The sequence below is a fragment of the Saimiri boliviensis genome, chromosome 1 (genome assembly GCF_048565385.1).
Source record: "Saimiri boliviensis isolate mSaiBol1 chromosome 1, mSaiBol1.pri, whole genome shotgun sequence".
Classification (NCBI taxonomy): Eukaryota; Metazoa; Chordata; class Mammalia; order Primates; family Cebidae; genus Saimiri; species Saimiri boliviensis.
In genome coordinates, this window is record NC_133449.1 from 52,146,634 (window position 1) to 52,434,991 (window position 288,358).

General features: G+C 44.2%; 3 protein-coding genes and 1 non-coding gene across 16 annotated transcripts; 2 read left to right on the top strand and 2 right to left on the bottom strand.

Moving 5' to 3' along the window:
- The first annotated feature begins 4,318 nt into the window (after positions 1-4,318).
- On the top strand, positions 4,319-56,718 carry IMMT (inner membrane mitochondrial protein). 13 transcript variants are annotated; one of them, XM_039480247.2, is made up of 15 exons: positions 4,329-4,484; positions 19,525-19,598; positions 20,953-21,142; positions 27,057-27,168; positions 29,516-29,653; positions 29,992-30,084; positions 32,782-32,918; positions 37,516-37,619; positions 39,662-39,797; positions 40,952-41,081; positions 46,075-46,089; positions 48,121-48,344; positions 52,423-52,554; positions 53,785-53,914; positions 55,774-56,718. In XM_039480247.2, the coding sequence occupies exons 1-15, from the start codon at positions 4,440-4,442 to the stop codon at positions 56,385-56,387; spliced, it is 2,274 nt and encodes a 757-aa protein (XP_039336181.1). In that variant the 5' UTR covers positions 4,329-4,439; the 3' UTR covers positions 56,388-56,718. The 13 variants fall into 13 exon arrangements, 11 of the variants coding, with proteins under 11 accessions (XP_074253476.1, XP_074253459.1, XP_039336181.1 ...); XM_039480244.2 differs by having other exon boundaries at positions 4,330-4,484; positions 29,989-30,084; XM_039480257.2 differs by having other exon boundaries at positions 4,330-4,484; positions 29,552-29,653; positions 29,989-30,084.
- A 6,629-nt stretch (positions 56,719-63,347) lies between these two features.
- PTCD3 (pentatricopeptide repeat domain 3) lies at positions 63,348-96,534 on the bottom strand. The gene is made up of 24 exons (XM_039480237.2): positions 96,400-96,534; positions 94,429-94,481; positions 94,297-94,333; positions 90,790-90,835; positions 85,855-85,923; positions 85,305-85,409; positions 83,366-83,489; positions 81,104-81,219; positions 78,641-78,702; positions 77,077-77,164; positions 76,655-76,715; positions 76,286-76,371; positions 74,562-74,706; positions 73,879-73,929; positions 71,034-71,123; positions 70,663-70,691; positions 69,627-69,733; positions 68,808-68,886; positions 68,625-68,715; positions 67,413-67,498; positions 66,456-66,604; positions 64,611-64,652; positions 64,027-64,185; positions 63,348-63,688 (listed from the first exon to the last, which is right to left on the bottom strand). The coding sequence occupies exons 1-24, from the start codon at positions 96,501-96,503 to the stop codon at positions 63,586-63,588; spliced, it is 2,082 nt and encodes a 693-aa protein (XP_039336171.2). The 5' UTR covers positions 96,504-96,534; the 3' UTR covers positions 63,348-63,585.
- LOC120362266 (small nucleolar RNA SNORD94) lies at positions 65,457-65,593 on the bottom strand. Its single transcript, XR_005578223.1, has one exon. It is a non-coding gene; the product is annotated as a small nucleolar RNA SNORD94 (small nucleolar RNA).
- A 321-nt stretch (positions 96,535-96,855) lies between the features above and the next one.
- POLR1A (RNA polymerase I subunit A) lies at positions 96,856-177,184 on the top strand. The gene is made up of 34 exons (XM_003942532.4): positions 96,856-97,051; positions 103,857-104,061; positions 105,223-105,372; positions 111,286-111,393; positions 112,332-112,417; positions 112,534-112,637; positions 117,388-117,474; positions 118,898-119,003; positions 119,642-119,804; positions 123,771-123,941; positions 124,404-124,526; positions 126,718-126,948; positions 132,796-133,050; positions 137,580-137,771; positions 148,491-148,640; positions 149,770-149,953; positions 153,147-153,229; positions 153,347-153,505; positions 155,076-155,174; positions 156,247-156,399; positions 157,737-157,819; positions 158,747-158,912; positions 159,837-160,058; positions 160,925-161,139; positions 162,255-162,422; positions 163,448-163,583; positions 164,023-164,180; positions 169,299-169,425; positions 171,022-171,132; positions 171,792-172,097; positions 172,980-173,180; positions 174,674-174,791; positions 175,535-175,699; positions 176,051-177,184. Exons 1-34 carry the CDS (start codon positions 96,975-96,977, stop codon positions 176,149-176,151), a joined length of 5,163 nt encoding a protein of 1,720 aa, XP_003942581.2. The 5' UTR covers positions 96,856-96,974; the 3' UTR covers positions 176,152-177,184.
- The last annotated feature ends 111,174 nt before the right edge of the window (positions 177,185-288,358 follow it).

A 288,358-nucleotide genomic window follows, 5' to 3' on the forward strand; every position in this document is an offset into this window, starting at 1 on the left:
ATGTAAGGTAGCATATTCACAGGTTTCAGAGATTAGGAGAATGAGGACATCTTTGGGGGGAACATTATTTTGCTTACCACACTTATTTAATAATAACAATTATAAACCTATTACATTTTTTTAATTTTTATTTTTTGAGACAGAATCTTGCTCTGTCACCCAGGCTGGAGTGCAGTGGTGCCATCTCAATCTCAGCTCAGTGCAACACCTGGCTCCCTGGTTCAAGCAATTCTTGTGCCTCAGCCTCCTGAGTAGCTGGAATTACAGGTGTTTGCCACCATGCCTGGCTAATTTCTTGTATTTTTAGTAGAGATGGTGTTTTGTCATGTTGGCCAGGCTGGTCTCCAACTCCTGACCTAGTGATCCTCCTGCCTTGGTCTCCCAAAGTGCAAGGATTACAGGTGTGAGCCACCACACCCAGCCTGTACCCATTACATGTTAACATAAATAACACACTTTAATGTAAAATAACTATTCTAAAATAAAAAAGAATAATGAGAAGGATGGTATCGTTTTACCTTTTTGCAATGTCTTAATACAGAATTTTTTTTTTTTTTTTTTTTTTTTTTTTTTTTTTTTTTTTTTTTTGAGACGGAGTTTCGCTCTTGTTACCCAGGCTGGAGTGCAATGGCGCGATCTCGGCTCACCGCAACCTCCGCCTCCTGGGTTCAGGCAATTCTCCTGCCTCAGCCTCCTGAGTAGCTGGGATTACAGGCACGCGCCACCATGCCCAGCTAATTTTTTGTATTTTTAGTAGAGACGGGGTTTCACCATGTTGACCAGGATGGTCTCGATCTCTTGACCTTGTGATCCACCCGCCTCGGCCTCCCAAAGTGCTGGGATTACAGGCTTGAGCCACCGCGCCCAGCCTGCAATGTCTTTAAAGTCTAACATTAAAAAATCCCAAAACCTAGATTCTGAAATTTGCTTTTTCATTCAATTTCTTGTGATATCATATGTCAGGTAGCCTCTGGTATAATGCTGTACAATCATGAGATGAGAGAAAGGCAAATAATATCTTACTATGAAAATAGTTTTTATTTTATAGACGTCCCTGAAAGGGTTTCATGATCCCTAGCGGTTCCTGGAACATGCTTTAAGAACCTCTGAGATGGCCGGGTGCAGTGGCTCACCACTGTAATCTCAGCACTTTGGGAGGCCGAGGTGGGCAGATCACGAGGTCAGGAGATTGAGACCATCCTGGTTAACACAGTGAAACTCCATCTCTACTAAAAATACAAAAAATTAGCCAGGCATGGTGGCATGTGCCTGTAGTCTCAGCTACTCGGGAGGCTGAGGCAGGAGAATCACTTGAACCTGGGAGGTAGAGGTTGCAGTAAGCCGAGACTGAGCCACTGTACTCCAGTCTAGGCAACAGAGGGAGACTGTGTGTCAAAAAAACAAACAAACAAACAAAAAACAAAAACAAACAAACAAACAAAAACAACCTCTGAGACGGTTATACTTCAATTTGTCTGAGATACAGGTGTATAACCTTGGAACACTATTGTTGCCAACCTATGGTGGCCACTTTGAGTCCAGAAACATCCACATATGCTAGACAAGTATTCAGACATTCATAAAAGCTCTTTGAATTGGCAGTGGGAATCACTGCACATTTTTTTTTTTAGATGAGGTGAGTGCAGTGCTATGATCATAGCTCACTGCAGCCTAGATCTCTTTGGTTCAAGCAATACTTTCACCTCAGCCTCCTGAATAGCTGGTACTACAGGCACACACCATTACACCTGGCTAATTTTTAATTTTTTTGTAGAGACCTAGCTCTCACTATGTTGCCCAGGCTGGTCTCAACTGTTTGGTCCTGGACTCAAACAATTCTCCCATCTCAGCCTCCCAAAGTGCTGGGATTACAAGCGTGACCTTCCAAGCCTGGCCTCGCTGCACATTTTTTGAACAAGTGAGTGATTTGATTTAAGTTTTATTTTTTAGAGAAAGGGTCTGAGTGCAGTGGCACAATCACTGCAGCCTGGAATTCTTGGGTTAAAGCAATCCTACTACTCAGCCTTCCAAGTAGCTGGCACCACAATCATGACCTGCCAATTAATTTTTTTTTTTTTTTTTTTTAATAAAGATGAGGTCTCCCTCTTTTGCCCAGGCAGGTCTCAAACTCCTGGGCTCAAGTTATCCTTCCACCTCAGCCTCCCAAAGTGCTGGGATTATAGGCATGAGCCACCACACCCAGCCCCGATACATTTTTAAAAAATTGAGACCGAGTTTCGCTCTGTCGCCCAGGCTAGAGTGCAGTGGCATGATCTCAGCTCACTGCAACCTCTGCCTCTCTGGTTCAGGCGATTTTCTTGCTTCAGCTTCCCGAGTAGCCGGGATTACAGGCCTGCATCTCCATGACTGGCTAATTTTGTATTTTTAGTAGAGATGGGGTTTCTCCGTGTTGGTCAGGCTGGTCTCAAATTCCTGACTTCGTATTCCACCCGCCTCGGCCTCCCAAAGTGCTAGGATTACAGGTATGAGCCACCCTGATAACATTTTAAAGCAAAAATATTCACAATTTGCATGTGGAGAGTGAGGATTAAGGACTTGGGTTATGAGGGATTGGGAGACTGATTTTGAGGTTTGAGATCTCGAAGCTAGAGAGGTTGGTTCCTAATGATGTTCAGGTGCAAGTTGTGGCTGTGACATACATGACTGAAGCAGGATGAAACTGCTCACTAGCACTGAGAGGTTCAAGGCCAAGGGTGTTAGAAAAGTCACCGGCACCACTGAGCATGACAGCAGTGGGCAAGAGGCAGCAATTCAATTGCTAAAATTACTAAAGAAAACGGGAGACTGCTCTGGAAGCTAAGGGATACATGAAACTGAGTATATGTAATTACTATAGTTCCCTAAAAATCATAGAACATATACAAACATAATCATTTGATTTTAGATAATTTTCAAGTCCATCTCTCCATGCTACAAGTCATCGCACAGTCTACCTCTAGAGAGAATACTATATTGTAATAAATTATCCAGTTAAGACTTGGAATACTTGGCAAACTCAATAGAAAATAGAAAAGTTAGTTTCCACGATATTGCAATAAGATGCTAATAGTATTAATACTAACATATTAATACTGGAGTATACATGGAGTATTAATACCATATTTTAATATTTAACATGTTTTGATTATAGAATCAGTAGAATACTTTCTTTTTAAAAAATTTTTTGGGCCAGGCGCGGTGGTTCACGCCTATAATCCCAGCACTTTGGGAGGCCGAGGCAGGTGGATCATGAGGTCAAGATATCGAGACCATCCTGGCCATGATGAAACCCCATCTCTACTAAAATACAAAAAGTTAGCCAGGTGTTGGGACACGCCTAGTCCCAGCTACTCAGGAGGCTGAGGCAGGGGAATCGCTTGAATCCGGGAGACGGAGGTTGTAGTGAGCTGAGATTGTGCCACTGTACTCCAGTCTGGGGAAAGAGCAAGACTCTGTCTCACTCACACACACACACTATATATATATATGTATATATATATACACACACACACACACATATATGTATATATATAGTTTGTTTGTTTTTGTTTTTCTGTATAGAGACGAGGTCTCACGATGTTGCCCAGGCTGGTTTCGAACTTCTGGGCTCAAGCGATCCTCCCGCCTCGGCCTCCGGAAGTGCTGGGATTACAGGCGTGAGCCACCGCGCCTGGCCTAATGGAATACTTTCAACCGTGCTTCTGCACTGACTTCCCATCTTCCAACCCATCCACAAATTGCAGCCAAAATGATGTTACTAAAATAAAAACTTGGAGAAAGCAGTGTGGTTTAATCTAGAAGGAGCAGAAGCTGTGGAGTCCAAGAACCTGTGTTCTTATCCTTGTTGTGCCACTTGACACGTTCTGCACAAGGGTTCCTACAGTGTTCGTTCACCGTCTCCAGGAATCAGGATGACTCCCTGAAGGGCTGTCAAACGAAACAAACCCGCAAACTGAGACAATTCCATTGTTTACGTAACTTTGGCCAAATCCACTCCTTCCTACGAAATATCCAGCTCACAAAGCCCGCTGAGATGCTTTCTTGCTTTAATTGTTTGAAGAGTCACAGCTGTCCATTGTCCACGTGCGGCTGAAGACTGGATTTCAGAAGGTCCTCCCTGCAGCCGCGTTCACCTAGTAACCCCAGCTTGGGGATAAGGACCTGTAGCCCGAGTGCGACCCGGAAAGTGAATCCGTCCTTGTAGCCTCCTTCGGACCAATCGCCCGGAGCTGGCGTTTCCGCAGCCGGGGCAGAACCCATCCTTTAAGAGCTGCCGAGTCGGGGACCGGAGAGGACCTCGCGCGTGCGCAGTGGAGTCGGCTGCCCTTCCGGTGCGCCGGGCGCGGACGCGGGCACGCACATACGCACGCACGCCTTCACTTACTCGCGCCGCGGCGGCAGCTCCAGCGTTCACCAGTAGCGCCGTCCGCTCCACCGAGATGCTGCGGGCCTGTCAGTTACCGGGCGTGACCGCCGCCGCCCAGGTGAGCACTGGGGCTACCGAGGGCGTGTGAGGAAGCTGACCTAAGACCGTCAGCGGAAAACTGGGGAGTCTTGGACGCTGCCCAGCCTCCAGGACAGAGGCGAGTCTTAGGGCCAACCTTGTTGGGAGAGGCCGGGGCTGGCAGTGAGGCAGCCACCAGGGAGTTCGTCGGAGGGGGATGATTTGAGGTTATTGCCACAGCAGGGTGGGGTGTGGAGAGTAGCGGGAGGCGCGGCTTCGCGGGCGTGCCATCCAATCAGCGCCGCGCTGCCCCCGTCCAGGACCAATCCTGGCTGCTGTCGTCTGGGTCGCCGGTTGGGCGCGCGATAGGTTTCCAGTGCTGAAGGTCGACGGGGGAGAACTACAGTTCCCGGCAGGACGAGCGGAGCCGCGGCTTGTTGCATCCTTAATCAGGAGGTTCGTGGACTTCGAGAGAGAGAGTCCACATTTTAAGGGTCAAGCTTGTAATTATCTGGAAGGGACTGTCTTTTCGCAGCTGAGAACACCTCTGAACCCACTATTAATTCAAACAAAAGCGAAAGATTTTCCTTTGTGGAGCTGAAACTCCTGGTAAGGAAAGACAGGAGTCATGACCTTGTGGCTCATTTCTAAGATTAGGACAAGGATCTGTGTCTCCAGGCGCTAGGACTAGTTTGACGTTCAAGGAGCCAAAACACCCAGTTACTTTTAGTTTTGCGTAGTTACCAAAGTTACTTTCTAAAATTGAAAATAAACCTGTTTGTATTGCTCATGATTTTCAGAAAGTTCGTATTTTGGCAAAATGTTGTAGATAGTAAAACAAGTAATGTGACTCAAGCAGTAATTGAACAGAATCTCTAGGAATAGTGAGTTAGAGATCATAAAAGTCAAGCTTTGTTTTTTCAAGTTCGCTTCTCTTTCTATTTGCTTCTAGGGTAACAGAAGCAGCCCCTTCCATAGGAAAGTGGAATGAACCTATGTTAGACTTCTATTGCTACGTAACAAATAACACAAATTTTGCAGCTTAAAACAACACCCATGAATGACTCCTGTAGTTTCTAGGAGTCTGGGCATGGATGATCTGGGTTCTCTGCTCAGGGTCACACAGGGCTGCAAAGTGTTAGCCATGCTGTAGTTACCTTTTGGAGATCAGGGTCCTCTTCCAGGCTCATGCAGTCTGTTGGCAGAATTCAATCCCTTGCAGTTACAGGACTGAAGTCCCTCTTTCCTTGCTGCCTCTTGCAGCCACTGCACCCAGCTTCTACAGCAAGGTCTCCAGAGGCCATTGGTACCATGGATGTTTGCTTTCGTGCAAGCTACCAGGAGCTTGTCTCTCTGACTTCCAAATTTCTTTTACTTCTGTCTTTCCTCTCTAGACCCAGATTTAAAAGGCTTATGTGATTAGACTAAACCCACCTGAATGACCTCCTTTTCATTTAATTCAGTCAGCTTTTTGGGATCCCATTTGGGGAATAAGAAAACTAATTAAAACTTGTTAATAAAAAATGTGCCCTTTTATAGCTCTAAGTCAAGATGTCTAAGCTTCCTGAACTTGCTATCTTATCAACTCTCAGAACTTTAATCCCCAAGCAGATGACTCTGTAACCTCATCGTACTTGATTTTGTCAACGTATCCAGAATATTCCACTTGCCAGGATCCTTTCCACTTTATTAAACGCCATCACCTTTTTTTTTTTTTTTTTTTTTTTTAATACAGAGTCTCACTTTGTCACCCAGGCTCAAGTGCAGTGGGATGATCATGGCTCACTGCAGCCTTGACCTCCCGCGTGCAAGGGATCCTCTTACCTCAGCCTCCTGAGCAGCTGGAACCACAGGCATGTGCCACCATCCCTGGCTAATTTTTTAAAAAATTTTTGTAGAGACGGGGTCTCTCTGTGTTGCCCAAGCTGGTCTCAAACTCCTTGGCTCAAGTGATCCTCCCACTTCTGCCTCCTAAAATGGCTGGGATTATAGTTATGAGCCACTGTGCCCAGCAACCCCATCTTAAATGTCTTATTGCTTTTACGGTTTCATCCTAGCATCCATTGTTTAGGAGGGAATAGTAAAACCGGTAAGACATTTAGTTAGTAAAAGGCAAACATGATGTCATGCCCTTTAGAGACATCCCATCACATTCAGAATAAAATCTAAACTGTCTGCCGTGGGCCCCTGATCTGACTCTTCTCATATTTCATTTTTCTACTGCCTCACTCAGATTCTCCTGGTAATCTCCAGCATGTACCTCACTCCCTTTTCATTAGGTGTTTCTTTTGCCCTGGCCTCTACTCACACATGTTTGCAGCTTATTACCTTCAGTTATTTTCTCATATGTCACCTTCCCTTCAGAGAGGGCATCCTGATCCAGAATAGTGTTCTGACTACTCTCGCCTTCCCTGCATCACTGTATTTTTATCCCATCCTACTTTATTATGCTTTGTAGCTCCTAGCACTACCTGATGTTAGAATGTGCATTTATTGCACAGTTTCACCTTTAAAATGTAAACTCCGCAATGGAACTGTGTCCATATAGTTTACTGCTATATTTCCAGTACTAACAATAGTCCCTGGCTCTGAGTAGATGCTTAGTGAATGTTTATGACATATATAAATGAATGAATGAATGTAATGTGTGCATTAATTTTTTTTTTTTTTTTTTTTTTTGAGACGGAGTCTCGCCCTGTTGCCAGACTGGGATGCAGTGGTGTGATCTTGGCTTGCTGCAACCTCTGCCTCCTGGGTTCAAGTGATTCTCCTGCCTCAGCCTCCTAAGTAGCCACCACACCCAGCTAATTTTTGTATTTTTAGTAGAGACAGGGTTTCGCCATGTTGGCCAGGATGACCTCTATCTCTTGACATCTTGATCCACCCACCTCGGCTTCCCAAAGTGCTGGGATTACAGGCATGAGCCACTGCGCCCGGCTTTTTTTTTTTTAATTAAAGTTTTTTAGACATGGGGTCTCACTATGTTTCCCAGGCTGGTCTTCAACTCTTAGGCTGAAGTGATATGCCCGCCTCGGCCTCCCAGCTAGTGTTTTGGACTTTTAGTAGAGATGGGGTCTCGCTCATCTCAAACTTCTGGGCTCAAACGATCCCCCCACCTTGTCTTCCCAGAAGTGCTGGGATTACAGGAATGAGCCATGGTGCCCAGCCTAGGAAGATTTGTTATAAGGACTCCACTCATGCAGTTATAGAGGCTGGCAAGTCCAGAATCTGCTGTGTGGGTTGGCAGGCTGGAGACCTAGGAGAGCCAGTATTGCAATTTCAGTCCAATGGGCAGCAGCCTGGAGACCCAGGAGAGTAGATGGTACAGTTTCAGTCTGGAGGCAGTCTGCTAGAGAACTGCCTCTTGGATTTTGTTGTGTTTGAGCCTTAAACTGAGTGATTGAAGCCCACCTATGTTACGGGGGCAATTTATTTTTATTTTTATTTTTTTTTGTGAGACAGAGTCTCGCTTTGTCACCTAGGCTGGAATGCATTGATGCAATCTCAGCTCACTGCAACGTCCATCTACCAGGCTCAAGCCGTCCTCTCACCTCAGCATCCTGAGTAGCTGGGACTACAGGCATGCACCACCACACCCAACTAATTTTTGTATTTTTTTTTTTTTTTGTAGAGATAGGGTTTCGAGTATTACCCAGGCTGGTCTCAAACTCCTGGGCTGAAGCAAGCCACCTGCCTTTGCCTCCCAAAGTGCTGGGATTATAGGAATGAGCCACCATATCTGGCCACTAGTTTACCAATTCAACTGTTAATCTCATCCAAAAACACGATTCAAGTTGACATATAAAATGAACCATCACAGATAGTATCTTCCTTATTTTTATGTTTGGGCTTATTTTCATGTTGGGGCTCATCATCCTTAGATTCCTTAGATGTCAGTATTCAGTAAATGTGCTTTAGAACTCTGGTCCCTCCTGTTTTGTTTTCTTTTTTTCCTCAGACCTAGCACCATCTTTCTTCTCTTAGTCCCAGTATTGCATCACCAGGCCCAACCTTTTTGTTTTTTTTTTTGTTTTTTTGAGACGGAATTTCACTCTTGTTACCCAGGCTGGAGTGCAATGGCGCGATCTCGGCTCACCGCAACCTCCGCCTCCTGGGTTCAGGCAATTCTCCTGCCTCAGCCTCCTGAGTAGCTGGGATTACAGGCATGCGCTGCCATGCCCAGCTAATTTTTTGTATTTTTAGTAGAGATGGTGTTTCACCATGTTGACCAAGATGGTCTCGATCTCTTGACCTCGTGATCCACCTGCCTCGGCCTCCCAAAGTGCTGGGATTACAGGCTTGAGCCACCGCGCCTGGCCAGGCCCAACCTTTTTGAAGTGGTCATTGAGTTTGGAAGACATGGGCTTTCCATCTAGACTAGCTTGCTGTCAAACTACAAACCTGGAAGTAGTCATTTACATATGGAGTAGTCTTTCCTGCTTATAACTTGAAACAAGAAGAAGAAATACTCTTCTTGAGGATCAACCAACCCAGCTTACTTAAGACCAATTTTGATAACCCAGCTAGTTTAGGATTGAACTTGTTTGTGGACATGAGCTATTGTCTAGAATTCTTTCTTTCTTTCTTTTTTTTTTTTGAGACGGAGTTTCACCCTTGTTACCCAGGCTGGAGTGCAATGGCGCGATCTCGGCTCACCGCAACCTCCGCCTCCTGGGTTCAGGCAATTCTCCTGCCTCAGCCTCCTGAGGAGCTGGGATTACAGGCACGCGCCACCATGCCCAGCTAATTTTTTGCACTTTTAGTAGAGACGGGGTTTCACCATGTTGACCAGGATGGTCTCGATCTCTTGACCTCGTGATCCACCCGCCTCGGCCTCCCAAAGTACTGGGATTACAGGCTTGAGCCACCGCGCCCGGCACTAGAATTCTTTCTTTCTGTTAGGATTATGAAACATTTTGTTCCTCAGTGATAGAGACAGGCAGCTTACAATGTGTGCTAGAAAGTAGTTTAGTAGATCATGCAGCCAACTGTTTGCTTCTACCCATGCTAAAATCCTCATCATTATTCCTTTTTTTGGTATCTCTAGACCAGTAGCTTTCAAGCTGTTTTGAAATACATCTTATGCCATAACTTACTACACCCAAGTGATAACATATAAAATGTATTCACATATATGCAGGGAAAACTAAAGTATCAAGTTCCCACTTTTGCCATACTGATAACTGTCTGCCATTTCTTTTTGTTTTTTTTTTTTTTTGAGACAGAGTTTTGCTTTTGTTGCCCAGGCTGGAGTCCAATGGCACGATTTGGCTCACCACACTCTGCCTCCTGGGTTCAAGCCATTCTCCTGCCACAGCCTCCTGAGTAGCTGGGATTACAGGCGCCTGCCACCATGCCCAGCTAATTTTTGTGTTTTTAGTAGAGACGGGGATTTCACCATGTTGGTCAGGCTGGTCTCGAATTCCTCACCTCATGATCCGCCCACGTTGGCCTCCTGTAGTGTTGGAATTACAGGCGTAAGCCACTGCACCCGGCACTATCTGTCATTTCTATACTAAAGAACACTTTTTCTCCTAGAATAGAATATGTTTACACTGAAATATAATGCTGTTTCAATGCCAAACTTGCTGGATATTTTGGCAGGATATACTTTTTAACCTTAATGCATGATTCTTAGAAACTTTTAACAGTAGAAAAAGTTAATTTGTTCCATATCAATCTATATTTCAAATGTAGAACTGCCCATTAACTTATGGGTGCCTTTTTTGTTTGTGTGGGCGGAGTCCTTATGACAAAATCCACCAAAACGTTATCAGTTGACCGCAAGCAGTCTATTTTATTATATCTTCACTTTAGTTTGGTAGAGCTAAGAAATAAATGATCTGTTTAAGAACATTACGGCCAGTCGTGGTGGTCATGCCTGTAATCCCAGCACTTTGGGAGGCCGAGGTGGGCGGATCATGAGGACAAGAGATGACCATCCTGGCCAACATGGTGAAACCCTGTCTCTACTAAAAATACAAAAATTAGCTGGGCATGGTGGCATGCACCTGTAGTCCCAGCTACTTGGGAAGCTGAGGCAGGAGAATCATTGCTTGAACCCAGGAGGCAGAGGTTGCAGTGAGCTGAGAGCATGCCACTGTACTTCAGCCTGGCAACAGAGGGAGACTCTGTCTCAAAAAAAAAAAAAAAAAAAAGAAAAATTGTTTTCTATGATCTATGTTAGAGGAAGAAGGAAAAAAAAAAAAAGAACATTACGTGGGACGGATCACTTAAGTCAGGAGTTCAAGACCAGCCTGGCCAATGTGGTGAAACCATGTCTGTATTAAAAATACAAAAATTAGCCTAGTGTGGTGGCGGACACCTCTAATCCCGGCTACTCAGGAGGCTGAGGCAGGAGAACCATTTGAACCTGGCAGGCAGAGGTTGCAGTAAGCTGAGATTGCACCATTGCACTCCAGCCTGGGTGTTGCAGCAAGACTCCATCACAAAAAAGAACATTACATGGAAGTTGTATGTTTCCTTTTTTTTTTTTTTTAATACCATGTTTCTGCAGGTTAGAAGCAGCAAGGCTAACCTTATTATATTTATATGGCTAGACGGATTGTTTTGAAACAGTGTTGTCCTTTCTATGTCGTATGTCCTTATTAATAAAAAAGAATTCCAGGACAAAAAAGTAGCCAATATTTTGTGTATTGATGGGTTATATTAATAGTTAGCTTAGTACTTAAGAAAGAGAGCCCTGGAGACAGACTTTATGTTTGGCAGTGGTTTCTTAGCTATAACACCAAAAGCACAAGCAACAAAAGAAACTAAAGATAACTTGGACTTCATTACAATTTTAAAGTTTTGTGCATCAAAGAGATACTTGAGAGTAAAAAGAGTGAAAGTATTCTAATAGATACTAGATATTTTGAGTACTAGACCCTCATTATATCTGATGAGTTATTCCTTTTTAGGTAAGGAACTCCTGCAACTCAGTAACAAAAAAGACAACCCAAGTGAAAAATAGGCAAAGGGCCCAGGCTCTGTGGCTCATGCCTGTCATCCCAGCACTTTGGGAGGCTGAGGCAGGCGGACTGCTTGAGTACAGGAATTCGAGACTAGCCTGGACAACATGGCAAAACGTTGTCTCTGCAAAAAATACAAACATAAACTGAGTGTGGTGGCATGCACCTGTAGTCTCAGCTACTTGGGGGGCTGAGAGGTGGGAGGATTGTTTGAGCTTGTGAGGTTGAAGCCTCAGTGAACCATGATGGTGCCATGGCCCTCCAGCCTGGGTGACAAGAGTGAGACCCTGTCTCCAAATATATACATATATATGTGTGTGTGTATATTTATGTACATATATATATGTGCAAAGGATTTGAATAGCCATTCATCCAAAGCAGATATACAGATGGCCAGGAAGCACTTGGAAAGATGCTCAACATTGTTTGACACTAGGGAAATGCAAATTAAAACCGTGAGATAATCACTTCACACACACTAAGAGGGTTATAATAAAAATGGAAAATAACAAATTAGCCAGGCATGGTGGTCAACGCCTATAATCCCAGCTACTTGGGAGGCTGAGGCAGGAAAATTGCTTGAACCTGGGAGGTTGAGGTTGGAGTGAACTGAGATTGTACCATTGCACTCTAACCTGGGTGACAAGAACAAAATTCTGTCTCAAAAACAAAACAAAAATGGAAAATAACAGATGTTGGTGAAGGTATAGAGAAATTGGAACCCTCATACATCGCTAGTGAAAATGTAAAATGGTGCAGCTGGTATGAAAAAATAGTTTAGTGGTGTCTCAGTAATTTAAACATAGAATTACCATATGACCCTGAAGTTCCCCACCAAAAGAATAAAAAAACAGCTGTTTAAACAAAAACTTTTAGATTAATATTCACAGCAGCATTATTCACAATAGCCAAAAGGTAAGGTTAGATTAATAGTCATAGTAACATTATTCACAATAGCCAAAAGGTGAGGCATCCCAAATGTCCATTAACTGATGACTGGATAAACAAAATATAGTGTGTGTGTGTGTGTGTGTGTGTGTGTGTGTATATATATAATTATATATATAATAAAATACTTGATTCAGCTATAAAAGGGAATGAAGTATGTGCTATATATATGATACATGTTACAATGTGGATGAATCATGAAAACATACTAAGTGAAAGAAGCTGGGCAAAAAGATGTACATTGTGTGATTCCATTTATACAAAATATCTCAAATAGTCAAATTCATAAAAACAGAAAGTACATGGTGGTTGCCAGGGGCTAGGGAGAGAGGAAAATGGGGGGTGACTGCTTAATGGGTATAGGATTTCCTATTGGGGTGATGAAAATGTTCTAAGATTAGATGGTGGTGATGGGGTTTTTGTTAGTATTTTGTTTTTTTCAAGACAGAGTCTGGTTCTGTTGTCCAGGCTGGAGTACAGTGGTACAATCTCAGCTCACTGCAACCTCCTTCAAGCGATTCTCCTGCCTCAGCCTCCTGAATAGCTGGGATTACAGGCATGTGCCACCATGCCTGGCTAATTTTCATATTTTTAGTAGATGTGGGGTTTCACCATGTTGGTCATCATGGTTTCAAACCCCTGACATTGTGATCCACCCGCCTCAGCCTCCCAAAGTGCTGGGATTACAGGTTAAGCCATTGCGCTCAGCTGTGGTGATGGTGGTTGTACAGCATTGTGGATGTACTAAAATACCACAGAATTGTACATTTTAAAATGGTGAGTTGTTTTTTTTTTAGAGAATTTTGTCACATGCAGGAAAAAAACACCTGCCACCAGATTTTTGCAGGTGGCCTGAAGTATAAAGGCAGAGCTAAATACATGCATGCACACCCTATACTTGAAGAGGCTTCCATGGGCCCAAGATAGGAAAATTTGAGCAAAAAGACAGTAGTTGCAAATGGTTGAAATCCATCAAAAGTGTTTAAATCCATGAATTAAGATCTGTTCTGTTGAGTTATAACTGCATAACAAGCCACCTTGAGCTTGCGGTATTTATTGCCTTACTCAGTTCTGGAAATTTTTTGCTCAGAGACCCTCATGAAGTTGCAGTTAGATAGTTAGTAGGTTGACAGTCTACCCCAAGTCTTCCTTACTGTCGTGTGTGGCAGCGAATACTGGCTGCAACTGATACCTGACCAGAGTCTGTTGGCTGGATCATCCATCTCTGGCATCTTTTAAGTGTCTGGACTTCCATATACTTTGGTGGCTGGGTTCCAAAAGCAACAGTGACAAGACACAGAGCCAGATAGAAGCTGTATCCTTTTTATGTCTTACTCTCAGAAGTTACAGAGCATCACTTTTACTGCCCTTTATTAGTGAAATTAGTAACAAAGGCCTGCCCTTGTTTAAGGGAAGTGTACATAAAACTTATTGTTGGGAGAGGGGCACGTTTCTGGAAGAGCATATGGCACAGGAAGTATTGTTGCAGTCAATTTTGGATATTATCCTCAGCCTTCTGGACACAAATGACATCTCTCCCACATGCAAATACACTCATAACCTTCTTCAAGACCTTCCAAAGTCTAATGCCATCAAAGCATCATCATTAGGACCAAGATCTTGTCATCTAAATCAGATCCTACTATGGATAAGGTATCTGGATGTGGTCCCTAGGATATAGCTTCATAAACACTTTTCTTTGTGATCTAAAGACCTGTAAACTAAAGAGACAAATTATCTGCTCCCCATATATTCAGCATATGGTGGTATGACAGGAACAGGATAATCACTCTGGACACTCTTATTCAAAGAGGCAGAAACTAAGAGGCACACAGCAGTCACCATTCGATAACAAGTGTAAAATTCAGCTGGGCCTATGTTTTAATTCCTTGATTAGAGCTCAGTTCTACTGCTTGGGAATGATTCTCCTCAGCTCTGGGTTCTACCCTTTGGGCTCCTGGTTCTACACTTGAATTATTCTTTCGTTTCCAGAATATATAGGCTGTTTGCAGATGAATTGTTTCCAAAGCCTACTTCCTGTCTGTAGAAGTTTAAGAGTCTAAAAGCTTCTTTTCATTTTGGCCTCTTTTTTATATAAGCCAGCATGTTTTTTATTAAAACAACTCTAAAAAACTTTTTGGGTTTCCTTTGAATCTTAATGCAGTTTTCTTCATTAGACAAGCCATACCCACACATCTCATCAAGAGAAGCCCTTCTCCATTTTGGGCTTCCTGTGAAGCTGCTGTGGGATAACATCCTTAATGTTTTGAATAGCCTTGTTGTTCTAATAGAATCTGGGAAACACATCCTTAAGATTCTTAGAGGGCCTTTTCTCAAGGTAAAAGGACTCTGAGGGGCACCTCCTTGGATCTTTCTGAAATCTCAAAGGATCTTTTGGTCACACACTGGATTTCCTCTTTGGCTTGAAGCCCTTCTCTGTATGAGAATCTATTTGAAAACGAGAAACAGTTTTATTTTTGAACCCACCAAATCCTGGCTCTTTTATGTTTCCTTTAATTTTGCTTGAAACCTCAACACATTTTTGTTTTGTTTCTTAAAGCTCATCTCTGTCTTTATACTCAGCTAAAAGAAAACAGCACTTTTGAACACTCCACTTGGAACTCTTTAATCAAGTACATCAGTTCATTAGGTGTAGCTATAGCTATGCTTAATTTTCTATTTTCCATGTCCGTCTTACAGATGACAATTTTGATAAACAACTGTCACTACATAACAAGAATATCTTTTCCTCCAGATTCCAAAAACTTATTTTTGTTTTGTTTTGTTTTGCTTTTCTTTAAGCCCTCACCCACAGGCTCTGTGAAGGCCATTAGGCTACTGCTAACAATTTCTTCAAGACTCTTCCAGCTTCTGCCACCCCCAACACCAGTCCCAAAGTCATGACCTCATGTTTATGTTTTGTTTTGTGGTGGCACGCCTCTTCTAGGTACAAACATATGTTTGGTTATCTAGCTGTGTAACAGACCACCCTAAACTTAGTGGTATTAAATAGCAACAAGATTATAATTATTTATTCTCTTATATTAATAATAAAGTAACATGTATTCATATATAAATTTTTTTTTAAGCCAGCCAAATTTAGCAGTGGGGGGTTGTATACCAACTTTAGTGACATTAATGTTAATAAGTTCTGATAACCCACTACCATCAGACCAGCCTCATATATAAATTAAGTAAAAATTACCCAGTGCTTTGAGAGGCCAAGGTAGGAGGATTGTTTGAGTCCAGGAGTTCAGAACCAGCCTGGGTAACATAGCAGACCTTGCTCTATAAAAAACAAGAACAAAAAAATTAGCTGAGTATAGTGGGCATCTGCCTGTAGTCCCAGCTACTCAGGGGTCTGAGGCTAGAGGACCACTTGAGCCCAGCAGTTTGAGGTTACAGTGAGCTATGATCATGTCACTGCATTCCAACCTTGGTAACAGAGGGAGACCCAGTCTCTTAAAAAAATTATTTATATGCTTGAAACACCATATTTCTATATTTTCATCCCTCAGATTGTCAGTGCTTAAAAAAAAAAATAAAACCTTGGTACAATACAGTGTGTTGGAGAAGATATGGGAAAACATACTTTGGTATTACTAGAGGGCAGTTTGGCTAATTTGGCGGTATTAATCAACATGGCAAATTTTACTTTTAAGAATAGACCCAAAATTGTGTATACAGTGTTACTCAGGTAGCTTTATTTATTATAACAAAAATTTAGAAAAACCTCAGTGTCCATCAATAGGGGCTGGTTAACAAACATTAAGTAACAATGGAATACCAAATCACTGTAAGATCCCTTGAGAAGCTTTTCATGTACTGATATACAGTGATTTAAAGTATATATCCTTGAATAAAGTTTAGTAGAGAACTACATCTATATTATGGTACCATTTGTGTAAAGGTGGGGAAGGTCAGGAGAATATGCACATTTGAATAAATATACATAGAATGTCTCTGGATAAAAAACTGACAGTATCAGTTGCCTATGGAAAGAATAAGGGGGCTGGGGAAAGAAATATGAGGGAGATTTCACTCTATGCATGTTTAAACCTTTTAAATTATTTAAAACCTCAGATTTTAAATTTGTTTAATATTAGAAAGTTTTAACTTATATTCAAAATACATTCTGTCAAAGAGAGAATGGAAAGTCAAACAAAAGCGGAAGGTAGATAAAGAAACATTTAAAAATACTGATGCTGGGCATGGTTGCTCATGCCTATAATTGCAACACTTTGGGAGGTCAAGACAGGAGGATAGGTTGAGGCCAGGTGTTTAAGAGCAGCCTGGTCAACATAGCAAGGCTCGGTCTCTACAAACAAAAAAAAAATATTATTTAAAGAGAAACTACAGTTGGGCGCGGTGGCTCATGCCTATAATCCCAGCACTTTGGGAGGTCCGAGGCAGTGGATCATGAGGTCAGGAGTTCAAGACCAGCCTGGCCAAGATGTTGAAACCCTGCCTCTACTAAAAATACAAAAATTAGCTGGGTGTGGTGGCATGTGCCTGTAATCCTGGCTACTCAGGAGGCTAAGGCAAGAGAATCGCTTGAACCTGGGAGGCAGAGGTTGCAGTGAGCTGCGATCGCACCATTGTACTCCAGCATGGGTGACAGAATGAGACTCTGTCTCAAAGAAAAGAAAAGAAAAGAAAAAAACGGATATGAATTTGGGTAGTCTCAACTCTAGGGCTGAATTTGTCCCTGATTGCCTGGAGTCAGTTATTCATTATGCTTGCTGCTTGATACTCCAGTTAGCTAATTATGTTAGCAGTGCCTTAACTTTTGACCTGAATATGTATTTGTACCTAGACAGATAAAAAAATGCAACCTTAAATAAAACACAACTTCAGTGTTCTTAATATTTTCTCTCTGAGTCACAAAAATGGAGTTGTTGACTTATAAAAATAGATGCATTTCTTTTTACAATTTCATACTACCTGCTTTACAGAATAGAAAGAAAACACCCCTTTCTATTAAAAATGGTTCAAAAGTTTTGGGATTTCTACAGGTGGGTAATAATTGAAATACTGGATTTTTTTTCTGGTTTGTTTTTGTTTTGTAGGGGTGGGGACAGGGTCTTATTCTATTGCCAAGGCTGGAGTGCAGTGGTGCAATCTTGGCTCACTGCAACCTTCACCTCCTGGGCTTAAGTGATTATTGTGCCTCAACCTCCCAAGTAGGTGGGGCTACAGGCATATGCCACCAAACCCATCTAATTTTTGTATTGTTAGTAGAGATGTGTATATTTTCCTCGAATATGGGAATGGTTGCCTAAACCATGTTGCCCAGGCTGGTTTTGACCTCCTGGGCTCAAGCGGTCACCCTCCCCACCACCGGCCTTCCAAAGTGTTGGGATTACAGGCATGAGCCACTGCGCCAATAATTGGAATACTTTTTAATACCAGTTGTATCTGCTTTACGTGTTTTAAAACATCTAGTTTGTTTTTTGTTTTTCAAAATGTATTACTACATTAGTTAGATGTTTACCTCTAAGCTTTGACCAGTAGAGTGTAAGTTATAACTGCAACTCTAAAGTAATTTCATATGTCCTATGACTATGTGATATGTTTTCTTAAAACTATAGATACTTTTTATTTTTGACATGAGTCACCCAGACTGGAGTGCTGTGGCACAGTCTCAGCTCACTGCAACCTCTGCCTCCTGGGTTCAAGTGATTCTCCTGCCTCAGCCTCCTGAGTAGCTGGGATTACAGGTGCCTGCCACCATGCCCAACTAATTTTTGTATTTTTAGTAGAGACGGGGTTTCACCATGTTGGCCAGGCTGGTCTCGAATTCCTGACCTCATGATCCGCCAGCCTCAGCCTCCCAAAGTCCTGGGATTATAGGCGTGAGCTACTACGCCTGGCCAAAACTATAGATACTTTTAAAATGAAGTTTCTGTTATTCTTGATATTCCTTAAATACAATTTCATTAAAGAACCTAGAGAAAGCACTTTCCCACTTGTTGCAGTTTGATTTTTCTACTTAGTTATTTTAAAAGAAGGTATTTTTATGGATTTGATAAGTGTAAAATTTCAGATTGATAGTATGAATGGTTTTAAGTTTATGACAACTTTCCCCAATAGTATTTAGATGCTTGTTCCTTTGCTTAATTTAGGGAATCCACATGTTAAGAAATATTTAGGTGTGTTTTATTAAAACCAATCACAAAGCATATAGCCCTGATCATTTGTTTTTATGTACGGATAGACTAGTTTTATGGGGACAGGTGTGCCTGAGCATTTACAATGTTAATTAAAATGTTTTTCTCTTTTTTTGAGACGGAGTTTTTTGCACTTGTTACCCAGGCTGGAGTGCAATGGCGCGATCTCGGCTCACCGCAACCTCCCATCTCCTGGGTTCAAGCAATTCTCCTGCCTTAGCCTCCCGAGTAGCTGGGACTACAGGCATGCACCACCATGCCCAGCTAATTTTTGTATTTTTAGTAGAGACGGGGTTTCACCATGTTGACCAGGATGGTCTCGATCTCTTGACCTCGTGATCCACCCGTCTCTGCCTCCCAAAGTGCTGGGATTATAGGCGTGAGCCACTGCGCCCGGCCAATTAAAATGTTTTTCTAAACATGGTTGGCTTTTAGACTAATAATATGCTGAGATAAACCAAAAATCAGCTTTTAAATGAATGCCTCTAGGAGTTGGCCAGCTATGTAATTAGCTTAGAGATGAGAAAACTGATTTTCTAGATAAGTTAGCTGAGATTAGATCTCTTCCTTGACTGTGTATCCTATAATGCCATGCTTTTACCTTAACTTTGTGGGTGATTTTTCAGATGTCTGAACTAAGCTTATAAAGTAAAAATAGATTTTTTTTTGGCCAATTAAGAAAACACGTGGCAAATCCCAGTTGTATTCAAGAAATACTTAGGATACATAACACTTAAAGGTGCTAATTGATCATAGTCTGATAATTTTTAAAAAATACTAAAAGTAATTTTATGTGAGCCTTGAGGTATAAGAAGCATCACTGCTTTTAGGAGTCTATAAATATGGTTCATGATAAATTGACTTCTGGAATAAAGTAATTTTTGGTTTAATGAAGACATTTTTAATAAAAGTATTATTTCTGTATTACCAACCCTAAGGAAGCTTACCAGTTTCCTTTAACTGTATTGGTTGTGATGTTTTCCTTCTTTAGAGTTGTCTCTGTGGGAAGTTTGTTCTCCGTCCATTGCGACCATGCCGCAGATACTCTACTTCAGGCAGCTCTGGGTATGTAGTATGTCTCCCTGTAACCAGGCTTTTTACTGTGTGCTGCTAAGTGGGTATGTGTGTGTTTTCCTTGAATATGGGAATAGCTGCTTAAACCTCTTTTTTTAAAGGGGAACATACGCTGAAGCTTTGCTGTAACATTGTTGGGGTACCTTCTGGAGCATTGTCTGTTTGTAGGTAAAAATTTGTTAATAATGCACCTTTTGGCTCTTCAGTAATCGGATGGTATCCAAGTCAGAGCCTTCTTTGCATGTGCAGTCTTCTGTTCTCTGACAAATAGATTTATATCCAGAACCCAGCATGGTGTGACTTTAACAAGTATTTGTTAGTTCTATTTGGCATTATTTTATTTTATGTATTTTTTTAAGATGAAGTCTCACTCTATTGCCCATGCTGGAGTGCAGTGGTGCCATCTTGGCTCACTGCAGCCTCCACCTCTCAGGTTCAAGCGATTTTTCTGCCTCAGCTTTCCCAGCAGCTGGCACTACAGGTGCCTGCCACCATGCCCAGCTAATTTTTGTATCTTTAGTAGAGACAGGGTTTTAGCATGTGGGCCAGGTTGGTCTCGAACTCTCGACCTCAGGTGATCCTTCTTTGCTGTTTGTATTAAAGATAGTACCAAGCTGTCCAGTGTAGCTCGGCCTCCCAAAGTGCTGGCATTACAGGTGTGAATCACCACACCTGGCTGGTATTTTGTAAAGAGTTTATTGTGTTTATAGAAATGTTTGATTAAGGAAGAGGAGCCTTGAAAGTTAGTGATAGTTCTTGTTTGGATTCAGAGAGAATTTCATTATTGTGAACATGTTGAGTTAAACATTAAAGGGTAGATTCTTAGATATTGTATTTTTAAAAATGTATAGTTATTCATACATTTTATTTATTTGTTTATTTTTGAGACAAGGTCTTGTTCTGTTGCCCCAGGCTGGAGTGCAGTGGCATACATGATCACTGCTCTCTGCAGCCTTGATCTCCCAGGCTTGAGCATTCGTCTTACCTTGGCCTCCTGAGTAGCTGGGGCACGTGCTACTACGCTTGGCTAATGTTTTTTTTTTAAGGGGGGGTGGGGTAGAGTTGGGGTCTTATTATGGTGCCCAGGGTGGTCTTGAACTCCTGGGCTCAAGCAGCCCTTCCGTTAGGCCTCCCAAAATGAATAAATATTATTTTTAGTGGCAACAAGTTAGAAACAAATCAGGAAAAGGTGATGTGCAGATGTGGTAGTAAATTTGGCTGCTATGATCTGAATTAGTAGTAGATAAGTAGAAGCTAGAGGTGTTTGAGATGCTCACATTGGTGTAGGAAAGTAGATGTAGGAGAGCCAAGAAATATAAATCTATTTCCTATTTCTTTCACTTAGGTTGACTACTGGCAAAATTGCTGGAGCCGGCCTTTTGTTTGTTGGCGGAGGTATTGGTGGCACTATCCTATATGCCAAATGGGATTCCCATTTCCGGGAAAGTGTGGAGAAAACCATACCTTACTCAGACAAACTCTTCGAGATGGTTCTTGGTTCCGCAGCTTATAATGTTCCATTGCCAAAGAAATCGGTAAGAGTTTTTAAACAATATTTCAGCTTATCCAATGAAATACTTTAAAAGCAAATTGTTTTCATGTTGAAAATACAGTTGTCTTTTGGTATTCATGGAGGAGTGGTTCAGGACCTCCCATGGATAAAAAATCCCATGGATGCTCAAGCCTCAGATATAAAATGTTACAGCATTTGTATATAATCTATGCACACCTTTCTATATACTTTAAATCATTTCTAGGTTAGATGTTATATCTAATACAATGTAAATGCTATCTAAATTTTAGTTATACTGTGTTATTTAGGGAAAGATGACCAGAAAAAGTCTGTCCATGTTCAATACAGGAGCAGGTTGTTTTTTTTTTTTTTTTTTTGATACAAAGTTTTGCTTTTGTTTCCCAGACTGGAGCGCAGTGGTGTGATCTCAGTTCACCTCAACCTCTGCCTCCTGGGTTCAAGTGATTCTCCTGCCTCAGCCTCCTGAGTAGCTGGAATTATAGGCACTTGCCACCAAACCCATCTATTTTTTTATATTTTTAGTAGAGATGGGGTTTCACCATGTTGGCCAGGCTTATCTCGAACTCCTGACCTCAGGTGATCCACCTGCCTTGGCCTCCCAAAGTGCTGGGATTACAGGTGTGAGCCACTGTGCCTGGACTCAGGTGCAGTTTTTAAAAAAAATATTTTCGATCTGTAGTTGGTTCAATCAATGGATGTAGAACCCACAGATACAGAGAGCCAATGGTATTTTGTGTGTATTCAGTGCAACTTGCTAGATGTATGTATGTTAGTTTTCTTTTTTTTTTTATTTTTTCCTGAGACAGAGTCTTGCTCTGTTGCCCAGGCTGTAGCGCAATAGTGCAGTCTCACTCACTGCAACCTCCACCTCCTGAGTTCAAGTGATTCTCCTGCCTTAGCCTCCCAAGTAGCTGGGATTGCAGGCGTGCGCCACCATACCCAGCTAATTTTTTGTATTTTTAGTAGAGATGGGGTTTCACCTTGTTGGCCAGGCTGGTGTTGAACTTCTGACCTTGTGCTCTGCCTGCCTTGGCCTCCCAAAGTGGTGGGATTATAAGCGTGAGCCACCGCACCTGGCCAGTTTTCTTTAAATTGAACTAATAGTAACTGGTACAGATGGATATTTATTCTTTTGGAGTCCCATAAGTGTTCTCAGTACATACCACATAGAAAATAATTGTGCTGCACACAAGGGTAAACGGAGGGGATATCTTGGGCAGAGGTAACCATGGTTGCCCTGTTGACCAAGGGGGACGTCTATATATGTAATCCCGTACGGTTGCAGATATCAGGCTCTTACTTAGAACACTACAAAAACAAGTGCAGAATGGTCATGACATAGAACCACGTTTTTTTTTTTTTTTTTTTTTTTTTTTTTTGAGATGGAGTTTCATTGTTGTTACCTAGGCTGGAGTGCAATGGCGAGATCTCGGCTCACCACAACTTCCACCTCCTAGGTTCAAGCAGTTCTCCTGCCTCAGCCTCCCGAGTAGCTGGGACTATAGGCATGCACCACCATGCCTAGCAAATTTTTGTATTTTTAGTAGAGGTGGGGTTTCACCATGTTGACCAGAATGATCTCAATATCTTGACCTTGTGATCCACTCCACTTGGCCTCCCAAAGTGCTGGGATTATAGGCATGAGCCACCGCGCCTGGCCAGAACCACATGTTATGGTTAGTAATGGCTTCTTTTAGACTGTAGTACAGAGTCACAGAATTTTCAGCTAGATACAAATTAGTTGACAGGATATCTTCTATTATTCCTGTAACTTTGTGTATATTTTTTTAATCACCAGACTTAAAAAATGTTTTTAAACTCTAATTTTAAATGTTTTCTTCATTCACATACAACTTCTTGTAAAAAAAACTTCTGTGAAAAAGCTTGGATTTTTGACCCGTTGGTATTGAATATTTCTTTATGCTATGAGGCTGGACATGGCTGATCAGTTTATTGTTAGAAACCGGGTGGATTTACCATCCAGCATCTAGCATGATCTAGAGACCAATCCTATAGCAAAGTTAACATTTGGAAAAACAAATATCATCAATGCTTTTTCAAAATGTTTTTGACTAGTCTTCTGCATCATTTATTCTTCTGTATGGACTTTGAAATGTCCATACTGGCTGAGGGAGATAATATTGCAGCTTCATAAGTCAAGGAACAGAATCCTGTGGATTTATTCTAAAATCTTGGATCTATTTTAAGCTGCATGACCCAGGAGAAATAGCTGGAAGCTGTTCTAGGAGCATGGAGTACAGTTGAAAAATTCAGAGCAGCGTTCTTTTCTCAGTTGACGTGACTTCAGATGTCATTCTTTGTAGTTTAATCCTTTATTTCTCCAAATAGCCTTGGCCTCTCTTCACTCCACTTTAGCTACTTTGCAGAACATTTCCACTTAATAACTCAGCATATTTATACTACACCAACTCCACACTTACACTACTCCTGATGTACTGTTTTGTGTTAAAGATGGTACCAAGCTGTCCAGTGTAGCTAGGCCAGAATTCTTAGATTCATTACAGGTTACCCATAGTTTGTTAGCTGTCTTACCTTATTTAATCTCCTTCTTGTATTACCACTATCCCTACCCCTTCATATTCAAATTGTCTTCTGAACTAGGCCTGTTGCTCTCCATGCATAGTCTTTCTCATCTTCCTCCCAGTCTCCATCCCACTAGATCTCTGCCTCCTAACAGAATCTGGGTCATCCTCCTGTCAATACCAGATAATCTTCTAAAAGAAGTGCTATGATATTTTCATGATAACACCTATTAGTGTACTTTCAAATATTTCCTATTATTTAAAAGTCGGAAGACCATAGGATGTAAAAACTAGAGAAATCTTAAGAGACTGTCTCATGCTCTGAATAAGGAATACGAAGCCAGGAGTGCTTAAATGTTAGGCTAGGTACTGGCCACTGGGGACCTTTATTTCTGTAGTTTGTGGTCTTTGCTAGCTTTTAAGTTGATATTCAGTACCCTTGGTGGCAATCTGGCACTTGTTTACCTTTGCAGCCTTATCTCTGGGTCCTACACATAAGCCCTTAGCTCTATACCAGTTGCCCTTCATTACAGATATGTCTGTGCTTTCTGTTTATTCATTTATTCAACCAGTGTTAATCAAGTGATTATTATGTTACAGGCACTGTTCCAAGGGCCATGGTTAAAGAGAGAACTCACCTAAGATCCCTTTCATTGGCACAAGTTTTTTCAGGATGGTTTCCTACCCAGAATGACTTCCTTTCCATTTGCCCATTAATGTTCTCCTCAAGGGCATCATCCTACACTGCAGACCTAAGTTAATTTTCTCACCTCTGAAGTATAACAGCAGTTAGTGTTTTTATTATTATTTTATTTTATTTTTTTTTACCATTTATTCAAGCACTCTGTTCTGTTAAACATTGTGTCAACTTGTTGCTTGTGCATTTTATTTCATAGTAACCTTTTTTTTTTTTTTTTTTTGGAGACAGAGTCTTGCTCTGTTGCCCAGGCTTGAGTGCAGTGGCACAATCTCAGTTCACTGCAACCTCTGCCTCCCAAGTTCAAGTGATTCTCCTGCCTCAGCCTCCCAGGTAGCTGAGACTACAGTCCTGTGCCTCCCCACCTGGCTAATTTTTTGTATTTTTAGTAGAGACAGGTTTCACAGTGTTAGCCAGGATGGGCTTGATCTCCTGACTTCGTGATTCACCTTCCTTGGCCTTCCAAAGTGCCGGGATTACAGGTGTGAGCCACTGCGCCTGTCACTTGGTAACCTTTTTAACGGCAACATGATTTGTTATAACATTGTCTTTGTATTTAACTGTCCATGCATAAAATCTTTTTGTTGGACATGGAATAATGCCTAAATGATTCCAAATGTTATATTCATGGATAGAACTTCATATCATAAAAATGTCATTTCTCTCAAATATATATGTATGTCATTAAAGATAATACCAAGGTAGTACCAAATATATATTAAGATAGTACCAAATATATATAACATACATATATATGAGAGAAATGTATATATTTGAGAGGAATGATGTTTTTATGGTGTGTCTATACACACAACTTTAGTAAGAATTTGAGTGAATTTTTCTAGATGATGAGGAACCAGTTAATGCACTGTTAATGTTCATATGGAGAAATTAATGATGTACAAGACTACTCAAGAATATTTTGAAAAGGGGATGAGGGGGGTGCTTTTCTAGATACTGACGTTTTTATACTGCTCTTTTAATAAAATAAAGTTGGGACACAGGAAAAGAAATTAGAGGAATAGAACAACTGAATTTGGAAATAGATCACACACACACTTTTACTGTGAGAATGTGAGTCACTAGAACCTTAAGTGAAAGTGATCTGTTAACATCTGTTAAGAATATACAACCCTGGCCGGGCACAGTGGCTCACACCTGTAAATCCTAGCACTTTCGGAGGCCGAGGTGGGTCAGGAGTTCAAGACCAGCCTGGCCAACATAACAAAACCCTGTCTCTACTAAAAATACAAAAATCAGCCAGAAGTGGTGGTGGGCGCCAGTAATCCCAGCTACTCCGAAGGCTGAAGCAGGAGAATCACTTGAACCCAAGAGGTAGAGGTTGCAGTGAGCTGAGATTGTGCTACTGCACTCCAGCAAGACTCCGTGTCAAAAAATACACACACACACACACACACACACACACACGCACACACACACAAACAAACACCCTTTGACCTAGCAGTTCCTCTTCTGGGAAACTATCCCATAGATGTCACACTATGGTGCTTTTCGTTTAAACGGACAGGGATGGTTGTTCATTGCTTTGTTTGTAGCAACAAAGCAAAACAAAACAGGAAACAACTTGAATGACTATAGAGGAGTTGACCAAATTATGGGAAATCGGTACATGAAGATATTATGCAACTACAAATAATTTATTGACCTGAAGGAGAAGGTCTGTGGTACAGTATTAAATGAAAGAAAGAGCAAGTTGCAAGGTAATTTGTATAATCCTATTTTGGTTTAAGGAAGTGAAACATCGTTTATGTGTATGTATTTGAGCTTTTGCTCGGGAGTAGAAGGATGGATTACAGGCTATTAGCAGTGGCTACCTGAGAGAGTGGAAAGGGAAAGAAGCAATGAAGAGGCAAGTTACAGCCACTGATGTATCTTGGTATTATTTTGCTTGTTACAGTAAACATTCATCATTCAAAAATAATATTTTAATGAAAATGGGAATAATTCTAGTTTCTGGTAGTGACAAAATTCAGAACCATCTCTGTTATGTTTAAGTAGTCATGTTAGGGATATCTTTGAGTCCTACTGCCAAGTTAGGGCAAAAAGTCGAATAACATACGTGGAAATAAAAGTAAAAGTAATTTTCTCTGGCACATCATCTGGCAACCCTCTTAAATGAACAGTGTCTTAAACTTAGGGCAGGCAATAATTGGGAAAGAGGAAAGCAAGCATTACTTACAAATTGATCGTTTATCTTATTGTGTAGTTGCATGAATCCTAGAGATCGAAGAAACAAAAAATTCATTTGTATTTTTACTCAGAGCCTTTAATAATCATTTGATTCTAATTGAATGTATACAGAAGACATGATAATTTGATTTAGAAAGGAAATGATAATAGTCTTCTTAATACTGTGTAAGTACAAGGAATGATGTTTAATGAGAAGATCATGTGTCATGGACTTTATTGGTCACCCTAATAGAAGCCTTCATTACTACTAAAATACGGGCTGGTCGTTTGGAATGAAATCTTTGGACTGCACTTTTTTAGTAATGGTGGTTTTTCTCAACTATATTTATAAAAATACATATGTCGTAAAGTGTTGATAACTTTATGTTAAAAGCCTGAAAGACTTGACATTTGAAATACTGCAAATTACTGTACCCTTTTAAAAAATAGTATATCTGAAATGTTAAATGTTTTTTATTTCCAAGATTCAGTCTGGTCCACTAAAAATCTCTAGTGTATCAGAAGTAATGAAAGAATCTAAACAGCCTGCCTCACAACTCCAAAAACAAAAGGGAGATGCTCCAGCTTCAGCAACAGGTACTTAAATATTTAGAACCATCCTTTTTAAATTATAGGTAAATCTCTTCACCAATTCTTTATCCTCTCTTTCGTACTGATGAAACTGTCTTGCTTTTATCCCTGCAGATAGTTTTTGACTTCAGAAACTACCAGTCACCCCACCCTAATTTACAGTACTTGCCTGTTGAACTCTAACCTGTTCAGTATACATTTGAACTTCTTATGTTTCTCCTTAGTTACATCTGTCCTTGGTTAAGTCACCAGACTTTCTTTAATTCAGCAGATATTTACTGTCTTTTCTGTGCCAGACATTCTTGTAAGCATTGGGGAAATAGCCATGAACAATACAGTTAAAACTTTTTTTTTCAGCTGATATTTCTTGGTTGGATGAGGAAAGGGAATAAACAAGTAAAAAGCATAGGATGTCAGACATTATGGGAGGGAATACTGCAGTTTTAAATGGAGTGTGTAAGGAATGCCTTACCTGAAAGGGGTTATCTGAGCAACGGTTAGAAAGAGATAAGGGGAGTAAGTCATGTAAAAGGGTGGTGGGGAAAAGCATCCCAGGCAGCAAGCTTAGCTGGTGTAGAGGCTCAACATACTCAAGCAAAGGGTAATGAGGCTGGAGTGAATTGATTAAGGGGAGAACAGGAGCATATGAGGTCAGAGAGGGAGCAAAAAGCTTATTGTAGCAGTCCTTGGAAGCCATTGTAAGAATTTTGTTTTAGGCCGGTTCCAGGGGCTCATGCCTGTAATCCCAGAACTTTGGAAAGCGAAGGCGGGAGGATTGCTTAAGCGCAGGAGCTTGAAAGCAGCCTGGGCAACATAGCAAGATTCTGTTGCTATAAAAAATTAAAAATCAACGGGGCATGGTGGTGCACGCCTGTAATCCCAGCACTCGGGAGGGAGGAACACTTCAGCCCAGGAGGTAGAGGCTGCAGTGAGCTGTGATTGTACAACTGCAGTCCAGCCTGGGTGACAGGGCAAGACCGTCTCAAACAAACAAAAAAATTGTTTTATATTCTGAGTGGGATGGGAAGAGAATGTTGAGCCAGGGGATTGATAATTGACTTTTACTTTAAAACTAAGGCCCAGCACAATGGCTCACACCTGTAATCCTAGCACTTTGAGAGGCTGATGAGGGAGGATCACTTGAGCCTAGGCATTTGAAACCAGCCTGTGCAAGAGAGGCAGACCCTGTCTCTACAAAAGAAATAAAAAATTAGCCAAGTTTGATGGTGCACACCTGTAGTCCCAGCTACATACCAGAGGCTGAGGTGGGAGTGTTGCTTGTGCCTGGGAGATCGAGGTTGCAGTGAGCTATGATAGTGCCACTTTACTCCAGCCTAGGCAACAGAGTGCAACCTTGTCTGAAAAAAAGAAAAAATATATACATGTGTATCATACTGCACACACACAGTATTGATTGACTGATTGATTTGATTGATAGAGATGGGGTCTTGCTCTGTTGGTCAAGTTGGTCTTGGCCTCAAGCAGTCCTTCCACCTTGGCCTCCCAAAGTGCCAAAAATATATGTATGTCTTTTAACTGAGTTCTGTTCTTGTTCACTCTGACCTTTCATCTTTGTGTTTAAAACTGTACTTTTTCCTGCTCACATGTCTTCTACCACTCTTCAAAGCAATTACAAAATATTCTTTGTTTAGTTGCTTTCTTTTGTCTGTCTTCCTCATTAACAGACTCTTTTTCCTTTGTTATTCTTCTTCTATGTTATCTAAATGTCCACTTCTTGTATGTTAATATTTAATATTACTAAAAGCCTTGCCTGGAAATAATGATGGTTAAAATGCAGGTGGATGCAGACAGGACTTCTTAATTTTGTTCTTACTCAACCATTGTCTATTTTTTTTTTTTTTTTTTTTTGAGACGGAGTTTTGCTCTTGTTACCCAGGCTGGAGTGCAATGGCACGATCTCGGCTCACTGCAACCTCTGCCTCCTGGGTTCAGGCAATTCTCCTGCCTCAGCCTCCTGAGTAGCTGGGATTACAGGCACGTGCCACCATGCCCAGCTAATTTTTTGTATTTTTAGTAGAGACGGGGTTTCACCATGTTGACCAGGATGGTCTTGATCTCTTGACCTCGTGATCCACCCGCCTCGGCCTCCCAAAGTGCTGGGATTACAGACTTGAGCCACCACGCCCGGCCCAACCATTGTCCATTTTGTGTGAGTTTACATATGCAGTAGTCATTGCTCCCGTTTGTGTGTTATTCAAACATGCGGCAGTACAAATATTTGTGTCTTCCTATTTGAATCAGTTGTGAAGTGGGTGGTGCTGGTAGTAAATTCCTTTGTGTTTCTCTGTTAACCCTGGAAAGTATAAATACCATGAGTAACATATATTTATAGCACCTACAGAAGCAGCTCAAATTATTTCTGCAGCAGGTGATACACCGTCGGTCCCAGCCCCTGCAGTTCAGCATGAGGAATCTTTAAAAACTGATCACCCTGAAATTGGTGAAGGAAAACCCACACCTGCACTTTCAGGTAATTTAATTATTTACATTTGCTCTTTTATGCATGATATGCTCATCAGAACTACTTAATGCCTAGGCAACACCTAGACACTATGTATACATTTACACTAGCTTCAGGTTTTCAGACTGTCTTAGGAAGTTTTTAAAAATTTGAAAGTTCTAATACATCTTTTTAGACAAGGAGATTAAAAGTGGGTTCCTATTTCTTCATTTTGGAATCATTAAGAGTAATGATACGGTTTTAGAATTCTTACCACAAAAATGCCCTGCATTGCTATAACTGGCCAGTACAAATGATGGTGTTTTTCTGAAATTTGATTTCCTCTTATTTACTTTTGCTGCAAGAAGAAGCATCTTCATCTTCTATAAGGGAGCGACCACCTGAAGAAGTTGCAGCTCGCCTTGCACAACAGGAAAAACAAGAACAAGTTAAAATTGAGTGTATGTAAACCAAGCAGCTTCTTAAGGATTTTGAGTCATCTCCCAGTTGCTCTCTTCTTAAACTGTCAGCACAAGTTTGTCATCTACCAGCTAGTTGTGGTTTCTTTTGTTGGCTAGGTTGTTTTTCCTCTAAATCTGATTGGTTCACATCTGGCTCTGCCACTCACTAGTTGTGTGAGCTTGGGCAAGTTATTTAGCCTCTCTGTCTTCATTTCCTCATTGATTGATTCACCACCTTCATTTCATCTAAATTTCTTTTACCCAAGTGACAAAAGACTATTCTTAGTGTGTGGTTGGTGAAAATTCCAAATAATACTAAAGATTAGATTAGTGCTAAAGATTCTTTATACTCTGGGAAACAGAAATTGATTACTTATGTTTTAGCAGCTTGCCTGAAAGTCCTTTATTTATTTTTTTGAGACAGGGTCTTTCTCTGTCACCCAGGCTGGAGTGCAGTGGCGCTATTGTGGCTCACTAAGCCTTAACCTCCCAGGTCCAAGCCATCCTCCCACCTTAGCCTCCTATGTAGCTGGGACTACAGGCATGTACCACTATGCTTGGCTAATTTTTTTTTTTAAGTTTTTATAGAGATGGGCATCTCATTATGTTGTCTAGACTGATGTTATACTCCTGGGCTCAAGTGGTCCTTCCACTTTGGCCTCCCGTAGTGCTGGGATTACAGGCGTGAGCCACTGTACCCAGCTCTAAGAGTCTTTTATTAATAATTGTTAATCTTGTAAATTTACTTGTTGGAATCAGAATGGCTTACACTGCCTTATCACTTAGCCTCTGGACTCTAGTAGTTCTAGTAGTGCTCTTATCTGACACTGGTAGGGCATGGAATGTTCTGTGCATTGGTGGTTTCCAGCTAACAAGCCTATTCTTTTTTAACTTTCAATTTTACTTTTTTTTTTTTTTTTTTTAAGAGATGGGCTCTCACTATGTTGGTCAAGGTAGTGTTGGACTCTTGGCCTCAAGAAATCCTCCTACTTTGACCTCCCAAAGTGCTTGGATTATAGACATGAGCTACTACACCTGGCCAAGTTTTTTATTATTATTATTATTATTATTATTATTATTTTTGCTGTCTTCGGTAGGTCAGGATTAAGTTTTTGGATAGTTTAAAAAAGATAATAGATGCTTAAAAATTTTTATTTCTGTCTTAAAGCACATGTAACATAATTTTTTGTATTGTGCTATATGTTAATGTCTCTGGAGGTCATGGGATGTAGCTTTTTTGCTGGTCAGAGAGTTGTTTAAGTACTCACAGCAGCTATTTATAGTTTTTTGATCTCCTCAACATTTGTTTTGTTCCTGTTTCCCTTGTAATGTGGTGGTTCTGTCCTATTCTGAGGAGCCAAATTTCTTAGAATCGTATAAACCAGTAGAAGACACAGAATGAGCATAGGTGTCATTCTCTGCCTATGGCATTAGTTTTACTACTCGGATTTGGATTTTTGATTTTTTTTTTTTGTATTCTTCTGAGTTCTTGGCTGTCTTACAAATAGTTGAGAATATTTAAAAAATGACTTCTAAGTGAAATATTTCTTTTTTCTTTTAGTCCTATTTTTTTTCTTCACTTTTCACTTGTCTCTCTTTATCATTTATCACACGGGCACTTTGAAATTAAGCTATACATGTAAGATGGAGATGTCTGCTGTTTCAGCTGTTACTTTCTTTGCCCGGTTCCTCTCATCTTTCATTTTGGGCCAAGTGAAAATTTTCAGAATTTTATCTATCACCTCTTATTTTTCTCTCAAACTTAACTTTAAAAATGTACATGCATATGTTTGCATGTGTAACATTTATCAAGGATCAGAATACAGTGACTAGAACTCTGAAGAGGGCTGGAAGCAGCAGGTGCCTTCCAGCAGCCCACTTTCTGTGGCCTCCGTAAAGTGGTTCACAACTACCTGTAGTTGGTGTCTACTGTTCCCTTACGTATGTTGTGAGATCCAAATACCATCGTTTCCCTCCCTTGCCTCCTTCTCTCTTTTTTCCTGCTGCTGTTGTTTCACTTCTATCACTTCTGTCAATTTATTTTTATTTTTTCCTTATTAGCTTTCCTCTTTTATCTTTCTTGCAGAGGTACTGTTTATAGTTCATCTGATTCTGTTTGTTCTTTGCTAGTTTATGCTGCTTTCGCTCAAAATCATCATGTTTTTCTCATTTGTCAAATGTATTTTTTATTTTTGTCATATTTATTACTAGTATTCTCACTAACCTTCTTTCTTCAAATGACCATTTTTTTTTTTTTTTGCATTTTAGTAAATTACCTAAAATTATTCTTTGCTTTACTTTTTGGTATTCCTGAAACAGCATATAGAAATATGATCTTAATAGGTGGTAGCCTCTTGAACATTGGTGTCTGCTATTGAGTCCTTTTGTCCTTCTTTAAATAATTTTGGGGGAAAAAAAAAAAACACTTTTTATTTTGAAAAAGTTTAGATATACATACAAGAAAAAATAGTGTAATAAAGCTTCATAGACTCATCATCCAGACTAAATTGTCAGTATTTTACCATACTTTTAAGTGAAACTTTGATTCCCTAAACTTGAGTCTCATGTATTTTGTTGTTCCTTTTCATATTTTTTTGAGAAATACAATGGAAGGCTCAATAGGAGAACAGCAAAAGTTTCCAGTCATTTATGGAGTTAGGGATTTGTTTAACTGTTCATTTTTTTTTTTTTTTTAAGCTCTAGCCAAGAGTTTAGAAGATGCTCTGAGGCAAACTGCAAGTGTCACTCTGCAGGCTATTGCAGCTCAGAATGCTGCGGTCCAGGCTGTCAATGCACACTCCAACATACTGAAAGCCGCCATGGACAATTCTGAGGTGAGTCCAATGAATGATTAGAAGTTTTTTGGCTGTCATGACTTGTGGGACAAAAAGAAAAAAAAATGGGGTTTGAGAGAAGTATAATATTTAATAGACTGCTTTCTTCCCTATGGTATGGGCTTTCACTAGGCGAAAACAGTCTAGAATAATGATCTTTTTTTGTTTTTGTTGTTTTGAGACGGAGTCTTGCTCTGTTGCCCAGGCAGGAGTGCAGTGGTGCGATCTCAGCACAATGCGACGTTTACCTCTCAGGTTCAAGCAGTTCTCTGCCTCAGCCTCCTGAGTAACTGGGATTACAGGTGCCTGCAACCACGCCCAGCTAATTTTTCTATTTTTAGTAGAGACAGGGTTTGCCATTTTGGCCAGATTGGGTTCACTGACCTCAAGTGATCTGAACCTCCCAAAGTGTTGGAATTGCAGGTGTGAGCCACTGCGCCTGGCCTTAGGATAATTATCTTTAAAAAACTAAAAGGCTGAGTGTGGTGGCTCATGCCTATAATCCCAGCACTTTGGGAGGCCGAGGTGGGTGGATTACGAGGTCAGGAGATCGAAACCTTCCTGGCCAACATGATGAAACCCCATCTCTACTAAAAATATAAAAATTAGCTAGGCATGGTGATGCGTGCCTATAATCTCAGCTACTTGGGAGGCTGAGGCAGGAGAATAGCTTGAACCAGGGAGTAGGAGGTTGCAGTGAGTTGAGATCATGCCACTGCACTCCAGCCTGGTAGACTCTGTCTCAAAAACAAAAAATCCCTGAAAAGCCTTTAAACTTTCAGAATGAATTTTCTACATTGTGCTTTATTTTATCTTACAATACTGATACAAGAATTAGTTAACATTTACTTTCATATTTTAATAGTGCTTAAGCGTTTTTTTTGTTTTCTTTAAAATTGCCGTTTCCATAGATGAACTTTTTAAGGTACTTGTCAGTTGACATGCAGTTTTAAGAAATAATTTGGCCAGGCTCGGTGGCTCACGCCTGTAATCCCAGCACTTTGGGAGGCCGAGGCGGGTGGATCACGAGGTCAAGAGATCGAGACCATCCTGGTCAACATGGTGAAACCCCGTCTCTACTAAAAATACAAAAAATTAGCTGGGCGTGGTGGCGCGTGCCTGTAATCCCAGCTACTTAGGAGGCTGAGGCAGGAGAATTGCCTGAACCCAGGAGACGGAGGTTGTGATGAGCCAAGATCACGCCATTGCACTCCAGCCTGGGTAACAAGAGCGAAACTCCATCTCAAAAAAAAAAAAAAAGAAAGAAAGAAATAATTTGGAGAGAGCCTGTGTTTCCCAAAACACCAGCTATTTGAAATGTTTATGATTATTTAATTTATGCCAAACAATTCAAAGAATGAAATAATATTGATTTTTCAAATATAATACTGGGATTCAATAAATTATTTTATAATTACATTAAGTTATTCAGTATATATAAATGTATCTCTATTCCAAGTCACTTAAGGAGTAATATAAACGTAAAAACATAAAATATAAATCTTAAGGATCAGGATCATTCATGATCAGTAAAGTTACTTTGCCATCATAACTGTAGTTTTTAAAAAAAATTTAAACACACTTTACATAGTTTATGTATATATATTGCAAAACAGTTTAAATTAGACCTCTGATGTTAGTAGAAAGAAAATACAACATTTGAAAACTTAAGGAAAATTCCATTTTATTAAAAGTTCAAGAAAAGTATTTAAATGTCAGAGTTCAGTCAGCAAAGTGGAAACCACACAGGAAATTTAATTTGCTGGTTACAGATAGGGGAAGGCTAGAAGTTGCACGATGTCAGGGTATTAGGTTCAAACCCAAGTAGACCAGTATCCCTCAGAAGGACACAGATTAGAAGCTTTCAATGCCTTGGTGCTACTTGGGTATAAGGCTCCATGAGGGGGTATCTCTGCTCCCCAGTGCACATAATGGGTAGCACATGTCTATTAGACAGTGTAAAATCTATTGCAATCAAGATTTTACAATCTAATGGTAGCAGTTAAGAAATGAGTATTAGCTAATGTACAAAATAATTAGAAAAATGTATGAACATGTGTTTTGAAATGTTAAGAATGACCCAGCTTTCATTTCTTCTAGTACAAGAAGCTGCAGGTGCACATGTAATTCCTAATATATACTGATTAATTTTCTCAAAGCAGTGTTTGTGAAGAGTTGGGTTTGGTAATAGTAGGATTTCGTTTGATTGTAGGGGAACCTGTGTCTGTTACAGGGTAGGTTTTCTTTGGACCTCTGTAAGCAGGAGTACCTTCAACAAGGGTGATAAATTTTGGCCTCCAGATACGTCATTGACATTTACATGATTTGTGAGTCTGTTTAGGTCAGTTATAAAGAGAACTTTTAGTACGAGGTCAGATTCTTCTAACATCATACTCTAGAGTCTTGGAAAAGTTATCATATATGACAGGATATTCATGTGGCCCAAATCAGCATCCTTTTTTTTTTTTTTTTGGAGACAGAGTCTCACTCTGTCATGAGGTTGGAGTGCAGTGGCGCAATATTGGCTCACTGCAACCTCCCCATCCCTGGTTCAAGCAATTTTCCTGCCTCAGCCTCCCTAGTAGTTGGGACTTGTAGTCGCCATCACACCCAGCTAATTTTTATATTTTTAGTAGAGATGGGGTTTCCCCATGTTGGCAGGATGGTCTCGATATCTTGACCTTGTGATCCACCCACCTCAGCCTCCCAAAATGCTGGGATTACAGATGTGAGCCACCAGCCTGGCCTTTTTTTTTTTTTTTTTTTAAAGACAGTTTTGCTCTGTCACCAGGCTGGAGTGCAGTGGCGTGATCTCGGCTTACTGCAGCCTCCAACTCCCAGGTTCAAGTGATTCTCCTGCCTCAGTCTCCCAGGTAGCTGGGACTACTGGTGCCCGCCACGACACCTGGCTAATTTTTGTGTTTTTATTAGGGACAGGGTTTCACTATGTTGGCCAGGCTGGTCTCAAACTCCTGACCTCAAGTGATCCACCTGCCTCTACTTCCCACAATCTAGGATTACAGGTGTAAGCCACAGTGCCTGGCCCCAAATCAGCATCCATTTTTGATGTATTTTATTTGCAAGATGACTAAAGTGGGAATTCACTGAAACATCAACTTTATTATTCACATTATAAGATATACTTTGCAAAATTTTACATAGAACATTTAAAAAGCAGTACGCAAAGAAAAGAAGTACTAATATTTCTTCTAAAAGTAGGGACTTTTATTTTTGGTTTTCTGTTTTTAAGAAATGGGGTGTCTCTATGTTGCCCAGGCTGGAGTGCAGTGGCTATTCACAGGCATGATCCCACTACTGATCAGCATGGGAATTTTGACCTGCTCCGTTTCTGACCTGGGCCGGTTCATCCCTACTTAGGCAACCTGGTGGTCGCCTGCCCCTGGGAGGTTACCATATTGTTGCCAGACTTAACTGCGGACACCTGATAGGCATAGCGCACTGCAGCCCAGAACTCCTGGGCTCAAGCGATCCTCCCACCTCAGTTTCCTGAGTAGCTGGGACTGCAGGCATGCACCACCATACCCAGCTAAACGTAGAAACTCTTTTTTTTTGAGACGGAGTTTCACTCTTGTTACCCAGGCTGGAGTGCAATGGCGCGATCTCGGCTCACTGCAACCTCCGCCTCCTGGTTTCAGGCAATTCTCCTGCCTCAGCCTCCTGAGTAGCTGGGATTACAGGCACACGCCGCCATGCCCAGCTAATTTTTTGTATTTTTAGTAGAGATGGGGTTTCACCATGTTGACCAGGATGGTCTCGATCTCTTGACCTCGTGATCCACCCGCCTCGGCCTCCCAAAGTGCTGGGATTACAGATGTGAGCCACCATGCCCAGCCCTAAGGGAGGTTTTTGACAATAGTTGACTTATACATAGCAAATTAGGGAGGGTTGTTCTTTAGAGTAACATTTAGGAGGAATAAGGACCCTATAAATGTGTAAACCTGCTATTTATCCTTAAACTCTGATTTTGGTTCATAAATTCTTTTGAGAATCTTAAAAAAAACCTCTCCTTAGAAAATGCTTATATGGCCAGGCAGTGGCTCATGCCTGTAATCCTAGCACTTCGGGAGGCCAGGGTGGACAGATTGCAAAATCAGGAGTTCAAGACCAGTCTGGCCAACATGGTGAAATCCTATCTCTACTAAAAATACAAAAATTAGCCGGGCGTGGTGTCACATGCCTATAATCCCAGCTACTTAGGAGGCTGAGGCAGGAGAATTGCTCGAACCTGGGAGGCAGAGGTTGCATTGAACTGAGATCACACCATTGCACTCCAGCTTGGGCTACAGAGCAAGCAAGACTCTGCCTCAAAAAAAAAAAAAAAAAAAAAAAAGCTTTTATGTACTGGACACAAACTTTTTTTTTGAACAATTTTGTGGAAAGACAGTTGATGGGAGATGCATCATGGACTTCACTGCACCAAAACATAAGCCTTAAATTAAGAGTTCTTACTCTGGAGAAAATATAAATTTTCACCTTTGAATTTAATGTCACATGTTTCTGTGTTTAATCTTGTTGGCCTACCATATGACAATAGTAGCAATTATTTATGTTTATGTAATTACAATTTTTTGTTTAGATTGCAGGCGAGAAGAAGTCTGCTCAGTGGCGCACAGTGGAGAGTGCGTTGAAGGAACGCAGAAAGGCAGTAGATGAAGCTGCCGATGCCCTTCTCAAAGCCAAGTAATTACTCATGGACTTTAACAAGTAATTAGGGCCTCCTGGTGGCTTTCTTTGGGCTGGGTTTTCTTTGTATTGTCTGTATAGAGGAGATAGAGAAACCCTTCCCTCCCTTTTCCACCTGTGCTTGTTCTGAATTGGCATTAGGAACTTGTACAAAGGTGTAAAAAGAGAGAAGGAATAAAATATAATTAGGCCAGAGGAGTTCAAGACCAGTCTGACCAACATGGCGAAATATAATATAATTAGGCGAGATTACACACCTGTAATCCCAGTATGTAGAAAGTATGCCACAATCTGTTTGCCTTAACTACCAAAATAATGAGTATGTAATAGGTATGCCACCTTGACCTTGATTCCTGGAAGTCGGCTAAAACTCGGATCAAGCAAACAAACCCAGGTATAAGATCAGCCTCTGCTGGTGGAAACCTACATTTGACTAACGATCATCATCAGCAGTATGGAATCGTTATTTGTCACTCAAAATTTTGCTGTCTTTCTTAAGAAAATATTTATTAGTAGTAGAGAAAGAAGTCTGATAAAACCAGCATATCTTTTTGGAGAGTTAAGGCATTATGCTCATATCACTTTGAGTTCTGTGTTTTACGATGGGTAGACCACAGTCTGTCTGTCTTATGAAACATTGTGAATCGTGAGGGCTCCCTGAGAGCCAGTTAAGTATTTGCTTCGTGAGGTTTTTGGCCTTCTCCTATGCCTTTGCCTTTGGTGGCTCTCTCTGATTGGCTGGGGAGTCAGGTTGATCCTTGCAAGAGCTGCTGTTTATCACGTGCTTGTGATACGGCCAGGCACTAAGTACTTCTCATGAATTACTTCTATTCCTTACATGAAAGTATGTAGGAAATGAGAGGCTGATATGGGAGCTGAATCTGGGGCTGTCTTGTTCTGAAGTCTGGGTCACCTCATATACCATGCTACCTCTCTAATTCACTCTGGTGAATCTAGCTTCTAACCAAGTGTTTTCAGTTGTTGGTGAGAAAAGCTTCTCTGTTTACTAACTACAAAAAAGCATTGATGGGCCGGGCGCGGTGGCTCAAGCCTGTAATCCCAGCACTTTGGGAGGCCGAGGCGGGTGGATCACGAGGTCGAGAGATCGAGACCATCCTGGTCAACATGGTGAAACCCCGTCTCTACTAAAAAACTACAAAAAATTAGCTGGGCATGGTGGCGCGTGCCTGTAATCCCAGCTACTCAGGAGGCTGAGGCAGGAGAATTGCTTGAACCCAGGAGGCGGAGGTTGCGGTGAGCCGAGATCGCGCCATTGCACTCCAGCCTGGGTAACAAGAGCTAAACTCCGTCTCAAAAAAAAAAAAAAAAAAAAAAAAAGCATTGATGCTGGTCCAGAGATAGTGAGTTAGATCAGTTGATCACAGTCAGTTACGGACCAAGCTGCTCGTTCTATTCTTTCCTCCTTTCTCACTATTGCACTTGACTAATCTTAAAAAAAGAGAAAGAAAAAGCAATTACATTTCTTTTTTTTTTTTTGAGATGGAGTTTCACTCTTGTTACCCAGGCTGGAGTGCAATGGCACGATCTCGGCTCACCGCAACCTCCGCCTCCTGGGTTCAGGCAATTCTCCTGCCTCAGCCTCCTGAGTAGCTGGGATTACAGGCACGCACCACCATGCCCAGCTAATTTTTTGTATTTTTAGTAGAGACGGGGTTTCACCATGTTGACCAGGATGGTCTCGATCTCTCGACCTCGTGATCCACCCGCCTTGGCCTCCCAAAGTGCTGGGATTACAGGCTTGAGCCACCGCGCCCGGCATACATTTCTTTCATAGACTTTTCTTTCTTTGTTTTTTAAAAATAAAATAGAGACATGGTCTTCCTTTGTTGCCCTGGCTGGTCTTGAATTCCTGGGCTCAGGTTATCCTCCTGCCTTCGCCTCCCAAAGTGCTGGGATTACAGGCATCAGCCACTGCGCCCGGCCTCTTTCATGGACTTTTAACAATTATATATTGTACAGACATCAAAACTCTAATACAGTTGACAGATTATATTAAATCTTTGTTTGTTGGTTTGCAGAGAAGAGTTAGAGAAGATGAAAAGTGTGATTGAAAATGCAAAGAAAAAAGAGGTCGCTGCGGCCAAGCCTCATATAACTGCTGCAGAGGGTAAACTTCACAACATGATAGTAGATCTGGATAATGTGGTCAAAAAGGTATGTTTCCTAGGTCTTACAGTATTTTGTATTTTAAAATATAATTCCTTTGTCAAAGAATTTTAAGGATTTAGGAAAATAATAAATTCCTACCATCTCCTAATCTTTTCTCCTGCAAAGTAAAAGTATATTAGTTGTTACTATTTTTAAAAATTTGCCATGGCTGGGTGTTGTGATTCACACCTGTAATCCCAGCTGTTTGGCAGGCCTAGGCGGGCAGATCACTTGAGCCTAAGAGTTTGAGACCAGCCTGGGCAACATGGTGAAACCCTGTTTCTACAAAAACCACAAAAAAATTAAATGGGCATGGTGGTGTGCACCTGTAGTCCTAGCTACTTAGGAGACTGAGGTGAGAAGATGGCTTGGGCCTGGGAAGTTGAGGCTGCAGTGAGCTGAGATGGTGCCACTGCATTCCATCCTGGGTGACAGAGTGAGACCTTGTCAAAAAAAAAAAAAAAAAAATTTTTTTTTGCCTTGGATACCAACCAAGTGGATTGTTTTGTATTGTTGATATTTTCTATAATAGCGTTTTTGGTTATGGTTAATGTCACTTGTGAAAATGTTTGTTTTGTAGCAGATCTCCCCCCTGGACTTATATGATTTGTATGGGTAGTTTCTTGTGACTCACAGAAAGGGGAGAGGGGGCATAATAAAATGGGAAAGGGCCTGTCCATGGTATTTGAATAGGAATTAGAAGGAAACAAACAAAGATTATGTTCCATTTTCTGAGCTTCAGATTTCCTTGCACATTTCCAACAAAATGTAAACAAATGAAGAAATACTACTTCTAGGTCTTGGAATGTTTTAATTTAATTTAATTTAATTTTGAGATGGAATCTTGCTCTGTTGCCCAAGCTGGAGTGCAGTGGCGTGATCTTGGCTCACTGCAATCTCTGCCTCAAAGGTTCAAGCTATTTTCTTGCTTCAGCTTCCTAAGTAGTTGGATTAACCATGCCCCAAAATTTTGATATTTTTGGTAGAGACGGGGTTTCACCATGTTGGTCAGGCTAGACTTGAACTCCTGACCTTGTGATCTGCCTGCCTTGGCCTCCCAGAGTGCTAGGATTACAGGTGTGAGCCACCACGCCTGGCCCCTTGGAATGTTTATGGTAATTTTTGTTCAGTTTAACGATATACCCTTTGTATTTGCTCAGGTCCAAGCAGCTCAGTCTGAGGCTAAGGTTGTATCTCAGTATCATGAGCTGGTGGTCCAAGCTCGGGATGACTTTAAACGAGAGCTGGACAGTATTACTCCAGAAGTTCTTCCTGGGTGGAAAGGAATGAGTAAGTACAACTGAAGTAATGTTTTTTTTTTTTATGTTTTAACAACTAATCAGCGAGTCTAAACTTGTAGTCCAAATCCCTCTGGCATGCATATCTCTTTTGTGTACAGTATACTGTTTCAACATTTCATTTTAATCACAGTCATTACAGATGACACATCCGCGACAATATTCCTATAGTTTTAGCTGTGGTGAACATGAGTTCCAGCTAGTGTTTAATTCCATAATCTGTGATTCTGTTCTGTTCTTTGCTACTCTTAAAAAAAAAAAAAAGTTTGGAATTCAAGTGAACTAAAGTGGCATTATAACCTTGATGCTATTGAAATATTATTTATAAGTATTAAAAGACCTTGTTACTTTAAAAGTATTTGTAGTGAATTATTTAAAGCACACCTTATGACTGCTCTATGACAAAAGAACACTTTGTTGAGAATTCACCTAGGGACCCTGCATTAAGCAGGAAATCATCTGTCTGGCTATGCACTTCCTCAAGCCGAGACCACAGGGAACTTAGATGCTGAAGTCGTTACACGGTATAACTATAGTAGTCACATTTCCCTGAAGTTCTGTGACACTACTATCACAGAGATCACCAGTCTCAGCAAAATTAAAATACTGTTTATTTATTTTTTATTATTTCTTGCCTAGGCTGGAGTGCAGTGGTGCAATCTTGTATCGCTGCAACCTCTGCCTCCCGGGTTCAAGCGATCCTCCTGCCTCAGTTTGCCAGGTAGCTGGGATTACAAGAGTGCGACACCACACCCAACTAATTTTTTGTACTTGTTTTTTTTCTTTTCTTTATTTTATTTTATTTTATTTTATTTTTTGTTTTTTTGAGATGAAGTTTTACTCTTGTTGCCCAGGCTGAAGTGCAATGGCGCGATCTTGGCTCACTACAACCTCCGCCTCCTGGGTTCAAGTGATTCTCCTGCTTCAGCCTCCCAAGTAGCTGGGATTACATGCATGAGCCACTGTGCCCGGCCAAGTTTTTGTACTTTTAGTAAAGACAGGGGTTCGCCTGTTGGCCAGGCTGTTCTTGAACTCTTGACCTCAAGTGATCCACCTACCTTGGCCTCACAAAGTACTGGGATTATAGGCGTGAGTCACCACACTTGGCCTAAAATAGTGTTTAAATGCTAGCTAGCATCTATTAGAAAGCAGACTTCTCATGTGATAGGTCTCTCTGTGCTGAAGGTGTCAGGGTTGCATCACAGAACTATGGCTGGTCTAAGGAGCAAAGATAATAAAGACCAACGCAGGGATTTATAATAATTCTGCATAATGGCCACCCAAGGATATTGAATGTCAAGAAGTGGAATTAAGCCTGTCAAAAGATAACTCAAATATTTAGCTCTTTGAATGCAGTTGACTCAGGAGGCAGATGTCAGACTCTTGTCCAGTAAAAAAGTGACAGTACGATTTATGAGAGAGAATAATGTGGAGAAATACAAATTTCAGTCTGGGACCAGTGACTTGTTTAGACACTGAATAGCTACCATCTAGCAAAGAGGGCATTGTGGACCATTCATCCTTGAGAAGGATAAATTTGAGCCATGTTGGCACCATTTCCCTCGTCAGAATTTCTCAAGGGGTTGTCTTTGCTTCGTTGAGGTTACAACTGAAACAGATGTGAGCACCTCAGAGACCTTCCTTGACTATATTCCTCCACAAATCACTCTACCATGTTACCTTATTTTATCTTCCTGAAATTTTTATTCATTGGCTTGTTTGTTGTCTCTGCATTAGGTAGATGTAAGCTCCTTGGCATAAACTTGACATGGTAGGTAGTAGGGAGTCTCCACTAGCTCAAATAAAATGAAATTAGATTGACAGGGCAGGACAAATTTTATTTGTGGAGAGTTACTTACAAGCATTAGCCCTAAGAATTTGCATTCTATCTGTCTTTGGTCTTCCCAGTAGACTAAATTCTACTAATTTTTCCAAGTCAGCTCTGATGTTTTTAATATTTTTTAAAAGACATCTCACTCTGTCGCCAGGCTGGAGTGCAGTGGCACGATCTTGGCTCACTGCAACCTCTGCCTCCTAGGTTCAAGCAATTCTCTTGCCTCAGTCTCCCTAGTAGCTGGAATTATAAGCTTGTGTCACCACACCTGGCTAATTTTTTTATATTTTTAGTAGAGCTGGTGTTTCATCATGTTGGTCAGGTTGGTCTCAAACTCCTGACCTCAAATGATCCGCCCACCTTAGCCTCTGCATCCGGCCAACTATAGCAAAACATTAAACTATTAAACTGTTTCTCAACTGAGGGCATTTTGTCCCTCCCTGGATATTTGGCAATGCTGGGAGACATTTTTGTTTGCCACAACTGGAGGGAGCTACTGGTATTTAGTGGGTGGAGGCCAGACGTGCTGCTAAACATACTGTAGTACACAGAATAGCCCCTCACAGCAGAGAACTGTCTGGACCAGAAGGTCAGTAACACCAAGGTTGAGAAACCTGTGCTAAAGAAAGGTGTCATGTAGAAAGTGAGAGTCCATTGTGGAGCAATCTCTGAATTGTTTCTTATTTGAGTGACCTCCATTTAAATGTTTGCTAATTTATAAAATAGAGTACATATTCACAGTACAAAATTTGAAAGATTCAATTGGCATTTGAGGTTTCCTTCCCACTTACGTGGTTTTCCTCCTCAGGGACAACCCCATTACCGATTTCTTGCTTATTTCTGGAGATAGTCATTATTCCGTGATTATCCCAGCCCTTGGTGGATGTCCTCACTTCTGAAATCAGAACACACTAAGATCTAAACCAAATTTGTTAGTGCCAGTTTGTCTAATGAGGCATTTTGCTCTTAGTATTTTTTTTTTTTTAATTATACTTTAAGTTCTGGGATTGCTCTTAATTATTTCCCCAAAGGACAAATGTCCTGGTGTTGTCCAGTACTCTTTCTGTGTTATCTGTAGCTGAGCAAGTTTCCAAATGTAATACTACCTAGTGGTATTGAGCATTATTTTGTACTAGGCATTGAGTTCTAAGCACTTCACATGTATTAATTGATCTTTCAGCCTTGAAAGATAAATTTTGTTAACCCAATTATTTAAATGAGAAAACTGGGGCAGAAAAGTAATTTGCGCAAGGTTGGGGTAGGGCTGGGATTTCTTTCTCCCCCACTAGCCTCACTGTTCCCTGCCTGAATGATTTGTATCAGCAGCATGGGATTCCCTTTTGGCCTTTTGAGAAGAGGAATGATGTAACTATAATGAGGAGAAAAATTTATTTTTATATGAGATTGATAGTGCGGGAGGGAGTGATGTTTAGTTGGTTGATGTTTAGACCCCCTTGGATGAAAAATACCTGTCTTTGGGCTTGTTGTATCCAAAGGTTATTAAGAAGGTCAGGACTGGCTGGGTGCAGTGGCTCATGTCTATAATCCCAGCACTTTGGGAGGCTGAGGCGAATGGATCACCTGAGGTTAGGAGTTCAAGACCAGCCTGGCCAATATGGTGAAACCCTGTCTCTACTAAAAATGCAAAAATTAGTCAAGCATGGTGGTACACATCTGTAGTCCCAGCTATTCAGGAGGCCAAGGCAAGAGAATCACTTGAACCTGGAAAGTGGAGGTTACAGTAAGTGGAGATCATGCCACTACACTCCAGCCTGGGCAACAGAGCAAGACTCTGACTCAAAAAAAAAAAAGAAGGTCAGACAGTGCTGACCAGGGTGTTGAGTACCTCATCCTGGGAGGCAGTAGCTGAGACTGGCTATAGTCCCCCTCTCCTGTCACATGGTCACACTTTTGTTGGTACTTGTGATCATGGGGGGTGGGGGGGGGACATCATTCAAATTATGTAGAATGCCATTTTTTCCTCTTACTGTCAAATCAGGCCATTGTAGTTCTTTGTTTAATTTGCACAGATTAAATGAAAATTTAGTATGAATTCACTGTTTTAAAATTTCCAAAGAAAAAATGAATTTATTAAGTATTTGAAATGTTGAAAGAGGACTGGTACTGAGAACAGAGAGTCAAAACTATGATTTAGTAAAATACTCTGTGAACTAATGAAAATGGGAGAGATAAAAGACAATTATAGTTTCTATGAAATCTTTAAGTTGAGGCCAGGTGCGGTGGCTCACACCTATAATCCCAGCACTTTAGGTGGCTGAGCCAGGTGGATCATTTGAGGTAAGGAGTTCAAGACCAGCCTGGCCAACATGGTGAAACCCGTCTCCACTAAAAATACAAAAATTAGCTATGCATGGTGGTAGGCACCTGTAGTCCCAGCTACTCAGAAGGCTGAGGCAGGAGAATCGCTTGAGCCCAGGAGGCAGAAGTTGCAGTGAGCCTAAATTGCACCACTGCACTCTAGCCTGGGCAACAGAGCGAGACAGTCTCAAAAAAATAAAAAGAAGAAAAAATGTTTAAGTTGCTGGGCACAGTGGCTTGTTCCTGTAATCCCAGCACTTTGGGAGGCTGAGGCAGGTGGATCGCTTGAGCCTGGGAATTTGAGACCAGCCTGGGCAACATGGCAAAACCCCATCTCTATAAAACAATACAAAAATTAGCTGGGTATGGTGGCACACACCTCTGGTCCAAACTACTTGGGAGGCTGAGGTGGGAGGATTACTTGAGCCTAGTAGGTGGAGGTTGCAGTGAGCTGAGATTGAGCCATTGCACTCCAGGCTGGGCGACAGAGGCAGACTGTCTCAAACACACACACACACACACACACACACACACACACACACACATATTAAGTTGATTACTGTGAAACAGAGATAAGTTCTTTAAAACCAAAATCACATTTAATATGAATGATTCTCTTATTTTCTAAAATGTTATTTACCTTGATTTGTCTTGTTTTACAATTCCTTTAAATTTTAGGAAATAGCTCTATCATTTCACTTTCCAGTATTAAAATAGCTTTTCCTGGTACTAGTCTCCGAATCCTTCTGTTTCCTTTTAGATATTTCTGTTTAATGATCAATAATGTATGTGCATCCTTTTTTTTCAAACCGTTTTTCTTTTTCCTTTGTAGGTGTTTCTGACCTAGGTGAGTGTTAATGTATATTTCATGTTTAAAGTCTTTTGTTTTGAATTTTAAAAGACTAGTGTCTTTTTGTTGTGCCTATGATTCTTACGCAAAATATTCTAGATAGATATAAAGTAGAATTATGTCACATGATAAATCTGAATTGGATATTTTTGGCATCCATATGGTCTCAGGAACGAAAATGTTTCATCAAGTGATTTGAATCCTATAGATGTGAAGTGTGTGTGTGTGTGTGTGTGTGTGTGTGTGTGTGTGTGTAAAAAATGAATTTAACTGATTAGAGAATTTCAAACATTAAAAAGTAAGAAGAAAACTAAAGAACTTCCAGGACCATAGTCATCAGCACATGGCCAGTTTTGTCTCATCTGCTCCGACTCTGCCTTAGCTTATATAGAAGCAGACTCAAATATCATGTTCTTTTACTTGTAAATACTTTCAGTATGTTTTAAAAACATAATCACCATACTGTTATTATACCTAAAACTTAGTAACAATTCTCTGTAGTCACCAAATGTCCATTCAGTGTTGAAATATCCCCTGTGGTTTCATAGAATGAGGTTTTACAGTTTTTTATTCAAATCATATGTCGAGTTTAGTCAGTAAATCTCTTGCCCCTTTTTGTTTTTTGCTCTTCAATGTATTTTTTAAGAAATTGAGTCATTAATCATATAGAATTTCCTACATTCTATATTTTGCTGTTGGAGCCATAATTCTTCATCTCAGCCAAAGACCAAGAAGCAATGGAGCCATAATTTTTTTTTTTTTTTTTTGAGACAGGGTCTTGCTCTGTCACCAGGCTGGAGTGCAATGGCACAATTTCAGTTCACTGCAATCTCCACCTCCCAGGTTCAAGCGATTCTTGTGCCTCGGCCTCCTGAGTAGCTGGGATTATAGGCATGTGTCCCCATGCCTAGCTAATTTTTGTATTTTTAGTAGAGAAGGGGTTTCACCATGATGGCCAGGCTGGTCTTAAACTCCTGGCCTAACATGATTCGCCTGTCTTGGCCTCTCAAAGTGCTGGGATTATTGGCATCGGCTGCTGCATCCAGCTGATGGAGCCATAGCCATAATTTTTCTTTCTTTTTTTTTTTTTTTTTTTTTTTTTTTTTTTGAGATGGAGTCTTACTTTGTCACCCAGGCTGGAATGCAGTGGAGTGATCTCTGCTTACTGCAACCTCTGTCTCCTGGATTTAAGCAATTCTCCTACCTCAGCCTCCCGAATAGCGGGGATTACAGGTGCCCACCACCATGCCCAGCGAATTTTTACATTTTTAGTAGAGATGGGGTTTCACCAGTGTTGGCCAGGCTGGTCTTGAACTCCTGATCTCAGATGATCCTCTTGCCTCTGCCTCGCAAAGTGCTGGAATTACAGGCATGAGCCACCACACCTGGCCAGAGCCATAATTCTTAATCTGTGTATATGTTGGAACACTTTTGGATTGAGATTTATTAGAAAAACAGACATTTGTTTAAGCCTAGATGAGAATCTTTGGGTGTATTTTAAAAGCTTTGCGATAATTCTGATGGACAGCTGTGGTTGCTGCAGCTCACTATCCTAGGTCATATGTGTTTCAGAAAAGGGAAAAAAAACTTATTAAGCAAAAGTCTGAGAAAACTTGAATTTGATTTTTAGTTTTAGCAGAAAAGAATCTTCAATTAGATGCTTGTTTTAACTAATCATAGTTATGCCTGAAAGAAAATATAGAAGTGATTGTATATTTAAGTTTTGTCTTTACAGGCAAAGTTACAGTAGATTAGAAAGCTTATTTATAATTAGTTCAGATTAAAAGAGAGTTCCTGGAAAAGAACTGATTATTTGAAGGCCTACTTAAATTTTGGCAGGGGTTGAAAATACCTTATTGGGTGCTAGCCAATTTCTGTTTGAACTGGAAAATTGAAATGTCTTTTTATGTTAGTTACATTTTACTTTTGTTTACTGCTGTTAAATTACAGTAAATTGAAGCAGATTACCTTGTAATGAAGTATAATTTTAGTGAAATCATTAACTTTTTAACGTGCTCTTTTGCTTAGCTGACAAGCTCTCTACTGATGATCTAAACTCCCTGATTGCTCATGCACATCGTCGCATTGATCAGCTGAACAGAGAGCTAGCAGAACAGAAGGCCACAGAAAAGCAGCACATCACAGTAGCCTTGGAGAAACAAAAGCTGGAAGAAAAGCGGGCATTTGATTCTGCAGTAGCAAAAGCATTAGAACATCACAGAAGTGAAATACAGGCTGAACAAGAAAAAAAGGTAAAATAAATGAGAATTGTTGCCTGACATTTAAAGTGACTCTAACTTGATTGTTTAGTTCTAGAAATAATACTGGCTCAGCCGGGTGCAATGGTTCACACCTGTAATCCCCAGCACTTTGGGAGGCCTAGGCTGGCGGATCACAAGGTCAGGAGTTTGAGACCAGCCTGGCCAATATGGTGAAACCTCATTTCTTCTAAAAATACAAAAATTAGCCGGCGTGGTGGCACATGCCTATAATCTCAGCTACTCAGGAGGCTGAGGCAGGAGAATCCCTTGAACCTGGGAGGCAGAGATTGCAGTGAACCAAGATGGTGCTACTGCACTCCAGCTTGGGCGGTAGAGTGAGACTCCATCTCAAAAAAAAAAAAAAAAAATACAGTCATTAACTCTAGGATATTGACTATAAGTCATGCCAGCTGACCTTTAGAATGGAGCTTAGGCCCTCATTCTCCTAATCAGAACTTCTAGGAAAGCAGTGATCTAGTAGAGTTCCTTTATGTTGAGCAGATGGAGAAGTATAAGAAAGTCATAGGCTACTGGCATCCAGGATTATCTAGTTCATATTTCCAGTGGACCTGAGCCTCTGTCCCTTAAAGCAGTGCTGAAGGAATCTTTGTTGGCATCTGAATTTATTTTTCTCTGCTTGTGTTGTTAAGTGGTTGGTGGTTAAAAAACAGATGAGGGCCGGGCGCAGTGGCTCAAGCCTGTAATCCCAGCACTTTGGGAGGCCGAGGCGGGTGGATCACGAGGTCAAGAGATCAAGACCATCCTGGTCAACATGGTGAAACCCCGTCTCTACTAAAAATACAAAAAATTAGCTGGGCATGGTGGCGTGGTCCTGTAATCCCAGCTACTCAGGAGGCTGAGGCAGGAGAATTGCCTGAAACCAGGAGGCGGAGGTTGCGTTGAGCCGAGATTGTGCCATTGCACTCCAGCCTGGGTAACAAGAGCGAAACTACGTCTCAAAAAAAAAAAAAAAAAAAAAAACCACACAGATGAAATAGCTTCTTTAGCCCTCTATCTGGGCACACAATGTATTAAATAGGTGTCCATAGGCTGATTTGGGAACCCAACTACTCATCCCATCTTTGTGTCTTCTCAGCAGTCCTACTGACTGCTCTCCTGCTCTCTCCTTTTTTTTTTTTTTTTTTTTGAGGCGGAGTTTCGCTCTTGTTACCCAGGCTGGAGTGCAATGGCGCGATCTCGGCTCACCGCAACCTCCGCCTCCTGGGTTCAGGCAATTCTCCTGTCTCAGCCTCCTGAGTAACTGGGATTACAGGCACACACCACCATGCCCAGCTAACTTTTTGTATTTTTAGTAGAGACGAGGTTTCACCTTGCTGACCAGGATGGTCTTGATCTCTTGACCTCGTGATCCACCCGCCTCGGCCTCCCAAAGTGCTGGGATTACAGGCTTGAGCCACCGCGCCCGGCCTCTCTCCTTCTTGAAACTCTTTCTTCCCTAGGCTGCCAGATACCATATTCTTCTGGCCTTTATCCTACCTTGTTGGCCACTCCTTAACCTCCATTTCTGCTCAGCCTCTCAAATAGTGGCATACCTGACATTAGTTCTGAAATCTTTTCTTCATCTAAACTGTCTCTAAGTGTTCTTGTCAAGTTCTGTGGCTTGGAAGTTTAAATACCATCTATATCTAATAACTTTCTATCTCTAGCTCTGACCTCTGCCTTAGCTTCAGGTTCCTATCCTGCAGCCTACCTGGTATCTCCAGCCGGATTTTCAGTAGTCATTTCATGCTCATCGTGTTCAAAACAGATTTCTTTTTTTTTTTTTGAGACGGAGTTTCGCTCTTGTTGCCCAGGCTGGAGTGCAGTGACGCGATCTCGGCTCACTGCAACCTCTGCCTCCTGGGTTCAAGCAATTCTCCTGCCTCAACCTCCTGAGTAGCTGGGATTACAGGCACGCGCCACCATGCCCAGCTAATTTTTTGTATTTTTAGTAGAGATGGGATTTCACCATGTTGACCAGGATGGTCTCGATCTCTTGACCTCGTGATCCACCCGCCTCGGCCTCCCAAAGTGCTGGGATTATAGGCGCGAGCCACTGCGCCTGGCCCAAAACAGATTTCTTTATTCTCTCCAGCCTGTCTTCCAGCCCCTCAGCTTGTTTCTCTCTAAATAAACTGAGTTGAACAACTTACTCAGGTTATTCAAGCGTGAATTATGCTTCGTTGTTTCTCTGTCAACTCATATCCAGTCCCTCCTCAGATCCTACAAGTTCTGCGTCCAACTGAATTCCAAATCTGTCCACTCCATTACTCCTACCACCTTACCTCAAGCTGTCATCTTAACAGTTTCCACTGTTTACTTTTTTATTTGAAACAGTCTCTCTCTGTGGTCTAGGCTAGAGTGCAGTAGTGCAATCTTGGCTCATTACAACCTCTGCCTCCCAGGTTCAAGTGATTCTCATGCCTCTCAGCCTTGCAGGTAGCTAGAATTACATGTGCATGCCACCTCTCGTGACTAATTTTTGTATTTTTAGTAGAGATGGGCTTTTGCCATGTTGGCCAGCCTGGTCGTGAACTCCTGACCTCTAGCGATCCGCCTACCTTAGCCTCCCAAAGTGCTGGGATTACAGGTGCGAGCCACCATGCCCGATCAATTTCCCCTTTCTTCATATCCTTCTTTCTGTGTCTATTTACACGAGCAAATAAAACACAGTCAAATCAGACACTACATGGCTTGAAATCCTCCTTTTCATTTAATATAATTCCAAATTCTGAACCAGTACCCAAAAGGCTTCTTGATTGCTGCATACCATAAGCCATTTCACTGCTTTAGGCACACTGTTATATTTTTGTCTGTGCTTTGACTGTATCTTTTATATTAGGACATTTATGTTTGCTCTGCCTAGTACGTTGTTCTGTCTTCTCTCTTTAAACTGTAAGCTTTAAGCTTAAGTTGTAAGCTTAGCTGTCACCTTCTTAGCAAGGCTGAGATTTCCTATCCCTTTACTCCAAAGCAGAGTCTCTGTATTCCTGTTATGTAAGGTTGGGGAAAAGGAGGTTGAAGGGTGTTGATGCTTTATAGCAGGTCCTTGCTGGCTCGAATTCATAGGTAGGTAGAAATATATGTCACAATCTGAGATGTCCCTTTTGTTTGTTTACTGTCTGCTTCCTCCACTGACATATACACTGTGTGAGAGCAGTTTCATCTGCCCTAATCACGGTTGGATCCATACAAATAGTAGGCACTGCCTGGCCCACAGGACTGGCATTTCGTAAATACTTATGCACTGACTGAATGGATTCATTGATTCATTATATTGTTACTTAGAAAAAATAACTTCTGACTTTCAGGTAATTAGTGTTAAGTAATTTGTAAAGTGAAAAGTGACCTATGACTATTGTTAGGCAAGGTATATGTTTTGTTTTATTTGGCCCAAGTTGAATTTAAATTCATTTAAAAATAAGCAGTTTTCTTTGTTTAGAAGAAACTATGTTCAATAACTACCAGATACTTACTAATTTTCTTAATGATTCTTCAAAGTAGGCATTATTCCTCACAAATGAGAATGTGGAGATTTGAGAAGATAAATCATTTCCCCAAGGTCACACAGATGGTCGTAGTAAAGCTACGCTTGATCCCAACTGTATAGTTAACTTTTCTTCATATCCTGGATTTAGTTCTTTCTCAAAGGAGCATGTGATTCAGGAAATGACAGTGTTTTATATGAGAGGCAGCCTGATGATGTGGGAAAAAACACAGGTTTGGGTGGGGAGGAGGTGGGGGGAGAGAGAGAGAGAGACAGACAGAGAGAGAGAGAGAGAGAGAGAGAGAGAGAGAGAGAGAGAGAGGGAGAGACACAGAGAGAGAGAGAGAGACCGAGACTGACTTTGGACCTTGGAATCTGTTTTTTGCCACAGCTGTGTGATTTTGTTGGAGTCACTCTCCAGTATTCAGCTTTCTGTTTCATATAAGAAGTGTCCACATGCCTGGCACATTAGAGGGTTTGGGATATGGAAGCTGCTGTTGTCATAGTTGATAGTGGTCTTTTTGTTTTCCTGAAAGTATATGTGGAGAATTGGAAACTAATAATTGTTGTTTGGTTTCACAGATAGAGGAAGTCAGAGATGCCATGGAGAATGAAATGAGAACTCAGCTTCGCCGACAGGCAGCTGCCCACACTGATCACTTGCGAGATGTCCTTAGAGTACAAGAACAAGAACTGAAGTATGAATTTGAGCAGGTGAGGACCTGTGGTAAAGCCTGGACTCCCTTCAGCCACACCCCTCTTCCTGACAGGATTAACAGACTCTCTTTTCTTTTTAATGTACTCTGAAGATGCCGAAGCATGGGGAACGATATCCAATTCTAGCCTTGTGGAGTGGGGCTTTTGTATGTCTACAGAATTGCTTATTTTTACATAATGGTGTACCTGTGTGTTCATGATCAGATGTGTTTCTAATATATATATTCTAGTCATCTGGAATCTTCAGAGCTTTAAGGAGAGTTGGTAAAGGGGATTTCAGGAATGCAGACAGTAATATTTGACATACTATAGATGGTATAGGATCTGTAGATGATATGATAGCGCTTAAATTTCTGTAAGTGAGGTAACTTCCCAGAGAAGTTGAGTTTTGAAATCCCAGCAAATTATCAGGATACCTTTAATCATAGTTGCTATTCAAGAAATCATTTACAATAATATTAACTTGTTACTTTGTCTTGCAAGAACATATTGAGGTTTACTTTAGTAAAATCTTCCAGAGAATCGAAATGTATGTCAATATGAAAAGGTATTTTAAATTCTATTTGATGGATTTTTTTTTTGAGAAAAATTAATATGTAAGCTCTTAAAAGATATTGGAATATAATTTTATCTAATTAGTTATGTTTAGGTTTGCAGTACAGCTAATTTACTTTCTAAAGTTGACAATTTGTGGCTGGGTACAGTGGCTCACACCTATAATCCCAGCAATTCGGGAGGCCAAGGTGGGTGGATCGCTTGAGGCTGAGTTCAACCAGCCTGACCAACATGGCAATACCCCAACTCTATTAAAAATGCAAAATTAGCTGGGCATGGTGGCACATGCCTGTAATCCCAGTTGCTCCGGAGGCTGAGGCATGAGAATCCTTTGCATCTGGGAGGTGGAGGTTGCAGAGCTGAGGTCATGCCACTGCACTCCAGCCTAGTTGACAGAGCGAGATTCTGTCTCTAAAATAAAAGTCTTTAACAGCCTTCTCTCTTCTCTTGGTATGCTTCCTCTAATACAAGTTCTATCAGTAGATTTGTACGGAATTATATATATCACATATGAGTCAAGACATTTTTGAAACTTTGTTTACACGTAATGTGGGAGTTTCATGACAACTGTAAGGCTCTCTTTGCTTCATCAGGTAGTTGCTGGAAGATTAATAGTTACATGACATGCATTGAGTATCACTTTTTTCTGCAACTATTTGTGTTTTATTTCAGAACCTATCTGAGCAACTCTCTGAACAAGAATTACAGTTTCGTCGTCTCAGTCAAGAGCAAGTTGACAACTTTACTCTGGATATAAACACTGCCTATGCCAGACTCAGAGGAATTGAACAGGCTGTTCAGAGTGAGCATATGCCATGTTATCTCACAGATAATTTTCCTTGGTCTAATTTATTAAAATAATTTTATAAGGATAATGGGATACATATATTGACATCAGGACATAAAAATACTAGTCACTCTACTTACTTGCAGTTATTGCCATTAAAAGTAATGGCAAAATCTGTATAACTAGAAATTTTATACTTTGTGTGACAGACACAAAATCACCATTTATAAGGCTATTTACCCAGCTCCCTTTGGCTTTGTCTCATGTGCCTGGTGGTAAGAGCTAGGGGTCAGTATGGTCCCATGCTTGCCTTCCACAGGCTTGGTGGGTTATCTGGACGTGGTGATTTGCCAGATCTACCTACCTAATGGACAGTATGTATGCGGAGGCCTCCATGTGCAACATTGCAAGAGAAGTGTCCTGACGATGAGGGTATTAATAAAATGGTGTTTTTTTTTTTTTTTTTTTTTGTTTTTTTTTGAGACGGAGTTTCGCTCTTGTTACTCAGGCTGGAGTGCAATGGCGCGATCTCGGCTCACCGCAACCTCCGCCTCCTGGGTTCAGGCAATTCTCCTGCCTCAGCCTCCTGAGTAGCTGGGATTACAGGCACACGCCACCATGCCCAGCTAATTTTTTGTATTTTTAGTAGAGATGGGGTTTCACCATGTTGACCAGGATGGTCTCGATCTCTCGACCTCGTGATCCACCCGCCTCGGCCTCCCAAAGTGCTGGGATTACAGGCTTGAGCCACCGTGCCCGGCCAATAAAATGGTTTTTTTAAGGCTGTTATAGAATTTTTTTTTTTTTTTTTGGTCACATAACAATAAAAATAAACTCAGTACTCATGGAATTTCAAGATCCAGTAGTCTGTTAAGTTCATTTGAAGTCTCTCCCCCGAACCCCCTGCCTTTTTTTTCCCTCTGTCACCTAGGCTGGAGTGCAGTAGCGTGATCTCAACTTACTACAGCCCCTGCCTCCCAGGTTCAAGCAGTGCACGCCACCGCACCTGGCTAGGTTTTGTATTTTTAGTAAACACAGCGTTTTACCATGTTGGACAGGCTAGTCTTAAACTCCTGCCCACAAGTGATCCACCCACCTTGGCCTCCTAAAGTGCTGGGATTACAGGCTTGAGCCATTGTACCTGGTCCTTAAGTCTCCCATTTCTTTGCAGAAAATATCTGATACCCTTAGCAAAAGTCTTAGCCTAATTTAAATAATGTTTCTTTCTCAACTATTAAAGGTAAAAATATGTGGATTAGATATCATGCAGATGTGATTGACTTCTGTGTACTCTTTGACCTAGCATTGTCCTGAGTGTCACAGGAAGAGAGAAGGGAGACTTAGTTGTGCTTGTGCACATACATCCTCCCTGTTTTCTCCAGGACTTTAGTGAAAACAAGTCCCCGTAAAATCATGTCATGCTGGCCAGGAGCAGTGGCTCACACCTATAATCCTAGCACTTTGGGAGACCTAGGCAGGTGGATCACAAGATCAGGAGTTCAAGACCAGCCTGACCAATATGGTGAAACCCCATCTCTACTAAAAATACAAAAATTAGCCGGGTGTGGTGGCATATGCCTGTAGTTCCAGCTACTTGCGAGGCTGAGGCAGAAGAATCACTTGAACCTGGGAGGCACAGGTTACAGTGAGCCGAGATCGCACCACTGCACTCAAGCAAATCATGTCATACCTTACTGCCTGATATGAAGAGGCCAGCTAGGAAAATATACCAGAAATAAGTGGTGAGGATGAGCTCTTTTCTGGCCTCATCTTCTACATGTGTAGATGTAGCTTGTTGAATGTGCATCAGTTCTTTGGATATATGTCATCAGATGCAGAGAAAAATGTTTGCCTTTGCCTTTTTTTCTTTGTAGGTCATGCAGTTGCTGAAGAGGAAGCCAGAAAAGCCCACCAACTCTGGCTTTCAGTGGAAGCATTAAAGTACAGCATGAAGACCTCATCTGCAGAAACGCCCACTGTCCCACTGGGTAGTGCAGTTGAGGCCATCAAAGCCAACTGTTCTGATAATGAATTTACCCAAGCTTTAACCGCAGCTATCCCTCCAGAGTCCCTGACTCGTGGGGTGTACAGTGAAGAGACCCTTAGAGCCCGTTTCTATGCTGTTCAAAAACTGGCCCGAAGGGTAGCAATGATAGATGAAACCAGGAATAGCTTGTACCAGTACTTCCTCTCCTACCTGCAGTCCCTGCTGCTATTCCCACCTCAGCAACTGAAGCCGCCCCCGGAGCTCTGCCCTGAGGATATAAACACATTTAAATTACTGTCATATGCCTCCTATTGCATTGAGCATGGTGATCTGGAGCTAGCAGCAAAGTTTGTCAATCAGCTGAAGGGGGAATCCAGACGAGTGGCGCAGGACTGGCTGAAGGAAGCCCGAATGACCCTAGAAACTAAGCAGATAGTGGAAATCCTGACAGCATATGCCAGCGCTGTAGGGATAGGAACCACGCAAGTGCAGCCAGAGTAAGGTCTAGGAAGATTTTCGTAAAGTCATATTTCATGTCAAAGGAAATCAGCAGTGATAGATGAAGGGTTTGCAACAAAGGTCCCAGAATTGTCTAGAAAGGAGCAGGTTTACAAGTACTGTTCTAAATGTTAACACCTGTTGCATTTATATTATTTCCACTTGCTATCATGTCAGTGAACTCCAGGAGTGCTTTCTTTGCAACTTGTGTAACATTTTCTGTTTTTCAGGTTTTACTGATCAGGCTTGTGAAGCCAATCAAAATAATGTTTGTGATCTCTACTACTGTTGATTTTGCCCTCCGAGCAAACTGAATAAAACAACAAGATGAAAACTGAGTACCTTATCCCTTTTCAAAAAGTATATTTCTGGCTGGGCATGGTGGCTCATGCCTGTAATCCCAGCACTCTGGGAGGCCGAGGTGGGCAGATCACTTGAGGTCGGGAGTTTGAGACCGGCCGGGCCAACGTGGAGAAACCGCATCTCTACTAAAAATACAAAATTAGCCGGGTGTGGTGGCACATGCCTGTAATCTCAGCTACTCAGGAGGCTGAGGTAGGAAAATCACTTGAACCTGGGAGGTGGAGGTTGCGGTGATCCAAGATCATGCCATTGCACTCCAGCCTGGGCCACAAGAGCAAAACTCCGCCTCAAAACAAAACAAAAAGTACATTTCTAGTTGTATGTACAGAAAATTTCCTTCAGAGACAACAGCAGAAGTAGGAACTTCTGGTACGCAGTTTCCAGCCTCTGAATTGCATTACCAGAAGTCCAGAGCCTGCTTTTTGCCTTCGAAGGTTTTGGTGAATTGTTTCCTACTGCTCAGTCTCAAAGAGGAATATACAGGCCAAAATGCCAATGTATTTATAATTGGGGATCTGTCATTCCAATGCCTTTTAAAAATGTTGGTCTGTACCCACAAGTTAATTTGGCAGCCTATATTGGTCAAAGCCCACAGTTCTAAAACACTGGTAATAGACATTAGTTCTTTCTAGTAGTACCTGGGCTGGGAATCTCTTCAAAGTGGGGACAGGGAGCCTGGAATCTTAATGAAGAGATTAAATAGTTTTGTTGTGTATTTTATTTAGATTTGCTATAAAACCCAGATAACTTTCTCAGTTCATCTTTTTAAAGATGAGTACAATTGTCATATTGCATAAACACTAACAAAGTCTTACTTTTTTTTTTTTTTTGGAGACAGACTCTCGCTCTGTTGCCAGGCGAGAGTGCAGTGGCGCAATCTCAGCTCACTGCAACCTCCGCCTCCCAGGTTCAAGTGATTCTCCTGCCTCAGCCTCCCAAGTAGCTGGGACTACATGTCCATGCCATGACCCCCAGCTAATTTTTCTATTTAGTAGAGATGGGTTTTCACCATGTTGGCCAGGATGGTCTTGATCGCTTGACCTCATGATCTGCCTGCCTCGGCCTCCCAAAGTGCTAGGATTACAGGTGTGAGCCACCGCACCTGGCCACAAATTCTTATAAGTTTTTACTCCATGAAGACCACCATCTCTGCATTAAAAATATTGTCAACTACCTTCAAAATTACAACTTTTTGTTGGGGATTATGTGTTCACAAAGAAATTATTGAGGAGGCACTTTTATCTGAGCAATACATCTGCAATCCCAAAGGGGGCAGGTTCTGTTTTATGTATCTATAGGTATATTCCAGCTGTGGTATTTGGATAATTGCATTCAAGTGTCTCTATGGCACTGGCCTTGTCCTTTGATTTGGGAATATATTGGTCTGCCTTTGGCTTGTGTTCATGTTAATATTCCTTATGTTCCCTCCTAAGTGGATTTACTTAACAAAATAGATCTAGTTTCTGATTGGAACACATACTTTGTGTTCCTGAGATTAATGTCCTTAATCTCAAAGGCAGAGGCACTCTGGGCACCTACCTGGGGGATACTGTGTTTTTATTAGGAGATAATGGGACTGTTCTAAATTCAGTCTTCCCCTTTGGAGTGGCACAGAATTGCAAAATACATTAGCTTGTAAAGCTGAACTTCCCTATTTGTCATATTTCTATTCTACTTGTATGAGATACGTAAAATATTATAGATTATAAGAAAATCTTGGAGCCCTAAAATAACTTCCTTCAGATGTGATTATCTGAACGTAAAAGAAGTAAGCAATACTGAGTGGTTTATTATTTATCTAGAGACGGAATCTTACACTGTCACCCAGCCTGGAGTGGAATGGTACAATCTCAGTTTACTACAACTTCCACCTCCCAGGTGCAAGTGATTCTCCTGCCTCCCGAGTAGCTGGGATTACAGGCGCCCACCACCACACCCAGCTAATTTTTTTGTATTTTCAGTAGAGACAGGGTTTCACTATGTTGGCCAGGCTGGTCTTGAGTTCCTGACCTTGTGATCTGCCCACGTTGGCGTCCCAAAGTGCTGGGATTATAGGCATGAGCCACTGCTACCGGCCTTGAGTGGTTTATTTTGGCCTGTCGATCAAAATAATGAAGATTACAGGCTTCTGAATCTTAGTTCCTTTACCAGCCAACACACCTACCTCCACCCCCCAGTTGCTTATTAGGAACTAAGATGCTATTGAAAAGGAGTCCCTACTTGTCTATGCCTTTATTTTCCTTCCTTGTGCTTAGTAAAAATCTTCCTGAGATGTAACTCAGTAACCATTTGCAAAAAGCAGTGGACCCTCTTCTTGGGTTCTCAGTGCTACTTCCAGGAGATGGAATCCCAAGGGCTAAGTTTATATAGCCCTGAGCCATTACGGCAGGTCAGCTTCACTTCAGCCTTGCATTTAAACTGCAAGTGAAAAGTCACACCACTGCCATTGCCACAGCAAAAATCAGAAAAAGCCAAATCATTACTTCGGTGTTGCTTTCATCCTCAATCTGTTTTAGCCTGAAATTACCTCATTGCCTCCCTCCTCATTGATATAGGACAGTGTTCACTTTAAAATTCATGTGTCCTAATTTAAAACTCTGCTTTCATGTTGTTTAATTTCAAAATCAATAATGTAACAAACTAAAATGTAACTTTAGTCTTTTAAGGCACACTACCTTTGTATTCCTTTGTATTAATTTAAATCCCCTGCTCTCTTAACAGGTTCTGGATAAAAGCAGTCTCCAAGCCCCAAATGAGTTGTGCCACCAGTTTTAAAACTAACTTGCTTGGCTCAGTGCAGAACAGATCATTTAATACAGAAGGGAAATAAAAAGGCTTATTAAATGTGAGGCATATTCTCTTCATCAGGTCCAGCAGTCACTACACCCCCACTGTACACTATAGGTCTGTGCTTCCCTGGTTTCCTTCCTATTGATGTATCTGTGGGCCCCGAGGTTGGCAGGGAGCTTGAGGAAGCAAAGGCTGGGGGCCGGGAGGAGGGTCACCTGCCCACTACAACTCTTACCCATGTGAGGAGGTTTCACTAGCCTGTTTTGTTGAAGGGCTTCTGCAGGGGTTGTTAAGACAAGAGCCTGTGAAGGGGCCACTGTTGGGGAACAGACACCATGGATATTTGTGGCAGAATTTAAAATTGTCCTGGGAGTAAATTTTGTCATGATCTTTACTCCTCTTGGACATTCTTAGTTTTCAAGCATCTTACATCACAGAGCTATGAAAAAGGTTCTTGGGCTTGATCCTCAGCAATCCTGAATCCTGAAAGCCCACAGGTGGACAGCATTTTTTTTTGAGATGGGTTCTCATTATGTTGCTCTGGCAGGTCTTTAACTCAAGTGATCCTCCGGCCTCAGCCTCCCAAAGTGCTAGGATTACAGGCGTTGAGCCACTGTGCCTGGCCTGGACAGCATTTTTTCATAGGCTATTTCCTGGGCCAGGCTGAAGATGTGTTCACTGCCTAGATTTTGTGTAATCTGATTATCCCATGACCTAGCACACTGCCTTACAGCACCCAAATCAAATATGCATTTTTTTTTTTTTTTTTTGGGTAAAATGCCACTCTACCATTAATGTTGAATCTAAATGGTTCTATAAAACCTGCCCTACACGTCTGTGCTTCTAGTGACTCAATTGCTATATCTTCAGCATTTTTCAAACTTTTTGACCATGACCAGCAGTGGAAAATTTACATCATGATCTGCTACACTTCATGTGTGTATCTACATGCACAGATCTATGCTGTAATGCAAAAATGCACCTCAACTATCACAAAATTGCATTGTACTTAGATGTTCTAATGCATTTCATTAAAAATTTCTAATCATGGCCGGGTGCAGTGGCTCAGACTTGTAATCACAGCACTTTGGGAGACCGAGGCAGGTGGACCACAAAGTTCGAGACCAGCCTGGCCAATATGGTGAAACCCTGTCTCTACTAAAAATATAAAAACTAGCCGTGCTTGGTGGTGGGCGCCTGTAGTCCCAGCTACTCGGGATGCTGAGGCAGGAGAACTGCTTGAACCCAGGAGGCAGAGTCCAGCCTGGACAACAGAGCAAGACTCAATCTCAAAAAAAAAAAAAAAAATCACCCACAAAAATTGATTTCAAATCCTGCAGTTTGCAGACCCTATTTTAGAGACTATGGATATATAACCAGTGACAGTACAATAGCCTAGTGCTTGTTATAGTGTTTATATAACAGCTAAGTAGGGTTTTTTTCGTTTTTGCTTTGAGATTGCTGAAACTGGAGGGTCTGATTTACTGTGGTTACCTTAGTGCTTCTCTTGAAGTTAGAGGTCATATGCCCCACTTGTAGAAACAGATGACTGAGGTCTCAAAATCAATGAAGTTTGCACTGTTGGTGGCATTAAGCATTTACTAAGAAGCACCTAGGTGCCAGATTTGATTCTAGACACGTAGAATCTTTGAGTGCTGTCCAAGCTCTTGCTTCAATACTTTGATGGCTATAATTTAAGACAGTCCTCAAATCTGCAAATGTTAATGTTGAACCAATCTAGAAGTCTAGTTTCTGACTTCTACACATTAGTAATGTAATGGAGGCAACACTGAGCAAGTTTATTCCACATACATTAAGACTGCCTTTCCCCTTCCCATTCCATGGGAATCCTTAATCCCATTTGCCTCTTCCCCCCACTTAGAGACAAAGGTTGCTCTGTCATCCAGGCTGCAATGCAATGGTGCAATCATGGCTACCGCAGCCTCAGCCTCCTAGGCTCAAGCAATCCTCCCACCTCAGTCTCCAGAGTAGCTAGGACTACAGGCATGTGCCACTATGCCCAGCTACCCAGGCTGTTCTCAAACTCCTGGACTCAGGTGATCCACACTGGCACCCAAAGTGCAGGGATTACAGGCATGAGCCACCACACCCAGCCCCATTTGCTCTTCTGAACTGGTTTCTCCAAGACAGGAGGATCTTGCTCTGTTGCCCAGGCTGGAGTGCAATGGCGCGATCACAGCTCAATGCAGCCTCCGTCTCTCAGGCTCAAGCAATCCCCTGATTAGCTGGGATACAGGTACATGCCACCAGTCTGGCTAAGTTTTTATTTTTTATAGAGCTAGGGTCTCACTATGTTGCCCAGGCTGGTCTCAAACTCCTGGACCTAAGTGATCCACCTCTGCCTCCCCAAAGTGCTGGGATTACAGGTGTGAGTCACCACGCCTGGCCAAAAGAACATTTTACTGATAGTGGAGGCTTAAGACTATTATAAAGTAAACATTTACAGAGAATGGAGACTCATCCTGTGAGGCCTTAATTTTTCTTAGTTCGAGGCAAACTGCTCAGAGTATGGGTTTGGAGTAACTGTATCACAAACTTAAAATTACCAAGGTACAAATCACTCATTTTCAAAGTCTACTACAAATTCATGGGCCAGCTACCCAGATGGATTTTCTCCTATCACTCCTAGCTGCAGAGAAACATGAGGATTCAGAATTGGCACCTGGATAGGAAGATGCATACCATGAATCTAAGGACTATATTGAATAGTAAGGCTAAGAAGAGTCGGGCATCTGCAGGTGCTGATGAACCAGAGACAGGAAGAGACCAAGTTAACCTTTCAGGTGGCCAGGTTCTCCTTGGAAGCTGTAAACCAAGACTGAAGGCTAATTTATCTTCTCTGTCCTGTAAATCTGCTTTGATGTGGAGCGATACCCATTGATGCTTAAGTAGCTAGTTACTGTACTGGTTTTTTTCTTAGGGGAGGGAGGTCCCTCAAGACCAGACATTCTAAGAAAAAACACAAACCATCCTTTCATTTCTAAGGATGTATGACTGGGCCCTGGCCTTAAGAGGATGGCAGACAGATGGAAACACACATTTACAAGTATAGTAGACTACAGCATCCCGTAATCGTTAACTCTGGTAGGGTAAATAAAGATGAAGCTGCTCATGTGGACAACTGATGGGGTACCTAAGTAAATCTGGGAGCCAGGTGTGTGCAAAGTCGCCAGTGGCAGAAGCCCTCATGAAGGCAGGCATGCTGCAAATCTCCAGTTACTGCCTTCCAAGACCATTTAAGACATAGTGGTAGAATTGCTAGAAGTAGTTGTTACCAACTTGATAACCAACAATACACAATGATGTCAAGAAGATATTCCACATCCTTTTGTCATCACTAGCTCTCGTTTCAACCACTAAAGTAGCTGCCAGCTACAGATGAAAAAGAGGGAGACACGGCACATTCTGGGTGTTCAAGTTAGAAAACTTTCGCAATGGCTATATTAAAATAACAAATGCACACATGTACATTAATTACAACATTTATTTACAGTCATTTTACCAGTCGTGCACCCTAAACTGCCACTGTCCTGTTTTGTCATTCCTAAGATGCATTATTTCTGACATCAAAATATCCTGAAATTGGGAAACTATTGACCCAAAACCAACTGTGATGTAACTGCATGAACACCTTTCTAAGATATCTGAAGAACCAGCATCACATCAGGCCAAGAAAAGCAGAAGCCCAGCAGCAGGGAGAGGGCAATCGCACAACGATGGAAGCGTGAGGTCGGCTCACTGACACTGCAGGTGTGCAGGCTTATCCTGATGACAAGAGCCACGGACCTCACCATGTGTCTGAAAATGGCAATGTTGCTACTTAAATGCTAAACCTTTAATGGTGCATTAATAAATGGTTATTAAGCAGCAAATAAGTCAGCCATGTACTGACTGTACCTCACAGAACAAATTCACCAAATCTGCATCTTGTCTTCTTTGTAATAATGTTAAATATTAGCGTATCTCAGTTCTCAGGTGCAATTCCAGTAGCTATGGTGAGGCTGTTGCTGCTCCTAAATCTCCACTTTCATTTGCCTTCACGGGTGTCACTGTCACTGTCACTGTCACTGTCACTGCTGCTGTCAGTATCATGGTCACTGGTGAATGCAGTTAGCTTGCCTAGGGCTTCCCTGTTAAGAAAAGAAACCAGAGGATCACACTGTAATTCAGTTGGATGCTGGGGTTCCTGGTGTCTCTGACACTCACTTGTGGCCTATCAGTTTTGAAATCAGAAAAAGGGACCCTGAAGCTGCATTAAACTATATTCGGAACAAAAAAGGTTCTAACAGTCAAATCTATAGGCTTTCCTGACTTGCATAACAAATGAAATCATGAAATTAATACATTCTGGCTTTTTGCAAGGAAATACGGGATAGAAAGTGATCAACATTTTGAATGTGCAGATGGATGAAAGGTCTGCTCCATTTTACAAACTTTCCTTCATGGTGAAGATACAGGACCCACTTACTTTTGTTTCTGGTTGATTGCAAAGTCAGTCATTACTCTCTGGGTGAGGCCCTCACAAATAGGTAAGCTGAAGGCACTTGCCAGCTCTACCACCTCAATGGCCTGGGAAGGGCTGTTAGACACTTTGGCACTGTCCATAAACTCATTCAGCAACTCATTTCTGTAAAAGAAAGGCAAAATGTGAACTTTCTCCAAACCCTTCAGTAAAACACTTATAGGCAAGATCCAATATAAGTTCAGTAACAGAATTCCCAATAGTACTTTCAGGGACACGATTACATAAAGTCTAACATTTATTTTTATTTGTTTCCAGTGGGGTTAAGTCTAACTTTAAAGGGACAGGGATTATCAACATTGATTCAATGTGACTTCATGATGATCTATTCAAGTTAGCCCCAATGTACTGTGATCCATGAGCACAGATACAAAAACTGCTTGCCTCGGGATGCCTTGGATGGTAGGGAGTTGACAGTATGCTTGCCTAATAGAAGAGTGCCCAAATGTGGTGGCTAAGGCTGGTGAAGAAATTCCAAATGTGACTACTTCCAGGCTGTACCCAAGGAGGGCCGGTTAATTTCAACTTACCTAGGGATCTTATTATGCTTCCTGAAAAGCCCCAACATTTTCCTGCTCAAGATAGGAGAAAATGAATACTATTAGAAAAGGCAATCAGATGACTATAGCTGTCTTCCCTCTGAACTTAGAGACTGAATGTCCTTTTCTTTTCTCTTTTTTTTTTTTTTAGACGGAGTTTCGCTCTTGTTACCCAGGCTGGAGTGCAATGGCGCGATCTCGGCTCACCGCAACCTCCACCACCTGGGTTCAGGCAATTCTCCTGCCTCAGCCTCCTGAGTAGCTGCGATTACAGGCACTTGCCACCATGCCCAGCTAATCTTTTGTATTTTTAGTAGAGACGGGGTTTCACTATGTTGACCAGGATGGTCTCGATCTCTTGACCTCGTGATCTACCCACCTCAGCCTCCCAAAGTGCTGGGATTACAGGCTTGAGCCACCGCGCCCGGCTAAATGTCCTTTTCTTAACTATACTGTAAGCTCCCAAAGACACACATCTGTGGGCTCTACTAGCTCCCAACCCTGTCTGTACATGAGAATCACCTCAGGTGCTTCAGCTCCCCAAACGACATATATCGACACTGCAATTTTCGAAGAGAAGCCTGATATACTGCCAATGTTGAGATTTGCTGATATAGGTTGAATATACCTAATCTAAAAATTTTCCAAAATCTAAAAATCCCATACATTACCGGTCTCAAGCATTTTGGAAAAGGGATACTCAAATTGTGTTTGTACCCTTGTAGAAGAATTCATCCTGTGCACAGCTGGAAAAGAGGCATGGAATAGAACCACGCTGTTTCCCTCTCTTAAAATACTGCATGGGTTCAGTCTGTCTTAGAATTCTGTTATGAAGAGCAGGCTCAGATTGAGGCAACAGTCTCATGTAAGTGCTCCCCATCAGCCTGCCACATGCAGGACAAAGGAGAAACACATACACTCAGCTCCCATGAATCAGCTGAGGTCCGTACCCCTGCGCCAATCATCACAGCCTGGTCACATTAAGGCAGTGTGTGTGCCAAACTGCCTGAGCTAACAACCAAATGCAAACGTCAAATGTCTGTCACTTGCAGCATAGTTGCTAGAGAGGCATGTGTGTGAGCCGCACCTCAAAGACAAGCCTTCATTATCTTTTCCTGGAGATAGCTGACAATCAGATGTTCAAATAAAGTTACTTTCTTGTACAAGGAGCCATGCACAAGCACCCCCACTTGTGACTCTGGGAACACATTTATATACAACACAAAATACAGGAAAACCATCTGTCACTACCCCTACAACAAATCCCTTTGTTCATTTTTGGAAAAATGAATATGCGTAAGGTTCCCATTCAAAAACACTAAAAATTAGTAAGTGAATGAAGTGCTGATAAAAACATAACCAGAACACAGTGGCACCAACCAAGAACGGGTTGTGGTCAAGGCCAGGTTTAGTTAATGTGTGTAATGCCAGCTTCCAGAAGTCTTAAGTACGCAGCCCACATTTTAAGCTGGAGAGTGTGATGGCAGAAGCATCTGAAAATACTTTCACAACCCAAATGACCAGAACACTTCCAAAAACTACGTTTCTTTGATCTTTGGTCCATTTAAGTGGAGTATGAGATTAAGGGACTTACTTGTCCACAGACACAGAAGGCAGAAAGGGAAAGATATTCTCAGCCTGTGGATTGAGAAAATCAGGCCTTCTCTCAAATACATCATGCACATTGCAAGCAAAAGTTTGCTTTTTGGTTGGTATTTGCATGTTCCCATCAAATACGTGTTATACCACCAAATGAGACAACCTCTACCAGCATGGGTCAATGTTTAGAGCCAAATACAAATGCTTCAAAGTGTATACTCGGGGTACTGTACTCACCAGGCTTCCTGGGTTCTCCCAGCCCTTAAAAAGAGGACAGCTATACAGTTGAGAGAGACGGCTGGCCAATCCGGAGCATTCTGTCTGACAGGTTGGCTTTCATATGTAGATTTGATATCAGCAGCACAGTCAGCAAAAGCTACCTGGAGCTAAGAAGCTTTAGGAGTCAGCAGAACTGCCTAACTGATTTTATGAGAATTTCAGTTCAGGAGACTACCACAGGACCCTTAAAATTTGAGCAATGCATTTTACCATTTGAATATGTTATGTGTATATCACACAAGTAATTTAATAAAAAAAAGGACCCTGTTGTCCTGAATAAATATTCTGATTAGCCACACCTTTCAAATTCAGCTATGCATTTCTTCTGTAGATGGATTTTTTTTAAAAAAGCAAGCTGAGGCCGGGCGCGGTGGCTCAAGCTTGTAATCCCAGCACTTTGGGAGGCCGAGGCAGGTGGATCACGAGGTCGAGAGATCGAGACCATCCTGGTCAACATGGTGAAACCCCGTCTCTACTAAAAATACAAAAAAAAAAATTAGCTGGGCATGGTGGCGCGTGCCTGTAATCCCAGCTACTCAGGAGGCTGAGGCAGGAGAATTGCCTGAACCCAGGAGGCGGAGGTTGCGGTGAGCCGAGATCGCGCCATTGCACTCCAGCCTGGGTAACAAGAGCGAAACTCCATCTCAAAAAAAAAAGAAAAAAACAAACAAACAAACAAAAAAAACAACAAGCTGAAGACAGAACTTAATTTCACGTTGCTTGCTTTGAACTACAGTAAAGAGGGTAACTTTAAGAACAGTATTCTGCTAAGGGCAAGATATGTTTAGACGTATCATCACTCAAATATGGGTTTGGGTGGCAGAACTCTCCAAAATGGCAGATGAAATCAGGGAAGCTAGTCTTTAAAAGACCTCATTATGGGAGGATATACCTGCTAGTGAGTTTCAGGCCTACCTCTGGCGGGTGCTTATCCCTTGCCATGAGTGTCAGGATCTCTTCTCTCAGTTCATTGCGGAAACTGTGACCATATTCTTTACTATCTTGAAACAAGAAAGGAACACGGAGTGATCATTGTTATGTAAAACCAACACACTCTTGTTTACTGTCACCTTTCTTTTTTTTTTGAGAGGGAGTCTTGCACTGTCCCTCTGGCTGGAGTACAATGGCACAATGGCACAATCTCAGCTCACTGCAACCTCTGCCTTCCAGGTTCATATGATTCTCCTGCCTCAGCCTCCTGAGTGACTGGGATTACAGGCACACACCACCACACTCAGCTAATTTTTTGTATTTTTAGTAGAAAACAGGGTTTCACCATGTTGGCCAAACTGGTCTTGAACTCCTGACCTCATGATCCACCCGCCTTGGTCTCCCAAAGTGTTGGGATTACTGGTGTGAGACAGTGCACCTGGCCAAGTTGCTTTTATTCTAGGCTTATCCCAGGATTCCAGAAACCCAGCAGGATTCACGGTAGAATAAACGTAAAAGCCAATGCCTAGGCCTTGTTCCAGTGAAGTATTAATCACAGCATGTGCACTACATGGGAGCAGCCACCAGCTCCATGGTAAGATGCTGTTTTATAGCACTTGGAAATTTTTTATGTACTTTTATTACTCTAATTAGAGCAGTCTTGTGAAGCAGGAGGGCAGGACTAGAGCCTCCTGACTTTATAATACAGTAGTCACCTAGTGGAAGATATAGAGTTTCTATTTCATTTTGCAGCCAATTTATACACATAAGACAGAGCAGCACGCACACCCATGATGGTCATGGTTATTGGAAACATAATCATCAATGACTGTGGTTAGCAAAGCGATGCAACACTGGCACAGAGGAACTGCACAGACTTTTGGGTCAAAGACCTTTATTCGGATTTAGGCTGCCGTGTCATTAATACTTATTTCCTTTGGGTCATGTCACACAACCAGTGCTCAAGACTCAGCTCATTGCTATGTCATGAAGGGACTGACTTAAGTCATTTTCAACACAGTTTTCTCCCGACAGCCAACATGCAACATGAGCATGTGACCTTGAAGTAGATCTCAGCTAAAACATTCAGTACAGAATGGAAGTTTTCATACCTAACGGTAATGTCAGCACATTCATTAATCAAAATAGACGGCACTGAGGTGAGAAGTGTCTGGACACATCAAAAGTGAAACTAACCTTTCCAAATTTGAGGAATCACTTCCAGCCGATTGGCTACATCCAATGCTTGGAGGAGATCAATCAATGTTTGGGAGTGGGGAAAGAAGGCCTGATTAAGAGAAACACATTTTTAAAGCATTAATCTGCAGAAACCCACAAATTCACCTACAATGATAAATAACAAGTAATGAACCATCTTACTGAAGGTATCAGGTCCTCATACCACTTCAAGGTGACATCAATTTGTTCCATTAGACAAATCAAATTGAAGAACCTGGAACTGTGATGAAGAGCAAATTATGTTTAGTCTAAAATCCCTATGTCTAACAGGGGAAATAATGAGTAAAATTACAGCATATATTACAAAGAATTTCAAAGTATTTACAATTTCAAGTTAATGAGCCAATACTTGGTTTGAGACCTGCCAGTATGTGCTCAACTTCCCAACTGAACACCTTCTTACCCTCAACTGGTCATTTCTACATGCTTCCTCTGTATACTCTTAGGTCATGGTGAATGGATACAGAACTTCAAATTCATTTTTAAAATATTCAATGTGAAACAAGGATGGAGATGCACAGAAGACAATCCTCCCACACCTATTAACAGGTCGCCTTCTTAAATTCATGTTCTTATCTGCCTAAAAGCAAATTCATTTAGGGAGTATCTCTGGGTTCCTCTTGATCTTTGAATACAAAAGCAAGGAGGGGGTGACAGGAAATCTTCAGGGTTCACCCTGCTATAACAATTTGAAAATGTAAAATGAGAGCCGGTAGAGGAAAAAGATACGTGGATTTTAAAGTGTTGCCAAAAAAACAAAAAACCTCAAAGGACACAAACTAGACTTCCAAATCTGACCGTTTTACCACTGCTTTAATTCCTAAGGGCTCAACTAACCTGTCCTATTAGATCATTGGCATACTGCCTGAAAACAGAGGCGAGGTATGAGGGAACATCAATAGCCTTCCACTTGCAGAATCTAATAACTCATGCAAAAGGATACATTTCCAACACACTTACTAATAGAAATCACGCCAACGATCATGTCCAATGAATTTCCGGTTGTCTCCGGTATTTAAAAGGTCATGTATTTGGTAGGCAAGTTCTAGATCTCTGAGAGATGAGCACTGAAAATTTGCAAGTAGTAAGTATCACTCTGATATCCTATCAGCCAGTGGTTTATTAAATGAAGAAAAACAGTAGAGAATCTTGTGAAAATACTTAATGTTGTTTCAACATATTATTGGTTGACGGCAAATAAGTTATAAGAAATGGGGTGGGGGAGACAAATCCCAAGGTCTGTGAAATTTATTACAATATTATTTTGATTTAGCAATTATAACTTTAGAAAAGTAACTGTGGTTTTTATCATTGACAGTAATGGCAAAAGCTGAATTACCTTTGCACCAACCTAATAGTAAAGCAAATTAAATTACCCTTAGGGAACAGGGGTCATTCTAAAACTGACTGAAATTTTTCCTATGATAAGCATGATTAAATAAACCAAAATAAAAACCATTATCAATTTTAACTTACTAATAGGCAAATCTGAAATATTATGGAAGCTTATCTGTTCAGGAGTATGAAAAAATGTCAATGTCAACAATAAACACAGGGTAGGGATACTATATAGTTGAAAAGTACAGATTTTAGGCCAGGTGCAGTGGCTTATGCCTGCAATCCCAGCACTTTGGGAGGTGGTCAGGAGTTCAAGACCAGCCTGACCAACATGATGAAACTCCATGTCTACCAAAAAAATACAAAAATTAGCCAGCTGTGGTGGCACACACCTGTAGTCCCAGCTACTCGGGAGGCTGAGGCAGAAGAATCACTTGAACCCAGGAGACAGAGGTTGCAGCAAGCCACTGCCCTCTAGCCTGGGTGACACAGCGAACCTCCATCTCAAAATTATAGAGAGATTTTAGGGAAAGAAGAAAACCAGAAGCAAAGACATGACAGAAGTTAAGAATCAGAAAGTGAAAAGAACCAGGAGAACCCTCCAATTACAGATAAATTTAGGAAATGGATAGCGAATTAAGAAAGAAATGATACTTACTACTCTCATGGCTGAATGAAAAAACTTATCTGAAAATCAAAATTCACAAGAGCTTTGGTTACGATGGATAAAATGTATTTTCAAGTCAGTAACAGTAACAAAAATCCTGCCAACAAAACTGGTAACATATAAGATAAAGCTGAGAATGTAAAAACTTAAGAGAGGCAGGAATGTGCCATTGACATTTTGGCTTTCTCAGAAAACACACCACAAATATTACTAAGCTATATACACCTATTACTCACATTTATTTAAAAATAACATAGAAAAAAAATACTACTAAGCTACAGGGATTACAAGGCCTCTAAATGGCACTCAGGGAAACCAGCCCTATCTTTAGAGGAGGAAACTAAAGTGATTTCTGTACATACCATCATCCAGGTCATTTGGAGAAAATTTCTTTCCCATTAATTCATTCATTATATCATAGATGATGAAAGATGATCCCTTTGAAGCGTTTCCTGCAGAACAAGAAAGCAAATGTGTTTAATCCCCTTCCTTTACCACCACCAAACTCAGAGTACCTAGTACAAAGGGACACATTTCTCCTTCCTCCACCTCCAGCCTAAGTCCTGGCATAGAGCTGGCGGGAGGCCAATGCTTGTAAAGGAACCACTGCATCCTGCAGAGAGTTCTTTGTAAAATCTGGAATAATCACAGGTCTCTGTCCATGTGCTCTACTGAGACTTTCCCCTTCCTTTAGTCTCTTCACATGAAGCTTGACCTACTGGAGTGGGAGGCACATAGTAACACACACTCCCTCTCCAAACCAGCATACTTAGAAAAACAAGCAAACAAACAAAGTTTTGTTTTGTTTTTGAGACAGAGTCTCGTACTGTCACCCGGGCTGGAGTGCAATGGCACAATCTTGGCTCACTGCAACCTCTGCCTTCCAGGTTCCAGTGATTCTCCTGCTTTAGCCTCCCGAACAGCTGGGACTACAGGTGCCTACCACCATGCCTGGCTAATTTTTTGTAATTTTAGTAGAGACAGGGTTTCTCCATGTTGGTTGGGCTGATGTTGAACTCCTGACCTCGTGATCCACCCGCCTTGGCCTCCCAAGGTGCTGGGACTATAGATGTGAGCCACCATGCCCGGCCAAAAATGTTTTCTTCTAGTAATCATTTGCGTTCCTTTTAAATACAATGAGAATGAGGTCAAGAAAAAGTAAACTAGAATTAATGGATAGGGCAATCCTTAAAAATAACATGAACTGAGCACTAACAGATCAGAAAATCATCTACAATACAGTATTCCCAAATACTTCTCTACATTCCTTTCCCTACCCGTTCTGTATATAAGTGGTAGTAGAGTTGTAATGACAGTATAGAGAAGAGTTTCACAATTTCCTCAAGCATATTTCCCTTTGCTAACATTCTTAATTTTATTAGTTATATAATATTCTCTTTTTAATATATTGTTTCTTTGTTATTTTAGACTCTCTCCTTTGGGTAAATTCCTAAAAATATTATTACTGAGACAGGGTCTCGCTCTGTCACCTAGGCTGAAGTGCAGTGGGGCAAACACAGCTCACTGCAGTTTCAACCTCCTGGCCACAGGCAATCCTCCTGCCTCACCCTCCTGAGGAGCTGGGACTACAAGTGTGCACCACTATGGCCAGCTAATTTTTTTCCAAGTTTAGTAGACATGGGGGTCTCTTTATGTTATCTAGGCTGGTTTCAAACTCCTGGGCTCAAGCAATCATCCTGTCTCGGCTTCCCAAATTGCTGAGATTATAGGTGTAAGCCAAAATTATTATTGCAAACAGCCCATTTATATACCTAAGACAAACCAACACAGCTCCCCCAGAACCCCTTTCCCCTAGCCCTGGCTGTTACTTAGGAAATGTAAGTACATCTGACTTTGATTAGCAATTGAACCAGTGATGACAGTTATAGAGGAAAGGAATATTTCACCAAGGTTGAGTGAAATTTTGGGGGACACAATTATGGAAACTGTTTATCTGTTTCCACGGTACAGTAAATTAACTGTTTGGTTCCTTTTCCTAAAGATAAAACTTGCCTCTATAGGTGAGGATACGGATTTTACAAAATTAGTCCTTCAAACTAGAGAGAATCAAGTTTCCTTCTGTAATTTTTACCATCTATCACAGACATCCCCAAACTGCGGCCCCCTGAGGCCATTTATCCGGCCCTCCGCTGCACTTCAGGAAGGGGCACCTCTTTCGTTGGTGGTCAGTGAGAGGAGCACAGTATGTGGCGGCCCTCCAACGGTCTGAGGGACAGTGAACTGGCCCCCTGCGTAAAAAGTCTGGGGATGCCTGGTCTATCACAAGAAAGAATGACTAGAACCGACAATTTTGAACCCAAGGGTTATTTCATAGGCTGAGAATAAATGGAGAAGAACCAAAAGATTCTGAGTGCCTAGCATGTGCCTTCCAAGCACGGTAGCAGACACGGTGTGGAATTCATTTAACTAGCACACCCTGATGCTATTCCTCAGGTAGGTATCCAGCCGCTTTGAAATAACTGGTAAATAAAAGGTAGAGCTGAGATCTCAGCTCAGGTGTGCCTCTCTCCAGAGTCCATCTACAGAGCAGAGCTCCAACTCAAACTGATCGACCTAAAAGTTGACAACGAATGAACACTCGAGGTTCTCCCAAAAGGCTTCACAATCTTATCTTTCCTCTGGAGCAGCAATGTTCACGAACTTTCAGCAAAGACAGAAATGTTCTGAACCGCTGGGCGCGGTGGCTCAAGCCTGTAGTCCCAGCACTTTGGGAGGCCGAGGTGGGTGGATCACGAGGTCAAGAGATTGAGCCCACCCTGGTCAATATGGTGAAACCCCGTCTCTACTAAAATATACAAAAAATTAGCTGGGCGTGGTGGCGCGTGCCTGTAATCCCAGCTACACCGGAGGCTGAGGCAGGAGAATTGCCTGAACCCAGGAGGCGGAGGTTGCGGTGAGCCGAGATCGCGCCATTGCACTCCAGCCTGGGTAACAAGAGCGAAACTCCGTCTCAAAAAAAAAAAAAAAAAAAAGAAATGTTCCAAACTTACACTAAACATGGTAGCCACTAGATACATGGCTACTGAATACTAATGTGACAACATAATTTATTAGGCTGTAGAGGTTAATTTACAAATTCTCTTTTCTTAATTCATGTGCAGAGAAGACAACCTGCAACAATCACATGGATTTAAGACAACTGGTCAATTTTCTATATAAATTAACACAATCTAGGGCCATACATACCAGGGTGGTAAAACAGCTGAATAATATGGTGATACGTCGCAAGCGAGGGTTCTCAAATTACCAGGTGGATAGAAAAAATAAAGAATGAGGTAAAAACAAGCAATCCAAAATATAGCTTACTGAGACACACTGAATTAAAAACATGCTAATGCTAATATTTAAGCAAAAGATACATTTCTATTCCTTCGAACAAATTTATTTTCCAACTCACTAATGTAAAGGTGAAAAACTATCATAAAGACTGTATCACTTTTTGAAAGTCCAAATACTTATCAGTCACATTCTTCATTCAGAACAGTAAAATATATTAAGTTAAACTGATTCCCAAAGCAACTTTCAATAAAGTAATTAATGAAAAGTATACAAGGTACTAGCACACTTAGGTTCAAATATCTAATTATGCCAGAAAAATGTTATGAATTTAAAACTAGCTAATTCAAAGCAATCAATTCTCCTCAGATTCAAAAGATCCATAAACAAAGTACCTAAAATACTAATAAACATTAAGATGATAAAGGCCCTTCCACCATAAGTACATATAATTAAATGTGCCAAATGTGGAAATAAAACTTCCATCATATTATGTAAGCAGAAGAATTTACAGATCTTCTTTGTTTATGTGGTCCTGAAACCTCTGGCTGGCACAGTCTCTGTCTTCAGAGGACTCAAGGACACATTCTCACCTATTCCGATGGCTTTCATTTCACGTAAAACCTGTAAGGCTGGTACTCTTGCAGTTAAATAAAATCTTCTGAGACATTTCAGAATGGTATTGAAAGTCTGTAGATTTGGTTTCACCTTCTGTGCAACCATTTGTCTTAGCAGCTCCTAGTTGAATAAAAAACAACTATGTTTTATGTCTGGGTAATTTGTCCAATAACCTACATTTCATACAAAAAAAAGAATTTAGCTTTCTTGCTATGTTTAAAGCAGGTTAGCAACTCCATCCCTATTTTAAGAACTGTTTGTAGGCCGGGCGTGGTGGCTCAAGCCTGTAATCCCAGCACTTTGGGAGGCCGAGGCGGGTGGATCACGAGGTCAAGAGATCGAGACCATCCTGGTCAACATGGTAAAACCCCGTCTCTACTAAAAATACTAAAAATTAGCTGGGCATGGTGGCGTGTGCCTGTAATCCCAGCTACTCAGGAGGCTGAGGCAGGAGAATTGCGTGAACCCAGGAGGCGGAGGTTGCGGTGAGCCGAGATCGCGCCATTGCACTCCAGCCTGGGCAGCAAGAGCGAAACTCCGCCTCAAAAAAAAAAAAAAAAAAAAAAAAAAGAACTGTTTGTAAATTAGCAGGTTCCATGATTCTGCCTTTCAAAGAAGCCCGCTAATTCAAACATCCATCCCACTTGATCAAGGTGGTCAACTGTTTTCAGTCTTCTACCCATGAGAGTTTTCCAAGAAAAGACTCAAAAATACTAGACTCATATGACATAAAAAAATGTTTCTATTCCTTTTGAGATGGAGTTTCCTTCTTATTGCCCAGGCTGGAGTATAGTGGTGCAATCTTGGCTCACTGCAACCCCTGCCTCCCAGGTTCAAGTGATTCTCCTGCCTCAGCCTCCCAAGTAGCTGGAATTACAGGAGTGTACCACAATGCCTGGCTAACTTTTGTATTTTTAGTAGAGTCAGGGTTTCATCATGTTAGTCAAGCTGGTCACAAACTCCTGATCTCAGGTAATCCACCAGCTTCGGCCTCCCAAAGTGCTGGGATTACAGGCATGACCCACCGCGCCTGGCCATTTCTATTCTTAAGTTACTAGATGAGAATCAATTCAGTGATTTCAACTTTTTGAACTTACATGTGATAGGAATTTGACAACAAATATGCATTTATGCATTCCTTTGTAAGAGAAAAACTATTACAAAAAATAAATGAATTCTTAAAGTGGTTCAGAATTCTAGCTGCATACCCTGGGCCAAGTAATTTTTTATTCTCATGTGCCAGATACAGCTGAGTTACAGGGCTTTGGGAAGGATGGTGAACAGGTAACTGCTACACAGACTGCCATACACATGCTCATAAATGCTGTCTCCAGCCCCTGTATTTTTTTCTTTTTTGAGACAAAGTCTTGCTCTGTTGCCCAGGCTGGAGTGCAGTGTATCTTGGCTCATGTCAACCTCTGCCTCCCAATTCAACTGATTCTCTTGCCACAGCTTCCAAATTAGCTGGGATTATAGGTACACACCACCATGCCCGGCTAATTTTTTGTATTTTTAGTAGAGACAGGGTTTCACCATGTTGGCCAGGCTGGTCTCAAACTCCTGGCCTCAGGTGATATGCCCGCTTCTGTCTCCCAAAGTGCTGGTATTATAGGCTTGAGCCACCACGCCTTGCCAGCCCATGTATTTCTGGTAGAGTATTTAAGCCCTATTAAAAAATAAACTGAGAATTCCTCCTTACCAGGGTATTAAGCCATTTTTCATCAAATTTCTCATTTATCACCAATACAGTTGCTTCAATCACTGCATTAAATGTGTATACATCAGCTGTAAAAGAATAAAATGATAAAATTTGGGGCTGGAGATTAATCCCTAAATGGCTGAGTTTAAGGCAAAGTGTTCATTCCTATGTGTCCCTTGGCTAATCACATGTCCACAAAACTGGAAAACCACTCTCCTCTCTGGATCTCCATTCTTGCTTTAATCACCTATGCCACAGGAAAAGACAAAGTGTAGGCCAATGACTGAGGCAAGATCCAAAGCCTTCACACAGACAATTAAGAGAAGGAATGGAATGGAGAAAGGGAGGGAGGGGAGTTCTCAAACTCACCATGGAGTCTGTTGTTTAGTAACTCAGTGTACAAGTTTAATGCCTGCTCATAAGCCCGGTGCTGGAAAAGGAAAACAAAAAATTAAGCATCATCAAATTCATTTATTTCAAATGTCCTTGCACATTTCTGTCCTAGAGTTTGGTAATAGAGCTGTAAACACAATAGATCGGGCTCCTGTTCTCATGAAGCTCATACTCTATTTTAGTGGTTTTCTACCCACTGGCAATGCCTGAACATATTTTTATTTGTAAAAACTAAAGGTGGGGGAGAAGGGTGGGTAGAAGCCAGGGAGCTACTAATATCCTACAATGCACAGGACAGCCCCAACAACAAATTATCTGACCCAAAATGTTAGTGGTTCAGAGGCTGAAACACCCTAATGGGTGGAAATTCAAGATAAAAATAAATTTTAAAAATGTACCTTCACCATTCCTCGGATCATTGTGCAATAGGAATGTGCATTTTTCTCCGGCATTAGAGAAAAGATTCTCTCAGCGTTGTTTTCTGCTCTAGGCACAAGAGAGTAAATGTGAATCAGGGCAACAGGATACCAATGAGAGCTACCACAATTTACCGACGGTTTATCATGTTCCAAGCAAGGTGCCAAGTACTTTACATACATCATCTCAATTCTTATGGCAAGTTATGTTTATCATCATTTTGAAAATGAGGAAAATCAAAGCTTAAAAACCTTAATGTGTTGTCAGGGCTTTGCAGGTAAGTGGCAGAATTAAAATTGAAAATGAAATGTTTATAAGCAAGTATATAAATATCCATGGTATCGAAAACAAGAAGCAACTATATGACAAAGTCCCTAGTAAAGTTTCCCCACCCTTCTTCAGTCTTCAGATACTACTCCCCAGAGGCAACCACTGACAATGGTTTCTTTTGGATCCTTCCTGTCACATTCTATCTTCATCTCTTCTCACATTCCATAAATAAGTAAATGGTACCCTGTTAAACAAACTATCCTGTACCTTGATTCTCCTCTTAACTATTTGTGGAAATCAGACAGAAACAAGATTTGAGCCAAGATCCTACTCCTAAGTCTATGCTCACAACCACTATGCAAAAGTATTAAACTCTACCCCAAGAATTCTTTTTTTTTTTTTTTTTAATAAACAAAGTCTTGTTCTGTCACCCAGGCTGGAGCACAGTGGTGCAATATTGGCTCACTGCAACCTCTGCCTCCCGGGTTTAAGTGATTCTCCTGCCTCCACCTCTCAAGTAGCTGGGATTACACACATGTGCAATCACATCTGGCTAATATTTTTAGTAGAGATGGGGTTTCACTATGTTGGCCAGGCTGGTCTAGAACTCCTGATCTCAAGTGATCCACCTGCCTCAGCCTCCCATGGTGCCAGGATTACAGGTACAAGGCATTGCGCCCGGCCTAGCCCAATGAATTTAATCTTTCATTCTATTAAATTTATCACTTCAATAACAGTTTTAGATAATCATGATAGCTTCCCTCTCCAAACATCCACATGAAATATCTTCCTTTTAGACACCCAGTTAACTTAAATTCTCCAATATAATTAGGTTATATCACCTTTCGTTCAAACTGCTGTATATTTATTTCTACATGTTGGTCAGTGGTCTTAATTTAGCAGTACACTCTACTGCCTAGGTATTGTTTGTAAACAAAAATATTAAATCTTTCAGAATTAGAGGTATATATTCCAAGGTAGCACTATTAATGAAACTACCAAAGAACTATACCATGTCAAAGTCATGCTGAGTTAAATAGATGAGGAAAAAAACAAGGGCCAACCTCCCAACAGATTCTTGTGTTGCTGAATGGAGATAAAGACCTTACTGAAAAAAGGCCTAAATGTATATAAATACGAAGAGTGAAACTTATATTGCACAATAAAAATCAATTATTTTAGAACATCATAAGATAACATCTTCAAGGGGTGATGGGGCATATTCCATGCACCATAAGAAACTGTAATTCAAGGTTCTAATTATGTGTGACATACCGCCATGTAACTCCAAACTGATGACCACCTTTCTTCCGAGATTTCTCATTATTTTCCTCTTCCTGAAATGAATAATTGTCAGAGAAATAAAAGTTAAGGCAATGGAATGTATTTCCCAGTCAGACTACTCAAAATCAGAAAGGCAAAGGTAACTCAGAAAAAAAAGGCAACACAGATCTAGCAGAAGGCAAAGAGGACACCCAGAAATGCTTACGCCTATGCAGTTCTTCTTAAGTGCAACTCAGTGAATCCACAGATGAAAAGACAAATTGACTTTTTTTTTTTTTTTTTTTTTTTTTGAGACGGAGTTTCGCTCTTGTTACCCAGGCTGGAGTGCAATGGCGCGATCTCGGCTCACTGCAACCTCCGCCTCCTGGGTTCAGGCAATTCTCCTGCCTCAGCCTCCTGAGTAGCTGGGATTACAGGCACTTGCCACCATGCCCAGCTGATTTTTTTGTATTTTTAGTAGAGACGGCGTTTCACCATGTTGACCAGGATGGTCTCGATCTCTTGACCTCGTGATCCACCCGCCTCGGCCTCCCAAAGTGCTGGGATTACAGGTTTGAGCCACCGCGCCCGGCCGACAAATTGACTTTTTAAGCAACAAGTGACAGCCTAAAGACATGATGAGGCCAGTTTCCTATATAGCCTGGTCCTCAGAAAGAAGGAGGAAAACCAAACGAGACAGCCTATTTCCTCAGAGACTACATCTGGCTTGATCCATACAGATAAACTGTCAGGGTGAAAGCAAGATAAACAACATATAGTTAATGTCTAACACTCACCCAAGTAACCTAAGGCTTCTTAAAAGACTAAATCTCATCCTTTATTTATAAACCAAGGTCTGGGATGAGGCTGACGTAGAGCAAGATGGGCTTGAATGGCATTGCAGAGATCAGCAATGCCTGCTGCCTCAAGAGCTGGGGCTGGAGAGGCAGAGGCCAACCAGAGCGGGCTTCAGGAAGTGATGCTTTGGAAAGCAAGGTGTAACTGCAACCTACTGCCTATGCACTTAAAAAAATGTAAGGTTCTCTACATAAATAATCACATTTGGCCAGGTGCAGTGGCCAGTAATCCCAAAACTTTGGGAGGCTGAAGGATCACTTGAGCCCCAGAGTTCAAGACCATCCTGGGCAATATAGCAAGATCCTATGTCTACCCACCAACTCCACCCAAAAAAAAAGCTAGCCAAGCATGGCGGCACACACTTGTGGTCCCAGTTACTTGGGAGAATGAGGAAGGAGGAACATTTGAGCCCAGGAGTTAAAGGCTGCAGTAAGCTATGAGAGCATCACTGCACTGCACCCTGGGTGACACAGCGAGATGCTATCTCTGAAGGGGGAAAAAAAGAAATCCACATTTAGGCCGGGCGCGGTGGCTCACGCCTGTAATCCCAGCTTTGGGAGGCCGAGGCAGGTGGATCACGAGGTCAAGAGATCGAGACCATCCTGGTCAACATGGTGAAACCCTGTCTCTACTAAAAATACAAAAAAATCAGCTGGGCATGGTGGCGCGTGCCTGTAATCCCAGCTACTCAGGAGGCTGACGCAGGAGAATTGCCTGAACCTAGAAGGCAGAGGTTGCGGTGAGCTGAGATTGTGCCATTGCACTCCAGCCTGGGTAACAAGAGTGAAACTCCATCTCAAAAAAAAAAAAAAAAAAGAAATCCACATTTAGTCGGTCAAGGAGCAAAGACAGAAACAAAGAAAAACACCAATTATTCCATCATGATTTTTTTCTTATGCATTTGTAAAAACATTTTTACAAAAATGGAATATACACTGCTGAGAGCCTGTTTTCCACTTATCAGATGAATCTTTCCATGCCCAAACACATCTACTCTAATGTGCTCAATGACCACACAACTTTTATCATAATTTGATCATCTACTGCTGGACATCTAGATTGTTTTCAACATTTTTGTAAGTATAAATACCCCCTTACAAAAAACGTCTTATCGGCATCTCTATTTGACTGATCCAAAGGATTTCTTCAGACCTAGTTCTAGAAGTAAAATTCTTGAGTCGAGAAAAAGGCTATGATTCAACCTACAGGCGGCCCACGGCACACTCCTGTTCCGTCCCCAGCCTAGTGTGCTCTCTCCTCTCTGTCCATGTATGAACTTTGAGGAGGCCCAGCCATGGAGTGTTTTTCCCTGGCCAGAACACATCATGTTATTACTCTAAGTGACACAAGCGATCCCAAACGTTTCTGATCAAAGCTTTGCCTCAATATGAAGTAGGCGAGGACAACATATTGTTAAGAAGTAAACTAGGACAGAACTGTTTAAAATCTCTCCTCCTCCTGCACCACTTTTTATCAAGGTTATCGTACCACACGTCTCAGTACAAATCTCTTACTACTACCCTGACACATGACACAAGAACCCATCTTATTTTTAAAAGGAATTTCCTCAAAAAGAAACTTAAGAGAAAAAAAAAAATCAAGGCCAATAGTTATTACCAATTCTTCTGACTGTTCAGTTTGTTGAAAATGATAATCAGTTGTGGGCTCCTGGTCACCATAGTAACACAATAAATCCAAGAGACTATTTGTTGTTTCAAGAGACACAGTGGTTCCTGTGGGTAAGAGAGAGAAAAGGAAAGAAACCCTGAAACACTGAAGAACTAAGCCTGTTAGGTTAAAATGCCTCATTTTTTTCTATTAGCTGTGGTCTTGGCTACATAATGTTGCCCACTACTTTACGTACTCAACATCAACTTAAAATACCTGGAGTGATGCAGACAGGGACATAACCCCTATTAACCACATAATGTGACAGAAAGGATTAAAACACAAGTTGAAGTTTGAGCCTGTGCTCACTTATTTTGTGTACTCACTACAGTCAAACTACTTCATGGTTTTAATTATCATCTCCAAACTCAATACTCTGCAAACCAGCCCCACTTAGTTCCCCCAGCCCAGGTCCATTTGAACAAATACAAGTAGAATTATTCCATTCGGATCCAGATACTCACTAAAAACTTTCCTGGAAATACAACTGTCTAACTATAGTAGTCTTTTAAAAATTGTTCAAAACATTATGCCCCCATCTTGAGACTCATTAAAAAGGGTAAAAGGGGAATAAGAGGAAGAGAAGTATGAAACATAATGGGCTATTTTAAAAGAAAAACAGCCCATTTTGCCCAAAAATGCATCTCTTGTTTTTGATTTTGTTTTGAGACAGGGTCTCATTCTGTCGCCCAGGCTGGAGTACAAGGACATGATCATAGCTTACTACTGTATAGAACTCCTGGACTCAAGTGATCCTCCCACCTTAGCCTCCTCAGCAGCTGCAACTATAGGTACGTGCCACTAGCCTAACTAATTTTTAAATTTGTTGTAGAGATGAGTTCTCACTATGTTGCCCAGCTTGGTCTTGAACTCCTGGGCTCAAACAATCCTCCTGTTTTGGCCTCCCAAAGTCTAGGATTACAGGTGTGTGCCACCATGCTCAACGAGTAAATGCATCCTTCTAAACAAAATACACTGATAAATTTAAAATGCCCATCGGAAAATTTAAAAGCCCAGAATAGAAAGCAGGGCAGAGTGAAGAAGGTACAGGCTACGGAGAAGCAACTGGTTCATACCATCTCAGAACTATGAGACCCTGGAAAAAATATCTAATAGTCTCTTTCATAAGATTACTGTAACACACACCAACAAATAACGTATTACAGAATTAAGTATGTGAGATGGCTAGATTAGGGGCCTGACAATGAAATTTTCTAGGATCCTTTCCCTGGTGTGTTAGCTCACTTTGTTACTGAGCTATGGGTCTGACATGTGTCTTTACTGAAGGACTATACACACCTACCCAACAGGGGGTAAAACTAGAAAAAGATAAGCCTTAGCACTAAGAACTTTAATGCAGACTCACATGCAGATGTCGACCACATTAACAAGCAGAGAGAAGCGCCTCACTAAATTATAATCTAATGCTGTCACTCAGCTATACATCTGATGCTGTACTAACCTACACACCAAAATTCTCAAACACAGCTTTCTGCTAATGTTTTTTGTGTTCAAATGTATAATGATTCAGTCCAGTTTCCATGTTAATCCTAAATCACAAAACAGAACTCTAGGTTCTAACTACTGAATGCCAGCTGCTTCTGATAATGCTATATGTACATTTTCACGGTGACTGATCAGCTGTGCTATCTATATATGTACTCCTGGAAGTTTACATTCAGCTCCAAACCAGAACCACACAATTTTAGAGCTAGAAGCTCTGAGAAGTAACTTTTTGAATGCTATGAAAAATTAGTGACACAGCACCAGCATCAAAGCCCCTGATCCCAGTTGAATGTGCTTTCCATTATACATATTTCTTTCTTGTGTATTGTGGCCCAGCCTTCCAAACATTCTTAAACAGTACAGAAACTCTGGGAGCACTGTACCTACCTAATGTTAAAAACAGAAGCTAAGGTACAAGAGTGATACCATTTCTCTACCAGTGCTACAATAAACGAAGAAAGCTGCAATTCTATCTCACCTATAATTCTTTTTTTTGTTTTGTTTTTTTGTCTCCTCACCTATAATTCTTAAATAACATAAAGCTAAAACTAAAATACTTAAACTATTAAAAATCTAAAGCATGTGGCCATCAAAGCAGAGTAAGTATAGCAGGACCTGTAACTTTTACTTAAAATATCTGAATCACATAACTGGGCCCACTTCAAAGCGTATATGCTTAGAGGGGCTTTAATTGAACTCAGTCACCTGCTTGCAAAAGCTGATCAAATATGTCCACAGAGGCTTTGACTTTTCTGAGCTTGATTCGTTCCTTCAGGGCATCTTCACTTATATCTTCAATCTGAGGCTCAAAGTACTCAGGCATTAAACACTAGGAAAACAAGATGACTAAAGTTACTACAAACAGGTAAAGGTGAGGAAAAGGATAACTGAGAACAAAATTTTATCACCAACACACCAAAGTAAAACTTCACTGCTCCAATTCATGTTTCCCAAACCAGAAACTATTTATCACTTTAATGATTGTCTTTATAGGGAACTGAACTACACCTTTCATCTCTAATGCTGTATATCCTCTAGGTGTTTAATAAATACTACCTATCAGCATACTAAGGTATGCTGATTTTACCTCATTCACTAATTTATTCAAATACTTTCTGAATGCCTGCTACTTGTCCCCAGACATTAAGTTCGGCACTGTCGATACAAAGACGAAAGGCATTCTCTACCTTCAGGGAGCTCACAATCTAATGGATAAAGCAGATAACCAACAAATGATTATTCTAGCACTACCACTGTCTTAATTCAGAATTTTAGTATTTTGGCCTACACAATTGCACTGGCTTCCTCATCTATCTACAAGCTCTACTAAGAAAATGAGAAGTGTGTGCTTCCCTGTGAACTTTAGGAAGCAGGGAGACGTGGAGGGACGGGAGTAGTTTAGATAAAGAGTCTGAGGTAAATAAGTACTTCCACCAACAAATTCAGGAGGGCAGAGGCGCATCTGTTTTGCTCACCACTATACTGACAAGTACTAAGCACAATATCCACCACAATGCATAAATCCTCATTCCATGACTACGGAACAAAGAGGGAGCTGGAAATACAATGTGGAGTTCAAAGTACAGGGATGTAGGCTAGATATACAAGAATGCCAAATGGATTATAAGGGTTATTGAAACAGAAAAGTGTACACAATTTTAAAAATGAGCATAAAAATCTAAGAAAGATACCCATGCTGAGGAAATGGATCAATGTCGGACACAGTGGCTCATGCCTGTAATCCTAGTACTTTGGGAGGCTGAGTCGGGTGGATCACTTAGGTCAGGAGTTTGAAACCAGCCTGGCCAACATTGTGAAACTCAGTCTCTACTAAAAATGCAAAAATCAGCTTGGTGTGTTGGTGGGTGCCTATAATTCCAGCTGTTTAAAAGGCTAACACAGATGAATGGCTTGAACCTGGGAAGCGGAGGTTGCAGTGAGCTGAGATTGCACCACCACACTTAGCCTGGGTGACAGAGCGAGACTCGATCTCAAAAAAAGGAAAAAAAAAAAAAAAAAAGTGGATCAAGGGCAAGCAGGAGTTGGCTTACACCTGCAATCCCAGAGATTTCAGAGGCCAAGGAGGAATGTTCACTTGAGCCCAGAAATTTGAGACCAGCCCAGGCAGTACAGTGAGACGAGACCCTGCTCTCTACAAAAACTAAAAATTAAAAAAAAAAAAAAAAAAATTGGCTAGGCATAGTGGCACACAACTGTAATCCCGGCTACTTGTGAGGCTGAGGCAAGATCACTTGAGCTCAGGGGTTCCAGGCTGCTGTGAGCTATGACTGCACCACTGCACTCCAGCCTGGGTGACAGCATGATGCCTTGTATCAATTAAAAAGAAAAAAGAAAAACATGTGAAGAGGCAGGTAGTGAAAGAAACTGAAAAGAAACATCAAAGAAAGATCTAAGAGCATGGTGTCACAAAAATCAAATGGGGAAAATATTAAGATGAAGAGCAAATAAATACAAAAAGAATTTTAAAAGGTTAGTCTTGTGATCAAAGCTAACTCCACACTTTAAAAGGCTTATCAACCAAATATTGAATATTCAAATGGCTTCTTAAATATTAGCCATGAAAGCCTGGTTTAGTTTACATTTAAAATAGTATCATGTAAATAATATAACTACCTCTCCTTACCGGTATATGAGGTTCAGCCATGTCCTTCTGAAAATATTTGGGGTATGAATTAATAATAAACTTGGCTGCATTCTCTCCAGACTTCTTTGCCAGTAAAAATGAACGCTATATAAAGAAAAATATTTAGATACATGTAATTTAGACACAAGCAAGATTACAGTTACACTCTCAGCAAGAATTTTTCTCCCCTCACAAAAAAAATGCAACAACACACGGAATCCCAATTAGAAATTATAGAATATCCTTGCGTTTCTACTGTGTTACAATTTCAGTTAGCATCTTATGCATAGCTTGAAGCATATAAAAAGCAAGCCATTTAAGCTGAGTAGGTCACTCCAGTGTAAAAAAGTCTGAAGTATTAAAAACCAAAACCAAAAATCCTCTCCGCATCAATGATGTGTACATCTTTTTGAAAAAAGTAGTAAAGGATACACAAAGTCTATTTATCAGAATTTGTAAACCTTTCACAGGTTCTTACAAATAAATTATTTACATACTGTTGTACACAAACCAGCAAGATAAAATACTAAAAATATATGAAAATACTCACAGATTCCAAAGAGGATGTCGGTATAAGGAAAGGATCATCTTGATACACATAAGACACAACCGTAGAATCCTGTGTAAAAGACATAATAAAATTCCTGTATTTATTTTAAAGACCGCTTATTGCAACTTTTAGCTCCTGGGCTTCAGCCTCATGTGCTACCACAGCTGGCTATTCAAAAACTTTTTTTGTAGAAAGGGCATCTTGCTGTGTCACCCAAGCTGGTCTCAAACTCCTGGCCTCAAACAATTCTCTCACCTCTGCCTTACAAAGGGCTGGGATTATAGACAGGAGCCACTGCATCCAGTCCACAAGTCTTTTTGGCTAAATTATTGAGAGGACCTTGTGAGTTTTAAGAATTCTGTGTTTTCGAGGTCCAGAGATCAAGACCATCCTGGTCAACATGGTGAAACCCCGTCTCTACTAAAAAAAAAAACACAAAAAATTAGCTGGGCATGGTGGCGCATGCCTGTAATCCCAGCTACTCAGGAGGCTGAGGCAGGAGAATTGCCTGAACCCAGGAGGCGGAGGTTGCAGTGAGCCAAGATCGTGCCATTGCACTCCAGCCTGGGTAACAAGAGCGAAAACTCCGTCTCAAAAAAAAAAAAAAAAGAATTCTGTGTTTTAATTATGTATATAACCTACATGCACATGTGTGTGGATATATACAAGTATATATAGAGAGAAAAGACAAACACCTGCCCTGTACTCTCAGCTCTACGAGACTTGCCTTTAATTACATAAGGCAAACAATGGCTCAAGCTGTGCCCCCTACTCCATAGCTGATTTTAATATTTAAGTTTGCTATCACTGGGGACTATTTCTGTTTTAAACTCTAGGTAAAAATCCTCTGAATTAACTAGTCCTAACAGCAGAATCCCAGAATAGGATTTCCTACAAAGCAATGTCACTATCTACCCATGATCAACTTCACCAAGAGTCCCTCCTCCAAATGGAGGACACCACGGAGCCCTCTCAGGAGGTGTGAACAGCAGCAGTTTCTCCCCAAGTCCTGGTACCCATTAAAATTGCTCTCTAAACCTAAGCATAATCAACTCTCCGATACTAGCCGGCGTCCCACTGAGAAATGCCCCAGAATTGCTTTCTCTATTATTCTCCTCTGTGAGTGCCTTACTTGGGCCTTTGTTCCAAAGTAAAAATGTATCCTATATCCTTAAAGCCCTGTCTCACTGACATGGACTCCTCAGGGAGGGGGCAGGGAAGCTTCCCTGCAGCCTCAAGGGAAAGCTGCTCATACCTGGAAGTATTTCATTTTAGTGTCGACCTAGCTTTCTGCTACCCCTTTCAAAAAGCTCTTTCCCTTGAGCCTCACCTTAGGGACCCTGTTGTGAACTTGTTTTTATTCAAATTATACTAATGGAAAGTAAATGTTGAATTCTTAAGAGTGATGTGATCCAGGGTCACTACAGCTGCTGAACTGAGAGCAGTTTGTAGGGAGCTGAAGTAGGAGAGGACAGAGCCTGCCGCAATTAATTCAGGCTAGTAAGATGACGATGACCAAGGTGATGCCAAGGGTCTAGAATTTGGATATTATGCAGAAAAGAGTTAATAGGCCTGAAACTACTATCTTTAGAAAGGTCTGCTTCCAAGGCTGGTCCTTGGCTGCCATCTGGGAACATGGATATTGGAAGTGTTCCCACCATTCCCAGAACTGCTAAGAATGACTTACTGTGCCTGTTTAAACAACATGGTTTGTACTAAACACCCGCTTTCTTCTCTGGGAGTGTGGAAATTGGTATAATATACGCCAGTCAGTGGATATGGATATATACATGGCCAGCCTCCCATAAACATTCTGGGCACTGGGTCTCTAAAAAGCTTTGGTAGACACTTCGCATGTGTTGTTACAATACACTGCTGGAGGAATTAAGCATGTCCTGTGTGACTCTTCTAGAGGTCTTCTGGAAGCTTGTGACTGGTTTCTTTTGGTCTTTATCCCGTGAGCCTTTTCTCTTTGCTGATTTGCTTTGTATCTTCTTGCTGTCATAATTCTTAGCTGAGAATCTTGCTAGAAAATCACTGAGCCTGGGAGTGGTCATGGAGACCCCACACACATATCCTTTGAAGGGATAAACAAAGGCTTTACTAACATGATTCCCAGGATTTTGGCCTGAACAGCTAGAAGAATGTAGTTGCCATTAATGAGATGGCAAAGAAATATATGAGGAGGCCGGGCGCAGTGGCTCACACCTGTAATCCCAGCAATTTGGGAGGCCAAGGCAAGCAGATCACGAGGTCAGGAGATCAAGACCATCCTGGCCAACATGGTGAAACCCTATCTCCACTAAAACAAAAAATTAGATGGGTGTGGTGGCGTGCACCTGTAGTCCCAGCTACTTGGGAGGCTGAGGCAGAATAGCTTAAACCCGGGAGGCGGAGGTTGCAGTGAACCAAGACTGCGCCATCGCACTGCATCCTGGCAAAAGAGTGAGACTTCATCTCAAATTAAAAAAAAGTATGAGGAATGTTTGGAGGGAAAGGGGTTTGATTTTAGATATAAGATCTTTACCAAATTTCCAAGTGGAAAGGTTTCCCATTCTCCACATTGCTGTCTTTTCTAAAATGTCTGCTTAGAATTCCTTTCTCTGTCTCGGTGATATAACCCCTTCTCAGTGCTGTTATCAGTTTTCCTCTCTAGAACTACACAAGAACTGTGTCTAATTCTAATGGATAAATAAATAGCTCTTGGATTTTAAGGGCCAGTTAAGTCACAATTCTATATATAATTTCTACAACTTATTTGACTTGAAGGTGGCCCTGGGCCATTCTCATTGAAATGCTGAGAATAATCTCAGAGGTCCATCTCTATGGTTTACATTTCAGGTGCCTATTTACAGATAAGCAAGCTGCTGAAAATCTCAATGGTTTGCAAGTAGGGAGATGTAGTAAAGTCCCAGTGCACATTTGACCCAACACTATCTTTTTAGTAGTTCCATCTTTATTTTATATTTAATTTTTTGGGGGGTGGGGCAGAGACAGGGTCTCTTTCTAAGTACAGTGGTACGATCCTGGCTCACTGCAACCTTCACCTCAGCCTCCCAAGTAGCTGGGACTACAGATGCACACTACCACATTCAGCTTATTTTTGTGTTTTTTTGTAGAGACAGGGTTTGACCACATTGCCTAGACTATTCTCAAAGTCCCAAGCTCACACGATCCATATGCCTTGACCTCCCAAACTGCTGAGATTACCAGAATGAGCCACTATACCTGGCCTAGTAATTTCATTTTTAAGTGTCGTAACATCAACAGAAGAACAATTCTGTATGTTAGGAATAATTGACTTAAGAAGGGTCAATATCCATACAGATATTGTGGCAAAAAAAAAAACTGTTTTAAACTTTTCCCAACAAATGAAATTTAAAGTTTTCAGTTAATGAAAAATATACCAAGCAGGAAGTTCCATTTCTGATGCATTTACCAAAGTTTTGGTGTATCTAACAGACTACGAACTCTATTCTTGAGCTGTCAACAGAGCAAATTTTATGTTTATGAAATTAACAATATAACAGAAGCAGTAATAAAATATCATGTACTGAGCATTTCCTTTGTCCCAGACTCTGTCCTAAACTGTCTTATGTATACTTAATTCATTTGCTAATAATTCCCTCTGCAAACTTGAGGTTTGGTACTATAACCCCCATTTCATAAATCAGGAAACAGAAGCATCAAGAGGTAAAATAATTTGCCTAAGATTACAGAGCTAGTTGCCTGGCTATTAAACTACTAGGCTCCAGGACCCAGATTATTAATCACTGCATGATTGTCAGCGTGACAGGTACATTATTTCTCCAAGTTGGTATACTACAGCCAAATCATCCTCTAAGAGCATGCATTTCAACAAGCTCTTTCAGGGATTAAAGATCATTGGTATGGTAGAAAAACACTGCATTTCGAGATCAAAGACATGGAATTAAGTCTTTAATTAAGGTTTTAACATCTTAACCGGCTACTGGCCATTTTCAAAACCTCAGCTTCCTCATTTGCCAAATGAAGGGATTTGATAATTTTATTTTTTTGAGACAGAATCTCACTCTGTCACCCAGGCTGGAGTGCAGTGGCACAACCTTGGCTTACTGCAACCTCTGCCTTCCAGGTTCAAGAGATTCTCATCTCAGTCTCCTGAGTAGGTAGGACTACAGGTATGTGCCACTACGCCTCGTAATTTTTGTTTTTGTTGTTTTGGTAGAGACAGGATTTTGCCATGTTCGACAGGCTGGTATTGAGCTCCTGACCTCAAGCAATCAGCCTGCCTCGGCCTCCCAAAGTGATGGGATTACAGAGTGAGCCACGTACCCAGCCAATAATTTTGTTCTAAAAAAAAAAAAAAAAAAAAGGCCAGGTGCAGTGGCTTACACCTGTAATCCCAGCACTTTGGGAGGCTCAGGCGTGCAGATCACAAGGTTAGTTAGTTCAAGACCAGACTGGCCAACATGGTGAAACCCCATTTCTACTAAAAAATACAAAAATTAGCTGGGCATGGTGGCTCATGCCTGTAATCCCAGCTACTTGGGAGGCTGAGGTAGGAGAATTGCTTGAATGGGGATCCAGGAGATGGAGGTTGCAGTGAGCTGAGATCACGCCACTGCACTCCCGCCTGGGATACACAGCAAAACTCCATCTCAAAAAACAAAAAAAACAACAACAAAAAAACCACACACACACACACAGATTATGTTGCCCAGGCTGATCCTGAACTCCTGAAATCAAGTGATCTTCCTGCTTTGGCCTCCAAAAGTGTTGGAATTACATTCATGAGCCACCTGGCTCAGCTGGATTAGATAATTTTAAAGAAACTTTCTATATCCACAACAGTTTAATTCTGAATAATAAAGTACGAACATTAAATGTGTTATTAGTCAAGTTAAAAAATGTATTAGCCAAGTTTTAGGTTGAAAAAAATAAAATTCTACTTACCCTGTTTACTGTGGATGCAAGTGCCTGAAGAACGGCTACTTTATCCCTAAGAAAAAGAACCACAAGTTAATCCCCATCAGGGAGGGCTCTTCATAGCCACAAGTGATTCTACTCTCAGTGCATTGGCCAGTAACAAAGTGCAGATTTGACCTGAAGCTGATTCTTATTTCACAAGGTCACTCGAATAAATCGGAAAATGAGAAAACTGCTGGCTCTTTTGCCTAATTGGTACATGTTCCTCTCTTTCCTTTGCTTGCCCTCTCTGGCCTGGTGCATAATGCCATAACGCAGGGCTAGTGATTTCCATCCTCACCTCATAAAACTATCTGGCTTACTTCCTCTATCCACTTTCCTATGGATTCTTACTGCAGCTTTCAGGACTACTGTTGCCTTTATTATCTTAATTGGTAGCTCTTGATGCAGTTATCCGAGAATAAACCACAAGCTTCACTCCGGACCTACTGAATCAGAGCCTCCCGAGATCAGCACAGGACTGTCACACGCACTCTTACCAAATTCCCAGGTAATTCTGATCCACTGTCCTGGTTTACAACCTCTCAACCATATATGACCTTATGGTGCAGGCTAGCTGTCCACTATGCCTTGACCTTCACTGGAATACACGACAGACAAGATAATTCAATTTCAAATGTATTTTTGTTTCTATGTTAGATATAATGTGTTTCCTTTCCAAAAGGGAATTATGCCCAAGAGTGTTAACATTCTTAAGACTGTAAGTCTTAAGATAAAACAAAAGTACAGGAAATTTTATATTTCATCAAATCTAATTTCCTGATATGTATAACACTCACTAAATTTTCTATCCATGTTTAAAATTCACATTTATGTAATTTCAGCAAGTGTGACAACACATACTTTCATCTCTCAGCATTCCCTCGGCAGATCTTTCATTTGCCTCTTTAAGTTTTATTAAGTTTCAGGTCACCCAAGTATAGTATTTAGAAAAAATTAAAAAAAAAAAAAAAAGAAAAAGAAAAAAGAAGGTAAAGAAAAAAAGAAAAAAAGGTTTTATTAAGTTAGCATACTTTCCTTAACATGTTGAACAAATGCTAGTGAAAAAATGACATTCAGATTACTCACTAATTCTCTGTTAAAAGGTTACTTTAAAAAGTTATCATGTATTATCTTTAAAAAATAAATTAGAACATTACAGGTTAAGCTAGTGTCTGGTGTCATCTTATGACCTGTCTCCACCATGAATTTGGCATTTGTATTTCCAGAACTTTTTACACATGTATCTCCCTAAGAAATAAATGTACACATGCTGTCATTCTGCATGTGTCTATGTAAGTATGACTGCACTATCCATGTTATTAAATATAGAGCTGATAAATTCTTTTCAATGTAAAAAGCTATTGTATAACAAGCTTTTAAAATTACCCATTCAATTTTCTTTCTTTTTTTTTTTTTTTGAGACAGAGTCTCACTCTATCACCCAGGCTGGAGTGCAATGGCGTGATCTCAGCTCACTGCAATATCTGCCATCTAGGTTCAAGTGACTCACCTGCCACAGCCTCCCAAGTACCTGGGATTATAGGTGTCTGCCACTGTGCCTGGCTAATTTTTTTTTTTTTTTTTTTTTGAGATGGAGTTTCACTTGTTACCCAGGCTGGAGTGCAATGGCGCGATCTCGGCTCGCTGCAACCTCCGCCTCCTGGGTTCAGGCAATTCTTCTGCCTCAGCCTCCTGAGTAGCTAGCTGGGACTACAGGTACGTGCCACCACGCCCAGCTAATTTTTGTATTTTTAGTAGAGATGGGGTTTCACCATATTGACCAGGATGGTCTCGATCTCCGGACCTCGTGATCCACCCGCCTCGGCCTCCCAAAGTGCTGGGATTATAGGTGTGAGCCACCGTGCCCGGCCCTGGCTAATTTTTATATAGTTTTAGCAGAGTTGAGGTTTCAGCATCTTGGCCAGGATGGTCTTGAAGTCCTGACCTTGTGATATACACGCCTCAGCTTCCGAAGTGCTGTGATTACAGGTATGGGCCATTGCACCTGGCTTCCATCCACTTTTCAATGGGCATTCAGGCTGTTTCAACCCGTTACTATTCCCAAGCAATAAAGAATAGTCTTGTCCATGTATATATGCAAATGTTCCTTCAAAGTGGCTAACCAGTAAGGTATGCACATTTCCAATTCTGATTTCCCTCCAAAGAGCCGTTCTAATTTACTGTCCCATAAACAAACATATTTCTCCAAATCCTCTCTGCCAATCTGGTAAGTTTTAATTTGCACTTCTTTTACAATCCCAGTTACCTATGTATTGACATAACTGGGCTCTCTGCCCTCCCTAAAATAATTACACAATTCAGATTAATGAAGTTTTGTTTCTTTTTTGAGATGGAGTTTCACTCTTGTTGCCCAGGCTGGAGAGCAACAGCGAGATCTCGGCTCACTGCAACCTCTGCCTCCCAGGTTCAAGTGATTCTCCTGGCTCAGCCTCCCTAGTAGCTGGGATTATAGGCAGTCACCACCACACCTGGCTAATCTTGTACTCTTAGTAGAGTCGGGGTTTCTCCATGTTGGTCAGACTGGTCTTGAACTTCCAACCCCAGGTGATCTGCCCACCTTGGCCTCCCACAGTGCTGGGATTATAGGCATGAGCCACTGCACCTGGCCTTAAGGAAGTTTTTAAAAAACGCTTTTTAAATAAACCAATTCTTTAGATCACACAATTCTAAGACCTAGCTTTTTGAGGGGCTACTAAATGTGTTCATTAGTACTAGGCTGTAACAAGCACTTCTGCAAAGTTTTAGTTCCTACATATTCAACAAATGTTGAATAAATGAGATGAGGCAATTTGTTAAAGGATATATCCAGTGAATAAAAAAGGTAAATTGTGCTGTCTGCACCATTTATTTTATTTTACCTCATTAGAGATAATAATTTTATCTGATCTTCCAACCATGTGAGAAAACTTCCTTAAAAATTTTTTTCTAATAATGATGTTCATGTATAACCATGTATAATGATTAGCCCACACTAATTCAAAATCTCTTTCAATTTTTCTTTCCTTTTTTTTTTTTTTTTTTGAGACAGAGTTTCGCTCTTGTTACCCAGGCTGGAGTGCAATGGCGCAATCTCGGCTCACCGCAACCTCCGCCTCCGGGGTTCAGGCAATTCTCCTGCCTCAGCCTCCTGAGTAGCTGGGATTACAGGCACGCGCCACCATGCCCAGCTGATTTTTTGTATTTTTAGTAGAGACGGGGTTTCACCATGTTGACCAGGATGGTCTTGATCTCTCGACCTCGTGATCCACCCCTCAATTTTTCTTTTAAGTAAAGCTCATTCCTCACTCACTACTCTGTTCCACCTTTCTACTTTTCTGTCCTTTAAACTCCCAGCTTCTCCCTGCTCAGCTACTCTCTCTGGAAGAATGCTCTCCTACTGCTCTTCCTGTCAGTCTCCTTACCTAACCCTTATGTTTTCTCTGATAGTAAGCACTCAATCATTTGCTGAATGAACACTGACAGAATACTTACCAAGTTTTCTTTTTTGGAATTACTACTTCTTCAATCCCTAATGTAAAAATAAAATATGAATCAGTTTCCTAGTATGCAATAGAATTCAATGTGTTGATATAAAAATGGAATTCAATAGATTTTAAAATATACCTGTTACATCAGTTCCTTCAACCTTTGAGAGGGTTGCACTTCCAGAATAAAATCTGCAAAAAATAAAAGCCGTAACGCTAATCCTCACTAATGAAGTACCCAGCTCAACTACACCTATATGTATTTTGAGCCCACATTCATACAATTATCGCAAATTAAACTGGATAATTCATGTCAATGTATGCTGAGAAGACACAGCCTGTACAGCATGTTCAATATCATTAAGGAATGGACACAAGATATGGGCAAGACTGTCTATATATATATATATATATATATATTTTTTTTTTTTTTAAGAGACAAAGTCTTGCTCTGTTGTCCAGCATTTAGTGCAGTGGTGCAATTACAACTCACTGAAGCCTTGAACTCCTAGGCTCAAGCGATCCTCCGGCTTCAGCCTCCTGAAATAACTAGGACTACAGGCATATGCCACCATGCCTGGCTGGTCGACATTTTTTGAAGCAAGCAATCTCATTATATAAATGACAGTGGGGGAGGAAAGAAGTTTTTAATAGTACTTGAGCAATCTGGTTTGAAATGCGAGGAACTTTCAACTTTGGGAACCAAATTATGACGATAAAAAGAACAATTTAGTGAGCTCTTGCTACATGAGGTTTTCATAAAAATACAGATAATGCCCTGTTCAGAAAGGAGTAACTCACTTAAAGCAGTTACAACATACAGAAGATCACCTATGGCTTTTCATTACACTTCCTTCAACAATCAAGAGTACCAAATACATAAGGCCTGATTTAGACTTGAAATTGCTGATATTTTCTATTTTCAGAGGTTCAATATCGAATCATTTTTTAACCCAAAATATAGAATAATTGGCCCATGACTGAGCTTTTAAATGTTCTGATTACACTAAAAATACAGTCAACACGCCATACAGATAATGTGCACAGTTAATATTATCTTGTGTATATCCCCTTACTAAATGGCATCAGGGACATCAGCAACACTCAGAAAATTGTCAAGATGTGATAGCACAGAAAGATACTCCCTCCAGCAGTATCTGGTCTCAGGCAAAACAATACCCCTCTAGGCTAAAGACATTTCAGAAAGAGATCAACTCTTTCAAGTCATGCTATTTGTTTCTCCTGAGAACAGAGATAATGGCTATTTTGAGAATGGATGCATAGGGAGAGATTTTGATTTAGGCAAAGAAAATGTGTAGAAAAAACGCTAACAATGTCTACCAGGAAAAGGACTGGGATTGAATGGCAGCATAAAGGTTTCTGCAATACCAGATGGAGTGGTTTCTCTTTCCTGAGGATAACTGAGGAAGAGTACATATAAAAAGTGTATTGTAAATTACATATCTCACTTATACCTCACAAACTTTTAGGACAGTTAACAATTCCACTCTGCAGATGAGGAAATTTGTCTACTATTATCCAATTAAAAGAATGGCAAACACTGAATGTAAATTAGGCTTTTCTTAAGTTTTCGCTACATATTACTGCCTCTCATATTCCCACAATGTCATTATTTGTATTGAGTGAAAAATTACACAAATAGGTCATACATGTTCCAAGCTGTAACTATCTATCACAGATCAAAAGAGCACGGTCAGATCTTTCAGACTTTTCTGCTTTTATGAAAACCTCATAACTTCTTTAGCCAAAAATCCCCACAGTGACGATCCATGCCTTTTATTCAGTAAAATCTTGTACGTTCTCCTCGCTTCTTCTGATTGAGTTAAAACGAGTAATGGCGGATAATTTTTAATTTGGGGTAGTTAACTACAGAATATTGTAAGCAACCAGTAAGTATTTCTCTAATGAAAAAATGCTTGGCGAACCCATTTCAAAGGACCACCTCCGTGTATTTGGCCTTAAGGGCACGCGACCTTAAGGGCACGCATGGGCAAACCCCTTCATCGTGCCTACTTCCACAGCCAACGGGTAAACATACGACTAAGCTGACTTCGCGGTCTTCTTCGTGGATCCCCTGAGCGTCTCTTACCTGCAGCTGTGTGCCCGTTCACAAAGACCTGCCTGCCGACCCTTCAGCGGCTGGCCAAGCCTACTGCGGAGCCCCAACCACCGAACAATAGCGACAGCCGCCATCTTTGGTTTCTCTGCAGAGCATGTTGGGAAAGCGAGCCTCGACCTCAGGCAGCGGGGGCGAAGTAGGCGGGGAACAGGGAACAGCTCTGCTATTGGCTGAAGCTGAAGAAGACTAAAGCAATCATAAAATGGGAGGTTGCAAGCGCATGGTTGGAAAGACTTTGTCGCGGAAGCTAAAGGCTCTATACACCTCCTTTTTGCCTCAGAGAAATGTTTCCTAAATGGTTATTTTGATGGTTTACATATCTTTGACTGTTTTCAAAATAAGAGAGCGACCTGAGAGTTTTACAACTATTTGTCCACCCCCCATGCAGAAGTGATTTCGTCCACGTATATGTCTTTCCTGCGTCCGGGAACGACATTTCCGCGCGCAAGCGCAGTTTGAATCACGTGGTGACTCCTGGCTTAAGAATACGCTGGTAGTGAGTAGAACGTTTCTCTGGGTGTCAGAATTCAGAACCGACCTGGAGGATGTTGATCTCCAAGAACATGCCCTGGCGGCGGCTGCAGGGCATTTCCTTCGGGATGTATTCGGCTGAAGAGCTCAAGTAAGGAGTTTGTGGGGAAGCGTGCCCAGCCTGGCTCTTGAGGTCGGCGTCCTAAACTACGGTTCCCAGAAGCCCTTGCGCCCAGTTTATCTTCTAAGTTCAGGCTCGTCTGGCGCTTGTCCTGCTGGGAATCGTAGTTCTGAAAACTTTCTGGGCCGGCGTGGATTGCCTAGCTAAGAGTCCAGTGGGGCTAGAGTGACAAATGTTTGCGCTGATGGTGGGGAGGGTCCTGGTCTGCAGCGTAATCATCTGTCAGTCTCCTCCTCAACTAACAAGCGTTTGTGGAATTACCATAATGTCCCTGACACGATTGATTAGGCACGTAGTAAGTTTCCTCTTGTTTGTAAAATGTTTGTCCTTCAAATCTCAGTTCAGGCGTTAACTTCTCTTTGCTAGGACCCTGCTATATTCTCTGTCTGTTAAATCAAGGGAACTGTCTTTAGTCTTCATTTTGATCACGGTTGCGTTTGACATTCTCCAATGCACTCTCTTGAAACTCTCCTTTCTTCCAGACCTGATTGTCTTCAAGTTCTCCTATTTTTATGACAAGTACTTTTGCCTCCCTCTCTTCCTCTATCGATCTATAACCCCACAAACATTTATTGAGCATCCAGTTTTTTCCAGGCTAGGCATTAATGACACATTGGTGAGCAAGATCTGTACCTCATTTCACTCCTTAAATGTTGATGTTCTTCAAGATTCTATTCTGGTAATGTTGTTTTCCTCATGGTAAATGTTGCCCCTAGACTGTCTCACCACATTCATGATTTATAGTCTCAAATTTTAATCCCCAACGCAAATTTCTTTCTCTGATTTTGAGACTCATATTTGTTCAGCTGTCAGGACATCTTTACTTGAATTTCACACAGATATCTTAAATGCATATCAGAAACGCTACGTGCACCCCTCCTCAAAGGGAGGGGTAACTTACCCCTCTAAAATGGTGTAGCCAGTGCAAAATGGTCACTAGAAACTGGAAAATAATTCTAGATCTCTCCTGACATCTGACTTATTTATTGGGCTCTTCCTTTGTGTCACCTACATGTTTATTTGTCCTTTACCCTTCTTGTTCTCCCAATTGCTACTGTGTCTCCTCTGTCCCTTATCTCATGTTTGAATTTTTTCCTTCCACCCTCCCCTTACACCTCTCACGTGCATACTCCACACTGCTGTCAAAATTATTCTTGCAGAGTGCAAATGTCGTCATGCTACTGTCACCCTTAAAACTCTCCAAAGGTTCTCCATCTCTCTCAGATTAAGGATATTTTCTTAGCATAGCCAGCAAAATCTCCCATGATCAGACCAATGCTGGTTTTAGCTATAACATCATCCCTTCTTCAGCCCTATTAAACCACTTGCATATTCCAGAAACTGCCATCACGTTTCAACATCTGGGCCTTTCTTGAAGAAATTCCCTCTGCACGCAATGTCCTTTCAGCCAAAGGGAGGTACTTCCCCTTGTCCCCTGATCAACACACATACCTGAAGGCTCAGTCCCCTCCCTCATTTTCTTAGGTCATTTTGCACATGGTACAGTTGTCTGTCATGGTGCTTTAGTCACTTTGTGTGCTTCTGTATATTTGCCTTCCTCCACTACCCTTGAGCTTCTTATCTGTCTCACTCCTGTCTTTTATCCTCAAGTCTGAATAAATGGATGAATAAAGTCCTGAGCTACAGCTCTGGTATCATTGGTAACAGTGTGCTAGCCCAGAAATTCTAAATATATCATCACCGCTGTAAGTGGATAAGATTTCATCCAAAAGCAGAAGTGTTTTACATTGCTGAATTTTTAAAAAGATAATTGTGAAATTTTCAAACAGGTTAGGGTTGAGACATTTCAATAATTCTGCCACCTTTCATTGTGCCAGATTCCAGTAGCTTCCCATTTTTACTCAGAGTAAAAATCAAGTCTTTAAAAATGGCCTGGAGGGGCCATTTCAGTTTCCTGTTACCTCTCTGATTTCACCTCTATTCCGACTACCCTGACCTCCTTGCTGCATCCATAGTACCTGGGTACACACCCTCCTCAGGACCCTTGCACTCTGCTTCTTCCTTCTGTAAAACCCTCTGCCCAGTTGACTGTATGGCTTGCTCCCTCAACTCCTTCAGCCTTTGCCCAAGTACCTCCGTAGTGAGCTTCTAGGACCACCTGCCCACTCCGTTCTTCCCTTTCCCTGCATTATTTTTCTTCCTAGCGCTTTCTGCCATCCAACAGACTGTACACTTATTTTGTGTTTGTTCCCTTTCCTCCAGTCTAATGTAATGGCCATAAGCAGAGGGGTTCTTGTATGTTTCCTTAGCACTTAACACTATCTGGCACACAGTGAGCACTCAGTGGGTATTTGTTGAGTGTACGAATAGATGGAGGGAGGAGCTAACTGCTCAGATCTTGGCACTTTCAGCCCTTAGTGACACCCATTCTCGGTTCTTAACACCCATTTGTGGTGTTACGTCCAGTAAAAAGTTCAGGCCCAGAGAACAAAATGTCTCTCTAGAAAGTGGCAAAGGTCATCTTTAAACCTAAGTCTATTGATCTCAAACTCTTTCTTCTCCAGTGGAATCCTTACCGGTTGCCCCTACTCTTTTTATCCTGTTCCTGTCATGGTGAGAGAGACTTTCTCCTCTACCCAACAAAGAGAGAGGAACTTTATTGCCTGAGAGCTGAGCGGGTGGGGCTTGCAGTCGGCAGAGAAAGGAAAAAAAAAATGTCAGTTTAAAACTGAGCTAGCAGTTGCTGGGCCTTTGGCTCCACTGCGAGTACCCCCGCCCCAATCATGCGGAGGCAAAGCTTCTGTGGTCAAATTTTCTAAGAGAGAAACAGATGGACAAACACATTCACAAAGCTTTCTCCAAACAGCAGTCAATACAATAGTTTGAGGTAGATTATTACCTTGAAAGCAAAATTGATTAATCTTTTCTCCATTAAGTCCCCAAGCTTTTTCATCCAAACTTTCACCTTCAGGGAGCCAAGAACACAATTCACGAACAACTTGCAAAAATTTCTGTACATGACTAAACTTTACATCACGACCTCTAGTCTTCATCATAAAAGGTATAAACAACTTATATTCCTTAGACTCTAAATGCCCCATGTTTTACTCCAGACTGAAAACTTGAAAATAAACACTTGTATATACACGATTAAGAAAACAACTCAAAAACTTAACTGCTGCAGCCTCACTCCTTAATTGATGTGCGTCACTGTAATCCCTCGTGTCCAGGCCCCGTGTCGTGGTCGCCAGATGTCGTGGACCGTCCGGGACGGGTAGGCACGTCTGCCCGGGGGTCTCTCAACCTGCAAGAGGGTCCCAATACCTGGAAGAGGGAGGGCGCCTGGGAAAATAATAAAGACAGAGAGAGAGAAAGCGAGGCGTCTGGAGGGCTGACAGGCTGTGCCTAAACAGCAAATTTTATTTTTCAAAGGCCAGGAATAAATACACTTTCTTGGCTTTGGTTTACCTCATAGTAAGAGGAAATACAAATGTATACCTTACATGGCCTATACAATTGAAAAGTCAGATACACAATCAGTGGTTGTAAAAAGTAACAGAATTTCCTGTGATCACAAAGCTTGTTTACATCCAGACATTATTCCTCCTGGCTGCAGGTATCTCTGGTTTGATCTTGTTTTAGAACTGAGATGTGAAAAGGTTTTCTGGTTTTGCTTATCAGAATATCTTTTAATCAGATTCTCCTTTGTCTACTCCTGACTCAACTTAACTCAATTTCCCCATTCAGGAATCTCTGAGTCAGAAATCAAAGCCATCCCTTATGGTGGTATTTGCTTTGCAAATGTCGACAGTTAAACCATTATCTAGGGTACAAGGCAGTCTGGTAAGTAAGGTTTAAGGATTATTCTTAAAGTCTTAAAAAGGTTAAAAGCAGGAACTGGTTGCCGGTAGGGGGTCACTCGGTCTAGCAGCAACGCATAGTTTTAGGCCCAAACGATATTGTGGTTGATATTAGAAACTGATCATTCATCTTTCAGTTCCTATCTTTCCGGATAGCTCGACTGCCTCCAGTAGGAAACTGTGTTTGGGATCAAACTCACCATATACTGAGACTCACGCCTTTTAGGGGTCTCACACGGGAGTGTTCCCCACATATGTGGTATCTTCTAATCATCCTAATAGAGCTGCTGCGATGCCCAGACTTCAGATGAGAAAAGAGTTAGGTAGTTATCAAAGGACACAGTCAACAGATTGAAGGGGCAACCCATGAAATAGGAGAAAATATTTGCAAATTATATATGTGATAAGAGATTGATATCTAGATCATACAAAGAACTCCCACAACTCAACAACAACAACGAAATTCAATTTTAAAATGGAGAAAGGATTTAAATAGACATTTTTCCAAAGAAGGCATACAGATGGGCAATGAGCATGTAAAAAGATGTTGAACATCACCAATTATTAGGGAAGCACAAATAAAAAGCTCCTCAAACCCAGTAGAATGTTACTACCAAAAAACAAAGTAATAAGTGTTGACAAGGATGTGGAGAAAGTGGATCCTTTTTGTACACTGTTAGTGGGAATGTAAAACGGTGCAACTACTATGGAAAACACTAAGGTAGATTCTCAAAAAATTAAAAACAAAATTACTGTGTGATCCAGCAATTCTGCTTCTGGGTATGTATCCAAAGAATTGAAAGTAGGGTCTCAAGGAGATATTTGTACACCTATGTTCATAGCAGCATTATTCACAATAGTGAAAAAGTGGAAACTATCCAAGTGTCTATCAATGGATGGGTTGATAGACAAAAATGTAGTGTAGGCCGGGCGCGGTGGCTCAAGCCTGTAATCCCAGCACTTTGGGAGGCCAAGGCGGGTGGATCACGAGGTCAAGAGATCTAGACCATCCTGGTCAACATGGTGAAACCCCGTCTCTACTAAAGATACAAAAAAATTAGCTGGGCATGGTGGTGCGTGCCTGTAATCCCAGCTACTCAGGAGGCTGAGGCAGGAAAATTGCCTGAACCCAGGAGGCGGAGGTTGCGGTGAGCTGAGATCGCGCCATTGCACTCCAGCCTGGGTAACAAGAGCGAAACTCCGTCTCAAAAAAAAAAAAAAAAAAAAAATGTAGTATATACATACAGTGGGATATTGTTGAGCCCTAAAAAAGGAAGACAGTTCTGATATATCCTATAACATGGAGGAACCTTGAAAGCATTGCGCTAAGTGAAATAAGCCAGTCACAAAAGGACATGTACAGTATGATTCCACTTACATAAGGTACCTAGAGTAGTCAGATTAATCAAAACCGAAAGTAAAATGATGGTAGTGGAGGAGATGAAGAATCACTGTATAATGGGTACAGAGTTTCAGTTTTACAAGGTGAAAACGGGTTCTGTAGATAATGGTGATGGTAGCACAATGCAAATGTACTTCATACCACTGAACTGTACTAATTAAAACAGTTAAGATGATGAATTTATATTATATATTTTTTATTACAATTTCAAAAATTAAAAAGTAAAAGATAAGTCATTTGTTCAGTGTTACCCAGTTCAGGGTTGCAGGTGGACTCTAGGTTTGTGGGAAGAGACCACACACACAACTATTCAGTTAGATCAAGTTTCTCGTGAAATTAGCTTACCGGCAGCAAGGTGACCATGTAGACAAGAACCACAGCAGCAGATCTGTCTCCAAGTCGCCTTAGCCCTTAGAGTGACACTGGCCATGCAACATAGAATCTTCTAGGTCTGAGCAGCTTAGTTCCTGATAGACCAACATAGATTTACACTCGGACATGTCACCATTCATGAAGAACTTGATACTATTTTTGTACTTTATTAAAGGGAGTGTTCACTTCATTGAGGGCTCTCCTTTCAACCTTCAGGTTTCCTCTAGGGTGTCAAATTATTTGTCTTTATCTTCTAAATCAGAAAGGAAAACGTTTTAAAAGCAAAGTTGGCTTTGTAAATGTAGTTAAGTGTCCTATGGGCGCACCTTTCAAACCAAACATAAAACATGATGAAACTTTTAGTAAGGTTTGACTACATGTGTTTAATTTTGTCAGATTTACTCTTTCTGCGTACAGGGATTATTGCATCGTATTGCCTTCATTTGAACTGTGTGGCTTTGAAGTTAAGTCTGTTCCATAATCCTGCCTCCCCTACATTCTGTCTGTGTCACCTGGATTAAATCACCTAACATCCCTGAGCCTTGGTTTCCTCCTCTGAAAAGTACATGTAGTGATGACCAACTTAGAGGATTAAGATCAAAACTGAATAATGCGGCCAGGCATGGTGGCTCACTCTTGTAATCCTAGCACTTTGGGAGGCTGAGGCAGGCTGATCTCTAGAGCTCAGGAGTTCAAGACCAGCCTGGGTAACATGGCGAAATTCTGCCTCTACAAAAAAATATGAACAGAAGAATTAGTCAGGCATGGTGGTGCATGCATGTGGTCCCATTTACTCGGGAGGCTGAGGTGGGAGGATCACTGGAGCCCAGGAGTTCGAGGCTACAGGGAGCCAAGGTTGCACCATTGCCTTTCAGAATAATGTTGCCTCTGAAGCATTCAGTGTGTAATAGATGCTTAACTCCTTTTTATAAACAGTTTACCAATGTACTTAGTGCAAGTTTTGCTCAAAATCTGTTTCTTTTTTAACATTCATTTCGTACATATATATGTATTAACTATTGGGTACCAACTGTGCATTTAGTATTGGGATGTGCTGGTGAGCAAGGCAGACAGAGATTGTGCCCTCTGGAGCTGTCAGATAGGCATTAAATAATCAAGGAAACTATCAGAGAGGTTGTTAACCTTAGTTTTCCTCTTGATCTTTTTTTTATTCCCATAGGAAATTAAGTGTTAAATCCATTACAAACCCTCGGTTCCTGGACAGCCTGGGGAACCCATCGGCAAACGGCCTGTATGATTTAGCTTTGGGCCCCGCAGATTCCAAAGAGGTGTGCTCCACCTGCGTGCAGGACTTCAACAACTGCTCCGGGCACCTGGGCCATATTGAGCTCCCACTCATGGTGTACAACCCTCTCCTCTTCGATGTAAGTGCTGCCTTAGTTGTGTGGGTCTCAGGGCTGCTGGTGGGATTCGTGAGTGCTGCCTCTCTCCCACAAGAGTGGTCTAAGGAGGTTGAGCTCCAGACACCCCAATGAAAACATTCTGTAGAATGAGATTTTGAAAACTTTGAGCCAAATACGATAATTTCAATGTACCCTGTGGCCCTAACTAAATGAATATCAGTTTGATTCCAGTTGAGTAGAGCCACAGCTTGATTCCGTTCACGTGGAGGGTAGGGAGGGTTCAGATTGATCCCCTACACCTTTTGTTTCAGGGACTTTGTGCTCTTCAGAAATATCATTGGCACCTGCCTGGTAACAGAGAGAACTTTGTTCTCAAGACCTCCCTGAGCCCTTCAGGTGGCCCTATAGGTTCTCATGTGATGGCAGGAGCAGCAAAGCCCCAGAACGCCCGGCAGTGAGGTCAGAATGGAGCTCCTGTCTTGCTTGTGCATTTTCAGCTTTTTATTTCAGCTAACTTTACCGCCAGGATTTTTTTTTAAGCCAGATGTTGGTATATGTGGACATGATTTTCGTCTGTTAATCATATTAAAGAAAGAGAAATGTCTTTTGTTTCCAAGACAGTTTCATTCTGTCTCCCAGGCTGGAGTACAGCAGCACAATCTTGGCTCACTATAACCTCTGCCTCCTGGATTCAAGCCATTCTTGTGCCTCGGCCTCCTGAGTAGCTGGAATTACAGGTGCTACCACCATGCTCAGCTACTTTTTGTATTTTTAGTAGAGACGGGGTTTCACCATGTTGGCCAGGCTGGTCTCAAACTCCTGGCCTCAAGCGATCCACCTGCCTCAGCCTCCCAAATTGCTGGGATTATGGGCATGAGCCACCACGCTCAGCCGAGAAGCGTTGTAATTAAATCTTGGAATAAAATAAAGATATTTCTCTGCTTCAGGTCATACGCCCAGAGTAAATTTCAAATCTAAATGGGTTAAAATAAAACCTTAAAAGAAAAGAGAGACTATTTATCTAGTTCTTAATATAACAAAGGCCTTTTTTAAGCATGTAGGCTGAAGTGGAGTTTTTGAAGGAATAGACTGAATATATGAAGAAACTTGTGGGTATACTGAAAGTCACCATGACAACTGTCTCTTTCTAATATCCTGTTTGTTTTTATTCCCTCTCTTCAGAAGCTATACCTGCTGCTTCGGGGGTCTTGTTTAAACTGCCACATGCTGACTTGTCCCCGGGCTGTGATTCACCTCTTAATCTGCCAACTGAGGGTTCTGGAAGTTGGGGCCCTACAAGCAGTCTACGAGCTTGAGAGAATTCTGAACAGGGTAGGTGGATAGTGGTGGTCACAGAAATCAGGAAAGGCAAAGGGGTGGGGAACAAGAGATGCTAGTATGTTGTCCTAGTTACCATGCCAGTGGTACAGGACATTTGATCTGTATATCTTGTAACTGGATACCAATAGCTGAGTGTGAAAACAGGAAGCTATAATAATAATAATAATAATAAAAGGAATGTTAATGGAAACAATCGTGAAATACCATTTAAACCATTTATGAGCTTTTTCTGATTTTCTGGACCAAGGATTCAAAGTTTATTCAATCAAAAGTCATTGCTTTTGATTGTTACATCTCTTTAATCTGTCTTAAAGTAGAACATTGTGAGGTACAGAATTCTTTTTCATGATACTGACTTTTTTGAAGACTCAAGGCCAGTTGTCTTATAGGATTTCTCACATTTGAGATTGTCTGATTATTTCCTGTAATTAGATTCACATTTTAGCAAGAATACAACCTTCATGATACAGGGTACTTCGTATTGCACATTTTAGGAGGCATATGATGTAGGTTGTTCACCTATTGGTAATGCTTAATTTGTTTACTTCTCATATTTTCTTTTTTTTTTTTGTCTTTTGTTTTATTAACACATACATATTTTATGGGATATGTAGTGATGGTGTGATACAATGTACAGTGATCAGATCAGGGTAATTTAGCATATCTGTCCTCAAACATTTATCATTTCTTTGGGTTGGGAACGTGCAATAGTCTCCTTCCAGCCGTTTGAAACTGTATTATTATTAGCTATGGTCATCCTACAATGGTGTAGAACACAAGAATTTATTCCTCCTAACTGTAATTTTGTTTCTTTTAATAAATTTCTTCCCTTTCCCCTCTTTTCCCTACCCTTCTCGGCTGCTAGGATTCTCCATTCTACTTTTACTTCTATGAGATCAACTTTTTTTTTTTTTTGGCTTCCACATATGAGTAAGAACTTGGAGAGTTTAACTTTCTGTTCCTGACTTATTTCACATAATATCCTTCAGTTCCGTCTAATGTTGTTGCAAATGGCAGGATTTCATGCTTTATTATGGCCAAATGGTATTGCAGTGTGTATATCAGGCGTCCCCAGACTTTTTACACAGGGGGCCAGTTCACTGTCCCTCAGACCGTTGGAGGGCCGCCACATACTGTGCTCCTCTCACTGACCACCAATGAAAGAGGTGCCCCTTCCTGAAGTGCAGCAGGGGGGCCGGATAAATGGCCTCAGGGGGCAGCATGCGGCCCGCGCGCTATAGTTTGGGGACGCCTGGTGTGTATGTACCACATTTGCTTTATCCCTTTATCTGTTGTTGGGCATCTAGGTTTCATATCTTGGCTATTGTGAATAGTGCTGCAATAAACATGGGGGTGCAGATACCACTTTGATATACCAATTACTTTTCTTTTGAATAAATGCCCAATAGTGGGATGCTGGATCTAATGGTAGTTCTATCTGTAGTTTTTTGAGGAGCCTTCATTTATGTGTCCCATAGTAGCTAAATTAGTTTACATTCCTGCCAGCAGTGTGTAAGAGTTCCCTTTTCTCCACATCCTCACCAGCGTTATTTTTTTGTCTTTTGGGGATAGCCATCCTAACTTGGATGAGATGAAACCTTATTGTGATTTTGCTTTGCATTTGCCCAATGACTAGTGATGTTGAACATTTTTTCATATATTTGTTGGCAATTTGTATGTGTTTTGAGAAGTGTTTGTTCAGATCGTTTACCCATTTTTTGATCGAATTGTTTGGGATTTTTGCTGTTGAGATGCTTGAGTTCCTTGTATATTCCGGATATTAAGCCCCTGCCATAAGATGAGTAGTTTGCAAATATTTTCTCTACTCTGGAGGTTTTTCTATTCTGGAGTAGTCTGTTGACTGACTACTTTGCTGTGCAGAAGCTTTTTAGTTTAATATACCATTTGTTTATTTTGGCTTTTGTTGCTTGTGCTTTGAGGTCTGATTCATAACATATTTTTCCAGACTTTTTATTTAGATCATTGATCAGTTTTTGAGTTGATTTTTGTAGAGGGTGGAGGTGGAGGTCTAGTTTCATTCTCCTGCATATGGATATCTAATTTTCCCAGCATCATTTATTAAAGACACTATCCTTCCCCCCAGTGTATATTCTTGGCACCTTTTTCAAAAATCAGTTGTCTATAGCTATGTGGACTAATTTTCAGGTTCTCTGTTTTGTTTCATTGGTCTATGTTTCTGTTTTTATGCCAGTACCCTACTATTTTGGTTACTACAGCTTTGTAGTATATTTTGAATTCTGGTAGTGTGATGCCTCCAGCTTTGTTCTTTTTATTCAAGATTGCTTTGGCTGTTCAGGATCTTTTGTGGTTCCATACAAATGTTACAATTTTTATTCCTGTTTCTGTGAAGAATGTCATTGGTATTTTGATAGAGATTGCATTAAATCTATAAATTGCTTTGGGTAGTCTAGTAATTTTAACAATATTAATTATTCTGATCTATAAGTATGGGTTGTTTTTCTGTTTGTATCCTCTCCAGTTTCTTTCATCAGTGTTTTGCAGTTTTCCAAAAGAGTCTTTCACATCTTTGGTTAAATTTATTCCTAGGTGTTTTTTTGATAGCTGTTATAAATGGGATTGCCTTCTTGATTTCTTTTTCGGCTAATTCATTGTTTGTGTATAAAAATGCTACTGATTTTTTTATCCTGCAACTTTACTGAATTTGTTGATGAATTTTAAGAGGTTTTCGGTAGAGTCTAAGTTTTTCTGTATATAAGATTATGTCATCTGTAAACAGGGACATATTGACATCCTTCTCTTCAGTTTGGATGCCTTTTCTTTCTAATTCCTCTGGCTAGTTAGTTTCGGATAAGGTGGGGATGACCAGATCTCTATTGTAAAGAAATATTTTTTTCATGGTTAGTATTTACATCAGAATTTCTGGTGTTAATAAAAATACCTTATTTAAAATTTCATTTTGTTTATTGGTATATAAAAATGTTACTGATTATTTGTGGAGCAACCTGGCAAAATTGTCTCATGAATTTTGACAGTTTATCTGTAGATATTTTTAGATTTTCAATGCAATCATATCTGCAAATACTGGTATTTTTGTTCCTTTCCAATCCTCACATGTTTTCTTTCTTTTGGTGGCTAGGATCTACATTACTGCGTTGAAGTGGTAGTGCGTATCTTTGTCTTATTACTTGTCACAAAGAAAAGTTGTTCCCCTTTCCTCTTCCCCTCCCTCTTATTGAATACTTCAGTCCTGAAGACATCAGGTGGGCGGAGCAAGCTGGGATTCCACAAAGAGACATGGCCTAGTTATGTAGTGTCTGAGCCCCAGCAGAGTGAGCAAGGCTTCGTGGAAAGGGTGTCTCTGCACAGGGACTCAGCCAGAGCAGAGAGAGAGGGGAGCAGCCCCTCTCTCGTGTGGGCAGCCCCATGCAGAATGCTAGAGCTCAAATATGGTAAGGAGGATGTTCATTTGGAGATAGTGGCACAGCGTGTAGTGTGAGAGCCCAAATCAGGTGATGGTGCCTCTTAGCGTGGCCCAGCATAGGATATATGAGCCCAAATATAAGGAGGGGGTCCACAAGGAGGGTGCACTCATGTGGGGCTTGAGCCCAAGTTGGATGAGGGCTCCACACAGAGGAGGGATGATGGCAGCAGCAGTGGAAGAGTGGTTATATACAGGGAGAGAGAGATGTTGATCCATTAAGTACTTAAGGATAAGAGGGGCCAGATTTTATACTATCAGAAAGGAGAGTTACAAACCTATTCGAGAGAGAAGACAGAATTAATCCTGTACTGTTAAAATGGAATTAAAAGTTCTGGTGTGAAGTATGGGTGTATACATATATTTTCCCCTGGCTCTTTCCCTGGAAGGGTTTAGAGGAGTGATAGTAATGGGCACACCTAGCACCCCCTTCTTGGTTTCTAATACCATTCTCCACTAAACAAGCTTCTTGGAGAAATAGCTGATCTAGGGCTGGGACAGAGAAAGTACAAGAGCAGCCTGGAACGTCACATGCTAGAAAGGAAGGAGGTACTCTAAGAACGATGGGACATGTCCAAAGGACACAGAAGCCTGTGTGTAGGGCTCACACTGGCCAGATCTAGGACAGTTTGAGCATCATAATCAATGATGATACTAAGTGATTATGACCTATCAAATGAAGTAGGAATCCATGAACCTACTTTCACGTTGATTTAAATGAAAGAATGAATTGAGCGACTAAAAGTTTAAGTAACAGGCTACTTACACATTTTCAAAGTACCCCTACCCCCCCACCCACACACACATAGTCTTTTGGAGAAGAAGCCTGGCAGTCACCCCCTTACTCAAGTGATCAAAGTGAAACATACTTGATGGGACCGATTGAAATCATACACCCCCTCATAGGGTGCAGTGACAAGAACACAACATCACTTCTCGATATTCTTGCCAAAGATGCATTAGCTGCATAATCATGAGGAAATTTCCAACATGCCCACAATTGAGGCGTATTCTATAAAACTCACCTTAAATCTTCAAAACTGTTCATAACTCAAGTTGAAGACTAAGGAGCTATTCTAAACAAAGGAGACTAAAAAGTGTAACAGGTAGCTTTACACTGGATACTTTTGCTGTAAAGGACATTTTTATTATCATTGTTTTGAGACAGAGTCTGACCCTGTCATCCAGGCTAGAGTACCGTGGCACCATCTTAGCTCACTGCAACCTCTGCCTCCGGGGTCCAAATGATCTCCTGAGTAGCTGGGACTACAGGCATGTACTACCACACCCAGCTAATTTTTGTGTTTTTTTTAAATCGAGACAGGGTTTTGCCATATTGGCCAGGCTGGTCTTTAACTCCTGACCTCAAGCAATCTACCTGGCTTGGCCTCCCAAGGTGCTGGGATTACAGGCATGAGCCATCATGCCCAGTGTCTAAAGGATATTATTAAGGGAGTTGGAAAAACTTGAATAGTGTTTGAGGATTAGATGTTAATAGTTTATCAGTGCTAATTTGCCATTTTTTAATGATTGTATCATGGTCATAGTTGTGAGTGTCTATGTTTATAGAAATTGTTCATCAAAATATTTGGGGTTGATGGTATATCAGATCATCAGTGTTCTCTCAGATGGTTCAGTTTTGTCAAATACCTTTTTAATATAAATTGAAATTTTCAGATAATTTGGCTCCTTTTTAACGAGTTAGCATGGTGAATTACTCAGTTTCTTTCCTAATGTTAAACTAACCTGGGGTTCATAGGATAAACCCAAATTGTTTAGGATATATTACCTTTTTAATATGTTGTTGCATTTGACTTCTTAATATTTTGCTTGGGATTTTTGCATCTGTGATCATGAGTGAGATTGGTTTACATTCCTTTCTCCTATTGTCTTTTTGGGTTTGGTATCTAGATTATGTCAGCCTCATAAAATGAGTAAGATAATTCATTTTTTTTTTTTTTGGAGACAGTCTTATTCGGTTGCCCAAGCTGGAGTGCAGTGGCACAATCTTGGCTCACTGCAGCCTCCACCTCCCGAGTTCCAAGTGATTCTCCTGCCTCAGCCTCCTGAGTAGCTGGGATTATAGGCATGTGCTACCATATCCAGCTAATTTTTGTATTTTTAGTAGAGACAGGGTTTCACTATGTTGCTCAGGCTGGTCTCAAACTCCTGAGCTCTGGTGATCCACCTGCCTCTGCCTCCCAAAGTGCTGGGATTACAGGTGTGAGCCACCGTGCCTGACCTTGTTTGATTTTTTTTTTTTTTAACAGCAATGTTTTCTCACTCTTGAAAGTACAACACCTAAAACAACTAAAGTGTAACAGTAGTTTCTTTTTCTCCTTTCCAGTGAATTTTTTCTATTCTTGGAGAGGCTGGTCCCGGTTGTGCTGCTCATCAGAGATGTCTATTACTGTGGTAATGTGGTTTTCCTTTTTGTTTTCCAGTTTCTGGAAGAAAATGCTGATCCCTCTGCCTCTGAAATTCAGGAGGAATTAGAACAATACACAACTGAAATTGTGCAGAACAACCTCCTGGGGTCCCAGGGCGCACAGGTGAGTTAACACTGTCTTTCTCCCACACTGTTTTTGGCATCATTTTATCACTTTCCCTCTATGCTTCCTTTACATATACTTTTGGCTTCCCAGAGTAGACCTGGGTTTGAATCTGAGCTCTGCCTCTCATGAGACCTGTGACCTCACTAATTACACACCTGTGTGAATGTCCAGTTCCTAATCTCTAATGGCTATCTGCAGGACCAATGAGAGGTTATGTGACATTAGATGGTTTTGGTATCCAGCAAGGCTTTTCTTAAAAAATGGCAGCAGGTCTTTTTTTCCTTCTCCAGCACTTCTCTCTAACCCACTGCTACCTTATTCTCCCCGCCATACATTGCCTAAGTATTAATCTGTTCAATGAATTAATGAATGGGTAGGTAATTCACCTGTGATACTAGTCTTGAAATCTGCTTCACCTCATGGCTAGGTTTCACAGCAGAGATGCTAATTTCATTGGTCTGGATTGGGTCCAAGTGGAGTTACAAAAGCTCCCAGATGGCTCCCATCTGCTGCCAGGTGCAGTGCCACTCATGTGGCTGGACTGTGGATGTGCCTTTCTCAGAACCCTGAGGTCCATCTGAGGGAGGCCAGCTGCATCCAGAGGGTTTTGTTTTACAAGTGAAAGTAACTAGCATTTATTGAGTTCTGGCTGTATTTCAAGCCCCCACTGCATTCACGATTCTTTATCTTAGTAAGAGTTTGCTGCAGTGGTTACTATTCTTATTCCCATATGATAATTGAGAAAACTGAGGGCTTAAAGAGGTCACTCAGTAATTGTCAGAGTTCGACTATATTAGGATTCTGTGGAAGATTTTGTTTAAGAAAGTGGTGGTGGGGGTGTTTCCTCTGGTTAAAAATAAAAGGTGAAAACTGTAAATATATTGGATTCTCTTCAGAATGGTACTCCAAGGTTCTCTGACGTTTATTTTTAACAGGTAAAGAACGTGTGTGAGAGCAGGAGCAAGCTCATTGCTTTCTTCTGGAAGACACATATGAATCCTAAGCGCTGTCCCCACTGCAAGTGAGTATCAGGGCCTTTGCCCCAGGTGAGACATCTCTGGGCAGTCACTCATTGCTATCATTCAGTGTCTTACTAGTTTTTTTTCTCTTCTCAATCCCAACTGTCCTCCCGCACAGGACTGGGCGATCTGTTGTCCGAAAGGAACACAATAGCAAGTTGACAATCACGTTTCCAGCCATGGTGCACAGGACAGCTGGCCAGAAGGACTCCGAGCCCCTGGGTGAGCAGGCTGGGTCTGGAGAGGAGCCCGCTGGCCACATGTGTCCTGAACCTTGGGAATACCTGGTTCTTCTCCACTCTACTCCATGCAGTCTCCGCTGCGTTTGAGAGGGGCTTACAGAGATACAGTGTGCAGGCCTCTGGGCGACAAGGGGACCCTGGCGAGTGCCCAGCTTAGGCCTCTCACACAGGAGAGCTGATGGAAGGGGCTGCTTTATCAGGCAGTGCTCCACATGTGCCTCTTGCTTTAAGTGTTCATTTTTCTGAAAGGTTTTTCAGGAAGAAATTAAGAAATTTACCTGGCAAATATTTTGAAACATTTTACCGTAAAACAGGTGTGGATCGATTTTGTAGTAAAATGTCGGCGAATAATTTTAAAGAAAAACTGCAAGAATTCGACAGAACATTAGCACCTCCTGCCGGCTACTCCTGGCTGTCCACCAGATCTCCCCCTGCCCTTTCCCCTGGGTAGAGTTCTTTCCTCAGCTCTGCCTCACCCAAGCTCTGCTTGGGAAAAATTTGGAGAGACTTAATACGCGTACTTTTAAATTTTTATAGTTATAGACTTATTTAAAAGTGTTTTTAAATTTTTATTCTGAAGTAATCAGAAGGTTAAAGTATTCTGAGACTGAAAGCAGTTTCTGCTGTGTAGATGTTAACTGTTCATTTTTTATTATGTCATCAACATGCCAGGATAGAAAAAGCACAACCTGGCCAGGCATGGTGGCTCACACCTGTAATCCCAGTAGTTTGGGAGGCTGAGGCAGGCAGATCATTTGAGGTATGGAGTTCAAGACCAGCCTGGCCAACATGGTGAAACCCCATCTCTACTAAAAATTCAAAAATTAGCCAGGCGTGGTGGCAGGTGCCTATAATCCCAGCTACTCAGGAGGCTGGGGCAGGAGAATCGTTTCAACCCAGGAGGTGGAGTCTGCAGTGAGCTGAGATGGTGCCACCGCACTCCAGCCTGGGTGACAGAGCAAGACTCCTTCTCAAAACAAAAAAAAAAAAAAAAAAAGAAAAAGAAAAAACAACCTGCAATTGTCACTTGGCTCTGCTCCTTATTTTGAGTGGCAGATAGAAGTCTGTTTTGAGGAGCTTCCATTTCCAACTCTGTGTGATGGCATTCATAAAGCCTCTTGCCTAGAATTGAGGAAATTACATGTGTGGAAGTCCACAGCAGTTAGTGTTACTAAACCTTTTCCCCAGGGCTTGAGAATATGGAATAGGCGTGGAAATAAGATCCCCTCCTGGAGATGCATGATGTGTCTTTTACGTTAAAGACGCTGGCAATCCCTGGAGTAAATGAAAAACCTGTTTATTATTTTTTTAAAAATGTTTTATTTTAAAATAATTTTTAGACTTAAAAGTAGCAAACATAGTACAAAGAATTCCTTTATGCTCTTTACTTCATTTGCCCTCATGTAACATAGTAGATTACCATGGCGCATTTGTCAAAACTGAGTTTAACATTGGTGCAACACTATTAACTACAGACTTTTTAAATTTTACTGGTTTTTCCAGGAATTTCCTTTTTTTGCTCCAGGATCCAATCCAGGATACCACATTGCATTTAGAAAGCCTATTTAATTTTGTTTCATGGTTGGCAGTTAACACCGAAAGAGTAGATTTTCCTATTGAACACTTACTATTAAATAGCCCTCAAAACAATTTTCTCTTAATGCCAGTTGGGAATTGCTGCTGTAGCCCTTAGGATGCTTTATATAATGTTCATAGATTGAGAACAAGATGGGCAGAATTCTAGAAGAATAGTTTCCGTGGGGCAAATGTCCAGCAAGTACATAGCCTTTCAATGCCTTCCCCAAACCCATTCTTCCAAAGTCATCTTTCATTGCAGCCATGTGAATGTGACGGTGCAACCAAAAGTCTGTGCATTAGAAACAAGTAGGCTGTAGTTCTACAGCTCCAGGCTTGGGTGTTTAGTATTTAGCACACATTTATTTGTTGGCATTCAGCATTATGCCAAGGACCATGTTTGCGGTGAGCACAATGCCAAGATAACAGAGCAGACCATGTGGTCTCTGCTCTCTGAAGGGGCTGCAAGTGTCATAGACCAGAAACTCAGGGGAGCAGGTGATGTGGAGGAAGGTAAGCACTCTCAGTGTGGGTCTGACCATGCTCCAGGTACCAGAGGGAATCAAAAAGTTCTGGGCCAGGTGCAGTGGCTTATGCCTATAATTCCACCACTTTGGGAGGCTGAGCTGGGCAGATCATCTGAGATCAAGAGTTCGAGACCAGCCTGACCAACATGGTGAAACCCTGTCTCTACTAAAAATAGAAAAATTAGCTGGGTGTGGTGGTGCACGCCTGAAATCGTGTTACTCAGGAGGCTGAGACAGGAGAATTGCTTGAACCTGGGGAGGCAGAGGTTGCAGTGAGCCGAGATTACACCATTGCACTCTAGCCTGGGTAGCAAGAGTGAAACTCCTCCTCCAAAAAAAAAAAAAAAAAGTGAGGGCTGTGCCTGAGTAGTCCCCATGGACTGGTGATTCCTCAAGGAGTGCTGTCAGCGTGGGAAATGCCACACGTGTTGCTCCAGTGCACTCCCTGTGCTGCTTGTGCACCCTGAGCCTCACAAGGCACATTAACATTTAAAATGAGGATTCATATAGCCAAGAGACTTCCACCGATTGCGATCCCAGATTATTTGATCTCTGAAACCCTTCTTCCTATGGCATCTCTTAGAGCTGAAAGAAATGCACATTCAAGGTGCTCTAAAATCCCAGCTAAGCAGAAGTCACTACTGCAAGCTACAGAAGTTCTTGTTAGGAGGGGGTGCAGCTCATGTGAAGAGCTGGCCTTCCACAGCTCTTTTCTGACTCTAAGGTCATGTGATTGAAGAATAACCTCTGCCTTCACAGTGACGAAACTGCAGTGGGGACATTGCTGGGACAGGAGCTGAGGAGATTGAACAAGTCTTCAGCTTTTCCAGCCTATTTAGTGGAAGAGGAAATTCAGACATTCATTTCCAGAAATGCTCACAAAATGCAAGTTAATGGATCTGTTTCCTCCCGCAGAACATATGTAGCTTTCTAATGCTGTGGTTGTCCCTGAAGTTCAAGGCCATTCTTCATTGCATACCCGTGCTTCCTTCAGTTGGATTAACTCATTTGACATATTCTGCTTTTATAGACATCAAAACTTTAAACGTGCAGGCTCCTTGATTTAGCAATTCTGCTTCTGTGACTTTATCCTAAGGAATTAGAATACTCACTGTGTTGTTTGAATAGTTTAGAACTGGACATGACTTAAATACCTATTAATAGAGACTAGTTAAATAAATTTTGATGCATTTGTTAATTGTTCTTCAAGTAAGAGATTTCTCTAAAAACTTATGATGACATATCCTCTGCTTATTTTGAAGAAACTAGCTGGAGAATTGGAGGTGGAATGAAGCTAGTTTTTAAAAACGGAGGAAAAGGCAAGAGTGGTATTTTTATGTATAGATTATCTTAGGCTATTTTTAACATTTATATTTAAGCTGTATACTTTTAATTTAGAATTTGCTGCGAGCTGGACACCCTGTCAGGTGTTAGGAACACAGGCAAGGCATAGTTCCTGCCCTGATAAGTGAATAAAAAGAGAAAACTGAGCAATGCTTAGTTTCAGTGGATGTAGCTAAAAAAGGTTTTTTGAGGTTTGTTTGTTTTTTGTTTTGAGACAGTCTCACTCTGCTGCCCAGGCTGGAGTGCAGTGACATGATCTCAGCTCACTGCAGCCTCTGTCTCCCGGGTTCAAGAGATTTTCCTATTACAGCCTCCCGAGTAGCTGGGATTACAGGCGCGCACCACCATACCTGGCTAATTTTTGTATTTTTAGTAGAGATGGGTTTTTTCCGTGTTGGCCAGGCTGGTCTTGAACTCCTGACCTCAGGTGATCCACTCACCTCGGCTTCCCAAAGTGCCCAGAAAGTTCGGGTAATTAATTATCTAAATGCCTGGACCCTACCTTCTGAATGGCAACCCCAAGTCTGGTTTTCTAACATAATCTGGGTATTACTGGTGGACGGCATCCCAAAGTGTTCTTCCTTAGTCTGAGAAACCAAGCCCAATCTATTCCTCACATACCAGTATTTTTGTAAAGTGAAGTCAATATATACTTACCTGTGAAAATATTTATATGTATTTATCCATAATTCAACTATGTGAACCTTTCTGGTAAAAACCAGGCAAGTAAAGATACTTAGCATAATATTACTTATAATACCAGAAAATGAGAATCAATCCAGATGTCCAATTATGAGAATATGGTTAAATAAATTAGAAATCATCCTCAATGGAATATTACATAGCCATGAAAAATGGTGATCAGGCCAAAGTTACATAGCAACATGCAGAAATGCTGACAAGATGATACTAAACAGGCAAAGTAGTCTGCAAAATAAATCCACACTGAAGATTACAGTTGTGTAAAATACTTGCATAGGCAAAAGGCCTGGAAAACAATATATAAAAGTGATAGGAGTTATGTTAATGTATGGGATTGTGGGTAATGTTTTCTTTTTACTTCCTTTTTTTTTTTTTTTTTTTTTGATAGCTATATAGTTTGTATTACTACAGAAAGGAGATTAAGGGCCTGAGAATATGCTATCATAGAAATTGTTTTTTGTGGTCAAGTTGCAGACATTGGGATAAAGATGCAGACATTGGGATAAAGAATTGATAAATCCCATTGCAGAAAAAGTACCTGTTACTGATTTATTGTGCTTTGATTCTCCTTCTCGGCTCCAGGAATTGAGGAAGCTCAGATGGGAAAACGAGGATACTTAACACCCACCAGTGCCTGTGAACAACTTTTAGCCCTGTGGAAGAATGAAGGTGCCGTATCAGGCTAAAGAAGTAGCCTTTAACTTCTCAAGGCTTCAGTTTCCTGGACTCATTAACCCTGCCTTATTACTTCTCCTAAGTCCCGATGATTATGGCTCTCTCCTGGAACTGATCCAGAGGTTTGGGGCAGTCTTCAGGGCACATTGACATTGAGATGTCATAGAGGAGGGAAGGTCATACCCAGCACCAAAAACATGACAGTTATTGCAGTTGAGCCTGGTTATCAAATGACAGCTGCAGGTGGGCCTTGCTTAATACAGGTTGACATATTTTCAGAAGGTTCAGTATAATTTATTTTAAATGCCCATAAGTAAAATGCTTTCTCTTTCTGTGAATCAAAGAATGAATTCTGTCTTTTTTAAACGGGGATTTTTATACATTTCAGTTTTCTACTATAGGAGAAATCATTTATTCCCTTTTGAGTATGTAACGAAACCTGTGCAATATATTCAAACCCTTGTGAGAATGTGTTGTGGAACACTGACTGTAACCTCTGTGTAATAAGCACTTACAAATGAACATGTTGTTAAAGAGGTATCAGAAAAAAAAAAGGTCACTGGAGTTAGTATGATGGCTTTTGGGGCAGCCCCTAGTACATTTTAATCTTTTTCTCTAGGCATTTTTTAAAGGAACCAGACACCTGAAATATAGCTTTGATCCACAGAAGATTTTTTCTTGGCAGCACCTGTTAGAGGTGGGAGGTAGGGTTATTTTTAAGGAGGCTAGCTTAAAAAAAATTTTTTTTATTTGGTGTTTTTTATAGAGATTAAAGTAATAAATATGTGTGTGGTATGTAAGTGTTTTAATAGTCCAGGAGGGTGATTAAAAGCAAGTGAAGTTTCTTCCATCCTTGCCCTTCTCAGTCGCTGGGTTAAGAGCTATTGTGCCTGTAGTACCTGTCTTTATGCTGTCATATCCCCTGCATACAAACTGTCATGTACACAGAGGCTATCTTTTGTTTTTATAAAGAAAAATGAGGCCAGGCATGGTGACTCATGCCTCTAATTGCAGCAGTATGGGAAGCTGAGGCAGGTGGATCAGTTAAGTCCATGAGTTCGAGACCAGCCTGGGCAACCAAGCAAAACGTCATCTCTTAAAAAAAAAAATACAAAAATTAGCCTGTCATGATGGCACACACCTGTAGTCCCAACTACTTGGAAGGCTGAGATGGCAAGATTGCCTAAGCCTGGGAGGTCAAGGCTGCAGTGAGTCATGATTGCACCACTGCACTGAAGCCTGGGCAACAGGAGTAAGACCTTGTCTCAAAAAAGAAACAAAGGAGAATGTGACCTTAACTCTATATATTATCTTGTATTCTCTTTTTTCCTCACTTAGTAGTATTTTTATGGTTGCCCTCCCATGCCCTTATTGATGGATTTAAATGGTCTTCTTGGTTTATTTATTTCCAACACAGGATTCTTTCTGAACTACCTTTTTTCGGGAGTAGAAGATGATGATACGGAGTCCAGATTCAACCCCAGTGTGTTCTTTCTAGATTTCTTGGTGGTGCCGCCCTCAAGGTAATACCCTTCAATTAACTTATTTCACCTGAAATACGAATATTAAGGAACTGAACTGTGACCTCTAGGAGAGGCGGAAGGGCCAAGGGCACTGAGAGACAAAACTCCAATTTCGCTCCAGGTGCAGGTGGTGGAAGGGTTTGCTTTCCTTCCCATTTGTTGTGAACGTGATAGGAGTGTTGGTTGTTTTTTGTTTGTTTGTTTGTTTGTTTGTTTGTTTGTTTTTGAGAGAGTCTCACACTGTCCCCAGGCTGGAGTGCAGTGGCATGATCTCAGCTCACTGCAACCTCCGTCGCCTGGGTTCAAGTGATTCTCCTGTTTCGGTCTCCCAAGTAGCTGGGATTACAGGCATGCATCATCACACCCAGCTAATTTTTGTATTTTTTTGTAGAGATTAGGTTTTACCATGTTGGCCAGGCTAGTCTTGAACTCCTGACCTCATGTGATCCACCCACAGCTTCCCAAAGTGCTGGGATTATAGGCTTGAGCCACTGTGCCCAGCCAGAATGTTGGTTGGGAATATTGGTTGTCTTGAGCGTGGTGGGGTGTGCTCCCTACAGTAGGCATGGGTGAGAGGCCGAAGAACATGACCCTTTCCTCACACTAAACATTCATTGATTCTGTATGTCCCCCTGTAGGTATCGCCCAGTCAGTCGCGTGGGAGACCAGATGTTTACCAATGGCCAGACGGTGAACTTGCAGGCTGTCATGAAGGATGTAGTTCTGATTCGAAAACTTCTGGCATTGATGGCCCAAGAACAGAAGCTACCAGGGGATGTGGCAGTACCCCCTACAGATGAGGTCAGAGCTGCTCTGGTGCTGATGTGATAAGCATACACGCTTAGTGGATGCAGATACTGGGTGCTGGGAGGTGCTTCCTGGCATGTTCTATGCAGCTGGCCGCACCTTTAGTGTGAGCTGTGGGCTTAGGGGGCACCTAGGAACATTAAGGGGACATGCATGGGTCTGAGCATGGAAAGGTCTAGGTTCTGCCATGAACGACCATGCCAGGTGACACTAGTTGAGTCACTTTCTTATACTAGTGTCTGCTGTAAAATGCATGTGATTTGTGGTAAGATTTCACATCTAGATCGTTCCAGGCTACAGTTCTCAGCAGCTCTAGGGAAAATAGCCTGCATCCCTCAGGCTCTAAGAGTATCCCTTCTGGGTCACAGTACTAGAGCTCATGTCACCAGCTCTATTTTGGACACGTTAATGTCTCCAGCATTAGGGTCAGGAAGGCAGTATTACAGAGTTGGAATTCTCAGAAAAGGACAGTTTCAACTAACATTTCCTGAGCTCCTTCTATGTGCCAGATTCAGTAGCAACTTTTCAGTGGGTACATAGGTGAACTGGGCACCCAGGAAGCTTCCTGAGGTTACCAAGATCTTTCCAGCTCTAAAATACTGTCTTGATGCAAATACACAGCCTTCAGAAGACAGGGTTCTCAGACCCCAGCCACTGGGACAGTCCTGCTGTCTGCCAGGCCCATCACAAGGTGACGCTACTGTCTCCTGGACATGCTGCGGGTTACACTTGGGGCTTTCTTTGGTTTTGCTTGTTTCCTGATTGGCCAGCATTGGTGTGCTTTTAAAAACTCCTTAGTGTAAGAGAAACCGGCCATCTACAGGCCTTAGTGCAGTTTCTAAGGAACGATCTTGGGATAACTGTACCCAGTGACCAGGGCTGAGAATCTTAGTTTGATATCTTTTAAAAATGGGACATCCTGACCAGGCATGATAGACCTATAATCCCAGCACTTTGGGAGGCCAAGGCAGGAGGTTCATTGAGCCAAGGAGTTTTAGACCAGGTGGGAAAAGTGATAAAACCCCGTCTCTAGCAAAAATACAAAAAATAGCTGGGTGTGGTGGCTCATGCCTATGGTGCCAGCTACTCAGAAGGCTGAGGGGGAAGGATTGCTGGGGCCAGGGAAATCAAGGCTGCAGTGAGCTGTGATCACACCGCTGCACTCCAGCCTGGGTGACAGTAAGACTGCATCTCAAGAAATTTAAAAATATATTGTTCATCCCCTTTGTCAAACAAATGCTTGGTTTCTGAGGGGCGAATAACATCCTCTGATTCCTGTGTCCCAGTGCCCTCTTTCCTTGTGATTGACAGGACCTGTCTTTTTCTTCTCCCTTACTCTCTGTGTTCCATCCCCATGGCAGCCCTTACCAGGCACCGTCTAGGCACTGGGGACATGGCAGTGAGAAAAGTTCTCTCTCATTTCACAGTCACTGGCCCTGAGCCAGGTAATGCCATGAGCAGTGAGTTGGGCTAACAGAGCCTGGTCATCATGCAGGTGACCTTATCTCTCTCTGGGACTCCTTCAGCCAGAAGGAGACCCCGAGCGTTTTATGTAGAATATGTCTGTTTTCCCTACGACTGAAGAAGGCTCCTGTGTTCCTCAGGGTTGAGGACAAGCCCACTTCATCACGATTGGGTTTTCATGACATTCTCATTTACTGAATCTTCACCCACCCTCACCCTCCCACCTCAAGACACTGACAGGTTTCTTGTCTCATCTGCCCACACTGGAAGACATGGGACCATCTGTCTAACTCCTTGTGTCATACCCAATCGATGGGGCAGTAGTGGCCAGTGTCAATAGGTGGTGCTGTAAGCCAGCTGAAGGCTTCCGTGTATTTCTGTCCCCTGGGTAGGGAGTGGGAGAAGAGGAGACGGGGCTAGGAGCAAAAATATTAGAGGATTGGTTAACTATTCCATTGAGGCTTGGCAATCAGCCAGTAACTTGATATAGCTCAGTTAAGGACCCACATCTTGATTGGTGACATAGAATATCAAATGGCAAACCTAGTTCCTTTTTTGTGGTAAATTATTTTATTTCTTCCTCGATGATTTAAGAGGGACTGTCTTGAAACCAGTACAAATATTTCATACATAATACCTGGCCATTTTCTAACCAATTGAGTAATTTGTTGCATAATAAGCTACCTCATGTCTTTCAGCAAGAAATGCATTAAATGTGAATAGTGAAGGTATTATATAATGAATTAGGACACTATTAAAATTTGCTTTAAGTATTTCTTTGGGGGAGAGGACACTACACTTCTACTCAATGAAGAGAAAGGTTTTTACAGTCCAGAGGTCTTTTTTTTTTTTTTAAGCACTTATTATGCCATGAATTAATAGGGAATAGGTTCCAGCAGCTCAGGCTCCTGACCATTGGTTCTCACAGCGTGTGCTGCTGTGGGTGGAGCAGGCTGGCACTTCAGCTGAACCCAGGTGCCTTTCTCTTTTGCTTCTTTCTTTTTCTGACCGTTTTCCTTCACATGTTTCAGGAAGCTGTCTCGACTCTGAGAGTGCTTAATGTGCTCAATACCCACATTAATTCTCTTGGCAAGAATCTTGCCGTTAACTTTGTTTGTTTACAACAATGCCAGCAGCATGCGGGGTAATATTGTAGACTCTTCCAGTTTAGCCGTGGAAACACTGTGGGGCTTCCTTTTTGAACAGTACCCACTCCCTTGATGTCTGCAATATCACCTTTCTTTGTTTCTTTTCTTTTTTTTTTTTTTTTTTTTGAGACAGAGCCTTGCTCTTTCACCCAGGCTGGAGTGCAGTGGTATGATCTCAGCTCACTGCAACCTCCTCCTCCTGGGTTCAAGCAGTTCCCTGCCTCAGCCTCCTGAGTAGCTGGGATTACAGGTGCCTGCCACCACACCTGGCTAATTTTTGTATTTTTAGTAAAGATGGGGTTTCAGCACCTTGGCCAGGCTGGTCTTGAACTCCTGACATCATGATTCACCCACCTTGACCTCCCAAAGTGCTGGGCTTACAGGTATGAGCCACTGTGCCTAGCTCAATATTGCCTTTCTTATAGATTCACATATACGTGGCCAAAGGAACAGCTCTGTTTTCTAAAAGGCCTAGAGAATATATATTGGGTGCTTCTCCTCTTTCCCTTTGTATTCATCATTTTTGTTAATTACTGGAAGATGGTGGTTCCAGCCAAAAGACCCTAGTTCCTTTTAAGAAATTGTTCCTTTTGCATATCTGTAAGTGGTTTTCAAAGCCATAAATAAAACTGAAACTGCATGTGAGAATTGGTTATCTGGCAAGATAACAGAACTTCATAAGAAATGTATTGATGTGGGAAGGACTTCTTAGTTGTTTTTTTTTTTTGAGACGGAGTTTTGCTCTTGTTACCCAGGCTGGAGTGCAATGGCACGATCTCGGCTCACCGCAACCTCTGCCTCCTGGGTTCAGGCAATTCTCCTGCCTCAGCCTCCTGAGTAGCTGGGATTACAGGCATGCGCCACCATGCCCAGCTAATTTTTTGTATTTTTAGTAGAGACGGGGTTTCACCATGTTGACCAGGATGGTCTTGATCTCTTGACCTTCTGATCCGCCCGCCTCGGCCTCCCAAAGTGCTGGGATTACAGGCTTGCACCGCCGCGCCCAGCCAGGACTTCTTAGTTTTGAGGAATTGCATATGAAGGGACTTCAGCAAATACTATAAAGAAAGGGGTGTGCTTATAAATTTTGAGTTCGTCTTACTATTAGAAAGAGACAGGCGGGTAAATATGTAATACTGCTAATGTCTGGGCAGATAACTGAGTACTTATGGACACGTACTTACAAGACTGATTTATTAGCACATTGGTCTCTGATCGGTCAGGTTCAGAGGACATAAACTCCAGAGTGCATAGTTGTCAGAGCCAAGGTAAGAAAGAAAAATTAAATGAAGCCAGGCTTTTTAGAGCTTTTTTCCATCATGCTTGTTTTCTTGGTTTTATCTTCCAGGAAAAAGACTCTTTGATTGCTATTGACAGATCCTTTCTGAGTACACTCCCAGGCCAGTCCTTCATAGACAAACTTTACAACATTTGGGTTCGCCTTCAGAGCCACGTCAATATTGTGTTTGATAGTGAGATGGACAAACTAATGACGGACAAGTACCCAGGCATTAGGCAGGTGAGCAAAAAATTGGATTCCCATTGCTAGCTGCAGAGGGTACATAGTAAACATTGTGTATTGAAACAAGAAACTAATAAGCATGGCCAGTCATGATGGCTCACAGCTGTAATCCCAGTACTTTGGGAGGCCGAGGTGGGCAGATCATGAGGTCAGGAGATCAAGATCATCCTGGCTAACACAGTGAAACGCCATCTCTAATAAAAATACAAAAAAATTAGCTGGGCATGGTTGCATGCACCTGTAGTCCCAGCTACTCGGGAGGCTGAGGCAGGAGAAAGGAGAATTGCTTTAACCTGAGAGGCAGAGGTTGAAGTGAGCCAAGATCATGCCACTGCATTCCAGCCTGGGTGACAGAGTGAGATTCCATCTCAAAAAAAAAAAAAAAGAAAAAAAGAAAGAAAAATAAGCATACTGGAATCCTTGTTAAATGTGTTTTATGGCCTTTTTTCCTCCATAAAGATCCTGGAGAAGAAAGAAGGCCTGTTCCGAAAGCACATGATGGGAAAGCGAGTGGACTACGCTGCACGCTCGGTCATCTGCCCAGACATGTACATCAACACCAACGAAATTGGAATTCCCATGGTGTGTGTGTGTGTGTGTGTGTGTGTACAGTGCATTTGCTCCCTGTGGGCGGCAGACGAGAGTGCGTAGAGGGCTGGGGACAGGATGTGCAGCAGGTTATAGTGGCTTGGGCAGAACTACTTCCTGGACGGCCCACAAGGAGGTAACTGGAAGCTGCATGATGGCATTGCTCTCACTCCATGCCAGGCTTACAGAAACCTTCTACCCACAAGTCATAGCTTCCTCCTGCTCACCTCAGCCTAGTCTTTTGACCTTCCTCACCAAATCAAATACATGACAGGGGAAAGGAAGAGGGCACGGGGGATTTCAGTCCTGTGTGTTTTCTAGGCATCAGAAGTCTGTACCCTGGGTTACTGGGAAGAGGAAAGGGAGTGAGCCCCAGAGAGAGGTATGTGCCTGTTGTCCATGCCCTGTTTTGCTCCTCAGGGTAAGCAGCTTGCTATTCACCTGTTAGCACTCTCCCCAAGCCCCGCTCCGGGAGCCAGCTTCATCTCACTTCCTTAGCACTTCATGCAGTGGTGCTCAGCAGCAGCAGCCTTAATCGGCTTCCTCCTTAATGGGCCTCGAGGTCAGTAATGTGAAGGTGGTTTAATTTCCTCCTGGGAGAGCCTCATTTCCTCGCATGCTACCACCTCCGCCTCTCTCTGGGGACTGGTGATGAGCAGTGCTAAAGTGTTCTTTCCGATCATCCTGCATGGCCACGGCCTCATCTCTGTGGCACACTTGGGCTTCCTGGACAAAGGCATGATGTGTCAGCAGACAGGAGTCCGAGAAGGCCCAGTCCTGTGCCCACTGCCTTCTGGGAACCATAGTCCTTGCATCCAAAAGCCAGATCACGTGGTGAGAACCAGCTTTAGAAAGTCCAGTGGTGACATTACCAAATCTGAGGCCCTGAGGAGACATGTATCGAGTTTTGGTTGCCCTCTCTGGACAGAGGGCAGGGGCCACCCCTGTTGGCTTTGACCTCATAGTGTCCCCAGCTCTGGCAGAGACCTTTCATGCTGCCTCTTCTATCTTCCTACGGTGCTAGGTTTCTCTTTCTTGAATCTGGGTTTGTTTGGTAATGGCTTGTCCCTGGAGGAGAGACTCTGAAGTCTCTTCTCTGCCCACCTACAAACTGCCCAAAGTCTGAGGGCCATGGTGGCCTAGGGCATAGGTATTCCTCACAGGATAGCTGGAAAGAGCAGAGTGGATAGAACTGCCTCTGGCCCCTTGGATCACGTGCTTCCTATAGAGCACTATTGACAGCTGCCACAGGAGCAAGGAGCTGGAGACCAACAGTGAAGCACAGACTAGTCTGCTTCCATATAAAGCAGTGTCTGTGGTAGAAACAGTAAATAGATGAACGAGTACATATACGCTCTGTTGGACAGTGATGGGTGATAAGTCCATCAGCAATAGTAGAGCAGGCTCAGGCTGAGGAGTGCAGGGGCTGGGGTAGCTCGAAGAGCTCTCTGAGAAAGTGCTGCTGCACCGTACCTGTACAAAGCTAGACAGGTTCCTTTATGCAGGACATCTCAGAGCCTCTGGTGTATTTGTATACATTTGGAAGCATTCGGGGTTTATAATATTCAGTAGTTCAAGAACTTATTTAACTAGGGAACTTGTTTAACTTGGAGCGTATCCCAGGCCTAGCATTAAACACAGCACACTGCATTTTCTCAGGTATCAGGAATGTGTCAGTTTCATCTCAGGTACCACCTTAATTATAATATCTGCCAGAACTGCAGAGTTGAGAGTTTCCAATGCCATGTCTGGGCTCAGGGACAGTGCCATGATCCATTGGTGATGTCTGCTGGGGTGGATGAGGGATGCCCTAGTGTTTGAGGACAGGCATTTGCCGCCTGTCTCAAGCAAGTGCCCTGACACCTTTGGGAACTTTGAATTTATTGGCAGATAAGAAAATGAAGTTTTAGAGTGAGTTAAAAAAAATTGTAATATATAAACTGCAGTACTTAAATTATTCTCCTCAGACTAACTGCTAGAAAAGGAGGCCTGGTCTCTGTAGCATTAAGGGAGCTGCAGAAGACAGGCAGGATGTTACTTCACTCATTGAAAGGCCTTCTTGGCCAAGTCAGACAGCTCCCCCACATTTTGGGGGAAAAGACACAGCCTATTAAGACAGATTTGGGGTCCATGAGACCATTTTTTCTCCCTGCCCTGAATTTCTACCTCCACTCCTCATTTCCAGGTATTTGCCACAAAACTGACCTACCCGCAGCCAGTTACCCCGTGGAATGTTCAGGAACTTAGACAAGCGGTCATCAACGGCCCCAACGTGCACCCAGGAGCCTCCATGGTCATCAATGAGGATGGCAGCCGCACAGCCCTGAGCACTGTGGATGTGAGCCAACGAGAGGCCGTGGCCAAGCAGCTCCTGACCCCTGCCATGGGGGCACCTAAGCCCCAGGGAACAAAAATTGTGAGTAACGGGCAGCTTTGGTCAGGGACCCATCCAGCTCCTGTTCAGATCCCAGTGACTGGTGGCCATCAGGTGTGGCTCTAGTGCACACTGACACAGGAGACCATCCCTAGGAGGAAGCTCCCCGACACGTGGGTGGTTTTTAAGATTCACTTTGTAGTCCTGGAGAGAAGAATGGCTGCCCTTGAACAGGGCTCCTCAAAGGATAGTCCCTGGACCAGTAGCAGCAGCAGTGGTATCCCTGGAACTTGTGAGCAATGCAGATCCCTCCACCCCTGCTGAATTCAAATCTCTGAGAATAGAGTTCGAAATCTTTCTTTACCATGGTTTCCAGAGGATTCTTCTGTATGTTGACTGTTGAGAGCCACTCTTAGGAAGGGAGTACTCTGTGCCAGTGGTAACCAACAACTGGCAGGTTATAACTAATGTTTCCATTCTGGGTGATTGCTGATGCCAGCCCATAGTGCTGTGGTAGGGGATCCTGAGGCTATATCGGGTTCCACTGGAAGGAGCACATGATCGATTAACAATGTTGCTGAGTGCATGAGATCAGCAGGTGACAGCTCTGTGGCGTTGTTACATAATTGCCATTCCTTCTGGGAGGGAAGTAGCAGATGACCCCTAACCAGGCAATGGTGGCAGCAGTTGTTGGAGGGAAATGGGTTCAATTTGGGTATAACCCACAAGTGACTACCAGAGTCAATGGGTGGCTGCCTGGATTTTTCTCATCCACCTGTGCAGCAGGCAGGCCTCTCCTTGGCCTCTGCCCATGCATACTCCATGGCTGACCTGCTCTTCTTTGACACTGAGTTCAGCTCTGCAAAGTTGCATCAGCCTTAAAGGAACTTTGGAGGAACAGAGAGGAAAAGGAAGTGCTACTGGCCTTATGGCAGTGCCCATCACTGCTCACCACCGGCCCTCTTGCTTCCTCTCATTCTCACTGCTCTCTGAGGGCCAGCAGTAATACACTACCTGTTTTCTCCTTTGGTGATGGGGCACATGCAAACCTAGATCAAGTTACCTCTTGTTCTTTTCTAGTGCACAAAGTAAGGTTTATATTCAGGTTCGTAGAATTGGTCTGCCTGGAGTGCCTGGTGTTTTGCCAGGCACTGTGTGAGCAATGCAAAAAGAAGCAAGGTGTGTTTCACTTCACTTACGTTTAACTCAGGTCAAACGTGTGAAACAGACTCACAGTAGGAAAGGATGAGAGAAAGACTAGGAGAAGGGGTGAGGGATGAGGCAGTGCTGGCGCCCCCTGCATGCTAGCACTTTGCAGTCCCTGTACATGGATCCTCACCACCCTGGAGTTGATAGCATGGTGGGGGAACCACTAGGAAGTGAACGTATGAATGCATCGCTGTTGCGAAGGGGTGTGGTAGACACCATAGGAAACAGCAGTGATGGACAGTGACTTTCAGCACATAATGCCCAAGAAGAAACAGGCTTGAGGGGAATTTGCAGGGCAAGTGGGCAGGGAGAGTGTGGGGTCATCAGGAGGCAGCTATGAGCTAAGTGCTGGGGCCAGCCTCTGGGCTAAAGAGGGGACTGAAGGCGGCCACTTTTGCTGCTCCCTCAGGCCTCAGCAAGCCCTCATTCCTCTAGGGTCAGATAGTAAATATTTCTGACATCCTGGGCCATGCAGGCACTGTTGCAGCTGTCAGCTCTGCTACATAATGCCAAAGCAGCCACAGGTAGTACACAAATAGGCATGACTATGTTCCAGTGATGTAGGAATTCACTCAGGGTGGTGGCAAAAATATTAGAGAAAGTTATAGATTATAGTCTCAAACTCTTTTAGAAGGCCTAAAGGTTTTTTCTATAGTTCTTGGCTAAAGGCAGCCTAAATCCCCTTTACATTTAGTTAATAAGAAAAGCAAATAGCTAAAGTATGTAGAAGAATTTATCTGAATAACTTGTTTACTCATGTGGTATTAAAACTAACCTTTGAGCCGGATGACCGTCTCAGGGGAAGGTCAGCCAGGGATATTACCAACTAATGTTGTTTGCTTTAGGCATCAGAACCTGCCCTTTAATCTTTAACCTCTAGTGGTGTTGACTCAAGCATTTGTCAATTAAACTTTACGAAATGCAAGTCTCACTGGCTAGTAAGGGCCAGTGGCTGCTTTCTCTTTACAGCACTCTCCAAGGAGTCTGTAAGCGGCCATGGACCCTCAACCAAACTGGCAAAGCATAGTATCTGTGTGTCAGTGTACTTTATTCACCAATCATTGAGTCAGGATCTGCAGGACAGACCCCTACAGGTGGTGACCCCAACACAATAAAACTTCATTTACAGAACCAGGTGACCAGCATGAGGACTATAGTCTGCTACCCCCAAAACCTGTGTCAGGTGTCCCCCTGTGTTCCCCTCACAGCCAGTGTGCATACTCGTCTCTCCACCCCGTGTAGCCCTCGTTGCATTGTGTTCTCACTATGTATGCACCCACCTCCACCCTTGAGTTTTTGAGTCTCATGAGTTCAAGGGCCGGGTGTGCTCTGCTCTCCCCAGCACCCAGCATGTTGAAGGCCTCGGGAAACCCTTGTGGGTTACACAAATCCGGATTGAGGATCAGAGGCTCTGGGGTGTGATGACCCTTTGGACCTGACAACAGAGCCCAGCAGCAAAGTCGGGAGGGGACTTAAAGAAGGAAAAGGGGTTCTTACGTCAGGACCTGGGTTCTGAGGATGATTCATTTATCTCCCCAGATTTCAATGATGTTATTATACATGATACTTATACAATAATACATATGTGCTTATTTATTTGTAAATTTTTTTTTTTTTTGATACAAGGTCTCACTCTGTGTCCCAGGCTGAAGTGCAGTGGCACAATCATGGATCACTGTAGCCTCCACTTCCTGGGCTCAGGTGATCCCCCCATCTCAGCCTCCCAAGTAGCTGGGACCACAGTTGTGTACCACCAAGCCTGGCTAATTTGTGTATGTTTTGTAGACATGGGGTTTTGCCGTGTTGCCCAGGCTGGTTTTGAACTCCTGGACTGCCTTCCTCAGCCTCCCAAAGTTCTGGGATTACAGGCATGAGCCACTGCTCCCAGCCTGTAATTTTTGAAGACTTTGGCTGATGTGTTTATGCATATGGGTCAGGCCAAGGCTGAAGGGCTGTGTAAAGATGATTGAGAAGGAAACCCTGAGGTCTGGGTGAGGAGGAACCACAGTCTAGGTGAGGAGGGGAAAGGCCAAAAGGACCCATTTCCCCTGTGAGGTATGAAAACTCTGCCCTATCCCTTGGGCCTTGTAAATGAAAGAGGAAATGGCCCAAAGAGCCGGGGCTCATTGTCCTGCTCAGCAGCCTACCAGAAGCAGGCCTTTGGCTTCAAGCCTGCTGCTGAAAACTCTGACCCTGGGGCACTGAGGCCCTCTAATTTTCACTGCAGTATTTATTTAGAGACAAGAGAAGGGAAGGCCTTGGGTTTGGGTTGGCAAGGGGAACACCCTGTGCTCCAGGGCTTCTGTTTGGATTGGCCAGTGCCTACCAGACTGGCCTGTGTACCTTCCCAGCTGTGGCGAGTTTGCTTATGCTGGATGATGTCTCGAATTTGCAAGACTCAAATCCTAGGCCCAGCCTGGCTTTTTGGGCTTAGGCCACAGGTCTAGGCAGTTTCTCCCTTGAGAGGCTAAAGAAAGAAGACCTCAGCTTGTATGACGCAGTCAGACAGCAGCCAGTGCCCTGGGCAGATGCTCATGGGAATCCTCAGAGTTTAGGTCTCCTTGGAAACATGGGACTTGGCATTGGGGAGGGGAAGGTCTGAATTCCTTGGGGAACAAAAAGACAGACTCCATGCTAGGTACTTTTAGGCCTGCTTTGTAGCACTTGAGGGTTTTGCTCCCTGCATCTCTGAGCTAGAGAGAGAGAAAACTTTTAACCTCCCTGAATAGGAAATGGGGAGAGAGTTTTGGGGAGCATATCTTAATTACCTTTACCCTCTCTCTTTAATGAACTTTCTCAATGCAGTTTCATAAATATGAGCAATAAAGAAGAAACTAGACTTGCAGTAATTTGTTGTTTTCTCCTACCTGTTATCTGTTGTGATTTAAAGGCGATTTGGGGCGGCAGAGGTTTCACCAAGTCTCCATAATTCCTTTGTACTACAAAGAGGAGTCCTTCAAAATGCATGGGGTGGCAGTGACCTTCATGCATTTGCTTTTTAAGGTGTCACTTTATGTTCGGTGTTTAGGAAGCCCAGTAGTTAATGTAATTAAAGACAAGGGCATTAAGTCTTAATGGGCAGTACAGGAAAGTCAGCTTTGTGAGAGAGATGTCTGTTAAAAGGACATGACCAGCCAGGTATTTATAAGGGGGAGATGGTATAAGCAGTGGTTATCTTAGAGGGTTACAATTACTTGTGATTTCTAAATTCCTATCTTTAAAATTGTCTGTATTTTCTGTTTTCCCTCCTGCACAGAGCACAGCACTTGTTCAATATTTCTTTCTTTAAAAATAAGTTGGAAGATCTTTTTTAAAATTTACAAAAGCAGCACTTACTCATTATAGGAAGAACAATGCTAATATGTAAGAAAATAGCTGGGTATGGTGGCTCATGCCTGTAATGCCAGCACTTTGGAGGCTGAGGTGGGAGGATTGTTTGAGTCCAGGAGGTTGAAGCTGCAGTGAGCCATGATTGTATCACTACACTCTAGACTGGCGACAGAGAGAGACCCTGTCTCAGAAAAATAGTAACAGCCTAGTGAGGACCCAAGCACCTTTTTCCCATGTGGGGACACACACACACACACACACACACACACACACACAAAATAGTAACAACCTAGTGAAGATCCAAGCACCTTTTCCCATATAGAGACAGACACACACACACAGACACACACACAGACACACACACACACACACACACACACACAGAATAGTAAACAGCCTAGTGAGGATCCAAGCACCTTTTTCCCATATAGTCTCTCTCTCTCTCTCTCTCTCACACACACACACACACACACACACCCAGACACACACAAACTGGGTTGGTTTTTAGATTGCTTTTTTTCATCACCTTACATGCCACCGGGATTTTTTTTTTCTTTGCTATAATACATTATTGCCATCACTTCAGGCCTTGTATATATTTAATTTATACTTGTTCACTGCATAATATTCCATAGTGTGGATACACTATTGCCCCTTCACTGGGGCAGTAAGGTTATTTCTAGTTTTTGCTGCTGTAAATGCTGCTGCATAAACATACATATTCCTCTAACTTTGTGTAGGTGCTTTTTTCCCCCTGAGGGGCAACAGGAAATGCGTTCTAATTGTTCTAATAGCTATTTTCAAACTCTGTTCCCAAAAGACTGGCAATTTACAGTTCTTAATTTTTGAAGTGCAATAAAACATTCTCTGAGGGTACTGAACTAACTAAGAACCCTGTGTTCTCGTTCTGGGTCTGATATATGAAGCTGGGCACCTTTTTTATGAAATGTAGAATTTCTGTTTAGACTAATGTGCTCACATGTGATAACAGTTACGTGCAGTCTTCAGCAGTTGTATCCATTTCTTTCTTCAGATTAATTTTTGGAGGAATCCAGGAACCTGGGAGGGCTGTGCATCTCTGAAGACAGAGACCTATGGTCTTATTCGTTCCTTATGCTTCTGAGCTTAGAGCCAGGATCAAGGCTGTAAAGGGACAGGATCAGAGGGACCCAGGAGGTATTTCTCAGAGCTTTCTAGGGTTTCGCTCCAGATTAAAAATCCCCCTTGCATTTAGTTGACTAGAACATAAGATAGAAGCCACACCTTGGCCAAGTTGAGGTGAGCACTTGGAAAGGGCAGTGGTGATACTGACATTTGCACTGATCACCCACCTGTCCACTTTGTTCCCAGGTGTGCCGGCACGTGAAGAATGGGGACATTCTGCTACTGAACCGTCAGCCCACCCTGCACAGACCCTCCATCCAGGCCCACCACGCCCGCATCCTGCCTGAAGAGAAAGTGCTGCGGCTCCACTATGCCAACTGCAAAGCCTATAATGCTGACTTTGATGGAGATGAGATGAATGCCCATTTCCCCCAGAGTGAGCTGGGCCGGGCGGAGGCCTATGTCCTGGCCTGCACCGATCAGCAGTACCTTGTTCCCAAGGTAGGTCTGGCCTTGAGGCCATTCCGTCGTCATCATTGGCATGACTTAGTACTTTTAACCTGGGCCCTGCTAGCTTCTGGGGTCATTGGGCAGCTCCAGGACAGGGGCACCTGGAATGGAGGGTCCTGGTTTCTCCCAGGTTTTAGCCATCTAGTTGCTTAGAGGCTGGGAAATGTTTATTTCTTGCTGTGTCATAAAATATAAATCAGGACAGAAATTGTGATAGGCATCCCAGAAAGCCAACCTTAGTAGCTGCGGAATAGATCTTGTGTTCAACACTTAAGTTTGGATTCTGCAACTTAATAGCCCCCGGCCAGCATTAGTATCCCAACACTGTAATGGTTCTCATGGTCCACAGATGACTTTGATCCTTTGTTCTGACAAACATGAGTTTTAAGAAGCAGCCTAACCCCAAGGGCCCAGGAGAGATCCCCTAATAGCCCATGAAGGCATCTCCTCTCCTCTTTGAATCCCTTCCTTCTTTCTCCAAGTTCAGTCCTCAAGGGCAACCCCATGTGGTCATAGCTGTCCAGAGGGATACGTGGGTAGGACAGAACTTCCTGCCCACTCTCCTGAGCAGCTGACTTGTGGCCAGAAGTGGCAGGGGCCTGAGTCAGCATGTGCTCATGGGAGGGACAAAGCAAGGAAAGAGGCAGGCTGCAGGGCAGAGGACAGAGTGTGTTCCAGTGCCTGCTTTGCCCTCACTACCCACCCAGAGGTCTGAGACCTCCTAAACTGTAAGCCGTTTGCACCACAGTGATTCACAATTATACATCATTCATTTGGATCGTGGTGGAGCACGAAGAATAATCGTAACGTCAAACCAAGGCTCCCATTTCCCAAGTACTTCTTCAGTGCCATACACTGTGCAGAGAGCACATTAGAGGCTCCTCATTTCACCCTCCCCACAGTCCTTGGAGGTAGGTGCTATTCACGCCCACATTTTACACTTGAAGGATTCACGTAACTTGCCCGTGGACACCCAGCCGAGAAGCAGGAGGAAGGACAAGGAGCTCCCAGATCTTCCTGGGGTTCAGGCTGCCACAGGGATGGAGAGCTCTGTACACAGGGAGTGCCTGGGGCTGCTCAGAGATGCTTAGCGTCAGTCAGCATCCTCTGCTCCTTGGAATCAGGCAGGTGGCAAGGAGCCTGGCGTCCCGGCCCCTTTTTCCTACCAGATGCACCACTATGGCTTCACCAGGGTCCCAGTTGTTTGAGTTGGCCTTTCCTTTCTCTGGCCACCTTTGCGGGCTTTGGATTAGTGAAGGGACTAAATGTAGGAAGAAGAAAGGGCCACTCAGATTACTTGGAAATTTAAAAAAAAAATACATTTGCTAATTTAAAAAGTGACTTTTTATGTTTTCATGTAAATAATGTGGCTCTCACGGTGGTGGCAGTGAAAGCTGACATTTATTAGGTGGGCCACAGGCCTTAGGCACTGCTATAAGCAGTTTGCAGACATTCCCTTCCTTATGAGGTTGGTGTGATTTTCAGATAAGGAAACACCAAGTGAGTAATATGTCAGCCAGCAATGAGACCAAGACTCCAACCCAGCAGCTTTGAATGACCCCTCCCCGCTCCCCCCCCGCCCATGTACTTGGCTGTGCGTGTTCTTAGCTCCACTTGACAGGTGAGGCTGGGACTAAGGGAGAGCAGGTGACAGGAAGCAGCTTCCAGGACTCTGTGGGTTTCTGACTCTATAGCAGCCGAATCATATTTCACCAGAGGGGATTCTACCAGGGAGCAGCAGATGGTTTTTTGCTGGCAGAGTGACTTGAGGTATTAGCTGTGTGGGGAGTTGAGGCACTCTGAAGTCCTCAGACCAATGACCTTGAATATGCTGTACTTGATTTTGATTGAATAAGGTGCAAAGCTGTAGGAGACTTCATGCTTACTTTGTTTCTTGCAGTAGGCTGACTTAACGTAAATCCAAGTGGGCCTCATCACATGCTCATATGCCTAGGAGTTTTAGGTTGGGCATACTCTTAAGGGAGACAGGAGAATACAAGTAAATAAGCTTATGTCAATAAATTAGTTTCTTAAAAAGAAAAAGCTTAGGGGAGTTGGCTTGAAGATTCACTGTACTTTCATTGAGTTTCTTTTGTTAGCGGTAAAGAGCTTTTGATCCTTGATAAATTTTATTTAGCCTTTGGTGTAAATGCCAAGAAGTGGAATCCTTATATTTGCTAATGGTTATAAAATGCAACATGCCTTTATTGGCAGAGTCCTGAAAGGGCAAGAGCTGATTTGGTTAAATGAGGAAAACCAGTATTTTGGGGCTATTTTTCTTAGCGTATTTTTATTTCCCTTAGTTTCCATATTTCCTTGTTTATAATTCCGTTTCTTCCCTATTACGTTTCTCTTCCTTAACTAATCATAACAGCAAATTAAAGTACATTTTATTGTTGGTTTTATGTACTTAATAGAGTTTTCTGGTGCCTTTTTACTTAAAATAGGAGTTGAATGGAACACGATTTCTTTTCCATGAAAACAGTTAACTTTTCATTTGTGTTAATTTTTGGACTAATTTTTTTGTCCTTCTGTTTATTTATTGAGGGCCCATGCTTTGCGGAAAGTTTTAAAACAAGGCTTGAGATATGTTTCCTGACTTCTACTTAGTCAGCAAGAAAATGCAAGTTACAGAATACCCTATTTCCAAAGCATCCTGACCAGAGACATTAATTATAATGTCATTTTGCTGTGCTATTAAGGAGACTAGTATAGCTGACAATTTTCATGGAGTTTTGATTCAGAGATGTTCTTTCTGAGTCTAAGCAGGATTTAGGAAATTTAGAATTATAAGTAGACCTTTAGCAATTGTTTTAATCAGCATTCTGCCATAGAATTTGTGATTATTGCATTGAAAGCAATTTAGCCATTAAAGTAATTGTCTAGTCATGGAAAAATCAGGACAGACAGAGGAAAAGGCACTGAATAGATCACAGAACCTGTAATTATGTTCTTTAAGGAAAAAAAAAAAAAACAAAAGGAAAAATCATTATCTGCCCCCCAAAGATTGTGAGATGAATCAAATCCATAATACTGGTTTGGGTTTTTCTCCCAAGCAAAATAAGACCATATAGGCAATAAGAGGTAGAGTGGCTGTGTGCCCCATCTGATCTTTCCTTACGTCTGTGCCACCTTTCCAGTTCATCTGTAATCATTATATTTGAGTTTACATTGAGCCCATCACTGTAGTGTTTAGACCATTTGACAAGGATCCTTTTTTTTTTTTTTTTTTTTTTTGCATTCAGTTAGAAGAGTTAACTTAATAGATTTACAAGGGTCCTTTTTTTAACCTTTGAGTTAGTACATGTGGTTAAATTTCTCGTGCTTCTCCCAGGCTGCATTTGTGAGTTCCTTTAGCCTTACTTCTAAAACATGACCATACTGTTGGCTAGTATTTAACAAATAATCAAACAATTAACAATCTTTGTATCCAAGGCACAGGTTTTTCTCAAATTTCTATAAACATTGAAAAGTTTACAAGAGCTACATCTTAAAGAATGTCAGTGAGCATAGCTATTTTTACTTTAGCATGCGTTATGTTGCTATGAACACAGACCCGACAGATAAGGTTCAGGAGACTGGGGATCAGAATGGCTGTGAAAGTGTCAGATGAAATTAATGTACTCACCAAATCTCAGGCTTTTCATAAAAGCCCTTGTTTTTGGCATCTGGTAGATAACAGCCTTTATTAACGGCTCACCATGAGCCCTGTGCGGTGCTGTGAAGAGATAACTAATAATGACTATTCTCCCTTTTGCAGTCATGTGTATCAGGCCCACTCACAACTCTCTTGAGGAACGTGTGCTGGAAGGCCTTCCTCCCTACACTGGCCAACTCACCCCTCAGGCCTCAGCTATAAGACTGCCCTTCAGAGAGGCTATTTCTGACCCTCCCCCTCCTTTGACCCATCCTGTTATTTTCCTCTTTGGCCTTTAAAACACTTTGTGATACTGTATTTATCTAATCATTTGTTTACTGTCTAGCTCTTCTTCATCATAAAGGACCATGTCTGTTTGGTCCCCTGGAGTAGGGAAAAGTCTACCCGGTGCCTTGGCATTCAGGAGGCTCCTGATAAATATTTGTTGAGTGCGTGACTGATTTACAGAAGAGCCAAGCCAGAAATGTGTGAAAAATACTGAAGCATAAAACCAAAGTGAAAAACAAGAACACAGCTGACAGCAGCCAGACCAAATGTAGGCATAAGTGCCAAAAACATGCTGGAGTAACTAGAACCAGATGGGATTAAACAGAGAAGCCTTGGGGAACTGGATGAGTTTGAAGCAGTTTTGATATAGGATAGTGGACTAATGGCAAATGTAGAAGCCAGTGCTAAACACTGGTCATGTGCTTTGGGAAGCAATTTGTTCCCAAACAAGAACATAGTGAGAATGTGGGCAAGACAAGACAGGGATAGAAGAAGGGCTCTTGCTAGAAAGTGGCTTCCAGGCAGGTGATTAAGGATTACAGTTTGACTTAAAATTTATATTTATTCTTCTTGTCTTTTCTGTTTTGGTTTATAGGATGGCCAACCATTGGCAGGACTGATCCAGGATCACATGGTTTCAGGTGCAAGCATGACTACTCGGGGTTGCTTTTTCACCCGGGAGCAGTATATGGAGCTGGTGTACCGAGGACTCACAGACAAAGTGGGGCGCGTGAAGCTCTTTCCTCCTTCCATCTTGAAGCCCTTTCCACTGTGGACAGGAAAACAGGTAATTAGGAGAGAGAACAGCCAGTGTATGTAACAAAAGGAAATAGGCCGCTTATGTAAAATGTTTTATTTCTTTTCAGAAGAGCCCAGACCAGAGAGCGAAATGGCTAAGCCAGCAGTAGTCTGACTTTGTTTCCCCTTTGTTTGGGGTTCCTGAGTCTGGGTGGCTTCAAGGGAGAGTCTGCTAAGAGTAGACTACATAGTTTCTGTCCTTTGCTTCTAACTTAAACTTGGTGTTCTCATAATACAAATACAGTGATAATAGGCAATGGTGCTGGTAGACTGTTAGTAGTATTTGTTGGGAAGTTCCATGTGTTTGCTGAGTGCTTTAGACATGTTATCTGAATTAATCCTCAAAACTAATCTGCAATGCAGAGACCATTATTAGCTCCCTTTAGGAGATGAAAATTACACGCCCGAGACTACAGGAGACAGATCAAACCCAGGACTTTCCAACCCTTGAAGCATCATACCATACTTTCTCTCAGAGTAACCAAATAATGATATATGTGGTGACCAAACAATGAAAAACAGTAAAATGTGTTCTACTCTTGCCTGAGTCTCCAAGTTCAGCCTTAAGGATCAACTTCTAGTTGGCTATGTGATCTTGGCTCTGTAGGTCTCTATTCCTCATCATTTTCTGGGGCAGTAGAAATTAACTAAGCTAAGTTCTGATTCTAAACATGGTTTTTCTCTGTGAAACCAGACTGAGCCACAAACAAATTCTTGTGTAGTGTAGTCACTCTTGCCCTTTTCACCAGTTCGCAAAAAAAAAATAACCTGTACTAACCGTTAAAGAGACACACTGAAAAATCTTACCCATGTTAGAAGCAAAACCTGGACCTATTTCCTAATTTTATTTGGTACAAAGGATTTTAAAAAGATTCAAGGTGTGATCTCTGGGCACAATGGAATCAAATTGGAAATCAGCAACCAAGATATTGGAAAAGCCCTCAATATTTGTACTTCTAAATAAGTACTTGTTAAATAGCTCATGGATCTAAAGAATCAAAAGGGAAATTAGAAAGTATTCTGAAGTAGATGAAATAAAAACACAGCGTATTAATTTGTGGGATGTCACTTAAGCAGGACTTAAGAGGGAAATGTATACGTAAAATGCCTAGATTGGAAAGAAGAAAAGGGGCCTCAAATCAGTGACTTCAGTCAGCTTCAGGTTGATGATCTTTAAGGTCTCTTCCTGCTCTCCAGTTCTTAGTCTGTGGACCTAGAACTTTATTTTCCTTTTTAAGCCAGCCTTGCATTCCTGGGTAAACCTTCCTTGGTTGTGAGGTATTATCCTTTTTATATAATATTGAATTCAATTTACTAATATTTTGTTTAGAAGTTTTTTACTTCTATATTTGTGATATTGGTCTGCAGTTTTATTTTCTTGTAATATCTTTGGTTTTGGTATCAGGGTAATGCTGGCCTCATAGAATGAGGTGTTAGGAGGTATTTCCTCTGGTTTTCTGTAAGAGTTTGTGTACTACAGTATTAATATTATTTATTCCTTAAATGTGTGGGAGAATTTACCAGTGAAGGCATCTGGGCCTAGAGTTTCTTTGTGGGAAGGTTTTCAATTAAAATTTCTACTTAGAGCTATTTTTGGTTATCCAGTTCTTTCTTTTTTGAGACAGAATCGTTGTCTGTCACCAGGCTGGAGTGCACTGATGCGATCTCGGCTCACCACACCCTCCACCTCGCAGGTTCAATCGATTCTCCTGCCTCAGCCTCCCAAGTAGCTAGGACTACAGGCAGCCACCACCATGCCTAGCTAATTTTTGTATTTTTAGTAGAGACAGGGTTTCACCATGTTGGCCAGGATGATCTGGATCTCTTAACCAGCACCTCATTCTCTCAAAGTGCTGGAATTACAGGCCTTAAGACACTGCACCCCAGTGGTTATCTGTTTCTTGATTGAGCTTTAAGAGTTCATATTTTTCAGGGAATTTGTCCATTTCATCTCAGTTATTGAATTTATAGGCATGAAGTTGTTCGCAATGTTCCTATGTTGACCTTTTCTATCTGTAATGCCTATAGTGGTGTCACCTCTCTCATTCCTGACATCGATAATTTGTGTCTTCTCTTTTCTCCTGATCAGTTTGCCTACAAGTTTATCAGTTTTGTTCTCAAAAAAAAGTTTTTGGTTTACTGACTTTATTTTTCTGTTTTCTACTTCATTGATTTTACTCTGATCCTTATCACTCCCTTTCTTTAGTGTACTTTGATTGGTTTAATTTGCTCTTTTTTTCTCTAGTTCTTTAAGTTTGACGCTGAAGTCAATTTGAGACACTTTTTTCTTCTTTTGAATCTAGTCATTTTATGTATAAATTTCCCCCTTAAGTTTTTCTTAGTTTGCATCACACAAATTAATATGTCGTGTTTTCATTTTATTTACTTCAGAATACTTTCTAATTTCCCCTTTGCTTTTTTTTTTTTTTTTTTTTGACGCGTGAGTTTTTAAAAAATATGTTATTTAGAAGTACAAATATTGAGGGCTTTTCCAAATATCTTGTTTGTTGATTTCCAGTTTAATTTCATTCTGCCCAGAGATTATACCTTGGATCCTTTTAAAATCCTTTGTACCAAATGCACTTGGGAAATAGGCCCAGGTTTTGCTTGTCATGAGTGAAGTTTTCTAGTGTATTTCCAAAGGTTGGTACAGGCAGTTTTGTTTTTTGTTTTTTGTTTTTTGTTTTTCAAATAGGTGAAAAGGGCAAGAGTGACTACACTACACAAGAATTTGTTCATGGTTTAGCCTGGTGCTACAGAGAAAAACCAGGTTTAGAATCAGAAGATAAGGAACTTAGGTTAGGAGGTTTATGTCTATTGCCCTGGGAAATGGAAGTTTTGGCTGTTTCTCCAGGACATTTCATACAGCCTCTTGACTGATTTCCTGTTTACAAATCAAAGGTCTCTCATTGGCCGGGCGCGGTGGCTCAAGCCTGTAATCCCAGCAGTTTGGGAGGCCGAGGCCGGTGGATCACGAGATCAAGAGATCGAGACCATCCTAGTCAACATGGTGAAACCCCGTCTCTACTAAAAATACAAAAAATTAGCTGGGCATGGTGGCTCATGCCTGTAATCCCAGCTACTCAGGAGGCTGAGACAGGAGAATTGCCTGAACCCAGGAGGCAGAGGATGCGGTGAGCCGAGATTGCGCCATTGCACTCTAGCTTGGGTGACAAGAGCGAAACTCCGTCTCAAAAAAAAAAAAAATAAAAGATCTCTCATTATTTGTTCAAAGAGCATGCAAAGAAAGAGAATTTGCTTCTTATGGCAAATCTCAAGTGTATAGCTAGATGCACATTCACAAAGTGAATACATCTTTGCAAACTGTTACCCAGATTAGAAAGTAGCATATCACCAGCACCCCCAGAAGACCCCTCCACGGCCCCTCCCAGTTTCTACCATTTCTCAAAGGTAAATTACTAACTCAACTTCCAACACTATAAACAAGTTTTGTCTTTCCTTGAAGCTTATTTAAAGAAAACTTTGTGTATTACCCATGTTACTGTATATAGCAGCAGGTTTTTCATTTTTATTGCTTTATAATATTCTATAATGTGAATATGTCATATATTTATCCATTTTTCTTTGGATGCACATTTGAGTTGTCTTCACTTACCTTCATTTTGCTGTTACAAATGGGGCCATTGTGAACACAGTTGGATCTATCTTTTTTTGAACACATATATGCATTTCATTGGGTAAATCCTGAGACATGGAATTGCTAGATCATAATATGTGTTCAACTTTAATAGTTTCCTAAAGTTTTCCAAAATGCTTGTAATAATACACACTTCACCAGGCTGGAGTGCAGTTGTGCCATCTCAGGTTACTACAACCTCTGCCTCCCAGGTTCAAGCCATTCTCTTGCCTCAGCTTCCTGAGTACCTGGCATTACAGGTTTGTACCACCACACCTAGCAAATTTTTGTATTTTTAGTAGAGACAGGGTTTTTCCAGCTATCCAGGCTGGTCTTGAACCCCTGACTTCAGGTGAGATCCACCTGCCTTAGCCTCCCAAAGTGCTGGGATTATAAGCATGAGCCACCACGCCCAGCTGTTGTTGTTTTCTTTCTGGTTTATTTGTTTAATTTTAGCCATTCAGATGAGTATATAGTGGTATCCTACTGTTTTGTCATTTCCTTAATGACAAAAGAAGTTGAGCACCTATACATATGCTTATTGACCATTTGGATATTCTCTTTTGTGATGTGCCTGTTCAAATCCTTTGCCTATTTTCTATTCTGTATCATTTTCTTATTGACAAACAAGACGTTTTTAAAAATATAGTTTGGTGTGAGCCAATTACCAGATATGTATATTGCAAATGTCTTCTACTTGGTGTCTAGCCTTTTCACCTAAAGCCATTTTCTAATGATCAGAAGTTTCTAATTTACAGCTCCCTAGTCTTGGCTTTTTTTGATTAGTCCTATAGGAGCTATTTGCCTGCCCTAAGGTCTTACAGATATTCTCTTCTGTTATCATCTAGTAGCTGTGTCGTTTTACCTTTCACACTTAGGTCTGCTATCTGCCTAGGGATGATTTTTGTGGATGTTTACGAAGTGAGGTTAGTGGTCAAGATTCATATTTTCCCATATGGATACCCTATCCAGTGAATGCAACATCATTTGTTGAAAAGTCCATTTCTCTACTGCTAGTACTCCTGTATCACAAACCAAGTAGTAATATATGAGAGGATCAAGAAAGAAAAAAAAAAGACTGTCTCAGATATTTTGGAGTCTTTGTATTTCCATATAAATTTTAAAGTCAACTTGTAAACTTTCACACTGTGCACACAAATACCTGCTAGGATTTTTTACTGGGATTGCATTGCCTCTCTAGGTCACTTTAGGGAGAGTCAACATGTTTACAATAGTGAGTCATCTAAGTTATGAACATAGTATGTCGTTCAGTTATATAAAAGCCTTAGACATCTTTATTCATTAGAGTTCCTCCTGGGTATTGCTATGGTAGATGTATTGTTTATTAAATTTTCTAATTGTTTATGGTTGATATCTAGAAATACAGTCAATTTTGTATATTGTCTTTATAGTCACCAAGCTTTATGAATTCAGTTATTAGATCTCTGTCCTTCACATTCTTTTAAACTATAAAAGTAAACAAGGTTATTGGTAAACATAAAAGGAAAATCTCCCTCCCTCTGCAACCCCACTCTCCATATACACACATACTCTCCTAGAAAATAAATAAGAATGAGGCTGGACATGGTGGCTCATGCCGGTAATCCCAGCACTTTGGGAGGCCAAAGTAGGTGGATCACATGAGGCTAGGAGTTTGACACCAGCCTGGCCAACATGGCCAAATCCCGTCCCTACTAAAAATATAAAAATTAGCCATGGGTGATGGTGCACATCTGTAATCCCAGCTACTATCCCAGACTGAGGCACAAGAATTGCTTCAACCTGGGAGGCAGAGGTTGTATTGAGCTGAGATTGTGCCACTGCACTCCAGCCTGGCTGACAGAGCAAGACTCTGTCTCAAAAAAATTAAAAGAAATAAGAATAAGATTATATCATACGATCCCTGGAACTGTTCAGGAGAATGAACCAGTTAAATCTGACATTCAATTTTGAGCTTATATTTAAAACTACCAGTTTAACCATGACATCCTGGTACCCGAAGCATGCATTTTCCAGGCACACGGACCTCAGGTTTGGCTGGTCTTTAAGATGGCTTACTCTGAATGAGCCACCAAGTCCTCCAGAGGGAACTCCGTTTTATCAGGCTGTCTTGATTTTTTCACTGGGACCACACTAACGCACTCCAAATATAGCAAGAAGTTCGTTTAAATGTTTTCATAGGCTATGTTGACAAATGTTTTTGTAAAGGTTTTGTGACTGATTTCATTCACTGGATGTACTGGGGGCTCATTCTGTGTCTGTACATGTGGACCTACCTCATTCTTTTTAACCCCTCTTATGTTGTATTCAGTGATAGAGATATACCGTGCATGACTTAACTGTCCCTCTGTCAGTGGATGTTTAGATTATTACCTGGTTTTTTTACTATTCTAAACAGTGCTGTGGTGAGCACCCATTTCTGTATATATCAGTACACTTTCATTGATATATCTCTTTTTTAAAAAATTTTTTATAGAGCTGTGGTTTCACATGTTGTCCAGGCTGGTGATCTTGAACCCTGGCCTCAAGTGTTCCTCCCGCCTCAGCCTCCCAAAGTGTTGAGATTGCAGGCATGACCCACCATGCCCGGCCAAGTATATCTTTTAGATAAATTCCTAAAGTATGATTGCTGGGTAAAGGATATAGACATTTCAGTATTTTTTTTTAATTCATTTTATTTTTGTTTGTTTTGTTTTTTTGAGATGGAGTCTCACTCCATTACCCAGGCTGGAGTGCAGTGGTGTGATCTCAGCTCACTGCAACCTCCGCCTCCCTGGTTGAAACGATCCTCCTGCCTCAGCCTCCCGAGTAGCTGGGATTACAGGCATGTACCACTATGCCCAGCTAATTTTTGTGTTTTTAGTAGACACTGGGTTTCACCATATTGGCCAGGCTGGTCTCGAACTCCTGACCTTGTGATCCATCCACCTCGGCCTCCCAAAGTGCTGAGATTACAGGTATGAATGAGCCACCATGCCTGTTACATCCATTTTATTTTTAAGACTTTTTTTAAAGCTTAATACAGGCTTAGTATAAATAATAATTCCCATAGATAGTGCCACCCTTCTAGGTTTAAGAAAACATTGCAGATTTTTTTTTTTTTTTTTTTGAGACGGAGTTTCGCTCTTGTTACCCAGGCTGGAGTGCAATGGCGCGATCTCGGCTCACTGCAACCTCCGCCTCCTGGGTTCAGGCAATTCTCCTGCCTCAGCCTCCTGAGTAGCTGGGATTACAGGCACGCACCACCATGCCCAGCTATTTTTTTTGTATTTTTAGTAGAGACGGGGTTTCATCATGTTGACCAAGATGGTCTCGATCTCTTGACCTTGTGATCCACCCGCCTCGGCCTCCCAAAGTGCTGGGATTACAGGCTTGAGCCACCGCGCCCGGCCATTGCAGATTTTTTTTTCTCTCTAGCATAGTTTATGACCAGAAAGTAAATTATACATTTCTAGAATGTTAGTGCAGGAGACTTTCGTTCCTCTTCTCTGGGTCCCTTATGTTTTTTTTTAGTTGAGATATACTTCATATTTAATGTAAAATTTACCATTTCGTGAGGTAGGATTGCTTGAGGCTAGGAGTTCAAGACCAGCCTGGCAACACAGTGAGACCCCTATCTCTATAAAAATTTTTAAGAATAGATGGGCATGGCAGCACATGCCTGTAGTCCTAGCTACTTGGGAGGTTGAGGTGGGAGCTGTCACTTGAGCTCAGGAATTTGAGGCTGCAGCAAGCTATGATTGTGCCACAGCACTCCAGCCTGGGTGACAGAGCAGGACTCTGTCTCTTAAAAAAAAAGAAAAGAAAAGAAAAAGAAAGGGCCATTTCAAAGTGTATAAGTCAGTGGTTTTTAGTGTATTTACTGTGTTGTGTAACCATTAACACAGTGTAATGCTAGAACATTTCCATCACCTCAAAAAGATGACGTGTACCTAATAAGGAAGGTACAACAGTCAGTCCCAATTCCTCCTTCCTCCTCATCCCCTGACAACTACTTTCTACCTCTATGCATTAGCCTGTTTTGCACATTTCATATAAGTTGTGTCATACAATATGTGGCCTTTTATGACTTATTTTACTTAGTGTTTTCAAAGTCCATCCATTTTGTAATATGTAATAGTACTTTATTCCTCTTTATGGATGAATAACATTCCATTGTTTTCTGTGTATCCATTTGTCAGTTGATAAATGGATAGTTTGAGTTGTTTCCATTTTTTTGATATTACAAATAAACCTGCAATTAACATTTGTGTGCCAGTTTTTGTATGAACATGTGTTTTCAGTTTTCTTGGGTATATACGTAGGAGAATTGCTACATCATGTAGTAATTCTGTAGTCAACTTTTTTGAGGAACTTTCAAACTATTTTTCAAATCAGCTGTACCATTTTACATTTTCACTCGCAATGTATGAAGGTTTCAATTATTCCACATTTTTACCAACACTTATTTTTTGTTCTTTTTTTCTTTATAGATTCTACTTCTAATTCTAGTTCTATTTCTGCCACTTCTGTTGTTAGTTCCTTCACTGAAGTCCTGAACCCCTGAAAGTCATACTTAAGGGTTGGAATCGACTTCCAAACTCCTGTTAATGTTGATATTCCTCCCATGGATCAAAATGTTTTTAATGACATCTAGAATGGCAAATCCTTTCCAGAAGGTTTTCCACTTACATTGCCCATATCCATCAGAAGAATCACTATCTATGGCCACAATAGCTTTATGAAATGTGTTTCTTAAATAATAAGGCTTGATAGTCAAAATGACTCCTCTATCCATGGGATGCAGAATGGATGTTGTGTTAGTAGTTATGAAAACAGCATTAATTTCCTTGCACATCTTCATCAGAGGTCTTGGGTAACCAGATGTGTTGTCAATGAACAGTAGTAGTATTTCGAAGGAAACTTTTCTTTTTTTCTGAGCAGTAGGTCTCAACAGGGACTTAAAATATTCAGCAAAACAAGCTGTAAACAGATGTGCAGTCATCCAGGCTTTGCTGTTCCATTTCTAGAGCACAAGCAGAGTAGATTTAGCATAATTCTTAAGGGCCCTAGGATTTTCAGCATGGTAAATGTGCATTGGTTTCAACTTAAAGTTACCAGCTACATTAGCCCCTAACAGGAGAACCAGACTGTCATTTGAAGCTGTGAAGCCAGACTTCTCTCTAGCTACGAAAGTCCTAGATGGCATCTTCTTCCAATAGAAGGCTATTTCATCTACACTGAAAATCTGTTGTTTAGTGCAGCAGCCTTCATTAGTGATCTTAGCTAGATCTTTTTCTGGATAACTTGCTGCTGCTTCTGGCTTTTTTTTTTTTTTTTTTTTTTTTTTTTTTTTTTGAGACAGAGTTTCGCTCTTGTTGCTCAGGCTGGAGTGCAGTGGCACAATCTCAACTCACTACAACCTCTGCCTCCCAGTTCAAGCAATTCTCCTGCCTCAACCTCCTGAGTAGCTGGGAGTACAAGTACCCACTACCATGCCTGGCTAATTTTTGTATTTTCAGTAGAGACAGGGTCTCACCATGTTGACCAGGCTGATCTCAAACTCCTGACCTCAGGTGATCCACCTCGGCCTCCCAAAGTGCTGGGATTACAGGCATGAGCCAGCCACCATGCGTGGCCTATTGAGTATTTTTATCATGAAAGGGTGTTGGAGTTTATCAGATGCTCTTCTGCCCCCTTGATTTTATAGATGAAGTGGTGGGTCATATTTCCTTGCCCTTGGATGGGTGTGTTTCTGTTATCTTTCACACCAAGTTTCAGTCTTGACTGTGCTCAGCTTGGGGGTCCCTACTGTACATGTGGTTATCTTGGTTGAGGTGCAGTTTGCAGTAGGCACCCCAGGGAAGTGTCACCCTCCTGCCTTTACTCCCTCACCCCTCTCACCTCACAGTGCTGGCCTTCTGCGGAGCCGAGGCATGGAGAGTATGGGTCATGACCTTTCTGGTCATCTTCTGCTGAGAAAACAGGGAATATTTTTTGCTCTCTTTAATGATGCTGTTGCCCACTGTCCCCTACTTCTAGTGCACATGGGTGAAAAGGCAGCTTCTCTCATAACTGCCCTGCCCCATTGCGCATATTTTTTTTTTTTTTTTTTTTTAGAGACAGAGTCTTACTCACCCAGACTGGAGTGCACTGGTGTAATCTTGGCTCACAGCAATCTCCGCCTCCTGGGTTCAAGCGATTCCCGTGCCTCAGCCTCCCGAGTAGCTGGGATTATAGGTGCATGCCACCATGCCTGGCTAAATTTTGTATTTTTAGTAGAAATGGGGTTTCACCATGTTGGCCAGGCTGGTCTCAAACTCCTGACCTCAAGGGATTCACCCGACTCGGCCTCCCAAAGTGCTGGGATTACAGACATGAGCTATCATGCCCTCATTGCACATATTTAAAGACACTACTTTGTGGGGCCTGCTGCAGGCACACTAAAGGCTGTTGATGGCAGTTTGTCTCCCAGCCCTGGAGCCTGTCACACCTGTCACATCTGCCCCTGCCCTACTCCATCTCGGAATGTACGTGCCTGTGTTTGGCCCTTCTGGAGCCAAATCTGGTTATCCCCAGATAAAGCTGCCTCCCTTTGATCTCTCTGCAGAGCAGCTGCTTGAGAAAGTGTTTCTCTTGGCTTCCTGTTACCAACTGCTTGTTGGGTGGATGACCCCTCTGAGGGATCCAGATGGGTGCAGGGAAGGATTCCCTGGCCTTTCAGTAGCTATAATTCCAGTCATAGAAAAGAAGTATCTTTGTATGTGGCATAAAATGAAAACGATTTACTTTTTCCTCTCCTTCCCTTGGTCTGTTTAGGACTTTAATTCAAGTCTAGGGAGTTATTCACGTTAAGAACTATTTTAGGGAGTAAAAATCACAGTTAAGCTCTTAGTCGCGTGGTTTTGTTTTCATTCCTAATTGGTTTAAATAAAAACTAAGATCACCCTGTCCTATGGGTGGAGCTGTCTGTTTTTCCTGCCATACCTGAGATCATCAGAATTGGCATTGCAAGGGCAGGAGGTCCTAAAAGGGAAGTTCTCAACTTTTCTTTTTGCTGCTTTTTTCAGTTTGTCCTCTTTTTCTCTGCAGGTTGTGTCAACGCTGCTCATAAATATAATCCCAGAGGACCACATCCCACTGAACTTAACTGGAAAGGCAAAAATCACTGGGAAAGCCTGGGTGAAGGAGACTCCTCGATCTGTTCCTGGCTTTAACCCCGATTCGATGTGCGAGTCCCAGGTATGGCCATCCAGCTGTGTGGGGTGGAAACTTCTAGTTCCAAGGTTAGACACATTGGTTTAAAACTGAGACAGAAATGGAGGCACATTCACAGAAGCAGGTACTGTACTTCAGAAGAGAAGGCATTGTGCCTGAGTTAGTGTCAGCTTTTGTTTTGGAAAGGTTCAGGGCTGATCCAGCATTTGACCTTTAGTATAAAACTCACAAGCAGTTGAGGAAGACTTCTCCTGCAAAAAGACTGAAATTGACTCTGCAGAGCTTGGCAACGCAGACTCCTATTTTCCCACAAGACTGCTGAGTGGCTTGAGATAGTCAAACTGGTGTAAGGTTCTATACCTTGAGCTCTGAGCCTTAGGAACCAGGCCACAAGAGGGCAGGCCCAGGGCAGAGAGAGCTGTTCACACTGAAGATTTCCAAGGCCTCTGAATGTTCCCAGTGGAGAAGTCCTTCCAGGTGGTCAGTGCACAATGCTTTATCACAGGGTCTCAACGGACAGTTCGTTCACCCCTGAAACAGGTTTCCTTTCCTTTATAGACCATATGCTTCGTGAGTGCTGCATTATACAGCTAGAAATGCTTTTCTATGTATTAGCTTCTAATGCTTTAACCCTGAAAGGGTTTAAGGCCTTAGAGGATGCTAGGAAGATTTTGTTGTTACTCCCAGGGTTCAAGGGAGGAAGTACCTTGGCCAAAGGCATAGTTACGAAGTTGCAGCTCGCCACTTCAGAAAGAACTTGTGACTAGAAGCTCCCATTTCTGGTCACAAGGTCTTTGTCAAGGGTACTTTGACCTCAAGTCAGTGTGGGTGGGTGTGGGAAGTAGGGGAGATAAAACACATGAAGAGAGAGAGTGAGAGAGAGAACTGCTGGTCTGCATATGCTTGCCTCTTTTATGTTAAAAAAATTATATACACGTGTGTGTGTGTGTGTGTGTGTGTGTGTGTATGTATGTATGTGTATATATATATAAAAATACTAGTTTTACATATGCCCTAGATTTTTCCATGAAGGATTCTAGGCGGGTCACAGAAGAAGGACGTGCACAGCAAGGGTCACACATGGAGCAGAAGGCGGTGGCTCCCACAGGAGGCATCTCCCTTAGCCTGGCATTGGTGGCCTTGCTCTCCGCAGGTGATCATCAGGGAAGGGGAGCTGCTCTGCGGAGTTCTGGACAAGGCGCACTACGGGAGCTCCGCCTACGGCCTGGTCCACTGCTGCTATGAGATCTACGGGGGTGAGATCAGCGGCAAGGTTCTTACCTGCCTGGCCCGCCTCTTCACTGCCTACCTGCAGCTCTACAGAGGCTTTACCTTGGGTAAGTGCCGGGTTCACTCCCTGGGGCTCCCCTGGGGCAGTGACCTGGCCCCTTTTAGGGCCGGCGCAGCCACCTGTCCATTTCCCAGGCCCAGGGCAAAGGGAGCTGTTCACACTGAAGATTTCCAAGGCCCCTGTGTGTTCCAATGGAGAAGGCTTTCCAGGTGCTCCATTATGCAGCTAGAAATGCTTTTCTGTGTCCTCTCGGGGAGGAGCTGGGAAGCAACCAGGCTCCTCCTACAAAGGTGCCTTCACTTGGCCGCCCCTCTCCACAGCCAGTGCTTATTCCCCTCCACAGTGTGAAATGGCACCCTGTGCCCATTTCCATTCTGTTCCTTTCCTAACCCCTCCCTTTACAGGTTTCTGTCCCTCAGACTGATTTCTCATACTTGTACAACCCCATTCCCTGCGACAAGTGCCCTTGCAGAATGATTGGAGCCCATCCCACTCCACAGAGGGGCTTCACTGTGGTCAGAACTGCTCACTGCCGGCCGGCACGGTGGCTCACACTTGTAATCCCAGCACTTGGGAGGCTGAGCCAGGCAGATCTCTTGAGCCCAGGGCTTCCAGATGAGCATGGCCACCATGGAGAAACCCCGTCTCTACTAAAAATACAAAAATTAGCCAGGTGTGGTGGCAGGCACCTGTAATCCCAACTACTCTGGAGGCTGAGGCAGGAGAATTGCTTGAACCCGGGAGGCAGAGGTTGCAGTGAGCTAAGATTGTGCCACTGCACTCCAGCCTGGGTGATGCAGCAAAAGAGCTGCCCACACCTTCCCAATGCACTGAGGTCATCAGTACTCTTGGAAACACTGTGTTGGGCAAACCTGTCGGCGTGATCTGAAGACAGGAAGAGGGACTGCCTTATTTGAGTTCTAGAAATGAGAGCATACTGTTTTAGGAAAGTGACTTTGATAAAGAGGCTTCACCTTGGGTGACTGCTGGGCTCACTGCCCTGGAGCTCCCTTGGAGCAGTCACTTGGCCCTTTTTAGTGTGGGCTTGACATCAGATCTTCCCAAAGGTTTAGCCTCTGGCCCGGCTTATGGAGGACGCTGCACCTCCATGTACACAGAGCAGGGTCCAGCCCTTCCACTATGTTGCCGTGAGGGGGATGCAAGATGGTGCATGTTAAGCATGCACCGCAGTGCGCAGAGGCGTTGTCTGGTTCACGGTGGAAGTAAGGCTTCTGTACTTCACAGACTTACTCATGTGCAGACCAGGTGGGAGTCTCAGTGAAGGGCCTGTGGACCTACATCTGCTGCAATTGGAGTTCGTTCATTGGCACACACTGAAGCCTGAATTACACATTTTCTTCTATTTTAATTGTATCATATATTTAATTGTGGGAAAAAAAAGAAGACATAACATGAAGATAATTTAAAATCACCCAGCATGCATTTGTCAGAGATAACCACTAATAGTAATTTGATGTCTATTTTTCTGGACTTTTCTAGTGCAAATATATTTGGAAAAAATGGGATCCTACACTACATACTCTACTTCCTCCACCCACCCACGAAATGTCCAAATGTAATTATAAATGTCCTTTGGGGTCAGCTAATACAAATCTACATGCTCATGTCTCGTAACTACAGATTATTTCATTCTTATGTATGTATCATAGCTTATTTAACCAGTTCCTATAATTTAACATTTAGGCTGTCTCTAGATTTTCACATTATTACTGGGATGAACATCCTTGAACAAACATCTTGACTTGTATGTTCCATTATTTTACCAGGTTAAGGATTGTAAGTTACTAGTCTGTTTGGCAGCTGAAACTTACGTTCCTCCATCTTAATTCCTCTAAAAGGCCTGAGCCACTGCTGGGGACATCTGTGTCCAAGGTCACCCACTTCCACTTGGGAACCAGACTACAGTCCCTTCCAGGATAACCAAAGAAAGTGAAGCATGATGACTACACCTCATGAAATGTATATTTCAATTTCAAATGTTGACCTAGAATGAGCACAAGGATTTCTGCTAACTAGAAAAAATCAGAGTGCTTTTGAAACAAAAATAGAGGAAGGTCCCACACTCAGCTCATGATGAAGACCAAACTTAACAAAGGTGCCAGGCTTTAGCTCTGCTTGGTGCATGGTACAAAGAACAATTGGTCCCTTGAGTCTGAAGACAGTCCAGAGGCTCAGGGCTGCGAGAGGAAGCAGGGCCAAGCTGGGAGTGGGGCTATGAGGGAGAATAGGTGAGAGATTGACTTCACTCCAGCCTGTCTCAGCTAGAGGGGTCCGTGACGGGCACAGCTAGATGGCCTGGAGATGACCCCATGGGAAGGCCCACTCTGATGGTGTGGCTTGCTCACAGATGAATGATTTCTTTCCCTTTCTGCTCACACATGTTCTTAGAAGTCCTCCAGGACCTTGCATCGGGAATTCCAAATATTTCAGCCCCATCTTTTGAACAGTACAGCTACTGTTTTCTTTCTCACTCAGATCTTGGCTGAGAGACTTTGAGTCCAGTAGCACTCACAGATAATAGACAAGAACTAGTATGATCAAGAGTCAATGTGAAAAGACCTACTTCTGCCCAAGATGAGGAATTCCTCAACCCTTTGAGCCCGAAGGGCAGGCTTCACTGAAGTGACCCAGACTTCAGTGACTCAGGCTGTCATCCTCCTGAGGCAATGCTGAGGGACCTGTGGTGGTGGTCCCTGTCACCCAGGCTCGGGTGTGTCTGTGTGTACCTGCACAGGCATACTCAGCTCTGTAGGGTGGCCCCTGTGGTGACATGTGGCTTCTGGGACCCCAAACTGGGATGTTTCTCTCTCTCTCTCTCCCTCCCTCCAGCTTCCCTGAGCTTACCTTTTTATCCAGAACCTCTTCTACACCTTCAGCCCATTCAACCAGTACACATCTATGGAATAGAGGTAGTATAGCTGGTGGCTAAGAGCATGAATTTGGGGCTCAGGCCTGGGTTTATTTTCTACTTATATGACTGCAAGAAAGTAGCCCAATTTTGAGCCTGAGTTTTGTCATTTGTAAAATGAGGATTATAAGGTTTGGGATCTAAGAGATGGTGGCAATCTATTAATAATGATGTTAATATCATCTTCATTACTCAGGTGTTTCCTGCGTCTGTGCCACTGGGCTGTGTGCTCTGACCTTACTGAGTTTACAGTCTGGTGGGAGAAGTCAGGCCTGAGGTCCCCTACATGCTTGTCTGTTTCACTTCACAGGCGTGGAAGACATTTTGGTGAAGCCAAAGGCAGATGTCAAGAGGCAACAGATCATTGAAGAATCCATCCACTGCGGGCCCCGGGTAAGGAGGGCCTTTGAGGCAGTGGTCTACCCTAGAGGGGTGAAGTGTACGCCTAGTCGAAACCCACATCCTCCTCATTTGGCCACAGCCTCCGATGTGTTTCTGCTCTCATTCTAGGCTGTCAGGGCTGCATTAAACCTGCCAGAAGCTGCATCATATGATGAGGTCCGAGGAAAATGGCAGGATGCCCATCTGGGCAAGGACCAGAGGGATTTTAACATGATTGATCTGAAGTTCAAGGAGGAAGTGAACCATTACAGCAATGAGATTAACAAGGTTAGCCCGGCATTGCATGCACTTATCCCCACCATTTTGAATGCTGATTTTTAAAAAAAATTACATTTTGATTCTCACCCAGGCCCTACAGAGCACTTTGGCTGTTTAACAGCTGCCTAGGTGAGATGTGAGGTGGGATGGGTAGAACGCATTGTCATGAAGAGCCCAGGGCTTTGTTCCCTCCCCCAGTTAGGCTCTAGACAGGCCTTGGAATAGTGCCAAGAGAGAATGCTCTGTGCTGTTTTTCCTTTTAAGTGTTTTTATTTTGAGGTGACTGGATCAGAGGGGCTGAATGGGGCCCCTAGGGGTGAATAAGCAGGATGAGGGACCCAAATCGTCCTGTGCAGCGGAGCCAGGAGTAAAGGCTTAGGTTCCAGTCCTGCTCTGCCTTGAACTTGCCGTGTGGCCTTGGGCAAGTGAGACAACAAGTCCATGCCTTGGTTTCCTCACCTGGAAGTAGGTTGTAAGGGGCACCACCTCATAGGGCTGCAGAGAGGCTTAAGGAGCTACTGTTACACAATGCCAAGCCAGTTCCTGGGCAGTTGAGAACAGAGAGGGAAATCTCTGCATGAGCTGAAACCACAGCCTGATTTTCTCTGCCTTTCTGCCCCAGAGCCAGGGCTCTCCATCCTGCTGCTTGGAGAAACTGGCCTGGCCCTCACCCTGCCTCCTGGGCCCTGGGGCCCAGCCTGAGAAGGGCAGGAGGAGGTAACGCCAATGCTTCAGAGTTTGTCTGTGGTGCTCTCTTGCCTGGCTTTTAGCATCCCTTAGGCAGTGAAGAAGATAGACCTCTCAGTGGGGACCAGTTCCATCCTTGAGGGGTTTTGTCGATAGGCGCCTTCCTAGCACCTCCCTGAGAATCAGGAGGCTCAGCTTCTAGGGCTAACTGGGGATGCTGGGAGTAGGGAAGTTGTCTTCAGATACATCTCAGAATGGTTTCTGGTCCCTCCAGTTGCCCTCTTCCTGTCACCTCTGCCCACCTGTGGACTCTGCCTCTCCTGTGTTGGGCTGAGTCTCTGGAATCCCAGGCGCAGGCTGAAGCCCCAGACTCAGAGCATTCCTTCCCAGCATCTCCCCAGGTTCGCTCTGAAGGGACATACTTGGTTCTGCTGGCCCTGGAGCCAAGCCAAAGCTTTCTATACAGGGCGCGGATGGCATGTTCGTAAATGTGTCTCGGACATTGGTATTCATGCTGGGGGAGGACCCAGGCCAGGCTCTGCTGGGTGAATCAAGGGCATCAGCTTAAATTTTATGAACTGGATCTGCCAGCCCCTCTGCTTCTACTTTTCCTTCTCTCTTTTTGCTGCTCTTTGGCCAATGAATGGAGCCTCGGGGATCCTGGCAGAGGAAGTCCAGCGAGTGCAGGGCAGGGAGCACCTGTTTGACCTCTCAGGGGTTCCAGGGAAGGTTTAATGCCAAATGATGCTTTCCCTTACTTCAAGTGGGATTTAGCACTTAGGTCTGAATAAATATTCTGGCTGTATTGCTTCTACCTCCTGGATTTACCTCCCGCTCCTGGGATTTTTAAAGGGGATGAAGTCACTGACCACTGTGCTGATTTAATCTGCAGGCATGCATGCCTTTTGGTCTACACAGACAGTTCCCAGAGAACAGCCTGCAGATGATGGTGCAATCGGGAGCCAAAGGTTCAACTGTGAACACGATGCAGGTGTGAGCAGAGGCGGGTTGGCAGCTTTACATATGTCAGCAAAGAAGGGTGGTTTTTAGTTTGTTCCCTATAAATGTGGCAAGTACTGAAAAACAGAAAAGCATATAGAAATCACTACAGGAGCTAACCACTGTTAACATGTCAATGTTAAAGGCAGATGTAGCTATGAATATGCAGATGTGATATGTGTAATATAGATATATATTATAAATTTACAAGCTATGCTATTGTATGGCATACATTCATGTTATATAGGTACATTATGTATACACTCACAATTTTGATGTAATTTTTCATGATCTTTTCTTAATATTAAATTATAAACATTGTTCTAGAGATTTTTTAACCTTAAATTTTGATGTCCCTTGAGAGGGTCTAAAGGCCCACCTCGTTGTCTATTGAGTGTGACAACAGAAAGACTGAAAGCCGTTAGGAAATCCCCTGACTAAATCGAAACCTAGATATACTGCCCTCCTCCCACAAAACCCCAAGAGTATTAATAGGCAGCTTTCTAAGCAAACAGCTGAATAGCTTGAGTTCCCTTTTTTTTTTTAATTGAAAATAAGACAGGGTCTCCTTGTATTGCTCAGAGTAGTTTTGAACTTCTGGGTTCAAAGGATCCTCCTGCCTCAGCCCCCCAAATTGCTAGGATTGCAAGCATGAGCCACCACACGCAACCCTGAGCTCCCTTTTGGCTCTGGAATGTGAGGATCACAGTAAATGGCTGTTTCCTGCAGACCTCCCTTTCCCCATTAGGACCTTCCAGTCCCTTACAGGTATAACATGAGGTGGTTCTGAGACATGGCTCCTTTTATAGATGTCACCCATTTTCAGCTGACCCCAAATGTGAAAATCCAGATCAGTCAATAAAAGGAAGATGCAGGTATTTTTTTTTTTTCTTAAAATGAAAGCCTCTTGGTTTGTTTAGAAATGTAGGTTCACCTCAATGTAGGTTAAACCCCATTTCCATGTAGCTTTTCTTCAAGGTCAGATTATACCTTCCCAGCTGGGACAAAGCACTGTTGAACACACATGTAGGTCTTCAGTTTCCTGTGGGTTTCCTGTCCTCCAGATCTCATGCCTGCTGGGCCAGATTGAGTTGGAAGGTCGGAGACCCCCGCTGATGGCGTCTGGCAAGTCACTACCCTGCTTTGAGCCTTACGAGTTCACCCCCAGGGCTGGTGGTTTTGTCACTGGCAGATTCCTCACTGGCATCAAACCTCCTGTATGTATTTTGGTTTTTCCATTTTCTTTTTCCCTCATTTCTAGGCTTAATTGTAGGCAAACTGTGACTTCTGCCAATGACTTTGAGCAAGAATGGTCAAATGAAAAATGGCAAGCCATTTACTGTTTACCCACCAGACACTAGGGCCTATGAGGACACAACCATGTAGTGTTTACCATTGTAGTACCAGAACCTAGAGCAGTGTTGGCACATAGCATGTGCTTGGTAAGTGTTTGCTGATAGATGAAAAGACAAAGAGGACAGTCCCAACTCCACCCTATTTTTTTGTGTGACCTCTAAACCAATTCCTCTCTGCATTTGGAGGCAGCCGGGGGTGGGGTGCCACTCACTTGGGTGCTCTCACCGAAACGAGTATCACAGAGATTTATTTCCTTTATAATGGGACTAGCTGTAGCACATGTCTAGTTTTGGCTTGTCAGAAGCAGAATTCTCCATGAAGAGAAGGGTTTCTCTCCTCATACTTGTCAGAAATGGCTTTTTTAGTATTGATATCTTGTTCTTTGGTCTGATACATCTCTGGAAGGATGACCTTTGTGATCAGACATCTAAGCCCAGCTATGCAGGGGACCAACACTTTGTTCTAAGGCTACCAACTGCTCCAGAGTCTCCTCCACAAGCTCCCCACACTCTGTCTCCACTGGTCATTCATGGCCTCTGGCAGGGATGGTGCAGGGTTCTTCTAGACCAGACTTCAAAAAAATCTGATTGCGACCCCTTAGTGAATCATAAAATCATCATAGTACATAGTGATCAGCATTTTTTAATGAAATGAAATAGAATAGAGTGGTAAGGACAATATCAGAGTTTATCCCCTATAGTAAAAGATAGGATGGTGTCAGGAGGATTTCATTTGAATTACATATTTTTATATGCACATGTATGTATATGTCTGTTTGCTGATTACAATTATAAATGTATTTCTTACTGTGATTTGTAATCAAAAAGCTTGGAAAGCATCCTGTACCCATTAACACTGTTAGAAGCAGAATTTAGACATGTGGGCTGAAGCCAACAGCGGTAAGGCACCAGTGCCGTTTCTATTTGGAAAATGGGGCATGGGGTGTAACACTGGAGACCCATGGACTGTTACTTCTGATCTACGTGTCCCTCTGTTCTTGGGCAGTGTGAGGCAGAGAACCACAGGGTAGGGCAGAAGACACTGGGGCCATTGTAGCTGTGGAAGTCAAGGTCCTAGGAGATCAGGGAAGGGAGTGGCCTGTCTGGTCAGGAAAGGAAAGGCTGCTAGAGGTGTTGGCCTGAACCGTTTAGGAAGCACACTGTCCTCACCTTTGGGACCTGGGTTCCATTCTCTGCAGGAGTTCTTCTTCCACTGCATGGCAGGACGAGAGGGCCTGGTCGACACTGCTGTGAAAACCAGCCGCTCAGGCTATCTCCAGAGGTAAGAAGCACCTGCCATGCCCGCTTCAGATACAGTCCCAGGGCCCTTCATCCCATCATCTTTCACATTACATCAACGGCTCATTTAAGATTCCGTGGATGAAAAAACTTCTTAAAAGTTTCCTTGAGTGGCCTGAGACAGCAGCAGATATTCTTCCCCTCCTGCAGGATTGGTAGAGCCCGGAGGCTTATACAAAGGGCTTTGTGTTTTGAGTGTCTTTCATTCCCTGCAGCAAGCTATGGCTGTGGGAGAAAGTCTTGGACAGTGGCAAGCTTGTCTTGCTTCCTGGAAGGCTCAGCTGCCAAGACAGTAGTGACTCACTCCTGCCTCAAAGCTTGGGGTCAGGGGACAGTGACTTCTGGGGAGCCCTCTCTTAGGGTGGCAGGAGGGGGAACCCAGGCAGAGTGGCTGGAGAGGTAAGCAGAAGGGCCAGGACTAGGGCAGAGGGCAGGAGAGGTTGAGCTAAGGCTGAGGAGAAGGGCCGCCAGCTGAGGGATTCACATCAGCGTTTAGTTCCCAGTACCCCTTAGTGTCCTTGGCGATCCCTGGGCTGACCAAGTTTGAGAATCCTTGACAGCTCCCCTGCTTTGCCCACCTTGCGGTTCTGAGGACACTGGTCTCTGGGGAGATCTGCATTGGAGGAGCGTGCAGGGGCAGGCAGTCATTGAGCAGTTGGGGCTGGATGGACGCCCACTTCTAGGGGTGGTAGCGAAGCCTCTCAGCCACATGGCTGCAGCCTCCTCCTCCTAGAAAACCAACAGGAAATGCAGCCCCTGGCTGGGGGATGCTGGAGCCAGCCTGTCCTGAGGTCTTGCTTGCAGAATGGCAGTCCCCCTCTACCTCCCCTTCACTGCCCCCAACCCTCATCAGAGGCTGTCCTGGGAGGTGATGAGCCTGGCAGTGACTGAGCTGCTGGTGTCCTTACAGGTGCATCATCAAGCACCTGGAGGGGCTGGTCGTGCAGTATGATCTCACAGTCCGAGACAGCGACGGCAGTGTGGTACAGTTCCTGTATGGGGAGGATGGCCTGGACGTCCCCAAGACACAGTTCCTGCAGCCCAAGCAGTTCCCCTTCCTGGCCAGCAACTACGAGGTAGCGTGGTAGACCCCAGGTCCTGGGGACCGAGCAGTGGGCCTCTCCACTGACATTAGAGAACCAGAATGCCCTGAGCTTTGCGACCCAGTCCAAGTGGATGTTGAAAAGTAGAGTGGGGAGGGTTTATAAGACAGCAGTCAGTGCCCTGAAATACTTGACAAGTTCAAAGCCTGTGGACTTTCATCATGTGAAGTGGCTGCTGAAGGGCATGAGCTCCTCTGGAATAACAGCTCCTGTCTGGGGCCATTTGCTGTGTGCTGGGCCCCCAGCTAAAGCACACTCTCAGTACTACCTGTTTTCCTCCTCACTGCAACCCAGGGAAGTAGGCATTACTCTGCCCATTTTATAGCTGACGCAACTGAGTATCAAAGCCTAAGTAAGCAGTGTGTGTGCCAGAGCCGGCATTTGAACACGGGCCTGTGAGACACAAACTCATCGTTTTCATTCTGTACCTTAATACCCTGGCAGTGACCATCACTGTTGATTGGGCAGTCACCCCATTTGGCAGATGGGGAAACTGAAACCGATGTGACCTGTCCAAGATTATCAAGCTGATGGTAGAATTGAGGGTTGTGCTCTGGTGCTGGGTCATTTCTGTCCTGGTTCCTGTCCTGGAGCTTGGCCATTGCTCTTCCCCTCTTCCTTTCTTCCCAGAAACTCCCCTTTGCTCCTGGAGGGGCTCTGAGTGTGCTGCTTTCTCTCCCGTGCCTCCCTCCACTCCCAAGACCGTTGGTTCCCAAGTCTGCTTTGCACAAAGTGAGAGCCCTGATTGGCAATGAATGCTCAGCCTCTCTGAGAGTGGGGGCTTGGCCCCGTTGTGAGGGCTCCACACCAGCCACCTGGGTCCCCTGAATTTGTGCCCCATGACCCTCTGTCACGCCTTCATCTCTTTAGTCTTATGTGTGTGATTTGTTTGTTTAGGCGATAATGAAATCAAATCATCTCCATGAAGTTTTATCCAGAGCTGATCCCAAAAAAGCTCTCCGCCACTTCAGAGCCATCAAAAAATGGCAAAACAAGCACCCCAACACCCTGCTGAGAAGAGGCGCCTTCTTGAGTTATTCCCAGAAAATTGAGGCAGCTGTGAAAGCCCTGAACCTTGAGAGTGGAAACCAGAATGGCCGCAGCCCCGGGACTCAGGAGGTGACTCAGGGAGGTGGTGTCCTTAATGCCCAGCACATCCAGGCTTTGTCAGTGCGTGAGGGATGAGGGGTTGTCTTCCTAAGAGAAGGTGGAATCATGAATTCCAGCTCTGTTCACCATCAGTCAGAACAGAATGACTTTCAAATGGGAATGTGAGGAGGGGACTCTTAACAAGGGTGTAGGCAGGGTTTGGGGGAACTAAATGGGACCAGTGACTTTGGGGTTCCCCACCACCCCAAGTATGAAGGAATGGGGAGCAGTCATGAGAAAGAGAGAGGACAGCTGTGTGCCAGGGCCACTGGGCAGAGCCCTAGGTAGAGACCCACCAGAGGGGGTTGGGGGTAAATACCAGGATCCTCTTCCTCCCACCTTTCCCTCTGCTGCTGGTGCCTCCCATTATCCAAGCACACCTGGGAGCTGGAAGTAGGGGGTCTCTTTGAAGCATTCACTTTGGGACAGCCTTGAGAGCACAGAGCATGTGAAAGAGCCTAGAACCAGAGGTAACCTGGCTCACGGTGACTGCGTCCTCGCTGGCCTGGGACAGTCATGGTTTTGCCTCTTGTCCTAGCCTAATCATAACTCTAAAAGATTACTCTAAAAGAATCCCGGTTTCCTTAGGAAATTACATGCTCACCCTCCCTGGGCTTAAATGGGCCGGGATGAAGAGCTGCCAGACATGTAGTGAAGCAAGGTACCCTGGGGCAGATGTAAGTCTCTCCCCATTTTAAATGGGGAGATAGTTTCTCATTGCAATCAGGTTTCTGTCTTTCTGTTTTCCTTTACTCTCGTTGGAAGCCAATGCCTTTGATCCCCCTTATATTGCTGGGTATCCCTCCCACATAGCTGAGACCCATCCTTCCATTCAGATGCTGAGGACGTGGTATGAGTTGGATGAGCACAGCCGAAGGAAATACCGGAAGAAGGCGGCCAGTTGTCCTGACCCCAGTCTGTCCGTCTGGCGCCCTGACATACACTTTGCATCAGTGTCAGAAACGTTTGAAACAATGGTTGATGACTACAGTCAAGAGTGGGCAGCTCAAACAGAGAGGAGTTATGAGAAATCAGAACTTTCTCTCGAAAGGTAATGACAGTGATTTGCTGTACAACATGTGCAGGCGAATCTGCTTCCTAGCCCCTGCCCCACCCTCTCTGGGAGAAGAGGGCTGCCTCCTGGGTTTGAGACTTCAGTTAGAGGGAGGGCAATAAGACAGCCAGGGGCACTGCACAAGCCCTGAGGGCCCAGGAGTGATCAAGTGCAGGGAGGCAGGAGTGGATACCCCCATCCGGGCCAAGATAGGGATAGTGGTCTGCTGGGACAGAGGCTTGCAGAAATGACTGCTTTCTTGGGTTTGGTGTGGTGGATGGGGCTGACTGAGAGTCAGAGTATCTGGTCACTGTTCAGCTGCTGCCACCAACCATGTGATCGAGGGCAGGTCATTCATTCCCAAGGACACCACATCTTAACTTTTCATGAGGTCTTGGATCTGACTACTCCAGTGATCCTTTGAGCTTTGGATTCCCATACTTTGAGAAGGAAAGGACCATCTGAAGGCCTCAGCTTGCACTAGTATACACAGACACACAACACACACACACACAACACACACACATACACACACACACACACAATATAGCACAGTGCTCCTAGTGGCTGTTCTTACAGGGTTGGCCTTCATAGGAAAAAGGGTTAATAAATTACAGATTGTGCAGCATGAATACTTCTGATGTGGTCTGCAGCCATTTACCCTAATCAAAAAAATAAACACTCCCGTCCCCTCAATCCCCATAATGAACCTCTTTCTAATTTTTATAGCAGGAGATTTAAGCTGTCTCCAAACTGTCGTAATTAATAGAGAAAAAAGAATGAATAAAGGAAAAAGTGAATACTTGAGCCCAGAAATTCTCCTGCTTAGGGGGATTGTGGTAACAGGCCCAGTGTGGACATATGACATTCTAGGGGCAAACGTGAACAGTCCAAGCATGAATGGGTAGAGCTTCAGCCGCCGAGCTGGGATCAGTGCTGTGTAATTTCAGGACATCTCAGGGTCACTGGTGGGAATGCGAAGATTAGAGGGATCTTTTGCCTAGGAAAAACAAGTCCAGAAAGAGGTAGAGGTTTTGGGTTTCTGGTTTCGGGCAGTGTTGACAGTCTGTGGCGTCTGCTCCTAACCCCTGCCGCCCCCCTGCCGTCTCTAGGTTGAGGACCTTGCTGCAGCTGAAGTGGCAGCGCTCGCTGTGTGAGCCGGGTGAGGCCGTGGGTCTGCTGGCCGCCCAGAGCATCGGAGAGCCCTCCACCCAGATGACTCTCAACACCTTCCACTTTGCAGGCAGAGGCGAGATGAACGTCACCCTGGGCATTCCAAGGTGTGGGGCACATGGAAGCACGGGGTGGGGTCTGTCCTTGCCTCTCTTGGAGAAGGAGTCATTTAGAGTGAGAGAGAGAGAGAGAGAGAGAGAGAGAAAGAGAGAGAGAGAGAGAGAGTGTGTGTGTGTGTGTGTGAGAGAGAGAGATTGTGTGTGTGTGTGTGTGTGTGTGTGTGTGTGTGTGTGTGAGAGAGGGAGAGAGAGAGAGAGAGAGAGTCTCATCAAAGTGTGGATCAGGGTTAGAAATTCCAGAGCCCGGCTGGGTTTGGGATTCTTTGGTACCCAGGCCTGGTAGGATCTCCATTTATCCCTCTGCCAACCCCTGCATCCAAGTTCCTGGAGATGCCTATGAGACCACACACTGCTAGGGGAAGGACTCAGGGATGTACATTGTTAACAAGCCCCACACAGGGTGCCTGGTTGCCCAACTCCAGGGGAACCATTCACATAGAACGTGCCCTACATGGTCCTGGGCCCTGGCCCTTCAGGTGAACATATGCTCTGGGCAAGAGGAATGAGTGTGGGCTCAGACCCTTCTGCAGTCAGTCCCTGGCCCTCCCTTTTCCTAGCAAATGAACTCTGGACAGGTACCTTATTTCCCAAACCTCAGAGGGCCCCCCTGTGTAAGGCCAGAAGCTGGGACTCACTGTACAGCTGGGCAGTGAGGGCTAGCTGAGTGCAGCAGGAGCACTGTGGGTGCTAATGCCTTTCCTGCATCGCTTGCTCATTCAGTTATATTAAGTGTCAGCAGGCACCTGTTGTTTGCAAAGCACAGGTGATGGGAAACAAGAATCAGACAAAGCCCTGAGCTCAAGGAGTGAGCAGTCCAGGGAGGAAACTGACAGGGGTTTCCTCTGTCACACATGGGGCCAGAGCCGGGATTCTCTGATCCAGCATATTATCCCTGTGAGATCCCCAGGCCTCTCTCAGATCCCAGAAGAACTCTGACATCATTAGAAGGAGCTGCACCCAAACAGAGGGTCTGGTTGCTACTCATGATCGGATGTCCCTTCATTCTGTGACAGGTTGCGGGAGATTCTCATGGTGGCCAGCGCCAACATCAAGACACCCATGATGAGTGTGCCCGTGCTCAACACCAAGAGAGCCCTGAAGAGAGTGAAAAGCCTGAAGAAGCAACTCACCAGAGTGTGCTTAGGGGAGGTAACTGTCTCTCCCTCCCGGGCCGCAGATGGGGTGAAAGCATGTGCTTATGTCCTCCCTATCTGTGAAGAACAGGCTTTGCTTACTGCTATGACCTTGGGCTCAGATTCCCACCAGTGAGAGAGAAGCTCTCTCTGCCAGGTGCTGAGCGGAGACGGATCAGGAAGCTTTTGAGAGTCATTAGTTCCACAGCATCCTCCTGTACCTGAAAAGTAAACTATTTCCTGTTTGCCTACTAGCTCTGCTTAGGCCACTTCTGGGAAGTTCAGCCCACTCTCTGGAGGTGACAACAAGCTCTGGGCCCTCCAGCAGATCCATACCAGGGTTTGGCCTGTGGTCCTAGCTGCTGTCTGTAAACCCTTGGGTCTCGTAACCCACTCGCATTGCACAGTCAGCTGGGACCTGAACAATTCAAGTTCTCTCTGTCCATCTGTTCCAGGTATTACAGAAAATTGACGTCCAGGAGTCCTTATGTATAGAAGAAAAACAGAACAAATTCCGGGTGTACCAAATGCGGTTTCAGTTTCTGCCGCATGCATGTTACCAGCAGGAGAAGTGCCTGAGACCCGAGGACATCCTACGCTTCATGGAAACAAGGTCAGGGCTCAGGCTGTTATTGTCATTGACCTTGACCCAGAGAATGTTCTCGACTGAACTGGGGATGGAAGCACCTAGCCACAGGGCTCCTAGCGATTGAGTGCCTTTGTCCAAATGAGCCCTTCAGGGGAAAAGTTTAGGAGTACAGAAGGCCCTGCAGCCTGATCTGGAAACCTCACACCTAATCTGGCTATGGGTGTGACTTTGTGAGCCACACATCCCTCCCTGAGCCCATTTCTTCTCTTGGGTTGATGTCAGGATTGTTGTCTTCTGGGGCTTGCAGGCATTAAGACATGGAAATGTGGGTGTGGTAAAGAGAAGGGAGCACCATCAACATGGCGCTTCTGTGGTGTCAGAGCAGCACATGCTGTTAATGTTTGATAGGGTGTTACTCCAGGCAGCATAATGTGGTTCCTGATGCATTTAGATTCTGTGAATAGTGAACAATGCGCAGATGGTGTGCTGCTCTTAGACCTCCATTCTATTACCAGGATTGCCTCCAGAGAAATTCCAGTTCCTGTCCAGTAGGGAAAAGGAACTTTTGTCTCAAGTTCAAGTTACTGTTAGACTGTGAAAAGCAGAGGCCACAATGCTGAGTTCAGGGGAGGAGGAAGATGGGCTCTTTGGGGCCTGGGGCAAGCCTGGAAGAGCCCGCGAAGCACTTTTGACTCACCAGCTGACCCTAGATGGCGAAGAGTGAACACAAATCCCGCATAGCCCAGCAGGTGACAGGCCAATGAAGCAGGTTTGGAGGCCCCCAGCAGACTGAAGAGTGTGGAGCCTGTGCCCAGGGGCATCTGTTACCATGCAGGAGTGGGGGCCAGGATCACCAGATCTTTTGATTTAGAAAGAAAGAAAACAAGCTTCCTGCCCCTTCCTTTTTTTTTTCTTTCTTGGGTCACTTGGTTACTTGCTTTTGCTTTTATATAAATGAGATCTCCTAACTTTGAAACATCAGCAACTAATTCATGTGCTTTTAAAAGCCCGGTAAGGTCCACATGGATCTGATCTGTTGCAGGATCTGGCCACAGGCCACTGACCACTGCCTCTGATCTAGACCAGTTCTCGGGTCTTCTGGGAGCTGCTTAGATAGAGAAGCAATGACAGAGCAGAAGCAGAAAGCTCCCTGCACGCAGCCATCCCACAAACACATACTGAGCCATGCCCATTTGTCGCCAAGTCACGGGCAGGCGTGAGCAACACAGCACAACTTTTCTGCCCTCAGCCCTCTGCCCTCTCACCTTATGGGGCCTGGCCTCAAGCCAGCCCTCTCTGCAGGTGGCATTGGGGATGTTGGGTGTTGGGGTAGAGGAGCCTGGATGTGAACTGAGTCCTTTGGATGGGGGTCACTGGCCAGGTGCTTCCTGCCCCAGTTCACGAGCCCTGGGGAAGTTGTTGTTGGCTGGGCCTCGGGAACACCTGTGTTGGTGCTGGCCTGGGCCGAGAACGTGTCTTCTCTCGAGTTGTTCTCCGTGCTGGAGGGCACTGGACAGAGTGGCAGAGGAGTGCTTCGTGCACCAGCCTGCCAGCTCCTTAATTAACGGCGAGGAACATAACTAGCAAGTGAGAGGGGTTTGTGCTGGCCTGGCAGCCATTTTCTGGGAAATGGGAATTCGGATTTCATGGCCTCTTGAGAATAACCAGGAGTGGGCAGAGTTAGATGTTCTGCCCTAGCTGTGTTTGCAGGAGGTCCAGGCCTGCCCAGCAGGTAGGTGGGCACGAGGCCAGTGCCAGCCCATGCCGGGGTTCTTTTTACTTACATTACCTCATGGCATTGAAACAGGAAATCACTTTTTAAGACTTCTTCCTGATGAGGGACAGCCCTGGTTTGTTCCCAGCTGTGAAGTACTTTTTCAGCTCCTCTCTGCATTTTGCTTGTGTACTTGCCAAGCTGAGCTGTGATGGAGATGGCCTCCAGAATGGGCTGAGGGGTTAGGCAGAGCTAAAAGAAGGGCTGTGGATGAGCTGGGTGCGGTCGGTCGGGACTCCCTTTGTCTGGCCCTGGGCAGCCGTGCAGCTGCCTTCAGGCCTCTGGCTTCCCACAGGAAATGGGAGGAGGTGTAAATGCACTTTCAAAAGAGCAGCCAACCCCCGAGAAGCTTTTTCTCCTTCCTTTCTCCCTTCCCTCCCCTTTCCTTCCTCTCTGCAACCCTCCCTTCTCCCAGCTGTGGGGTCAGGAGACTCTTGACAGAGCCTGGAGAAAAAAAGCATGAGACAGATGGTTCCCTAGGTAGAGAAATAGAAGCGTAGAAGGCCCCCACATCTCTGCCCTGGCACCCGTCACGTTGACTGTTTGTGTACGTTGTCTGGCAGGTGGCGGGTGAGGTGAAGTGGAAAGAGCACTGAGCTAGGAGTTAGGGGCTGTAAGTTTTGGCCTCCGGTTCCCAGCCATGAAAAGACCAAGCTGACAGTCTGTAATTGTAGCTTCTGTGAATCGGACTTTCCAAACAGCAGGTGGTGGAGTTATTGCCAGGCGCTTTCAGAAACCACCAGGGGTCATGTGCTCTGTAATTATTTGTGTGGGATGGGAGGCTTCTCTGCCACCTGCCCCTCCTGTTCCCTTTCAGTTGCTACATTCTGATGAACAGCACAACCTTGAGAAGGCAGTCAATGTGGGCCATTAGTTCCCCTGCTCTCGGCAAAATCACCGAAGGGCAAATGGCACCTCCAGGAAAACTGGCACACTGATCGCATGCCTACCACTTACTCACCAGGTGTTCATTTTGTCTCCTCACCTTCCCTCCGCAAGTCCTGGTCACCAAAAGAGGCAGGCAAGGTAGAAAGCATTCCCAACTGGGGGAATCAGGGAGGGCTTCTTGGAGGAGTTACATCTGCTGAGGCCCAGCCTTGAAGGATGAGTACAGCTTCAGTAGGTAGATATTGGCCAGGGAAGTTGCTGGCAGAGTGAGCAGCTCAAGCAAAGGCCCAAAGGGTGCCTTAGGGGGAGGGAGAAGATGGGCATTTGGAGTTGAAGCTGGATGTGAGATGCTGGAGGCAAAAGCATCAGAGCCGTGACATTGCCACAGGTTGAGACAGGCTGGGGTGCCCAGCTGCGGGAAGAAGCCCTGTGTGTGGGAGCAGCTGAGCCTTGCACCCCCACCCCATCTCATTCCATCTCTTCTGCTCTTCGCAGTAGCCTCTGGCGCAGAGTGAGGGTGATCCTGTTACAGATGAGATCGAGACCATCCTCTCCAGTTTGTGGCAGGACAAGGACTTTAACCCGAACCTGTCCTTACAGAAACATCTCTCCTGCCCCCTCTTTCCAGTGGGATTCTATCTTTCTAAAGTCATCTGACCATCCTGTTCCTGTCCCCAGTGCCTGGTGAAGAAGCTCTTCTCTGGATTAATGGATGAGGGGGCTTTTTTCTGCCAAGGGTAAACCACGTACACCTTTAAAAAGTTAAAAAATAATATTGGAGTCCAGGTGCAGTGGCTTATGTCTGTAATCCCAGCACTTTGGGAGGCCGAGGCAGGTGGATCACCTGAGGTCAGGAGTTCAACACCAGCCTGGCCAACGTGGTGAAACCCTGTCTCTACTAAAAATACAAAAATTAGCCAGGCTTGGTGGTGGGCGCCTGTAATCCCAGCTACTCAGGAGGCTGAGGCATGAGAATCCCTTGAACTGGGAGGTGGAAGTTGCAGTGAGCCAAGATCACACCACTGCACTCCAGCCTGGGTGATAGAGCGAAACTCCGCCCCAAAAAAAACAAAAAAAAAACAAAAACCAAGCAACGAAATGATAATAATAATATTGGGGTGGGTGAGTGGCATTCTTTTCGTTTATAATGAGCAAAATAGTATGCGCTGGACCTGCCTGCTTTGCAGATGAAGACTCTTAGCTCCTTGAGGCCGAGAGCCTGTCTTTTCGTCCTTGCTTTGCTACCAGGGCTGGCACATGCTGGGCACAGTATACGTGCTCAGAGAAGATGGGACGGCTGGCTGGACACGTGAGGAACCTGATTCTCAGTCACAAGCAGCCCTCCTGGTGTGCTGTTCTGGCCTGTTGGAAAAGACAGGCAAGGGATTCCATGCGGAAAGAAGTAGTATGGAGGGGACAGGGTAGATCCTAAGAGGCCCTCAAAACAGATGGCTCTGGAGGAAGGTGGAGAGGGCCAGGTTCTGAGCCTCAGGCTGGTTCTTTTCAATTGGTTTGGTTCTAACCTGTTGACACCATTCATTTCCAGAAGCCAAGTTATCCCTGCCCTTCGAAATTCTGAGGAGCCCTTCTGAAATCTTCATGTTTTTTTTCTTTTTGAGACAGAGTCTCACTCTGTTGCTCGGGCTGAAGTGCAGTGGCACAATCTCAGCTCACCACAGCCTGCACCTACCAGGTTCAAGTGATTCTTCTGCCTCAGCCTCTCAAGTAGCTGGGACTATAGGCGTGTGCCAGCATGCCTGGCTACTTTTTGTATTTTTAGTAGAGACAGGGTTTCGCTATGTTGGCCAGGCTGGTCTCGAACCCCTGACCTTGTGATCCGCCCACCTTAGCTTCCCAAAGTGCTGGGATTACAGGTGTGAGCCACCGCACCTGGCCGAAAACTTTGTTCTTTCATCACATTGCTGTGATGGGAGTTCTCTGGCTGGAGCAACACCCCCTTCTGGAGATGCTACAGGTGGTGGGCAGGGGAAGGTCCTAGTCCTGGGTGGCGTTCTCTCTCCTACAGTGGACTCTGCCTGCCTCGTTAGAGGTCGAGCACAGTGGCACCAACAACTGTCCTTCACTGAGCACCCACTCTGCCAGGCCCTGTGAGAGGAATCAGACATAGCGTTGTTTCTCATCGTTAGCAAACAAGGTTGCAGAATCCGTAGTAATTCCCATACTTTCTAGACAAGGGGCTTAAAGCTTAGGAAGCTGCCTGTCCCACTCATACCCTGAGGATGGCAGAGCACGTATTGAGACCCGGCCTGTCAGTCTGTGGAGCTGGTGTTCCTGACACACCAGAGATGGTTCCAAAATAGCCGGAAGGGAAAAGTGAGCAGCTAGGAGGGGTGGGCCCCCATCTCATGCACTAATCCCCTGTGGGAATGGGAATCCCTCAGCATCCTACCCCCTGAAATGAGCGCAGGGCTGGACATGCTGGTACTACACAGGGCTTTGTGGCTTTCTTCTCATTTCAGATTCTTTAAACTTCTGATGGAATCCATCAGAAAGAAGAATAATAAAGCATCAGCCTTCAGGAACGTAAACACTCGAAGAGCTACGCAGCGGGATCTGGACAACACTGAGCAGTCCGGGAGGAGTCGGGTGAGTGAGTCCCCAGGGGTCACCAGGGTCGCACAGGGAGAGCCTCCAGGCTGGGCAGGCTCTGTGCCTGTTCTCTGTGCTCCTCCAGCCCTGTCCTGGTGCTGGCCCATCTCCTGCCTGCCTCAGCTTTTACCTGCTGTTCTGAGAGACCCTGGAAGCAGCATCCGCTTCTTGGCCTGATGAGCAGGCAGGCGAGGCTGCCAGGCAGCATGGTGTAACCAGCCCCCGGACAGGCCTCCGCAGCATCTCTCTGCTCTCCAGGACCCGGCTGTAAGTGGTCTTCATCCTGAGCAGAGGCTCAAGGTAATGGCCTGTGCTGAGCCTTTGAAAGTTCTTTTTCCAGTTTCCTTTTGCTCTGCCTTCAACTTGCCCAGGCCAGATGAACTGAGGCCCACCAGGGCACTGGCAGGGACCAGAGACATACCTGGAAGCAGGGAAGTTGGGCTGCAGTGACAAAAAGGTGAATAAGAGAGAAAAATCAGCAGGAGCAATAGAGTCCAGATAAATAGTCACATATCTGCCAGGGGACCCAGGAGCAGGCCAGGCCTGAGGGTGGTGTGGGAACAGGTCCCTGGGTGCCATCTGAGCCAGCAGCGAGCCTGCTCGGACCAGGGCATGATGTGGACTGGGACTGCCCCCGCCCAGCTCTGTGGTCCCAGTTGTGTCACCTCTCTCTGGGTCTGTCTTAGCCCTAAAATGAGGGGTTGGCCTAGGCCAAGGAAAATGCTAGGTCTCTCCTGCTCTGTGAGTTTACCTGCTGGCTCACTCAAGCACAAGCAGGGACTATCTTTAGAATGCTGCCTGGTCTTAATTCTTAATTCATCCAGAAGGAGAATGTAAAAAACTAGGAGCCAGGCTAGGCGCTGTGGCTCATGCCTGTAACCTCAGCGCTTTGGGAGGCCAAGGCCAGCAGATCATGAGGTAAGGAGATCAAGACCATCCTGGTCAACATGGTAAAACCCCATCTCTACTAAAAGTAAAAAAAAAATAGCTGAGCATGATGGTGTGTGCCTCTGGTCCTAGCTACTCAGGAGGCTGAGGCAAGAGAATCGCTTGAACCTCGAGGCAGAGGTTATAGTGAGCCGAGATCATGCCACTGCACTCCAGCCTTGTGGCAGAGCAAGACTCTGTCTCAAAAAAAGAAACAACAAAAACAAAAACTAGGAGCCAAGTTCAGGAGGAGAAAGAGAGAGGTACTCAGTATTCCACCAATACAGCCCTTCCTCCTCATCCCCACTTGCAACTGGGTTTGATCAAAAATACTTGGAACAATATTTTACACCATCTTCTTTTAAGAAAGCAAGCTCTGGCACTTTTTTTTTTAGTTTTTAGGAATCAAACGCATGTAAGTGGTACATGTAAAGATGAAGACTGAAGGGAGGGAGGCCTGAGATCCGGGAATTGACAGAGTAGATGCCGGGTGGATGGGTTGGGTTGGGTGGCAGGGGATGGAGGGTGGTAGCTGGATGGGGGAGGGGGTTAGAAGGGTGGGACATGGACGGATGGGTGGATGGCTTGGTGGGTGGGTGGATGAATGGATTCACTGAGCACTGGATATTGGAGTTAATCTTTTTCTTCCTTGCATCTAAACCACAGGGAGAGCAGGAGGGCGATGAGGAAGAGGAGGGGCGTATTGTGGACGCTGAAGCTGACGAGGGGGACGCTGATGCCTCTGATGCCAAACGCAAGGAGAAGCAGGAGGAGGAGGTGAGAGACCCTGCACTGGGGTGAAGGGGCTATGGTCCCGGCCCCCTTCCCTGTTAACTTGGAGGGATTATCTCCTGGCACCCAGGCCACACCTCTGTGTCATGCCACGAACCCACAAGAAACCCTGAGGCAGCACGTGCCTGCCCAGCATACATCTCTTTTGAAAGATGGGCTTCATAGTGTGGGAATTTGGCATAGGGCCGTTCAGGGCGGCCCTTCAGATCTGGCCATCCCTGGACTTGAATCAGACTCAAGGACCCAGACAGGCTTCTGACAAGAAAAAGTCAGCCTGCCTCTGGTTTTTACAAAGAAAATATACCTCTCTCCCGTCCCTCAAACCAGTCCCCTGTCATCATCATGGCTGCAAGGGCAAAGGGCAGTTTAGAGGGGCCGAGGGAACTTACTGGTGAGTGGGTAGACCAGTGAGGGCCCAGTGAGGGTGAGCTCCATCTCTGTCGGGGGCTCAGTGGGACAGAGCAGTAGCATTCTCAGGGCAAAAGGAAGAAGAAAGCCCACCCAGGCCGGAGCAGAGGAGCCGTGAGTGTGGAGCAGGTGGGGCTGGGTAGCCCAGGCAGCCAAGGCTTTGCTCGGCTCTTTGTTCCACAGGCAGAGTTCAGGTAGACCCCAAATGACACAGCCTGCGCTCCCTTTCCTGCCAGGTTGATTATGAGAGTGAGGAAGAGGAGGAGAAGGAAGGCGAGGAGAATGATGATGAGGACACTCAGGAGGAAGGGAATGCCCACGGCGAAGGTGCTCAAGAGACCCCAGAGCAAGATGAAGAGATGGCTTCACGCGCTGAGGAGGCCCCATCCCTGCCCATCCTCCTGACACAGCGCCGGAAATCCACCCACAGCCAGGAGCCCCAGGGGGCTGAGGCCACAAAGCGCCGGATCCAGGCTGTGCGTGAGATCCACTCATTCATAGAGGACTACCAGTATGACACCGAGGAGAGCCTGTGGTGCCAGGTCAGTGTGGCCATGCAGGCCGGGGCTTGGGTGATCAGTGCAGCTGCGCAAGTGCCTCTGGGAGGGGCTTGCTGAGCTCCCCTGCACCGCTGAGCAGCGGGCAGCCCACGGTCTCCCGCTCAGAGCACACCCAGGTTTTCTTGGGGCCTATGAGAGTCAGTTCTTTTTAATCCCAGATCCCTTTAAGAATCTGGTGAGGGCTATAAACTCTCTGCCCCGAAAAAGGGCCCACGCATACCATTTTCAAACCCTAATAAGGCAGTTCTCCCTGATCTTTCAAGACACATAGGACTGATCTACCAGGCCCTTTAGGTATTTTCAAATACACCACCTCCTTAACTCTTCAGTACAACAGATGTGTTAACATGGACAACACATGTTCATGCCTGCAGGCAGGGGCACTTCAGTTCTACACACACACAGCCCCTGCCGCCATCTTTCTAGGGCTTTCACAGTTCCTTTAAAGTCTGGATGGTCTGGATACCTAGACATGTACACACACTTAAGCTTTGTCTTTCCTTAGATCCGATTCAGTGGTTCCCAAGTGAATGGGGTAATAACAAGAATCACACACGGGAAACAGCATGTACCATGCCTTGTGGTCTTTAAGTACATTCAGGGCAGTGCTGAGCGGATGTGAATCTCAGTGTTGTCACCGACAGCTGTGAAAACATAGCCCGACTGTTTCCCCCTTGAATCTGGGGGACTGGACGTGGCTGACCGATCGGTTCACAGTGTTCAGACTACCCGCCGGCTTGCCCAGCAGGACCACCTTCCCCCAGTCGGCGAGTTCCTGAATGGGCTTTGAAGGAGTCTCACCCCAGTCCTCTTTGTGGGGGCTCGGGTGGCCGTCTCCCTACCCATCTCTCCCTCCTTTTGCAGGTGACAGTGAAGCTCCCTCTGATGAAGATCAACTTTGACATGAGCTCCCTGGTAGTATCTTTGGCCCATGATGCCATTGTCTATACTACCAGGGGCATCACTCGGTGCCTCCTGAATGAAACGACCAACAGTAAGAACGAGAAGGAGCTTGTGCTAAACACAGAGGGAATCAACCTCCCAGAGCTGTTCAAGTACGCGGAGGTACGTGTCCCCCCGCAGGCTGTCTGCTGGCCTGGGACAAAGCAGTAGCCCCCACCGAATGTTGTCTCAGGACCCGGCCACCCGGAGGCTCACTCCAGCCGATTTACTCTGGCTCTTCCTGAGCCATTCGTGTTTCTAGGCCACATTCCCCAAACCAAGTATGTGTGCCCTCGCCCGCCTCCCCGGGATTCCCGGGCATGTTAGCCTCATTCAGGCCCACAGTAAAGCACCCTGCTGAACGTTCTCCAGCCCACAGTTGGCTGGGCTAATTTGAGTAGAGGTTGGTTTTTGTTTTTGTTTTTGTTTTCCGAGACAAAATCTCACTCTGTTGCCCAGGCTGGAGTACAGTGGCATGATCTTGGCTCACTGCAACCTCCACCTCCAAGGTTCAAGTAGTTCTGCCTCAGCCTCCTGAGTAACTGGGATTATAGGCGCATACCACCATGCCTGGCTAATTTTTGTATTTTTAGTAGAGGCGGGGTTTCGGCATACTGGCCAGGCTGGTCTCAAACTCCTGACCTCAGGTGATCCAACCTCCTCGGCCTCCAAAAGTGCTGGGATTACAGGTGTGAGCCACTGTGCCCGGCTTGAGTAGAGTTTTTTCCTTCAAATTAAAACCTTCCTGAAGTAGAGTTGTAAGAAATCACCAGTGCATCACCTGCCTGGATGCTGCTTGCTTTATCTGTTAAAGGGGATCCCGGGATGGAGGTGCCCAGCATTCCTGTCCCACCTGCTCACCGGCTCATCTGTCCTTTTCTCTGAGCTGTGTCTCCAAGTTCTCCCACTTCACTAACTCTCCCAGAACCTTCTGGGTTTCCCCCACAGAACGCAGGAACTGGGGTCCTCTAGCCTAACCCCCCAACAGGTCTACACTAGGCTGGAAAGCTCCCCCTGCCACATACACTTCTGCCCCCACCAATGACCACCGTGCAAAGTCCCCTGCTCTCCTGAGCCCTTTTACCAAACCCTTCCCAGAGGATGAGCAGGGAGGATTGGCACCCACCTAGAGGGCAGGGCGAGAGTCTCCTCCAAGACAGATCAGCTGCAGTCTCGGCCCCTTGGTGAGGCCCAGCAGACACCTGTGCGGCTGACCAGTCCCCACTCCACACACCCTGGAAGGGTCTTTAATGTGTCACTGCTGGGGGAACTTACTTCCCAAGGGGAACTTTACTCCTAGTAAACAGGGCTCTCAGTTTAAAAATAAGAAAAAAAATCCTTTTCTTGCTATTGAATCTAAAGTGTGTCCAAAGTCATCCCTGGATTCTTGTAATGACGAGACAGACCTTGGGGCCCGGCCAGTGAGCCGTCAGCAGTTCTGCCTCGGCATTTCCTTCTGCTAATCCTGGGCCACCTCTTGACCACTTTGTCATCAGCTGTACCGAGCTGCCAGACACAGAGAGAGAGAGAGAGAGAGAGAGCGGCCAGGGGGAGATATGCAGGCAGAGGGAGCGGAAGGCCAGGCCCGCTAAATAAATCCCTTCCTTCCTCTCCAGATCCTGGATCTGCGCCGCCTCTATTCCAATGATATCCACGCCATGGCCAACACGTATGGCATCGAGGCCGCACTGCGGGTGATCGAGAAGGAAATCAAGGATGTGTTTGCCGTGTATGGTAAGAGGAGCTTGTAGGCAACACCCTGAGGTCTGGGTGCCAGTCAGGACACCAGAAGGCTCGGGGAAGGACAGACGGTCAGGATCATGTCGGTCTAGCACCGAGTGAGGCGGGCACTGAAGCACGGGTGCAGTGAGCACACCTGTAGGAGCCTGCAGATCTTCAAAGAGGTGACAGCTCCCATCTCTGCAGCTGCTTCATTGGTGTCTCATCTGCTGGTTCCTTTGAGGAAGCTCCTTATTGATGACTTGGCCCCATCCTGCCTTTCCCCAAAGGCAGTTCCCAAATGAAAACAGTGTGGTTAGATCAGGCGTCCCCAAACTTTTTACACAGGGGGCCAGTTCACTGTCCCTCAGACCGTTGGAGGGCCGCCACATACTGTGCTCCTCTCACTGTCCACCAATGAAAGAGGTGCCCCTTCCTGAAGTGCGGCGGGGGGCCGGATAAGTGGCCTCAGGGGGCCGCATGCTTCCCGCGGGCCGGGCCGTAGTTTCGGGATGCCTGGGTTAGATCCTTATTTCCTGTGCTGCTGGAGGGAAGTGGGAAGCAGGATGCAGGGGTCAGGGAAAGATGCCCCAGAGCGGGGGAAGGGTTAAGTAGTGTGAGCAGGTGGCGCAGCTGCAGGGGAGCCCCGGAGTCTAACTCCCAAACCACGTGCTGATGTGGAGGCAGCCTGGATGTGTCTGCTGACTGTTCCCGTGTTCACTGCTCAATCCCTCCTGATTTTACCTCCCGTGTAACAGGCATTGCAGTCGACCCTCGCCATCTCTCCCTGGTCGCTGATTATATGTGCTTCGAGGGTGTTTACAAGCCACTGAATCGCTTTGGGATCCAGTCAAACTCTTCCCCGCTACAGCAGATGACATTTGAAACCAGCTTCCAGTTTCTGAAGCAGGCCACCATGCTGGGTCAGTGCGTGGGCAGGTGCCCTGGCCTCCCCTCTCCTGACCACCCTGGGCTCACGGGCCTGCCCCATGGGCATCTCTCCTTGCACACCAGTGAGATCTTGGGATCTGAGGGGAGTCGGGGCAGCTGAAGGGAGCTGAACAGCAAACCTGACACCTGCCTCTGTGCTTTGAAGGAACAGGAAAAGGGCCTTCCTCTCGCAAGTGCTAGAGCAGGGTTGCCTTGTGATCCCATCAGCTTCAGAGACTCAGGAACTGCCTGAATCCTGAGGCCTCGGTGTTCAGCCCCCCAGTCCCCTACAGCATTCCCACCTTCTACCGCAACACCCTGATGTGCTCTTGTGTCTCTGCCAGGATCCCATGATGAGCTGAGGTCTCCTTCTGCCTGCCTTGTGGTCGGGAAGGTCGTCAAGGGTGGGACAGGCCTGTTCGAGCTTAAGCAGCCCCTGAGATAGTGGCTGCTCCAGCACCGTCTGCCCAGCTCCAAGGACCCTCGGTGAGGGCGTGACCCAGCCTGCCCTCTGCATGAGAGGACCAGGAGACCAGAATCCAGGCCGGTTCCAAGTGACAGCACAGAGCACAGCAGTGACCTTGGGCTTGAAAGCAGTGGGCCTCTGAGCTGGGCCAGCTTCACCTGGAAAGTGGCGGAGTTGTTCCATCCTTGCCCCTTCATGTCTCTGGATTTTTATCAAGGTTTACCAAGTTTTCTGAGTCCCCCTGAGATGGCCAGGGCCTCACCTGTGCTGCAGGAGGCCTCTGTGGCATAATCCCTGAGAAGCCTCTATTCACTGAGAAGACCAAGGGGAAACAGTGCTTTGCTGCAGGGGACCCCAGGTACCTCCAGAGTAGGGAAGCGGGGTTCTGTTGTGAGTGGCCAAGGACAACAGACAAGATTCCTGGGGACTCCTGATGAGCAGGAACGTGGAGCCTGCTGCCCAAGGCCTGCTCCTTCCGGCTGCTCCAGCCCCAGGGGACAGAGTCCACAAGGAGTCCCCATCAGGACTTCTTCCCTGGGCCAACTACAGGGTAGCACAGTTCTCCACTTACCCAACTTCTGTGCCTGGTCAGGGTCCTGCTCCTGCCACCATGTGGCTAGATGTCCTTCTAGACCACATCGGCCCCAAGGCTGGGGCAGTCTCTCCAGGGCCACAGTTCATTCCCACACATGGAACCTAGGTCACTGCCCGGGCAATTGAATGGGTTGCCTGGCATTTCTCTGCTGTCACTTTGGTGCGGAGATCTATGTCCCACCCTATGTGCCCCGTAGGCCCTGCTTATGGGAAGGGACACAGGCCGCGACCCTAGAGGACTGTGTCAGTCTATACTTGGTCGCTCACATTCCCTCTCCCTCTAGCACCAGTAACACATTTCCCTGGCATAGACAGAAAAGACAGGACTCGTACAAAGGCTTTGTAAAACCAGAGGCTCCTTCTATTTTTGTCTACTGTTATTTCAGCTCAGAGAGAGTAATAAACATCGTTGAAACTAGCTGTTAGGAAAGAAAGAATCTTGGGTTGTTTTTTTTAAAAAAACAATTTTTTCCCTTGCTTTGCAGTTTCTGCATTTGGATTTGAGAACCCAGGATAGGGATTTTCTTGGTACAGTCAGATCTTGGGTCCCTCTTCTGTTCTTTCCTGTCTGAGGCCTTAGTGGGAGAGCTCAGCCTTTGCAGCCTCCTTTGCCTCTGCCCCTGGCCTGCCCCTGCAGTGACTCCCTTCCAGAGCTAGCTGCTGGCCTTGTGGCCAGGGGAAGCACAGGGGAGAGGCCTTTATGCAGAAGCTGTGCTCGCCTTGGTCTGGGGTGGGAAGGCTGCTGCTGTGACCTCGGGGTAGGGTTGGGGATCAAGGGAGGCCTTGTCAAGGGAGAGTGACCATGTTGCTCCCTCCAGACATGCACTAGGACGCAGCCTGCACCTCCTAAGCCTATGATGGAAAAGCCTGACAGAAACCAGTACCTGCTAACAGGGTCTGCCAAGGCATGAGCATAGAGGAATATGACAGTTTTGAGGCAGGCAGGAAGGGTCCAGCCTGAAGGGTAAGGCATTCATTCTTTGAGTTAAAGAGCATGTTCACTTGATGATTTCTACACACACTAGAATGGTGAGAGACCGTCCTCAAAGGAGATCACAAAGTAACCTGGTGATCGTGACATATGGTGGATGGATGAGTATTTGGGTCCGTGGGTTCCACCTGTCCCAGGCACTGAGAGCGCAAAGGGGAAGGAGTAAGCCCTGCATATTGGCCGGGCTGTGACCATCACAATTAGATCAGACCCCCAACCATAATTACTGTATGGGAAGTGAGGGATGCCCTCCTGCCCCACCCATCCCCACGGATCCTTGGCAGCTCTGTTTCATTCCTGTTTCTTTCCTGATGGATGAGTATTAAGATAGCATATCTGGTTTTTAAACACATTTGGGAGCTTGCACATCCTGATGAGCGAGGACTCGCACTGTGGTCCCCTTAGGGAATTGCATGCTCGCTTCGGTTGTTCTCTATGCTCGGAAGCCTCTGAGAGTGGCCTTCTTGGCAGTTTAAGATGGCAGAGGCTGTGGAATCCTCTCAGGACTGAAAGTGCACATTGAGGATGTATTTGAGTTTTGGAAAGTAGGCCCAAGTCACATCTGATGGATGGATTCAAAAAGGTGGATTAAGCTGTGCATTGTCATTTTTAATCAAAATGTAATGGAGATTGATCATCTGGTGGGGTTCAAAACTTTTCATGGGAGCTGTGAATTCTTTTTTTCTTTCTTGAGATAGAGTTTTGCTCTTGTCACCCAGGCTGGAGTGCAGTGGCACCATCTTGGCTCACTGCAACCTCTACCTCCTGGGTTCAAGCGATTCTCTTGCCTCAGCCTCCTGAGTAGCTGGGATTACAGGCATGCGCCACCACGCCCTGCTAATTTTTGTATTTTTAGTAGAGATAGGGTTTCACCATGTTGGCCAGGCTGGTCTCGAACTACTGATCTCAGGTGATCTGCCCACCTTGGCCCCGCAAAGTGCTGGGATTACAGGTGTGAGCCACCATGCCCGTCTGAAGCTGTGAGTTCTTTCAGAGATGCCGTTAGCCAGCCACGGTTTAGACATCCTTCTCACCTTGCCCTTTTTTGTGACATCCATACCTACTTGCTTGCTTCTAACAGTTTTTTGGTTTGTTTTGCAGAGACATGGGTCTTGTTTAATTGCTCAGACTGGTTTCAAACTCCTGGGCTCAAGCAATCCTCCCACTGTGGCCTCCCAAACTACTGGGTGATGTGAGCCACCGTCCCTGGCCAGTTAATTCTTTTTAGTCTCTCCTTTCCAGGTTCTCACCAGAAACCCTATCAGCATTCCCACAGATATTCCTGTGAGTCTTTGAAACATTTTCTGTCCTGCATCGAGTAAGAATAAAACCGAGGAATGGATGAAGCACCTTGTCTCATCCCCAGTCTGGAACTTGAAACTTCCTTTCTCTTCACTTTGCCCTACTCCCAAATAATATGTACAAATATCTGTACCCATTGAGCACTAATTCCTCATTCCTTCCACCTCCCCGTCCCCTCACAACCACTGTTCTACGTTCTGTCTCTGAATTTGACTTCTCTAGGTACCTCTTACAAGTGGAAAAGTACAGCATTTGTCTTTTCGTGACCGGCTTATTTTGCTTAGCATAATGTCCTCGAGGTTTATTGATGGTGTAGCATGTATCAGAACTGCCTTCCTGCTTGAGGCTGCTGATCATATGTATATACCATATTTTGTTTAATCACTCATCTGTTGGTGGACACAGGTTGCCTCCACCTCTTAGCTGTTGCAAATAATGCTGTGAATGTGGATATACAAATATCTGAGACCAGGCCGGGCACTCACACCTGTAATCCCAGCACTTTGGGAGGCAGAGGTGGGTGGATCACCTGAGGTCAGGAGTGCGAGACCATCCTGGCCAACATGGCGAAGCCCCATCTCTACTAAAAACACAAAAATTAGCTGGATGTGGTGGCAGGTACCTGTAATTTCAGCTACTCGGGAGGCTGAGGCAGGAGAATCGCTTGAATTTGGGAGGCGAAGGTTGCAGTGAGCCGAGATTTTTTGCCACGGTACTGCCTGGGTGACAGAGTGAGACTCTGTCTCAAAAGAAAAATATCTAAGACCCTGCTTTTTTCTTTTTCTTCTCTTTTCTCTTCTTCTTTTTTTTTTTTTTTTTTTTTTTGAGATGGAGTCTTGCTCTGTAGCCCAGGCTAGAGTGCAGTGGTGTGATCTCTGCTCACTGCAACCTCCGCCTCCCGGGTCCCAGTTCAAGCAATTCTCCTACCTCAGTCTCCCAAGTAGCTGGATTGCAGGCACGAGCCACCGTGCCCAGCTAATTTTTGGTTTTTTTTTGGTAGAGATGGGGTTTCACCATATTGGTCGGTCTGGTCTTGAACTCCTTACCTTGTGATCCACCCACCTCGGCCTCCCAAAGTGCTGGGATTACAGGCATGAGCCACTGCGCCCCTCCAAGACCCTGCTTTTCGTTGAATATATATACCTAGAAGTGGAATTGCTGGATCATACGGTAACCTTAATTTTTTTGAGGACCTGCCATCCCATTTTCCACAGCAGCTACGCCATTTTACGTTCCCACCAATGATGCACAACAATTCCAATTTCTCCACATCCTTGTCCTTTTTATAGTAGCCACCCTAACGTGTGAGGCGCCATCTCGTTGTGGCTTGGTATGGGCTGTGTTTCAGTCAGATGTTGGGACCCTTCAGTGTCCTGCACCTGTGGAAAGTTAGGAACCATTTAAGGAGTGTCTTGCTTGCCAATCTTAAAATTTTTAGTTTGCTCTTGAATCGGGGGCTGCAGGAGTCCAGACTGCTCTTGAAATGGGAAAGACTTCTCCTTAAAGGCTGATTCGTTGAGTCACTCATCGTTGAGTGATACCACCTCTGCAGATGGCTCAGTGGGGCAGCCCTGTACCACAGCCTGCCCTTGAGGTTGTGTAGTTCAGAGAGGTCACAGAGTTGCTGGGCCTACCACAGGTCTCCTGACCCTGGTGCAGTTCTGTTTCAATCACAACCACCAAAACAGCTGCGGTCAAAAATTCCCAAGTTCGTGCATAAACCACCATCCTACTTCCGTCCAAAGTCCACTTAGAGTCTCTCAATTTTGCACATTGGAACCACCATCAACCTCCACCCCTCTTACGTCCCAAGTCCTCTTAGAGGCTCTCAATTCTGCACGTTGGAACTACTTAGGGAGCTTTTAAAAAGATTGATTCTGGCTGGGCACAGTGACTCACACTTAGAATCCCAGCACTTTAAGAGGCAGGAGGATCACTTGAGCTCAGAAGTTTGAGACTAGCCTGCACAACATAGTGAAACCCCGTATCTATAAAAATTATCCAGGTATGGTGGCATGTACTGGTAAATCCCAGCTCCTCAGGAGACTGAGATAAGAGAAGTAAGTAAGCCCAGGAGTTCAAGGCCGCAATGAGCTATGATCCCGCCACTGCACTCCAGCCCAGGTGACAGAGTGAGACCATCTGAAAAAAAGTGATTCCAAGGCCTTGTCCAGAGATTCTGATTTTATTGGCCTGGAGTGTGGCCTAGGCATTAGAAGATCTTCAAGAAAGTCTAAGGTGCAGTGGAATTAAGAGCCACGGACTTAGAAAAAGCCCTAATTGTGGAAATGCGCAGCCACCGTCACCCTCTATTGGTACAATGACATCTCAAAGAGTGAGTGACTGGCCCTAGGTTTCTGCAGTAAGATCTTAAGATCTGATCTCTGCCCTCAAGTGAGTACGTGTGTGGCAAAGCTGTCGTAGTCTATGACATATGTCTGCAAAGACTTTACAGTGGGGTTCAAAGGATACCACCATCGGCTCTACCTGGGGCTCAACAAAGCCCGAAACAAGAAAGGGTTGATGCTTCCAGCAGAAAGCTGGAGGCCTGCAGCTCTCTGCCAGCCCAGAACATTAGGGAGACCATTTGTCCAACTTAAAAGTCCCTGCCAGCAGGGACAGAAGGAGGGAACTCAGCCAGCCGGTGTTTCCTACAAGCAGCTCCACAAGAGGTTTCCACTTAAAAACTGAAATCGTAATTATTTAATAAGAATTGTGCCTCAAGTTCTTTAAGCAGCATTGCTGTCCTACCATGAGTGGTCATCAAGGAGCTGAGTTTAACTCAGCTTCTTACAGCCATGGTTTATTCACAGGCTCACATGTCACTGCAGCTCCTCAGTGACTATCTTCCAGTGGCCTGGAAGGTTTGTTCCAACCCACAGATACCTGACCATGCTTATCCTCACCATTCCCTCCCCCGTGTCACATCCAACCTTGATGTCCACTGCGTCCCAGGGGCCTTAAGATGCTTGAGCTATGTGGGCCGTGCCCTCACAGAACTTGTAGTCTTGTGCCCCAAACAAGCCAGTTCACCCTCATCATGATCAGGCCAAAGGTTGAGGTACCCAGCAGGCTTCATGTGAATGTGCACACTTCCCCCTGATAGGACCATGCCTTGCCCAGCCGGCTGCACTCCAGAGGGTGCTTTGTAGGAAGCACAGAGTGGAGGACAGTGGGGAGGTACTTGGGTGTTCGGCAGCCAGAAGGGAGGGAAATTGAAAGAATCAGGAGTCGGCCGGGCGCGGTGGCTCAAACCTGTAATCCCAGCACTTTGGGAGGCCGAGGCGGGTGGATCACGAGGTCAAGAGATCGAGACCATCCTGGTCAACATGGTGAAACCCCGTCTCTACTAAAAATACAAAAAATTAGCTGGGCATGGTGGCGTGTGCCTGTAATCCCAGCTACTCAGGAGGCTGAGGCAGGAGAATTGCCTGAACCCAGGAGGCGGAGGTTGCGGTGAGCCGAGATCGCGCCATTGCACTCCAGCCTGGGCAACAAGAGTGAAACTCCGTCTCAAAAAAAAAAAAAAAAAAAAAAAAAAAAAAAAAAAAAGAAAGAAAGAATCAGGAGTCCAGCCATCCCCTCTCCACCTCCTGCCCCAACTTCCTGCTGGCCCTTTGCCCTTGAATATAGATGATATAGGTGTGGCAGTGTGGGTCCAGTGACAGTGTTGCCTTACGTCTTTTGCAAGTTGGGATCTTCCTTACTCAGAAGGGCTGAATTTCTGGCCCTGCCAGATGCTGCCTTCCGGCCTGGCTGCCTGCTGCAGTGTTTTCACGGGAGCCCAGCCAGCCCCGCGCCTGTAGCCTCCCATGTGACAGAGTTTCAGACACCACAGTCCTCAGCTGGACCACAGTGAACACTTGCCTGTCCCAATCCGTGATTCTTGCTTGGCAACATGAACCTGATGTTCCGCGTGCATTCAGCCAACCAAACTTCAAGAATGTGGTTGAACAGTGAGGCTGCATCTTGGGCAAGACACTGAGCTCTGAAATAGGACTTTTCTTGGAATCTCAGGCCCTCAACTTACACTGGGACCCTAAGAAATGCACTTCAGTTTCCTTATATGTAAAATGGTGATAAACTTAATTGTGTTCATTAAATCACACACGACTATACATGTTGACCTATATACTAAGTGGTTCTCAACTTGGGTCAGTTTTGCCCCCCAGGGGACATTTGGCAGTGTCTGGGGACATTTTTGATTGCTACTGGAGGGAGGTGCTGCTGGCATCTAGGGAGTGGATCTCACTGTTACCCAGGCTGGAGTGAAGTGTCATAATCATGGCTCACAGCAGCCTAGAAGTCCCAGGACCAAGCAATCCTCCACCTCAAGCCTCCCAAGTAGTTGGGACTACAGGCACACGCCATCATGCCCAGCTAATTTTTACGTTTTTTGTAGAGACAGGATTTCACCATGTTGCCGAGGCTCAAACTCCTGAGCTCACACGATTCACCAGCCTTGACCTCCCAAAGTGCTGGGATTACAGGTGTGAGCCACGACACCCAGCCTCGTTCGTACTTCAGTTTGTAATTTTCTATTAATAAATCTAAACATCTTTTCAAATGTGTATTGCTTATTCTGATTTGCACTTCTAAGAACTGCCTGTTTGTATCCTTTGCTCATTTTTCTATTGGGTTAATTGGTATTGCTTTTGACAGTTTTAAAGAATTATGTTTACTATAGATACAGATGACCTTTGTCACTGTGCTAAACACTTTTCTCTGAAGCAAGGTCAAGAATTTAGTGCAGTCCCCGCATTTTGTAAAACCTTGAGTAAAAATGTTAGCTCTTGGCTACCCAGGCCAGTGGTCACCTTTAGACTTTGGCTACGGCTTCTGGATTTTTTTTTTTTTTTTTTTTTTTGAGATGGGGTCTCCCTCTGTTGCCCAGGCTGAAGTGCAGTGGCATGATCTTGGGACACTGAAATTTTCTGGAGCATTTTTCTAAGGTACATAGATTGATTGAAAAAGCATGGCTGGGCACGGTGGCTCATGCTTGTAATCTCAGCACTTTTGGAGGCCGAGGCAGGAGGATCACTTGAGACCAGGTGTTTGATACCAGCCTGGCCAATATGGTGAAACCCTGTCTCTACTAAAAATACGAAAATTTAGCCATGGATGGTGGCACACGCCTGTGGTCCCAGCTATTTGGGAAGCTGAGGCACAAGAATCACTTGAACCCGAGAGGTAGAGGTTGCAGTGAGCTGAGATTGTGCCATTGCACTCCAGCCTGGGCAACAGAGCAAGACTGTCTCAAAAAAATTTTTTTTTAAGGCACACTACCCATTGTGAGGGAAAAGAAGACTACACTTATGGCAGCGTGTCCAGTTGTGCTGCAGGGACTGTGGTAAGAGCAGAAAATTGCCAGAAGTCAGGAGCAACACAGTTTGTGGCTTCTGCTTGCCTCACGTACAAATGCAGGGGCTCAGCTTGACCTGGAGCTCGCCAGGTGCGGGCTGGCCCCTGTCCTTTAGACCTGTTCCTCCATCCACTCCTCACAACCACCCAGTGAGGGAGTACAGCGGCTCTCCTCGTTTTACGGTAACCTACCCAAAGACATAGTCGACAAGCTGTGGAACAAGGATTGAAGCCAAGCAGGTGGCTCCAGAGTCCGGGCCCTTAATCTCCCTGTGTCCACCCCCTTTGCTTGGACAGACCCTGAAGACAGGACTTTGTTGGAGGCTGCCTGGCATGCAGTATGGCAGGTATATGTACGGGCACCAAATCCCTCCCCAGGCCCGGGAATACCTCTTCCAAGGTATGTCTCTAGGAGGTACAGACGAGACTCCTAGGAGGTGGGGTCTGCACTTTGCCGAGTTGGGTTGCTGGCAGCTCACAAGAGAGGAAATTAGAGCAACTGAGTAACAAGCAGTCACCTTAAGGAACTGAGACTCCCAAGCGATGGCCCAAATCAAAGTGCAAGTCAATATTGAAGAGTCTGAGAAAACAGCGGTGGGTTAACCCAAAGGGATCTTCCAGCCTTGAGGCTTTCCTACGGAGAGGACCTGGCTATGGGCTGTACCCCTTACAAAGAACCTTCGTAATATCATCTCATCGAATCCCTACAGCCCTGCAGCACACGTCCTGTTGGCCCCATTTCACAGTTGAAGAAATGGGTCTAGTGGTGAAGGGGAGGCCAGGTCAGCTGCCCCTCCTGGAGTTGTGCCTTTGTGTGGGCCACCTCCGCCATTGTCCTCAGGTTCTGACTGGTGCAGGCTGACAACTCCTAGGTTTCGCTGATCAAAGTGGCTAGTTCTCTCCTTTGAAAATAGAGGGGCCAGGCGCAGGGGCTCATGCCTGTAATCCCAGCACTTTGCGAGGGCGAGGGGGGAGGATCATGAGGTCAAGAAATCGAGACCATCCTGGCCAACATGGTGAAACCCTGTCTCTGCTAAAAAAAAAAAAAAAAAAAAAAAAAAAAAAAAAAAATTAGCTGGGCCTGGTGGCACATGCCTGTAGTCCCAGCTACTTGGGAGGCGAGGCAGGAGAATTGCTTGAACCCGGGAGGCGGAGGTTGCAGTGAGCTGAGGTCGCGCCACTGCACTCCAGCCTGGCGCTTGGTGACAGAGTGAGACCCTGTCTCAAAACAAAACAAAACAAAACAAAACAAAAAAAGAAAATAGAAAGGGGGCCCCTGAGGAATGAAAGCCAGGTCAGCGAGAGAGGGAAAGGAAGGCCACAGAAGGCTGGCACGTGGGTCCGTGGAAGGTAGCTTGCGAGGCTCGGCATGAGGGACAGAGTATTAAAAAGGGGAAATGGAACAACTTGACCGGCCAAGGTCAAGGGCTGGCCACTCCAGTGCCCACAGGACGCCTGCCCTGCTCACTGTACCTCTTGCCTGCCTTCCATCCCTGCCTCTGAAGGCCTGGCCTGGGCAGGCACCTTGTGTTAGGCTGGCTGGGCCTGGCATGGCCCTGTTGCAAGTTATCTCTCACAGACAGGTTCCTCACCCAGCATCCTGCCACTTGGGGACCACCCAACCCCAGGGGCAGGGCTACCCGGGCTCTGCCTGGGCTCTCACATGACCTGGCAAGCTGCCCTGGCCCCTGGCCTGGGACACGGTGTTTCCCTTCCACCCTCAGACTGACTCATTGGGATTCCTCCGCATCTGATCACACCACAGGCTGGGGCCCTGGGCAGCCGGCGGCCATCTGGCTGGTCCAGCTCTAGACTCTCTGTTTGAGACCAAGACTCTGTCTTTCTTCTTTTTCTCTATAGTCCCAATTTTAACGCTCAGTTAAATATTGGACAAAGAAGGAAGGAAAGGAAAAAAATGGGAAGGAGGAGGGAATCCATGTATCCATGGTCCTCAAAACGAACATCATCTTTTTCTCTTTCATTTTCTAGAGCAGTGGTTCTCACAGTGAGGTCCCCAGGTCAGCAGCAACAGCAGCCCCTAAGAATGTGCTAGAATGCAGGCCGGGCATGGTGGCTCACACCTGTAATCCCAGCACTTTGGGAGGCCGAGGTGGGTGGATCACTTGAGGTCAGGTGTTTGAGACCAAAGGGCCAATATGGTGAAACCCCGTCTCTACTAAACATACAAAAATTAGCTGGGCATGGTGATGGGCGCCTGTAATCCCAGCTACTCAGGAGGTCACTTGAACCCAGGAGGCAGAAGTTGCAGTGAGCTGAGATTGTGAGATTGTGATGCTGTACTCCAGCCTGGGTGACAGAGCAAGAGTCTGTCTCAAAAATAGAGGGGGAGGGGGAGGGGGAGGAGGAGGGGGAGGGGGAGGGGGAGGGGGAGGGGAGGGGGAGGGGGAGGAGGGGGAGGAGGAGGAGGAGGAAGAAGAGTAAGAAGAGGAAGAAGAAGAAGAAGAAGAAGAGGAGGAAGAAGAACAAGAACAAGAACAAGAAGTTGCTGTTGTTGTTAGACTGCAAATCTCAGGCTGCACCCCAGACTCCTCAGTCAGAAACCGCAGAGTGGAGTCTGTTATCTGAGTTTGAACACTCTGTGTGGGGGATTCTCGGTCACGCTCCAGTTTGAGAACCACTGCCCCAGAACTGTAATGAGGAAGCCGTCTTATCTCTGGACTGCCCTCTTTTTAGCTGTCTCAGCCCCAGAACTCTCCTGGGTTTGTGGAAAAAGCCCCAGAGGCCCTCAGCCTCTGCAGACCACAGCTCCTATCAGCGCCCGTTTGACCCGCAAGCGGGGTGGGCATGGGAGGCCTACGGCAGCAGCAGGTGCAGAGTGAGCCGCCAGCTTCTCTCTGCATCTTTCACATGCATCAGTTCACTGGAACTTCACAACTGTCTGTGGGGCAGGCAGGCGACACCAGCACCTCTGTTTTGTAGATAAAGGAAAGGAAGACTCAGGGGTGTTATCGGCTGTTTTCCCATGAGAACATTCCGACTCCTTGGGGAAAGATCTGTGCCTGTGAAGCAGTTAAACAACTGGCAGAGAGGCTTTGTGTATCTTGGATGGGGTGTGGGGCTCCCACAGATCCTCCTCCCCCAGAGCCAGCTGAGGGGAGATGAACTAGGACATCCTAGGGCCCATCCCCCTGCAGTGCTCCTGCACAGCATTTTCCCAGACCCCAACAAAGCCCACCGGCACCTTTATCTTGTATGTTTAAAACTGAAGAGTTCTAAACATACAAGACAAAGGTGCCGGTGGGCTTTGCTGGGGTCTGGGAAAAAGTTGGGGGGCGATGGCATGGGGAGAAATGCCAGATATAGGTGAGGGGGAGGAAGGCAGCAAATCACACTGCCATGTGTGTACCTATGCAACAATCTTGCATGTTCTTCACATGTACCCCAAAACCTAATGCAATTAAAAAAAAAAAAAAAAAAAACTCCTGTAGGGCCGGGAGCATTGGCTCACACCTGTAATCCTAGCAATTTGGAGGGTTGAGCTGGGTGGATCTCTGGAAGCCAGGAGTTTGAGACCAGCCTGGCCAACATGGTGAAACCTCCATCTCTACTAAAAATACAAAAATCAGCTGGACATGGTAACACGTGGCTATAATTCCAGCTACTTGGGAGGCTGAGGCAGGAGAATTGCTTGAACCCAAGAGGTGGAGGTAGCAGTGAGCCAAGATCACGCCACTGTATTCCAGCCTGGTTGAGAGAGCAAGACTTTGTCTAAACAAACAAACAAATGACTCCTCTAGAACACAGGAATCCCATACACAAACGAACCCAAAGTAGGGACTCAAAGAGATATTTGTTCACTCATAGCTGCATTATTGATGATAGCCAAAAGGTAGAAACAACCTAAGTATCTATGGACCAATGCATAAACAAAATGCAGTATATATATCCAATAGAACCTTATTCAGCCATATAAAGGAATGAAATTCTGACACACTTTACAACATGGATAAACCTTGAGGACATTATGCTAAGAGAAAAAGCCAGACACAAAAGGACAAATACTATATGAGTCTATGTATATAAGGTATTTAGAATACTCCAATTCATAAAGACAGAAAGTAGAATGTTGGTTGTCAGGGCCTGGGGTGAGGAGGGAATAGGGAACTAATGTCTCATGGATGCAGTTTCAATTGTGAAAGATGAAAAAGTTCTGGAGATGGATGATGATGATGTTTGCGCAACAATGTGAATATACTGAATGCTGAATGATAACGTTTACATTATGCATTTTTTACCATAATAAAAAAATATTGCAACCCCTTAATAATTCTCCATCCACCCCCAAAAAATCCTTTGGGCGTTGAGGCCATTTCCAGAGAAAGGCAGCACATAGATCATTCTGCAAACACTCTTTACAGTCACGAGCCTCCATGACTCCACTGTGGCAGGGGAAGGAAAGGCCAGGACACTGGGTTTGATTTCCTGGGCCCTGCTTTCTGGCGTCTGGCCCTATGACCTTTAGCAGGTGGTCAGCTGATCTCAGACCCCCAGTCTCCTCTTCTATAAAATGGACAAATAATATCTCAGGGTTCTCATGAAGACCAGGTGGAAATAATCTGAATGCTTCTGGCACACAACAGATGCTCAATCATTGATATTTTGTTATTTATGATGTTCCCTCAGCCTAGAATGTTCTGGCCCCTTCTCTACACAGTAAGCTCCTTCAAAGCCACCTCTGCTTAAATCCCACCTCTTCTGTGAAGCTGCCATATTCTGCAGTATTATTCACCAGATCTGGCTTCCCCTCCCTGCCAGATTTGGGCATGGCCATTCGACTTGAATGACTTTTTTTTTTTTTTTTTGAGACGGAGTTTCGCTCTTGTTACCCAGGCTGGAGTGCAATGGCACAATCTCGGCTCACTGCAACCTCCACCTTCTGGGTTCAGGCAATTCTCCTGCCTCAGCCTCCTGAGTAGCTGGGATTACAGGCACGTGCCACCATGCCCAGCTAATTTTTTGTATTTTTAGTAGAGACGGGGTTTCACCATGTTGACCAGGATGGTCTCGATCTCTCGACCTTGTGATCCACCCGCCCCGGCCTCCCAAAGTGCTGGGATTACAGGCTTGAGCCACCGCGCCCGGCCTCGACTTGAATGACTTCTAAGAATTGCTTAATTCTTTGCCATGAATGACTTCTTTCCCTCTGGTCTGGTCACCAGTGCTGTTCTAGATGGTAGATGCTCTGGTCGCCTGGCTCCCAGGAACAAAGCCCAAGCCAACTCACAGTGCACAGCCTGTATGAGTAAGGAACAAATCTCAGCTATTTAAGCCTCTGACATGTGGGGTTGCTTGTGACCCCAGTATAACCCATTTTAGGGCCACTCCAAGTGTGGTCTTCCTACTGCCAGCATCAGCAGCCCGGGGAGCTTGTTGGAGATGCACACCTTGGACCCCACCCCAGACCTAATGAACCAGTCTCTCAATTTTCTCATAAGGTGGTACATGCTGAGCATGGTTTCTCTCCCATAAAAGCCCTTAGTGGGGGGTGATTCGCCCCACCCCTGATCCCAACTCTTCCATGGCCTTTACAGCAGGCTCTGCTAGTTGCCTTCTCAAGATCTATTCTCTCCTTCTTCCTTACTGAGAATTCGGATTTTATTGGTGATGTCAGTGTGCTCAGGTTAAAATATTGTTTCCCAGACTCCCTTGCAGCTAGGAGTAGTCATGTGACTCATTTCTTTCCCTGGACCAGAGAGAGACACTGAATGAGGCTTTGGGGAAACTTTGTTCAAAAGGATAGGCCTAGATGGCAGGTGCTTCCGCCCTTTGGCTTTGTTTTTCCCTTCCTTCCTGTCTGGAATTTGGATGTGGTGGTGGGGTGTTATGAAATCATCCCAGAGACTTACGCCTCCCTGTATTCACACTGTCAGGTAGGCCCCACCTGCATTGAATTTGGGCTGATCTGTGACTAGCTTTGACTAATTGAATGTGGTAGAAATAATATTTGAGGACTTCTGTTCTGCTTGGAACCTGGGACCTGCCTAGACCGAGGAGTCAATCATATCTCTGTCAAGGGGAGAACCATTCATTCAACTCATCATCATCCAGACCAGAAACTAGGGAGTCACTCAACTCTGCCTCTTCATCTTCAGCTAATTGATGACCAGGACTATCCATTCCCACGGCTCACATCTACCCAAGGGTTGATCCGTGGAACAGCTCCTCTTGATGATCTCTTGTCTCTTTATCCCCACCCTGTCCCCTCCTCCTCCCCATTTCTACTGATCAAGCCTGCATACAGCAGTCAGATAGCTCTTTCTAAATGCAAATCTGAAGATCATTCCTCAATGCTCTTAGGGTAAGTCTAATGGCATGGCCTACACAGTCATAGATGACATAGAAGCTCTTGCTGTAGCCACACCCCTCTCTAAATACCACTGCTTCTGGACGTACCATGCTACTCCCTGTTTCTGATATAAGTGACGCCTGTTAATACTCCCATGCCTTTGCCCCATGGCTGCATGCTGACTCAATGTCTCAGCCTGCTTGGGTTGCTGTAACAAAATACCACAGACTGGGTGGCTTAAACAACAGAAATTTGTTTCTCACAGTCTGAAGCCTGAAGTCCAAGATCAAAATGCCCAGAGGTAGGTTTCATTCTGAGGCCTCTTTCTTTGGCTTATAGGCAGCTGCCATCTTGCTGTGTGTTCTTGTGACCCTTCCTCATTCCTCCACAAGGAGATAGAGAGAGACGGAGGAAGAGAAGGAAGAGAAAGTGTGTGTTCCCTTGATCAAAGCCCCACCCCAGGACTCCGTTTAACCTTAATTACTTCCTGAGAGGCACCATCTCCAAATATATCCACATTGAAGGTTAGGGCTTCAACACACAAATTTGAGGAGGGACACGTACATTCAGTCCATTATACTCAATTAGGGGTGGCTGCCTAGAGAACTCTAGCATCACAGCAGGCTGTAAGGTAGGGATAAGCCATCAGACAGTCGAAAGTCTCTCGTGAAGTATTCACCCTTCTCTTTCCACCCTGTGTGGGAGTTGCTGCATCTGTCTTAGAGATGCTACACAGATGCCTGCACCAGGGTCTCTCTGGTCACAGGTGGCTCTTGCTGCCACCGTCCCCTAGAACAGCTGAGGCTTTGCCCTTCCTACCATCTCCACTGTCTGTACCTACCCATCCTAGCACTGCCACCTCACCCTCTGGCTGCCATCACTTTGAATGAGAAGCAAATAGATTCAGTGACTTCCTATCCTGCTAGAGCAGGGGAGGGAGTGATTTGCCTTCTGTCTGGAGACAAGAGGGCCCATGTTAACCACTGCAATGTCACAGGCAAATCAAGAGCAGGTAAGAGTACATGCAACCGGGAGCGGGTGCTGTGGGGAATGGAGAAAGGTATTCAAGACTCAAGTACTTAGCCTCATCAAAGCCATAGAGATGGAAAATGGAATGGTGGTTGCCAGGGCCTGGGGGAAGGGGGAATGGGGAGTTACTGTTTCGTGGGTATGGAGTTTCAGTTTTACGAGAGGAAAAGTGGTATGAGGATGGATGGTGGTGAGGTTTGCACAGCAATGTGAATGTACTTAATGTTACTAAACCGCATAGTTAAAAATAGTTAAGATGGTCTTTTTCTTTTTTCTTTGTTTTTTGAGACAGTCTCACTCTGTTACCCAGGCTGGAGTGCAGTGGCATAATCTCAGTTCACTGCAACCTCCGCTTCCCAGGTTCAGGTGATTCTCCTGCCTCAGCCTCCTGAGTAGCTGGGACTGCAGGCACCTGCCACCACGCCCAGCTAATTTTTGTATTTTTAGAAGAGATAGGGTTTCACCATATTGGCCAGGCTGGTCTCGAACTCCTGACCTCGTGATCTGCCCACCTCAGTCTCCCAAAGTGCTGGGATTACAGGCATGAGCCACCTACCCAAGACGGTCATTTTTATATTATGTGTATTTCACTACAGTTAAAAAATAATTGAGAATAAAGAAGACATGCACTAGCTCTGTTAGAATGAAGCTCTTGTAATTGTAAATGTGTGTCCAAGTGTGTGTGGGGCCCTGTACCCTTGGCCTCATGGTCAGCCAAGCTTCCTCCACCAGCAACGGCATGCTGCATGGCCAAGCCCCTTGGGGACTACTGCAGGTGGGCATCCTGCCCTGGCTGTGCCCCTGCTCTGGCCCTGCTCCAGCCTCTATCCCCACTGGGCACTAATTCTTAGCCAGTGCCCCCTGCCTAGCCCTGTGAGATGTGCTCCTTGAGGCCAGTGTGGGCTGCAGGACCATCCTGGGTCAGCTGCATGTTGGGACGGCCAGAGAGGGGCAACTCCCTCTGGGTGGAAGATCAAGGACAGGCCTTCCAGGTGAGGTGGCAGGTAACAGGTATAGGAATGTGTGGGCATGCACAGGACAGCACATCCTCCCCTTTGCCTGAAGTGGAAGGTAGGAGCACAGGGCAGAGGGTAGGGGGCAGGGAGACCCCAACAGGAGTAGGTTGTTAGGACTGGGTAGTGAAGAGACAGCCCCGGAAGCCTACTCTCTCTGGCTCACAGCCTTGAGAAAGGAGCAGGAGCTTCCTGCAGCCGGTTCACAGGAGGCTCCATCTCCTCACTCGGGGGCAGTGGCTGATGGTCACTGCTGGGAAAGAAAGGAGCAGGGCCCAGCTCTGCTCAGGACCCAGGTGGGCCCGAAGCCCCACACTCAACAGGGGACTGGCCTCCAGCGAATTTCCCAAGGATGAAGGAAGGCTGGGAAAAGCCTGTGATTATTTCCCAGGCCCCTCACAGGCCTCCCAGGAGACCCACCCAGAGGGCGCTGGCCTCTGCACATTCCCAGCATCTTCCTGGAGGTCACACTTTCCCAGCCAAGAAGGACGTCAAGTCCCTGGGAGCAGAGTCACAGAGGTGAGGGCTTCCTTGGCCCTGCCCAGATGCCAGTGCCCTGGGGGAACAGCTCCCTGCAAAGCAGCTGGTGCCATCAGAGTTGCGCTGCGAGGTGGCCAGGTCTATCTATGCTCAAAGCACGCCCTTTGGCAGGCCCCGGTCCTGTGAGAAGGATTCTGGGTGGCTCACTTTGTAAGGCTACTTGATCTCCAACAAAGTTGTTTAATGTTTATTGCACTGTAAAAATTGAGCTTTTTCAAATCTGTTTTCTGCCCACCCGCTGTGTCTTCTACAGTGTTCTCCCAGAATGGGGACTAGCACAAAGGCAGTTCATCTCACCCCCTACTTCACAACCCCTCTGCTCGCTCTGCCTCCCTTACTGACAAAACCCTACTTTCAATCAGGCTGTAATATGTCCAGCTATAACTGGCCTAAACCAATCATAGCAACCCTAGCCCATGTGCTCTTGACTGGCCAGACCCTGATCAATGGCATGTAAGTAGCTTCTGGGAAAATACATATTTACATCCATAGAGGGAGGTTCATCCCCTCCTTTCCTTGCCTCTGTGCACCATCCTGTGCAGCTGTGGAGCTGGGGCAGCCGACTTGCTGCCACTGGAATGCCTAGAGATTGGCAGAAGGCTGACCAAGGGCCCTGGCGTGGTTGAGTCCGTTGTGACCCATTTTTATTCTGCATTGTATTTTAAAGCTGATTTGCTGTCACCACTCTCACATTTTACAGGGAAGACTATGCCTTTCACCATGTTCCTAAATTTAAGAAAACCTGCACAGTCGTCTTTTATAAGGTGAGTAAATGAAAGTGAGATCAATGAAGTCACGTTAATTATCACCTCAACTGGTGGATAAGATCAAACGCCTGTGACAAACGGAATCTGCAATTTTGTGTTAACAAAGGTTTTCTACAACACACATCCTGGCAGATGTTACTACAACAAACATATCCTGGTCTCAAGATTGTAAGTCAATCAATGATCCTTAGAACAAATACTATTAGAACTATCACTGTTTCACAAATCTCTATGTCCTTCTCAATAACCATTCTCTTTTGTTCAAAATCAATTGGCTGTAAATGCATGGATTTATTTCCAGGCTCTCTGTTCTGTTTCATTGGCCTTTGGGTCTGTTTTTATGCCAGTATCATGTCGTTTTGGTTACTATCACTTTGTAGTGTATTTTGAAATCAGGTGGTGTGATTCCTCCAGCTTTGTTCTTTTTGCTCAAAATTGCTTTGGGTATTTGAGGTCTTTTGTGGTTTTATACACATTTTAGAATTTTTTTTCTATTTCTGTGAAGAATGTCATTGGCATTTTGATAAGGATTGCATTGAATCTGTAGATTGCTTTAAGTAGTATGGACATTTTAACAATATTAATTATTCCAATCCATAAACATTGAATATCTTTCCATTTATTTATGTTTCCCTCAATTTCTTTCATCAACATTTTATAGTCTTTAGTATAGAGATCTTTCACCTCCATGGTTAAATTTATTCCTAAGTATGTAGAAGATGGTAAATTTGTAGCATGATATATAAGTTTCCTGTTGCTGCATATCAAATTGCTACAAATGTAGCAACTTAAAAGAACATACATGTATAATCCCAGTTTCCGTAGGTCAAGAGTTTTGGCACAGCTAAACTGGGTCTTCTGCCCAGGATCTCACAAGGTTGCAGTCAAGGTGTTGATGGGACCATGATGTCATCTGAGACTTGCTCATTTTCAGCAGGTCCCTTGCAGCTATAGGTCTGACACTCAGCCTCTAAAGACCGCTTGATGTTCCCTAACACATGGTCCTCTCCACAACATGGCAATTTGCTCCCTCAAGGCTAAGGAGATAATATCTCTGCTGCTTCTTCTGACTCTGACATCTAGATCCTTTTTTAAAAACATTATGGCATAATGTACATAACAGAAAATTGACCGTCTTAACCATTTTTAAGTGGCATTAGGTACTTTCACATTGTTGTCTCTGTGATTTTAACTACTTTAGGTACCTCATGTAAGTGGAGCCATACAGTATTTGTCTCTTATGTGACTGGTTTATAGGCCTTCTGTTAAAGGGCTCACATAAACTGACCTAAGGTCATCCACACAAGAAGATAATGTTCCAGGTCAGGCATGGTGGCTCACACCTGTAATCCCAGCACTTTGGGATGCCGAGGCAGGTGGATCAACTGAGATCAAGAGTTCAAGACCAGCCTGGCCAACATGGTGAAACGCCATCTCTACTAAAAATACAAAAATTAGCTGGGCATGGTGGCGCATGCCTGTAATCCCAGCTACTTGAGAGACTGAAACAGGAGAATTGCTTGAACCTTGGAGGCAGAGGTTGCAGTGAGCCAAGACCATGACTTTGCACTCCAGCCTGGGCAAGAAGGGGGAAACTCCGTCTCAAAAAAAAAAAAAAAAAAAAAGATAATGTTCCTTGTATCAATTAAAGTCAACTGATTGGGAACCTTAATCACATCTGCACATCTCTCTACTTTTGCCATATAATGTCACCTATTTACAGGAATGACATCCCATTATATTCACAGGTTCAACCTGCACTCAATGGGAAGGAATAATACAAGGTTTGTATACAGTGGGCAGGAATCTTGGAGCTCATCTTAGAATCCTGCCTACCACAATGGCCTCTAAGGCTTTGCATGGTCTGGCCCTTATATCTCTCTCCCTCTGACATGATCCAAGCCATTGTCTTCATTGTCTGCCCTCCTTTGGCCATACTAACCTTCCTGTGCCTGAAGTATCAACCTCTGGAAAGAGATAAGTTGTTCCCACTGCTGGAACACTTCCCCCTAACTCTTCAACTGATTGATTCCTACTCATTCTCTAGGTCTCAACATAGACGGTCCTCTAGAGCTCTGAAAACTAAATGAAGACTCTACTATATACTTTCATGACATCCTGTACTTTTTTTGATTGAGTTTCACTCTGTTGCCCAAGCTGGAGTGCAGTGGCATGATCTCAGCTCACTGAAACCTCCACCTCCTGGGTTCAAGCAATTCTCCTGCCTTAGTCTCCCAAGTAGCTGGGACTACAGGCATGTGGCACCACACCTGGCCAATTTTTTTGTAATTTTTTTAGTGGAGACGGGGTTTCACTATGTTGGTCAGGCTGGTCTTGAACTCCTGACCTTGTGATTCACCTGTCTCGGCCTCCCAAAGTGTTGGGATTACAGGTGTGAACCACCACACTTGGCCTTTTTATTTTTTGAGGTGGTGTCTTGCTCTGCCACCCAGGCTGGAGTGTAGTGGTGTGATCTCGGCTCTCTGCAACCTCTGCCTCCCAGGTTCAAGTGATTCTCCTGCCTCAACCTCCCACATCCTGTACTTTTAATTCAAACACATATCATAGTCTGTAACTCAATGTTTATTTGTGGTATTATTTCTTTCACGTGACTCTCCCCACTAGATGGAAATCTATATTAGAGTAGAACCCATGTCTATCTTGTTTGCCATTGTAACTCCAGCCCCTTGCATAGCAAATTAGAGGCTCTCATTAAATATCAATGGCACTTGGGAGGCTCTCATTAAATATCGATGGACTGACTGACAGGCTGAATGAATGGAAAAGAAAATACTGAGACAGTCATAACCACAAATTGCTTCCCCATTAATCTTTAGAAGCAGGAAGTGGAACAATGTTCTTGGCAGTAGGATTCAAAACCCCTTATATTAGTGAAGATACAAGTGAGGTGGCAGATATCTTGAAATACAGTGTCTACAAAGGCTCAAATGAGATAGAAGTCTATACCTTGCCTATGAAATTGGTCAGAAGTAGACTGGTGGTACAAGGTGAGTAGGCTATTTGGTTGAATGAAGTTGTCCACATCATCAAAACTGCTCGCTCACCAGCACCATGTCCACACTGCAGTCCACAGGACAGAAGAAAAGTGGAGGACAAGCCATTTACTGATAATAATGTGATCTGTAAGTTGCACACATCACTTCTGCTCACATCCCATTGGTTCAGACTTAGTCACATGATTACATCTTCCTGCAAGCAAGGCTGGAAAACGAAGTCTTTACTTGGGCAGCCGTAAGCCCAGCTTAATCTCAGGACTAAATCTATTAATACGAAGAAGGAAGGGAGAATCAGTTGTAGTCCCGGACACCTTCACATCTGTGTAACTCTTCTTTTCAAATACACTTTCTTGTCTGCTGTCTCACTCATCTCACTAGCCCACTGCTGTTAAATGTGGGCTAGTCTTAGGCAATACATTTTCATGTAGTAGCTGTGACTCACTTTGCAAGTTTAAAGGAAAGTATCTGTTGCATTTTCCCCATTAGTTGCCTGAGCACCCATTTGCCTGCATTAGCAGGGAGGTCTGGCATCTCTTTTTTTTTAGATAGAGTCTCGCTCCATGCCCAGGCTGGAGGGTAGTGGCACAATCTTGGCTCATTGCAATCTCTGCCTCCCAGGTTCAAGTGATTTTCCTGTCTCAGCCTCCCGAGTAGCTGGGATTATGGTGTGCACCACCAGGCCCGGCTAATGTTTCTATTTTTGGTAGAGACCAGGTTTCACCATATTGGACAGGCTGGTCTCGGATTCCTGACCTCAAGTGCTCTGCCCACCTTGGCCTCCCAAAGTGTTGGAATTACAGGCGTAAGCCACACCACCAGGACTGGAATCTCTTTTTTGAGGCTTTCTTCTCATTTTTCCCCACTCTACTCCACCACCATTGTCGGAGGACCCCTAGAGGCTGACCATCCAAAGGGCTCAGTCTTGCTTCAGCCACCAGGCCTAGAGAAGAGGCTGGGATTTGGGATTGTTCTTGTTGCTTCTGTTGCCACCATGCTAATTCTGCTCCATATGTTGCAGCTGTGTCCCTTCTACAGCGATGCCCTTGTTGGCCTGATTCCCCAGGAGCCTCCTGCGCAGGAGCTCCAAGTTCACCCTTCTGTGCTCGGCCTCAGCAGAAGTTGTGTGTGTCTGAGCGTCCAGGGCACTATGATACTTGCCCTTGTGCTTGGCCAGGAGCAGCCTTTCTCCACAATCCTCTAGGCCCTGCTGCCCTCCCTTTCTTTAAGGATAATGATGTCCTGATAGCGTCTCTTCCAATCCACAAGGGAGGTCCTAATGACAGTGATAGTCAGAAGGGGAGCAGTTGGGGTTCTTAATTCTGCCTCCTCAGGACATTTCTTGGCCCCTAGGCAGCCATCTCTGCATACGGAGGGTGCTGGGCAAAAACAGATCTTGCTTGACTGCCAAGTCTCCTACTATACATTGGCCCTGTGGCCATAGGGCCCACTCTTCTGTTTTTGCACAACTCAGAGTGGCCACTGAGGTTCGAGGGAGAAGACAACCAAGATCTTCTCCAAGGTGGCTGTCAATATCCACAGAGATGGAAAAGTTATTGGCAGCTTTTTCCTCTAAACGTACTTACCCCTCATCAAGCCCCCATTCACATATGGGAAGGAAGCAGAGGCTCAAAACTATGAACTGGCCAAGGTCACAGAGCCAGCCACCAGCCATACTGTGGTGTCATGCTTCCCAGCTCTGACCACCCTGACTCTGATGTGTCTAGGCTTGGGTCCCAGCCCAGAAGGCTGGCTTGTGTCACTTCAAGCATTTTCTTCTGCTTAACACCACTTTGCTTCCATAGTCATTGCCGTTATTTACTTTGAAAAGTCCTTCTCTCTTTAGCCTTCCATTTGGAGGGACTGATAATGCTGTCCAGGCGTGGCTTCTTTTATTACCTGTGAATGTTCATCCAAGAACTACCTCGTGCGTTGATGCATTCATCATGGGGTGTCTTACTCACATTTCATTGGTAAAAGCAGTTTACATGATAGCTTCTAACTTCAAAGAGGGCAAGAAAATACAACCTTACTATGGGGATGAGAGGAGGAAAAACTGATTATGCACCACACTATGCCTCTCATGGCTTTTATGAGAGGATTCCTTATGTGCTCTGTGGAAACCAATGCACTTCACCTAAAATTCTTCAAATCTGTATCTATAGTAAATCTCTGACAGATCAACTTGTTGACTTTGCAAGAAAAGAAAATGAGATTAATTTGGCATGATATATTCTTAGTAAATTTGTATTGCCTTCCGATGAGTTGTATTTTTTCTTTTAACTTAATCAAATTCAAATTCAAATTCTTTATATTTCCAATTTGTATTCTGCGTAGTCACAACCTAATGTTTAACAAACCATTCTGGAATTTTCCCAGGGAGAGGCAGAAATCTACATGTCTATGGTTTCTTAATGCATGTGTAATTAATTGCCACAAAAATTAATTGCATGATATTCATTGCTACAGTGTTGTAAGGGCCTTTGTTATAGAGGACTTGGTTGCTATGGTCAAAGCAATTGCAACTCAAGATTGAATGAGCAAAAGTATTATGTATCCTCAAAGTGGGGGGTGTGTGTGTGTGTAACCAAAGATACTTAAACCAGCTGATGCTTAACCTCAAAAGCAACAAAGACTTGGGCTTTCTACATGGGCAAAAGGACGCCTGGAATCCCACAGTATTCACAAGGCCAGGTCAGGGTTCCCCATCTGAAGAGAGGCAGATTGTGCCATGAAGGAACCTCCCGGGGGAAGTCCTTCTTAATGCTTGCTTAACGTCCCCAGTGAACTGTGATTCCATGAATCCACAAGACTGACTCACCCTTTGATCCAAGCACTCAGATGACACAACCTGAGGCCCAGATTTTTCTGTCCAGAGGGAGTGACCATCAGCAACATGTGATGAAACCAGAGGACAAAACCAGATAATGAAGAGGCCTGAAGAGAAGATGACACTTCCGGGAGCTACAAGGTCTCCCCTTACCTCCTCTGGGATGAAGTTGACCATACATCTGTGCAGTGAGGCACATAGAGGGTTCTCTGTGTGTCCCTGAGTGACATCCAAACAGGAGATCACAGAGGCTGTCACTGGTGTCCCAACGTGGTTCTCCTTCCATCAGCTCTTCCTCTTTGATCTCTGAGCACTCCCACTTCAGAATGGCAGGGGTTCAACGTGAGGAGTCACCTCCAGCTGAGTGGGCCGGGAAGGCCTTAGCTGGGATGTGGAATTTGGATTGCATGTTGAAGAACAGGTGGAGAGAGTGGGCACAGGGGCTGGAAGGTTAGTGAGGAAGATCTGATTTGTCAGGTGTGGAAAGTTCTTGTAATAGGAGGTGGACCAGAAAGTTGACTGATGCAGAAGGCTTGAATGTCAGGCTGAAGTGTTCAGATACTTCAACAGGAAGCCATAAAACACTTCAGTCTGGGGCTTGACGTGTATAGACCTGGGTCAAACCAAGACAAACTTGACAGAGGGCTGTGGAACAGACTGGGAAAAAGAGACCAGAGACAGGCTCACAGGCTATTGTCCTATTGTCATTGTCAAAGCCAAAAGTGAGATATCCATGAGCCAAACTGCCAGCGGAAAGGAAAAGACAGAGATTCTGGTGACTACTCCTATGAATTTGAGAGTGAAAAATACTTAAAAGTTGACAATTTTAAAAGATCTTCTGTCCACAACATGTATGATGCTGAAATTTTAGTCATTTGTGTCCCCAGAAAGAGAGAGAACTGTGACCCAATTGAGAGCATATTTCCACCTCTTTCCTGTGGTCACATTCTCCTGGGAAAATGAAGTTTCTTACAAAAGAAGTAACTCCACCCAGTGTACATGCGTTCTTTTTCACTTCTAGAATAACAGGTATCTTCTCAGTTCTGGATATCTTATTGCTAATGTTTATTTGAAACCTAGAGCTCTTCATTCACTTCCTGTGGGATCCAGAGTGGGAGGCAGGGGAAAGAAACAAAGCTGACTCCTCCTTGATCTGATTGCATCAGTCAGAGTCTCAGCAGGAGAGAGATGGCAATTCAAAGTTACAGGTCAGTTGCTGGAGAGAATACAGTGAGCGGACCCTTTATAAAGACATAGGCAAGATGGAAAGAAATGAATGAGAAATGGTGCAGCACCTCTAGGATAGTAACAGTGGAGCACCATCACCACCCTAAGCATGAAGGAGCAAGGAGGGAATGTGTCATCAAGAATGCAGAGAGACAGCACTCTGGGAGGCCGAGGAGGACGGAACACCTGAGGTCAGAAGTTCAAGACCAGCCTGGCCAACATGGCAAAACCCCATCTCTACTAAAAATACAAAAATTAGCTAGGTGTGGTGGCATGTTCCTGTAATCCCAGCTACTCGGGAGGCTGAGGCAGGGGAATTACTTGAACCTGGGAAGCAGAGGTTGCCCTGAGCTGAGACAATGCCACTGTACTCCAGTCTGGGCAATAGAGTGAGACTCTGTCTCAAAATAAAATAAATAAAATAAAATAAATGTTGCAGAGAGAGCTATAGCCAAAGGATGGGCTTGCTGCAAAGGGTGCCATGGCCTTCAGTAGAGGAACCAGACACTCCACCACCAGGCCACTCCCCATGGCAAAAAGGGAGAACAGTAGGTGCCAGGATGGCTCTTTGCTCCTGCGCTCCTGTTCCCTGCTGGTGGCCACGATAGGCTGAACTCAACCAGAACCTGGAAGGCGGGAGCTCAGTCGACACAGTTCCCACAGGCCAGTCCCAGGATCAGGGCAAGGTGGAGAAGAAAGGAGAGCGAGCAGATCCGGAGGGACAAACGAAATCTGCAGCATGCTAATATGAATGTGCAAAACCAAGCAGCGCAGCAGAAACCGCCATCTCTCACTGAGCTCTAACCATGGACCTGGTGTGAGGAAACGGTGTCAGGCCAAGGCTAGGGCTCTGAGTAAATGGTTTGCACAGACAGGAGCCTGCCACTGAGGCCCCGAGGGAGGCAAATTCGCAGAATACGTGGAGAGAAACTGCAAATCCCTTTTCTAATTCCTGGTGCCAGTTCTCTGAGAGGTTTGGCGGCCGGTTTTCATGAAAGTCTCCTGATTTCAGAGAAAAAATTTCCATGTTACCCAAGAAACTTGAGGAAGTTTCTATTTCTTATAGCCAAAGAATTTTGGGTATACTTCATATAAAACAAGAACCTTAAGCATGCTTAATTTCATCTAACCCATAACCCTGAAAGGGAGACATCCTTCTCCAAGTTAAAGAAGAGGGGATTCAGGATCTGAGTAAGACAAGGTGAACCTTATCCTGAGACGCGGGACTCATACTCGGGTCTACCTGACTTCAGCACTGTGGAAATTTCCAGGACTCCACAGGTGGGCAAAGCCGGCCGAAAGCAACTTCCAAAGCCAGGAGGAAATTCCACCCCCAATCAAAAACCACTCGGTGAGGAAACTGGCCTCTCCTTGGGGTTTCGAGCGAAAACACCCTGCAGTTCTGCCGAGGCGCTCACAGGCACGGCCATCCAGCACCCAAGGGTGGGAAAGCTGGGAAGAAAGGGACCGACCTCGGACCTGTAAACTGCAGCCCAGTTTTCCCAAGTAGGAAAGCAGTGTATTTGAAAGTACTGTCATTTCTTTACTAAATGCCAAGGATGGAGTGGATGCGCTCCTTCCCCACGTAGCCAACCCTCCCGGCCCCAGTGAAAGCCTGAGCTCTTGGAGTGAGGAGGGCACCCTGATCCCCCTGGGTGGGCTCTCTGGACTCCCTCTCTCGTCCCCACCCCCACGCCCACGCCCTGTCACCCCACCACCTCAGAGTGGAAGGTGAGGTGAGGTAATGTCTCCACTAACTTGCAGTGGCAAGGAGATGAAAAGAATCTCAGAAATGCAATGTTTAATTTAAAGCAGACCCAGCCTGCCTTAGCCAGGCTGTAATTTCACTCAGAATAACCACATTGTTTTTCTTGGACATTCCGGGCCACCCCGTGTTAAAGCTTGACTGGAATGTTAGGGGGCCCCCTTCCTGGGGGCCACATGGCTGCCTGCAACTCATTCTCCCTTGGGCCAAGGACTCCTGCTTTGGGTAGGATCAGGGCTTCTCTGAGGGTCACTTAAGGTCCTCCCTTTGGTTCCCTGGCACTCCGCCCACCCGGCTCCCTGGCACTCCTCCCCCTGCACCCCACTCCTAACTTGGTGCCAGAGTTCGAAGGGTAAATGTTGGCATCGATTATAACAGCAGCATCCTCTGTTCACCCTGTGTTCTCTGTGCCCAGTATTGTGCAAAACTTTCTATTCAGTATCTTGCCAAATCCTTACAGCAACCCTATAAAGGTGGGTAGAATTTTTTGACTCTCCTTCTACAGATGGTGAAAGAGAGGCTGCATAATCTGTCCCAGTTGGCCCAGCTAGGATTTGAGTTCCCCCAGCTCTGGGTGCAAAGCCCAGGCTCTCTGGACTGCCCATCCCGATGGCCCCTCCCTCCTGGGGCTGAGGAGTTTCGAGGACATTTATTTTGAGGGAGCTGCCCTTGTTGGCTATCTCGGTTCTATGGAGGGAGGCATTATGGGGACACGTGGGTGACAGCTGGAGGGAGGAGGTGCTGTAATCATGAGTCCTTCTTCCTTCTAGTTGCTGACACCCCCACTTAGAATTGAGTTGGAATCTTCCAATCTCTATGGGTTGTGCTGTTTCTAGAGACCTGGCGGACTCTTGATTTGTGATGATCAAGTCCCGGCTCAGAGCAGGGAGAAGCAGCCCATGTGGGCGGAGAAATGGTGCCCAATGGAGGGGAAGGCCCTGGCTGGTGATCTTGGGCAAGTCCCTCCTCATTCGCAGCTTCAGCTTCTCCTCTATAAAATGATAAGTGGGGATAGAATGGGAGAGGGATGCAGGGCTCTAATTCCTCAGGCCTCTTCTGGCCCTGACATCCTCTGACTTTATTCTGCCAGGATCTGTGCAGATAGGCCTTGGCCCAAGGAGACGTGGGAGGTAGTGAGAAGGGAGGGACTGGCAGGGGAGGGACTTCTGGGGAAGTTTCCAAGACTTGAGGGAGGAGAAAAGAATGGGTGGAGCCTGCAGCCAGAACTAGGCACCGGGTGGCCCAGATGGATTTATTCCAGAGCCGTTTCCCAGCCCCTGGCCTTCCTCCTGCAGGCCTGGGGGGCACTGTGGCTGGCTCAGGGCGTTAAGGCTGCCCCAGATAGAGGGAGAAGTCTCTCTCTGCCTGGTGCCCCCTCCACTCTCAAGGCTCAGGGCAGCTAAGAAGTGAGCTCTCTTGCCTCACTATTGGGGCCGTCTTTGATTTCATGGGGAATAAGGTGGGGGCCCTAGTAGGGCAGGATCCCAGGTGGTAGATTCTGTGACTGATGAAACCACTCCGGCTCCCCAGGCCTGGCCAGCAAGAGGACCAGCTGGTATCGCTGACGGGGCAGAAGCTGGGAGCTTCGAGCCTGGGAAGGGGCTGATGAGGGCTGCTCTCACAGCTCAGGGGACAATGAGCTTAGTATGGGAGGGCTGGGCTGTTGCTCTCCCTCAGGGCTCCCAAGAGAGGTTTCCATGGCACCCAGAAGCCAGCTTGGCCGCAAGTATCAACAGAGACATTGTGTGGGAGTCCTTGAGCTCTCATCTCCCATTGGGTAGGGAGAAGGGGGTGCGACGCCATGCAGATACCCCTGTGTACTGTGCTATGAAATGCTACCAGGGGCCTCTGAAGCTGCCCACCTCCCTTTTCTTCTTCAGAAAAGGGTGGAGCTGTTGGGGCTGTCCTAGCGCAGACACCACATGAGATCCTGAATCCAGGCATGAGTTCCTCAGGAGCTGCTCACCTAGGGGAGGGAGGAAGATAGGTGACACATGCCTTCTTTGTGCCTTTTTCCCACACTGAAGTCAGTAGGTTGACTCTCTCCCCTACCAATTCATCTGTAGGACCGACAAGACTCAGCTGGGGTGACAGAGCGAGACCTTGTCTCTAAATTAATTAATTAATTTAGCTTATGCCTCACCTAAACAGTCAATCGTGGGTTGGCCAGTGCCCCTTGACCTGGGTATCTTGGGTCAGACAAGTGAGGGGGGTCGTCACACTCTCCCTCTCAGGAATGTAGCCTCCAAGACTCAGAGGGAAATTTCCTCTGGAGGAGACACTGGTTCCACTTGGACTGGGCATGGTGCTACCCAGAATCCTCCAGGACTGAAGAGCCTGCACCCCGGGGGTCATCCTTCAGCTCAGTCCTCTTTGGGAGCAATTCAGTCCAAATCCAATGACTGGTCAACATAGAGGCATAAAGACCAGGTATTTTTGTCCCAACTCAGGTGTTATGTACAAAATTTTTCTTTTGGTGCCACAAAGAAGAATTAGTACTGGGACAAAGGATCTCTCAGCAAAGCAACTCTTTTCACTTCCTGCAGAAAGGGTACTCCCACTAGCAATCTTGCCACGAGTGTGCAACAAACAAAGGAAAGCAGACATATTTATTTCTTACCCATTTGGGGTTGTCCTTACTGCTGTGTCTCTGTTGGCTGGAGCCAGACCTCACAATCTAAATAAAACCCGATTGGCTAATAACTTAAAACTTTCCTAAATAGGTAAAAACAATAGAGAGCAAATAAAAAGGAAGTCCAAATAAGGAAGGGGCATAGGCTGCGAGCTGGGACATGCCTGTGAGCACATTCTGCACCGATATCTTGGTTAAAGTACAAGGACATAGAATGTACTATGTGCCTGTGAGCATGCCTAACAGCTACATAGTATAGGGCTTCTAGCAAAAAGGCAAGAAGGCTTTTGAAGAAAGTGTTTAAAACAAAGTATTATTTCTAACCTTTATCAATTTTTCTTAAACAAGAAAGGAAACTTTGAAGAGGAACTTTTCTACTTCTCACATCAGGGCAGCTCTCAGCATTCAACCCAGCTCCAGAGCTGCCCAAGGGCTTGGGACCATATCAAAGCCCAGCTTCTCCCAATGCCACTCCCTTCCTCTCCTTGGGTGTCCTGACTCCGAGGCACACAATAAGCTCCCTGCCCAACTATGTCCATCTTAGAGTGTTTACCAGGGGAACAGGAAAGATGCCATAGGGAGGGCAGAAAAGATTATGAATAATTCGGCCTCTCACAGATCTGCTCCTTCTGTCCCTGCTGAGTCCTGCTTCTTCTGCAGGGGGTGGGGCAGAAGCAGGGCCCCACTCCCACCTCTGACCTTCCTGCATGTGTGTCCTAGAGAACCTTTGCCTGGCTCTCAGGGTCTCCAAAGGAAGATGTCAAATAAGTCACAGTTATGATATTGCCTCTCTGGGCCTTAGTTTCTTCATCCGTAAAATAGGTCACTGCCACTTACTTTGTAGAATTTAGGGGAAGATCCTGAAAAAGAACATAAAGCTACTGGGTTTAAGGCCTTCTTGTTCTGCTGGATCTCAAGTCAGTCATTGATGGGCTAAAAAAACCAAAGAGCCCCAGTGATCATCATGTACAGTCCCAAAGATTCCCAGAACAATGGCCACCTACTTCACCATTTCCCCTGGAGTGGGTGTACTTAAGGACTCAAACACTACCAGTGACTCTCCTTGACAGATGGTTTTATCCACGCAGGGCGGTGCCCTGAGCCCTCTTAATCCTTGTGCCCACTCCTGTTGCAGAGAAAGAACTGGAGATCAGGAAGACTCAGCCGGGGTCACATAGCTGGTACACTGTGCAACCAGTGCCACCCAGGGTATGTGACCCCCAAGCATTTGTTTGGGTAGAGCCACTGCTTTCACTCCCTTCCCACTGCAAAAGGGATTCGAGGTGGGCAACAGGGTCAGCTATACCCTGAGAGGAACTTACCTGATTTGCAGCCAGGGATGCTCTTTCCATCTTTTGGAGAAGTATCGGGAAAGGAAAGACTTGCCTAATTTCCCAGGATTTCTCTGAATTCCTGTATATTTACCACACTTTCACGTTGGTCACTATGGTGGGACACCATGAGAGCTGGCAATTCTACCCATCAGGGATTTTAGGGCTTTTGTTTTCGGAGAGCTGTGGTTACGCACTTCCCAGCAAACTCGGGGGGTGGGGGGGGTGCATTCCCCAGGACCCTCAGGGAAGTAGTCCCAGCTACTTGGGAGGCTGAGGTGGGAGGATCGATTGAGCCTGGGAGATCAAGGCTGCAGTGAGCTGTGATTGTGCCACTGCATGCCAGTCTGGGCAATGGAGAAAGACCCTGTCTCAAAAAAAAAAAAAAAAAAAGAAGAAGATACATTCTCTTTACTATACATGTTACACTCTAAGTTTTTTGAAGGAAAAACAAAGAGCATTTTCTCCTGAGGTTATTTGCATTTTAGTGGGGATAGAGGCCAATAATGCATTGGCTCCAATGATAAGAGTTTTGTTAGTTTTTCTAGTATTTTGCTAGTTTTTCTAGAGGGCCCAGGGGAGCCTGGGAGACACCATTTGGGCTGTGGGGTTTTCATTTTGGTCACTTGTCTCATTTCTGCCTCTGATTCTCCTAGTTCTCAGAACCACTAATATTCTGCCCACATGCTAGGGTCTATTTTTAGAACTTCCTCTTGACAGCGCCACTCCTATTTTTGTGTCCACCGAAGGGGATCCTGACTGAGCACAGGATTCGCGGGTGTGCCGATCCCAGGCTGGGCCTCTTGAAGACCTCTGCCCCTGGGCTACTTTTTTTTTTTTTTTTTGAGATGGAATCTCACTTTGTCATTCAGGCTGGAGTGCAGTGGCGTGATCTGGGCTCACTGCAACCTCCATCTCCCGGGTGCAAGTGATTCTCCTGCCTTAGCCTCCCAATAACTGGGATTACAGGCGTTCCCCACCACACCCAGCTAATTTTTGTATTTTTAATAGAGATAGGGTTTCACCATGTTGGTCAGGCTGGTCTCAAACTCCTAACCTCAAGTGATCCATCCACCTTGGCCACCCAAAGGGCTGGGATTACAGGTGTGAGCCACCATGCCTGGCCCCTCAGCTTACTTTTAAAGACCTTGTTCCAATAACACATTAAACACAGCCCATATTGAGTATATATATGTATGTATACATACATATAGGCACACTGTGTCTTATTTATTTATTTTTAATTGACACATAATAACTGCACATATTTATAGAACACATAGTGATGATTTAATGCATTTAATGTATACTGATCAGATCAGGATCATGTGTATTTTTTATATTCCAAAGTATTTTTAAATGGTGTTAATGACTTTTCTTTTTAAAATAAGAGGACATGAGCAACTTGTTATTTCTCGGCAATCCCCACACATGCCTCAAGAATTATTGCAAATAAGGAAATGTTATATTCAATTTGTTTTGCAAAGAAGGAAATGTTACTTTCCATTTGTTTTGAAAATGTAATAAAATTTTTAAAAATACTGACTATATCAATTAAGGAAGCTAACATAGTGTTCCACTTTGCAGGCACTTAATTAAACATTTATTCACTTTGATCATGCCCTTTCCTTTTTATATTTTGGAAGAAATTCTTTTTTTTTTTTTCTCATAACTCAGACTTTTCCTATGAGGGTAGTGGCCAGTCAACTAGGTCTGGCTGGGAAGTCAACTTTTTGGCCAACTTTTTGGTGGGCCTGGCCAGGACCTGTGGGATGAATAGCAGAGCCGCAGCTGGGGTATGCAGGAGAGGTTGCAGGTTGTGGGCAGAGAGTAGATGGTCTCAGAAGAGTCAGTTGTTCCTTCAGGATTAATGACTATCAGGCACTTTTCCAGCTTGTGGTGATGGGGAGAAAATCTCTGGGTCAGTTTAGAAGACCCTTGGAATCATGGACTTCATTTGAGCCTGACCCCAAAATGCATCTGATAAGTCTTTTTTTTTTTTTTTTTTTTTTGAGACGGAATCTCACTCTTGTTGCCCAGGCTGGAGTGCAGTGGCATGATCTCGGCTCACTGCAACCTTTGACTCCTGGGTTCAAGCGATTCTCCTGCCTCAACCTCCCCAGCAGCTGGGATCACAGGCACCCACCACCATGCCCAGCTAATTTTTGTAATTTTTAGTAGAGACAGAGTTTCACGACGTTGGACAGGGTGGTCTCGAACTCCTGACCTCAGGTGATCTGCCCACCTTGGCCTCCCAAAGTAGTAGGGTTACAGGTGTAAGCCACCGCACCTGGCCTGATGAGTCATCTTAAAAAGTCCTCTCATGGGATACATCTTTATGAACTGACAAGAAAAGATGTCCCAGGGAGAGTCAAGTGAAAGAGGCACAGTGAGTATCAGACAGCCTGGTGTGGGTATGCACACACACATACACACATGGCCACACACATGCACAGAAACACAGACAAAATCAGGACGGCTGTACTAAGAACTGGAAACACGGACAGTATCTGGAAAGCAAAATGATGTGTGAACTTTCGACTTCTAAAATAAGAATGCTGGCTGGGGGTGCTGGCTCATGCCTGTAATCCCACAGCACTTTGGGAGGCTGAGGCAGGTGGGTCATTTGAGGTCAGGAGTTTGAGACCTGCCTGGCCAACATGGTGAAACCCTGTCTCTACTAAAAATACAAAAAAAAAAAAAAAAAAAAAAAAAAAAGTAGCCGGGCATGGTGTGCATATCTATAATCCCAGTGAACCTGGGAGGTGGAGGTTTCAGTGAACCAAGATCATACCGTTGCACTCCAGCCTGAATGACAGAGTGAGACTCCTTCTAAAAAAAATTAAAAATTAAAAAATAAAATGAAATACGAATGTACATCCATCTCTTGATTTATGCGGTCAGTCCTAAAATGTGTCCATTCATTCAAAATGCTTACTGCAAAACTTCAAAATAAAGAATCTCATACAAAATAAGGAAAACGTGAGTGATATGTTTCAGTTGATGGAAAACAGCATAGTTGAACAGTCCTTTTTGTCATCTATTAAATGTATCCAGTAAAAAACCTGTATAAATGTATATTGATGCTATTCAGGAAACAAAAATGTCCCCCAGCAAAGACTAATGAAGTGGCAGGTAGTGTGACCAGCCTATGACCATGAACTATGTGTTCCTCTATATTCTCCATTTTAGAAAATCTTGTTTTCAAAATGTTTGTCATGAGTGACACTTTAGTCTTTGTCCTTCTAAAAATGTTGTGGCTTTGTTGTTTGGTAAAGTGATATTTGATTGAAAGATGAAGATGAAGGCCATTTCTCTAAGGGCTGGCACTTTTCAATGATAAATATTTGGCCATGTATTCACCCAGGGCCTCCCAAGGATGTGAATTGCTAGCTGTTAGTCACATAGCACTATAAGGTAAACCCCTGAGAAATGCACGTCACAGAGTGTCATCTCAGACCACCTGGAGAGTGCAGTACCCAGGCTAACTGGAAGCCCAAGGTTGGCTGAGAGTTCACTTCAATCACATGGTGCATTTTCTTGTCTCCAGGTCACAGGCCTGAACTTCCTGGTCAGAGAAAGGCCCCAAAAAGCTGGGCAAGCAGGTTATTCCAAAACAAGTTTCTATATATTTTATTCTATTATTTATTTATTTATTCTGAGACAGTCTCACTCTGTCACTCAGGCTGGAGTGCAGTAGGGTGAGCTCAGCTCACTGCAATATTTGCCTCCCAGGTTCAAGAGATTCTCCTGCCTCAGCCTCCTGAGTAGCTGGGATTACAGGCACCCACCACCGTGCCTGGCTAATTTTTGTATTTTTAGTAGAGATGAGGTTTTACCACATTGACCAGGCTGGTCTGGAACTCCTGACCTCAGGTGATCAGCCCATCTCAGCCTCACAAAGTACTGGAATTACAGGTATGAGCCACAGCCTGTGTATTTTAAAGGAATTAATTTCTTTAAAGATTTTTTTTCTAAAATGTGTATAAATTAATCCTGAGTGAACTGATTAATCAGAAACAGTCCTACTTATAAAATTTTTTTTTTTTTTTTTTTTTTTTTTTTTTTTTTTTTCCCGAGACGGAGTTTCGCTCTTGTTACCCAGGCTGGAGTGCAATGGCGCGATCTCGGCTCACCGCAACCTCCGCCTCCTGGGTTCAGGCAATTCTCCTGCCTCAGCCTCCCGAGTAGCTGGGATTATAGGCACATGTCACCATGCCCAGCTAATTTTTTGTATTTTTAGTAGAGACGGGGTTTCACCTTGTTGACCAGGATGGTCTCGATCTCTTGACCTCGTGATCCACCCGCCTCGGCCTCCCAAAGTGCTGGGATTACAGGCTTGAGCCACCGCGCCCAGCCCCTACTTATAAAATTTTAAAAGAAGAGGCTCAGGCTCCTGCATGTCCACATTTTCATTCATTGATTTGTTCAGATATTCACTTGGCTTTGGATCGTTACTGACTGCGATGTTCTAGACCCCATCCTGGGGAGGTGCAGAAGGCTCAATGGCATATGAGCTGAGGCCCAAGCCACCAGCACATGCCTCATCTTCCCATCGACTCACAAAACACAAACTCAAAGAGAAAATCATGAAAAATTTCAAGATAGGCCAGGCGTGGTGGCTCATGCCTCTAATCCCAGCAGTGTGGGAGGCTGAGGCGGGTGGATCACCTGATGTCAGAAGTTCAAGACCAGCCTGGCCAACATAGTGAAACCCCATCTCTACTAAAAATACAAAAATTAGCCTGGTGTGGTGGCATGCATCTGTAATCCCAGCTATTTGGGAGGCTGAGGCAAGAGACTCGCTTGAACCCTGGAGGTGGAGGTCGCTGTGAGCCAAGACAATGTCATTGCCCTCCAGCCTGCGCGACAAGAGCGAAACTCCATCTTGGGGGGAAAATCAAGATAATCAACTCAGAGCATTAAACCCTAAACGTGAGGGCTTTTAAGTGAGGGCCACACTGGTCTCACACATGACCCGCCCTGCTGTAGGTTATACTTATTCATACACATTGCGTAAGTCAAACTTCCTCGATATAATCAGTGTTTCCTTGAAAGCTTCTCATTCCAGGGCTGCTCCACCAGATGCAGTTTGGTGATATGTGAACAGGCATTTTAAACATTTTAATAGTTTAGTATTGATTTTGATGTCCTTTAGAAAAATATGTGATTATCACATTCCATCTATTAATATAATTTCACAGAGGTACATAGACTCCCTTAGAAGCAAACTTACTGAAGAAAAAGAAATTAGTTACTCTAAAGAAAAATATTAAGTATTTGCTGGGCACAGTGGCTCATGCCTGTAATCGCAGTACTTTGGGAGGCTGAGGCAGGAGGATTGCTTGAAGCCAAGAGTTTGAGGCCAGCCTGGGCAGCACAGCAAGACCTTGTCTCTATAAAAAATTTAATAATTAGCAAGGAATGGTGGCACGTGTCTGTAGAGCCAGCTGCTCGGGAGGCTGAGGTGGGAGGATCGCCTAAGCCCAGGAGGTTGAGGCTGCAGTGACCTATGATGGCACCATTGCACGCCAGCCTGGGTAACAGAGTGAGACCACTTCTAAAAAATAAAAAATAAAAATATTAAGTAAATGATAGTACCTGTAGCAAAATATGGGAAGATGGTACTTAGAGTTTGGGAAATACTACCCAAGAGGGTGAGTTCTTTAAAGTGTGGAAGGCATGGGGGTAGCTTAACACTATGCTTGGTGGATCATTTGCAGGGGTAGACCTCTTGCCCACCTCTGATCCAGCATCGCAGTGCAAAATGGCGTTACCCCTGGGGGGTCTCCCAGCCACCTTGGGTTGGGGCAGCAGGCCCACGGAGAAGGGAGATGTCTGGCTCAGCACACTGACTCAGCAGCTACAGCTCAACATGCTGACTCAGCAGCAATAGTGGGAGGGGATCCCAGCAGCCAATGGTCTGTGGGCTCTGGGGTAGAGGGTGGGGGCCTGTGAGGGTCTGCACTTACATTGGTATTTCCATGCCTGATGGACACGGCCATAAATAGAGAACAGAAAATGGGTGACACGTTGAGAGAGAGAGGGTGGGGGGAAGGAGAAAGCTTTACATGTTAGCACTTTTAACAGCACTTTTTTCTCCCTTTTTGAACAGGGTGCCCACGTTTTCATTCTGCACTGAGCCCCACAAATTATGTCCTGACCCAAGGCAGCACATGTCAGGTCTCACTGGGGACATTTGGGTATGGTTTCTAGGAAGCGCCCAAGGATGTGTCTCCTGTGGCTTCAGGATCCAGAGAAGCTTTATGGTAGATGTGGCTTCTGTGTTGGGCTTTGGAGCCAGAGACGATGAAGACCTGAAGGACTTGGAGAAGGCATACTGTGAGGAAATGTCTGGGGTGGGACACTCAGAGTAAGCCGGGGGGATTTCCAAGGTGTGGTCTGGCTGGAGCACAGGCGGGAGATGGATCAGGAGGTGGGGATGGGAGAGAGGCCCAGGAAAAAAAAAAAAATCCAAGGCTGGGAAGGGGCAGGATTTGGCTTCTGATGGTGTTCAGACAAGTAACATGTAACAGATTCCTTTCTAAACTTTTAGAGGCCAGGAACTGAATTTTAACAAGACATAATTTACTAGAAGAGAGTGAGACAAGCAGCAGGGCAGGGTGTGGGGATAGTTAGGAGCATGCGAGGCCAGATGTGTTATCCAGGCCAAGAAAGCAAGCTCAATTGCAGTTGTCTCCAAAGTGTTTTGGTTACACACTCATAAAATATTTTTGAGCACACACCCTAATATGTGTCTTTGCTTATGCATCAATTGTATACTTGCACAACGTTATTATATCTAATGGATGTTATAAAACAAAAGCAAAAATGGAACTTTTTAAAAGGCAATTAAAAATGAGCATAAAAAGGCAGGTCAAATATCCTCCCTTTGCCCAGCAGTGGGCCACCACCTCCTGCATGTTGGGGATCTTCAGGCTGGCTTTGCGTCTGGAGGCCATTTGCCTGTTTTTATGTCCCTAGTGGCAGCTCAGGACTCTCCTCCCAGATCTTCTCAGGTGGATCGAGCCTAGGCCTCTGGGCAATTTATGTTTTATATGTGTGGATGGGGGAGGCAGGTGCTGAATTAGTTGAGTGTCAGGGAAGTATCTCAGAGTGGACTCTCAGGGGACTCTCACAACAACCCAAATGGCAGGGATTGTTGCCTCTAGGTTGTTAGGGGGATGCTGAGAAGTCCAGTAACTTGCCAAAATCACACAGCTGGAGCCAGGATTTGAACCCACGTTTGGCCGACTCTGGGATCTCCCCTTGTGAACTTTGGGTTCAGTGCCATTGTCAGTGCAGAGCTGCCATTCCTGGATGAGGCAGGGCTCTGGGGCCGCTGGAGTTGGCACCCTGTCCAGACATGCACAAAGGTTTCCCCTGCAGCCACCTGAACCTCAGCTCACTTGGGGCGGGCTGGCAGGCTGGGGAGCATGAAGGATAAATTGTCCCTCCCTCTCTCCTTGGGTGGATAACTCTGAGGCATATTCCCTGTCCTCTCCCAGAGTTGTCCCCAGGTGGGCTGCTGTAACTTAGTGGGAGCCCACTTATTAGCACCCCTGTATAGGCTTCTGTCTCTTGCCTTCTATCCCTTCCTTGTCCCACTCCCCACTCCTGGTATCCCTTCTTTAAAAACTATTTGCACACAAATCCTTGTCCTGGCATTGCCTTCTGGGGATCCCAGTGTGAGCAGCCTGCCTGGGAGGGAGCCCTGGGTTGGGGATTCGACCATGGAGCTTTCATGCCCCACTCCCTTCTCCTAGGCTGTGGCAGACATTACCAATCAATCACAGCATTCTTCTCTAGAAGCCCAGATTTCTCAACGGGCACTTCAAAACAGTATTTATTTATTTATTTATTTATTTATTTATTTATTTATTGAGGCAGAGTTTTGCTCTTGTCGCCCAGGCTGGAGAGCAATGGTGTGACCTTGGCTCACTGCAGCCTCTGCCTCCTAGGTTCAAGCGATTCTCCGGCCTCAGCCTCCAGACTAGCTGAGATTACAGGCGTCCACCACCACGCCCAGCTACTTTTTTATTTTTAGTAGGGACAGGGTTTCACCAGGTTGGCCAGACACCAGGTTGTCTCAAACTCCTGACCTCAGGTGATCCCGCCCACCTTGGCCTCCCAAAGTGCTGGAGTTACAGGTGAGAGCCACTGTGCCAGGCTCAAACCAATATTAAACAATTGGTTGAAGGTGACAAGTGAGCTGAAATCTATTTGCCGGGGACAGAGTCTGACTGAGATCACTGCAGAGGAATATGCCCCTCACTTCCAGCACTTAGTGTGAAGTGAACTGATGCCCAGGTTAGCAGAACAGGGTGGGGTGAGGAGGAAAGAGGAGGGTTCTCCCCATGCATAGAGCACCCCTCCCCAGACACCTTTGGTGACAAGTCCCAGCAGGCCACAGGAATGGACAACGGCAGTTAGAGGTGAAATTAATACCATTCGTCAAGTTGATGAACTAGGCCCTGGGCTGAGGCCCCTTATGTCATCATCGCCAGTCCTCTTCCCAACGACTCGCCTGGGGCCTCAGTAGGTGGGGGCGGCATCAGATGCCAACCGAAGCCCCTGTTCTCCCCACCACACCGTGCTGGGCCTTGATATTCAGCCCCCAAACTGACTAAATCTGTTATTTAGCGTCACACCTCTGGTGACCATACATTCCAGTCTATCCACGGTGGTCTGACTCTCACAGAATTTCCTAGTTTTCAGTCAAGCATTAGGGGCAAGAAGTGTATACAGCCAGCAGCATTTGCTAGATTTCCAATATGAATACAATTGCAAACCAGAGAGACATCATTTGTCAGACTATGTGTCATTTTTAATTGACAAACGACAAATGGCATTCATACTTTCCAACATGCAGTTTTGAGATAAATGTATATTGTGGAATGGATAAATCAAGCTAATTAATATATTCAACACCTCACATACTTACTGTTAAGATGAGAACATTTGGCATCTACTGCCTTGGCAATTTTCAGGCGTACTCTACGTTACTATTAACTACGATCACCACACTGTACAACAGATCCTTGAACTTGCTCCTCCTAACTGAACTTCTGTGCCCTTTGACTAATGCCTCCCCAGCACCATCCCAGCCCACCCTACCATTCTACTCTTGATTTCTATTAAATTATTATTTTTTAAATTCCACAAATAAGTGAAAACACGCAGTATCTATTTCTCTGTTCCTGGCTTATTTCACTTAACATCATGCCCTCCAGGTTCACCCCTGCTGTCACAAACGACAGGATTTCCTTCTTTTTAAAGGCTGCATAGTATTGCAATGATAAACACATACCACCTTTTTTTATTCATTCCTTGATGGCATGTCCTGGTTTTTAAACTTAGAGACTGTGATCATCCTTAAGTCTGGGCTTCTGTAGGCCTTCAAGTTGGGCCTCCTTCTTGGAGGGCTGAGATATGTAGGCCCTGGGAATATAGAACTGCTTCCTTTCTGGAAGGTGATACATACAAATTCAGCACATTTGCATGTGTTCTCTCTTCATCTAAAGCATTTCTGGTAAGTGCTAAAATCTTTTTTTTTTTTAAGTGTTTCTTAAATTAAGGGGTCAGCCTCTGCATTTCCATACAATTTGAATTTATTTGCACTCAGCCCAGCTTGTAAGCAGCTCTGTTTCCTCTGCCTGGGGATGCTGCATCCTGGGCAGGAGAGCCTCCTGGGAGAAGCCACAAGCGCCCACCGGAAATCACGGCTCACCACGGCAGCCTTGCCCAGTCTCCCCTCCACTCCCCTAGATGGCAGTTCCCAAAAACCCAGCTCTGTGTAGACATGGCTTTTGCCTTTGTAAGATCAGGGAATCTTTCCCAGTATTCCAGAAAAAAGGCACACCCTTGAACGCCACTGGAACAGTGTCTGAAAGATCAAGCTGGATGCCCCGAGGACTAAGAGAGAGGACAACCAGAGGCTCCTGGAACACAGAGTTCCTTGTGTTCAGCTGTGCTGGCTCCACTAGATACTATTCTCCCTCAGGTGTCACTTCGTGCCCCTCGAGTCTTCCATCCCACTCCTAGCCCAAGATGGCCATATTTGAAGTCTCGGTTTGCCATTAGAGAAGTCTTAGTTTACTTCTTCTGTAAAGTGGAGATTCAGGCCCCTCCCTCTCAGAGATGATGTGAGATTTAATGAAATGAGAGAACCTTGTGGAGCTCTCCCAGGGAGGCCTGCCTTCAGGGTGGGGGAACGGGCTGCCTCAGGTGGGGAGGCAGAGACTAATGGCATGGCATGTGTTAACTGCCTCAGCATTAACTGTGAATGGGATAGCTGCATCTCCTTCACAAGGTATTCTCATAAAATACAAATAAAACCAGGCTGACCAATATGGAGAAACTCTGTCTCTATTAAAAATACAAAATTAGCTGGGTATGGTGGCACATGCTTGTAATCCCAGCTACTCGGGAGGCTGAGTCAGGAGAATCACTTGAACCTGGGAGGTGGAGGTTGCAGTGAGCTGAATCCTGCCATTTCATTCCAGCCTGGGCAACAAGAGCAAAACTCCATCTCAAAAAAAAAAAAAAAAGCAAATAAAATTCTCTATGTAGAAGGATCTGCCCAATAAATGGAGGCAATTAGTTCTCCATTGCTGACAATTGCCTCTGTCATCTATTCATTCACTCAGTCACATTTATTGAGCTCTTACTATGTTCCCTGTCTCTGTTCTAGGCTCTAGGATGCAGCAGTGAAAGAAACAGACAAGTCTACGGGTTGACATGACATGCAGGGGCCATGGAGAAGGTGAGAACTGTGGAAACGTCATTGTTGAGAATGTCAAACGGTGATGTGTGCTATAAAGAAAGACTGAAGCTGGACTCAAAGGAGACAGGAAGACAGGGGTAGGTCTGGCCTTTTGAATAAGATGATCTGAGAAGGCCTCTTTGACAAGGTGATATCTAAGGTGAGGACACAACCTCCCAGACTCAGCCCCCAACCCAAGTAACTGGAACTACAGGCACATGCCACCATGCCCGGCTAATGTTAAAAATTTTTTTTGTAGGAATGGATTATTGTTATGTTAGCCAGACTGGTCTCGAACTCCTGGGCTCAAGCTATCCAAAGTTCTGGGATTACAGGCATGAGGCACTGGGCCTGGCTGCATCCCAAATGACATCTCCTATCCCTCTAATGTGTTCCTCTTGATCTTCTTCTTCTTCTTCTTTTTTGACACGGAGTCTCACTCTGTCACCCAGGTTGGAGTGCAGTGGCGCGTTCTCGACTCACTGCAACCTCTGCCTCCCAGGTTCAAGCAATTCTCCTGTCTCAGCCTCCTAAGTAGCTGGGATTACAGGCATGCACCACCACACCCGGCTATTTTTTGTGGTTTTAGTAGAGATGGGGTTTCACCATGTTGCCAGGCTGGTCTCCAGCTCCTGACCTCAAGTGATCCACCCGCCTCAGTCTCCCAAAGTCCCGGGATTACATGTGTGAGCCCCTGCACGTGGCCCTCTTGGTTCTCTAGCTCTCAAGAAAGGGCAACCCCAGGTGCTCAGACAAAAACCCTGGGGCTCATTTTTTATTGCTCTCTTCCTCTCATGCCCTTCATGGGACGGGTTAGTGAATCATGTTGACATACCTTCAAAACACATCCAGAGCTCAATGTTGCTTACCACTGCTTCTAATATGGCCCAAGCCACCTACAGTCCTCTCCCATGTCACTGCAGCAGCCTGCTAACTGGTGTCCCTGCCTCTGCCCTCACCTCCACCATCCACTTTCCACCAGGCAACTGGAGTAAACCTTTCAAAAACTCAGCTCAAATAATCATTCTCCTTTATTCAGAACCCTCCTGAGGCTTCTCATCTCATACAAAGTAAAAGCTCAAATCCTTAGCGATGGCCATGAGGCCTGCCATTGTCTGGTCCCCAGCACCCCACCGACCACATCCGCTCTTTCCCCACTCTCACTCCCCCTGAGCTCTGCTGACCCCTGCTCTTCCTTGGAAACACTGAGCACATTCATTCCTGCTTTGGGGTCTGTGCACTTTGCTGTTCCCCTTTCCTAGGACAGTTGTGCCTGCATAGTCACAGGAGAAACTCCATTTCTACTGAAAATACAAAAAATTAGCCAGGTATAGTGGTGTGCACCTGTAGTCCCAGTTACTTGAGAGGCTGAGGTGGGCGGAGTCCAAGAGGTGGAGGCTGCAATGAACCCTGATTTCATCACTATACTCCAACCCGGGAAACCAGAGTGAGACCCTGTCTTAGGAAAAAAAAAAAAAAAAAAAAAAAAGTTCTCCAGCCTGGGTAACAAAGTGAGACCCTGTCTCTACAAAAAAAAAGAAAGAAAAAATAAAAAAATTAGCCAGGTGTGGTGATACACACCTGTGGATTCAGCTACTTGAGAAGCTGAGGTAGGAGGATCACTTGAGCCCGGGAGGTTGAGGCTGCAGTGAGCTGTGATTATGCCACTGCACTATAGCCTGAGTGACAGAGTGAGACCTTGTTTAAAAAAAAAAAAGAGTTTTGTTTACAGCGGAGCAGATCGGGGAGCAAAGGCTAAAGTCCTGATCAGCTGTGAAGTCCACATTGGGTAAGGAGAGAAATGAGATAATTAAGGGGCTAATGATCCATGAAGAGGTGGTTGGATCAGATTCTAGGTCTCAGTTGGTGGAAGGATTACTGCAGTCTGGATAAGGGAAGGAGTGAGCTGGAAACCCAGGGCCCAGTGGTTGGAGAGTGGGACATAGAAACCGAGGTGACCGACAATGGCAGCCAGCGAGAATGACAGTTCCAGGGTGCGACCATGGGAGTGAGGGTAGGGTGGAGGTGACCAGGTCACTGGTGGACAATAGGAGACATAACCGAAAGACATGGGAGGATTTTCTGTGTGGATATTGAAATCACTGTGAGATAACTGTAGCGCTGGAGAGAGTAAGAACGGACTCAAAGTCCTCAAGGATCAAGATGAGGAGTGACCTGGGGTCACCAGGTGCCTTCAAGAAGGAGAGGGTCAGTGGTATAGTTTGATGAGATTTGAAGGGAGATTCAACCCAGTGGTTGCTTAGGAAGGAAGGAGAGAATGGTTTGGAATCAGCAATCAGTACTGAAGAGGATATCGACCCCGCCCTAGGGCCAAGGTATGAGGGCTGGAGGGAGACCAGCCACCACTTGAACACCCCGGCTCAGGTGATCCGCCAACCTTAGACTCCCAAGCAGCCGGGACCACAGTCTGCAAGGGGCATGGAACAGCTTCACTAGGATACTTTCTGAGTCTTGAACTCAATTTCTCAGAATACATATTTCACTTCCACCAAAGTTGTTTGAGAGGCACCACTTTCTGAACCTGCATGTGATGCTGACATTGGGAATTCTAACCCAAACCACAATTACCCGTTCACATTATATTCGGACAGTTTTCCTCCCATTTACCCAGTAGATATATATTTATAATCTTCAAGCTGGCAGTTTAAAATGATCTTTAAAAGCCTTATTTGCAAAAACATGCAACTCTTTTCATTGTGAGGTCATATCCCTAGGGAGACTTACTAAATCTGTGTTCAAATTTCTTCGCCTATTTTTTCACCACGATCATCAGGTGACCTTTATAAACATACAAACGAGCATTGACCGAGGTCATTTCAGGCAAAGGCATCTTCCTCAGACAGCTTGTCATTACTCAAAAAGCTGAATAAAGAAAACAAGGGGAATGTGGAAAGGAGAAAGAGAAATGGAGAAAGAGAAAAAAAGCAAAAAGAAAAAGAGAGAGAGGAAAAGAGAAAGAAGAAAAGAGTGTGAATGAGAGAGAGAAAGAGAAGGAAAGAAAGAAGGAAGAGGAAAGAAGGGAAGGGAGGGAGAGAGAAGGAAAGAAGGAAGGGAGGGAGGGAGGGAGGGAGGGAGGGAGGGAGGGAGGGAGGAGACTAAGGTTTCCGATATAAGACCACATGGAATTAGTCTTTTCTGAGAGATAATTTTCAGAAAAATAAAAAAACCTTTGCCTTATATTCAGTCACCTCTGGCGCCATCTTTTCTGTCCTAGTGTTTAGAACAGTGCCAGTGAATGTTTCTGGAATGAATTAATAGGTTGCTATTGCCTTCTAGCCCTAGCAAAGATTCCTCCATGACCCTTAGATCCTCGGAACCCTGGTCCTACGAGAAACATTACCCACCTCATGTCCCCATGCCTTGCTTCTGCTTGGCTACTAAGCTCCAACTTGCTTCTTTTTTCTTCCAACATGTGTATCCAGAAGCTCTTGGCTTTTATTAAATGCAGCTCTGCTGCGAATGCATTACAGAATTTAATCGTGTGCCAGCCACACCCTGGCACTGAACTCAGCTGGGCAGGGTGCCAGATTTGGAGTGAGGTTCTCCCTGCTAGTTATTAAGTTTGGTTAAGAGGTGAGATAGTCACTGCCAGATGCAAAAACTCCATGAGGCATATTCAGCTGCATTTAGAACTCTGGTAGTTTCTGCCTCTGGTGATGGAGTTTGGGGGTCATCTGAACTGGGAGTGATGAGAGTTAGGAGCTGAAATAGAAAGATGCAAATAAAACAGAGGTGAGGACAGCAGCTGGTGGGGGTGAGTTTCGTAGGAAGATAACGGAAATAAATTGTGTTGTTAGAAACTTCTCTAATCTAACTCTATCTCCCTCCTGAAAGCCCTAATCTGGACTGGAATTGACTTTAAGGGTTGTGCCAGTGTGCATTTTGATAACGCATGATGCATTTTTAGACCAAAGCACACTGGGGTAGTTGCTGAAGAAATGCATGGCTAATTCTGCAGCCTCCTGTGTGTTTAGGTTACCCCAAGCCCTGTGCCTCAGCCATGGACCACAGGGTGATGGCTGTGGATGGATCCTCATGCGCCATTCCCTTAGCTCTTGAGTACATAATAGAATCCTTATTTGAGAACCCAGATCCCTATCAGTACAAGTGAAGGGAAAAGAAAAAACAACCAGAGTGAGATTCTCCAGGTAGCTTTGAGGATGTCCAAGGTGAAACTTTAATCAATCAATAACAACATGATGGAGAGGCAGTAGTTCACTCTTCCGCACTCCCTTTCCTGGAGTTTAGGAACTGCCGAGGCTCTCAATACAACTCAAGGCTGAAGAGGAGACAGATACCATTTGTTTGTTTGTTTGTTTGTTTTGAAATGGAGTCTCACTCTGTCATCCAGGCTGGAGTACAGTGACGTGATTTCGACTCACTGCAACCTCTGCCTCCCGGGTTCAAGCAATTTTCCTGCCTCAGCCTCCCAAGTAGCTGGGATTATAGGCACCTGTCACCATGCCAGGCTAATTTTTGTATTTTTACAGAAGTTTTGTGTAGAGACAGGATTTCACCAGGTTGGCCAGACTGGTCTCAAACTCCTGATCTCAGGTGATCCACCCATCTTGGGCTCCCACAGTGCTGGGATTACAGGCATGAACCACTGCGCCCGGCCTAGACAGATACCATTTTTGAATAACAAGGTATAGTAGAAATGTCAGTGGGAACTTCACTCTTCATAGGTTGAACATGTGATGTTGCAGGTGCATTACCCCAATGCTGATCACCATGAGGGCTAATGAAATCCAGAGACAGCCCATTCATCACCCACTGCTGCCTACTAAGCAGCCATGCAGACAGAAATGGCTAAAAAGGCCCCAAAGTCAGGGCACAGGGACTAGTGCTTGCAAAGGACCAAAGGGCAGAGGTGCAGAGAGAGTGGGAAGGAGAGAACCTAGAGGAGGGAGGGTGGTCTTTACTATTCAAGGTGGCCACACGGTCATTCTTCCAGATGGGGCCACGGTCACAGAGACACATTCAACAGGGCAGAGGAGCCCCAGCAAACCCTGGCTCTGTGGGTTTTCCATGGCGCAGGCTTGAAGTGAGGCATCTGGGGGCCCTCTGTGACCGACCGGCTACCAGAAAGGCCACTTGGCGTGGATCTGGCACTGCCTTCCCTTCCCAACAAGGGCCAAGGGAGGGGCTACTCCAGCCTGTGCTGAATTCTTCCTAGGTGCCACGTCCTCCAACACACATAATTCCCTGGGCAGAAAGAGCCCAGCCACCATCCAAGGCCTCAGGAATTAGACGTCATGCCGGTCTGACTCGGGTCTGTGGTCTTCCCACAGCACAGGAGAACGGCAGCAGCTGACAGGCTTCTTGTTTCCAGCACTGGCTGGGGTCCACCTCTCATCTGAGGCTGCTTCACACCCTGCCAAGTCCTCCCAGCAGAGCTCGGTCATGCTGGGTATGAATCCGTTTCACGTCCCTCTGATCTGTTCCATGCTGCCAAACACATTGCAAGCCCTCATTTTCACTTCGGTGTTCTGTCGAAGGTGAAAACAACATGTTGGAAGAGAGCTGTGAGAGGAATGAGGGAACACTTGTTAAAATGACATTTCCCCTGTTCAGCGCTATTCAGTCCTTGGAAATGACCTTCAGCACAGATCAGAGGTCTCTTTTTGGAAAATGGCAAAATCACACAGACTGGTCCACTCCTATGTCCTCTTATTGGTGCCTTGAAATAGTACTTTTCAAACTTTACAGTGCCTAAGCATCCCCTGCCTGCAGAGCTTCTTAAAACTCATATTCTTGGGCCCCACCCCTAGAGACTCTGATGCAGTGGGTCTGTTTGGGGCAGGGGCAGAACTGTCTTTTTTGGCAAGTTCCCAAATGATACAGACGCAAATGGTCAGCGAAGTGTGTGTTGAATGCCCCCGCCTTGTGGATGTCACAAATGAACGCTTTCTAGGCACTGGCTGGATTTATCTGCCAGTGCTGGAAGAGTGGGGAACTTTCTAGATTGCCCTGAGAGCTCCTGGGAAGTGTGGCTCCCTCAGGTGTTACTGTCACCCAGGAACATCAGATGGTCCCCAACTTTCTCTTCTACCCATTTGGTGGGGAGAGGAGGACTGAAGATTGGAAAGAAATGAAGGAAGCACTAAAACAAACTTGGCCTACTGGTGATTGTGCTGAGACCATTCTTGCCAAGATAATGACTAGAAACAATATTAGAGTTTGATTCAGATTTGAAGATTTTAGGTTGGATATGCATATCAGTTTCCTTATTTGTAAGACTTGGAAAAAACTACTACCTTGAAGATTCTTGCGATGAGTAGAGTCACAGCTGGTGAGGGTAGCACCGGAGCCAAAATCTGGTTTATCAGAATCTCAGGTCAGTGCGCTCGTGGGTACACCAAAGACAGTGGTGCCCATGGAGTGAGTGCCCATCAGGTCTAGGCGTTGGGTAAATGGCTCCACAGTTGATGTTCCAGTGGAACCTCACAATACCCTGACAAAAAGCATATTGTTCTTCTCATATTACTCCTGAAGAGACCCAGTCTTAGAGATTAAATAACTTGTCCAAGGTCACAGAGCCAGAGGTTGAATCCAGATCTCACTTACACTGTGGCCGTTACCACCTCACAAACCCCAGGCATCCTCCCACCAGTGCCTTCAAGCAGCAGCCAGGCATGGTAGCTCATGCCTGTAATCCCAGCACTTTGGGAGGCTGAGGCGAGTGGATAGCTTAGGAGTTCAAGACCAGCCTGGGCAATATTGCAAAACCCCATTTCTACCAAAAATACAAAAATTAGCCAGTCTCATGACCTGGTCTCAAAAAAATAAAAATTAAAAAGCAAAACAAAACATACGATATAACAAATATATACATATGTTATATATATAACATAACATAACATATATATATATAGTGTATATATATATATATATATATATATATATATATATATATATATTCCCCCACTGGAATTCTAAAGCATCCTCTAATGCAGCAGTCCCCAACATTTTTGGCACCAGGAACCAGTTTCATGGAAGACAATTTTTCCACATATGCAGTGTGGAGGTGGGGGTGCTGGTTTCGGGATGAAACTGTTCTACCGCAGATAATCAGGCATTAGATTCTCATGAGGAGCACACAACGTGGTTCCCTCGCATGCACAGTTCACAACAGTGTTTGCACTCCTACGAGAATCTAATGCTGCTGCTGATCTGACAGTAGGTGGAGCTCAGGTGGTAATGCTCACTCTCGGACTGCTTGTCTCCTGCTGTGTGGCCCAGTTCCTAATAGAACACAGACTGGTTTGGTCCACAACCTGGAGGTTGGGGAACCCTGCTCTAACATTACTCTTAAAGAGGAAACTGTAAACTAGAAAAAAGCAACAATCAGAAACTCTGTTGCAGGGACTTGTGGGACATGGCCCAAGTGGGACTCAGGATAAGTTTATTGCAAACAAGCAGGGCTAACAGTAAATAAAAGAACATTAAATCAAGAGTCTAGAATGAAAAAGCAGCAAAATAAACTCAAAGAAAGTAGAGGGATGGAGTATAAAAATCAGCAGAATTTAATGAGGTAGAACTGTCACACTTTTGTGATGAAATTAATTAATTAATTAATCTGAACTTAATTAATAAAACAAAATCTTGATCTTTGAAAAGACTATTACTACTTACAAATCTAAAGAAATCTCATTTTAAAAGATATTTAAATTTAAAAGATAACTAATGTTTGAAATGAGCAAGAAAATACAACTATGGTTATTTTTAAAACATTTCCAAAGATGACCAAAAAGAAACTGTTAATTAAAAAAATTGAGAACCTAGATTGAAATATAAAATTTTTTAGGACAGTGTAAAGTACCAACTTTTTTTGGTAGGGACTACTGCAATGGGATTTTACAGTAGGGAAGAGAGATTGGATTCAATTCTCAAAATTACCAAAATTAGCACAGGAAGAGAGAGAGAAAACCTGTATAGGTCAATAAACACAGAAGAAATTAGAACCATTGTCAGAGTTCTTTTCCTAGACAGACTCAGATGGTTTTATTTGTGAATTACAACTAATTTTCAAGGTTCTAATACTTTCTATGATATATGAATTCTTCCAAGGTATAGGAAATAATCAGAAAGCTACAAGTCTGGTAGCCAGTTAGATGCCAAACTGGAAAGCATAGCGTACAACTGTGGACTTGAAGTTAGGGAGGCAAGCAGTTTGTCACACCTGTGGAAGAGAAAGGAGGGGCTCAGGATTGAGTTAGAGAAGCTGTCAAACCAGAATACAGATCTGACCAAGTATTTGCCAGCCCAATGAGAAGCTCCAGAGTTCTGGAAGCTATGCAATAAAATTACAAATTAAATTAGAGGCTGGATACGGTGGCCCATCCCTGTAATCCTAGCACTTTGGAAGGCCGAGGTGGGTGAATCACCTGAGGTCAGGAGTCTAAGACCAGCCTGACCAACATGGTGAAACCCTATCTCCACTAAAAATACAAAAAAATTAGCTGGGTGTGGTGGCAGGTGCCTGAATTTGCAGCTACTCAGGAGGCTGAGGCAGGAGAATCGCTTAAACCCAGGAGGCAGAGGTTGCAGTGAGCTGAGATCACGCCACTGCACTCCAGCCTGGGTGTGACAGAGCAAGACTCCATCTCTAAATAAATAAATAAATAAGAGGAGGTTTGTGTTCAAGGAAAATGGATGGGACCTTATTCCTTCCTTACTGTAGCTTGGTCATTACCTGAAAGCATTCTGAGAAAAGCATGACCTTGCTTCACCACAAAATATTAAAAACAAAAGAGAAACAGAAGAGGAGGAAGAAGGAGGAGGATGAGGAGGAAGAGGAAGAGGAAGAGGAGGAGGAGGAGGAGGAGAAGAAGAAGAAGAAGAAGAAGAAGAAGAAGAAGAAGAAGAAGAAGAAGAAGAAGAAGAAGAAGAAGAAGAAGAAGAAGAAGAAAGAAAAGAAAACCAGGTTGGGCATGATGCCTCACATCTGTAATCTCAGCACTTTTGGAGTCTGAGGCACAAGGATTACTTGAACCTCAGAGTTTGAAATCAGCCTGGGAAACATGATGAGATCCTCATCTCTACAAAAAAAAAATATAAAAAATTAGCTGGGCATGGTGGTGTGCACCTGTAGTCCCAGCTACTTACAAGGCTGAGGTTGGGGAGGATCACCTGAGCCCAGGAAGTCAAGGTTGCATTGAGCTGTGATTATGCCACTGCACTCCAGCCTGAGTAACAGAGCAAGATTCTGTAAAAAAAAAAAAAAGAAGAGAGAGAGGAACGAAAGAAAGAAAAAGAAAGAAAGAAAGAAAGGAGAAAGAAAACTATGGGCTAATCATACTAAAAAGTTAAATGCAAAACAAAAACAAAAACAAAAACAAAAACAAAAACCTGTCAGCAACTTGACTCCAATGGTGTTTTAAAAGGATTATGCATAAAGAATGTAAACATAGTTTTAAGCAGAGAATCTATTAAGGTAATTTGCTACAGGAGTAGATGAAGGGGAGAAAAGATATTCCCATCACAATAAATGCTTTCATGAATAGATTTGATGAAATGTATTCCTATTTCTGAATCAGAACATAAAATTCTTAGCAAGCTAGAGGTAGGAGGAAACTTTCTTTGCTAAAGTCTAACAAAAACTTGTAGCAAACATGACATTCAGTGGCAAAAAATTAGACATTCCCAGAAAAACCAAGAATAAGACAAGATGGCCCACTGCCACCATTCAATTTTATTTAACAGTCTGCTGGTGATCCTAACCAATTCAATAAGGAATAAAAAAAAAAAAAGAGTAGAGAAGAAAAATTATGAATTTAAAGTTGCCATTCCTTGTAAAACTGATCGTGGTGATGGTTGCCCAACTCTGAATATACTAAAAACCATTAAATTATATCCTGTAAATGAGTGAATCCTATGGTACTGATGGCTGCAGCAGGCCATCTGGAGCAGCTGCTGCCATCATGCTGGCTGCAGCAGTGAGGCATGGCTGGGGCTACACTCTCTATTGAGCCAGCAGGAGCTCGGGACAAGCAGGAGGCCCACTCCTTCTGAGTTGGTGCAGGAGCTGCCCAATCTATGGCTGTGGACCTGGGTAACCCTGTGTTCTCAGGGCTGTGAGCAGACAGGAGACCCACTCTCCTGGGCGTAGTTGCAGCTGCCCAAGTTGTCACTGCAGATCCGGGCCTCTGGCTCCACAGAGCAGACAGGAGCCTCACTCCCCAGGTGCAGGGTCAGGTGCCCAAACTACAAGTGCAGACCTAGGCATCTCTGCACTCTTGGGGGCCCAGGAAGGCACACCCTGCCCTACCAGGCTCAGAAGTGCCTGCTCCCACTGGCTGCCTTCTCTCTGTTGTCAGCACCCACTCTGATCTTGGAGCAAAGTTGGGCCCAAGCCCAGGCACTGTCTCAGCCCAGCTGGCTGTGCACATGCTCAAGACAGTGCTGACACACCTGTCCACTGCCACCTTAGCCCCCTCCAGACTTTGGTCACCAATGAGCATAGGAGGTAAGCCACAGGGAATTTGAGGGCAGCTTTGTGCTGGCCTGCAGGCACCCCTTGGCAACTACAATTTGGATGCCATGAAAGGCAGCAGGAGGCAGACAGGTTCTTGGGTAGAAGGGGGTGGGTCCCCAGTGGCCCCAGTTTTTGGCCAAGGGGACCTGAAGGCTGGGGGCTGGGCTGCCAGTTCCCACAGACCACAGTGAGAACTTGTGGTGCCTTTCCTGGGCCTGCCCATGGACCATGGAAGCATGTGCATCCTCCTCTCTGAGGCTCTTAAAAGCCCCAGGCTCATCCAGAGCTGAGCAGACATCAGGATGACCAGATGCAGATGGGAGCTACCCACTTCAGGGCCTCCTCTCTGCTGAGAGCTGCAGAGACAATGGGATGACCGGACTGTAGAGAGAAGCTTCCCACTCCAGGGTCTCCTCTCTGCAAGGAGCTGAATCCTCATCAGGACACCCTGGCTGCGGAGAGGAGCTTCCCACTGCAGATCTCCTCAGAGCTGTTCTATCACTCGGTAAAGCTCCTCTTCATCTTGCTCCTCCTCCATTTGTCTGTGTACCTCATTCTTCCTAGTCACGGGACAAGAACTTGGGACCCATCAAATGGCGAGGCTAAAAGAGCTGTAACAGAAACAGGGCTGAGACATGCGCCTTGCTCACCCTGTTGTGGGTGAAGAGGAGAGAGAGCTGTGGCCCTTCAGGAAGCCAAGACCTTGGAGATCCCCAGGCCAGGGCTGTAACTTCCTCTTTGGGGCCCTGTGGTTCTTGGCATCTCCAAACTTCCAGGCATCCCACATTCCCCCGGTGCCAGCTGTGGAAACTGCTTGCAGTGTGCCTGGTCCAGCTACAGCCTAGCAGGGAGCCCACTGGCACCTGGAACTGCCCACCCCACTGCAGCAGCCAGCGTGTCTGACTGCTCAGTAGCCAGACCCCATACTTGCTCACACACCCCTCGCTGCTTTATGCCTGACTTGCCCTTGGCAGGTGTGGGATCCAGGCTGGTAGCATGAGCCAAGTGCAGTCTGCCAGGCCAAGTGGGCGGAATAAGCCCAGCAGGCCTGAGCAAAACTCGGGCAAAGGCACCACCGGCCACAGAGGTTTCTGGCAAGAAAAATGACACCCCAAGGATCCCGTAACAGTATATGAATTATACTTCAATATAGCTGTTTAAAAATTATCATTATCAGCTACATGATTATCTACTAAGAAAATCAGAGAACAAATTTTTAAATGAATTAAAATTGAGAGCATAGAAAGGTGCCAAGTGAAAAATCAGCATACAAAATCACTTTCCAATATACCAGCAATAGCCAATTTCAAAGTAACCCAGAAAAGAAATCCCATTTACTGTACACCAGAAAGATTAAACATCTACAAATAGATCCAATACGAAACGTGGCGTTCTTAAATTGTAAAAACCATACAGCTTTACTGATTGATATGAACTGAGGCATAAAACTGGGTTGCCAAGCATTTCCGGCCCCTTGTCTCCCCTTTAGGAGTAGCCAGGGGCTCAGGGGGATTCCTTTTAGAACAGCCTTGGAAACATCACAGGAACTATGGAGAGAAGGTGACTAATGAACTATTTTAAATGCTTTGCATCAAGTCTGGCACGTAGTAAGCAGACAACAGATGTTAATCTGTTTTCCATGTATATTTCATGTGCAGCCAGAACTTGGGGTCACAGACACTGAAAATCAGACTTGATGCTGTGGTTTTAGCTGGTTGATTGGGATGGCAGGAAAGTTTAGGGAAGAGCTTGACAGTTCCTGAAATTAAAACATGCCACTTAGCGGTGAGTGGATCTGAATGGACATCGAGTTCACAGGAAAGCAAGTTGTTAATTTCAGAGATGGAACGCACTCAGTGTGTGTGTTTGGAAGTGACAGGGGAAACCATCTTGCTTGGGGTGACTAGATCATGAGCTATGGGGCTCCCTCATGTTCACCCCTGAACACCCCAACTCAGTGGTCTGCCAGAGCTCCCTCTGTGGGTGTGTTAAGCTCAAGCTCCTCTCTGGCCACTTGAGGCTTCCACAGTATGGCCCCACTGGTGGACAATGCTGGTGCTCAGCTTGGACTTTCATCCTTTTTAAAAACTATTTTTGTCCTCTTCCTCCTTTCACCCTGTAATAACCAGCACCTGCAGCTCATTCGCAAAGGACTATCCTCAGACTACATGGTGTTGGAAGTGCCTGAGAATGTACTTTCCCTAACAATTACAGTAAGTCCTCACTTACAGTCTAAGCAAAACAATGTAAAAATAAACCAGTTTTCCCAGAGGGTAATTGGTTAATTAGAAGTTAAGTTCCTGTAGTCCACTTCTGGTCATAAAAACATCATTAAACTTCTAAATAGAGACCAAAGTACTTCTAATATTAACCATTGAGATAAATGTGAACTATACATACATTTTAAAAAGATTAATAAAAACAAGCAAGAAAATGATATTCCATTCAAGGTGACAGTGGGTCAGAGTCCATCCCACAGCTCAGGACACTGGGTAGGCACCTGCCCTGGACAGGACGCCAGCTCATCTCAGGGCACACTCATACAACCCACGCTCACTCAGACTGAGACAAGGTAGGGACCCCATTTCACTCAATGTGCACATCTTTGGGATGTGGAAGGAAACTGCAGTACCCAGAGAAAACCCATGTGGACATGGGAAGAGCTTGCAGGCTCCATCTAGACAGTGGCCCAGCTGGGGATCGATTTTTTCCTCATTAGTGTTACAATGAAGTCACATTGAGCTAAATGACATTATTCCAGGACCTGCTCTCCTAGGGTTGTGCAGGCACTGCAGGGGATCTCCATGCTTCTGCTCCCGTGCACCAGCTGACCTCAGTTCTAACAGTGGGGATCTGAATGAGTTATGGTAAAGCTAGCTGCTGTAACAAAACGTACTGTGACTCAATGATAAAAGCAACTTGTTTTTCAGATAAAGTCTAGAATGGGTATTCCTGCTTTGTGGGTGGATCGCCTCTAAGTGGGGATTTGGGTTCCGACCTCCTTTCTTCTTATGTTCTGTCAACTGTAACACATGTCTTCCAGAGAGTTGGAGGCCAGCCTCATGCAACATTCTAACAGCAAGGAGGATGGACAGCTGTCAACCCAAGGAGAAGAGGAAATGGTTTTTGGTGGGCACCTAATCAGTCTCTGTGTTGTACCTATGCCATATTAGTTGTTAAATATTTTGAATACAACCCCTGGTCAGAGACATGGATTTGAGGCTTGATTCTGTTCCCCCCCTCCGCCCCACCCCAATCAATGGTTACCTAGGCTCTGCCTCTTTTTACTTTTTACTTTTTTTTTTTTTTTTAAGATAGCGTCTCGTTCTGTCATCCAGGCTGGAATACAGTGGCATGATCTTGGCTCACTGCAACCTCCGCCTCCCAGGTTCAAGCGATTCTCCTGCCTCAACCTCTTGAGAGCTGGGATTACAGGCATGCACTACCATGCCCTGCTATTTTTTTTATTTTTTTATTTTTAGCAGAGACGGGGTTTCACCATGTTGACCAAGCTGGTCTTGAACTCCTGACCTTGTGATCAGCCTGTCTTGGCCTCTCAAAGTGCTGGGATTACAGGCGTGAGCCACCGTGCCTGGCCGGCCCTGCCTCTTTAATAGTCAAGAGAAGATAGGTGTGGTAGCTCACACCTGTAATCCTAGTACTTTGGGAGGCCAAAGCAGGAGGATTGCTTGAGGTCAGCTAGAAGATTGTTTGAGTTCAAGACCAGCCTGGGTAACATAGCAAGACCTGTCTCTACCAAAAAAAAAAAAAAAAAAAATCTTAAAAATTAGCTAGACATGATGATGAGTGCCTGTAGTCCCAACCACTTGGGAGACTGAGGCAGGACTTCTTGAGCCCAGGAAGTCAAGGCTGTAGTGAGCTGTGATTATGCCACTGCACTTCAGGCTAGGCAACAGAGTGCGACCCTGCCTCAAAAAAAAAAAAAAAGAGTTGACAGTACTCGAACAAGTTGTCTAACCTCTCTGAACCTCAGTTTTTCCATATGAAAACAGAAATGCTAATAATTATGATAAATAATACCTTCAGGGTTATTTGGAATTATAAAAAAGATGTTTGCCAGGGGACCCTATAAATTATGAAGTCCCATGGAAATGCTCTTCTTCATTCACCCTGCCTGGAATGAACTTCCTTTTCCCTTAATTTATCTAAATTCTATCCACCTTTCAAAGTCTGAGTCCAATTCCCTGCCAAGAGGGCCAGAGTGCCCTACTCTATTAAATAGCAACTGTGACCTTTTGGGGTCCTGACACCACTGAAAAGAAGAAAGAAAACATTGGTTTGAAATAGCTTGGGAATTTTACTACCCTCGGGAAGCCTACAAGCAATTCCCACGACTGTAGCCTTCCCCTAACTCAGAAATATTTGTCTTGCTTCCTGGTGAGCTTGTAGCAAGTTGTGACACTCCTCCCCAAAACACTAGGAATCAGGACCTTCCTCTTGGACCATCGGCATCCAAAGCCAACAACTAAAAAGGTTAAAAACTTAATTTAAGGGACATGGAAATTAGAGGCCTGTGACATTGCTTTATACTGCACCAGTTATGATGTCAGATCCCCAAAATGTCACTGGCAGAGCCCAGAACACCTCACTAATCCTCATAAAAATCCTCTTAACAATCACCTCTTTTATAAAATATTCTCAAGCATTTCCAGCCCACGATATGCTCTATTTTTCCCAAAGGATTGCATTTCATAAATGCCATCTGATACAGATACCACTTAAACTCAAAATCCTGCTTTTGTTCGTTTTGCCTCTCACACAGATGTTTAGTCACTCGAGATCAGGGACTGGTTCCTTTGACTCCACACTAGAGACATGGCAGACCACTAAAGATTTCTTAACCAAGGACTTCCCGTAGGGAATGTCATTTCCTGGAAGGGATAGTCATGTCCCATATCATGTGAAGCATCCAGTATAACCATTAAAATATTGGGATCCTTGAAATCTGGTGTTCTTGGGCATTCATCTATCCAGGTTAGCACTGACCCAACCACATGGCACCACCCAGTGATAGGAAATGGGTGAATCACAGAGGACTTTCCAGTCATTCATCTAACAAATAATTACTTGATTCCAAAACTGTTCTTAGCTCCTACAAGGAGTTTCAAGAGAAAAGGCATATATATAAAAGATACAGACCCACTTTCTAGTCAAGTAGAGTGACACCAGGCTATAAGCAGACCCATAAAGTTGGATAAAGAAGCAGGCAAGAGATTCAGAAGCAAGACTGGGGTAGGCAACATTAGGGACAGGCATGTGGGAACATGACCCAAGGGAGGCCCACAATTGAGAGCAGGTTTCAACAGCTGCCTCCACTTATCAGACTGGCAAACAAGATTGACAACACCAGGTGTTGCTAGGGTATGCAAAGCAGACCCCCACATATTACTGGAATGCTGTGAATTTGCGCCAACCTATCTGTGGGGCAATCTCACAAAATGTGTCAACATTTAAAATGTATATACGTATAACTCGGCAATTACAGACCAGACATTTATCTTGTGGGAATAATCGGGCAAATGAAAACACATTGCTACCACTGTAGCCGATTGATTGTGTCACTGATTGGAGAGGGTGAAATTGTAATCACTGGGCCATGAACTTGTTCCTGAACCAATCACAATGGCAAGAGGGATTGGATCTTCTGACTGGCCAGGCCTCAGCCACACATCTCTCCTCTGTTGTGAGGGGATAGAGGAGAACTGTGATGGACAGTTGAGCCATATGGATTAGCATTAGAGAAAAGACTAATTCCCTAAAGGAAAAAAAAAAAAAGTAAAAAAAAGGAAGAACATTATTACTAGAAGACTGAGAATGGAAAGCCAAACAAAATCTGTAACTAGGGCCAGGCTCAGTGGCTCATGCCTGTAATCCCAGCAATTTGGGAGGCCGAGGCGAGTGGATCACTTGAGGTCAGGAATTCAAGACCAGCCTGACTAACAAGGTGAAACTCTGTATCTATTAAAAATACAAAACGTAGCCGAGTGTGGTGATGTCTGCCTGTAGTCTCAGCTACTCGGGAGGCTGAGACACGAAAATCGCTTGAACCCGGGAGGTGGAGGTTGCAGTGAGCCAAGGTCACGCCACGCACTTCAGCTTGGGTGACAGAGTGAGATTCCACCTAAAAAAAAAAAAAATCTGTAACTACCCCAGTCCACCACAGCAGGAGTTACTGGTGCAGAGGGAATAGATTATTATTATTTTTGTCAATTAGAAAATTCCTAAGTCTCAGGGAATCGATTATTTTTTATAGAGCCTCTGACAGCCTTTACAGTTTGTTATGAAACCATCTCCAGAGAGGAGGAAGAGGAGGCAGAGAAGGCCACCCCTGACAAAGGAGACCCAGATTTGTAAATCCAGCTCTATGAATAATTGAATAATTTTAAAGACCTGGTTGAGGCTGTGAGGTAGCTGTAAGAAAAATATAAGCAAACGAGAAGAATGAAGATGCCATGGGTAGAACCAGGAAAGTCCCTGACCATGGATGGACCCATGTGGTGCCCACACATGCCAGTGAGACATTAGCTAGCACTGCGGGTCCCACTTGCTGCCAGGTGACCTTGGACAAATGACTTGACCACTTGAGACCTCAGTTTCCTTATCTCTAAGACTAAGAGAAGAAACCAATCTGTGGGCTGACTGTGAGAATGTCACAAGTTTGTACAGGTGAAAACACCTGTGTGCCGGTCATTGTGTACAGAATCTCAGCAAGGAGACGGGCAGGCCAGAAGTAGCCCTCCAATCTAAACAGAAGAGAAAAAAATAAACAGAAGAGATGAAGGGTGGGGACTCCAGGAAGTCTGAAAACCAGAGCTTTATTCTAGGGCAAAGGGAGCTCTCAAATTGAAGCTGGTGGCCATAAAGAGGGTTACAATGGCGCTTTCAATCAGAAACTATGTTGAAAAACTGGAACTTGCCCCCTTCCACAAGTCCTTAACTGTGTATATGTGGAACGACCGTTTACTTGTACATTTTTATTCTCCACGGCTCACTCTCACTGATTACGGAAACACTTCAGAACAGGAACTCCTTAAACCCCCTAAGACCAGGTTGGGGCCCCATGCCATCATCACCCTGTTCCTCCATTTTACCCTGTACCAAGAACACCACAGGCCTGCTCCTGCCTCGAGTCCCCTTCCCTGGGGCCAATGGGGGACAACGTGTACCATGGCTGCCTTGAATTTCCTTACCTCAAATTCAGATCTAGCGAGACTTGCACCATCAAGGTGGTAAGCATGCGTTGCTCCGTCTGGGAGGGAAGGGAAGAGTGACACCATGAGAAGGTATGAGTTTGGAGAGAGCAGGAGGTGGTCCCACTGCTCCTGACCCCCACGAAGTCCAGTGTGTAAAAACAGCATTGACCCAGAAACACAAAGGCACCTCTGTTTGTGTGGTATTGGGCAAGCCTCTGGCCTCTCCAAGCCTGTTTCTTTAGCCTTAAAATTGTGGTAATTCTATCCTCTGAGGGCAGCCGTGAGAAATGGGGAAAAGCTTGCAGCGAGAGCCTCGTAGCCCTTTAAGCAGCCATGCCCTGAGAGGTGTGTGTCACTTTTTTCCCCCCAAGTTTCGCTTTTGTGCCAGGCTGGAGTGCAGTGGCGTGATCTCAGCTCCCTGCAACGTCTGCCCCCTGAGTTCAAGCAATTCTCCTGCCTCAGCCTCCTGAGTAGCTGGAATTACAGGCATCCATCACCATGCCAGGTTAATTTTAGTATTTTTAGTAGAGATGGGTTTTCGCCATGTTGGTCAGGCTGGTCTCAAACTCCTGACTTCAGGCAATCCACCCACTCAACTTCCCAAAGTGCCAGGATTACAGGCGTGAGCCACTGTGCCCAGCTGGTGTATGTCATTTTTACCCTTCCCCATCCCACAGGGTTTTATGGAACATCACAAGGTAAGAAGTCGAGGGGTCAGATAACAAAGCATGAAAATGAAGCCACAATGAAGCAGGCATTTCACTGAGGCTCATCTTGGGGTTTTCCATCAGGAATCCAAAATGTTAATGCTGCTGTAGATATCTGGAGTTGCTTGACTGTGGCCGGAGGAAACGTGATGTTTCAGCCAGGAAATCTCAGAGGTGCCTGTGAACAGGAGGGAAGCCGCTCAGAAGTGGTGTCCACAGGGCTGTGGAAGGGCAGGAAGAGAACGAGTAAACAAGGAAGCAGGCGGAATGTTTCTTTCCCTTCCCTGGCTCCTCATCACATGCCTGGGGGCCCAACCAGCCTCAGTATCAGAGCATAGCCACCCTCAAATGGCTTCATGTCACCCCTGCCCCCAGCTGTGGGCTCTCCCTAGACATGAGGCAGAGACTCTAGCAAAAATATGGCAGTGCTCTGTGGCACACACAGCCATTCCAAATTCCTTCATTCCCTGGTCTGTGCTTGGTGCTTTGGCAAGAAGCAAAAGGCATCATAGCCACAAACTGCTCACAATAAACAGCTGTATTTACACAGCCAGCCTGCAGAGGGGCTTTGCTAGGTCTAAGCCACATAGGACCACAGGTGCCACTGTGGCTCCCTAGCAAGCACATCACTGGTCACTGATGTTCAGAGAGATGACCAGAGTGACAGGAAGGTAAGGATACCTGGAGTGTCGTATGGACCCCAGCCAATGCGGAGGGGCATTCAGGAGGCTGGCTCAGGTTACTGAACCAGAGAGAAAACACCAGATCTGGATGGAAGATTCAGCAAGGGAAAGGCCGTGGCAGGAATACAGGTGTGACCACAGATAGTAGCAAAGGCTATGCCATGAATATCAGGCCTGGGTGGACAGGGACACTGCCTAGCCAAGGTCAGGCTGTGGGTGTGGTTAGGACGATAAGGAGAGGTTGCTCACTTTAGGGGACTCCTGAGGATGAAGCTCCTTCTTTCCCTCCCATTTCCCTCCCTCCCTCCTTCCTGTCTTTCTCCCCTTGACTTAGCCACTTTTCACGCAATTATTTCCCAACAGCAGGGGTTCTTGGGACTTTACTACCCTAATGTGCATTGTGAGTCTAAAAACTACCTGACTATTCTTGTTTGCCGATATTCCTTGGTTGCCACAAACACATTTCCACCTGGGGAGCAGAGCAACTGCACATTCCAATATTAGCTAGTCACCTGTTAGATAACTTCTCGCTAGCATTGAGTGATCGATGGGTACACACACCCTTGTTGCAATGTGGGTAACTTCCTGGCCTTATAAGTGTCATGACGACCATCTCTTGGGTGGACTGTTTACTCAGAAGTGTCACATGCTTCATCCAATTCTCTTATTGTTCCAGAGCTCAGGGACATGTGATTTGAGCTTTCCCTCATATGCAGGCCACAGACCTCATTTAACCTATAGGCCCTCTCAAGGAATTGCTACCCCCACAAGTAAACAGGTAGGCAGAGACCTCAAGAATACAGATTGCCTGGAGCATGTGCCTTATAGCCCAGGGTGGAAGCTTCCCTCTTCTCTCCTCAGCCTGGGACCCATCTGAGTTCTCATGAGACTCTGGTGCCCAGGCATGAGATCTGAATGAAATCTTTCTACACAACAGGCACTTAATCAGTCTCCCTAATCCCACCAACCACCCGCCCTGTGATGCTGGCCAGAGCATCTTAAACACCAACGTGAACACCCTCAGAAGATGAAAATCATGTCTAATCTCGCCATCACCTCCCCAGCCCCCAGACACACTTTGCTCTCCTCTATGCACCCATACCCCATCACCAGTTCCTGAGGACTCCATGTTTGTAAATACCATGCCTCTCCTGGAAAATAATTCCTCACTCTCCTAGATTGGGAGCCAATGTCACTGTTTTGTGTACCTTCTCCTTCTCTAGGTCGTTTCCTGCTCTGTTCTCTGAAGCCTGTTGCTTTAGTTCATGTAATAAGGTTACTGTCCCTTGGCTGTTGATGTACGTGTCTTTCCCACCTCTATTACAGCAGCCTGAAGGCAGGGGCGGGACTCAGTGTCTAGCGGGTGCTTCCTACAGATCTATTGCTGAAGACTGGACAGCAAGAAGCTCTAGCTGGGGAAGAAGAATATTGCACTGTGTATCTACTCCATGCCACTGTTCTAAGCTCACTTAGTACAACAAACCTGTGAGATAAGTGCTATTGCCACCCTCATTTTACAGCTAAGGAAACCGAAGAACAGACTGGTTACGTAACTTACACGAGGCCTCTCGGCTACTAAATAATAAAGCTGGGATGGATTTGAACTTGGAGCCTCTGCTCTTAACCAGTACACCTATTGTCTTTCAGACTAAAAGCAATGAGACCAAGAGCTAAATTTCAAGGTTAAAGACATCAGCATCAAACAGACTGGGTGCAAACATTGGCTCTGACCTTGACCTTAATCAAGCTGAGCCTCAAATATGAAATGGACATTAAAATAATATTTGCCTTACCTTGTGTTTGGTTGATTTTAAAACTCTATGGATCTGTTGTAATCCGTAACAGCAATGCCTGTGTGCTGTGACCTTGTGAATCTTTCAGATTTGAACTGTTGCTGCCAACTCTGTGAGAAATGACATTCACAGAAGATTGCCTGGAAAGTATTTAATATATCTCTTTCTCTAGATTTTTGACAGAACCAGTCTATCAGCATCTGTGCTCTTGGAACTCTGACCTTCCCTGCAAGTATCCCATTTGCTTTCATTGCCCATGGGTGTTGGGCCCTTGCTGTGTGTTTGAGCTGATACGGTTTATGATGGGCACGTTGGGGTGGATATGACTCATCTTCCTTTGCACAGGATCATGGAGGTGGAACGGCACTGGAATTGTCTTCATCTCTAGAAAAATGCTATAATAAAGGGAAATTGTATTATTTTAGCTGCTGGGAGTAGAATTTTTCTTAGTCGGTAAATGGCTTTTGTTTGGGAAAACATTTCTATAAGCTGTAAGTGGAGGGAGTAGGAGCCCAAAGCACTGGATGTTTCTACAAGTAACTCAAGGTAAGAGATAGTGTGTGCTGCCTGAGACAGAGAGGGGAATCTGGCCTCTGAGAGGCTGGAGAGAAAATTCAGAGAAGCCAGGAGAGGAAGAGAAGGGATGCCTGTAAGACAGTGCGTGGAGTGAAGGCCAGTGGCAGAGGACCAAAGCCAGCATCCTTCATCTCTCTACCCTGGACTTTCTGTGAACATCTTCACTATTTTGTGTGGGTGGATTTTTTTGTAGAAGTTAAAGAAAAGGCTAAGCTTCGCATCTGGGAGCCGTGTGGTGTGGAAAGAGGTAGCCTTTGTGGGATCAAGAGCTTGGAGAAACTCAGCCTCCAGGGGAACAGAAGAAAATTCAAGACATGCTCTGGACCTCCCCCAGGCATGGAGACCTCAGCCAGCAACTGGCTTACATGATCGATTGTGTTACGAATAATGACTTGCATCATTGGGAAAGTCATTGGGTCATTGGGTATATCGGGGTCCCTTATAATAAATGTTCGGGAACTTAGGCAGAGTTGCGTCCCACATCTTATCCTACTATTTGGCCTTCATTTCTCTTGCTTGTCTAGAATGAACCTTGTCTTCGCCTGCCTAGCATACCTTTCTGTGACACCTATTGTCCACTCCATATGGTCCCTACAGAGCTGCCAATCAGAGTGGCCAGCCCCACTTCCATCACAGGGGTGGGTACCTGAGTGCTGCCCAAAATGCCCCACCCACCTGGCCACAAGGATGGCCACAGAACTCAAGGTGGGTCAATCAGAGAATCACCTAAGATTGATATGGGGAGAGAATGTTCTCTCAGCTGCTTGCTAATTTGAAAGGGTATGAATTTGAGGAGCAATCTTGCCCGTCATATGAACACAACTTCATTTAGCCTGGTGCCAAGCAGAGGCAAGCAGATCTGAGAGACGGAAGAAGAGACAGCACTGACAGTATCATTCGGGCCCCAAGATCTAGCTATATCTTCAGCTGCAGCCACCGACGGACCTACCTGTAAATGGAACTAATAAAGTCTCTCTGTTTTCATCATGCACTGGGATACAGGCTGGAGGCAGAGGTCAGATTAGCTTTGTTCCCCATTTCAAGCCCAGAGGAAGCACTCAATTTGGGCACAAGGCCAAAGAGGCTCTGCTTATTGTTAAAAGTCAGAAAGAACAAAGGCAAATTTAGTTCAAGGACCATGACCAGGAATAGATTTCTGAAATTAGTTACTAGCTAACAAAAAAATCACATGGAACAGCTTCCCAGTAGGATTGTGGGAAAATAATATTTCCAGAGAACTCCAAGCTTGGCTAATGGTGATCTGTGATTGCTCAAATCCAAGGGCAAGTCCCAGACCCTGCAATTATGCTGAGAGGAGGAAGTAGCCCTGGATGGGGATTCTTTCCCTAAATCCTCAGAAGTGGCCATGGAAAACCCTAGACAGCGGGTGTCCTTGAAATAGGAAGGGAGTTGGGATCACTTGGGTTGGCTGACCAAGGAACTGATTGCCCTGCCTGGGGCTGTCCCAGTTCCTTCCCTGTAGAGCATGCAGTATATGAATGGGAGATTTTATTGCAGTGTTTGTTTTCCTTTTATCACGGGGTCCTCTCTATGTTGGGCATGGTGCTGATGGCGGTTAAACTTTTTATAAAGCTATAGTCTTCCAAATCCAAAGAAGGTTGTTTCAAAACCTAAAGAAGAAGGAAAACATATTACCCAGAAACTCTGGGCTTGGAACTGGATCTGGCAACTGGATGTGAATTGGTTTTTAAGTTTTTGTTTATATAGTCATTGTATTATGCTAGGTGAGGGCATTTAGAGAATTGCGTTTATAGAAGGGTGATTTTCTTTGTCTAACTTTCCTCCCAGAAGGGACCTCTTCTCTGACCCCATATGGTTTTGGAGTTTCTAGGAGTCAAAATACCCGCACCCGTATTCCGTATTCACAGAAGTAGGACCTAGCCCACACTAGCCAGATGGAGAACCTCCGTTTCTCTATCCATTGTGATTGGTTCAGTTGTGGGCATGTGACCTAAACACAGCCATTCAGCATTGACAAATGAGCACTAAGGCCTTCTTTACCTCAAAAATGCTAAAGAAGTCAATGCAGCTTCAAATTCAGCATTTGATTCTCTTTTCTTAAAGGTTCTTCCTTCATCCCAACATTGAGAATTTTTCACTGTTTTACCTCATGAAAATGTAGAGCCTCAGACCATCAGTTTTCCTTTGACCTATTACATGAGTTATTCAGAAAATGTTTTAATTTTCAAATAGATTTTTTTTGTTGTGACTGATTAACTTTAATGTTTTTATTAAAGAAAGTGATTTATACAAATGCCAATTCTTTGAACTTAATTTAGACTTGCTTTATGTACTAGCATGTGTCAGTTGCTATAAAACATATCTTGGGTGCTTGAAAAGAATGTTTTCCTAAATTAATTGATGCAAAGTTCTATGTAGGTCAATAATTATTAGTGATATTCAAATCATTAACATTTTTATGAATTTTTTTTGTTTTCTATCTACTTGGTCTGTAAATTTTCCATTATAATGATGGATAAGTCAGTTTCTCCTTGTTATTCTAATTTTTGCTCTCCATCTTTTAAAAGCATGTTAGTAGGTATTTGCAAGTCTGGAATTGTTAAATCTTCCTGTGAAATAAATTTTATAGTAATATGTGTAACTTTCTTTATCATTAGTAATGATTTTTAACCTTAAAGCCTATTTCATCTGTTATCCGTCTGGCTGCATCAGCTTTCTTTCAATATCATTTTTTATGCTTTTATTTTCAACTTTTCAATGTTCTTATGTTTTATCTTTGTGTCTTATAGGCAACAAGTAGTTGGGTTTTTTTTTTTAAATCCAATCTGGTTATCTCTGTCTTTTAACTGGAGATTTTGGTCCACTTACATTTATTACAGACATCCAAAGTTAATGTCTTAAATTGGATTGCCTTAGAAGCACACCCTGAGCTAAGAATCTGAATGAAAAGGTTTATTTGGGAGGTAGCTTGAAAGAACACTGATAAGGGAGTTGGGAGGTGAGAAGGGAAGGGAAGGAAGCCAATAAAGTATGTCTCAATGTGCCAACTAGGGCTAAATCCCAGCAGGTAACTCTAGGAGACAGTGCAGAACAAACCAAGAAATGAGAATGAGAGAGCTGGAGTGTTTATCCATTAATTCCCACCCATTATTAGTTGAGGGCTGCTTCTGGGATCATTAATTCCTCAGCACTTCCAGCTTATCCTGCACATATGCAGGAGAGACACAGTAGTCAGAGGGAGTCCTCATGCAAAGGGGTTTCCTTCTGCAAAATAAAAAAAACCTTAACTCAACTTTACCCTCCTTCTGCAAAATACAAAAACCTTAACTCAAATTACCGTCATCCAATTTATATGGTATTGTCTAGAATTTTAGTTCTTTTTAAACACACATATTATTATTTTGTATAGTCAGTGTTTGTTTTGATATCACCAAATGTCTACGTTTTTTCTTGCTCAGTTTTCATTTTTACACCTTCAATTGTTCTTCTGGAATCATTTTTATTCTTCCTAAAATAAATCCTTTGGAGTCCTACAGTAAGAGTCTGTTGTGCTTACCAGTCTTGCCTGAAAATGTCTTTATTTTATTCTTGTTCTTGAATGAGAATTCTTCTGGATAAAAATTCTACATTGACAGTTATTTTCTCCAACTATTGTGAAGATATTGTTAAGCTATTTATTGCCTTCTGTTCTTATGCTGCTAAGTCAACTACCAGTTTGTCATTCTTTGGTAGGTAATTTGTCTTTTCTGTCTGCCTGCACTTAAGATCTCTGTCTTGAATGTTCTGCAATTTTACCATGAATGTTTAGGTATAAATTTCTTTTTAATCTTTTTGATTTTAATTTTATTGTTTTGAGACAGTCTTGCTCTGTCACCCAGGCTAGAGTGCAGTGGCACAATCTTGACTCGTTGCAACCTCCACCTCCCCTCCCAGGTTCAAGCGATTTTCGTGTCTCAGCCTCCTGAGTAGCTGAGATTACGGATGTGTGCCACAACACCCAGCTAATTTTTTGCATTTTTAGTAGAGACAAGGTTTCACCAGGCTGGTCTCGAACTCCTGACCTCAAGTGATCCATCCATCTTGGCCTCCCAAAGTGCCGGGATTACAGGTGTGAGCCATCACATTTGGCCTTTTGTTTATTTTTATTGCATTAAATTTGTTGGGCTTTCTGAATCTGACAATTTATTTAGAACTAAGTTAGACACTTGTGACAGAAAACTCAAAATAGAAGTGATTTGTAAGAGAAGATGATTTCTCTCTTGCATACAAGTAGTCCGATATTGGACAATTCTGGGCTGTTAAGGGTCTTCTATCTCACTGCTCCATTGCCCTATAATGGCTTCCTTCCTCAGAGTCTAAGTTGGCTTTTGAAGCTCCAGACCTTACACCTGTGTCCCAGTCAGTAGGATGGTGAAAGAGAAGGAGGGCTTGCCCCTTTTTTCTCTAAAGAGACTTCCCAGAAGTCTATCACACTTTTGCTTATACTTCAATGCAGAATGCAGTCACATGGCCACACGTAACTAAAAGGGAGGCTAGAAATGATAGCACTTTAGTAGGTTGCATTGCTGCTATAGTTTGGATATTTGATCCTCCAAACCTCACTGTTAAGACTTGGTCCCCAGTGTTGGAGGTGGGGCTTAATGGAAGATGTTTGGGTCATGGGTGCAGATCCTCTATGAATAGCTTGGTGTCATCCTGGTGGTAATAAGTGAGTTCTGGCTCTGTTAATTCCTGCAAAAGCTGGTTGTCGAAAGAGCCTGGCACCTTTCCCAAATCTCACTTGCCATCTGATCTCTGCACAGGCCAGCTTTGCTTTGACTTCCACCATGAGTGGAAGCAGCCTGAAGCCCTCACCGGAAGCAGATATTGGCACTATGCTTCTTGTACAGCCTGCAAAACCATGAGCCAAATAAACCTCTTTTCTTAATAAATTGACCAGCCTCGGGTTCTTTATAGCAACAAATATGGACTAAGACAATTACCATTCCAAATAAATTTGTGGTTCTGACGTCTGGAAGTGGGGGACGAGTGCTATTGGAATAGGCAACTAGCAATCTCCACCACAGTCTACATTTTGGCTCTCAGACATCCATTTTACACTCCATTCCCACATTTGGAACATGATCAACCTCCAAAAGAGAAATCTTGAAATTCCCATCCAGTTACTATATCTAGGTCAAAGCTCAGTATCTTTGGGTGACACAAAGATCTTCCCATCAGGTCTATATGTAGTTCTCTATGTTCTGGTAAAATAAAAGACAGTCCATTCTAATAAACAATGACTGAATAGGTTAACACAGTTATACCTCTTGTTCAGCAAAGGGGAAAATGAGAAGCATGTAGTCATCACTGGTCCATAGTGATCACCAACTTCAGCTGGGGAGGAGGAGTGGAGGTTTCCAGTCTTAGCAGTGGAGTAAGCTGCCTGGTTAGTCCATTTGGCAGCCCCAGGTTCTTTCATCTGGGAGGAACATCCTAATCAATGGTCCTTTGTGACTATCACTTTGCCTTTTTGAGGCCCCTCCCTGTCCCTTGACCCTGCCATGGTCACATCTGAGTGGGCATAAAAATTATGCTTCTTGGAGCTGCATAGCATTTACACTGTTTCCTGCCGCTGCTGATTTAGGGCCTGGGGTATGCCTTAGGGAGTTTAACTGTCACAGATCCAATATTCCATTGTGTTAATATTAACACAAATTATTTATCCATCTCACTGTTTGATGGGTGTTTTGGGGTAGTTACCAGTTTGGGGTTAGCACAAATAGTGCAGCTATGAATATTTTCAGGTTTGTCTTTTGATGAATTTGCATATGCTTCTGTTGAGTATTGTACCAGCTACCCATTACTGTGTGACAAAGTGTCCCCAGATGGTGTCAAGCAACACTCATTTCATTATATCCATGAGCTATGTGGGTGAGGAACTTGAACGGGGCATGGAAGGTACGGTTTGCTCTTGCTCCACCTTGCCTGGGGTCTCAGTTAGGAAACTCAGATGTCTGAGGGTGACTTGAATGCCAGGGCAAGAGTCATGTGGAGACTTCTTGCTCACAAATCTGGTCTCTGTAAAGCGCATGGTTGGTTACCTTTGCCTTTCTGAATTATTGGTTGAGAATGGCCTCCAAGAAGAGCATGATCTTGGCTCAAAAGGTGATGTGAAACTGAAGGTGCCAACAGCAGGAGGTTATGAGTTCATCGCACTCCTCACAGCTCCATAGGGGTTCCTTTCTTAAAGGGAGACCTGAATGGTGCATCCCCATCATCACAAGTCCTATATTGTAAACATCTTCTCCCAGTCTATGCTTATCTTTCACACTTTAAATGACGTCTTTTGATGAACAGATGTTCTTGATCTTAATGTAATCCAATTTTTCTTCTTTTTCTTTATAATAAGTTTTAAAAAATGTCGTTGTAAGAAACATTTGCCTACCCCAAATTTTATTCTGAAAGATTTATTTTTAAACCTTTCACATTTAGACCTACAATCCATCTGGAATTTTTATGAATGTGAATTAGGGGGTCACAATTTATTTTGTCCATTTGACTATTCAATTGCCCTTCAAAAGATCGTCTTTTCCCCCTGCCCCACCACACTGCAGGTATCACCTTTGCCATCAATCAGGTTAACATATATGTTTTGATTGGCAGTTCCTCGATGGCTAATGATGTTGAGTATCTTTTCATGTGCTTATTGGCCATTTGTATATCTTCTTTGGAGTAATGTCTATTAATATCCTTTGTTCATTTTAAAATTAGGCTTTTTAATCTTTTTATCATTGAGTTGTATGAGTTCTTTATATAGTCTAGGTACAAGACCTTTATCAAATATATGATTTGTGAAAATTTCCTCCCAGTCTGTGGGTTGTCTTTTTACATTCTTGATTATGTTCTTTCAGGTACAAATAGTGTACATTTTAAGTAAGTCTAATTTATTTTTTCTTTTGTCACATGACACTAACATGTGTCATATATAATCCAAAGTCATGAAGATTTATGCCTATGTTTTCTTCTAATAGTTTTATAAATTTTTAGCTCTGACATTTAGGTTTTTGATCCATTTTGAGTTAATTTTTGTATATGGTGTAAGATAGAGGTCCAATTTTATTCTTTTGCATGTGGATATGCACTGCTCCAGTACCATTTGCTGAAAAGACTATTATTTTCCTCATTGAATTATTTTGACACCCTTGTTGAAAATCAATTGATTATAAATGTGAAGATTTGTTTCTAGATTCTCAATTCTGTTCCATTGATCCATGTCTGTCCTTATCCCAGTACCACACTGTCTTGATGACTGTGGCTTTTTAGTAAGTTTTGAAATTGATAATTGTGTCCTCCAACCTTGTTCTTTTATCTCAACATTATTTTGTCTACATTGGATCCAAGATGAATGAAGTGTCCTATTGCATAACATACTCCTTTCTTTACAAGTCAGTTGTGACTGAACAAAGATGTTATTTCTTTTGTTAGCCTTAACACAAGTGATTTGACAATGATCAGTGGTTCTCAACTGGGGACAATTTTGCACCTCCCTTCCCTCCAGGGGACATTTGGCAATGTCTGCAGAGATTTTTAGTTATCACAATTGAGAAGAGGGTGCTACCCATCTAGTGGACAGACACCAGGGATGTTGCTAAATATCCTTCGGTATACAGGACAGCCCCCACACCAAAGATTATGTGGCACAAAATGCCAATCGTGACAAGGTTCAGAAATCCTAGACAATAATTATCATGTCTTGTTATTGAAGCTTTCTACAGAAGTCCCGAGTACATGTGTGACTGCTATTTCTTTGGATTCCTTTAGCTTAGAGATACATTTTGATTTTTTTTTTGTCAGAAATTAATGAAGGAGAATGAACATTGCTACCATTTATTGAAGACCTTTTCTGCCTCAGGCGAAGTGCTTAACATGGTAATGAAGCCACCAACATTAATTTTATTGTTTTCTCCAGAACTTTACTGGTTTGGGTCAAAGGCTGACATAAACCTTCCAGAGCAAATGGTGGGTACACTGCAGTTTTCAAGAAAATCACGTAATTCAAAGCAGAAACTATTTACATTGAGTCTATAGGCATGAAAATATGTAACATTTCAAAGTTGGATTTTACTCAAAGATGAACATGTTACATTGTGATTGATAGGAGTATGATAATTTTTCCTCCCACTTTTGATAAAGCTGGAGTCGCAAACCCAAGCCTGATATTCACTGATACTCATCTTCCAGCATCTAGACTCAGGCTGCCAGTAAGAACATTTCCACGATCACTCCCTTGGCCTCCAACATAGACTACCTGTCTCAGCCTGTGCTATCTTCCAGGCAGGGAATTAGGGATTGAACAATGACTTGAAATTTTGCAAAATAGCATCAATCTCACTTAACTGGCTACAGAAAGAAAACAAAGATAATAAAGTCCTCATAAATTTATAGGGCCATTTGACTCAGGGTCTCTGATAGCATTGTCCAGGATTAGGGCAGTGGATGGGGATGAAATAAGCAGCTGTGAAGGAGAGATGGAATAAGAGTTTTTGTCTTGTTAGCAAGGTCAGTGTAGGGTGCTGAGCATGAGTCTGAGGCAGTGTCCATATCCAGAGGGAGAAAGCACAGTTACCCACTGAGAACTGGTAAATGCCATATTTGCTACACCTGCTTGAATATCTTGACTTTTTTTTTTTTTTTTAGTTTTAGTCTCACTCTGTAGCCCAGGCTGGAGTGTAGTGGCATGATTTTGGCTCGTTGCAACCTTCACCTCCCAGGTTTAATCGATTCTCCTATCTCAGCCTCCCGAATAACCGGGATTACAGGCACCTGCCACCACGCTCAGTCAATTTTTTGTATTTTTAGTAGAGTCAGAGTTTCTACATGTTGGCCTGGTCTCAAACTCCTGGCTTCAAGTGATCCACCTGCCTCAGCCTCCCAAAGTACTGGAATTACAGGTGTGAGCCACCGCACCCGGCCGAACGTTTTGCTCTCATTGAGAAAGGCATGATTAACCGGGGAAAATTATTGGCTGTAACTTATGTCATTTATGCAGGGTTAGGAGAGAGGTCACCTTATCCTTATTAGCACGCAGTAGGAAAGGGTACACATCCTGCCGCATGTTGGCCTATGTCGTCAGATTTTCCATCTCCCCATCGTCCCGTAACACTTGGCTACTGTCTCATCTTTCCCAGTTCTCCCATCCCGGTTGGCTCGGTAGATGAGTTGATTCTCTTTCCAGTTGTCTTATTTGGATTTTCCACACTCGTGGTGCGTGCTCCTCAGCCCCTTGCACCTCACCCTGCCACTGAGCCCTGCTGCTGTGCTTGAGACTGGGGGTAAATGACACAGTGTTCCCAACCCCACCTCCTGGCAAAACAAATACTGACACTTCTGTCTCTTATCAGCTGGGGAAGTTCATGTTAAATATTATCAGGATTTCAGGCAAAATGACTGGGTAAGAGATGACTTGATACTTGACTTTGGAAAGGACACTCTGATGGGCACAGCCCCAACTCTGACTTTGCTCTGGCTTGAGACAGTCCTCAGACAGTTCTCCTGGGTGAGGCTGCCAGAGAAAACACAAGATGCCTGGTTAAATTTTAATTCCAAATACACATGAATTAATTTCTTTTTTAGTATAAGCATGCCCCCTTTAGCACAAGTATGTCTTTTATTTTTACGTATTTGCTAAATCTAGCAACCCTACACTTGAGCCAATATTGGGTCACCAAGTGTACTTATGACACCCTGGCATAGGCCAGGGCTGGGCAAAAGTCAGCTTCCACCTCCCCGAACCCTGCTACCAGTCCCGACCTGACCTGACTTCACATGCGTAGTGAGCAGTACAGGCCTGTGTTGAGGCCCCACCGTTGGGGGATATCCAGAGAATGAGCGCGGTAATCTGGCCTCTGCATGGGGAGGGCCTCTGCCTCTTAAGGTTAGACTGCTCCAAAGCAGTGTTTCAGCCCACAGCTCATATACAGGTGATAGGGGTTCTCTGCTTGTATTCAGAAGTCACATTACAGCAAAATCTCGTCAATAGTCCATCTGGTTGTAGATTACAGAGGTGCAATCATTCACATTGTCAGATGTTATCAGACTCATTCCCAGGTAGTCACCTCTCTTGGCAAGGGGAAAGAACCTTCTTATCGCAGGCAGGCCAGATTGCTGGCAGCATGGGGTAGGTCTCAATACCAGGCTGCATGCCATTCTCCTGAATAATGATTCATCTGTCAGTGGGCAACCAGTACTTTGGCCCTAGCCACTTAAGAACAGTTGTCCAATTTTGGAGAATTTAGGTAGAGAGGAAGGTCAATGTTTTAATTTTGTTCACGAAAGTATACTTTATCCAATTGTTGTAAGATAAAAATAGCTCAAAGGAAAAGAACCATTTGCACTTTGGAAAACAAAATACAAATAGAATCAGCAGTGTTTCAAACAGAAGTCATAAAAATCATTTTCGTCTTCCAAACTTTCAGTCCCATGAAAATCGCTTTAGTTCTCCATCAGTTCAGTTCCATGGAATTCTTGTTCTGCTTGATGCTTGGCAATTTTCATAAATGCTCTCAGTAGAGTTCTGGAATTTTTTATTTAATCCATTGATCTTAAAGTTACTAGACATCTGTGTTCAAGAGTACTTGTTAAGGCCAGTCGAAGTGGCTCACGCCTGTAATCCCAGCACTTTAGGAGGACAAAGTGGCAGATCACTTGGGGCCAGGAGTTTGAAATCCTAGTGAAATCCTGTCTCTACTAAAAAAAAAAAAAAAAAAAAGTTAGCCAGGCATGGTGGTGCATGCCTGTAATCCTAGCTACTTGGAAGGATGATGCATGAGAATTATTTGAACCAGGGAAGTGAGGGTTGCCGTGAGCTGAGATCTCACCATTGCCCTCCAGCCTGGGTGACAGAGCCAGACTCTATCTCAAAAAAAAAAAAACAAGACTACTTAGAGAAGAATTCAAAACAACAATGAATGACAAAAACATATCATAGCCATGGTTAAAAACTGATAAAAGTTCTTGGTTGAAGAAAATTTAGTTATTTTTATTACTTACAGCATTTTAAGATAGCAACCAGAATGATGATAGGCCATGGTCCATTAGGACCATCAGACTTTTATAAATTTTATATACTCTTTAGAATGCTCACATTAATAACATCTGTACAAATACAACTTTGGAAAACATTTAACATTAAATCAAAATTATGTGACAGATAACATATTGGAATTTTTTGAATGTATGTAATTTTAGAACATTTATATCAATAACATGCCCATAAATGTAACTGGAAGATCTAGTATCATTTATGATTTGATAGTGCTTTCCTTATAATTTACCAAGTAAGTCTAATCATTTAACATCTATGCAATGAGAGATAGTTTTCAGAAAGTCTCAAAGTTAATGTGAAGCCAAAGGAAAAAAACGAAAAACCCACTTAATTTAGGATTTTGATTGTGGGGCAGCCTGCCAAAGATGTCAAAGGTTCAAAACATTTAATTGAAACAGAATTACAGGTCAGTGTTAAGTAATAGTCATTTAGAAGTTACGTTCGGGCAAAAATCTCATCAAAGTTTGGGTGCAAGGGTGCATCTGATTATAGATTATAGAAGTCAGTTCTTCATCCTGTCATTGTCTGACGTACAGGAAAAGGCCAGGGCTAGGAATCATTGAACTTCTCTTTTCTTAAAATGTGGTAATCAGGCAAGAGATGTGGGAACCTATTCTGTATCCTGCTTATCATCTTCAAAGCATTCTTCTGGAGGGCTGTGCTGTCACTGAGTTGGAGGTTTCTGAAGAAGCATAAGGAGCAAACATGCTTTTTTTTTTTTTTTTTTTTTTTTTTTTAAGGCATGGTCTTGCACTGTGGTCCAGGCTGAAGTACAGTGGCACGATCATGGCTCACTGCAGCCTCGAACTATGGGATAAAACAATTCTTTCATCTCAGCCTCCTGAGTAACTGGGACTACAGGTGTGCGCCACCAAGCCTGGCTAATGTTTTTAAGTTTTTGTGTTGGGAGGTGGGGGTTTCAGCATGTAGCCCAGGCTGGTTTAGAACTCCTGGACTCCAGGGATTCTCCCCCTTTACAGCAAGGGCCAACTAGGTGACTAGCCAGAGGCGGATGTTTGCTATTTTATCCCACAAAGGAAAGACTGATTTTAGGACAGACAGAAAATGCACAAAATGAGATGAGCCTGGAACATCATGTAGGGCCAGAAAATAAGGAAGTGTTACACACACACACACATACCCCAACTCGCATTGATGGGAAAAGGTCAAAGGGGCACAGGAGCCACCTGAAAGAGCACCCAATAGCCAAAGGTGGAACAATTTGAGCAACAAAATAAAATAACATGGGACTATGACCCAAAATGTGAGATAAATATTTGAGTCATACTAATATAAATAAATGATTGGATTTAAAATGGAGAAGGGATGGCTCTCCCATGTAGAAAAGTCTAAATAACTTTTGTGAATAGTTCACCTCAAGAAGGTGGAGGATAACTCCCCACTCCTTCATGTGGACTCTGCATAGTGACTTCCTTCCAAAGCGTACATGTGTGTGAAAGAGGAAAACAAGGATACCTAAAGTGGAGAAACTTCACAAACACTGCTTCGGCCAGGTGATCAAGGTTAACATCAAGTGATAAGTAATGCTAATAGTACGCATTCTTGATATGACATGACAAAAATGGCACTTTACCTCTGTGGTCTTCCTCGCAATAACCCATAACCCCAGTCTAATCATGAGAAAAACATCAGACAAATCCCAATGGAGGGATAGTCCATAAACTATCTGAAAAGTACTCCTCAAAACTGTTGGCTGGGTGTGGTCACTCACGCCTGTAATCCCAGCATTCTGAGAGGCAGAGGTGGGTGGATCATTTGAGGCCAGGAGTTCGAGTCCAACCTGGCCAAAATGGTGAAACCTTGTCTCTGCAAAAAATACAAAAACTAGCCAGGTGTGGTGGCACGCACCTGTAATCCCAGCTACTTGGGAGGCAGAGGCATGAAAATTGCTTGAACCTGGAGGCAGAGGGTGCAGTAAGCTGAGATCACTCCACTGCACTCTAGCCTGGATGACAAAGTGAGATTCTGTCTCAAAAAAAAAAAAAAAAAGAATAAAAATTTTTTAAAAAATAATTTTAACTGTCAACATTATCAAAAATAAGAAAAAGACAAGGAAAGCCTAAAGAAACATGACAACTAAATGTAATCTGATATTCTGGATGGGATCTTAGTACAGAAAAGGAACACTAGAAAACAACTAAAAGAAATCTGAGGCTGGGGGCAGTGGCTCACGGCTGTCATCTCAGCATTTGTGAGGCTAAGGTGGGTGAATCTCTTGAGTCCAGGAGTTCGAGACCAGCTTGGGCAACATGGTGAAATGCTGTCTCTACAAAAAATACAAAATTTAGCAGGACTTGGTGGCGTGTGCCTATAGTCCCAGCTACACAGGAGGCTGAGGTGGAAGGATCGCTTGAGCCCAGGAGGTTGAGGCTGCAGTTACCTGTGATTGCACAAGGGCACTTGGGGACAGCAAGACCCTGTCTCAACAACAACAACGACAAAACTGAATAAAGCATGTGTGTTAGTTAATGATGCATCAATATTGGTTCACTAATTGTGACAAATGTACCATATAATATAAGATGTTAATAATAGGGTGAGCTGGGCATGGAGTATATGGGAGCTTTGCACCATCTTTTCAAGTTTTCTGTAAATACAGAACTATTCGAAAATGAAAGCCTTATTTTTAAAGAGGACAAAGGTAGGAGGAAGCCGGCTTTGTTGAGTTTTCTCAATATGAAAATAAATGCAAATTCAAGCAATACAGAAAATATAAAGGCAAAAGTAGCAATTACTTGAAATCTTAGCCTGCCTTTAATGTTTTGGTAACTTCTCCCAGTCTGCGTCTAATGTCCACAGAGTCAACTGTGAAAATTTTTATGTAAATCAACTCCTACATGAATTGCTGTCCTATCACCTGGTTTTTTTCCCCATGCAACAATACATAGAGGTCATCTTTAAATGCCAGTATAGAGCTACCTCATTATTTTAATAGTTTATGGTATTCTATAATATTATAATCCACCTAAGCACGTTTGTTTGCCATTTAAGTGTGTTTTTTTCCTCCTCTGAACAACACTGCATTCACATACATATACAAACATCTTTGAACCTGTCCTTTGGTATTCATGGGGACTTGGATCCAGGACCCCTCATGGATACCAATATTCCTGCATCCTCAATTTCCTGATATAAAGTGGCACAGTATTTGCTTATAACCTATGCACATCCTCCAGTGTTCTTTAAATCATCTCTAGGTTACTTATAATACCTAGTACAATGTAAATTCTATGGAAATTGTTGTTATACTGTATTGTTTGGGAAATGACAAGAAGTCTGAATATGTTCAGAACAGACACAGTTTTTTTTTAAATGCATATTTGTGATCTGAGATTGTCTGAATCTGTAGATGCAGAACCTGGAGATCTGGAGAGCCGACTGTACTTACATAAACCCCCAGATCTGGAGAGCTGACTGTAGTTACATAAATTTCTGGATCAGGGAATGAACATTTACTATCTTGGTAGAGATTGCCAGGTAGCCTATAGCAGCATTGCTTCATTTTTCACTCCCATCAGCAGTGCGTGACCGTACCTGTTTCCCCACACCTTGCCAGTATTGCATGTTGCCATTCTTCTTAATATTTGCCAATCTGATGGCTGAAGATAGCTGCTGATTTCCATCTACTGTTGTTGGCTTATTTTTCAAGCCTCTGTTCCCACATTTCTGCCACAAAATTACCATAGTTACTTCATGTTCTAGCCTGTAACTGGCCCGTCGGTCCAATGGTTGAATCCCCGTCACTAGAAAAAGAACTTCGAAGTCAGGACCATTATATTTCAAGATTTCCTTTCCCTTTCCAAGGCCCCAAGTATTCTGGGAAGGTACAGAGCAGCCAAAAAAATTATTGTTGAAATGAATGGCCCTAAGCCAATGCCTGCGTGGAGAGTGAGTGGTCATTGGGGGCTGAGCAGCTGGAAATTGAGTGTGTTCAGCAGGGTGGCCCTTTACAACCCAGGCCCCTTACTTGGGAGGGACCCGACGGCCCCCAGGAAGATGGTGTTGCCTGAATGGCCATGTTTTCCTTGGAGACCTATTCCCTGGTCACAACTGGTTGAAGCAGAGGAGGGAACTGATCCAAGCTGAGCAGTCAGATTCTCTCTCTCTGGAATTTGAAGAAAGAGACACAGAAACAAGTTAAGTAATGTGGGCCACTGGAGTTATAAAATCAGGGAGAGTTGAGGCCATTTTTGGTACCACGGTAACCCAAAACAAAGAGTTATTCCAGATAAGGAGATATTCAAGGCCTACAAAACAAGCTAAGAGAGGCAGAGATGAGCAACACAGGGAGGGAGGGATTGAGAGAGAGAAAGAGTCACAGAATGAAAAGCTGTGTGGCTTGCCCAGGTCCTGCGGGCCCTGGCTGTATTTCCTGCAGGCCTGCTCCCTGGGGTTACTTTGTGCGCATACGCACAATAAATTCTCTTAGAAACCCATCCTTAACCAAGACCCAAATAATTGTTCAAGTCCAACTACTCTTTTTGATTATTCAGTGCAGTTTCCAAACAACTTTCATATAAACTAACCAAATCCTGATAAACTAATGATATAAAGTTACATATCTGTAATTGTATATTTATACATTGCAAATGCACGGTTAGCAAGTAATCATTGATTAACCATAGTGTGTCTGGCACTGTGCTAGGAACCACAGACACACTAGAAGAGTAAAGACACAATTCCTCACCCCAAGGAGCATCAGATGGGAGATAAGCTAACAGATGAAAGAATTACAAAACAAACAACATCATGTGATCATTACTAAATGCCTTGGGAAAGGTCAGAATCATTGTGGGGCAAAAAAGAAAATTTCTTACAAAATTTCTTGCCCCAAACTTGAACTGGGCAAATGTTGAATAAAAAGAAGAAGAAAATGAGGACATTACTGGAAAGGTAGAAGAAGAAACGAACAGTCTTCTAACATGCTGCCATTTGCATTGCTTTTACTTGCATTTTTTTTTTTTTTTTTTTTTTTACAGACAGACTCTTACTCTGTCGCTCAAGCTAAAGCCAGTGTCATCTTCGCTCAGTGCAACCTCTGCCTCCCGGGTTCAAGCAGTTCTCCTGCCTCAGCCTCCTGACTAGCTGGGACTGCAGGCACATACCACCACACCCAGCTAACGTTTGTATTTTTAGTAGAGACAAGGTTTCACCATGTTGGCTAGGCTGGTCTCAAACTCCTGACCTCAGGTGATCCGCCCATCTCGGCCTCCCGCATTATTTTCTTTAACGATTTAAACAATGCTAAAGGTATTACTATTACTATTATTATCACTGATAACCTGGTTTATAGCTGAGAAAATGGAAGCTCAGAGAAGTGACCATGACTTGTCCAAGGACACCCAAGTGAAAAGTGGCAGAACACACACGGATTGACCAAAGGTAATGCCAGCCCCCAATGGAGAAACAGCAGCTCCAGTTTTTCCTCCTTAGGGCATCTTACTTCCCCTAACTCCACCTTCACGGGCCTGACGCTGCTAGTCTTTTCCACTCCATGCCTTCACTCTCCAGTTTCTAAATCAGCTCTAAGGCCACATGGTAAGGTCTCTGGTCAATGGGTTTCCTGCAAGTTTCTTTGGTTGGGAAGGAACCAGCGAAGCTTGGCTGGAACAGCAGGAAGGCTTGGGAAGGCTTGGTTGGGAAGCAACCTGTGGTCAGCTTGGAGCTTGCCAGGAGCCCTGTGTTTATGTGGCCTCTGACATAGTGGTCATGAGTGTGAGCCTGTCCGTCCTCACACTCGATATAACTATGAATCCTACATATTTATACATAGGAAGGAGAGCAGGGCAGGCTGGAAAAGGAAGCTCCACGTTGCCCAAGAGCTACTTAACAATTTCCTGTTGAGTGTGGATCTCCAAACCTGATACCCACACTCACCTGAAGTGATGTGTGGACTCTGGAAAGGTAGGGGTCTCCTGAGGCACCCCCATTTATCAGTCCAGTATGATAAGAGCTGAGCCAAGATTATTGCTCCTTGAGAAGATTGCTGAGATTGGAGTGACAAGCCCCATGCAAAGACGGGGTGGGTGCTGGGAGGTGCAATGGGCAGCTGCTGTGTCAGAGACACCCCTGCAGAGGAGTCATCAAGTTGTCTTTGGAGAAGCCATCCCTATGACACAGCCATGTCTTGGCAACTGGGACCTCCTAGGAGGCCAATGAATACTCCAGGCAGCAGCTCTGAGGGCCAGGGGGCGTGCCCACAGTAGAGTTGCCCAGGAAGCCATCCTGCTGGGTTTGGCACAGTGGCGGAGGGTGGGAGTGGGAATGGGGCAGGAGTTGAGCCTTCTAGCTCATGTGGGACTGATGAGCCAGAGGACTCGGCTTATTCCAGGGACTAGACTTCCCAGGCAGAGCCTACATTTCATTTTCAGTGAAAAGGAGGATACTCTGCCCTCTTCTCAAGGATAAGATTTAAGACATTGACAAGAAAGTTTGTCAAAACCATGTTGCAACTTTTAAAATGCTATTGCGAAGAGGACCATGGTTATCCTGGTGATTAGAATGAGGAACATAGTTTTCCATTTCACACTGAGTATTTCTTTTAAGGGTAACAGGGAGTGGGCCAGCTTTCCTTGCACCAACCTGCAGCCCCCAGGACTGTCCCCTACTCTGGAACCTTCCTTGACTTTATGGAGGGGTTTAAGTTCTCAAGAATGCTGATAGGAATTGACAGGTATCACATGCCAGGTAATTCCAGGTGCATTACATGCATTACCTGTCTCCACCCTCCTTGGGAAGTGAGCACTACAGTGATTCCACTGAGGTAGAAAAAGCTGAGTGACCTTCCCAAGGGTCATATAGCTAGGAAGTGGTGAGCCAAGAGTCACCTGAGCAGTCTTCACTCAGAGCCTTTGTTCTGGACTTACCTGTTCCGTTGCTTTAGGAAACATGCCCGCCTCTGTGCTTCCCCGCCCCTATCCATGCTAGCCTCACTTTCCTCCTTTCCTCCTGTGCTCTAAGCATCCAGATATGGATCAATTCTTTTCTGTTTTTTGAACAAATAGGGTTCTCTCTTGCCTCCGGGTCTTTGCACATGCTGTTCCTTCCTCTAGGACACCAGTTTCCCCATCCTTTTTTTTTGAGATGAAGTTTCTCTCTTGTTGCCCAGGCTGGAGTGCAACGGTGCAATCTTGGCTCACTGCAACCTCTGCCTCTTGGATTCAAGAGATTCTCCTGCATCAGCCTCCCGAGTAGCTGGGATTACAGGCATGCACCACCAAGCCCAGCTAATTCTGTATTTTTAGTAGAGGCAGGGTTTCACCATGTTGGCCAGGCTGGTCTCAAACTCCTGACCTCAGATAATCCGCTGACCTTAGCCTCCCAAAGTGCTGGGATTACAGCCACCGCACCCTGCCCCATCCTTCTTTACTTGAACTGTTGCAGGGATCAGGAGACTGGAAAGACCAATGGATGAAACAGGAGGATTTTTTGCATCCCAAAACTGAGCCCGAACAAAGACAGGGCTTGAATTTTATAAATAAAATACAGTGGCACGGACGCAGGCCTGCAGGTGCGGAACAAAGGCAGTTTATTAAGCAATGACAGGCACATAGCTCAGGCTTACATATGACTTTTGCTATGGAACCCAGATGGTGTTATCTGAGGGAATCAAGGATCCTGGTACAGGCTTATCTGTTGTGACCTTCACTATGATGGTTGAAATCCAGCCTGCTTAGGCATTTCTTATGACCTTCACTGTGTTGCTTAGATGAGAAACAGAAACTCATAATTATCAGTTACAGAGAATAGAAATCTATACACTCATAAAACTTGTAGAACAAAGTGAGGGGTAGGGGCTCAGGCAAGTTTGCTTATACTAAAGAAAAGAAGACAAATTTAATCTCCGCGCCCCTCTCCCGCATTAGAATGACTTTAACTTGTTTAGGTGTCTGCTTGACCACTTGCTTTGTGGGAAGCATTTCTGGAGCCCTCCAAGTCTGAGTCAGCGCCCCCGCCCTCTGCTCCTGCAGCGTGTGGACACTTTCCCATTGCACAATTCTTCACTCTGTACTTGAATTGCCTTCTCACTTTCTGCCACTGGATCCTGAGTGGTCAGCAGTGTCTGCACATGGATATCCCACACATACTTTTTGGAGGAGGAATTAATGAATGACTGCTCAACACAGCCCCTTTCACTGTTGGTCCACACTACCCTGGCTCCACCTTGTATCGTCTACACCTTGTACCAGGCACATTAACACTTTATTTGGTGAATCCTGGCAAGGCCTAGAAGAGAGGCCAAAGCAACAGGGATGGGACCTTCAGGGGGTTGGGGACAGCAGGTGTTTTATTAACTGGTACAGAGTGTTTCAATATTTCCACAATCAATAATGCAACTGTTGTGTCTCCTACCTGTGTGCAATGTTTATTCCACCAATGACGTCCCTGAAGTGATCAGCAACCACCGTCACTGGCAGGATTGTACAGAGTGGAGTGGGTTGAGCGCTTAGAAGGACAGCTCTTCTGCTGGTTGCCCAAAGCAGCAGCACTGATGTGTATTCGCTGATTATTCGTGGTTGAGACAGGAAGACAATCAGCCTCTGTGACATTTCCCTGGGATCTGGGGTTTGAGAAGCACTATAGGATGGAGAAGGAAAGAAGCTGGTACTGACCTAGCTCCTGCCCCAAACAATAGCTCTGTGTGTGTGTGTGTGTGTGTGTGTGTGTGTGTGTGTGTGTGTGTGTCAGAGAGAGAGAGAGAGAGAGAGAGAGAAAGAAAGAGAGAGAGAGAGCATTTGTGTTTGGTGTCCCATTATGCATGGTAAGAATGTGTACGTGTGTGATGGGTATTTATATGTGATCTGTAAGTGTACGTGCAGTGTGAGGGGTGGTTTAGTGTGTATTTGTGCTATAGGCCATGGATATAGTGTGTAGGTGTGGTTGTGGTCGTATGTGCCTATGTGCGTGCATGTATGTGTGGCGTGTATTATGAAGGTACTGAGGCAAGTATTCTGGATGAGACTGAGGAGATGGTGACTGAGAGAGAAAAGAATGGAGGGGACCTTCCCTTAGCCAAGTCCTGGAAGTTCACTGGATGTGGTCATCCAAGTGGGCAGAGTGAACAGGAGACCTGGCTGGGACCACCAGCGGCCAGCAGGGCAGAAACGCAGAGGAGGAAGAGAGAGCTCCAGTGATGATCCTGCCTGATCGGGAGGGTGTCTTCCTTCTGCGGGGTGGGAAGGAAGCACATCCTGAGGAGAGAAAATTTAGCAAAAAAGGGAGAAAGGGGTCCCCAGGTTCCTTTGCAACTTATGCACCGTTTTTGTTTGTTTTTTTTTTTTTGTTTGTTTGTTTGTTTTTGGTATAGCTCTGTGCCAGACAGAGCTTGCCCAATCGAGCATGTGGGGGTGAACTCATGGCCTGGGTCAGTCCCAGGCCACATCAAACAAAGCAAGACCTTCAGCACAAGGGAGATTTCTGCTCTTCTTGGCAGGGATGGCAGCCCAGAGGTTATTATTTGGGTGAGGGAGAGTCGTCATGAACATCCTGTTCCAGGAGCCCTGAGGCTCCAAGGCCCAGGATGGAGGACAGGTGACAAATACATTTCCCAAGGTCACATCATTGTTTCTCTCTGGCTGTGGAGTGGTAGCAGAGCCCCAGATTGATTCCTGGATCAGGTTATTGGATTTATTGGCCAGGTTATTTTCCTGATTATCAGTCCAGAGCTCTTTCCACCTCCCCAGCCAACAGGAGACCCATGGTCTCCTCCAACCCTGTGGCACCTTCTGAACCTTGTGTTTCACCTGGAGCTGCAGAGGTGCTCTGTTTAGCCAATATGTCACAGCCTCTCGAGACCCAGGGTCTGAGGGCTTGGACAGGCCCTGCTCCTCTGACAGGGAGCATCACACAGCCACAACACGAAATCCACCCAGGTAACATTTTGTGTTTACTGAGCAGAGCCTGAGACCCACTTGCAAAATTATTTTATGGACCTAATCGGATGTGCCTCATACTCCATTTTCAGAAAATTCTTTCACAAATGATTAACTGGCACAAGTTGAAAATGTTGCCAGCTGGCTGCTGACCATGTGACAAACCACCTCCACCGCTAAGGTCACCGGTGCCCCCTTAACACTCAGGTCACGGATCTCCTCAGTTTGTTGTTAGAACATTTGAGGAAATAGTCCAACTTAAAAAAAAAAAAGAGTTTTTAAAATGAAGTATAATTTATATACAGTGAAATGCTCAGATCTGACCTACAGAGTTTGATGATTGCTAGAAAATGCATACAGTATGTAGCCATTACCCCAATTACGATACAAAGCATTTCATCGCCTAGAAAGTTCCCTCTTGCCCTTTTCCAATCAATCCCAATTGTTCTAATTTCTATCACCATACGTTGGTTTTGTCTTTTGTTGAATGTCATATAAATGGGATCACACAGTATACAGTCTTCTACGTCTAGCTTCCTCCATGCAGCATAACATCTGTGAGCTTCATCTATGTTGTTGAGTATATTAGCAGTCCCTTCCTTTTTATTGTGGAATACTTTTCCATGGCTCGTATATTTCACAATTTGGTTATCCATTTACCTATCGATGGATGTTACATTTGGATTTTTCTAGTTTCTGGCTACTAAGAATAAAGCTGCTGTGAACATTTATGTACAAGATTTGGTGTAGGGTGAATGGTCATAAGGTTTTATTTGTCTGTGGTAAAAATACCTACAAGTGGAATTTCTAAGTCATAAGATACATGTATGTTTAACTTTATTTTTTAAAAAAGGCTGGGAATGGTGTCTCACACCTGTAATCCCAACACTTTAGGAGGACAAGGCGGGTGAATCACCTGAGGTCAGGAGTTCAAGACCAGCCTGGCCAACATAGTGAAACCCTGCCTCTATTAAAAATACAAAAGATTAGCCGGGTATGGTGGCAGATGCCTGTACTCCCAACTATTAGGGAGGCTGAGGCAGGAGAATCGCTTGAACCTGGGAGGTGGAGGTTGCAGTGAGCCGAGATCGTGCCATTGCACTCCAGCCTGGGCAACAAGAGCAAAACTCTGTCTTGAAAAAGAAAATGGAAGGAAGGAAGGAAGGAAGGAAGGAAGGAAGGGGAAAAAAATAACAAACTTACGACTTGTTTTTTATGTCACCTTCCTGAAAGGTTGTTTAGAAATCAGCTTTAATTTCTAAGCTGTTCAAAGACTACATTAAAACAACTTCCATGAGGAGGGGTTGTCCACAGCTGTTATTGAAAGTAACCATTTTGGCTGGGTGTGGTGGCTCACACCTGTAATACCAACACTTTGGGAGGCTGAAGCAGGTGGATCACTTGAGGCCAGGAGTTTGACACCAGCCTGGGCAACATGGCAAAACCCCATCTCTACCAAAAAAAAAAAAAAAAGTAGCAGGGCGTGGTGGGACGTGCCTATATTCCCAGCTACCGGGAAGGCTGAGGTGGGAGGATCAGTTGAGCTCAGGAGGCAGAGGTTGCGGTGAGCTGGGATGGCACCACTGCTCTCTAGCTTGGGCGACAGAACAAGACCCTGTCCCAAAAAACAACAACAACAAAAGTAACTGTTCAATTCACTGAAGTAACCGGTAGATTTCATAATTGGTGCTAACTTTGGGTTGTACCCAAGAAAATGCTTCTTCATGTTACTAGTGGAAGTGGACTAAGTAAAGTTGAAATAGATACATCAAAGGTTATTTACACCAAAAGTTTGACCAGACCTTTTGGAAATTTGCCTTAAGCTCCACTGATTACAATTGAGCAGGGTGATTCACTAAGAATGTAAACGAAGGAAAGGTCGGCCTTTGAAAACCTAATCTGAGTTCTCAATTTTTACTGCTGTAGACTTAGTCTTACCCCAGGGAAGATAAACAGAATTCTTTGTAAAAGTCAAAGGCCAAGTTGCCTGGGCTTTTACTCTCTTGTAGATGTATCTTCAAGTGCAATAGTAATAGAAAGTGACATGATGAAGCTTTTGTGTTTGGGGAAATTGAACAGGAAAAACAGGTCAAAATGGGTCTGACTCTGGCTGGCCCCCAGGGAACTGGGACAGAGGAAAATGGCTGCTGGACCCACAGCGATGGTGTCGTAGTCTCACCAATGCACCTTAACGTAGCTGTTTCTCATTGCCTGAACTGGTAGCCCAGGTTCTTTGTCCTACGTCCAAGAAAATTAAAGAATGCGGACACAAAGGCGGGGTTGGAGCGAAAGTTTAGTAAGAGAAAGAAAAAAAGCTCTCCACGACAGAGAGAGAAGTCTGAGTGGATTGCTGGATAATAGCTGAATTCAAAAGTTTTTATAAGAAACCCCTCTCATCTCTGTAGCAGTTTGAGTAATTTCTCTTATCAGTAAAGCTGTCTGTGCAATGACCCTTAATCTTATGCAGCTGTGGGTATGTCTGTAGGTAAGCACAAAGCGCAGCTTCTCTTGTTTGTATAATCATGAGTTTGTTTTAAGTAGGCCTCCCTCCTCCCTGTGCAAGTTCTCACCACATATCTACCTGAAAAGGGGAGAAAAATTTTTCCTGGGAGCTTACTTTTTAGACAAAGAACAAAGAACTTCTGAGTAGGTCCCTGTTTTGTTTATCTGTCCAGGTGCAGCCTGAGTTTTGTCTTGTTTTCCCCACGTTGATTTATTTTTGTGTGTTGCAGTAACTTTTCAGGGAGGCTGCTTCTGCACTCTGAATTTTTCCCAAATGATTTTTCCCATTTTCCTTCTCCCTTAGAGGCATCCTGAACCTCTCTCTTTGTCTTGGCAAAACCTCAGAGAAAAGGCTGCAGGTGTCCGGTTAAGCTGAAACTAGGGACTGTGGCCTAAAAAGCTTATGTGAGAGGCTAGACTAGCTTAATTTGTCACTGGGGAGGTGGGATTATCAGAACTGGGAAGCTAGACCAGGAGCTGAATTGTAGGACAGCAGTAGCAGCAGGTTCCTGGGAGGTCTCCCGGGACCAAGACGGCAGACATTGAATTTCCTGGCAATCTTGATTGTCCTCTGTATAAATGAATCATTGTTTATCATTCTGCAGACACTTCCAGTGTTAGAATTTTACACTCACACCCTTTGGTGTGATTTTGCAGTGCTCTCCATTAGCATGAGTGCAGTATTCCCCCGCCATTAATGTTAGCTTGACCATGTGACTTGTTTTGGTCAATGGAGTGTGAAAAGGGGTGACTCAAGAAGCCTGAAAAGGCATCATGTGTTTCTGCTAACTTCCTGGGCTCTTGCCAGTTGCCATGAAGAGAATGTGCTCTGTATGGTGGCTCATGCCTGTAATCTCAGCACTTTAATAGGCTGAGATGGAAAGATTCCTTGAGTTCAGTAGTTCAAGACCAACCTGGTCAATATAGCAAGATCCCATCTCTCAAAAAAAAAAAAAAATTAGCTGGGCATGTTGTTATGCATCTGTAGTCCCAGCTGATTGGGAGGTTCAGGTATGAGGATTGCTTGAGTTCAAGGAGGTTGAGGCTGCAATGAGCCGTGATTGCACCACTGCACCCCAGCCTGGGTGACTGAGTAGTGCTGGTCCACTGTGGAGACAGATAGACATGAGCCAGCCTGGAGCCTAAATCCAAGCCCAACAGCCCCATAGCCTGATGCAGAACTTCCCAGCCAACCTACAGCCCTGAGAGCAAGGAAAACAAAAGCTTATTGTTGTATGCTCGTGGTTTGTTTTGCAGAATTTTTTTTTTTTTTTTTGAGTTGGAGTTTCACTCTGTTGCCCACGCTGGAGTGCAATGGTGCAATCTCGGCTCACTGCAACCTCCGCCCACTGTGTTCAAATGATTCTCCTGCCTCTGCCTCCTGAGTACCTGGGATTACAGGCATGCACCACCACACTTGGCTAATTTTGTATTTTTAGTAGAGACGGGGTTTCTCCATGTTGGTCAGGCTGGTCTCGAACCCCTGACCTCAGGTGATCTACCCGCCTTGGCCTTCCAAAGTGCTGAGATTACAGGCATGAGCCACCACGCCCAGCTGTTATGCAGAATTATTATAGCATTTGCTGACTGATACATCTACCAAATACCTGGTCTTTTCTTTCATATTAATACAAACCCCAATTTTTAACTGGCTGTTTGCAACAAGGCTAAATTCCTCAGCCTTTCTTACAGCGAGATGTGACCATACCAGTGAGTTCTGGTTAATTAAACGTCAGTAGAAGTGGCTAGGTGCAGAGGTTCATGCCTGTAATCCTAGCATTTTGGGAGGTTTAGGCAGGCAGATCATTTGACCTCAGGAGTTTGAAATCAGCCTGGCCAACATAGTGAAACCCTGTCTCTACTAAAAATACAAAAAAAAATTAGCCAGACATCATGGCGGGCACCTGTAATCCCAGCTACTCAGGAGGCTGAGACAGGAGAATTGCTTCCTGGGAAGCAGAGGCTGCAGTGAGCCAAGGTCGCTCCACTGCACTTCAGCCTAAGTGACAGAATAAGACTCTGTCTCAAAAAAAAAAAAAAAAAAAAGTTAGTAGACGTGTTTGTGTCAGCTTTGGAGGCCTTTCCTTAAAAGCCAAAGGCATGCAATCTTCATCTCTTCCTTCATCCTGCTGTCTGGAACAAGGCTATAATAGCTGGATCTCTAGCTGACATTTTGTATCCTGAGGAAGCTGCCCCTGCCCCAGGGAAGATGGAGCTATGAGCTACCTGGACTATTCTATGAGAGAGAAACAAACTGTTCTTTAAGGCTCTTTATCTCTACCATTCCCCTGCTGAACTTATTCCTGACACAGTTCTCAAGCCAGCTCTTACTAAGTCTGAAGAATCATTGTGATATTACTTATGTGCAGACTACTGACTATTGTGTAGCAATTATCAACTGTTATCTATATGAATCAAAATGGGCATGACACTAAACTGTTTAAAGTCAGTCTCTCAGGAGGGAGAATGGAGAGTGATTGATAATGGGTACTGGTTCTTTTAGGGGTTATAAAAATGTTCTAATATGAGATAGTGGTGATGGTTGCACAACTCTGAATACACACACACACACACACACACACACATACAGAGAGAGAGAGAGAGAGAGTGGGAGAGAGAGAGAGAGAGAACTGCATACTTTAAAAGGGTGATTTTTGACCCTAAAAGTGTGGTGGCTCATGTCTATAATCCCAGCACTTTGGAAGCCCAAGCAGGAGGATTGCTGGAGCTCAGGAGATTGTGACTGGCTTGGGCAACATGATGAGACTCCATCTCTAGAAAAAAAATTAAGAATCAGCTGCGTGTGGTGGTATGTATCTATAGTCCCAGCTACTCGGGAGGCTAAGGTGGGAGGATTGCTTGAACCTAGGAGGTTGAGGCTGCAGTGAGCAGTGATCATGCCATTGCACTCCAGGCTGGGTGACAGAGTGAGATCCTGTTTCAAAAAAAAGGTGGGGAGTGGTGAGTTTTATGGTACTTGAATTATATTGAAATAAAGCTGTTACCAAAAAATCAACCTCTTGTTTATTGTTTATGCCTTTGTTTGGTTTTTGTTTTGTTTTGTTTTGTTTTGTTTTTGAGATGGAATCTCACTCTGTCATCCAGGCTGAAGTGCAGCGGCATGACCTCGGCTCACTGCAACCTCCGCCTCCCAGGTTCAAGCAATTCTCCTACTTCAGCCTCCCGAATAGCTGGGATTGCAGGCATTTGCCACCATGCCTGGCTAATTTTTGTAGTTTTAGTAGAGACGGGGTTTCGCTATGTTGGCCCAGCTGGTCTCAAACTTCTAACCTCAGGTGATCCACCCATCTTGGTCTCCCAAAGTGCCGGGATTTCAGGCATGAGCCACCACAGCTGTCCTGTTATGCCTTTGTGAGGGAGGTATTATTTCTCCCACTTTACAGTACATAAAACTAAGGCTCAGAGAGCCGATGTGTTTATACACTCCTAGTTTATACACCTCATACATGTCAAAGACAAGAATGGAACTGAGGTCTCCTAACACCAGCACAGTGAAGTTTCCATCCCAACCCCTGAGTGTTTTTGGCCCTCCTAGGGCCATGAGGCATCTGGATTCAGGGACTATTAGGCAACTTTGAGTGATGGGTCAAGCTTGTTTTCAGTTCTTCCTTTTAGCATCTTCTCTTCTGGCTCCCCCGTCCTCTGCTCACCTGCTTCTTATGCCAACAGTCCTGGTTGTTCAGGGTCCCTGCATGCTCTGTTTGACAAGCATTCTTGCCAGGAAATAGAAAAAGATACTTGACCGATAGAAACCAACAGAACAATTACAAATAGGTTTTCCCATGTTGCCATGTACCCCAACTCTCACATGTGCTTACCCCTGGTAGCTGGAAGTGTAGGGCATCATCCTTGTGGACCTTACCATCTGGGGGACTTTCAGCTGATAGCAACACACATTTATGGGAGGGTTCTTGGAACCAGCCACTTTGATGGAGGCTTTTAGATGCATTCCTACTGAAACTTCCCCACAATCCATGGAATATGAGCATTGCTGAGCTCATATTACAGATAAAGAACCTGAAGCTTAGGAAAGCTTAGGTAACATACCCAAGTTTCTGCAGATACTAAGTGACCAAGCCAGGGTTCCAACCCAGGTATCCTAATTCGAAATTCATCATTCTTTTCCTTATTTTGTATGTGCGTTTGTCAGTATTCCCCATGAGGTCTAACACATTTCTGGAGCAAGGCAGGAGATCAAGAAGGTGAGAAAAAAACAAATAAATGAAAGCCCGCCTTTGCCAGCTTGCCCAGAGGCTTTTTTTTTTTCCTTAGGCTTTTTTTTTTCTTAAGGAAGATTTATGAATCATTCTTCAACCCAAGCACATACATATCTCCCAGCAAGACTCACTCTGAGGTTTTCATTTTCAACAGAAGAGAGCCAACTGCCCTGGACTGGCATGATTTGTGCATAAAATGGGCAGGAAAAGAATGGGAGGAAGAGAAGCAGGAAATGTCTTGCTTTATCTTCTTAGAGGCAACAAGGGCTGCTGAGGGGCTGGAAGCCAAACATTCTGAGACAGGAGTCGCTTGAGAGAGCACCACTGTGCTAAACATTGTACCTGTATTAACTCACCCCCAGTCCTCATGATAACCTGGTAAAATAGATATGATGATGATGATGATGATTTATAGTCCAGCACATCTAACCAAGATCACCCAGTTAGTAAATGGTAGCACAAGGATTTGAACCCGTATCTGTCTGGTCCCAGAGCCCTACTATTAACCACTGCTCTGCAATTCTCTCTAGCACCAAACTTCTGGGATGAACTATTGAGGGCTGCCAGCTTCCATTGCTGTAAGTCACGATTAAGTTTCAAGGGAACCCACAAACTACAGAAGGAAAAGGAATGCTAGTAAAGTCATGGGCTGGCAAGATGTAGAAACTCTCGCCAAACTAATGCCATATGATGTTATTTACAAGACCTTACCTCCTTCCAAAATGGATTGTAGGTAGGTGAACACTGGGACCTCTGCTGGCATTGCAGTCACTACTTGGCCCTGGACACTACTGGCCCCAGTGCCACCAATGCTTTGCCATCAGCCCCAGAAGGAATATCAATTTCATTGTTCAGTATAGATTTATTTATTTATTTATTTATTTATCTGGAGATGGAGTTTTGCTCTTGTCCCACAGGCTGGAGTGCAATGGCGTGATCTTGGCTTACTGCAACCTCCACCTCCTCGTTTCAAGTGATTGTCCTGTCTCAGCCTTCTGAGTAGCTGGGATTACAGGCACACACCACCACACCTAGCTAATTTTTTTGTATTTTAATAGAGATGGAATTTCACCATGTTGGCCAGGCTGGCCTTGAACTCCTGACCTCAGGTAATCCACCCACCTCAGCCTCCCAAGGTGCTGGAATTACAGATGTGAGCCACCATGCCCAGCCCAGTCTAGGTTTAAAAGTACCAGATGAGGACCTGATCAGCCGTACTTGGTTTGTATATCTGTGTCCCTGCTACCAGAGGTCTAGGGGAGTTTTTCACTTTCTCACCATCCAAGATGAGACCTGCACACAAGAGCAGATTCCCCACAATCAGGAAGCAGTCTCAGACGTTAACAATAATAACAACAAACAAAAAAATGGCTACTATAATTGAGATCATGATACCTACTTCTTAGGGTTGCTGGGAGCATTGGATAAGATCATTCATTTATTCTGCCACCATTTATTTCCAATACCCTAAGCATTGTGCTAAGTGTTGGTAGTGTCTGTAAGTACTGGCACATAATAAGCACTCAATAAACGACAATTATCTTAAAAGATGCTATAAATAGAAGCGGAGAGGAAGTAAACAACACCTAGGAAGATTTTTTTAGTTGAATATTCAACTGATCTCTGATATCTAAGCTTCCTGGAAGCCAATGGGAATAGTAATCCTAATGACAGTACCATCAAAGAGCTGATTCATTGGGTATTTTCTCTGTGCCAGTCACTGTGCTAAACACTGTACATGTATTAACTCATTCCGAGTCCTCTTGATAACTCAATAAAATAGATGTGATGACAATGATGATTTTAGAGTCTGGCATATCTAACCAAGATCACCCAGTTAGTAAATAATAGCACAAGGATTTGAACCCATATCTCTCTGGCCCCAGAGCCAAAACTATTAACCACTGCTCTGTAATTCTCTCTAGCACCAAACATCTGGGCTGAACTACTGAGGTCTGCCAGCTTCCACTGCTGTTAAGTCGAGCCTTTGCAGAGCTCCCAAGGTCAGTTTGTAAAGGCTGCAAAGGCACAGTGATTTATTCCTTACCATCTCTTCAACATTTTTGTTTACTAGGCTGGTTTGCATTGTATGCAATGGATTTAAATTTGCCCTTTCTTTTCCTTGCCTAGGAATAGTGGCAGAAGCAAGTAAGAAGGTGCTGAGGAGGGATGTGAAGCAAAACCTTTACCCAGTCTTGGTAGATTTGCCATGCCAGAAAGCCTGGCAGGAGACGAGCCTTTAATCATCCATTTTCCATTAATTCGTGGAGTCAGTGCTTCCTTGGCACAGTGGTGAAGAAACAAAATGGGTTTTATGCTAAAAAATGTAGGAGTTGGACGGGACCTTTGATCTTCTAATCCAGTTGTTCCCAAGCATTTTTTAAACAGTGGAACCCATTCCTTAAAGGAAATCTTCACAAAAGCCCACATTCTAAAATAGACTGAACAGGAGCTACTATGGCTGAAGTAAGGCTGGGGGCCCAGACCAGCCTGCAAATCACTGAGTCCAGCCCCCGTGATACAGGTGGGGAAACAGGGGCCTGAAAATGAGAGTGGCTTGTCCACGGTCTCATGGCCTTTTAGTGGCAGAGTCAGCTCCCAGACCCAGCACCTGTACCCAAGGCTAGAGCATGACCCTTGGCTCCTTCCAATTCAGCACCTCCCCACTCAGGGCTCCTCCTACAGCCTCATGCAGGTAAAACAGAAGGAGCCATTTTACTAAAAACCCTAGAAGACATTGGAGCACAAGCAGGTCATCCATCCTCTCAGACTTCTCTAACAGAGTGCCGCTGAGCGGGGAGAGCTGTTCCTTTCCTCTTTGCTACAGGTGGCTGTGCAGCAGGGATGCCACGTCAGTTCTGCTTCAAGAGGACATGAAGTCTTTTTGGTGATGCCTGGGTGAGGTACAGTGGCCTGAGGACATGTGCTAGGACAGAAATAGCAATGGTGTCTATGCGGTCAAGTTTCCATCAGGAAGCAAACAGCGTCTCAGACTGGGTGTCTGAGGAGCAGGTAGTGAAGGACCACTTGCAGGGATGTGGGTTAAGGGGTGGTGAAGCCTGACAAAGCTAGCCACAGCAGGAAGTCTTTACTTCTCCTGGATCTGAGAGGGCAAGGGCAGGTGTGGTTACAATATCGGCCACTTGATGAAAGTTGCACCCTTCATTATGGGAATAAGACCAATTCACTGAAGAGAGAGAGCAGGATATACATACTCTGGCCTCACTTTCCTCTAGACCCTGCCTCTAGTGCCTTTCATTGGCTGAACCCAACCAGAAGCTAGGGCAAAGTAGCCTGGATAATGCAATTCATAAAGGTTAGCATTTCAGGACACCAAGCATGGCAGAGGAGGGTGGAGAGGAGGGTCTGGAGGGATACTATAGCTTAAATATGTTCTCCAAAGTTCATATGTCGGAAACTTAATCACCAGTGAAACAGTGTTGAGCGGTGAGACCTTTAAGAGGTGAACAGGTCATGAAGGCTTCACCCACATGAATGGATTAATGCCATTATTGTAGGAGCAGATTCATTATCATGGAGTTGGGAGTGAGTTCTTAATGGAAAAATGAGTTTGGCCCCCTTTGTCTCTTGCTATCTCTTGCATGTGCTCTCTTACCCTTCCACCTTCCACCATGGGATGACATAGCAAGAAGGCCCTCACCAGATGCTGACCCCAGATTCTGATTTTAGACTTTCAGGCCTCCAGAACTGTGAGAAATAAATTTCTGTTCATTATAAATTATCTAGTCTGTGGTATTACGCTGTAACAGCCCCAAACTGATTAAGACCAGGGGTACACAGAATATAACCAAGACAATATTATCCAGTGGAAGCTGCAGTGTCTAATAGGCCTCAGAAGGAGCTGGCCACACTTGTTCATGAGCACATATAAGCCACTCCCAGAAATTCTCATGGGGCACAGGAACTTTTGTAGGGCTGATGTAGGGAAGAACTCGAGAAATAAGGTTCATAACTATGACCTCATTTATACCTACTGAGGCCTGGGAAGACGTAGTATACTTCATAACTAAAGCCTAGCTCCCCTGAGATTGGCAGTGGTGGGATAATGTCTGGGTTAAAGGGGAAAGTATGGTCCCCAAAGGTTTCCTTTGTCCCTAGAGACCTCCTCATCTCCATCACTCTTGCTACCATGGCAGTCACAGGGTAGTGTGGCTTTCTCCTTGCCTTAGATATCCACAATACTGCAATGCAATTCTGACACTAGCTATTCATAATGGACCAGACTCCACAGGTTAAGGACACAGTCCTCAGCAAAACTGCTCTCACTTCAGATTCCAGTCATAAGTGTGGGGGTCCCCAGGCCACTTGCAGTTTTAGTCAACTGGCTATACATTCAGGGGTTCCTACTACACCCTCATGTTTGATAATTTGCTAGAATGACTTGCAGAACTCAGGAAAGCACTACACTTACGATTTTAGTTGTATTATAAAGTATAAAAATCAGAACCAGTCAAATGAAGAGACTCATAGGGCAAGGTGTGGGAGGGTCCCAAACATGGAGCTTCTGTGTCCTCCTCACATGAAACCAGGAACACATCGCCCTCCCAGCATATGAATGTATTTACCAGCCAGGAGGTTTGCCTAAGCCTTAGTGTCTAGAGTTTTGTTTGTTTGCTTTCGTTTTTGTTTTGAAACAAAGTCTTGCTCTGTCACCCAGGCTGGAGTCCAGTGGTGCAATCTCAGTTCACTGCAGCCTACGCCTCCCAGTTTCAAGTGATTCTCCAGTTTCAGCCTCCCAAGTAGCTGGGATTACAGGCATGCACCATCCTGCCTAGCTAATTTTTATATTTTTAGTAGAGATGAGGTTTCACCATTTTGGACAGGCTGGTCTTGAACTCCTGACCTCAGGTGATCTGCCTGCCTCAGCCTCCCAAAGTGCTGGGATTACAGGCATGAACCACCATGCCCGACCAGAGACTAGAGTTTTTTATCAGGGTTTGATTACACAGGCATGATTGAGTGAATCACTGGTCATATGCTTAAACTCAAATCCAGCTTCCTACCCTCTAGGTTCAATTCCAACCCTCTAATCACATAGTTGGTCTCTCCAGCCTGGCCAGCCCCTATGGACCTGCCACGAGTCACTTGTTAGCATGAATTCTTGAGTAATCCCAGGGGCTCCCCAGGAATAACAAAGACTCTTCTACCACTCAGAAAATTCCAAGGGTTTAGAAACTCTGTCCCATGAACCCAAAAACAAACACCAGACAAACTATAACACAACAATATCTGTAGCATGGCTGTCCCAAGGAAGAAACACTTCACCAGGATCTGACTAAACGCTAGCACTTTCCTTGGTCCCAGGCCGCTATGTTCTTAGCGACTAACTGGAATGTTGTGTAGAGGCTTCTGTGGCCAAATCTAGGACCAATTGGAAGCAGTAATATAGTTAACTAGTCATGACAACCCTTGCAAACAAGAGAATGAGAAGCGGAAAGCAGGAGCATGCATGTTGGATACTTGCTAATCTTGGGCTTAGGGACTTTTTTTTTTTTTTTTTTTTTAAAGAGAACAACCGCAGAGTAATAAAAAATGATAATGCTGATTGCAAACAGAAGTTTTCTCCCATGAAAGGAAAATAAAAACCTGGGACTCCTACTCACTATGCCAAAAGGAAAAAATTAAGCTGAAAGCTGAGTCATTCAAGAAACTGCCTTTCCTTTTGTTCCTAAGCAGATAGCTACAGAAAAAAAGAGCATGGTGGTCCATGCCCAGCTACTTGGGAGGTTGAGGTGGGAGGATCACTTGAGCCCATTGCAGTCTACTCTGAGCGACAGAGCAAGACCCCATTTCAAAAACAAACAAACAAAAACAATCACATTAACCCCAAATAATTGTCTTGATGAATGTGGGCCTCTTCCAGGGTCTGTCATGTCAACCCACTCATGTGAGGAGCTGATGTTCCACTGATATGCACTAGTTATCAGGCCGGTCATTAAATAACTGAAACACTTTCAACTGGTTGGTAAATCATTGCTGCTCCCCTCTCCCAGAGAGCCCTCCTATCATTCTGGCTTCCCCGGCCCCTCCTTTGGGACCACGATGGCTATATATAGTCATTTGCAGAGTGCAGTGCAAAATGAAAATGCAGAGCCCTTGTTCAAAAACAATAGGCTGGGCATAGTGGCATATAGCCGTGGTCTCAGCTATTCTGAAGGCTGAGGCAGGAGGATTGCTTGAGCCCAAGAGTTTGAGGCTGTACTGCATTATAATCACACAGAGCCACTGCACTTCAGCCTGGGCAACATCGTGAGACTCCATTTCAAAAAATAAATAAATAAATAAAAATTAATGCCCATAAAGCCAGCCCTGCCCACGTCCCTCTCCAGACCTCTTCACAATCTAATTGAAGGCTAGCTTCGTGGCCAGCATCCTTCTGATTTACAGAAGTTGGCAGAACACTCCAGTTGTTCACCTCCATTTCCCCAGCGAATGCAGAGGAGCATGTAATGTGACTAAGAAATCAGTGTTTTCAGACTTTGGGGGTTGTTACTGCAGCATAACTCAGTGCATCCTGACTAATAGTCACCAACGCCCTATAAGTTCCTCAATATTTTGACTATCATTCTGCCCACATGGTTTTGTCGTTGCATCACAAGCAGGATAACCAAGAGTTGTTTTGCCTTGTGTAAGGCAAGGAACATGGTTTGACTAGGTTAATGGAAACTCTTTATCAGAATGACACAAGGCAAAACAGGATTCCCAAACTCTATTTTTAACGAGCCTCCTTTGCCAATACAATGAAGTAGATACTTTCTATCAGTGTTGAGATAAAATAGTAGAATGTGTATTTATAAACATTTTAATACGTCACAAAATTAAAAGACATGTTTTTTTGAATGCCTTTCTTTTTGTTTTATTTTATTTTTATTTATTGATTTAGGAGATGGAGTCTCACACTGTCACCCAGGCTGGAGTGCAGTGGCATGATCTCGGCTCACTGTAACCTCCATCTCCCTGGTTCAAGTGATTCTCTTGCCTCAGCCTCCCCAGTAGCTGGGACTACAGGTGTATGCCACCACACCTGGCTAATTTTTTGTAGTTTTAATAGAGACGGGATTTCCCCATGTTAGCCAGGATGGTCTCGATCTCCTGACTTCAAGATCCACTCGCCTCGGCTTCCCAAAGTGCTGGGACTACAGGAGTGAGCCACCGCGCTGGGCCTTGTTTATTTATTTGAGACGGAGTCTCCCTCCTGTTGTCCAGGCTGGAGTGCAGTGGCACAATCTCGGCTCATTGCAACCTCTGCCTCCCAGGTTCAAGGAATTCTCTTGCCTCAGCCTCCCGAGTAGCTGGGATTACAGATGCCCGCCACCACACCCAGCTGATTTTTTTGTATTTTTAGTAGAGACGGGATTTCACCATGTTGGCCAGGCTGGTCTCAAACTCCTGACCTCAGGAAGTCTACTTGCCTCGGCCTCCCAAGTGTTGGAATTACAGGAGTGAGCCACCGAGCCCAGCCATTATTTTACTTTTATTATTTGGGAGAGAGTCTCACTCTGTCACTCAGGCTGGAGTATAGTGGCATGATCTTGGCTTACTGCAGCCTCTACCTCCCAGGCTCAAGCAATCCTCCCACCTGAGCTTCCAGAATAGCTGGGACTATAGGCATGTGCCAACATGTCCAGCTAATTTTGTTTATTTTTTATAGAGATAAGGTCTCACTATGTTAAAATTCCTGGTCTCAAACTCCTGGGCTTAGGCGATCCTCCTGCTTGGGCCTGCTAAGGTGCTAGGATTACAAGTGCGAGCCACCGCCTGGCCTTGGATGCTTTTCTTAAATGAGTGCCGTGGCCACCGGAGGAGGAGGAGGGTGAAGAAAGCAGTAGTTTTCGAATTTCTTGGTTTGTGCAGCTGATTTCCTTCCTAGAGGGAGATTGAGTGAGCAGAGAAAAGAACAAAAGGCTGAGGAGAGCTGGCATCCAAGGGGAGCTCCCAGCCCCTCTCCACTCCTCCCTCTCCTCCTCCCAGCCCATAGAAGAAGAGAATGAAGTTGGGGTCTGAATCGCCAGTGTTGTTAGGGAGCAGGGAATGCAGGATTAAGAAAATAACGTAGTGAGGAGTTCCAGGCAAGGGAGGGCAGGGCAAGGGATTTTTAGGGCGGTGAAATTACTCTGTGTTAATATAGTGGTGGATCCTTGTCGTCCTGCATGCGTCAGAACCTACAGAATGTGCAATACTAACAGTGAACGCTAATGTAAACCATGGACTTCAATTAACATTAATATATCCATGTTGGCTCACCAGTTGCAACTAGCATAAAATGTTAATAACAGGGGCAACTTGGGGTGGTGAGGGAATAGGTGGGAACTCTGTATTTTCTGCTCAATTTTTTCTACAAACCTAACACTGACTCAAAAAACAAAGTTTAAAAATAAAATGGACATACATTGGATGTCTATTTATACATTTCAGTCTTATTATAACTGAAACACTCTTGCTTCTCACTGCCTGCAATGACTCTTTTTCCACCAGGCCTCTCCCAAGCAACAGGATGGAGAGATAAAGGGGCTATTGGCTGTGAGCAGAGAAGAAAGGCCACAAGAGGCCACTTGGTCCGCTGTGGCTTTGGACTCAAGGCCACTGTGTACAGTTGTGCAGGTGGTGCACTGCACAAAGACACCACGTCAGAAAGGATATATTCTCCTTATAGACATTAGAGCCTTGTATATTGATCATGCAAATTCCAATACGTGCTTTTTTCTAATTTGGTAACACTGTCTAGGCCAGGCGTCCCCAAACTACGGCCCGAGGGCTGCATGCGACCCCCTGAGGCCATTTATCCAGCTCCCCGCCGCACTTCAGGAAGGGGCACCTCTTCCATTGGTGGTCAGTGAGAGGAGCACAGTATGTGGTGGCCCTCCAACAGTCTGAGGGACAGTGAACTGGCCCCCTGTGAAAAAAGTCTGGGGATACCTGGTCTAGGCCTTAAGCCTTCCCAAGTGTGGGAGACCTCCATGGGGCCCAGCTTTGCTTACCTAGAGGCAGTTTTGAGGCTTAGGGTAAAACCCCTGCACATTTCCACTCTCCAGAACCTTGAGGTGTGTCAGGTTATGACAAGATCTGTGCCCAGAAAGGTACATAAGTGGAAAATGGTGAAACCTTGTCATCCAGGTGCAGAAAAGAAGAGATGAGCAAGAACTTGGGCTGGCTCAGACACAAGTTCGGGCATCAGAACCTACACACGGTTCTGGTTTCTAGAACCACCAGCATGGTTTCTAGAAGGGCAGATTAATGTCATGTATGAGAGCGTAAGTGGGTTCAGGATCCTGGTGGCTGGGGTTAGAAATGACTGAGGGCCTGCAGCTCTTCTCCTCCACCCAGACTGCCCAGACTGCTGAACTTTGGGCATGCCCACGTAAGACACAAAGGTGAGCTGCGTCTCTCCTTCCGCCCCCGTGTTTACACTGCTAATTCGCTGCTTTAAGAACAAGCCCACGTAAGACCGAGCATGCACTGAACCTAACGGGCCTGTCCTCCCAACTGGACGTGGCTCGGGTACGGCCTTGCATGGGGGAGGGCTGGGGAGTTGACTGTGGCAGGACGTGCAGGTGGACAACTCCATGGCTTATGGTGACGTTTCATGTTAAAGGATTTTTTCGGGAGATAACAACAATAACATTTTGGAAACAGGAAAGCAAACAAATGAGGAATATTTGACTGAAAGCCAAGTCTCAAGCTTGACTTGGAGAAGGCCAGTACCACTGTTTGACACCACAGCCTCCTCAAAAGACAGACTTGGGGCCAGGCGCGGTGGCTCACGCCTGTAATCCCAGCACTTCGGGAGGCCGAGGCGGGTGGATCGCCTGCGGTCAGGAGTTTGAGACCAACCTGGCCAATATGGTGAAACCCCATCTCTGCCAAAAATACAAAAACTTATCCAGGTGTGGTGGGGGCCTATAATCCCAGCTACTTGGGAGGCTAAGGCAGGAGAATGGCTTGAACCTGGAAGGAGGAGGTTGCAGTGAGCCGAGATCTTGCCGTTGCACTCTAGTCCAGGTAACAAGGGCAAAACTCTGTCCCAGAAAAAAAAAAAAGGAAAGAAAGAAAGAAAAGAAAAGAAAAGACAGACTTGGAAGCCCCAGGAACGTGGGGACCTGGCAGGCAGTTCACAACTTATTAAAGTGGAGAGGACTAGGAGGAGAGCTGTGTGAGAGATAGTTCTAGTTAATGTATGTAAATTACTTAATAAGCCATATTTACATTTGGTGAGCAATCCATCAGGGTCTTTCTAGGTCTTTCTGAAGCTCCTTAATGCCCTCTCCAACTCTATTCCGCTGGTCAGCTGCCCTTCTCTACCCTCAGCATGCGTCTGGAGCTTTACTCTCTGGAAAGGGTGACAGAGGTAGGTCTCTGAACTGGAGGCCCAAGATCAGTGGAGTGTGGGGTGTGGAATGGAAAACAGGGATGGAGGACAGATGTCACCGATTGCTAAACTCAGGGACTCCCAGCCTTTCTCACTGCATGGGGGCCACAGCCTGCTGGCAGCCTCACCGCACCTTCCAGGCAGGGCCCCGGAGGACTCCTCTCTGGGGAGTCTGAACAGCCGAAGAGAAAAAACCTAAAGACACTTAAGGAAGAATGAATTTCCCGTGGGAAGCAGCCAGTCCAGACCACCAACAGTCTGACCCAGCACCATCCACACACGCTTAATTGATGAGGAAGTGTCACCTGAGGTAGGCCTTTGGGAATTTTAAGAGGACTTACAGAATTTGGGATGGGAGGAGTCACATAAAAAATGTGCAGAGGCTGGGCGCAATGGCTTACACCTGTAATCCCAGCACTTTGGGAGGCTGAGGCGGATGACTCATTTGAGATCGGGAGATCAACACCAGCCTAGCCAACATGGTGAAACCCTGTCTCTACTAAAAATACAAAAATTAGCCGGTCAATAATGGTGTGCACCTTTAATCCCAGCTACTTGGGAGGCTGAGGCAGGAGAATCGCTTGAGCCTAGGAGGCGGAGGTTGCAGTGAGCCGAGATCGTGCCACTGCACTCCAGCCTGGGTGACAGAGTGAGACTCCATCTCAAAAAAAAAAAAAAAAAATAAGAAGAAGAAAGAAATGTGCAGAGATCATGTGATACTGTTCAGAGAAACGGTGAGTAGGGCATTGAGCCAGCGACCAGGCAGGGGAGAAGGAAAAATAGGAGATGAGGTTGAAGAGCTGGCTGGGACCAACAGGTGCCTGATAAGGGACCCTGGGGGTGAGTAGGTACAAGTTGAATTCCCCTCTCTAAGGCTGCTCACCCAGCATGAGGCTGTACCAGCCAGTGGAGACAGTGCATCTAACCCTGGGGACCAGATGGAGGAAGGCCTCTAAGGCTGGGCTTAGGAGACAGAAGTTAATTTAGGAGATAATGGGGAGCCTGCTGAGAGTTTAGAACAGGGGAGGAACATGGAGGATTGAGTTAGACTTAAGGAAGAATGAATTTCTGAGCCAGACACTGTAAGAAGTGATGCTGGGCTACACCAAAGTTAACTGGGAAACTCTGAGTGACTGGTATCTGTATAACAGGAGGAGATGAGAGACTAGAAAACAGGAATTGCTCAGAAAAGAATTGAGTTTTTTGGATAAGAAACAAGAACTCTGATGGAATGCAGGAGGAAGGATTGAGCAAGAGAGAAGGAAAGAGGCTGCCAACCTATCCAAGAGGAGAAAAACACCTTCGACACAACAGGGGACTTCACGCGTCTCTAATGGCTTTGGCAGGTTTCTTTGCCTATATCAGCCTCACACTGGAATGCAAGGAAAGAATTATTTCTTTTTCCCACTGCTGTGGTATTTCAGCAGAAATCAGCCTCACTGACGCAGCCGCTGTGTACCAAGGGGTTGACAAATAAAGGAAATTCGTGAAGTTGGGCTTCTTGGCAAGGGTTCTGTCCTTGGAAATTCTGTTCCTCTTGGCCTTCTGCACAAGGACTTCCCTTACATAGCGACAAGGTCTGTCACCTTAGGAAGACAGACAGCAACGCCTGCTAAGTGCCCAGCAGAGGAAGCAGCACTGCTGAATCGGAAGTTGTTCCTCCTTCCTAGCCTGCCTGCAAACTTGAAATTTTTTCTTTTTTTCTTTTTGAGACAGGGGCTCACTCTGTCACCCAGGCTGGAGTGCAATGGGGTGATCACAGCTCACTGCAGCATCAACCTTCTGGGCTCAAGTGATCCTTACACCTCAGCCTCCTGAGTAGCTGGGACTACAGGCATGTGCCACCACGCCCAGCTAATTTATTGTTTTTTCTTTGTTTTTGTTTTTGTAGAGACAGTGTCTTCCTATGTTGCTCAGGCTGGTCTCAAACTCCTGAGCTCAAGCGATCATCCCACCTCAGCCTCATAAAGTGCTGGAATTAAAGATGTGAGCTGCTGCACTCGGTCTGAACTTGGAATTAACTCCCTACTCTTATCTCTGAATAAATGCATTGAAAGTTTTGGTTACAAGTACAAATAACTGTCTAGAAAGGGAAGCAAAAACTTCATTACTAACCATTCATATCTTGGTTTATTTAACAGGACCCAAAGGAGACAGGAGATTCCAGGATAAATAACATATTAATCACACTTTAGAGTACAGTGAACACTTTCACACCCATTATCTTGATCCTTATTGCAATGCAGAGGGCCTTGTGATGGTCACCCTCTTACAGCTCAGGACCCAGAGAGGTCCAGTGGCTTGCCCAAGAATACACTGGTAGCTGTTGGCAGAGCTGGGACTTGAATCCCAGGCTTCTGACCTCCAGTCTGATGTCCTTTCCTAGGTGTGGATGGTGGCATGGGAGTTGTGAAGGTCTGGGTGTGGTACACCACCCCAGGGTTATGTGTGGTGGGGAAGGGTGTCCAGAGAACCTGAGAGTACAAGCTGGGGGGCTGCTTTGGGTCCACCTCCACCTGCTAGGTTGAAGTCACCGTCAGGGGCCCCAAATCTCACCTGTTGTCAAGACCTCTTCCCTCTAGGCACTCTAGCCTAGGCGACAGAGCGAGACTGTCTCAAAACAAAAAACACAACACCACAAAAATTAGCTGGGCATGATGGCACAGACCTGTGGTCCCAGCTACTCAGGAGGCTGAGGCATGAGTATTCTTGAACCCAGGAGGTGGAGGTTGCAGTGAGCTGAGATCATGCCACTGCACTCCCGCCTGGGCAACAGAACAAAACACTGTCTCAAAAAAAAAAAAAAAAAAAAAAAAAAAAAAAAAAAAATTACCAGGATGAGCATTCATCTGTGACCCATTAGAATGTCTTTTGTGCTTTAATGTTCTTAACAGCCTAATGAATGCAGCTTGCTCAATGTAGCCCTATGAAGGGCCTACTTGAATCAGGCTTGGTGGGGGATGCTGATGATACAAAGAGGAATTCAGTGTGATCATAAAAGCAGTCACAGTGTGGGCAGGAAAACACATACACTACTTGCCGCTATTGAAGCCAGTGCTAAGTAGAGTTATGGGAGGACAGGGAGGCAATTATTATTTCTGGAAAGAGAGGGAAAGTTGGGCAGCAGGTTTTGAGAGGAAGAGATGTAGGGGGCTTTGGATCGATGCCAGACAGGACTCCTGATCAGAGGACAGTGGTGAAACACAGGTGTGCTGAAGAAGAGGCAAGGCTCTCACGGGGCTGAGGCATGGCATCTGGGAGTCCTGGGGAATGGGAGGAAGAAGGGGAGCTGGCTCTGGTCCCATTTACGTCTGGGGCCCAGCAGAACATGGATTGGGGTGGGGAAGAAAGTGTGAGAGTGAGAGATTTATAAGAGGACATGACAATATGAACACTTGGGCATTGTTAACAAAACTGACCAGATTCTCTCTGAGAAGCAGTATCTATGGTGAGAAGCATACTGAAACACGGACACCATTCCTAGCTCTGGCACTCACAGGCTGGGGGATATTGGATAACGTATTCCCTCCTGGGTGTCAGCTGGCACCCACACAGATAAGAAAAATGTGTGCTTACCATGGGTGGGGTTTGATACTGCATTCCCCCTAGCAGGAGACAAATAGCCTCATGAAAGGGGGTAGGTGAGGAGGGCTTAATGAAGGGACTATTTATAAAGGGATGGCCATGTTTAAGGGAGCCGAGAAGAGATGGGGAAACTCTGGGGACTTGCATCAGCTGGAAGCACTGTCACTTCTGGTCCTGAAGGGGGAAGGGGTTGAAACTCTCTCTACAGCCATGAGAGAGGGGCTCTCTGATGAGACTCATGGCCTTTGCTAGAGAATGTAGCCACTGCCAACTAGGGCAGTGTAGGGTGGGGGTCAGGGTGATAAATATCCCAACCTCTAACTACCCTTCAGTGCCTCTTGGCTGAATACACCCCAAAGGCAGAAGACAAGAGAACCCCTTGAGCTTAGCCTGCAGAGGCCAGCTTCCCCCACAGAGCAGATCAGAAGGGGGAGTGAGTGGGAACTTATCTCACACAGGTGGAAGGCTGACACATTTATTGTAATGGTTGTATGTTAATTTTAATGTGTAATAAAAAGAATATACCTTGCATATCAAAGCTATGAGTTCACAGCTGTTATTGCTTAGGATAAGGCTAAAGCAGACACTTAAATGATAAAAAGACAATTTAAAGAAAAATATAATGGGTGGTATGAGGATATGACAAAAATCACAAAGAGGACATTTGTAAAGATGAAATTTGGGAAATTCTGGGTAGGATGATATATACAATTTGTCCCAGCTCTGACATTCTGGGTTTCTAAGTGTCTACATGCAGCTGTACCAAGTACAAGGGAAATACCAGGAACCGTGATAATGAACTTCCAGACCATCTTAGTTCAGTACAATGCTATGATCATGAGTAATACGGTGAGATGATCACAGAACTCCTGGTTTGTTCCACTACTCTTTTTAGATTTTTTTTTCTTCTTTAAAGTTAAAAAAAAAAACACAAGGCTACTGAAAGATTTGAGCACGAACATTCATAGCAGTATTATTTGCTATAGGCTTCAACTTGAAACAACTCAAATATTCTTCAAGGGGATTGAAAAAATACTGTGGTCTATCCACACTATGCAGCAATGAAAATGAACACATTTAAGCTACACGCAGCAACGTGGATGAACCCAACAGATGCCATTTTGAGTGAAAGGAAGCAGACACAGAGAGTCCACATTGTAGGATTTCTTTTATACAGAGTTGAAAATCTGACTAACCTAACCTATGGAAAGGAAGTCAGAGGGGTGGCTGCCACAGCAGGAAACGGGTGAGGGTGGTGACTGGAAGCAGCAGCCATGAGGCAGGCTCAGGAAGGCAGGCAATGATATGTTCACTTAAAGATAATTTGCTGAGCTATACATTTATGGTTTTTTAAACTTTTTGATATGCTTCTTATAGTTCTGTGAATACATGTATTGTTCTAAATGTATACAAAAATGAAAAGGTATGATTTTTTTTTTGGACCCCAGAAAAATGGCCACAAAGGAAGATGCTCTCTGGGATAAGCAGAGGTGATGTGTCCCTGATGATTGAAGGCTTGATTAGTTCTCCCATTTCCACTGTCTCCCTCCTGCCATCTGTTTCAGCCTCCATTCTTGGTGGAGCTTCTGCCATCCACAAATATTTTGCAATGTGATTGGCATTATCATTGTTTATAAACAATCCCATGGGATTGGCAGTAACAGTGCTCTTATTTGTCTAAATCTGGTTCTACCTGGTTGACCTGATTTTAGCCTATTTCTTACATTGAGTCAGAAGAACAGGTCAGGGGTCTGCTCCTTGATCTGTGATTGGTACTCTTGTTCCTATTTACCATTCATTTGGCACTGGATATCAGCTGCCCCGGGGGCCCACAGAGATGCCACCACCATGCATAGCCCAGCTACAGTCTTAACCATAAGACTTCTACCTTCTTGCACAGCTGTGGCATTTAGCAGTCAGTACCTGGGCATTCATGGACATTTCTATCATGCACTTCAGGGGAACTGGGCATAGGTCCCGGCCTCTCCAGGAAGCCTCACCCCTCTGATTCTGCTCCGTCCCACTAGACCTCAGTCAAGGGAAATCCAAATCCCTGGGGTGTAGATCTCCTGAAGGGGTGAAGGGAAGAAACAATATCTCCAATTCTCTGAGAATGAGACTAGGGGGATGAGAAAGAAATAACTATCAGGTTGTTTGCCCTACCCACTAAAACCCAGGCACTGTGCCCCGTTCCACGCAATGTTCAGAGAATGAAGTTCCTGCCTCTAAGCACCTGACAGCCCAATTGAGAATGTAAGTGCATCCCTGAGTTTAAGAAAACACAAAAACAAAAACTGACCAGACAAGCTAGTGTTTGAAGAGGCAGCAGAGGCCTGGGACCGACCTCTCCAGTCTTGCATACTCTACCATATTACCATTTCCACATCACCACCTGATCAGACCTTAAGGTCCTCCACGCAGAAGTTTTGTTTCACCCGCACAGCATTTGTCTGCCCTGCAATTAAAAACGTTTTTAAATTTGTTGTTAACATTTAAAAACTGAGATCATTCAACTTTTAGAAATCCAGATTTCTGACCTTCCTTGAAAAATCTAAAGAGCTAGCAACAATTGTTGACTCCTGTAAGCCAGCAATTGGCAGAAGCTGCTCGGGGCTGTCCCCTTTAGATGGAGCTCTCCAGCTGCTATAGTCCTTACCTATTGTCCCCACTTACTATTGCCTCACACTATTTTGCCCTTGATCTTGAAAGATTTCTTTGTTTCTGCAATTCTAGGTTGACAATTATCTTCTGGAACTTTGTAGACACACCCTGTCTTCTGGCAATTTTCGGCATAATTTTGATTTCTCTGTAGATAATTTGTTTTTTCTCTGTGGCTTCTTTTAAGATCTCCTTTTTGTCTTTACTGATCAGCAGTTTCACTGTGATGTTTCTAATATGTCTGTTAATTTTGCTGTTTATTGGTTTTGGGGCATTCTTAAATCTGAAGGTTGTGTGTTTTTGAATCTGGAAAAAAAATTCCATCATTATTTCTTCAGTTATTGCCTCTGAACCATTTTCTCTATTTCTGGAACTCTGAGCAGGCATGTGCCAGACTTTCGGCTTATTTTATTCTCCATATCTCTTAATCTCATTTGCATTTCTTGTAACCTTTTTTAATCTCAGTGTTACATTTTGGGTAATTTCTTTGTATTCATCTTTCAACTCACTAATTGTATGTTTATCTCTCTCCTTTACTGTTTAACTGGTTTACCAAATTATTGTTGGTAGTCTCTTACTTCCAACTCAAACTTTCAATATGTTTTTTTATTTCTAGAAACATATTGAACAACCTTATTTTATGTTTTGAATCTTTTAATTCATTCTCTGAATCTTCATTTTATTATTTTTGCCAACTCTCATGTAAAATGACATTTCCTTACCTGTACTGTGATGTCTTAAATTGCAAATTCAAATTCCTTGGAATTTTGGAGGAACTGTCTTACGCTTGCGTCTAGAGAGCATGCCGCTAGAGGTGATTTGCTTTTCACAAGTGTCTAAGGGAATTACCAACCTGGGACCACTTGAAAATAATGTTTGGCTTGAAGGTTTTTACTCACAAAGGTGGTATGAATTCCTATCCCAAATACCTGAACGTGGGCTTTTGGTTAGGAATTCTCAGAAGAAACTTTTGTCTTTGTTTTGGTTCTACTCTGAGCTAAAATCAGGTATCTTAAGGCAAATTGACTGTCTATGGTAAACATTCCTTTGTTTCCTCTGGGGAGAAAAGTCCAACCACCCTGGCTGAAATTTCCACCTTTTGAGGGCTCTGGTGTGCATAAGGATTTCCAATCTGATTTCACCCTCTGTTCTAGTCTAGATTTTGTCTCCTATCTCCAGCCTGCTGCTTGGCCAGGATTACCAGGTGGCTCCGGGGCAAGCGCTGGCTCCTGCTCACCTCTCAGGATTAACACTTCCTCATTGTTCCACCCCAGAGGAGCTTCCTCTCATTCCTGCCAGGCCAGTCTTGCTATGAAACATGGTTTTAATAGTTACCCCATATCTTAGGGGTTTTGAGTTGGCAGATTTCTCCGGAATCTGGCTTGCCATGTTGCTGGAGACATGACACTCGCTTTTCCAGCATCATCTTCCAATAATCCCCCAGAATCCTTTGTACATCCTATTTCTTCTTCCTGGACCACCTCTCCTCATCTTCTCCATTTGCTGAATTATATTATGGTAGGCAGAATTCTAAGATAGCTCTCTAAATTCCTGGCTCCCAGGATATGCACACTTTCAGTCATTCAAACATGAATCTAAGTGTTGCTGTGAAGAGCTTTTGCAGATGCAATTCAGGTCCCAAATCAGTTGACTTTAAAATAAGATGCTCTGGGCAGGCCTGCCCTAATCACATGAGCCTTTTAAAAGCAGAGGGTTTTGTCTGAGTGGTAGCAGAAAAGAAATTTATAGAGCTATGCTCTGGTTACCTTAGAAGAAAGCAACTGTCCATATCAGGAACTTTCCATGGGCCCACATGGCAAGGAACTTCCTATGGGGCCACCCTGGGAGCTGAGGGGGTGGTCTCTGTCTAACAACTAGCAGGAAAATGAGGACCTCAATCCTATTATAAACTGTAAGGAAATAAATTCTGCCGCAAAGCAGTGAGCTTGGATAAGGACCCTGAGCCCAGATAGGAACTGCAGCCATGGCCACCACCTTGATTGATTTCTTTTTTTCCTTTGAGAAAAGGGTCTTGCTCTGTCACCTGGGCTGGAGTACAGTGGCATGACCATGGATCACTGTAGCCTTGACGTCCAGGGCTCAGGTGATCCACCCACCTCAGCCTTCCAAGTAGCTGGAACTACAGGCATGTGCTACCACAGCTGGTTAATTTTTGTATTTTTTGTAGAGATAGGGTCTCGTCATGTTGTCCAGGCTGGTCTCGAACTCCTGGGCTCAAGCTATCTGCCCACCTCAACCTCCGAAAGTGCTGGGATTACAGGCATGAGCCAATGTACTCAGCCCTACCACCTTGATTTTGAAACTGGCCCAATTGTCCCATAGAACTGATATTTACGGTTTCTTTTGAATAAACATGGAAATTGACCCTTCCAGTCTTGCAAGTTAAGGAATTACATTGATCTTATCTGGGTTCCTTTCTCTGGAAACCAACCATCAGGACTTCCAGATAGTATCAAGAACAGAAACGTACACATCACTGAATCTTCTAGGCAATGAGATGCCAGACCCCTCATCTGCCAGAAGACCACTTGGTTCCTGTTGACGAACTCCTCTTCCTTACCGCTACCTAATTTCTATTTTCGCACACATGGTTACATTTCTTCCCGGATAGTTAAACCCCTAATTTTATTTATTTATGTATTTTCATTTATTTTTTTGAGACAGAGTTTCACTCTTGTCACTCAGGCTGGAGTGCAACGGCACGATCTTGGCTCACTGCAACCTCCACTTCCTGGGTTCAAGCAATTCTCCGGCCTCAGCCTCCCAAGTAGCTGGGACTACAGGTGTGTGACACCATGCCTGGCTAATTTTTGTATTTTTAGTAGAGACAGGGTTTTGCCACGTTGGCCAGGCTGGTCTTGAACTCCTGACCTCAGGTGATCAGCCTGCCTTGGCTTCTCAGAGTGCTGGAATTACAAGTGTGAACCACTACACCCAGCCTAAACCCCTAATTTTAGTATGTCAGGTCAAAGATGGATACTGATCTTTTGTAACCTTGGCTGCAGCAACAGACTAAAGCCTTCTTCCCTGACAATACTTGTCTCCGTAATTGGCTGTCTGTGATGGAAGTAGTGGAACTTAGACCAAACCCCTAGTATTTTGGTAACAGTTTCAGTCATGTGAGACCCTGGGTGGAGAATCCAGTAGCACTGTACCTGACTTAAACTGTGAGATAATGAAGATGTGTTGTTTTCATCTAATGTGTGGTGATTTATTATACAGTAAAAGAAAATAATAGCCTAAAACTAATATACCTGTCAATGTATCTGCATTATCCTTCAAAACCAGTTTCACTCCTTTAAGAGGTGGCCTTGAGCTCTGAGACAGATTCTGCTGTGCCCCCTTGATGCTCCTAGGGCTCTTTTTTTGGGGGTAGGGGACAGGGTCTCACTCTGTTACCCAGGCTGGAGTGCAGTGGTTTGATCCTGGATCACTGCAAGCCTCAACCTCCTCAAGTAATCCTCTTGCCTCAGCCTCCCAAGTAGCTGGAACCACGTGTGCGAGCCACCACATCCAGTCAATTTTTTGTAGACATGAGGTCTCACTATATTACCCAGGCTAGTCTCAAACTCTTGGGCCCAAGCGATCCTCCCACTTCGGCCTCCCAAATGCTGAGGCTGCAAGAGTGAGCCAGTACACCCTAGTAATTTTTCTCTCATGTCTTGTTATTTTACAAACATGTTGTTTGTTTGTTTGAAGCATCTTTCTCTTCTGTTGGACCATTAGATCCTTCAGGGTGAGGACTACATCTTAGTATATTAATCTGTTTTCATGCTGCTGATAAAGACATACCCATGACTGGGTAATTTATAAAGAAAAAGAGGTTTAATGAACTCATATTTCCACGTGGCCGGGGAGGCCTCACAATCATGATGGAAGGCAAAAGGCACGTCTTATATGGCAGCAGACGAGAGAGAATGAGAACCAAGCAAAAGGAAGTTTCCCTTTATAAAGCCATCAGATCTTGTGAAACTTCTTCACTACCATGAGAACAGTATGGGGGAATCTGCCCCCATGATTCAATTATCTCCCACTGGATCTCTCCTGCAACATGTAGGAATTATGGGAGCTACAATTCAAGATGAGGTTTGGGTGGGGACACAGCCAAACCCTATCACTTAGGTAGGCTTGAGGCAGGAGAATAGGGTCTGGAGGCAGGGAAGCTAAAGCCGATTTGCACTGACTTCCTATAATTGAATCAAATGGAAAACCTCACCTCTCCATACCCAAATAACAAAAGGATCAGAGGCTACTCCCTTTGCACTGTATCACAGATGAAAAATGGAGAGTACCTCTGATTGGTCCCCTCCCACAACCGATGAAACTGGTCACAATTTAAGCCTTCGTTTACATAAGGTATAACCAAGTAACCAATGGGAAACTTCTAAAGGGTATTTAAACTCTAGAAAATTCTGTAACCAATGCTCTTGAGCTACTCGCTTGGGTCGCTCCCACTCTGTGGAGTGTACTTTCATTTCAAGGAATCTGTGCTTTCTTTGCTTCACTCTTTTATTCTTTTGTTTGTGCATTTTGTCCAATTCTTTGTTCAAAACACTAAGAACCTGGACAACTACAGATTCGTCAGGACCCCCTACTGGTAACAGGCTCTGGACTCTGACAGCCTGGGTTTGAATCCTGATTTTGTGACCTTGGGCAGTTTATTTGCTCTCCCTAAATTCTCTAAGCCTCAGGTTCCTGGGGTAAGATAGGAGGATAAGAGACCCTACCTTAAAGGTATACTGTGAAGAGAAAATGAAGTAATTTGTTATGCACTTAGCATGACGCCTCACACGTCATAGGCTTTCAGCCATGTTTGTGGAATGAACGTAGGGGTAGGGGACAGACAGAAGGGCGGCCTGAAGATGTGCCCGGATCTGTGAATATGCATCTTGCCA

Coding starts and splice junctions, on each gene's coding strand:
- IMMT (XM_039480244.2), top strand. CDS start 4,440: ATGCTGCGGGCCTGTCAGTTACCGGGCGTGACCGCCGCCGCCCAG. Junction 21,143..27,056: donor TTCCATTGCCAAAGAAATCG/GTAAGAGTTTTT, acceptor TTTATTTCCAAG/ATTCAGTCTGGTCCACTAAA. Junction 53,915..55,773: donor AATTGAACAGGCTGTTCAGA/GTGAGCATATGC, acceptor TTTTCTTTGTAG/GTCATGCAGTTGCTGAAGAG.
- PTCD3 (XM_039480237.2), bottom strand. CDS start 96,503: ATGGCGGCTGTCGCTATTGTTCGGTGGTTGGGGCTCCGCAGTAGGCTT. Junction 90,836..94,296: donor ATTCCAAAAAAGAAAACTTG/GTAAGTATTCTG, acceptor TCTTTTTCTTAG/GGATAAAGTAGCCGTTCTTC. Junction 68,716..68,807: donor ATGAGGACCTGATACCTTCA/GTAAGATGGTTC, acceptor TCTCTTAATCAG/GCCTTCTTTCCCCACTCCCA.
- POLR1A (XM_003942532.4), top strand. CDS start 96,975: ATGTTGATCTCCAAGAACATGCCCTGGCGGCGGCTGCAGGGCATTTCC. Junction 104,062..105,222: donor ACAACCCTCTCCTCTTCGAT/GTAAGTGCTGCC, acceptor CCCTCTCTTCAG/AAGCTATACCTGCTGCTTCG. Junction 137,772..148,490: donor CACTGTGGACAGGAAAACAG/GTAATTAGGAGA, acceptor TTTTCTCTGCAG/GTTGTGTCAACGCTGCTCAT.